Below are 217,500 nucleotides of genomic sequence, written 5' to 3'. Positions count from 1 at the left end.
GTGTGCACAGCTAATTTTTTTGCCATAGGTTTTGCTGGGGAATGTCTGCAGAAAGGTTACAAGAATTTCTCAAGAAATTTCTGCAGCAAAAACGGACCAAAAACGCAGGTAAAAAACGCAGTGTGTGAACACAGCCTTACTGTGCAGAATTATTAAAACCAAATCTATTCCCATCTCACTTGTTTATTTTCACCAGGTAAACCAATATAACTGCACAACATTTAGAAATAAACATTTCTGACATGCAAAAACAAAACCCCCAAAAATTAGTGGCCAATATAGCCCCCTTTCTTTCTGATGACACTCGGCAGCCTCCATCCATAGATTCTGTCATTGCTTGATCTGTTTACGATCCACATTGCGTGCAGCAGCCACCACAGCCTCCAGACACTGTTCCCAGAGGTGCACTGTTTTCCCTCCCTATAGATCTCACATTTTATGAGGCACCACAGGTTCTCTATGGGGTTCAGATCAGGTGAACAAGGGGGCCATGTCATTATTTTTTCATCTTTTAGACCTTTATTGGCCAGCCACGCTGTGGAGTAGTTGGATGCATGTGATAGAGCATTGTCCTGTCCTGCATGAAAATCGATACAAACTTCTTCCTGTACCACTGCTGGAAGAAGTTGTCTTCCAGAAACTGGTAGTAGGTCTGGGAGTTGAGCTTCACTCCATCCGCAACACAAAAAGGTCCCACAAGTTGATCTTTGATGATCCCAGCCCATACCAGTACCCACCTCCACCTTGCTGGCGTCTGAGTCGGAGTGGAGCTCTCTGCCCTTTACTGATCCAGCCTCTGGCCCATCCATCTGACCCATCAAGAGTCACTCTCATCTCATCAGTCCATAAAACCTTTGAAAAATCAGTCTTCAGATATTTCTTGGCCCAGTCTTGACGTTTTATCTTATGTTTCTTGGTCAGAGGTGGTGGTTTTCCGCCTTCTTTACCTTGGCCATGTCCCTGAGTATGGCACACCTTGTGCTTTTTGATGCTCCAGTAACGTTGCAGCTCTGAAATATGGCCAAACCGGTGGCAAATGGCATCTTGGCAGCTTCACGCTTGATTTTCCTCAATTCATGGGCAGTTATTTTGCGCCTTTTTTGCCCAACACGCTTCTTGCGACCCTGTTGGCTATTTGCCATGAGACGCTTGATTGTTCGGTGATCACGCTTCAAAAGTTTGGCAATTTCAAGACTGCTCCATCCCTCTGCAAGACATCTCACAATATGGACTTTTCAGAGCCCGTCAAATCTCTCTTCTGACCCATTTTGCCAAAGGAAAGGAAGTTGCCTAATAATTAAGCACACCTTATATAGGGTGTTGATGTCATTACACCGCACCCCTCCTCATTACAGAGAGGCACATCACCTGATTTACTTAATTGGTAGTTGGCTCTCAGCGTATACAGCTTGGAGTAGGACGACATGTATAAAGAGTATCATGTGATCAAAATACTCATTTGCCTAATAATTCTGCACACAGAGTATGTGCATGTAGCCCCCTCCTTCAAAGACAAGTCTGGTAATACATTTTATATGGCTGGTCTGTTCCTCTGTTACTGAGAACTCAATGTTCGAATCTGTAGCCTCTGTCACTCCAGCTCTATTCCCCACCCAGAACAAATTATGTATAAGCACATGTAGCTCAATGACAAGCCGAGCAATACTTTTACATGGTCGGTCCGTTCCTCCAGTACTGCAAAATTAGTGTTAGAATTGATATGTAAATAAGGCTGAAGAGGTATGTTAGATCTGAGGCTTCTGTCACTCCAGCTCTATTCCCATCCAGAACAAATTTATATGCACATGTAGATCTTTCAAAGACACATGTAGATCTTACTGGCTTAAGCAGGGGAACACGTCTGGCACTGCAGGATCCGAGTCCTTGGTGGTGTAGTGTGTGTTACTGATGGTAGCCTTTGTTATGCTGGTCCCAGCTCTATGCAGGGACATTCACTAGGTCCCCCCCGTGTGGTTCTGGAAATTTTGCTTACTGTTCTTGTGATCATTTTGACCCCACGGGATGAGATCTTGCATGGAGCCCCAGATCGAGGGAGATTATCAGTGGTCTTGTATGTCGTCCATTTTCTTATTATTGTTCCCACAGTTGATTTCATCACACCAAGCTGCTTGCCTATTGCAGATTCAGTCTTCCCAGCCTGGTGCAGGGCTGCAATTTTTTTTCTGGTGTCCTTTGACATCTCTTTGGTCTTCACCATAGTGGAGTTTGGAGTGTGACTGTTTGAGGTTGTGGACAGGTGTCTTTTATACTGATAACAAATTCAAACAGGAGACATTATTACAGGTAATGAGTGGAGGACAGAGGAGCCTCTTACAGAAGAAGTTACAGGTCTGTGAGAGCCAGAAATCTTGCATGTTTTTAGGTGACTAAATACTTAATTTTCCACCATAATTTGCAAATAAAATCTTGCCAAAAAGGTGATTTTCTGGATTTGTTTTCTCATTGTGTTTCTCATAGTTGTGGTCACCTATGATTTCAATTACAGGCCTCTTTCATCTTTTTGAGTGGGAGAACTTGCACAATTGGTGGCTGACTAAATACTTTTTTTGCTCACTGTACTAAGAAAAAGTCATCACACGTTGTCTACACAAACCATCAGAAGGTGTTGGCTTGACATTAGGCTACGAGCCAGATGTCCATTGACCTCACGTCACCGATCTCAAAGGCCATTGTGGTGCTTAGCAAAATGTCAATGTAGGCTGCAATAGAGTTCTGTCCTCTTCAGCAATGAGTTCCATTTTTTTCATTCATGCAATGATAGAGAGAAATTGGCGTGGAGTCCACGTGGGCAATGCCCTGAAGAGGCCTTCACGATGGAACGTGAAAGTGTCCTAAGAGCTGTTTTTCAACACAGCAATGCCAATGTTGCTGGTGCTACCTGGAGCAGCCTATGTAGCCTAAATATGCTACCATGGCTGCAGTGTCTCCAGACTTGTCTCCCATCGAGCACGTCTAGGCCATTGGTCGGTGATTACACAGGAGCTGCCAGCAGAGGATCTTGATGATTTGCTCAAGTGCATTTAGAGTAGCAGAACCTTCCCCAGTAAAGCATCTAATATATAAAGCTGAGTGTATGTATGTGTCTGTGTCTGTGTGTGTGTGTGTGTGTGTGTGTGTGTGTATGTCCGCCAAAGGAATCTGCACCGTCGCATTTACAATCACGAAATTTTGCACACACGCCTCATGTGACTCAGGGAATTTCATAGACTATGTTTTGACGGGAAAATTTAACTCCACGCTTTACAGTTACTCTCCAAAAAACCTGCTTACATTAAAGTAAATGGAGCCTGGAACTACTGGTCTTAATAGCAGCTGTGAGTGGTCGCTATAGGAACAAAGGACAGTCACAGTTGTTGGTGGGGAGACAGAAAGAGACAGACAGGGAAAGACAGACAGACGGTAAAAGAGACAGACAGAGACAGACGGGGAAAGAGACAGAAACAGGCAAACAGGGAAAGAGATAGGCAGACGGGGAAAGAGACAGGGAGACAGACAAAGACAGATGGGGGAAGAGACAGACCTGGATAGAGACAGACAAGGAAAGAGACAGACAGAGACAGGACGACAGGGAAAGAGACAGACAGCAAAAGACACAGACAAAGAGATGGACAAAGACAGACAGGGAAAGAGACAGGAAAAGAAATGGGGAGACAGACAGGGAAAGAGAGAGACCTGGGAAAGAGACAGACCAGGAAAGAGACAGATGGGGAAAGAAACCGAGAGATAGAGACAGACGGGGAAAGAGACAGACAGAGACAGATGGGAAAGAGACAGACGGGGAAATAGACAGGGAAAGAGAGACGGGGAAAGAGTCTGACCTGGAAAGAGACAGACTGGTAAAGAGATAGACCGAGACAGGCAGACAGGGACAGAGACAGACAGAGAGACAGACAAAGACAGATGGGGAAAGAGTCAGACCTGGGAAAGAGACAGACCTGGAAAGAGACAGATGGGGAAAGAAACAGAGAGATAGAGACAGACAGACGGGGAAAGAGACAGATGGGGAAAGAGACAGAAGGGGAAAGAGACAGACAGACAGAGACACAGAGATAGAGACAGACAGACTGATGCAGAGACAAACATAGAGATAGACACAGACAGACAGAGACATAGACACAAACAGACAAGGAAAGACACAGACAGAGAGACAGACAGAGACACACAGACAGAGACTGGGAGAGAGACAGTTACTATCCCGGGCAACGCCGGGTGCTACAGCTATTTAATATAAGTGCTGGGATATCTGCATGTATCGCTCACAGTCCAGACTGAATAAATCAAGATGTTTTGAAAAATGTATTTCCATTTTTTCACCATTTATAGATCAGTGACATGTCTGCATCCTGCGATTTCGATAAAATCACCACTTTTCCTTCTCAGTGCTGTAGGTTCAATGTTGAGGCATATATATATATATATGTATGTAGGTACGTATGTGTCATATCCATGCATCTATGGATGATAAGGGGTTACACGCAATAATAAATGCCTGGCCTGTACATGGCAGCAGCTGGCAATGGATTACTTCCAGGGGAATGTGTCCATAAGGAATGAAGCTCATAATAATTAGACAGACGGTCATTAATCAGGAAAAGGTGACGATTCTATTCTTGGGTTTAGAAGAAGAGGAGTCGTTACGCTGCAGAGATTTTATAATCACAGGTAGGTGCCCGATTATTAAGATTCTTGGCTAATAATTTGCCCTTACGAGGGGTCGTAGTTATGAGTAGACGGTTGTGTTGAGCAGGGGACCGGCTGTACCCATATTGTAAGGCATTGTAAGACCATGCACCAATATTATCAATGACTCAATACCAACCTTCACACGTTTTTATGCAAATTTCCACACTTTTTGGTCATGTAGAACATTCTAAATTGCCTCTAAAACAAAAATTGAAAAATTATCAAAACTAATTTCAAAGTCGCTGTGAACGGCAGTAAAAACATGTTGGCTGCCAACTGTCACCACTAGAGGGTGCTCACTGTATTAATTGTCTACAGTGGGCTTCTCAGCTCCCTCTAGTGGTGACTGCAGATAACCAGCAACATATCCTTTGAATCTATGTGTATTGAAGAAATTTGGAGCTCTGTCTCTGGAAGACAGAACTATGAAACCTATACAGTGTATAATGTTGCATTGAAATCATGTTTGTTCTCTTACCCCATGTCGGTTACAGTTTCTTTCGATGGTCCACATTGACTTTAAAGTTGCAGTAGGAGTGTTCTGGGCAGAGAAGGAGATTCAATGTCTTCAGTCTTAGTAATCAGGTTCTTCTAGGATTAGGTGGAGAACTTGTCATACATGTAGGCGTGAGGGATAGCTGCTATTGCAAGTTCTGAATATATTAGGGTGGGGCAATAAAAAGTTTCACTAAAGCATGAGTAAAGCCTGAAGGATTAGGAACCACAAATCTTGATCCTTATTATTTCCCCTGGAGATCAGCCATTGTCATAGCAGCAGGTTACTCCATTCTGTCACTTTTGTGGCTGCAGCATCTCCAGACTTGTCTCCCATGGCCGCAGCGCCTCCAGACTTGTCTCCCATGGCTGCAGCGTCTCCAGGCTCATTTCCCACGGCTGCAGCGTCTCCAGGCTCGTCTCCCACGGCTGCAGCATCTCCAGACTCGTCTACCACAGCTGCCTTCGTCTCCAGACTCATCTCCCACGGCTGCAGCATCTCCAGACTCATCTACCATGGCTGCAGCATCTCCAGACTCGTCTACCACAGCTGCCTTCGTCTCCAGACTCGTCTCCCACGGCTGCAGCGTCTCCAGACTCATCTACCATGGCTGCAGCATCTCCAGACTCGTCTACCACAGCTGCCTTCGTCTCCAGACTCATCTCCGACGGCTGCAGCATCTCCAGACTCATCTACCATGGCTGCAGCATCTCCAGACTCGTCTACCATGGCTGCAGCATCTCCAGACTTGTCTGCCACAGCTGCAGCATCTCCAGACTTGTCTCCCATTGGGCAAATCTGCGACATCATTGATCAGTGATTACACAGAAGCTGCCAGAAGCGGATCTTGATGATTTGCCCGAGTGCATTCAGAGGCAGAACATTCCTCAAAGGACCATTAATAACCTCAATAAAAGCAGTCGTGGCTGGAACTTTCAAGATTTCTACTGAATAAATCGAGATGTTTTGAAAACTTCTTTCCATTATCTGTGATTTTTATAATGCCAGTATTTCTTGCTTCTTAGAGTTGCATTGTTAGACCCACAACACACATCTGTTTTTTTTGTACGTGTGCGGTACGTATTTGCACGTACCGGAGACACGGAGACCCATGTTTTTCAATGGTAGATGGCACACACACGTAAAATCACACGGAACGTGTGTCCGTGTGGTAAGTACGTGTGTGCTCTTTTCTACACGGACGACATGTCCGTTTTTGGCCGGCAGCACGCAGGCACGGATCCGCTTTAGTCTATGGGTCCGTGCCTGCACGGACCGCACACGGAGTATGTCCGTGTTCAGCACGTATCGTCCGTGTCCGTTTTTAATCACAAAATCTGAAACACTTGTTACCAATCTATCAGATCAGTTGATGGCAAACAACAACACCAGGATCTCACGATGAATGATTAACAACGTTAATTGGGTAAGAATGCGGGCCTTTATAAACGGACAGCACACGGACAGCACACGTACGTATTTTATGTCAATACGGACATTCTACACGCACACACGTCTCGCATACGCCATCACACGGATGCCATACGTACCGGAGAAACGCCCCTAAAAAATGGAACACGGACCCGAAAAAACGGACCGTGAGACACGTACGTTTTTTTTGCGGAAGTGTGTTTTAGGTGTTAAGGAGTGTATAAGTACAGGCAGCATGTATATAGCAGAGTAGTTGTGTGCCACCCTGTAGTGCCATCATGGCACATATTTGCAAGTGAATGTAACTATACATCTCTCACTAACCAGAAAAACATATCGTCCCAAGTCTTAGGGGTGCTTTACACGCTACAACATCGCTACCGATATATTGTCGGGGTCACGTCGTTAGTGACGCACATCCGGCGCCGGTAGCGACATCGCAGCGTGTAACACTAATGAGCGACGATTAACGATCGCAAAATCGTTCCAAAACGGGGATCGTTGACACGTCGTTCATTTCCTTATTATTGCTGCTGCCACCGGTACGATGTTGTTTGTTATTCCTGTGGCACCACACATCGCTGTGTGTGACACCGCGGGAGCGACGAACATCTCCTTACCTGCGTCCACCGGCAATGCGGAAGGAAGTGGGCGGGATGTTATGTCCCGCTCATCTCCGCCCCTCCGCTTCTATTGGTCGGCCGCTTAGTGACGCCGCAGTGACGTCGCTATGATGCCGAACGCACCTCCCCCTTGAGGGAGGGATTGTTCGGCGGTCACAGCGGCGTCGCTGACAAGGTATGTGCGTGTGATGCTGCCGTAGCGATAATGTCCGCTACGGCAGCGAGCACCAAATGTCGCACGAGCGACGGGGGCGGGTGCTATCGCGCTCGACATCGCTAGCGATGTCACAGCGTGTAAAGCACCCCTTAGCCTCCTGAGTCTCCCAATTGAAAGCAAGATTGTGCTTAACTAGCCAAGGCAAACCCAACACCAATTTTGCAGGTAAAGAAGGAAACACCGCAAATAAAATGAATTCAGGGTGTAATATCCTTACCTTCATACATACATCATTGACCTCTGAGGTCACATCACTTTGGGAAAGAGGAGAGTTATCAAGCGCTGAAACTCGAATGGGATGGGAAGAGACAGTATAATAACCACAGTAAATAGCAAAGTCATGATCAATAAGATACAGAGCAGAATCTGAACCCACAAATGCAGGAGTAAACATAAACCCTGTTAAAGTCTCCAAAGACACCTGTAAAAAAAAAAAAAATGACCACAATCATTAGTAATGGCTGAACGTGCATGCTGTTGTTGGTCCTTAATTTCAGCGACCTCCAGTGACAAGGCCTGTAGTTGTACAGCCAAGGAGCAAACTGGATCCATAAGTAAGCCCCTAGAACGCACCAAACGGGCTGGCTATAATGCTACGACTGAACCCTACCACTCACAAGGATGAACAAGTTAGGGGAGAAGTAAAACCAGAAATCCACAGGTCCCAGAACAGGTATAGTACTTTCCCTCGACCTGACCCTGGTTTGTCCCTTCCCGACAGTGGAGTTTGGCTCCCTAAGATCACGTAATAGCGCCCCTACTCGTCAGCTGACCCAGAGTCTCCTTAACTGTACTGTAAGCTATAAACCAAGTGTTATACAAAAACAACAACCTCTTCACAACCGAGGACATACCAGTATGACCTAAATCATAAAGGGGTAATCACCACCAGCTGCTGTGGTAAGCCAGCGGTGATCCCTGCACATGTCTGCTGAAATGAAAAGCAATCATGTGTGGCTATCAGGCACATGTGGATCCGTGATCCACCTGCGCCTGTTAAGCCCTTAGATTACGCTGTCAATGTGACAGCGTGATTTTAATGGCCGCAGCAGGGAAATCGCCTTTCCCCACCACCATCGGAGGCCCTCTGACGCGATCACGAGGAGTCAATGGTTGCCATGGTAGCGACTGGTCATGTGATGACTCCTGTCGCTACATGACGTAGTTCCAGTTACAGACGACAGAGCAACGGTTCTATAGGCCCCGTTACACGCAACGACGGATCTAACGATATATCGCCGGGGTCACGGATTCCGTGACGCACATCCGGCATCGTTAGCGACGTCGTTGCGTGTGACAGCAAGGAACGACCGTTAACGATGGAAAATACTCACCTTATCGTCCATCGTTGACACGTCGTTCCTTTTCCAAAAATCGTTGATTGTTGAGCACGCAGGTTGTTCATCGTTCCCGAGGCAGCACACATCGGTACGTGTGACACCTCGGGAACGACGAACTTTAGCTTACCTGCGGCCGCCGGCAATGCGGAAGGAAGGAGGTGGGTGGGATGTTACGTCCTGCTCATCTCCGCCCCTCCGCTTCTATTGGGCGGCCGCTTAGTGACGCCTTACAAACCGCCCCCTTAGAAAGGAGGCGGTTCGCCGGCAACAGCGACGTCGCTAGGCAGGTAAGTACGTGTGACAGGTCTGAGCGATGTTGTGCGCCACGGGCAGGGATTTGCCTGTGACGCACAAACGACGGGGGCGGGTGCTTTCACCAGCGATATCGCTGCATGTAACACCCCCTTAACAGGAATGCTGCATTTCTGCTGATCAGAGCTGTGCAGCTTTGATCAATAGAAATGAATTAGTGATCAGACTGCTGATCCTTATAGTCCCGTAGGGGGACTAGTAAAATAAAAAATTAAAAAACAAAAAAACCCAGAAAAGTTCAAATCCCCCCTGATTTGCCCCATTGAAAATTAAAAAAAATAAATATACATAAAACATATATTTGGTATTGCAGAGTTCAGAATCGCCCGATCAACATATAAAATCACGGTAAACGGCGTAGCGGCAAAAAAGTTACAAAAAACCAAAAATTACATTTTTTGGTCATTGCACAAAATGCAATAACAGGCGATTAAAACGCAGCATCTGCGCAAAAATGGTACCATGAAATACGTCAGCTCGAGATGCAAAAAAGAAGCTATCACTGAGCCATTGATCCCGAAAAATGAGAACGCTACAGGTCGCGGAATTGGGCCCAAAAAATGCGCCACTTTTTTTGGACAAGCTTTTGAATTTTTTTAACCCCTTAGATAAAAGTAAACCTATTCATGTTTGGTGTCTACGAACTCATACCCACTTGAGGCATCACACAGACATCAGTATTACTATATAGTGAAAACTGTGAATAAAATACCCCCAAAACAATTGTGCAATTGCACTTTTGTTTTATCAATTTTTCCAAACTTGGACTTTTTATGCCGTTTTCCAGTAAATTATATGGTCAAGCTTATGGTTTAATTTACAAGTACAACTGGTCCCGCAAAAAACAAGCCCTCATATGGCAAGATTGAAGGAACAAAAAAGTTACAGGTCTTGGAAGAAGGGGAGCAAAAAAACAAGCGTGGGTTAATATAAGTGAAGTGCACACAAGCAGAGGGTGAGACACCGGGCTAGGAACATGCAAATAGTCATACAGGAATAATGGAATAAAAGAAACTGAAAGAATAACAGAAGAATAACAGAATAGGTGAGAACCCTCCCAAACCTAAATGAAACAAAATAGGAGATAACTGGGAATAGATTCACACAAAAAAAAAGCAAACCCAAAAGTACATAGATTAGCAATATGCCAATAAGAAAACCTTAGGCGATGAGATGGGAGTTCAGACAACCATCCAACCAGAAATATAGCCAGCACCGAGGCATGTGAGTAGGGAGTATAAATTGCCCCTCCCAAAATGTGATTAGGCAAACCAAATGAGAAAATGCACATACCTGAATAAAAGTAAAATAGGAACGCAGGGAATAAGAAAGACAAGACTAGAGATCCTTCAGCAGTTAGACCAAGACAAAAAAGGCTGTGGTCCAATTGACTAACAACCAGAGATCACCGGTTCGAACCATGGAGTGGTTACCAAGTAAAATACCTTAAGGCTGGGTCCTAGACCTTAAAGGGAACCTGTCACCAGTTTTGGGGCCTATAAGCTGCGGCCACCACCAGTGGGCTCTTATATACAGCATTTTAACATGCTGTATATAAGAGCCCAGGCCGCTGTGTAGAACATAAAAAACACTTTATAATACTCACCTAGAAGGTCGCTCCGGTGCACAAGTCGGATGGGTGGCCCCGTTCTCTGGGACCGGCACCTCCTCTTTCGGCCATCTTGGTCTTCCGTCTTCTGAAAACTTTGATCTGTCCTGAGCAGGGCCTCAATACCGGTCTGTGTGTATACTTTATTGATTTTTATAACGTAAAAGTCAAATACAATTTTTACAAGTTATGTTGACAACATGCAAAATAAGTAACAAATTATAGTAGAGTCTATATAAGTTTAACATTTTAACCAGGGAGGGGGAAGAATGAGGGGAGGAAAGAAAGAAAAAAAACAAAAGGATGAGGAATTGTGTAGGAAAAGGAGTTCTGAAATTTACTTAACTTTTACATAATTTTTTGACCCTCACGAAGAAGCCCTAGGCGAAACGGCCGTCAGGGTATTTTCTCCTTCCATTCACTCTAAGCACGCTGACAGCCAGGTACTTGCTCTTTTTTGGCAGCTTGTGTATCCATTCCTGCTTGTATCCAATTCTCAGGCTGGTATATCTTTGCACTTTATGGCTTGCACTATTATAATAGACAGTATTATTTATTTTCAGCTGTGGCAGTCTCACTACCCTTTATAGACTTTTAATTTACTTTGGGCATTACATCACTTCTAATGGGTAAGTGAGCATTAATTTTTGGTTCTAAATTTTTACTGTCTACTATATTTATACCACCGTTGGTACTATTTTTATAACTTTTACTTGCCTATAATTATTTTTACATTATTTTTATATTCATGGGAAAGTGCAATATTTTTGTAATCTTCGTTTCAGGCTTTTATCCTCAACAAGCTATACCATTGCCCTATTTCATCTATTTGTGTATTGTGCAATAATTTTTCATATGGCCTTTTTGCTTTTAGCATCTTCCTCTGGCCTTCATGATCTACTCAATTACTTTTGTACACATCTTAAATACATTACAATACATTATTTGTACAGATTATGTGATATACACGTGTAATAAGTGGAGTGGTTAATGGAAGGATTGTTCATTGGCAAAAATCCCCCCCCTCTATCTTTTGTCTTTAAATGTCAAATAATATTTTCATCTTTTAAGACTTTATCAATAAAAACCTATTTTTTTATCTTGGCTATCTACTCTAGCTGCTTTTATTGGTACTTACTTAACTTTTAGTTGTATTTCTGTACATAAAACTTGTCTAACTCTAAAACTGCAAAATATAATCTCAATATAAATAAACGGAAGAATTCATCCATATTACCCTTAAAACTAGATAAATAACTCATCAAGGAATAAACATTTTAAGATTTGGAGTGAATTTTTTCAATCATAAATTCCATCTTGTTGAATATTTTGTTTAAGATTTCTCCTTTAATGCAAATTTATATTCGTATATATTGTGTGAAGAGACTCTTTCTATTATTTCAAGCACAGATGGAACTTTGTCGTCTTTCCAGTTGGCTGCTAGAAATTTTTTTATCACTTGGATGATGTGACATGTGATGTGTCTACAATTCAGATTAAGTTCATCTAGGCCGATGGATAATAAAAATTCCGGCCTGTGTGTATGACGTAGGTCGCGTCATGCATGCCGGCTTCAGAAGAAAGACCAAGATGGCGGAAAGAGGAGGCGCCGGCACCGGAGACACCCATCCGACTGTTGTGCACCAGAGTGACCTACTAGGTGAGTATTATAAAGTGTTTTTTATGTTCTATACAGTGGCCTGGCCCAGAGCCCGGTGGTGGTGGCCGCAGCTTATAGGCCCCAAAAACTGGTGACAGGTTCCCTTTAAGGTCTAGGACCCAGCCTTAAGGTATATTACTTGGTAACCACTCCATGGTTCATTGTTCTTTGGTTGTTGGTCAGTTTCCTTCTGGGTTGGACCACAGCCTTTTTTGTGTTGGTCTAACTGCAGAAGGATCTCTCGTCTTCCTTTCTTACTCTCTGCCTTCCTTTTTCACTTCTATTCTGGTGTGTGCACTTTCTCATTTGGTTTGCCTAATCACATTTTGGGAGGTGCACTTTATACTCCCTACTCACATGCCTCGGTGATGGCTATATTTCTGGTTGGATGGTTGTCTGAACTCCCATCTCATCGCGACCTTCTAGGTGAGTATTATAAAGTGTTTTTTATGTTCTATACAGTGGCCTGGCCCAGAGCCTGGTGGTGGTGGCCGCAGCTTATAGGCCCCAAAACTGGTGACAGGTTCCCTTTAAGGCTGGGTCATTCAGTGCAAGAGCTGCTTTGGGTAATAGAAGAAGGGTCCTAAAATTTGGACCTCTGTGGTGAGATACATGGAGACAGGTATTTAATAAATGTATGTGTCAGCAAATCCCGACTGCTCCACTTTATGGTGTTTTGTAGCTACATTCGGTCAAGTGAGAAAATCTGTGTAAAGAACAAGTAAAAGTTTGGAACAAACAGAAAGTAAATAATTAAAACAATTCTTTTTTTAATTTGTTTTATTCAAACGAGTTAATTACAAAATAGTTTCATTAACTGGGAAATTCTGAACAATTAAAAGGTGATATTATTTGTTTAATATAAACCTGATAGATCAAATATTTGCACAAATACAAACATATATAATATTTAATCACCGGGAAGAGGTCTATAACGATACGTAACTTATCCAGTTCCGTTTGTAAGGTGGGACCTTTGTGTGTTTTTCTTGGTAAGTTCACTATTTTGCAATGGTTACTTTCGCTCGCTTTGGGTACTGATCCGTGCTCCTGGTCCGATAAAAAAAAACAACAAAAAACCCCCCCCACAAGATTTTGGTTGGCAATCTATAAACTAGCGCAAAATATTGGGCCTCGTCTCTGTCTCTAGTCTTTGATGAGGGCGGAAAAGGGTCATGGGACAACACTGTCAATTCCAGCTGCCATTTTGGCCTACTTATGGAGCTACCCTTTAATTTTTTCTTTATACCGTAACATCCACCTGATTGGCTGCAGTTTATATTGCATTTATGGAGATCGGTACGGTCTACTATAAACCTAGTCTCTTCTTAGATCAGAAATCTTGGTAAGGGTCAATTCACACGAGCGCATAGTGGCCGAATTTTCCCATCTGCATTAAGGCCGACCAACAAAGAAGGCCTCATTATATGCTGAAGAGACAATCAGTCCTGGTCAAAATAACCCACAGCCGATCTAAGAATTGCATCCTAAAAAGGTAGATTATAAAATACAGGCACATGAATGCACCCTAAGGCCAAGTTCACACGTTGAGGATTTGCCGCGGTTTTGCAGTGCGGGGTCCGAACTGTTTTCACCCTATTCAATGCTTAATAAAAAAAAGAGTAGGGTGAAATCCGCAACAGAAATTTTCCGCTATGTGTGGTTGTTACTTTGACTTTTAATTTTTTGGTTTCGGTCCTTACAACCAGCTTATTCAATCGAGGGTGCCAGATTTCTACACAAGAGGACTAAATGTTAGCCAACTGCGTGTTTACATATAATGGAGACCCCCCTCCCCGCAATTAATCTGAAGGACAAAGAAAAAAAAAAATCGGAAGCTCTGCGCAAGTGGAACTGATGCCTTAGTCTGAGTTGGAGCCATACTACAAACCCCATTTTACCTCCCATTTCATAGAAAGCCATACGGACGTTATTTCTGTCTATAAAAGGTATATATTCCTTTATTAGCTGGATATAATTTATGTTTTTATTTTTTTTTTAAATGTTTCATGGATTCTACGACGACTCGCTTTCTTCTACCTGAGCCGATGTCACACTTAAGATTGCCTCGTGTGTGTCTCGCGCAAGTCTCGCGGTGCATCACCCGGTACGGACTCACTCTCCTCACAGGAGTGTCTCAGCTGCATAGAGATGCATGCAACCGACCCTCTCCTGTGAGGAAAGCGTGAGTCAGTTCCGGGTAATGCACCATGAGACTCACGCGAGGCACTCGCAAGTGGGACACCGGCCTGAATGTCATTTGCTGATCTATCTTACCCATGGTGGGTCTAACCTTACATAAATCTTGGTAACGGAAAAGGAGCAAGAGCAATCAGCTTTAATGACTTAATAGATAAAAGGGTTATTGCCATCCACCAAACAAGCCATTAATGGCTCATAGAGGTGGCCCTGTCGTGCACCAGTGGAAATGGAGAGAGCCGTGCGAGATATACCGACAGCGAAGGCAAGTCACCGCAGGGGGAATCGCCTCTATCGGACTTTTATGATGTATCCTGGGCACCCTTTTTATCTAATCTTATGAGACCCCTTTTATCAACCGATGCGTTGAAGGGAATAGTTGAGTTGCGATTGCCGTTGATATCAATGACTGTTCCATAATAGTCTCTACTTGAAAGGTACTTGAAAGTTCTGAAGAGTGTAATCCCTAATAACTGAAAGAACCAGGAGCTAGTCTATTCTGAAGAAGCTGATGGCTTCGCCTCCATCCAACTCATCAACCTGCACTGCAATGCGTTTGGCCTCTCGAACCAGCACCATTTTTTTTAAGTCCCTATCCACAGGGGAGAGGAGAAACTTTTTATTTTCTTTTTTGGTAAGTGCGCTACTATTAAATCTCCTCCTAAAAGTTACCAGCCGCTGCTTTGAAGGAATATTGCCTACGGCAATAACGAGCGTCCTGTGTTTCAAGTCTTTTACAAATTAGAACATTTTTTAAACGTTTTGTTAAATAATGAACTTGCGGAACAAAACTATATCATTTCCGACCTGCTAAAACAAAAGAAAGAAAAATCACCTTCCCGTAGTAATTCGTAGGTATGTAACTAGAACCCAGTACAAAAATCGGAAGGGAAACCTTCAAATTGTGCTTTTCTACATTTTGCTTCAATGACAATTTCTACGAAGAAAAATTCAATTCCAGTTCTGAAATTTCTTTCACAGAACAAAAAGTGGTATCTCACACACACACACACACACAGGGCAAGTCAATGGGCCTGATCAAAGTCTCCCCCCAGGGAAGGGGAATATAAAGATTGTAAATTGTGCTATGGGAAAAAAAAAAAAAAAACAAAACTACAAAAAGTCGACTCTGATGTCGGAGAAATACGAAACCGCAGCTATGGTGTCGATAGACCTGGAATTTCAGCTACAGAAATAAAAAAAAAAAATAAAAAATATAAACTATTTTCGGATGCAAATGTACTCTTGCAGAGAGAGGTCTTCTCAAACAAAGAAGTTACAGTAAAAGGAAGACCTTTGTTTTTGTCACAAAAGTCGACTACAAAAAAAAGCGCCACCATTGTATTGGTCAGTTACAACGATCTCGGTTCGGTCATGCTAGTCTACTATCACCGCCAACTTACGCGGCATCCAGCCACCCCCAACGTTTATTGTCCTGTCTGAACTTGAGGTTCCTTTATTGATTATTGCTAGAAAGGTAACAGATCGGGTCATTGTCCATAACCAGTTCATCAAAAGCAGTTCCGTTAAAGAGGTATTCACAAAAGTTGAAACCAAGTCTCCTAAAGAGAAAAAATAAAGGTAAAACTCGAAAACCTTTATGATCAAGTAGGAGGATCACACGCCAATCGAAAAGGGCATCCAAGTCGAAAGGGGAAGATGAAAGGTTTATTGATGGACTTCAGGCCATGTTATGGGGGAGGGTCACAGCTTAAAGTTCAAGAACACGACTAGAGATGGATACCTAGTGTCTTATTTCGGCTTGGAATGGTAAGCCCACCCCACCCCTCAAAAAGAAAAATGTGTGTATGACTTTATTATAGCACCATAGATTCAGTTGTGCGTCTGCTCGTGACTCCATAAACTGAAGGCAGTTTTAAAAGTCCTGTGACACAGTTTACACATGAACTGTCGCTTAAATGTAAGCGCCGACAGGGGTGGAGCGTGATAGAAAAGAGTGTCCGACTCCTGGGGAGTAAACATTTTTTCTACGGGGCTCGACTTCTCGACTTTGAATCTATCCGATTCTACGAGGTGCATTTTGAGAGGAGGCGGAGGTGGGAGCGTTGCAGTAGGAGGAGGAGGAGGTGGTGGTGGTGGTGGTGGAGGCGGTGGTGGTGGGGGAGATGGTGAACTGACGGGAGCACCCCTTTCTGGTTCTCTGAAAGCGGATTCTTCTCCTTGGGCCATATGAGATTGAAAGTGACTCCAAAGTCGAAAATTTGTTCTGAAGGCTTTATTGCATACGTGACAGATGAAAGGTTTGACAGAGCACAGCAGTTCCTGGTGACGCTCGAGTTGCTTGTGAACTGTAAATATTTTCCCACATTTTTCACACGACCACACGCCGTGCTCGGGGGTGGGCACATCTTCTTTCTGACTGTACAGAGCTTCGGAGCTGTCTTCCATTTCGTCTGCAGGTTCCTCCTTGATCTTAACATTGAATTGCTTGGAAACACTAAGATCTTCGGGAATACAGTTAGAGTCCTCTGAATCGTAGTTGATGTGTTCGGAAGAATCACTGTAGATACTGTCCTCCTTCGATGTGAGAAAGTCGTTCCCCTGGCTTGGTTCGGGTAAGTGCTGCAGTCTCGGTGTACTGTTAACGTCGCCGTTGTGGTCGAGTGTCGGTAATGAAAAGTTTTCCGTTGGAGCCATTGTGTTTTGGTTGTGAACTTCCACTTGATGACGCCAGATACTGAAAGAAGACTTAAATGTTCTCATACACTCCAAACATGTCAACTTCTTATACTCGCACTTTGTGTCGTGTTCATTTTTAAGTTCTGGAGTAGCGAATCGAAGGCTGCAGTATGGACAAAGAGTTGCATTTCTACACATCCTCTCATGATTTCCCTGCTCGATAAATGAAATAAATTTTATGTTGCAGTGCCTACATCGAAATATCTCTTTACCTTCTTCAGGACTCTTTGGAGGCGATGGCGCTTTCGGCCTAAGATGTCTGCCGCTGTAAGAAGATTTCTCCCCCGGATGCATTTTGCAGTGCTGCTTAAACTGAGACAAGAACCGATACGACTTACCGCAGTAGTTGCAGGTGTAAGCCGATTTGGTTCTGGATCTGAGGCTTCGCTTCAGGGCTTGTGCTTGGCTACTTGCAGATCCGGGAAATCCCGCTTTACTTCTTCTCAGTTTATAGATAAGTGCTTTTTTAATTTCCCTTTCCCTTACGATGTCTATTAGCTTCCTTTGGAATTTTTCATCTAGTACGGTCTGCGAGCTGGACGCGGGTGACGGGTTCTTCACTATCCCGTGCTGAGTCTGACAGTGGGTCCACACTTTAAAGTTGGTGTGGAACCTTTTGAAGCAAATGTCGCAAGAGTAAGGTTTTTCGGGATTGTGGTACATGTTCATGTGACGGTTCAGACCAGCAGTTGATCGGAAAATTTTAAGGCAGTGTTTGCATTTGAACTTTTTGTCGTGGTGCGTTTCCGGCAATGCAATGCTCATTTCGTGGCTATCATCAGAATCTGAAAAACGATCGGCAGATGTGGGGCCCTGTAACATGTTACCATCAAGCTCTGGGGAATTAGTTTCTTTAATTTTTATTCTTCTGGGCACAAATCTCCTATCGCCTTGGAACTTTCTTTTATTAAGTCTACTTATTGGGGACGGCTCCACTGATTTGACAGCTCTATTTTGTGCTTGATCTCCCACTGTAACTTGAAGTATCTCTGACTGCTCCGATACGGGGCTACCGGGCTCAGCCTTTATACGAACATCCTTTTCCAGATCTGTAGCTGCGGGATAAGCTGTATGGGGTCTTATGAGATCTAAAGATTTCTCCTTGCCTCTGTCAATGATCCCTTTTAATATGTGCCTACGGGACATCCCGCTTGGCACTTCGCCTTTTGAGGTCGGCTTAAGACTGGTCGTCTCTTGAGACGAGTGAAAATCTGCAGGCTGTGAGTAAGCAGGAACTGGGCTATCCATAGAAAGAGATCTTCTCAAGAGACTTTTAACAAGCGGGCCGCTGCGATCAATCTGTGGTCTTGATGGGTTAGCAGGAGACGCTGAAGCACCTTGATAATAAATCATGTCATCTTCTTCCTCTTTAATTGGTGGACTCTCAGTTTCCATTTTTGGTATAGAAAAAGAAGACTCTGTTGAGATGAGAGATGGCGTCGCCGTTTTCCTCCTGAACAACTCTGTCAAGCTGCCCCTTGATATGCCGGAAGGGGAAGGGTGGTCTTCGTTACTGTCGTCCTTACGTTCAAAAGTTTTTTGGTGCGGAAAGCTTTTTCTCCTCGCTGAACCAGTTTGCTCCCCTGAGTTGGAGGACCCTTGCCACCTCCGTTCAGAAGCCAAAAAGCCAGAAAGCGAATCGGAGCTGCGCATATGATGCCGAGCAGAACTCGATCTTCCCGAAGAAGACGACGACGACGGCCTTGACGCCTGGTTTTTATCATGGTGTAAGCTGCCAGTGTCTTTGTTTTGTGTTTCTTTATTCTGACAGACTATGACACTTCTTTGTTGGGCTCCGCTGTCATCTTCTTCATGATACCCTAACTTTATGCTCGAAGAAAATGATGCTTGAGGAGTTTTGGAAAGGATGTTTGTCAGAAAGCTGATACCCAAACTGTAGCCAAGTTCTTGAATAGCTGCCAGACTCCCCTTCTCTGCAAACAACGAAGAAGAGTAAATGTAGTTCAAGACGTTGTCAAACGCGTCGGCCTCGCAGAAGTCCAGCTGAAAGACGTTTTGAGTCTCGTTGTTTTTATCCATGAAGAGGCTGTGGAAATAGTCGCTGCTGGCGGCCAGGACATTTTTATGGGCTCGAAATTTCTGGTCTCCGACAATCAGAAGAACGTCGCAGAGTTGACCTTTCAAACGTTCTTCGTTTAAAGCGCTCAGTAAAGAGATGGAGTGAGCTGGATTTATGTAATGTAGGAGTCTGTCCATTGTCGAGTTTGACCTGTAGAGGAAAAAAAAAAAAAAAAAAAAAAGATCAGATTGGTATATGGATATCGACCAACAATACTAAGGTTACAGTAGACTGTACAGGGATCATCCGGCACAACTCGTCAATACAAACGCCAGCCTTAATGTGTGACACTGTTAAAGGGCTGCTCCAGGCTCAGGCATTTATAAGAAATTTTATTCTCATACATATTGTAATATACCCCAATCTATAGCACCCAACCAATGTAAAGACTGTATTAAGTGGATCTACATGGGGAAGACCAGGAGGGCCAAAAAAGGTGTAAAAAGCCAATAGTAACCATAAAATTAGGGACTGAATCGAATAAACTAATAAGCTCACCTATGTAGAACCAAAAGTTGGACAGTGCTTGCAGGAATGGTCCTACATAGGTGAGCTTATTAGTTTATTCGATTCTGTCCTTAATTTTATGGTTACTATTGGCTTTTCACACCTTTTTTGGCCCTCCTGGTGTTCCCCATGTAGATCCACTTAATACAGTGTTTAGATTGGTTGGGTGCTATAGATTGGGGTATATTACAATATGTATAGACTTTTATTGTAAACGGCTGTTTACTTTTTTGCTGGACTGTGCGCCCCCTGTGTGTTTGTGCAACATGCTGTCACCTACGCTATTTTTAATAAAGGTTCTTCACTTCCTTGTTATATGGGTGTCAGATGGTATTTTTTCTCTGTTTATATTCGGATTCAGTGTTTAGTCCCAGGCCTGTGCTGCTTGCATGTCACCTTGGTAGTATACATGGCTTTATTAATATATAACTACAATCATGCGATGGGTTTGGTTGTTGATTTTTATTGTCTAGGTCCATAAATCTACATGATCATTTCTCAATTAAAGGGTTTGTCCAGTGAAAAGAAGTAATGACTTAAGGGCCCCCCCAGCTGTCCAGGGCCCCGGCATCCAAGACTTCTCCCGAGCATCCCCTGTCCTCTGGAACTTGCTGCCTCAACACGTCAGGCTATCTGCTACACTCGCAAGCTTCAAACGGAACTTCAAAACTCATCTGTTCAGGAATGCCTATGATCGACAATGACCTCACTGCCTCACCACCACCACAGCTACTGCCTCACCACCGTGCAGAGCTTCCGCCTCACCACCGTGCAGAGCCGCCGCCACCGCCTCACCACCGTGCGGAGCCGCCGCCACCGCCTCACCACCGCCTCACCACCGTGCGGAGCCGCCGCCTCACCACCGTGCGGAGCCGCCGCCACCGCCTCACCACCGTGCGGAGCCGCCGCCACTGCCTCACCACCGTGCGGAGCTGCCGCCACTGCCTCACCACCGTGCAGAGCCGCCGCCACCGCCTCACCACCGTGCGGAGCCACCGCTCAATCAACACCCCACCTATTGTTTCCTCCCTAAAATCCTACATGTACATGTGTACAATGTAAGCTCGCAAGGGTCGGGTCCTCTTCCCTCTGTACCGGTCTGTCTACTGTAACTTGTATATGTATTTTGTATGTAACCCCCTTCTCATGTACAGCACCATGGAATCAATGGTGCGCTATAAATAAATATTAATAATAATAAAAAAGTGTGACGGGTGCTGACGACGGCCCTGACTTAACTGATCGGGGGATTGGGGGGGTGTCTCTGCTTATAGGGGCTGACGGAAAAAGCCATGCCAGGTGCTGGGCAGCCTCAATGACTAGAGCAGTGGTCGACCGTGTACAGGGTAAAGCGCCCCCTCCTGTACCAATCAATCAGTGCGGATCCCACCGATCAGTAAGTTATCCCCCATCCTAAAGATAATCTATCACTGGAGACCCCTTTTAACGTTGCCACACCTCATATATGGATCTATAGTAGCAATAGGGATCCATAGCATAGTGTGAGGAAAAAAAAATATAAAATAAATGTATATATATATATATATCTCTGTAAAAAGGTTTTTTCACCAGATTACTATAATGACTTTTCCTAATATATATATATATATATATATATATATATATATATATATATATATATATATATATATATATATATTATATATATATACATACACACACATATACATACATACACATTATACAGAAAGTGGCTGCTGTCCCTTTAAATACACGTGCACTCTATCGCCAACGTTCATAGAACTGTCCAGAAGCCCCGCCTCCTGCCTCGCCGCAAAACAGAAAAAAAAAGACCCCGTCATAACACCCATCTGTAGAACAGCTGCCGCCATTTTTTTGAAGACAAAAACGTAATAAGAACGTAAAGCAACAGACGCCGCCAATAATATGGTGACGTAGTTGGAGACCAATGTACGGAATCCAGAACACCGGCCAATTGGAAGACACGTTTACTGTCACATGGTCAAGAAATGCTTCCAGTAAGCGCACTCAACGTCCTAATGCTAAAGCGCAGGCGCAAACGGCCGACATTTTTCTTCCCCCCTGCGAGCAGAAGCTGCGCAGGCGCAGTAGCTAGTCTAGCAACAGAAGGGTGTGTGGTGGGGGAAAAGGAGGCAGGCGAGCTGACTGCTGCTAGAGGAGGGCGGGAGGAGCACGAGCAGCTCGGAGAGAGGGGAGAAGAGGAAAGATGGAGAAACCACCTCAGAGTTACGTCAGGGAGACGCCGGCAGCCTGACAACGGGCTTACATGTAGTTACCGTTACTCCGCGACTCCGGAAAAAGCTGTCCGCGGCGGCTCCCGACCTTCTGATTCGCAAAATGTCATCGGCGCTCTGCTGCCGCCGTGATTCCATCCATCTTGAATTTGACGTCATCCCACACCAGAGATGAGGTCATCGCACGGAGCGCTCGTCACGTGTGCAGCGCTCTGATTGGCTGAGGCAGCCGTGGGCGGGAGAGAAGAGGGCGTGGTTAGCGGGGAAGTGGACGGGGCGCTGAGGAGAGTGATGATTGTTATTGTCATCGGCGGCCGCCATGTCTGCTGCGGCCCCGGAGACTGCTGGGACTTGTAGTTCTGCCATTCTTCTCTGTCTGCTGCGGCCCCGGAGACTGCTGGGACTTGTAGTTCTATAATTCTCTGTGTCTGCTGCGGCCCCGGAGACTGCTGGGACTTGTAGTTCTATAATTCTCTGTGTCTGCTGCGGCCCCGGAGACTGCTGGGACTTGTAGTTCTATAATTCTCCTCTGTGTCTGCTGCGGCCCCGGAGACTGCTGGGGCTTGTAGTTCTGTCATTCTCTGCGGCCCCGGAGACTGCTGGGACTTGTAGTTCTATAATTCTCTGTGTCTGCTGCGGCCCCGGAGACTGCTGGGACTTGTAGTTCTGTCATTCTCTGTGTCTGCTGCGGCCCCGGAGCCTGCTGGGACTTGTAGTTCTGTCATTCTCTGTGTCTGCTGCGGCCCCGGAGACTGCTGGGACTTGTAGTTCTGTCATTCTCTGTGTCTGCTGCGGCCCCGGAGCCTGCTGGGACTTGTAGTTCTGTCATTCTCTGTGTCTGCTGCGGCCCCGGAGCCTGCTGGGGCTTGTAGTTCTATAATTCTCCTCTGTGTCTGCTGCGGCCCCGGAGCCTGCTGGGGCTTGTAGTTCTGTCATTCTCTGTGGCCCCGGAGCCTGCTGGGGCTTGTAGTTCTGTCATTCTCTGTGGCCCCGGAGACTGCTGGGACTTGTAGTTCTGTCATTCTCTGTGGCCCCGGAGACTGCTGGGACTTGTAGTTCTGTCATTCTCTGTGGCCCCGGAGCCTGCTGGGGCTTGTAGTTCTGTCATTCTCTGTGGCCCCGGAGACTGCTGGGACTTGTAGTTCTGTCATTCTCTGTGGCCCCGGAGCCTGCTGGGACTTGTAGTTCTGTCATTCTCTGTGGCCCCGGAGCCTGCTGGGGCTTGTAGTTCTGTCATTCTCTGTCTGCTGTGGCCCCGGAGCCTGCTGGGGCTTGTAGTTCTGTCATTCTCTGTGGCCCCGGAGCCTGCTGGGGCTTGTAGTTCTGTCATTCTCTGTGGCCCCGGAGACTGCTGGGACTTGTAGTTCTGTCATTCTCTGTGGCCCCGGAGACTGCTGGGACTTGTAGTTCTGTCATTCTCTGTCTGCTGTGGCCCCGGAGCCTGCTGGGACTTGTAGTTCTGTCATTCTCTGTCTGCTGTGGCCCCGGAGCCTGCTGGGGCTTGTAGTTCTGTCATTCTCTGTGGCCCCGGAGCCTGCTGGGACTTGTAGTTCTGTCATTCTCTGTGGCCCCGGAGCCTGCTGGGACTTGTAGTTCTGTCATTCTCTGTGGCCCCGGAGCCTGCTGGGACTTGTAGTTCTGTCATTCTCTGTGGCCCCGGAGACTGCTGGGACTTGTAGTTCTGTCATTCTCTGTGGCCCCGGAGACTGCTGGGACTTGTAGTTCTGTCATTCTCTGTGTCTGCTGTGGCCCCGGAGCCTGCTGGGACTTGTAGTTCTACTGGGCTCCCCCATGACTGCTGGCACTTGTAGTTATACTGGGCTTCCCCATGACTGCTGGCACTTGTAGTTCTACTGGGCTTCCCCATGACTGCTGGCACTTGTAGTTCTCCCGGGCTCCCCCATGACTGCTGGCACTTGTAGTTCTCCCGGGCTCCCCCATGACTGCTGGCACTTGTAGTTCTCCCGGGCTCCCCCATGACTGCTGGCACTTGTAGTAACAACTAAATAGGAAAGGGTTCTTTACAGTTAGAGCGGTCAGACTGTGGAATGCCGACCACAAGAGGTAGTAATGGCAGATACTATAACAGCTTTTATATCAGGGCTGGATGATTTCCTCACTACACAAAACATTGTTGGTTATAAATGACTTAGTGACTAAATGTAGAACTGGTGGAGGAAGGTTGAACTAGATGGACCTAGGTCTTTTTTTCAACCTAAGTAACTATGTAACTATGTAACTATGTAGTTCTACCATTCTCCTCCATGTATGCTGTGGCTCCGGAGAGTGCTGGGACTTATGGTTCTCTCCCACACTGCCATCACTTATAATGTAACCTTCTTCGTCTCCATTATCAAGACCGGTCCGGTGGAGAGAAGCGCAGTCCGTCCCTCCATTACATCAGATAACATGGAAGTGACAATTCATGGTGAAACAGTAACTTGTAGACTTTTTTTCTTTTTTATGAGTTTTCTATGTCAGTATAAATGCTTTTTGTTCACTGACAGAAACCAGAGATCCTGACAATGAGGGAAATGACGAGGTCGCTGTGTTTCAACGCAATAACCTTTTTTTTTCTTTATCTTTTTATAAGACCGTCACTTATCCTGGGTGTCACCTGACTATGTCATCACTTTTCTCTAGTATCACCTGACTATGACATCACTTATCCTGGGTGTCACCTGACTATGTCATCACTTTTCTCTAGTATCACCTGACTATGACATCACTTATCCTGCGTGTCACATGACTATGACATCACTTATCTCTAGTATCACATGACTATGACATCACTTATCTCTAGTATTACATGACTATGACATCACTTATCCTAGGTGTCACATGACTATGACATCATATCCCAGGTGTCACATGACTATGACATCACAGTTAATAGTGATATTCTGATATATTCTCTTTTTCCATCGTAGGCTAACATGACAATAAACTCTCATCGGTGCAGAACAAACTTTTCATTTTGGACCCCTTTTATAGGGCGTGAAAACTTTTGCAATCTTTTATAACAGTTCCAGAATTTATTTAAAACAAAATGCCACATTTGCCCCCTCCTTTTCAATGTCAGAATTCACACTGGGGGAAGGGCAGCATTCCTCCTGGGGCTCATGCTGCCCCCTACTCCATGGGACCTTGGCGTCACTGGGGTATTTGTGTGACTCTGTTCTTTCAGTCAGGAAAAAAAATCTAACTGCCTCCCCCCCTTTTTTTTATTTTTTTTATTTTTTTTTTTATTTTTATAAATTAAGGGTCTGATAGCGAACGGCCCACCTACCGGCTGATTTCATGAAGGACTTTTCCCACTAAAAACAGCTTTATTGTTTCCAGTGTTCGCAGCCTGCCATAAGCTCAGCACACGTCTCTCCTGAAATACTCTGCGCTGCAGGGGGACCCTGCTCCTTCCGCCATATAACTGTTTACGATCTTCCACTTGTCCCCATTACCGTCCTCACATCATGACCCACAGCCCTGTCTCCACGTAATTAACCCAGTGCTGCCACAGACCATTTTAATTTTTGTTCTTTATTTTTTAATCTGTCTCTTTCCAGAGCCATTTTTTTTTTTTTTACATCTTTCCGTTGTTCCATTAGGGCGAGTTGTTGTTTGTAAAGATGGTGGAAAAAAATGTAATAGAGGGCTATATATATGTATATGTGTGTGTGTATGTATGTGTATATGTATATATATATATGTATGTATGTATGTATGTATGTATATACAGTTAGGTCCAGAAATATTTGGACAGTGACACAATTTTGGCGAGTTGGGCTCTGCATGCCACCACATTGGATTTGAAATGAAACCTCTACAACAGAATTCAAGTGCAGATTGTAACGTTTAATTTGAAGGTTTGAACAAAAATATCTGATAGAAATTGTAGGAATTGTCACATTTCTTTACAAACACTCCACATTTTAGGAGGTCAAAAGTAATTGGACAAATAAACCAAACCCAAACAAAATATTTTTATTTCCAATATTTTGTTGCGAATCCTTTGGAGGCAATCACTGCCTTAAGTCTGGAACCCATGGACATCACCAAACGCTGGGTTTCCTCCTTCTTAATGCTTTGCCAGGCCTTTACAGCCGCAGCCTTCAGGTCTTGCTTGTTTGTGGGTCTTTCCGTCTTAAGTCTGGATTTGAGCAAGTGAAATGCATGCTCAATTGGGTTAAGATCTGGTGATTGACTTGGCCATTGCAGAATGTTCCACTTTTTTGCACTCATGAACTCCTGGGTAGCTTTGGCTGTATGCTTGGGGTCATTGTCCATCTGTACTATGAAGCGCCGTCCGATCAACTTTGCGGCATTTGGCTGAATCTGGGCTGAAAGTATATCCCGGTACACTTCAGAATTCATCCGGCTACTCTTGTCTGCTGTTATGTCATCAATAAACACAAGTGACCCAGTGCCATTGAAAGCCATGCATGCCCATGCCATCACGTTGCCTCCACCATGTTTTACAGAGGATGTGGTGTGCCTTGGATCATGTGCCGTTCCCTTTCTTCTCCACACTTTTTTCTTCCCATCATTCTGGTACAGGTTGATATTTGTCTCATCTGTCCATAGAATACTTTTCCAGAACTGAGCTGGCTTCATGAGGTGTTTTTCAGCAAATGTAACTCTGGCCTGTCTATTTTTGGAATTGATGAATGGTTTGCATCTAGATGTGAACCCTTTGTATTTACTTTCATGGCGTCTTCTCTTTACTGTTGACTTAGAGACAGATACACCTACTTCACTGAGAGTGTTCTGGACTTCAGTTGATGTTGTGATCGGGTTCTTCTTCACCAAAGAAAGTATGCGGCGATCATCCACCACTGTTGTCATCCGTGGACGTCCAGGCCTTTTTGAGTTCCCAAGCTCACCAGTCAATTCCTTTTTTCTCAGAATGTACCCGACTGTTGATTTTGCTACTCCAAGCATGTCTGCTATCTCTCTGATGGATTTTGTTTTTTTTTTCAGCCTCAGGATGTTCTGCTTCACCTCAATTGAGAGTTCCTTAGACTGCATGTTGTCTGGTCACAGCAACAGCTTCCAAATGCAAAACCACACACCTGTAATCAACCCCAGACCTTTTAACTACTTCATTGATTACAGGTTAACGAGGGAGACGCCTTCAGAGTTAATTGCAGCCCTTAGAGTCCCTTGTCCAATTACTTTTGGTCCCTTGAAAAAGAGGAGGCTATGCATTACAGAGCTATGATTCCTAAACCCTTTCTCCGATTTGGATGTGAAAACTCTCATATTGCAGCTGGGAGTGTGCACTTTCAGCCCATATTATATATATAATTGTATTTCTGAACATGTTTTTGTAAACAGCTAAAATAACAAAACTTGTGTCACTGTCCAAATATTTCTGGACCTAACTGTGTGTGTGTGTGATATATATTTAAGGGGTTGGACAAAATAATAAAAAAAACACCTGGAAACATCAACAAAAGTTAATGTAACATGGTGTAGGTCCACCCTTTGCGGCGATTACAGCCTCAATTCTCCGACGTATGGATTCATACAAGGTGTGAATTGTTTCCAAAGGAATTTTAGCCCATTCTGCAGTTAAAACACCCTTCAGTTCTTTAAGCGACGATGGTGGCGGAAAACGACGTCTATCTTGAATCTCTAAAATCGGCCATAAATGCTGAATAATGTTGAGGTCTGGGGATTGTGGGGGCAGATGAGATGCTCAGCTTCATTGGAATGTTCCTCATGCCATAACACTAGAAGTCCCAGAAATTTCGAGCTCCATAGGGTTTTAATGGTAGAAATGTTAAATGAACCCTCTCTGGGACTTCTAGTGTTAACGATTCTAGCTGTATGAATTGGTGCATTATCATCCTGAAAGATGGCGTTCCCCTCTGGGAACAGTGCTTGAACCATAGGATGCACTTGGTCTCCCAAAATGCCTAAATAATCTAGGCTGTTAATTTTTCCATGAAGGGATATCATTGTCCCGGCGGATCTCCAGGAAATAGCAGCCCAGATCATCACAGAACCTCTGCCATGTTTTACGGCTGGGAGAAGGCAGTCTGGATGGAAGGCTTCTTTCGGCTGTCTCCAAACGTACACTCGGCCGGAGGTCGGAAATAGGGTAAACGATGATTGATTCGTCTGAGAATAAATATCCCATGTTTCCACTGCTCGAGGGACCAATTCTGGAGGTTTCTACACCACTCTAAACGCTTGGACACATTTGTCATTGAGAGCAGCGGTTTTCTAATTGCAGCTCTTCCGTGGAATCCAGATTTGTGCAGCTCCCGACGAACAGTTTTCATGGAAACTGGGTTCTGTAGGTGTTCATTGAGCTCAGCAGTGATTTTCGGAGCCGTGGTCTTGCGATGCTCTCTCACAGTTCGCTTTAGAGTCCGATGGTCTCTCTGTCAACTTCGACTTTCGGCCGGACCTGTGCTTTGCTGCGGACGTTTTTCCTTTACTTTCAAATGCAGTCATTACTTTGGAAACAGTACTTCTTGACACGCCAAGCATTCGGGCACTTTCTGTTACACTAGCGCCTGCCATAGAGCACCAACAATTTGGCTTCTTTGAAAATCCGAGAGGTCTGCCATTGGTATCAGGTTCTCATCAATGTCCTTACAATTCTGCAAAACAAACAGTTAATTTACATACACATATCACATAACACAAATAATCAACTACACAACATTAACATATGTCATGGTTTGCATGTTTATAACTTGCTCAAAGATTATGATGCCAAAACATTAGGTGTTTCCACTATGTTGTCCAACCCCTGTATATATGTGTGTGTGGAGATTTTTTATATATATATATATATATATATATATATATATATATATATATATATATATATATATATATATATATATATTATATATACTAGGTTCTTCAAAGTAGCCACGTTTTGCTTTTGATTACTGCTTTGCACACTCTTGGCATTCTCTTGATGAGCTGAAATCTCGCATTGCACTCGGACCAATGTTAATCAATGAGGCAGCTCCCATCTGCTATTTTTTCCTCAGTCCAAATCGGACTGAGAAAAAAAATCTCAGCATACTGCGTTTTGTAGAGTTTCACGTGCAAGTCACTCCAATGAAAGTCTATGGGTGCGTGAAAAAAATGGATATCACACAGACGGCACACACGCCATCCTAGTGACATGCGTTTTTCTAAATACATTTATCACATGTTGCCGAAAACACTGGAAATGAGTGAGGTCTGTCGATGTCGGTCAATCTTTATCTCTGTCAGTCTGTCTCTCTCTGTCGGTCTATCCCTCTTCCCCCCCCCCCCACATACTCATCGATCACCAGCGCTGCACTGCACAGCTGTCACAAAGCTCCGGCGGCTTTTCCTCTTTTGAAAAAGTCGGCCGCTCATTATTCTATCTAGTATTCACTGCTTTCCCCGCCCACCGGCGCCTATGATTGGTTGCAGTCAGACACGCCCCCACGTTGAGTGACAGCTGTGTCACTGTAACCAATCACAGCTGCCGGTGGGCGGGTCTATATCGTGCAGTAAATTAAATAATTTAAAAAAAACGGCGTGCGGTATCCCCCAATTTTGATACAGCCAGGGTAAAGCCACACGGCTGCAGGCTGGTATTCTCAGGATGGGGAGCCCCACATTATGGGGAGCCCCCCACCCAAACAATATCAGCCGGCAGCCGCCCGGAATTGCCGCATCCATTAGATGCGACAGTCCCAGGACTGTACCCGGCTCATCCCGATTTGCCCTGGTGCGGTGGAAAACGAGGTAATAAGGAGTTAATGGCAGCAGCCCATAACTGCCACTAAGTCCTAGGTTAATCATGGCAGGCGTCTCCCCGAGATACCTTCCATGATTAACCTGTAAGATTAAGAAAATGAAGACATACACCAAAAAAATATTTATTTGAAATAAATGACAAAAAAAACACCCTCTTTCACCACTTGATTAAACCCCCAAATACTCCTCCAGGTCCGACATAATCCACAGAGGTCCCACAACGCTTTCAGCTCTGCTACATCAGAAGCTGACAGAGAGCTGTCACAGACCACAACCGCTCTCTGTGAGCTCCCCGCAGCGACTAAAGTGAGTCGCGCTATCAGCGATGACGTCACTCAGGTTACTGCGGCCACAGATCTCAGCGGGAGGACTTCTCCTGTGGCCGCGGGTAACCGCAGTGACGGCACCGCTGATAGCGCAGATCACTTAAGTCACTCAGGAGATTTGTGGTCACTGGTGACACCCTCACCGGTGACCGAAAATCAGGCCATGACACACAGACAGAGCCGCGGGATGACAATGAAGTCGGGTGAAGTTCATCCGACTTCATTTTGATCGCGCAGCCCTGTCTGTGGCTGCTGTCAGCGGCCATGTAGCAGAGCTGAATGGCAGAGGACATAGCTGCTGAGGATAAAAACGGATCACATACGGATTGCACATGGACTACAATCATGAGAAAAATCACAGAATTGCATTGTAGTTGCATTGTTCATAGAGCAACATTCGGACAGAGCTCATGCTACTTTCTAGCATGAGACTCGGTCTGATTTTACACTCGCAAGTGTGATTCCAGCCTAAAGGAGTGTTTCTGCAGGTGGGGAGCACAGACCACATCTCAGTACGATGCTTTCTGGCTGATGTTTTGGTCACTTTTGGATGTTGGTTGTGCTCTCACACTCGTGGTAGCATGAGACGGACTCTACAACCCACACAGGTGGCACAGGTAGTGCACCTCATCCAGCATGGCACATCAATGCGAGCTGTGGCAAGAAGGTTTGCTGTGTCTGTCAGCGTAGTGTCCAGAGGATGGAGGCGCTACCAGGAGACAGGCCAATACACCAGGAGACGTGGAGGGGGCCGTAGGAGGGCAACAACCCAGCAGCAGAACCGCTACCTCCACCTTTGTGCAAGGAGGAACAGGAGAAGTGGCTGAGCCCTGCAAAATGACCTCCAGCAGCCACAAATGGGCATGTGTCCGCACAAACAGAAACTGACTCTCCATGATGAGGGCCTGACATCCACAGGCGAGTGTTGTGCTCACTGCCCAACACTGTGCAGGACACTTGGCATTTGCCACAGAGCACCAGGATTGGCAAATTCGTCACTGGCGCCCTGTGCTCTTCACAGATGAGAGCAGACTCACACTGAGCAGATGTGACACGTGACAGAGTCTGGAGACGCCGTGGAGAGCGATCCGCTGCCTTCAACATCCTTCAGCATGACCGGTTTGGCAGTGGGTCAGTAGTGGTGTGGGGTGGCATTTCTTTGGATGGCTGCACAGCCCTCCATGTGCTTGCCAGAGGTAGCCTGACTGCCATTAGGTACCGAGATGAGATCCTCAGACCCCTTGTGAGACCATATGCTGGTGCGTTTGGCCCTGGGTTCCTCCTAATGCAGGACAATGCCAGACCTCATGTGGCTGTAGTGTGTCAGCAGTTCTTGCAAGATGAAGGCATTGAAGCTATGGACTGGCCTGCTTGTTCCCCAGACATGAATCCAATTGAGCACATCTGGGACATCATGTCTCGCTCCTTCCACCAACGTCACGTTGCACCACAGACTGTCCAGGAGTTGGTTGATGTGTAGTCCAGGTCTGGGAGGAGATCCCTCAGGAGACCATCCGCAACCTCATCAAGACCATGCCCAGGCATTGTAGGGAGGTCAGACAGGCACATGGAGGCTACACACAATACTGAGCCTCATCAGGAGCATGCCCATTGTAGGGAGGTCATACAGGCACGTGGAGGCCACACACAATACTGAGCCTCATTTTGATTTGTTTCCACTTTCATTTTGTGTGTGTCTTCAAATCCAGGCCTCCTTTGGTTAAAACATTTGTTTTCCATCGATGACTTTTGTATGGTTTTGTTGTCAGCACACTCAACCTTGTACAGAACAAAATATTCAATGCCAATATGTAATTCATTCAGATCTAGGATGTGTTGAGTGTTCCCTTTAATTTTTTGAGCAGTATGTGTGTGTAATATATATATATATATATATATATATATATATATATATATATATATATATATATATATATAAAAAAATATATACAGTGCTGGCTAAAAGTATTGGCACCCCTGCAATTCTGTCAGATAATACTCAGTTTCTTCCTGAAAATGATTGCAATCACAAATTCTTTGGTGGTATCTTCATTTAATTTGTCTTCAATGAAAAAAAAAAAAAATGTCATAAAGCCAAACTGGATATAATTCCACACCAAACATAAAAAGGGGGTGGACAAAAGTATTGGCACTGTTTGTAAAATCATGTGATGCTTCTCTAATTTGTGTAATTAGCAGCCCCTGTAACTTACCTGTGGCACCTAACAGGTGTTGGCAATAACTAAATCACACTTGCAGCCAGTTGACATGGATTAAAGTTGACTCAACCTCTGTCCTGTGTCCTTGTGTGCACCACATTGAGCACGGAGAAAAGAAAGAAGACCAAAGAACTGTCTGAGGACTTGAGAATCCAAATTGTGAGGAAGCATGAGCAATCTGAAGGCTACAAGTCCATCTCCAAAGACCTGAAAGTTCCTGTGTCTACGGTGCGCAGTGTCATCAAGAAGTGTAAAGCCCATGGCACTGTGGCTAACCTCCCTAGATGTGGAAGGAAAAGAAAAATTCACGAGAGATTTCAACGCAAGATTGTGCGGATAGTGGATAAAGAACCTCGACTAACAAGTTCAAGCTGCCCTGCAGTCCGAGGGTACGACAGTGTCAACCCGTACTATCCATCAGCGTCTGAATCAAAAGGGTCTGTATGGTAGGATACCCAGGAAGACCCCACGTCTTATCTCGAGACATAAAAAAGCCAGGCTGGAGTTTGCCAAAACTTACCTGAGAAAGCCTAAAACGTTTTGGAAGAATGTTCTCTGGTCAAATGAGACAAAAGTAGAGCTTTTTGGGAAAAGCCATCAACATAGAGTTTACAGGAAAAAAAAAAAGAGGCATTCAAAGAAAAGAACACGGTCCCTACAGTCAAACATGGTGGAGGTTCCCTAATGTTTTGGGGTTGCTTTGCTGCCTCTGGCACTGGACTGCTTGACCGTGTGCATGGCATTATGAGGTCTGAAGACTACCAACAAATTTTGCAGCATAATGTAGGGCCCTGTGTGAGAAAGCTGGGGCTCCCTCAGAGGTCATGGGTCTTCCAGCAGGACAATGACCCAAAACACACTTCAAAAAGCACTAGAAAATGGTTTGAGAGAAAGCACTGGAGACTACTAAAGTGGTCAGCAATGAGTCCAGACCTGAACCCCATAGAACACCTGTGGAGAGATCTCACAATGGCAGTTTGGAGAAGGCGCCCTTCAAGTCTCAGGGACCTGGAGCAGTTTCCCAAAGAAGAAGGGTCTAAAATTCCAGCAGAGCATTGTAAGAAACTCATTGATGGTTACCGGAAGCGGTTGTTTGCAGTTTTTTGTTTTGGTTAAACCAAGTATTAAGCTAAGGGTGCCAATACTTTTGTCTGGCCCATTTTTGGAGTTTTGTGTGAAATGATCAATGATTTCATTTTTGTTTCATTCTCTTTTGTGTTTTTTCATTGCAAGCAAAATAAATGCAGATAATAATACCAAAGAATGTGTGATTGCAATCATTTTCAAGAAGAAACTGAGATTATCTGACAGAATTGCAGGGGTGCCAATACTTTTGGCCGGCACTGTATATATATTTTTATATATATGTATATGTGTGTGTGTGTATATATATATATATAATTACAGGGTGGGCCATAAGTATGGATGCACCCTGATAAAATGGACGAGGTTGCTGATATCACCTTACGGTGTGTGGCATATTAGTACACGGGAGGGGCCATACATTTGAGGTTGGTTGACTTCCATGGTGGCCATTTGCAAAGCCACCATTTTGAATTCAACTTTAATTTTTCAATGGGAAGGGGGTCTTGTGACACATCAAACACAGATAATCGCACAAGAAACACAATGGTGTGCTCATTTCTAACTTAGCCTTATTCATTATCGAGTTATTGACACGTTTGTTACATGGAACAACGACAGTAACCCACTAAAGGATGTGCTCAAAGTGCTGCCCATTGTGTTGAATTGTCAACGCGATTCTCTTCTCCCACTCTTGACACACCAAGAGCAATAGCGCAGATCAAATTCCACCACACCTTCCTGTATCTGTGGTTTCAGATGCCCCACATCCTGGATCTTCGGTACTGCTCTCAGTGTGTCGAAACTAAATTATATATATATATATATATATATAAACAACTATATAACTGTATATACAGTGTGTCCACCCATATCCTGTCCACTGCCATTAACTTGAGAACGGCGGCAGCTATAGGCGTAGAAGTGGTGTCTAGGTATAGTAAAGTAGCCATGCACTACACAATGAAACCACCTATATAGCGCCACCTGGTGGAAAACAACGGAGTTTGTTCTGTTTAAAGCACAGAGAGCATCATGAAGACCAAGGAACACAACAGGCAGGTCCATGATACTGTTGTGGAGAAATTTAAAGCCACATTTTATTACAAAAAGATTTCCACAACTTTAAACATCCCAAGAAGCCCTGTGCAAGCGATCATATTGAAATGGAAGGAGGATCATACCACTGCAAATCTACCAAGACCCGGCCGTCCATCCAAACTTTCATCTCAAACAAGGAGACGACTGATCAGAGATGCAGCCAAGAGGCCCATGATCCCTCTGGATGATCTGCAGAGATCTACAGCTGAGGTGGGAGAGTCTGTCCATAGGACAACAATCAGTCGTACACTCCACAAATCTGACCTTTATGGAAGAGTGACAAGAAGAAAGCCATTTCTCAAAGATATCCATAAAAAATGTCTTTTAAAGTTTGCCACAATAACCCAGAGTTTCCCCCTGGTCTCTCCTCAAGACGTTTCTTGGGGTAGAGTCGGGAGGAGGAACCTCGTTTTCATCATATCCTTGGGGGTCAGGTGTTGCCCCCTCGAGAGATCCTTGCAGCTAGAAGGGGGAGGTGTCTTGGATGGAATATTCACAGATGAGGTCCTTTCTCTCTGAGGGAGGGGGGAGAGAGAGTGTTTGGGGCGTGCCCAACTAAGTTTGAAAAGTTGTTCCTTATGGGGTGGGCACCTGCTCACTGTATCTCTCTTCTATATAAGTATATGAACCAGAGAAATGAAGCAGACAGTCCCAAATTCGTTGCGGGCTGGAGGGAGGAGCTTGGGTGGAGGAGGAGGAATGGAAGCGGGCGTTTTTTTGGACGCACAAATTATCGATGGCCTGCTCAGCCCAAGAAAAAAATTATAAAGTTCTTACTCGCTGGTACCGCTGCCCAGCGACCTTACATAAGATCTTCCCCGCGGTTTCGGACAGATGTTGGAGGTGCGGAGTGGATAGAGGTTCCATGCTACTCATCTGGTGGAGTTGCCCCAAGATTCAACCCTTTTGGAAGTCTGTATTTTCAATTTACTGCAAGATGAGTGGGAATCAGGTGGATGGATCTCCAAAGATAGATCTTCTCTCTATTCTCCCGGGCTCCATTAAGTCCCAGAGATGTGACTTACTGAGATTTTGCTTAACCGCAGCACGGATGGTTATCCCAAGACTGTGGGGGAGATGGCCAATCTCCAGAGGATGGAGGACCTCACTGCAGAAAAAAAATGGGACAAGCGACAAATATGCTAGAATACGGAGACCTTGGATCATGTTCTTAGACTCCCCTGAGTTCAGAGAGATATTTGAACGAATATGAGCGGGAGAGGTGATCCCCCCCCCCTTTTTCTTCCCTTCCCCCTAGCACCTTCTTAGTTCCTACTCTATTCCTTACTTTTCTTTCCTTCATTCTTACCTAATCTTCTACACTAACATATCTTCTTCCTTGTTCTTGTTCTTAACGGTTTCTACGTATTTGTCCTATCTCTTCTGCTTTGTATTTATGTTTCAGGTTAAGGAGTTCATGTAAGGTACTAAAAATTTCAGAAAGTGTGATGTTGTTTCAGCAATATTGCGCAGAACACCCTATGTGCAATTATTATTGGAAAAATTCAATGTATTTGATTGTGTGTCAATATGTTATACTAATAAACACAGTTTAAACATAAAGTTTGCCACAAGCCACCTGGGAGACACCAAACATGTGGAGGAAGGTGCTCTGGTCGGATGAAAACGAAATTCAACTTTTTCGGCACAATGCCAAACGATATGTTTGGCGTTAAAGCAACACAGCTGATCATCCTGAACACACCATTCCCACTGTCAAACATGGTGGTGGCAGCATCATGGTTTGGGCCTGCTTTTCTTCAGCAGGGACAGGGAAGATGGATAAAATTGATGGGAAGATGGATGGTGCCAAATACAGGACCATTCTTGAAGAAAACCTGTTGGAGTCTGCAAAAGACCTGAGACTGGGACGGAGATTTGTCTTTCAACAAGACAATGATCCCAAACATAAAGCAAAATCTACAATGGAATGGATCACAAATAAACGTATCCAGGTGTTAGAATGGCCAAGTCACAGTCCAGACCTGAACCCAATCGAGAATCTGTGGAAAGAGCTGAAAACTGCTGTTCACAAACGCCTCCATCCAACCTCACTCAGCTCCAGCTGTTTACAAAGGAAGAATGGGTGAGAATTTCAGTCTCTCCATGTGCAAAACTGATAGACACATACCCCAAGCGACTTGTGCTGTAATCGCAGCAAAAAGGGGCGCTACACAGTATTAACTTAAAGGGGATGAATAATATTGCACGACCCAAATTTCAGTTATTTATTTTTTATAACAGTTTAAAATAAGCAATAAATTTCGTTCTTCTTCACAATTGTGTCCACTTGTTGTTGACTCTTCACCAAAAAAATATAAATTTCTATCTTTATTGAAAAGGTTGAAAAATTCAAAGGAACCGAATACTTTTGCAAGGCACTGTATATGTGTATATATATATATATATATATATATATATATATATATATATATATATATATATGTGTTTTATATACAGTCATATGATAAAGTTTGGGCACCCCTATTAATGTTAACCTTTTTTCTTTATAACAATTTGGGTTTTTGCTATTTCAGTTTCATATATCTAATAACTGATGGACTGAGTAATATTTCTGGATTGAAATGAGGTTTATTGTACTAATAGAAAATGTGCAATCCGCATTTAAACAAAATTTGACCAGTGCAAAAGTATGGGCACCCTTATCAATTTCTTGATTTGAACACTCCTAACTACTTTTTACTGACTTACTAAAGCACTGAATTGGTTTTGTAACCTCATTGAGCTTTGCACTTCATAGGCAGGTGTATCCAATCATGAGAAAAGGTATTTAAGGTGGCCACTTGCAAGTTGTTCTCCTATGTGAATCTCCTATGAAGAGTGGCATCATGGGCTCCTCAAAGCAACTCTCAAATGATCTGAAAACAAAGATTATTCAGCATAGTTGTTCAGAGGAAGGATATAAAAAGTTGTCTCAGAGATTTAAACTGTCAGTTTCCACTGTGAGGAACATAGTAAGGAAATGGAAGAACACAGGTACAGTTCTTGTTAAGCCCAGAAGTGGCAGGCCAAGAAAAATATCAGAAAGGCAGAGAAGAAGAATGGTGAGAACAGTCAAGGACAATCCACAGACCACCTCCAAAGACCTGCAGCATCATCTTGCTGCAGATGGTGTCAATGTGCATCGGTCAACAATACAGCGCACATTGCACAAGGAGAAGCTGTATGGGAGAGTGATGCGAAAGAAGCCGTTTCTGCAAGCACGCCACAAACAGAGTCGCCTGAGGTATGCAAAAGCACATTTGGACAAGCCAGTTACATTTTGGAAGAAGGTCCTGTGGACTGATGAAACAAAGATTGAGTTGTTTGGTCATACAAAAAGGCGTTATGCATGGCGGCACAAAAACACGGCATTCCAAGAAAAGCACTTGCTACCCACAGTAAAATTTGGTGGAGGTTCCATCATGCTTTGGGGCTGTGTGGCCAATGCCGGCACCGGGAATCTTGTTAAAGTTGAGGGTCGCATGGATTCAACTCAGTATCAGCAGATTCTTGACAATAATGTGCAAGAATCAGTGACGAAGTTGAAGTTACGCAGGGGATGAATATTTCAGAAAGACAATGATCCAAAACACCGCTCCAAATCTACTCAGGCATTCATGCAGAGGAACAATTACAATGTTCTGGAATGGCCATCCCAGTCCCCAGACCTGAATATCATTTAAAATCTGTGGGATGATGTGAAGCGTGCTGTCCATGCTTGGCGACCATCAAACTTAACTGAACTGGAATTGTTTTGTAAACAGGAATGGTCAAATATACCTTCATCCAGGATCCAGGAACTCATTAAAAGCTACAGGAAGCGACTAGAGGCTGTGATTTTTGCAAAAGGAGGATCTACAAAATATTAATGTCACTTTTATGTTGAGGTGCCCATACTTTTGCACCGGTCAAATTTTGTTTAAATGCGGATTGCACATTTTCTGTTAGTACAATAAACCTCATTTCTATCCAGAAATATTACTCAGTCCATCAGTTATTAGATATATGAAACTGAAATAGCAAAAACCCAAATTGTTATAAAGAAAAAAGGTTAACATTAATAGGGGTGCCCAAACTTTTTCATATGACTGTATATAATATATATATATATATATATATATATATATATATATATATATCACTGGACCCGTGGAAGCTAAGTTCTAGCGAAACGGCACGCCGTCGTCCGGCGTTGTATGGCTTGTCTCACCCTCCCCACCGCTTGTACCCTCATGTTTCCCTCAATAAAGACGGAGTGATATGGTGATCATCTGGAGTGCGACTTTCTTTCTCCTTTGGATTTATCTTGGTCTTCACCGCAAGTCTGCACCATGATCCCCTCCATGGCTCAGCAGGGCTCAAGTAGCTGAACGTGTAGTAACACGCGGAGTAGGTGGTGCACCGGGACTCTTACCTCTTTCATATATATATATATATATATATATATATATATATATATATATATATTGGTCCAAAAGTAGGTGGACAGTATGTGTAATAGGGTTATCAAACATGGTGTAAAGTGAAATAAAGTGAAACTGACTCAGTTGCCCTTAGCAACCAATCAGCTTCCACTTTTCATTCTTCACAGACTCTTTGGAAAATGAAAGGTGAAATCTGATTGGTTGCTAAGTGCAGCTGAGTCAGTTCCACTTTACACCATGTTTGATAACACATATTGTCCACCTACTTTTGGACCACCCAGTATATATCACACTATAAAGAGAAAAAGACATGGATCGCACATCCCAAAAAATACATTGATCTAAAGCCGCTAGGCAAAAAATTAAATAGAACATGAGGTTCTTTGTTACCATTCTGATCAGATTGTATTTAAATACTGCCACGTCACGGCGAACCTCTTGAGTGGGTCCCTATTCTAAACCTTATAGTGCGGCACTGTGCACTAAGCACCACTACAGCGACAAAGCGCCAGCAGGGCAGGTGACCTGGTGCCTCAGAGTGCCCATACTGCAAGGCGAAGCCCCCAAGGCTCCGGGCCCCGCCGCCCCACTGTCACGAAAACCCCACAACAGCGACCACCACACAGCACCAGCACGCAGTGAGAGGAGCGGATCACTCAATATGTGAACTGGGAGCAAAATAGGCTGACCCATCTTGCAGTCTCCTGCTGATTAAAATCACCTGTGCCAAATGGGGGGAGTGCAGATCCAAGCAAAAAGCAGAGGGGGATAGAAAGTTGTATTAATACAATATGATCCGAATGGTAACAAAGAACCTCATGTTCTATTATTTATATACCGTATATATACAGTATATATATATTTATATATAGTATGATATATTTGTATGTACTGTACATAGTAATTTTTTTAGTATATTTATAGATATTGCTTAGTTTTATAGTCCTCTTTGGGACCCCAAACCTACGATTGCTACTAGTTTATACTATAATACTGCAGTATTGGAATATACAGTGAAATTCGTGGTCTGTGGTTGAGTTTCATAGGAGGAGTAAGATGGTAGCCAACAGGGGTCTTCAGCAGGCTGCTGACAGAGATTGACAGTGGCATCTAAATAGTTAATGGCAGCAATTTGTGTTCAGTAGTAGATGCTGGTTATGTAATATTGCCGGCATCTACCTCGTGTGGAGAGATCAGCTCCTGAGCCCCCTCCACACACTGTGATCCACATTCAATCAGTAAAGCCAGAGACTAGTATGATCTCCCTTTCACAGCATGTCACACAGGCTAAGGACGAGAATCTGCAGCATCATCTCCCTCCTCCATCACATAGCATGAGTGTCACACAGGCTAAGGACAAAATGCAGCATCATCGCCCTCCTCCCACACCAGGAATGTCATACAGTCTCAGGAAGAGAATCTGCAGCATCATCTCCCTCCTCCCACACCAGGAATGTCATACAGTCTCAGGAAGAGAATCTGCAGCATCATCTCCCTCCTCCCACACCAGGAATGTCATACAGTCTCAGGAAGAGAATCTGCAGCATCATCTCCCTCCTCCCACACCAGGAATGTCATACAGTCTCAGGAAGAGAATCTGCAGCATCATCTCTCTCCTCCCACACCAGGAATGTCATACAGTCTCAGGAAGAGAATCTGCAGCATCATCTCCCTCCTCCCACACCAGGAATGTCATACAGTCTCAGGAAGAGAATCTGCAGCATCATCTCCCTCTCACAGTGAGTGTCACAAGGTGAAGCAGTCTGCAGCAGCATCTCCCTCCTCCCTCTTAGGCCCCTTTCAGATGTCCATGTTTAAACAGATGCAAGCCATACGTACCGATTTAGTAATCCGTGTGATGTCTGTGTTTGCATATGTGTAGAGAAAAAAGGTATTCAGCTCACCCATGTAAAGTCCTCCAGTCTGCGGTTGATGCACGTAGTCCTGCGGACAGGCAGGTCCGGCTTCAGAGTAAACGGTAAGAGAAAATGAGTTGGACTCAGCACCAATATGAATGAATAAAAATCTTCATGCTTTATTTGAAAAGTTTAAAAAATAAAGAAAAGGTCACAAATCATCCGCACGGCAAGTCGCATGGCGATTTTGGATGATTTGTGACCTTTTCTTTATTTTTTAAACTTTTCAAATAAAGCATGAAGATTTTTATTCATTCATATTGGTGCTGAGTCCAACTCATTTTCTCTTACTGTTTGCATATGTGTGACATCCGCGTGACTGGTACCGGTAAAAAATGTGTGATACTGAAATTAATGGTTTTTTAATGTGTAAAAGATGGGCAAAGCCTGAAAAATTAGATAAGATAGAACAGATAAAATAGACACAAAAAAACAGAATAGCACTGCAGAGATAGTTAGCTTGGCCAGCTGTTTTACAGCATTTTTATTTTTTATTTAAAAAAAAAAAAATAAAAAAATAAATAATGATGTAGGGTTCCCCCCAATTTTCACACCCAGCACAAGGACAGCAGCAGCTGCAGGCTGCAACACTCAGCTCTCTGCTGTACCTTGGCTGTTTATGACAAGTAGAGGGGATCCCACGCTTATTTTTTAAATTTTAAGATTAAAAAAAAAAAAATAACATTTTACTAAAACCAGCCAAGGTGCAGCAGACAACTGGGGGCTGATATTATCAGGGTTGGGGGCCATGGTTATTTTGCCCTTTCCAGCCTAACAATTGCAGCTCGCAGCCGCCCCAGAAATGGAGCATACATTAGATTCACCAATTCTGGTGCTGGACCCAGCGCTTCCCGTTGCCCTGGTGCGGTGGCAAACGCGGTAATATTTGTGAGGTTGATACCTGCTCCAGCTGGCATCAAGCCCTGGTATTAGTAATGGGTGAAATCTAGCAGACATCGCCATTACTAATCCAGAAGTTGATAGGAGAATAATAAAGTTTATTTGAACAAAAACTGCCCAACTCCAGCCCTCATTCACCAATTTATTTTATTTTTATAAAAAAAAAAAATGTCCGCCGTAATCCATGGTGAGGTCCCACTACATTCCTCAAAAGCAAACCTGAAAAGACATAAAAAGAGAAAATCATTCTATAAATAAAGTCTCTTTTCCAATTTAGTTCCCTATCAAAGCCCTAATCCTGGTCCGCCGTAATCCAATTAGGGGGGGCCCATTGTAAAAACATTAAAATTAATACATCTAGTTATCAAATATTTCATAGTAAGACATATACGTTCATAGTTCTGTTTATGTTGGAGGGCATAGGTTATTAATAAAGTTTATAAGGGATAAATATTAAAATGCCCATATTGAATATACTTGAGTGCTGAGCCATGGAAGGATATATTTAAATCCTTCCCGAAGCTTTCCGAAGTTTCCAGAAGGTTACGTAATATGGAACTATATTCAACTGTGTTCCACTAAACACCCTATATGGACTGAGCAGCTGGTATATAATACACGATGGAGGGGGCTACTGGTGGCTCCTCCACATTGCCTGCTGTGAGAAGACTCGAGGCTGCAAAGATGAAGACACGCTAAGAGATGACATCCCCTGCCTTGCCATTCAGGAACCAAAGAAAGATGGGTAAAGACTTCCCATTGATCATTATGGACTAAATGAACTCTTTGCGTAAGCCATCAAAGTATATTATTTTTCCTTTCTGTAACTGAACTCTGGCAACCATTTTCAAATAGATAAAATACATTTATTTTCTTTACATTTTTGGAAGTTCTTTCTTTCATGCGGCTTTACGTATTTGAAGAAAAATATATTTAAGGGTATATTTTTTAACATTTTGGTGAGCCACCCATTCGTCATTTTTTTTTTGCATTTTTTGTTGTTCCTTCACTTTGCATAAGGGGGGTATCTCAAGTATCTCCTGCAAAGGATCAGGAATCGACAATTTATAAAAATCACGCAGAACCTAGGAAATACGTATAAGTGAAGTTGCATGAAAGTTTTTTGAATGAACTTTAAAGTTTTTACAAAGCCACAGAAGTTAACTTTTGACGTATTTTTGAGTAAGAAATATAAAGTCAGTCCATAAGAAGTATTGGACCTTCTGAGTTAAGGTGAATCAAGTCTTAGAGGATCATCCATCAGATCATCTGATCATTTCAGGTAAGAAAATGGATTTTATCTCTTCATATGTTAAGCAAAGTAAACTTCAGTTCACTTATTCAGATATTTCTAATGTAGAGGAGCTTTGGTTACGCTTTTATGGGGAGTGTGAACTTGAGAATTCACGTATAGAATGTGCAAGGTCTTTTAATAGAGAGAAACAGAAAATCAGAAATGTCTGTCATTTAGTCTATGATTTTCACAAGTTAATCGTAGAAAAGTGTAAAAATGGTGGAAATAGACAACCTGAATGGTCAGGAAAGTCAGTGACAGAGAAATCCAAAGACTGCTTAGAACCTGGAATGTCAGTCAGTGATATTGTGAATTCTGACTGTAATGTTGGCTGTAATTTTGCAAATCAGAATCTTGATAATGGCGGCAGACATGTGCTACGTGATCAAGGTCATTTTCAGGACACTGGGAAAGAAGCAGGAAATGACGTAGAGAAGCCAGAAGGGGGAGGAGCCAGAGTGGGACACGTGCAGAAAGGACATGTGGAGAGAGAAAATGGCGACGATCAGTTTCTAAAAATAGAACAGGCTAAGTTAGGGATTACACTTAGAAAAAATTTATTGGACATATGCAAATTAATTCCCGCATATAATCCTAAAATACATGTTTGCAGAAATTCAGAGATATTTGAAAGTTCCATCGAGAAGTTAAATTTAACCAATAGTGAGACGAATCAGTTATTCCGTATATGGATACCTCAGCATTTCTATAGACAATTGGCTTTAAAAAAGTCTTCTGACAATGAGACATTTGATTGTTTAAATGATAACGATATCATAAGGCTGAAAAATCTCATCTTCTGTGCAAGGAATGAATCTGATCCAAACTATGAGATGTTGAAAGAATTACAAATTGAACAGAATGAGAGTACGTTCTCATTTATGTCCGTTTTTGAACGTTTGTATAGGGCGGTTATTCCAAATGTCGGATTGGATGGAATGATACGTTCATTCATCAAGAAATTTAATTTCCTTGACAATGCCGCCTGTGCAGTGGCATTAAATAAAAAGTCCCTATTCGAATGTACGACATTTATCGATTTTGTTAGAAATCGCCAAAGTCAATCAAAACAGAAATTAATTAATTCTGAAAAACCAATACAAAAAAGGGAGAGTTTTTGTGAAAAACCAACAGTGTCTCCCAGATCCAGATATTTCTGTGACAGGGTATATGAAGTTCGGAGGAAGATGCATACGTGTTATAAACCATACAATCCACCCCAATTTTTGTCATCTAAAAGTCTTTTTCCACAGGAAAAACCCTTGTCACCAGTGACGGGATCGGTCACTGGGATTGAAAATCCCAGACAAATGATGAGTAATAGCTTTGAAAGACAGAAACAGGTGTCTTGTGGAGATCCTCTCCCTGGGTTAGGATTTCATAGCCAGTGGCAGCTGGGTGGTCTTTCAGAGAGAGACATTCTTTCTCATATAAGAGAAAACCTTGAATTACATAAGTTCCGAGATTCCTATAAGTTCAAAGGGAATCTAATAAATCGAATCTTTGAAGAAAAAATTAGGTATGGTCTTCAGTTAAATCAAGTGGATTTCTGGGTAAATTAATTTTATTGTTTGAGAAATATGTTTATTCATATACAGTGAATCAATACACACATATATATATATATATATATATATATATATATATATATATATATATATATATATATATATATTAAAAGGTAGTGATAGTAAATCAAGGTCATATTTTCATTTAGTAAAATGATAGTTTAACGTTATAAATTAATAATTTGACCTCTGTATATGAATAATAATATTTAAAATAAAATAATAAGAGAAAGTAACGGATTTTAAGTATTTCATTTTTATCATAAATATGATAATAATTTTATTCTTTTATTTCCCTCAGAATTTATCAGTAAAGCAAATTGATGGAGTATTAACTTTTTATTTTTTTTTTACATATGTTCTTGTCCTCAATCAGGTAACATATATTTTCTTGTGTAAGGTTAATTCGCGAAAGCATGATTGATAATAATTATTATTTTCTCAGGTACCAATGGTCAGAGAAGTATACTTGAACGTTTCTTTTATGAATATATATATCTTCTATAGAGTTATTAGAAATGTAATCTGAGCTTTGGAGTAGTAAAACTGCTTGCTGTTTTGGAATGGTGTTCTTTGCACGTATCAGAGCATGTGACTTGGTAATAAAGTTAATAATAAATGTTTGTTTCATGGTCATATGTACAGTAGGTAATACATTGGAATTTGTTTTTTTTGAGAAGTACTTCAATTTAGTAACATAATCTTGAAATGCGCATAGAATAATTGGGAAAACAGGGATTTGTGTCCGTCAATGTTTTTATGTGAAAGTATATGTTAAAGAACCATGACAGTCTTGTGTGTATAGATGTGTCTATGAATGATTGATTGTTTGAGCAGCTGCTAAAGTCAGAGTACTTGGATCCAGAGAGAGAGAGAAGAAAAAAAAAGGGGAATTTTTGTTTTAACTTCGAGGTTATTCTTAGACATATTTCTTTAGTATAGAGATATTAGGATTTTTTTTTTTTATTAAGGGTTTATTCTGAAGAGTTACATTCTAGAATAAGGTTATAACGTTTTGATTTTTTTTTTTATATCTTTTGTGTTAGTCACTTCTTTTATTGGTACATAGATTGAAAATCATTTTTCTTTTCAAATATGGAAGTGATATTTATAATATGGTCTTGAAGATATACCACACAAATTTTAATTTAATTTAATCTAAACATGGTAATTTTTATAATATCATATTTCATGATATTGTAAGGGGGAGGTTTGGTCTCAATCACACATTTATATTTGATAAATATATGTGTTTACAGGATACTTTAATAATTAATATTTCAAGTACAAAGGAAGAATTGGAAAAAAAAATATATATTTTCATTTTTTCTTTTATTCCTATTTTTATATTAATTATTATTTAATATTCACATTTTTAATTAAAATCTTAATTTTACAATTTTTATTTTTTCTTCAGATTTTAAATATCTCAATTGAGAAAACACTTCAATATTTAGTTCAGTAATATCTAATATAAGAATATTACTTTATTAAATATGAATCATATTAAAAGGGAAAAGTTCCATTTTTTGGAAGAAAAGATACTTCCTTCATCAATATATACAATCGTTTATTTCCTAGTAATACATTATCGTTATATTAATATGTTAACACAATAAGGATGAAATATTACTTATAGTTACACATTTCCTTATAGTAGGTTATTTAATAAATAATAGACAAATCAAATAAATTAAATTAGAGTAATAAAGATGGAAGATCGAGGTACATCTAGGTTTACCTTCCTATATTTATAAATAATATATATTATATTTTTAATCAATAAGAATTTATAATGGGTATTATTGTGTTTTGATGGTATCATCCAGTCTTTTCTAAAAGGTTATTTGCTTTGATTTATAATTTACAAATGATCTAACTAAAAGCTACATTGTTGCCTTTCATATTTATAATATGATACATGTTATAGGTACATACTATATTATTTCATACTTTATATTATATTTTGGTTACATTCAACACATTGCCACCTATGGGTTTGGAAGGGTAATACACCAATGATAAAAAAGGTCATTACAAGAGAATACCATCGTCTATACCATTATACAGTATTTTATCATTCTGAGTATCAATTATATTAATACTTCTACGATAATAATAATGACATGGTATTATAGTATTAGAAGTTATGATACGCTGTGACATTTATTAGTGATAGTTATTGCCATATTTGGTATTTAGATTAGGGAGTGAAATTTTCAATCAAGATTACAAAAGATAAAACGACTTTATATTTTTTCTAAAGTTAAAAGGGATTCTGAAAAAAGGTCCAAAAGGTAACGTCTCAAATAAGACTGTGTAACATACAAAATACACTCACTGTGCTTGCATCTCAGAAACATAGTGCTCTTTTGGTTCAAGGATGGACAATGACACATGGTCTGTGCATTAAGACCTCCCTAAAGTTACTAAGAAGAGCAATGACGTGTTAAAGTTAACCCCTGTCGTGCTGACCAAGAACGTCTTAACATCTGTCCAAAAGGATTTGACAACAGGCAGCATGGAGGATAAAAGGTGACTAATGTAAATTGCACTGCACAGACATCAAAGACTTTTGCTATTCTTCTACATTCATGAACTGTGGTTTATCAACATTGGCTATGGACTTTGTAATAAAGAATAAAGTTTATGGACTTTGATCTAACGATGATAAACGCAATACGGGACTGTATTAAATTGGTAACCATTCATTTTTATCAAAGGATTTATTTCTAAGAGACTGTGTTTATGCCGGATTACATCGGAGATAAGAAGACATCAACTCAGAGGACATCATATGGTGACCGGATTTGGTTTTTGCATTTCTTTTTAGGTCTAGCGAAGTATAGTTTTATACACTTTTATATGATTAATCAGTCACAGCCTGTCATAACATGAATCCACATTATTATATTATTGAACTTACATGAATAATGCAAATTAATTATTCTTCATCATTATTATTGATATTAATCCGTTATTGCCAAATAAGGAAAGAAGATTTGTTATTTTAATGATGTATTAATTAATTTCGGGGTTACTCCACCCGCTTCAAGGGGGGTTTGTAAAAACATTAAAATTAATACATCTAGTTATCAAATATTTCATAGTAAGACATATACGTTCATAGTTCTGTTTATGTTGGAGGGCATAGGTTATTAATAAAGTTTATAAGGGATAAATATTAAAATGCCCATATTGAATATACTTGAGTGCTGAGCCATGGAAGGATATATTTAAATCCTTCCCGAAGCTTTCCGAAGTTTCCAGAAGGTTACGTAATATGGAACTATATTCAACTGTGTTCCACTAAACACCCTATATGGACTGAGCAGCTGGTATATAATACACGATGGAGGGGGCTACTGGTGGCTCCTCCACATTGCCTGCTGTGAGAAGACTCGAGGCTGCAAAGATGAAGACACGCTAAGAGATGACATCCCCTGCCTTGCCATTCAGGAACCAAAGAAAGATGGGTAAAGACTTCCCATTGATCATTATGGACTAAATGAACTCTTTGCGTAAGCCATCAAAGTATATTATTTTTCCTTTCTGTAACTGAACTCTGGCAACCATTTTCAAATAGATAAAATACATTTATTTTCTTTACATTTTTGGAAGTTCTTTCTTTCATGTGGCTTTACGTATTTGAAGAAAAATATATTTAAGGGTATATTTTTTAACACCCATGTCGATCCCATACTGCTGTCGCAGTCAATGAAGAACCGAACAATCCCCATTGATTGTAAGAGCAGAGCACTGCTGTAAATGCTTCCCTGCGGTGGCCTGGAAATCGTAAGGTCAGCCCAGGTCACCACAGGGGCACCCTCAGCAGTGTGTGTGTGTGGCTGCGGCAGTGACGTCACGAGTTAATTGGAGTTCACAATGAACTCAGATGACATCCTGACGACACCCCCATGACATCCGCACTACTGTGGGTGTCACGGCAGTAATGTCATAGGTTCATCAGAGTTCCAAAGGAACTCTGATGAACCCGTGAAGTCACTGTTGCTACACCCGCAGTAGCGTGGGTGTCACAGGGGTGTCAGTCAGGATGTCATCTGAGTTCCTTGGATACTCCAATGACCTCCTGACTTCATTACACACACTGCTGAGTACTCACCTGTCCCCAGCGATTCTGTCCCTGGCGCTGATGTCTCCAGCGCTGCTGCTGCTTCCAGGTCCTCTGTGCAGCGCATATTCAATGAGTATAAGGAGCGGGGGTCGGAAACAAGTGACAGCAGCGCAAAAGACTGCAATGCTGGAGACGGGTGAGTATAGAAATTAATTTTTTTTCAGAGACCCTTGTTTTCTCTGGTACGTGCCACACTGATGTCACATGGATCACATCAGTGTGTGGTGCGTGCGACACCCGTGCTGCCGGAGAAAAAACGTACATATCTGCATGTGTGCGTGCGGGAGCCACACAGTCTGTGTGAAAACACGCACGCGTGAGGAACACCATAGAATAATATGGGTACATGTGGCATCCATGTTAAAAATGGATGTCACACGCACCAGAAACACAAACGTCTGAAACCGGCCTTACAGTGAGTGCCACAATGTGAAACAGTCTGCAGCAGAATCTCCCTCTTCCCTCTTACAGTGAGTGTCACAAGGTGAAACAGTCTGCAGCAGCATCTCCCTCTTCCCTCTTACAGTGAGTGTCACAAGGTGAAACAGTCTGCAGCAGCATCTCCCTCTTCCCTCTTACAGTGAGTGTCACAATGTGAAACAGTCTGCAGCAGCATCTCCCTCTTCCCTTTCACAGTGAGTGTCACAATGTGAAACAGTCTGCAGCAGCATCTCCCTCCTCCTCTCACAGTGAGTGTCACAAGGTGAAACAGTCTGCAGCAGCACCTCACTCCTCCCTCTCACAGTGAGTGTCACAATGTGAAACAGTCTGCAGCAGCATCTCCCTCTTCCCTTTCACAGTGAGTGTCACAATGTGAAACAGTCTGCAGCAGCATCTCCCTCCTCCCTCTCACAGTGAGTGTCACAAGGTGAAACAGTCTGCAGCAGCATCTCCCTCCTCCCTCTCACAGTGAGTGTCACAATGTGAAACAGTCTGCAGCAGCATCTCCCTCCTCCCTCTCACAGTGAGTGTCACAAGGTGAAACAGTCTGCAGCAGCACCTCACTCCTCCCTCTCACAGTGAGTGTCACAAGGTGAAACAGTCTGCAGCAGCATCTCCCTCCTCCCTCTCACAGTGAGTGTCACAAGGTGAAACAGTCTGCAGCAGCATCTCACTCCTCCTTCTCACAGTGAGTGTCACAAGGTGAAACAGTCTGCAGAAGCATCTCCCTCCTCCCTCTCACAGAGAGTGTCACAAGGTGAAACAGTCTGCAGCAGCATCTCCCTCCTCCCTCTCACAGTGAGTGTCACAAGGTGAAAGTCTGCAGCAGCATCTCCCTCCTCCCTCTCACAGTGAGTGTCACAAGGTGAAAGTCTGCAGCATCATCTCCCTCCTCCTCTCACAGTGAGTGTCACAAGGTGAAACACCCTGCAGCAGCATCTCCCTCCTCCCTCTCACAGTGAGTGTCACAAGGTGAAACAGTCTGCAGCAGCATCTCCCTCCTCCCTCTCACAGTGAGTGTCACAAGGTGAAACAGTCTGCAGCAGCATCTCCCTCCTCCCTCTCACAGTGAATGTCACAAGGTGAAACACTCTGCAGCAGCATCTCCCTCCTCCCTTTCACAGTGAGTGTCACAAGGTGAAACACCCTGCAGCAGCATCTCCCTCCTCCCTCTCACAGTGAGTGTCACAAGGTGAAACAGTCTGCAGCAGCATCTCCCTCCTCCCTCTCACAGAGAGTGTCACAAGGTGAAACAGTCTGCAGCAGCATCTCCCTCCTCCCTCTCACAGTGAGTGTCACAAGGTGAAAGTCTGCAGCAGCATCTCCCTCCTCCCTCTCACAGTGAGTGTCACAAGGTGAAAGTCTGCAGCATCATCTCCCTCCTCCTCTCACAGTGAGTGTCACAAGGTGAAACACCCTGCAGCAGCATCTCCCTCCTCCCTCTCACAGTGAGTGTCACAAGGTGAAACACCCTGCAGCAGCATCTCCCTCCTCCCTCTCACAGTGAGTGTCACAAGGTGAAACAGTCTGCAGTAGCATCTCCCTCCTCCCTCTCACAGTGAGTGTCACAAGGTGAAACAGTCTGCAGCAGCATCTCCCTCCTCCCTCTCACAGTCAGTGTCACAAGGTGAAACACTCTGCAGCAGCATCTCCCTCCTCCTCTCACAGTGAGTGTCACAAGGTGAAACACCCTGCAGCAGCATCTCCCTCCTCCCTCTCACAGTGAGTGTCACAAGGTGAAACAGTCTGCAGTAGCATCTCCCTCCTCCCTCTCACAGTGAGTGTCACAAGGTGAAACAGTCTGCAGCAGCATCTCCCTCCTCCCTCTCACAGTCAGTGTCACAAGGTGAAACAGTCTGCAGCAGCATCTCCCTCCTCCCTCTCACAGTGAGTGTCACAAGGTGAAAGTCTGCAGCAGCATCTCCCTCCTCCTTGGTTCTCTCAGTTTCTGTTACAAAGCTTTATAGTTTTATTTTCTGTCACTCTTTTATGCCCCAAATTTGTAGCATCCGGTTTGTTGTCCCATCCTTTAACCCTTTGCTGCCTCTCTGTCCTGCAGGCCTGTAATGTCGTTCTTTCCCTGCTCGCACCGTCGCAGCGCTGTGTTCTATATTTGCTGCACAGCTGCCGTCCCGCAGACCTTTATGGCTGGTGATTATACCTGAGCCATTGCCAGGATCCCCCAGGTAACCGCTCCTGTCATTACGCACCAGCCGTGTATGCAGGAGGAAAAACAAGATAATAGGGAGCCCAGGGACCTGCCTTTTATAAGGTGCGTGTAACGGCTTGTCACAGCTCCTCCACAGCGAGAGCGGCATTCTCCTGAAATACTCTGTGCTGCTGGAGACCCTGCTTTGTCTATTCTGTCTCTGATTCCCAAATGTCAACCATTCCCCTCCTCACAAGATGATCCGATCAGCCACATCACCCAATGAGACAACACATCACAACAGCATTGATCTCTCCTGAAACACTCTGTGCTGCTGAGAACCAGTACCCTGCTCTTTCCACATTGTAACGCTCAATTTGTAATCTACGTTAATACTATCTCACGTTTCTGAAATACTCTGTGCTGCTGTTCCTTTCTTCTTTTTTTTAACTCTGCTGTTTCCCATAATGCTCCTCTCCTGAAATACTTTGTGCTGCTCTGGATCCCGTTCCATCCATGATGTAGCTTGACGTCTGCACAACAACTGAATTCTTATATTGAGCCCTGTAACATGGATGGAGATCAATAGACTCTCCAGGTGGAGCCTCTGACAGACTATAATGGGGGGAACGACGGATCCAAAGGGAAGACCAAAAAAAAAGGGAATTTAATTAGGAAGTCTATGGGAGCCATGAAAACCCAGTCACCTACAGCACCGCGCTCATCAGAAGAGTCAGTCTCTGAGTGCTTCTGCCTTCTCTGCTGTCAGATTTGCATTGAGTCTCTTAAGTCATCCTGGTTTCTATAGAAATACCAAAGTTTCTATTTTTTCCATTCTCCCATATTAGCTTTAAACGTTTGGGTTATAATTTATGTTATAGTTCAACTAGGCTTTACCAAATGACTCTGGGTGTGGATACTTCTTCACCTGTATAAGGGCCACAGGGGAGAAAAGATCACGCCCGCTATATCACAGTGGAGTCAGCTCTGATGCTTCCCCACACTGACTGCCGTGAGATGAGATCTGGAAGTGTTTGTAATGATACATAACTTAGCACTGCTGTATCTGTAAAGAGTAGCTGCAGAGATCAGTGAGGACAGGAGGGCATGTACCTTTATCCCCTGTGTGACGCAGCCCGTTTATGATTGGTTAACTTCATGCAGAGGAATAAGTACATGCCCTGGAGACAAATGGTACCGCCCAGTTGAACTATAACATAAATTATGACTAGTGATGAGCGGGCACTACCATGCTCGGGTGCTCTGTACTCGTAACTAGTAATGAGCGGGCACTACCATGCTCGGGTGCTGAATACTCGTAACTAGTGATGAGCGGGCACTACCATGTTCAGGTGCTCAGTACTTATAACTAGTGATGAGTGGGCACTACCATGCTCGGGTGCTCTGTACTCGTAACTAGTGATGAGCGGGCACTACCATGTTCAGGTGCTCAGTACTGGTAACTAGTGATGAGCGGGCACTACCATGTTCAGGTGCTCAGTACTCGTAACTAGTGATGAGCGGGCACTACCATGCTCGGGTGCTCAGTACTGGTAACTAGTGATGAGCGAGCACTACCATGCTCGGGTGCTCAGTACTCGTGACTAGTGATGAGCGGGCACTACCATGCTCGGGTGCTCAGTACTGGTAACTAGTGATGAGCGGGCACTACCATGCTCGGGTGCTCAGTACTGGTAACTAGTGATGAGCGGGCACTACCATGCTCGGGTGCTCGGTACTCATAACAAGCAGTGGGGTGCTCAGATGGGCTATAATCGAGTGCCCGAGTATAATACACTGCTCAAAAAATTAAAGGGAACACTGAAATAACACATCCTGGATCTGAATGAATGACATGTTCTCATTGAATACTTTGTTCTGTGCAAAGGTGAATGTGCAGACAACAAAATCACACAAAAATGATTTAACCAATGGAGGCCTGGAATTGAAGACACAAAAAATGAAAGTGGAAACAAGTCAAAATGCAGCTCAGTATTGTGTGTGGCCTCCATGTGCCTGTCTGACCTCCATACAACGCCTGGGCATGCTCCTGATGAGGTTCAGTATTGTGTGTGGCCTCCACGTGCCTGTATGACCTCCCTACAACGCCTGGGCATGCTCCTGATGAGGTTCAGTATTGTGTGTGGCCTCCACGTGCCTGTATGACCTCCCTACAACGCCTGGGCATGCTCCTGATGAGGCTCAGTATTGTGTGTGGCCTCCACGTGCCTGTATGACCTCCCTACAACGCCTGGGCATGCTCCTGATGAGGCTCAGTATTGTGTGTGGCCTCCATGTGCCTGTCTGACCTCCATACAACGCCTGGGCATGCTCCTGATGAGGCTCAGTATTGTGTGTGGCCTCCATGTGCCTGTATGACCTCCCTACAACGCCTGGGCATGCTCCTGATGAGGCTCAGTATTGTGTGTGGCCTCCATGTGCCTGTATGACCTCCATACAACGCCTGGGCATGCTCCTGATGAGGCTCAGTATTGTGTGTGGCCTCCATGTGCCTGTATGACCTCCCTACAACGCCTGGGCATGCTCCTGATGAGGCTCAGTATTGTGTGTGGCCTCCACGTGCCTGTATGACCTCCATACAACGCCTGGGCATGCTCCTGATGAGGCTCAGTATTGTGTGTGGCCTCCATGTGCCTGTATGACCTCCATACAACGCCTGGGCATGCTCCTGATGAGGCTCAGTATTGTGAGTGGCCTCCATGTGCCTGTATGACCTCCATACAACGCCTGGGCATGCTCCTGATGAGGCTCAGTATTGTGTGTGGCCTCCATGTGCCTGTATGACCTCCCTACAACGCCTGGGCATGCTCCTGATGAGGCTCAGTATTGTGTGTGGCCTCCACGTGCCTGTATGACCTCCATACAACGCCTGGGCATGCTCCTGATGAGGCTCAGTATTGTGTGTGGCCTCCATGTGCCTGTATGACCTCCATACAACGCCTGGGCATGCGCCTGATAAGGCTCAGTATTGTGTGTGGCCTCCACGTGCCTGTCTGACCTCCCTACAACGCCTGGGCATGCGCCTGATGAGGTTGCGGATGGTCTCCTGAGGGATCTCCTCCCAGACCTGGACTAAGCATCCGCCAACTCCTGGACAGTCTGTGGTGCAACGTGACGTTGGTGGATGGAGCAAGACATGATGTTTCAGATGTGCTCAATCGGATTCAGGTCTGGGGAACAAGCGGGCCAGTCCATAGCTTCAATGCCTTCATCTTGCAGGAACTGCTGACACACTACAGCCGCATGAGGTCTGGCATTGTGCTGCATTAGGAGGAACCCAGCGCCAAACGCACCGGCATATGGTCGCACAAGGGGTCTGAAGATCTCATCTTGGTACCTAATGGCAGTCAGGCTACGTCTGGTAAACACATGGAGGGATGTGCGGCTCTCCAGAGAAATGCCACTCCACACCATTACTGACCCCCTGCCAAACCGGTCATGCTGGAGGATGTTGCAGGCAGCAGATCGCTCTCCACAGCATCTCCAGACTCTGTCACATCTGTCACGTGCTCAGTGTGAACCTGCTTTCATCTGTGAAGAGCACCGGGCACCAGTGGCGAATTTGCCAATCCTGGTGTTCTGTGGCAAATGCCAAGCGTCCTGCACGGTGTTGGGCAGTGAGCACAACCTCCATCTGTGGACGTCGGGCCCTCATGCCAGCCTCATGGAGTCTGTTTCTGAAAGTTTGAGCAGACACATGCACATTTGTGGCTGCTGGAGGTCATTTTGCAGGGCTCTGGCAGTGCTCCTCCTGCTCCTCCTTGCACAAGGGTGGAGGTAGCGGTTCTGCTGCTGGGTTGTTGCCCTCCACGTCTCCTGGTGTACTGGCCTGTCTCCTGGTAGCGTCTCCATCCTCTGGACACTACACTGACAGACACAGCAAACCTTCTTGCCACAGCTCGCATTGATGAGCTGCACTACCTGTGCCACTTGTGTGAGTTGTAGAGTCCGTCTCATGCTACTGTGACGCCCCTGATCTTATCAGGGTGTCACAGGGAACTGCACCCCTGTCTCTCATGGTGCAGAACTCACCCTCCATGGTTCTGGGTTCCTACACACTGGTATTGCTTCCATCTGCACTCAAATTCTAACCACACCTCACACCACACCCTGTCAGGCACACCAGTGGGTGGTCTAGCTGGAAAAGGGCCACCCGCCTAGGAGTCAGGCAGACTGGTGGGACGTAGGAAGTTAGTGGAGAAGTAGCCCTCAGAGAAGGAGGATCTGAGGGAATTGGAACTCCCTGTGTGACCTTGGTTGGGTCGCAGATGGTGGTCTGGGACCAGAGGAGTCGTAGACCCGGTCGCAGGGTATTGGAAAAGGGTGTACTGACTTAGTTTTGGACAACAGTCGGCACCGGGAACTCCAGTAACTGGACTAGATATTGAGCATGGCGGGGTACAGGACCCTAGATCAGGGTGTAGCTTCACGCAACCTGATAATTCTCCTGTGGAGGATAGTCTCTTTATGAATTTTCCCCAAGAGCTCAGAGATCGAAGGCACCAACACAACAAGGGCGATAGGGCCTTCCAGCTTATGCGGCCCACTGAAATCCCAAGTGTCAGCCATCGAGAGCACAGCTCCAATATATCACTATAGGGAGTGGGACCCTCACAGCTTCAGGCCGAAGGGTCACTTAGGAAAAATCTACATAATTGTGCATGGAGGCAGGCTCCGGACCACTAAGCAATACCAGCGGGGACAGACACCCGGACGAGCTCCCCCGAGTGGCAGCGGCACCCAGAGACTTGGTTTACTTCTGTGTCAGAGTCTACTTAATGATTGCACCAAGGTCTACACAACCTGAGTGAGTACACTGCTGCCCCTGCGTCCTGCCTGCCCGCATAACCTGCACAATGCTATCCGCCACTTCTCTCCACAGTCCCGGGGTCTCCCCTACCCATGAAGGGATCACCATCTGGCTGCCCCACTGCATCTCCCCTGGGTATTCCCATCGGCAGCGGCGGTACTCCCCTTACCGTGAACCATGGGTGGCGTCACAAACTCTCCCTTGTTAATAACCCCCCCCTTTACATTTGAAGTGGTCGCTAGCCCCCGGGTTCGAAGACCCTCGAGCCACAGCAACCCCGGATCCGAGCAGTTCAACTGCTACAGGGGCGGCACACCAGCACGAGTGCGAGAGCACAACCAACATTCAAAAGTGGCCAAAACATCAGCCAGAAAGCATCGCACTGAGATGTGCTCTGTGCTCCCCACCTGCAGAAACACTCCTTTATTGAGGGGGTCTTGATAATTGCTAATAATCTCCATCTGATGTCTATTCCATTTACACAACAGCAGGTGACATTGATTGTCAGTCAGTGCCTCCGAAGTGGACAGTTTCATTTCACAGAAGTTTGATTAACTTGGAGTTACATTCGGTTGTTGAAGTGCTCCTGTCGCGGGCGGGGAGGGCGCTGCGCTCACCACGCTCGGATCTTGCGATGCTGCGGCTTGCTGCTGGCTGCTCAGTGGCTCGAGCAGTGGGCCAGATCCGGGGACTCGAGCGGCGCTCTTTGCCCGTGAGTGAAAGGGATGGTTTTTGGGTTTGGGGAGTTGGTCCATGACGCCACCCACGGTTTGTGGTGAGGTTGGGGCACCACCGCTGCTCTGGACGGGGATCCCGGGAGCGATGACAGGGTGCAGCCGAGATATTTCTTTCCCCTCTGTGGGTAGGGGGATTTGGTGGTCCCGGGGCCCGGTGAGGTGACGGGGGAGGCAGGGTAGGTGAGGTGCAGGGTCGCGGGGGCAGCGCGGTGCCGGATGGCACGGTTGTACTCACTCAGCCAAGAATGGATACAGAGTCTCCGGTAAAACAAATGGCTGGATGGACGGGTCCCGCAGCCGGCTGCTGTGGTTACTCCCGGACGGTTGGTGGTGGCTGCCTTTCCCTGCACCTGTTGTGTATCTTCGGTCCCGATGGCTTCCCACTAGTAACCCGCTCCCCAGCTTGGATATGTGCCGGAGGAGCCCCTTTTGCCCGCAGGCTCTGGCCCTGGGAGCTCTAGCTCAGGCGGTAGCTGTATCTCCCTGTTCGGTTTGGATGATTGCCTTCAATCGGGTCTTTGCTGCTAGGAAACCCCGGAGGTTCCCGTCGCTAACGGATTTGACCGGTTTAACGGCAACTCCTAGCCTGGTCGGGGTCCGCAGGCACTGCCGGTTTGTGCTGGCTTCTCTTCGCTCCCCGGTTCGGTACCGGCGGGCCACCACCCGACCCCGGTCCTACGGTTCCGCGTCGATAGGCTTCTCCTGCAAACGGCCACCACCGTCTGCCAACCTTGTTGTATGTGCCCGGGCCACGTACCCGGACACGGTCAGACTGTTCCTCCACTACCACTTCCCTAACTGAACTGAACCGAACTCCCTTCCTTTCCTGTCTCCAGGACTGTGAACTCCTCAGTGGGTGGGGCAAACCGCCTGGCTCCACCCCACCTGTTGTGGACATCAGCCCCTGGAGGGAGGCAACAAGGATTTGTGTGTGACTGATGTGCCTAACCCAGGGTGTGGGGTGTGTTGTTGCAGTACCTGTGACGACCTGGCTTGTCCAGGGCGCCACATTCCCCCTTGGTTAAATGCAGACCGTCCGCGGGCTGCCCGTCCACCACCGGTTTTATTTTCAACTGTAAAAAAATGGGTAGAAAACACATATAACATGAAACATAAGCATTCTTTTATGAAACTTCCCTTAACGGGAGGCACGGTACTTTAACGTTACTAACGGCAGTCAATTTTTATTAAACAGTTGGCTTCCACTCTCCCCCACCCAAACAACCTTGCCCTGATGCTGCCCCTAAGAAGTGGGCAGCACCCCTTGACCCCAGTCCATATCCAGGCTACCCGAGCGGGTACGGGTACGGTATTTCGCACCCTACGGTCTCTTCAGGGGACCCACGTCCATGGGGAACCCCTGACCCCCCGGAGGATCGCCACAGGTTACGGTAGTGGCGGGCCTGGGCCATCCCTTTCTCTAGGCCCATCCTCCAAATCAGCCTCTCCGGAGGCGGTCACGGAATTAAGCTAAAAATTATTTACATTCCACAAGTTTGTGGTTGCCCTGCAAGTTCTCGGGCGTGTCCGTAAGTAGTTCCTTACGCACGGTGCAAAGGGTCTCTACGGGGACAACTTGCCGGCAACGGCCGGTTCAATCACGGTTGATAATCAGGTAACATTTCGGTTGATTAGCTTTCATTCATTTGTAACGGTAACTCACGGTACTGATGGTCCCAACGGGGACAACGGTGCAATGGAGGGACCATTGACTCATTTCAAATCCACCACACAGGCCGGAGGAGGGGGCTGGGCTGGTGCTTGGGCCTCCTGGCCTCCTCTCAGTTTGGCGTCCAGGGCAAACCAGCCCCCTCTCTCCGCAGTGCCGCGTGTAGGTAACTAAGTCACCTGGGAGCAGGTTGCGGCCCAGGTGGTCCTCTGGCAGATGGGCATTAACGTCCCGACGGGCTACAAAGACTTCGGCCTCCAGGCCCGGCTCGAAGATAAACCCGTACCCCCGACGGACATCAAACGTCCTTACTTGCCCCTCGTGTATCGGGCCCCGTACCCGGAAGGTGGCTCTACGGAGGCTCTCCTTCTCTTGGATGGTGCGGGCTATCAGTTCAGCCTTCCGATTTTCCCTTTCCGCAATTTCTCGGCCCAGCGGGGTCGGTTCCTTGTCCCAGTAAGGGGCTACTGCTTGCCCCTGCGCGCGGGTCGGGCCCTGCGAGACTTCTACCACATTGCCCACCACTGGCGCCCTCTCTGGAAGATCCCGCGGTGTCATGGCCTGGGGTGCCGCCTCGCAGCAGCGACCCGGCGCAGCCTCAGCCGAGGCGTGGGGGATGGGTACAGGGTTCCTCTCCCGCTTGACCTCCGCCTCCTCCTGCACGGGACGGACTGCCGGAGCCGGTACGGGACTAGGCACGGTCACTGCAAGTGCCACCGGTACATCTCTGCTGACGGGCACGGTCTTCGGCAACTTCCAGGGAAGTGGTTCTGGGCGGCTACGGGCCTCAACTGCAGGTCGGTCCGCTTTGGCGGACAGGCAGGGTTCCGCTACCGGTTGTGCGGGTAGCGGGCCTAGTGGCGGGGTGGTAGCGACTAACACGGGTAGTGGGGGAGGCAGCAGGGTGAGCGGGTGCAAGCCGGGCCCCTCAGCCGCAGCGGCTGATCCCTTAGGAATACAGGGGCGTGGGTCTCTTACCCGCTCCTCCAAATCTTCCTCCACCTCGCGTCTCCGTATTGCCGCCACCACGTCCGCCATGTCGGCCTCCCACTCCTCCAGGAGGAGCTGCACTCGGACCTGCAGGCGGCTGCTCAGCTGGACGGTCCGGACTTGCACCCACGCTGCGTTACCAGGCGCGGGGACTACGGTGTTGCCGGATGGACTATGCATCTTGGCAGCGGCCTCTTCCAGGAACCAAAGATGGCCGCAGAGTCCTGGCGTCCCCGCATTTATAGCCGTGGTTTACATGCGGCCGGACGCCATCCTCCCCCCTTGGTCTTTTTCTTCGGCTTTCGCGCCTGCACTGCTCGAGAAGACGCTCGAGCGGGAAGATCTTCGCGCCCAAGATGGAGGATTCTGAAATTTTTCGGCCGGACACCGCCGGCGGGACACAAGGCGCACTTCTACCAGCCGGTAGAATGGTAAGATCCTGTTCATGACGCCAAGTTGTCACGGGCGCGGAGGGCGCTGCGCTCACCACGCTCGGATCTTGCGCTGCTGCGGCTTGCTGCTGGCTGCTCGGTGGCTCGAGCAGTGGGCTGGATCCGGGGACTCGAGCGGCGCTCCTCGCCCGTGAGTGAAAGGGGTAGTTTTTGGGTTTGGAGAGTTGGTCCGTGACGCCACCCACGGTTTGTGGTGAGGTTGGGGCACCACCGCTGCTCTGGACGGGGATCCCGGGAGCGATTACAGGGAGCAGCCGAGATGTTTCTTTCCCCTCTGTAGGTAGGGGGATTTGGTGGTCCCGGGGCCCGGTGAGGTGACGGGGAAGGCAGGGTAGGTGAGGTGCAGGGTCGCGGGGGCAGCGCGGTGCCAGGTGGCACGATGGTACTCACTCAGCCAAGAATGGATACAGAGTCTCCGGTAAAACAAACGGCTGGATGGACGGGTCCCGCAGCCGGCTGCTGTGGTCACTCCCGGTAGGTTGGTGGTGGCTGCCTTTCCCTGCACCTGTTGTGTATCTTCGGTCCCGATGGCTTCCCACCGGTAACCCGCTCCCCAGCTTGGATATGTGCCGGAGGAGCCCCTTTTGCCCGCAGGCTCTGGCCCTGGGAGCTCTAGCTCAGGCGGTAGCTGTATCTCCCTGTTCGGTTTGGACGGTTGCCTTCAATCGGGTCTTTGCTGCTAGGAAACCCTGGAGGTTCCCGTCACTAACGGATTTGACCGGTTTAACAGCATCTCCTAGCCTGGTCGGGGTCCGCAGGCCCTGCCGGTTTGTGCTGGCTTCTCTTCGCTCCCCAGTTCGGTACCGGCGGGCCACCACCCGACCCCGGTCCTACGGTTCCGCGTCGATAGGCCTCTCCTGCAGACGGCCACCACCGTCTGCCAACCTTGCTGTATGTGCCCGGGCCACGTACCCGGACACGGTCAGACTGTTCCTCCACTACCACTTCCCTAACTGAACTGAACCGAACTCCCTTCCTTTCCCGCCTCCAGGACTGTGAACTCCTCAGTGGGTGGGGCCAACCGCCTGGCTCCACCCCACCTGGTGTGGACATCAGCCCCTGGAGGGAGGCAACAAGGATTTGTGTGTGACTGATGTGCCTAGCCGGGGTGTGGGATGTGTTGTTGCAGTACCAGTGACGACCTGGCTTGTCCAGGGCGCCACACTCCCTTTAATTTTTTTGAGCAGTGTAGAAGCCAATGAGGGATTCGAAAGTTTTTCCTAGAGATTTCCCAGAAAGATTCTCAAGTCTCCCATTCGCACATGGCTACTCAAGTCGCATCCATCCGAACATTAACTGCTTTTATCTAGTACCGAGCACCCGTGCATGGTAGTGCCCGCTCATCACTAGTTACGAGTACTGAGCACCCGAGCATGGTAGTGCTCGCTCATCACTAGTTACCAGTACTGAGCACCCGAGCATGGTAGTGCTCGCTCATCACTAGTTACCAGTACAGAGCACCCGAGCATGGTAGTGCCCGCTCATCACTAGTTACCAGTACAGAGCACCCGAGCATGGTAGTGCCCGCTCATCACTAGTTACCAGTACTGAGCACCCGAGCATGGTAGTGCTCGCTCATCACTAGTTACCAGTACAGAGCACCCGAGCATGGTAGCGCCCGCTCATCACTAGTTACCAGTACAGAGCACCCGTGCATGGTAGTGCTCACTCATCACTAGTTACCAGTACAGAGCACCTGAGCATGGTAGTGCCCGCTCATCACTAGTTACGAGTACAGAGCAACCAAGCATGGTAGTGCCCACTCATCACTAGTTACGAGTACAGAGCACCCGAGCATGGTAGTGCCCGCTCATCACTAGTTATGAGTACAGAGCACCCGAGCATGGTAGTGCCCGCTCATCACTAGTTACGAGTACAGAGCAACCAAGCATGGTAGTGCCCACTCATCACTAGTTACGAGTACAGAGCACCCGAGCATGGTAGTGCCCGCTCATCACTAGTTATGAGTACTGAGCACCCGAGCATGGTAATGCCCACTCATCACTAGTTACGAGTACTGAGCACCCGAGCATGGTAGTGCCCGCTCATCAATAGTTACGAGTACAGAGCACCTGAGCATGGTTGTGCCCGCTCATCACTAGTTACCAGTACTGAGCACTCGAGCATGGTAGTGCCTGCTCATCACTAGTTACGTGTACTGAGCACCCGAGCATGGTAGTGCCCGCTCATCACTAGTTATGAGTACTGAGCACCTGAGCATGGTAGTGCCCTGAGCATGGTAGTGCCCGCTCATCACTAGTTACCAGTACTGAGCACTCGAGCATGGTAGTGCCCGCTCATCACTAGTTACGTGTACTGAGCACCCGAGCATGGTAGTGCCCGCTCATCACTAGTTATGAGTACTGAGCACCTGAGCATGGTAGTGCCCTGAGCATGGAAGTGCCCGCTCATCACTAGTTACCAGTACTGAGCACCCGAGCATGGTAGTGCCCGCTCATCACTAGTTACAAGTACTGAGCACCCGAGCATGGTAGTGCCCGCTCATCACTAGTTACGAGTACCGAGCACCCGAGCATGGTAGTGCCCGCTCATCACTAGTTACCAGTACAGAGCACCCGAGCATGGTAGTGCCCGCTCATCACTAGTTACGAGTACAGAGCACCCGAGCATGGTAGTGCCCGCTCATCACTAGTTACGAGTACCGAGCACCCGAGCATGGTAGTGCCCGCTCATCACTAGTTATGAGTACAGAGCACCCGAGCATGGTAGTGCCCGCTCATCACTATTTACGAGTACAGAGCACCCGAGCATGGTAGTGCCCGCTCATCACTATTTACGAGTACAGAGCACCCAAGCATGGTAGTGCCCGCTCATCACTATTTACGAGTACAGAGCACCCAAGCATGGTAGTGCCCGCTCATCACTAGTTATAACCTAAACTTTACAATTTAATATCTCCGCAATGGATAGGAGAAATTAAGAACTACATTTTACTCTGCTTTGCAGCCAATATTCTAGCATGCAGAAAATAGAAAAAGTAGTTCAGCTCACCCTTCCTAAAGGCTCTACTAGCTGAAACATGTCGGATTTTTTAATGTGTCCCCCCTCACTGTTTTCATGATCGATGGACAGGATTGGTTACATGCTCCTCCTTCAGTGGCCAGATAACTGTGCAGACTGTGAGGATTGATGACTTGATTGATGTAGTGACTTTTCAGAAACCTCGATATTAGTTTGGTCGGGTGGGCTCTAGGCCTATACCCCCTAGAAATTGACTTGCCCCCTTTTTGGGTCCAACCTTATCCATGCCATATTCTTGCACCTTGATAGTGCATCTGCAAATAAGGTTGCCGAAGCTTCTCACCTAGGTGACTGAGGGGTCCTATAGACCCTGCTACCATTTATGATGACACCTTGTAAGTGGTAGTTGGGGCTCGGGGTTATCCTTCTTGCTTGATATGACTTTTTATCACTTCCATGCTTGTAATTACGGCACCGTGTGGAGCCAGAGCCTCAGGTGTCTGCAGGGGGTTGGGCCGAGTACATGAAATTAATGAGCCCTCACGGTATGCCCAGTGGATCTCCTCTGCTGACTCCAGTCTTCCAGATCGACAAGTGAAGAAACACAAAGCCCCGTCCATTCCTCTAAGCTGCGTTATAATCTGGAGGACAGGATTTTGTTTCTAAATATCATTATTTCAAACCGCGTGGAAGATCAAGGGGTAGGATGGACAAGAAGGCTATCCTCTACCTGACCCTCGCGGGCATGGCCACAGGGCTGGGCAGTGCGCAGATGCTTGGTGAGTCCTCGTCCACTTGTTACATTGTATCTCTGAGTAACAGTCATTGGGGAGTATCACGGATCTCAGCTTCCAAGGCTGGGGGGTATCAGAAGGGTTTTTCTTATAACTTTTTGGAAATTGCGGTGAAAAATGTATAGATCAAGGTCAATAATTTTGTATTTTTTTTAAATATTCTTCTCTTTTGATGAGCCTAAAGCGGTGTAGGGCCTATAGATGTGAAGGCCAGCTCCAGGTTTATGTGGTCTGTTTGTTTTCAATCTTCTTTCTTGGGCTATAACTTTTTTTCTTCCTTCATTTTTTTTGGGGTTGATACAATTACCATCTTGGGGTTCAGAAGATTTTCTGACTTTTTTTTTTTATTCTATATTGTTTATTTTAATTTTTTTTGTTTTTATATTTTATTTTAATTCCTGAACTTTTATGTTTTTTTTTAAATATTTTTCAAATATTTTTTTTAATATATCTGTATACTAGCTGTAGTACCCGACATTACCTGGGATAGTAACTTAGGCTACTTTCACACATCCGGATTTTTGCTCTGCGGCACAATACAGCGTTCTGCAGAAAAACCGCAACCGGCTTTTGTAACGCCGGTTGCGGGTTTTTTTGCATAGACTTACATTAGTGCCGTATTGTGCCGCAGGGGCTTGCGTTCGGTCCGGTTTTTGCCGCATGCGGCAGATTTAGCCGATGCCGCGGCCGGATCGAACGTACCCTGCAATGTTTTTTGCTCCGGCAAAAAACACCGCATCGCGCCGCATCCGGCCGCTGCGGCGCATTTTTCAATGCATACCTATGGAGGCCGGATGCAGCGCGATGCGGAAAAACCCGCATCCGGTCACCGCATGCGGTTTTTTCCACTGCGCATGCTCAGCAGCATGCCGCAACCGGAAAAAACCGGACGGGCCGCATGTAAAAACTTATGCAAAGGATGCGGTGTTTTCGCCGCATCCGTTGCATAGTTTTCACAGCCGGATTGAGCCGCAGGGCTCAAACCGGTTGTGTGAAAGTACCCTAAGCGTCTCTCTATCGCTCCCACTCTCCCTCTCTCTCTGTCTGTCTCTTTCTCTGTGTGTCTATCTGTTTCTGTGTGTCTGTCTCTATGTGTCTGTCTCTATGTGTCTGTCTCTCTGTGAGTCTGTCTCTTTATCTGTCTCTGTCTCTCTTTGTGTGTCTGTGTCTCTCGGTGTGTCTCTCTTTCTCTGTCTCTCTGTCTTTCTTTCTCTGTCAGTCTCTCTCTCTTTGTCTCTCTGTCTGTGTCTGTCTCTGTCTGTCTCCGTCTCTCTGTCTCCCTCTCTGTCTCTGTGTCTCTGTCTCTCTCACTCTCTTTGTCTCTGTCTATCTCTGTGTCTATGTCTCTCTCTGTCTCTCACTCTCTCTGTCTCTCTGTCTATCTTTCTGTTTCTCTCTCTGTCTCTGTCTCTCTCACTCTTTGTCTCTTAGTCTCTCGCTCTGTCTCTCTCTGTCTCTCTGTCTGTCTCTGTTTCTCTCGCTCTCTTTGTCTCTCTGTCTCTCTTTGTCTCTCTCTCTCTTTCTCTGTCTCTCTCTCTCTGTTTCTGTCTGTCTCTGTGTCTCTGTCTCTCTCACTCTCTTTGTCTCTGTCTCTCTCTGTCTCTCTCTCTCTCTCTCTCTGTCTATCTTTCTATTTCTCTCTCTGTGTCTCTGTCTCTTTAACTTTGTCTCTTGGTCTCTCGCTCTGTCTCTCTCTGTTTATTAATCTGTCTGTCTCTCTGTCTGTCTCTGTCTCTCTCGCCCTCCTTGTCTCTCTGTCTGTCTCTGTCTCTCTTTGTCTCTCCTCTGTCTCTCTGTCTATCTTTCTCTGTCTCTCTCTCTCTGTGTCTCTGTCTGTCTCTGTCTCTGTGTCTCTCTCTCTGTCTCTCTCCCTGTCTGTCTCTCTTGCTCTCTTTGTCTCTCTGTCTCTGTCTGTCTCTCTGTCTATCTTTCTCTGTGTCTCTGTTTCTCTCTGTCTGTCTCTGTGTCTCTGCCTCTCTCGCTCTCTTTGTCTCTCTGCCTGTCTCTAAGATTCTTTATGCCTGGGATCCTAAATATAACTCAAAATCAGGGGAGACTATATGTCCCTTTTACAGGGTGGGCGATAAATATGAATAAAATCAAATAATGTTTTATATGCTAAAACTGAACTCTTTCGTTGTAAAGGATTAATAAAACATGGAACTTTCCTCCAGAAACAGCGCCACCCCTGTAGAACAGGTTGTGTTTAGCATTGCAGCCCAGAAGACTTCAACGTATTGTCTTGATGTTTTTGCATCATACGATGGGGATTTATCTAACTAGCTGATTGTCAAGTTCAGATTCTCTCCCTAAAGTACCAAAGATGCCAAGTGTTATTATTTTGCATGGAGAAATAAGGCTGCCGCTCTATTCATCTCTTCCCTATTGCATACTATTACAGCAGTCGTAATGTGCAGGCTTAGGAGATGAGCTCACAATTGAGGGAGTCAATATAAGCTAAAACAGCTATAACACTGCTTGAGACCCCAAGGTGTCATGGTGGGTGCTAGAGGACACCCGGTGAGTCGCCCAACGTGAAGGAAAAAGGTTAGGGGAGAGGTACAGTGGAAGGCATTGGTGATAGGGAGAGGGGAGTGGGGTCACCTCCTAACACTCACCTGAGTCTGATCCCTGAACTCACTAACGTTCCCCCATGCGCTGTCATGATCCTACGCCCTTGCTTGCCCTGAACTCACCCTGCCTAGTGTGAAGGCCAACGCCACTACAATAATACAACATGAGGGACATAAGACAAACAGGTTGGGGAAAGATACAACAACAAAGCACTTCATGGTTTCTCCAGCAGGAAACTTCTCAGCTGCAACATGAATAAACATCTAAGCTTCTCCATAGACTGGCTCCTTCAAAGTGGACAGTATAGAAAGAACTATAGACGACATCGGGAGGAGTGAGGTGTGGATATTTATAGCAGAAGGGAGTGGCTGCAGCTGAGATTACAACTACCTGTTAGATTACGGCAGGATAGAAAGGAACTTTAAGCCCTTCGGCATTGGATATTATTATTATTATTTATTATTATAGTGCCATCAATTCCATGGCGCTTTACATGTGAAAGGGGTGTACATAATAGGGACAAGTACAATAATCGTAGACAATACAAGGCACAGACCGGTACAAGAGGACGGAGGCCCCTGCCCGTGAGGGCTCACAGTCTACAAGGGATGGGTGAGGGTACAGTGGGTAAGGGTAGAGATGGGCGTGCGGTGCTATATCAGACTGAGGGTTACGGCAGGTCGTAGGCTTGCCGGAAGAGGTGGATAGAATTAAATATACTCCAACACTGGGGAAACAACTATACATTGCCACCTCCTGAGCACAGATTCCCCCGAGATCACGTCACACCGTGTCACACTTGTGACACAAGGTCAGGACTATTTCCAATCCAGACCGGTAAACCCCCTAGATGCTATGGTCTATAGTGACTGCAGCATCTAAGTGGTTGACAGAGAGAACTATCCTCTTCTTTACAGGCCTCTGGGTCGCAGATGGTTGCTTTGGCAACCAGATGTCTAACAACAGCAAGGTCTATAAGGATATGTAGCAGTGTAAAACTTCTATATTGCATTCATCGGACCCTTCATTGTTCAAGTGCCATGGTGGGAATGAATTAAAAAAAGTAAACACAAAACTATTTTTTTTTTTCAAAAATATTTAAAAAAATCATCCTTTCACCATTACAAAAAAGAATAAAAAAATATCAAACTATAAATATTTGGGTGTCTACGTCTGTAAATAGGCGAACTATAAAACTATGTGCGGGGATGGGTGTGTGTCTGGATATAACAGTGTGCGGAACGTGTAGTACACAGAATAATCCAATTGCACTGGTTTCTTTGTGACACCCTGACAAAATCAGGGTGTCACAGATGACTGCATCCATCTTCCAGATGCAGGACTCTCTCCTCCTTGTCCCTCCAACGCAACCACACACAGGTATACACCAGTCACAAAAGCCTAGTCACCCCCCCAGGACAATAGGGACACACCAGTGGGCGGGGCCAGGCAGATGGTGGCGCCTACCCAGGGGTTCTGAGGTGTCAAGGAGAGGGAACGAGAGAGTCTAGTTTGGACAGAGGAGTGAAGTGGCAGTCGGGGGTTGTAGCTCCCGGACTACTGGACTTCCTGAGCTGTCTAGGTGGCAGACGGCAGAGCAGGGCCACAGGCGACGGAGATCCGGTCTCGGGAGACCTTAAGTGGACCGGGGCAGGGTTGTAGCCCGCCGGTAGCGACAGCGGGAATCCGGTCCGGAGGCCGTGCACAGTCGGGGTACCTGGACCCTAGGGCGAGGAAAGCTGCAAGCACCTTTCCAATTAACCAGCAGGGCACAAGAGTCCAAGTCTTGTCCCACTAGAAGACCAGATAGAGCGAGACGGAAGCCCAACGCGGGGTATAGGGCGTCTGCAAGTGCCTGCTAAAATCCCAAGGGTCAGATCTCGCGGGCGACAGCTCCCACAGAAAAGTCACTGGGAGTGAACTTTCCCCATTTCATGCGGACTAGTCAACACACGAGACACCAAACTAGAGCCCCTGTCCTGTCTACCGGTGTGCGGGACCCGAGCACACCCCTCCGGAGGCTACCGGAATCTGGCACTTGGTTTACTATCTGGACTCTGTGTGACTTTATTCAAACAGTAAGTACATCGGTATCATCCGGTCCATCCCCACAGACTGCGCCCGATCACTCTATCTCACCTACACTTGGGCCCCGGGAAAACACCTCTCCTACCCGTGGAAGGGATACCATCTTGCTGCCCCGCTCCATGAGCCCCGGGCGCCCTTTACCAAGGCAGTGGCGGTGTCACCAACTATCACCACAACCCACGGGTGGCGTCACTGACAAACTCTCCCCTGTAAGTAACCCCCCTATTCAGTTGTGGGCGGCAGACTGCTGCACGAGCCCCGGATCCGGCTTCCACTCGAGCCACAGCAACCGCCCAGATCCGAGCGTCTCGAGCAGCCCCTGCCGTGGTCTGTCCCCCTCCCACAACATCTTTAAGCAACTCTTTCCTTAATTGAAGATAGCAGTTTAATGGAAAACAGTTTTTCGGCTGCAGACCGGAGCCGTAAGTATGAAGGGGAAAGCGCTAAGCATGGTTTAATAGCCATTTTGACAGTAAATGTAAAAATTCAAATCTTTGCAGAAGTAGCATCTTCACACAGTGGCGCAGGAGATCGTTTTACATGTCACATCGATTTGTTTTTTTTTTGTTTCAGATACGCAATAGTGAAACGGAAACACATTCTGTATTAAAAATATATTGGAATTTAAAATAATATAATATAAAATTAAAATATTGAGACAATATGAATTATTCTGGAAATAATTCTACAAGTGACAATGAAGTTAAATATAAATTAAGCATCAAATGATTTTATATACCACATTTTTCTGAATTAAAAGGAACCTGTCGGGTGCAATATACACCCAGCACCACGAGCAGCTCTGGGTACATATTCCTAATCCCTGCATACACTCGCATAAATAATGAGATCTTTAGAAAAAGTACAGTGCCTTGCGAAAGTATTCGGCCCCCTTGAATTTTTCAACCTTTTCCCACATTTCAGAAAACAAACAAATATAAAAACTTTAATGGTGAAGAATCAACAAGCGGGACACAATTGTAATGAAATTTATTGCTTATTTTAAACTTTTTAAAAAAATAAATAACTGAAAATTGGGGCGTGCAATATTATTCATCCCCTTTACTTTCAGTGCAGCAAACTCACTCCAGACGTTCATTGAGGATCTCTGAATGATCCAATGTTGTCCTAAATGACTGATGATGATAAATATAAGCCCCTGTGTGTAATCAAGTCTCCGTATAAATGCCCTTGCTCTGTGATAGTCTCAGTGTTCTGTATAAAGCACAGAGAGCATCTTGAAGACCAAGGAACACAACAGGCAGGTCCGTGATAATGTGGCGCCCTGGACAAGCCAGGGGCCACAAAGAACAACACCCACACACCCCACACTCCCAGCAGGCACACCGAAGTCAGACACAAAACCCTTGTTGCCTTCCTCCAGGGGCTGATGATCACACCAGGGGGGTGGGCCAGGCGGTTGGCCCCGCCCACCGACGAGTTCACGGTCCTGGAGGCGAGAAAAGCAGACAATTCAGTGCAGATTAGTTTTGGAGGTTGAAGTGGAAGTAGGGAAGTAGCAAAAGAGCAGCCTGAAGTTGGCCCGGGTGTGTGGCCCGGACGGATCAGCAAGGTTGGCAGACGGTGGTGACCGTCTGCAGGAGTGGCCTATCAGAGCTTACCATAAAGACCGTGGACGGGCGGTGGCCCGGCGGTACCGGACCGGTACGCGAAGAGAAGCCAGCACCATTTGGCAGGGGCTTACGGACCCCGGCAAGGCTAGGAGTCGCCGTGAATTTGCCGAATCCGTTAGTGAAGGGAACCTCCTGGGTTTCCCAACGACTAAGTCCCGACAGAAGGCAACAGTCCAACCAAGAGAGGGAGACACCGCCACCACCAAGGCAACCGTTTCTCAGGGCCAGAGCCTACGCGGGCAAAAGGGGCTCCTCCGGCCCACATCCAAGCCGGGGAGCGGGTTACCGGTGGGAACCCATTGGAACCATCTACCGTACATAGGTGCAGGGAAAGGCAGTCACCATCAACCTGCCAGGAGAAACAACACCGCAGCCGTCTGTGGGACCCGTCCATCCAGCCGTGTGTTTTACCGAGAACTGTGTCCTCATCATTGGCTGAGTGAGTACCACCGTGCCGTGCGGCACAGCGCTGCCCCCGCGACCCTGCACCTCACCAGGCCCCGCAACCCGCCTGCCATCCATCCCTACCCCATCACCGGGCCCCGGGACAACCAACCCCCTACCCACGGAGGGGAGAACTAACAACAAAGCTGCTCCCTGTCACCACTCCCGGGATCCCCGTCCAGAGCAGCAGTGGTGTCACCAACATCACCACAACCGTGGGTGGCGTCACGGACAAGAACTAAAATCCCCCACAATCAAATTCCCTTTTCACTCATGGGCGAGGAATGCCGCTCGAGTCCCCGGGATCCGGCCCACCGCTCGAGCCACCACCGAGCAGCAGTGGCCGCAGCAGCAGCGGCCGGACCTGAGCAGTGGGAGAGCTCAGCGTCCCCTCCTCCGCCCGCGACAATACTGTTGTGGAGAAGTTTAAAGCCGGATTTCGTTACAAAAAGATTTCCAAAACTTTAAGCATCCCAAGAAGCACTGTGCAAGCGATCATATTGAAATGGAAGGAGTATCATACCACTGCAAATCTACCAAGACCCGGCCGTCCATCCAAACTATCATCTCACACAAGGAGAAGACTGATCAGAGATGCAGCCAAGAGGCCCATGATCACTCTGGATGATCTGCAGAGATCTACAGCTGAGGTGGGAGAGTCTGTCCATAGGACAACAATCAGTCGTACACTGCACAAATCTGGCCTTTATGGAAGAGTGGCAAGGAGAAAGCCATTTCTCAAAGATATCCATAAAAAGTGTCTTTAAAGTTTGCCACAAGCCACCTGGGAGACACCAAACATGTGGAAGAAGGTGCTCTGGTCAGATGACACCAAAATCAAACTATTTGGGCACAATGCCAACGATATGTTTGGTGTAAAAGCAACACAGCTCATCACCCTGAACACACCATCCCCACTGTCAAACATGGTGGTGGCAGCATCATGGTTTGGGCCTGCTTTTCTTCAGCAAGGATAGGGAAGATGGTTAAAATTGATGGGAAGATGGATGGAGCCAAATACAGGACCATTCTTGAAGAAAACCTCTCGGAGTCTGATAAAGACCCGAGACTGGAACGGAGATTTGTCTTCCAACAAGACAATGATCCCAAACATAAAGCAAAATCTACAATGCAATGGTTCACAAATAATCATATCCAGGTGTTAGAATGGCCAAGTCACAGTCCAGACCTGAACCCAATTGAGAATCTGTGGAAAGAGCTGAAAACTGCTGTTCACAAACGCCTCCATCCAACCTCACTCAGCTCCAGCTGTTTACAAAGGAAGAATGGGCGAGAATTTCAGTCTCTCCATGTGCAAAACTGATAAACACATACCCCAAGAGACTGCAGCTGTAATCGCAGCAAAAGGGGGCGCTATAAAGTATTAACTTATAGGGGATGAATAATATTGCACGTCCCAATTTTCAGTTATTTATTTTTTAAAAAAGTTTAAAATAAGCAATAAATTTTGTTCAACTTCACAATTGTGTCACTTGTTGTTGATTCTTCACCAGAACATTAACATTTTTATCTTTGTTTGAAGCCTGAAATGTGGGAAAAGGTTGAAAAATGCAAAGGGGCCGAATACTTTCACAAGGCACTGTATTTCTAAATTTACTTTATGATATGCTAATGAGCGAGGGGACTAGTCCCCTGGGTGTTAGTTCCCCTGGCTAGTTGCCCCTCTTTAGCATGTTAGTACTTTAGTATGCTAACATGCTAATAAATGCGCAGCGTCAGAGGCATAGCCGCTCTCACCTCTGCTGCCACCGCTGGTTTTTGGCTCGGTGCACACAATCAGAACGTTCTCGGACTTCCGGTCATGCGTGCTACACCAGTTTGAAGCCGGGACGTTTACACCCGACTTCATAGTACGCTTGTCTGGAAGTCCAAGACTTCGGATCATGTGCACTGAAATTTAGCGTCGGGCACCCACAGGGGCGTGCTAATATTCTAAGGGGGCGACTGGCAAGGGGAACTAATGCCATTGTGACTAGTCCCTGAGCTAATTAGCATATAATAAAGGATTATTAGAAATACTTTTTCTAAAGATATCTTTATCTATGCTAGTGTATACAGGGACGGTTGGGCAGGGATTAGCAATATACACCCAGAACTGCTCGTGGTTCTGGGTGCATAGGGAACATCACAGGTTCCCTTTAACCCCTGAGCCTGTTTTCATTTTCTTGACCAGGCCATTTTTTTTACAATTCTGACCAGTGTCACTTTATGAGGTTATAACTGTGGAACACGTCAATGGATCCTGAGATTGTTTTTTCATTACATATTGTACTTTGTTTAGAACGACATTGTGAAAATATCAAAAATTTGATGAAAATTTTCGCAATTTTAAAATTTTTATGAATTTAAACCAGAGAGTTATCTCACACAAAATACCTAATAAATAACATTTCCCACACGTCTACTTAACACCAGCGCAATTTTTGAAACAGTTTTTTTTTGTGTTAAGAAGTTAGAAGGGTTCAAAATGCATCGTCAATTTCTCATTTTACCAACAAAATTTACAAAACCATTTTTTTTTTTTAGCGACCGAATCACATTTGAGGTGACTTTGAGAGCCCTAGGTGATAGAAAACACCCAAAAGTGACCCCATTGTAAAAACTGCACCCCTCACACTGCTCAAAACCACATCCAAGAAATGAATTAACCCTTTAGGTGCTTTACAGACACTAAATTCCAAACGCCAAAATTACAATTTTTGGTCGCAACAAATTTTGCTCAAAATGCAATAACAGGCGATCAAAACGTAGCATCTGTGCAAAAATGGTACCGTTAAAAACGGCAGCCTGAGACGCAAAAAATAAGCCGTCACTGAGCCATAGATCCCGAAAAATGAGAACGCTACGGGTCACGGAATATTGCGTAAATTGTGCGCCACTTTTTTCGGACAAACTTCTGATTATTTTTAACCCCTTATATAAAAGTAAATTTGTACATGTTTAGTGTCTACAAACTCGCACTGACCTGAGGCATCACACCCACACATAAGTTTTACCATATAGTAAACACAGTGAATAAAATGTCTCAAAAACAATAGTGCTATCGCACTTTTTTTTGCAATTTTTCCGCATTTGGAATTTTTTTGCTATTTTCCAGTACACTATATGGTAAAACTTATGGTTTCATTTAAAAGTACAGCTCGTTCCGCAAAAAATGAGCCCTCACATGACCATATTGACTGAAAAATAAAAAAGGTACGTCTCTCGGAAGAATGGTGAAAAAAAAAACAGAAAGCGAAAAATCGTCCGGTCGTGAAGGGGTTCAAATTTATTTTTGTTACAAAAATGTTACGTTAGCCCCAAATGTATTTTTATGAGAAAATGCACCATACAATTTGTTGTGCAATTTGTCTTGAGTACACCGAAAGCCCATGTGTGGTGGAAGACTACTGTTTGGGTGCATGGCACGGCTCAGCAGGAAAGGAGCACAATTTGACATTTAGATTGCAAATTCTCTGGAATAGATAGCGGATGCCTTATCACGTTTGGAGAGCCCTGTTGTACTTAAATAGTGGAGCTCCCCTTACATTTCACCCCATTTTGAAAACTAGACCCCTCAAGGAATTTATCTAGATGTGTGGTGAGCACCTTGAACCCCCAGATGTTTCGCACAATTTGATAATATTGAGCAGAGAAAATGAAAAATTCATTTTTCATATCAACATGTTGCTTTTGTCCCAAATTTTTAATTTTCACAAGGGTAACGGGAGATAACACACCTTACAATATGATGTGCAATTTCTCCTGATTACGCCAGTACCCCATATGTGGTGTACAGCTACTGTTTGGCGCACAACAGGGCTCGGAAGGGAAGGAACGCCATTTGACTTTTGGAACATAAAATCGTCTGGAATCGTTAAAGGACGCCATGTCACGTTTGGAGAACCCCTGAGGTGCCTAAACAATGTAGCTCCCCCACAAGTGACCCCATTTTGGAAACTAGACCCCTCACGGAATTTATGTAGATGTGTGATGAGCACCTTGAACCCCCGGGGGCTTGATACAATTTTATAACGTTGAGCTGTGAAAATGAAAAAACTAATTTTTCCCACAAACATGTTGCTTTTGCCCCAAATGTTACATTTTAACAAGCGTAACAGGTGATAATGAACCATACAATTTGTTGTGCAATTTACCCTGAGAATGGCAATACCCCATATGTGGTTGAAAACTACTTTTGAGGCACAGTACAAAGTGAAGAATGGAAGGAGCGCCATATTGCAGTGCAGATTTACTTGGCTTGGTTTTCGGGTGCCATTTGCAGAGTCTATGAGGGGATAAAATAGCAGAAACCCCCCACAAGTGACCCCATTTTACAAACGGCACCACTCAGTGAATTCATCCAGGGGTGCAGTGAGCATATTGACACTACAGGTGTGTGTAAAATGTTATACTATTGGACGGTGAAGATAACATATTTACATTTTTTCCGCTAATGTTTTAACCCCAGATTTCCAATTTTCACAAGGGGAATAGGTAAAAAAAGGCCCCATAAGTGTTACACAATATTCCCTGTATGTGGAAATACCCCACATGTGACTGACAGGGCTCAGCAGGGAAGCAGCGCCAATCGATTTTTGGAGCACAGAGTTTCATAGAATAGTTTGTGGACTCGATTTGCAGAGCCCCTAAGTGACAGAACAACAGAAACCCTCTTAAGTGACCACGTTTTAGAATTTATATCACTCTAGTAATTCATCTATGGGTGTAGTGACGATTTTGTCTCTGGAAAACACCCATGGAGTCAAACGCAGTTAATGCTGCAGAATTAAAAATTGGAAATAAATCCTTATAGTGCCCAGTACATTATAGTGTCCGTACATTGTGCCCATGCTTTTGGAGACATGCACCCCATAAATTAAGCGTGATCTCTTCAGTACAACAATGCCAAACATGTGGATGTTAACTGTGGTTTAGGCAGATTGTGGGGCTCAGAAGAAAAGGGGACATTTGCATTTGGGAGTGCAAATTTTGCTGGTTTTCTTTTTTGAAGTGGGGCCATAGCTTTTTTCCAGAGTCTTTTTGCTATCAGTAACGTGAAAGCCCCCTATATTTCCGTTATCAGATGATGGACCTGTTGTGGGTTGAGTTGAATTTTATTTGGTACAGAACATGTTGGATAAGTTCACATTTATCATCGGGGTTTTTCTCCACATCTCCGAAATACGTGATTCTGGTGAAATCCCCGACAGATCCGTTCACTAATGAGGCAGCAGAGTTACTCCAGACTCTGTTTGGCCTCTGTTCATCGTTGTCCATCTTTTCAAAGAGGCACACAAGTGTTGATGACTGTGTCGCGGGTGGCGGGGCGCTGCTCGACTAAACGCTGACGCTCGGGTCCGGCGCTGCTGCTGCTACTGCTGCTCGGTGGCTCGAGCGGGTGGCCGGATCCGGGGACTCGAGCGGCGCTCCTCGCCCGTGAGTGAAAAGGGGAGGATTGTTTGGGGATTGAGTCCGTGACGCCACCCACGGTTTGTGGTGAAGGTGGGCACCACCGCTGCTTGTGACGGGGATCCCAGGAGCGTTGTTAGGGAGCAGCTGGGATGTTTTCCCCCTCCGTGGGTAGGGGCTGATGCTCCTGGGGCCCGGTGAGGTGACGGGGAGGCAGGGCTGGCGAGGTGCAGGGTCGCTGGGACAGCACTGGTGTACTCACTCAGCAATGGAAAGTCACAAGAGTCTCGGGTAAACCAAACGGCTGGATGAACTGTTCCCGCGGCCGGCTGCAGTCTCACTTCCCGGACAGGTGATGGTGGCTGTCTTTCCCTGCACCTTAGTAATTTGCTTTTGACTCCGATGGCTTCCCAGCGGTGGTCCGCTCCCCGGCGTATAAGTGCCGTAGGAGCCCGATTTGCCCGCAGGCGCTGGCCCTTGGGTCTCTAGCCTTTGGCGGTGGCTCTATACCCAAACAGTGCGGACGGTTGCCTTCAAATGGGACTTCGTAGTTGGGAAACCCCTGGGGTTCCCGTCACAGTCGGATTTGACAATTAACAGCGGCTCCAAGCCTGGTCCGGGTCCGATGGCCCTGCCTATGTGTGCTTAGTTTCACTCCGTTCCCAGTTCCGGTATCGGCGGGCCGACGCCAGAGCCCGGTCCTTTCGGTTCTGCGGAGCTCCACTAACTCCTGCAGACGGCCACCACCGTCTCCCAACCTTGCTGTATGTGTCCGGGCTCCGACCCAGACACCTGTCTTGCTCCTCTCACTTCCACTCTCGAAACTCTTCTCTCTCTTCTCTGTTTTTCTCGCCTCCAGGACTGTGAACTCCTCGGTGGGTGGGGCCAACCGCCTGGCTCCACCCCACCTGGTGTGGACATCAGCCCCTGGAGGGAGGCAACAAGGGTTTTGTGTTTGACGTGTGTTTCTGTCCGGGGGGGGTGGGGGTGCGAATGTTATTCATGTGGCTATCTGGCTTGTCCAGGGCGCCACAACTGCACTTTTGTAGACGTCTAAAAAGACAATTAAAAAGATGGACACTACCAGACCACAGGCCAGACATGAGACTCTGCCTCATTAGGCCCTGTGCCCACGGGATAAAATTCATGCGGATTTTGCTGTGGAAAACCTGCGGATTTGGATTTTCCAGACAATTCCGCAGGTTTACACAAGTACAGGCACCCCCCATGTTATCCTTTGGGATTTGGGGAGTGCTGTTTCAATGCTGCGGATTTTGCAACTGCGGGAAATACTGCGGATTTCCCGCAGCCGCAATGAACTGCATGTCAATTATTCCTGCAGATTGTTCAGCGCGATCTCTATACCTACCTGCCTTGATTGAAACCACCGGAGAGCGGGACGGAGCCAGGAGCGGGCTGCAAGAGGTGGGCAGGGTCTGCACAAGTTGAGGTAATGGGACCGCCAGAGCTCCGGTCATGTGACAGCCGGAGCATGTCCAGGCCCCACCCATCTTCTCCAGGAGCCTGCCGGAAACCAAGTTGCTGTGCGATACAGGTAAGTATAAACTCACTGATCACTGAAGCACTTGTTCTGCATTGAGGATGCAGTGCCCAAGCCTTGGTACTGTATCCTCAATGCAGAATACCCGCAGCATATCCGCAGGACATTCCGCTGGACCTCCGCACCAAAAATGCAGCATAACTCAGACAAAATTGTGCTGCAGTTTTCTGGGAGCTCCTGCGGAATGTCCTGCGGATATATCCGCAGGGCACTTTCCCCTCGGCACATAGCCTTACAGTGAATGTTCCATTGGGAATTTTGTATGAATTACATTTTTCAGAGATCTACATGGAAACCTCGATGAAAGGGCTCAGCGTAGAGCACAGGATAAATGTGAGCCACTCCATATTGCAATCTTTGGGAGTCAGAATAAATAAATCAATAGCAGCTGAAGAATTGATTTTATTTATTTTTTACACCAAGTGATATAAGTGATTAGGCGGCTTTATTCCTCGGGTCGGTACTGTGTAACCCAAGGGGTTCAGGTCCGGTCTGGTACCTGTTACTCGTCACCGGGCCGGTGTGGAGGTCTGGGATGTCGCGGTGGCCCGTCCGGTTTCGTGCCCCGAGGTGTCCACAATAAGAGGGGGAATAGGAAGTGATGATAGGGGTTGTTGTCGTGACGCCACCTGTGGTACGCGGCCAGGGATTAGCTGCCACTGCTGTCACTGTCCTCCGGGGTCGATGGTAGTAGCAGCAAGGATGGTATTGCTCCCCACAGATGGAGTGGGCCCTGGGGAGGATGATGAGGAGAGTAGTAGTGATGCCAGGGGCTGTTGGCGCCGAGGCATGGGGTGGCAGTGCCGGTAATAAGAGTCCGAGTCGGCTGCTGCGGTTCCAGGTTGTTTTACTCACTGTTATGCCGCGCGCCCGGATATTACCGGTCACCCACTGTGATGTGCCTCGTTGACCTCGGATAAGTTGGAGGAAGCCACCGGTGTATGGACAATGTCCTTCTTAAGAGTTGCCCCTCCAGTAGTGAGGAACCTGCGCTGACCGTTCTGCTCCAAGCCACAGGCCCCGTGGAAGAAGAAAAAGGAAGAAGGCGGTGGTGTCGTGTCGCCAGAACTGAAGTTCCGGGTAGACTGACTGAGGATTGTGTGAGTTGAACGTACTTCTACCCCAAGTGGAACCCGCCCCCCAGGTGGTTGTCCTAGTGATCGGGAAAGTCCCAAGCTTCGTGTTGGCCACCCCCTGCTTCCCTAGTCCAACTACCCAGTGAGAAGGCTCCTAAACTGTATGTAAAGTGTGAATGTGGAAACACTGGTGATTAACCCCCCCCTTACCCGAGGCGAATACCGCACCTTAAATAAGGTGCAATACTCTGTGGTGACTGGAGCACATTATGATTACAGTGACACCAGGTTTATATAGTTTTTTTAGGTTTAGCGACTATCGCACTAAAAAATTATATTAAACAAAATAAAGATTTGTTGCGTCACTGAATTTTGAAGGCTAAAGCTTTGTTATTTTTTTGCCAAAAGAATCATGTCAGGGCTTGGTTTTTTTGCGGGATGAGATGGAGGTTTTCATTGGCACCATTTTGGGCCACATAATATTTTTTGATCACTTTCTATTCCACGTTTTGTCAGAATCAAAACAGCAATTCAGGAAGTGTTTTTTTTGTTTTTTTAACACCGTTCACCGAGTCGTAAAAACGTGATAAAACAGTTTTATTATTTGGCCCAGTACGATTACAGTTGATCCACATATATATTGTATTTTTATGTTTTTCCACTTTTATACCATAAAAATAATTTCATAGAAAAAAAGAATTGTTTTTGCATTGTTGTATTCTGAGAGCTTTAACTTTTTTATTTTTCCGTTGATGGAGCTATATGGCGGCTTGTTTCTTGCTGGACAAGATGACGTTTTAAGCGGTACCATTTTTATTTTACTTTTTGATCGCATTTTATTCCACTTTTTTGCCAATATGATGAAAAAGCATAGGTTTTTTTGCCGCTTTTTTTTAAGGTGGTCACTGAAGGGGTTAACTAGTGTTACAGTTTTACAGATTGGATCGTTCCAGTCTTTTTTTGTTTATTAATTTATTTTACATAAAATATATTTATTGGGATCATTTTTGCTTTTTATTTTGTGATTTTTTTTTTAAAATTTATCTTTACATTTTTTTATTTTATTTTTTTTTTTACTTTTTTACTTAGTCCCTATATGAGAAATTAACTTTTATTACTCTGATTGCTGGTATAATCCACCCAGTACAGTTCAGGAATATTTGGACAGTGACAAGTTTTGGCTTTGTAAGGGGTGGGCAGACCCCTTACAAGGAGGTGCAGTGTTTTCCCCTGAAGATACCCCCGCTGGGATAGACAAAGCTGTTGATGTTTTATGTTGAGGTTTTATTGTAATTGCACTGTTTTAGTGGGTTTCCCCTAGTAACCGGGTGGGACGGCTGTCCCCATAGAAACTGCACAGGAGGGAGGAGGAGCCGGCAGCTTAGGGGGAAAGGGAGTGTGTGTGTGTGTTGAAGGCAGTTGATTCCGGGACGGGGGAGAAGGAACAGCCAGGGGCAGAGTGTGGAGCTGAGTGGACAGGAAGAACGGAGGGAAGGAGAGAAGAAGTGTCCTCAATGGTGAAGCAGAGTTGGTGTGGGTCCAGTCTGTGATAGCCGGAGTGGGAGCCTAGGTGAAGTGGAGTAGCCGGGCGCATCCCCACTAGAGGAGACAACAAGGAAAGATTTCCCCGGACAGGAATTGTGACCGTGTGCTACAAAATCAGTGCATTGAGCTGTCTTTGAAACTTCGTGCAATAAAGATGTCATTTGGTTTATCTGATCCCTGCCTGAAGAGTCTTCCTGCGGCTGACAGTATGCTCTCTTCCACCACACTCTGCCCCACAGAACAATCCCCTGTCCCAAAAGTGACGGCGAAGCCGGGGGTAAGCCTGATAGAAAAAGGGGCCACGACTACAATCCCCGAGGCACCCCTGGCACCCCGTTACATGTGGCGTAGTCGGCAGGATCCGGATTATTGGCGAAGGGTCCCGATTCCATGGTGGGAAGAACAAGTGGTGCCTAAGGCGTTGGACCGGGCACAAGATGGCGGCAAGATGGCCGCCGTCTTCACGAACACAGTGAGCGCGCGAAGAATTGGCGCCAAAAGAAAAGCCTGGGGCTGGCCGGTGAAGAAAAAGAAGTGCGGAGTAAGCCACTCAAAGAGGGGAGGTGCTGGCCCCAGGATGCTGACGAAGACATGTGAAGTGGGCGGCGTTACAGGAAAAAAGAAGAGCCGCCTCGGCCGGGTCAATTTGATGTGCGAGACTGGGGGTGGAATGTATCCAAGAGCGGGAAAAGAAGGCCCGCCTCCACCTTCCCCAGCATCTCCAACTACCCAGGCGCCATTGCAAGAAACGCCAACCCAGAGACCGACTCCGAGCAAGATGGAGACCCCGAGAAAACAGCATGCTGCAGTGGGCGCGCTGGTAGCAACCAGCCTGGGGAGAGGACGCCCGAAGCAGACTGCGACCGCGGAAGGACTTACCCTTAACCTACCGGCCGTGCCAGGAGGACCGGAGCGGCCCACAAAAGTAACGTGGGTCACTTCCTGGGATGCCGCGACCGGTGAGACCTCGACTGAAGTTCGGGCCACCTACACGGCGCAGCTACGGCCGGGAGGCGAAGTCCTGGGAGCACCACTCCAGTGTCCGGAGGTGTTCACGCCAGGCGAGGTGAGACCTCCAACCCCCACAGCAGTTCCGGCCCCGGAAGAGCAACATGCCCGGGAGCTAGAAGTAGACGAGTGGGGATTCTTTTGGGAGCCGGTAAAGCCGACGCCCCTGACTCAGCGAAAGTCCCCACCGCCTGAACCCGATCCGGTGCAGGAAAGGTTACTGGCCGAGACCGTGGCCCGCGAGATGATGGCCGGTCCCCTTAGCGACGAGTTTGATCGGCAGTGCACCGTTGGCACCGTGGTCAAATTTAATCAGGCGGAGGGCTATGGATTCATTGAGGATGAAGAGACCGGTGACCATTTCTTCTACAACCGGGTTAACCTGGACATTGAGGGCTTACCACAACGCCTTCATACGCTGTACCCGGGAGAAAAGGTGAAGTTCCGGAGAGAGGTGGGATGCCGGGGCCTATTTGCCGTGGGAGTGACCCGGATGCCCACGACACAAGAGGCCGCACAGTGGCAGCAAGAGATCGAATGGGAAGAGTGCCAGTACCGGAGACGCACTCAACAGAGACCGGTGCTGGCTGAGATTTCCCGGCCGAGAAACACTCTGGCGGTGTCGCCATAAATCATGACAGGACGGAGTGCTGACCCAGAAAAGGGGACACCGGCGGTGTTAGCGATCCACCAGAGCATGGTCACACACCCGGTGATCGTCGTGGGTAGTCCCCAGCCGTCCCGTTCAGCGACCCCATCACCCCCGTCGGGGGTTGAAGAGGCAAAACCGGAGACAGAGGCGCCAGAACCACCAGTCAACTACGTACCATTCCGGAGGCTGCGCCGCTTGCCAGGTCAGTCCCTTTCCGATTATGTGAGGGCCCAGCGGGCCGAATGGCAGCGCGCTTACCACCCCGAGTGACCCGTAATGACCGGAGATAATGGACCTGTTTGTGTTGAGTACCGGCATCGTTGAAAGAGCCAGAAAAGTTCCACAGTTTGCAACCATGTTTAAGCTACCGAGCCCGGAAGGAGCCTGATGCTGGACTGAGCCCAGGGCTCCCTCTGTGTTGTTAACGGAGACTTTACTGTTTGTACTCCTACCTACAAAGACCGGGAGTGCTGTGAAAGCCTCCGGGCACACCGTCTACAAAGACCGGGAGCTCCCAGGAGGGACTCCGGGCGCAGAACTTGTGCGCTCCGTGGTTGACTTGGTTTATGAAGGTTTTAAAGTTTTATTCAAAGTTTGTCTTGCTGCTAAATTGTGTTTTCCAGGTTCGTGCCTTGCCGGGAGGCTTAGGCAAAAAGAGGGGAGGAATGTAAGGGGTGGGCAGACCCCTTACAAGGAGGTGCAGTGTTTTCCCCTGAAGATACCCCCGCTGGGGTAGACAAAGCTGTTGATGTTTTATGTTGATGTTTTATTGTAATTGCACTGTTTCAGTGGGTTTCCCCTAGTGGCCGGGTGGGACGGCTGTCCCCATAGAAACTGTACAGGAGGGAGGAGGAGCCGGCAGCTTAGGGGGAAAGGGAGTGTGTGTGTGTGTTGAAGGCAGTTGATTCCGGGACGGGGGTGAAGGAACAGCCAGGGGCAGAGTGTGGAGCTGAGTGGACAGGAAGAACGGAGGGAAGGAGAGAAGAAGTGTCCTCAAGGGTGAAGCAGAATTGGTGTGGGTCCAGTCTGTGATGGCCGGAGTGGGAGCCTAGGTGAAGTGGAGTAGCCGGGCACATCCCCACTAGAGGAGACAACAAGGAAAGATTTCCCCGGACAGGAATTGTGACCGTGTGCTACAAAATCAGTGCATTGAGCTGTCTTTGAAACTTCGTGCAATAAAGATGTCATTTGGTTTATCTGATCCCTGCCTGAAGAGTCTTCCTGCGGCTGACAGTATGCTCTCTTCCACCACACTCTGCCCCACAGAACAATCCCCTGTCCCAAAAGTGACGGCGAAGCCGGGGGTAAGCCTGATAGAAAAAGGGGCCACGACTACAATCCCCGAGGCACCCCTGGCACCCCGTTACAGCTTTTTAGCTGTTTTACCAAGATATATTCAGGATACAGTTATATAATAATCAATATGGGCTTAAAATGCAGACTCTCAGCTTTAATCCCATCACAATCTTGCGATTTTCTGGGGTTTTTTGCGCTTTTGTTTTCTCTTCCAATTCTTCCATGAGGCATAACTATTTTATTTTTCAATAGCCATATGAGGGCTTATTTTATTGTAGGATGAGCTGTATTTCTCAATGACACCATTCATGTTATCATGGGATGCACTAGAAAGCGGAAAGAAATTCCAAGTGCGTTGAAATTGCAAAAACAGTGCAATTCCACAATTGTTTTTGGGGTTTTTTATTTATCATGTTTACTATATGGTAAAAGTGACCTGACATTATGATTTCCCAGGTCAGTACGAGTACATAGATACCAAACTTGTATAGTTATTGTTTTTTTTTTACGTGGGGGCATTTTGGAGGGAAATTTGTGAGAAAAAAATGCTTGCTTTTGTCATAATTTTTCAGGACCCATAATGTTTTAATTTTTCGTGATACTGGGTTGTGTGAGGGCATTATTTTTTTTCGACCTGAGCTGATGTTTCCATTTTGGGATACATACAATAAGGTGATCAAAACATTATATGTGTCATGGCTCCACTCCAGGGTTCGAACTGATGATCTCTGGTTGTCAGTTTCCCTTTTGGTTGGACCACAGCCTTTTTTGTGTTGGTCCAACTGCTGAAGGATCTCTCGTCTTTCTTTCTTATTCTATGCCTTCTTTTTTCACTTCTATTCAGGTTTGTGCACTTTCTCGTTTGGTTTGCCCAATCACATTTTGGGAGGGGCAATTTATACTCATTACTCCCATGCCTCAGTGCTGGCTATATTTCTGGATGGATGGTTGTCTGGAGTCCCAACTCCTTGGTTAAGGTTGTCTTACTGACTCCATTTAGATTTGGGAGGGTTTCCACATATTCTGTTATACTTCTTGATTTCTAGAGTTGGTAGAGATGGTAGAGTTGGAAGGGGCCTCAAGGGGGTTGGACCCGATGGCCCTTGAGGCCCCTTACAACTCTAGCATTCTATGATTCTAAGATTAATGCGGGCTTTACACGAGACGATCTAAGGTATCGTGCGATAGATCGTCGGGGTCACAGTTTTCGTGACGCACATCCGGCTTCGTTTGCGACGTCGTCCCGTGGGACACCTATGAGCGATCGCAAATCGGTGAGAAATCGTGTATCGTGTAATCGTCGTTTATTTTTAAAAAATCGTGTGTTTTACTTTGCGCAGGTTGTTCATAGTACCCGGGGTAGCACACATCGCACTGTGTGACACCCCGGGAACGATGAACACAGCTTACCTGCATCCCGCCGGCAATGCGGAAGGAAGGAGGTGGGCGGGATGTTTACGTCCCGCTCATCTCCGCCCCTCCACTTCTATTGGGTGGCCGCTGTGTGACGTCGCTGTGACACCAAACATCCCTCCCCCTTCAGGAAGAGCGTCCACAGCGAGGTCGCTCATCAGGTAAGTACGTGTGACGGGGGTTTAACGACTTTGTGCGACACGGGCAGGGATTTGCCTGTGACGCACAAACGACGGGGGCGGGTACGATCGCTCGTGCAATAGCACGATAGATCGTACTGTGTAAAGCCCGCATTAGATCAACCTGTACCATAATGATGGGAAGAAGAAAGTATGGGGAAGGCTTAGAGCGGCTCCGGGTCCAGAGCACAGCACGTCCTCTGTAACACATGGCGGAGGCGGTGTGATGGCTGGACATGCAGGGCTAACAATGGCCCTGAGTAACTGAGGTGACCGAACACAGAAGCAACCGAAACTTTCTTCCCAGTTTCAACCAAATGCACCAATGTTGGACAATGACCTAAAAACTACTGCGAGAGCAAAAAAAAAAAAAAGAATATTCTGGAATGACCGAGTCATTATCAGATTGTAGCCCCATCAAGCTGCAGTTTACTTGATTAAAGGGAACCTGTCAGGTCCAATATGCAGCCAGAACCACGAGCAGTTCTGGGTTAATATTGCTAATAGCAACAAGAAGAGGAGATAAAAACTCCCCCAAAAATGTATTATAAAATGTACTCACAGCAAAAAAGGGCAACCAGTCCGGTTAGCCCAGGCCAACACATCTAATGCACAAACCGGATGCAGACAAACCTCTCAACATGATGGACACTTCACAGGTGCAAGGTAAATTGCACACTAGTGGTGCGCATAGGGCACTGTTCACACTTGTATGCCCATGGTGTCCAGCCAGCAACCTATTACCACGCCCTTACTATTAGATTAGGCGGGTTACCCGGACACTACTCACTGCAGCACGTAAGGGACAGAAATTCCACTATGCACGGCCGTATTAAGAGGCCCGGCTGCACCCCGTATAATCAAAGTGCAAAAAATACATATAAAATATATGTGAGGTATTAGTTTGTAAATTGGCCAATGTACGTAAGCCCACAATCCTCATCACGGATCCTCACGCTTGCGGGTCCCTACACTGATAAATATCAAAAATAGCAACAAAAAGAGGAGCTAAAAACTTCCCCAAAAATGTACATTGCGGTGTCGCTGCGCATTCATTCACGTTAGTACACCCACAGGGGCGTGCTAGCATGCTGAGGGAGTCAACTAGTCAAGGGAACAAACACCCTCGCTACTAGTCCCTAGCCTCATTAGCATATAATAAACGATCTTTAAAAATACCTTTTCTAAAGATTTCTTTATCTATGCCAGTGTATACAGGGACGGTTAGGCAGGGATTAGTAATATGCACCCAGAACTATTCGTGGTCTGGGGGGCATATTACACCTCACAGGTTACCTATAAGGCCTCATTTAGACGTCAGTGATTCTGGTACGTATGTGCTAGTTTTTATACGCACCAGAATCATGGACATATGTAGACCCATTATAATCAATGGGTCTGCGCACACATCAGTGATTATTCAATGACAGTGTCTCCGTGCGGCGTACACACGTGTATGTGATTGCCGCACGGAGACATGTCCGTTTTTTCCTGGCATCACTGATGTCCCATGGACCACACTATGGTGTGATCCATGAAACACGTACCAGAAAAACACGGACATTGAAATTAAAAAACATTTTCAACTCACCCGTCTCCAGCAACGCTCTGTGCAGCCTCTGCTCTCTGCTGCTTCCTGGTTGGCTCATTATGGTATGCATATTCATGTATGACCCAGAAGTAGCTGCAGAGGTGAGAGACCGCGGCGGCCGACTGCTGCAGAGCTGGAGACTTCAGCACCACGGACAGCAGGAGCTGGACAGGTGAGTATACGTGTATATGCAATCATGGAGTACGGATCACGGATTGCACATGGACAACCCATGTATGCCGTCAATCACGGCACTTGGAGGGACATAGGCATTTTTAACACGTCAGTGAAAAACGTTTGTGTTTTTCACTAACGTGTGAAACAGGCCTAAGGGTGGCTTTCCACGCTACGATATTGGTCCCGATATTGCTAGCATGAGACCCACCCCCATCGTTTGTGCGAGAGGGGCATATCGCTGCCTGTCGCGCACAAAATCGCACCCCCCCGTCACATACTTACCTGCCCTGCGACGTCGCTGTGACCGGCGTACCGCCTCCTTTCTAAGGGGGCGGTCCATTCAGCGTCACAGCGACGTCACTAAGCGGCCGGCCAATGAAAGCGGAGGAGCGGAGATGAGCGGAACAAACATCTCGCCCATCTCCTTACTTCCGCATTGTGGCCGGCGGCAGGTAAGGAGATGTTCCTTGTTCCTGCGGCGTCACATGTAGCGATGTGTGCTGCCGCAGGGACGAGGATCAACTTCGCCCCGGCGACAGCAGTGATAACTGGGAGAGGACCCCCATGTCAACGAGGAGCGATTTTAGACGTTTTTGCAACGATCCAAAATCGCTCCTAGGAGTCACACACAACGGCCGGATGTGCGTCACAAAATCCGTGAACCCAACGAGATCGCTGTAGCGAAATCGTAGCGTGTAAAGCCCGCTTAAGACAAAACTTAACTTCTTCGATACCTTGAACGTACCAGTACGTCCTAGATAATGTCTGCCTCTATAATGCAATAAATTAATCTTATCGGTAAAGGGCGAAACGACAAACAAATCAAGACGCCAGAACGACATTTTTTTTGTCGCCACAACATTGCAATACAAAAAAAAAAATGGTATAATTAAAAACATCAGCTCAGGACGCAAAAAATAAGCCGTCACTGAGCCCCAGATCCTGAAAAATGAGAACGGTATAGGTCTCAGAAAATGGCGCCAAAAGCTTTTTTTTTCTTTTCTTTGACAAATTGCGAAAAAAAAATTTCACTACTTAGATAGATGTTTGTTATCTACGAACTCGTACCGACCTGCCTGGTCAGTTTTACCATATAGAGAACATGGTAAATAAACCCCCCAAAAACAATCATGGAACTGCACTTTTTTTTGCAATTTCACCCCATTTGGATTTTTTTTTCCTGTTTTCCAATACACTATATGGTAAAAGGAATGGTGTCATTCAAAAGTACAACTCGTCCCGCAAAAAACAAGTCCTCATATGGCAAGATTGATGGAAAAATAAAAAAAAGGTTATGGCTCTTGGAAGAAGGGGAGGAAAAAAACGAAAAAGAAAAACAGAAAATTGCTTGGGGGGGTGAAAGGGTTAATATCTCTATCTTTGAAAAATAAAGTGTCCTTTATTATTTCATGTAGTAATATGTATTTTTTACATCTTTTATTTCTGTAGCTGATTTTGTTGTCTTTGTCATGACATTTTTTGTCCACTAGGTGTCGACACTCGACCGTTTTTTAAAAATATCTTTAATTTCATTTAGATTGAGTGGAAAAATCATTCCAGTTTATATATCTGATAAATTTCATGTTTTGTTTTTCAATTTTTTTTTATACCTGTTATATATTAATTCCCATGTTTGATCTATAGGTGTTTCATAAATTTATTTTTGATGTTTGATCTGTGTTTCTTTAGTCTGTAGTGGATTGCTTGTATGGTTATGTGGCGCCCTGGACAAGCCAGGGGCCACAGAGCACAACACCCACACACCCCACACTCCCGGTCAGGAACACCAAAGCCAGAACACAAAATCCTTGTTGCCTTCCTCTAGGGGCTGATGTCCACACCAGGGGGTGGGCCAGGCGGTTGGTCCCGCCCACCGAGGAGTTCACAGCCCTGGAGGAGGGAAAACAGTCAGTCTAGTTGGAGAGGTGAAAGTGAGAGCAAGTGAAGTAGCAGTCGAGCAGTCTGAAGTGAGTCCGGGTGATGATCACACCAGGGGGGTGGGCCAGGCGGTTGGCCCCGCCCACCGAGGAGTTCACGGTCCTGGAGGCGGGAAAAGCAGACAGTTCAGTGCAGATTAGTTTTGGAGGTTGAAGTGGAAGTAGGGAAGTAGCAAAAGAGCAGCCTGAAGTTGGCCCGAGTGTGTGGCCCGGACGGATCAGCAAGGTTGGCAGACGGTGGTGACCGTCTGCAGGAGTGGCCTATCAGAGCTTACCGTAAGGACCGTGGACGGGCGGTGGCCCGGCGGTACCGGACCGGTACACAAAGAGAAGCCAGCACCATCTGGCAGGGGCTTTTCGGACCCCGGCAAGGCTAGGAGTCGCCGTGAATTTGCCAAATCCGTTAGTGAAGGGGACCTCCTGGGTTTCCAAACAGTCAAGTCCCGACAGAAGGCAACCATCCAACCGAGTGAGAGAGACACCGCCACCGCCAAGGCAACCGTTTCTCAGGGCCAGCGCCTGCTGGCAAAAGGGGCTCCTCCGGCCCATATCCAAGCCGGGGAGCGGGTTACCGGTGGGAACCCATTGGAACCGTACAGACATCTTAGGTGCAGGGAAAGGCAGTCACCACCAACCTGCCGGGAGCAACAACACCGCAGCCGTCTGTGGGACCCGTCCATCCAGCCGTGTGTTTTACCGAGACTGTGTCTTCATCATTGGGCTGAGTGAGTATCACCGTGCCGTGCGGCACAGCGCTGCCCCTGCGACCCTGCACCTCGCCAGGCCCGTAGCCCGCCTGCCATCCATCCCTACCCCATCACCGGGCCCCGGGACAACCAACCCCCTACCCACGGAGGGGAGAACTAACAACCAAGCTGCTCCCAGTCACCGCTCCCGGGATCCCCGTCTAGAGCAGCGGTGGTGTCACCAATATCACCACAACCGTGGGTGGCGTCACGGACAATAAATCCCCACAATCAAATCCCCTTTTCACTCACGGGCGAGGAGCGCCGCTCGAGTCCCCAGGATCCGGCCCACAGCTCGAGCCACCACCGAGCAGCAGCAGTGGCCGCAGCAGCAGCAGCGGCAGCCGGACCCGAGCAGTGGGAGAGCGCAGCGTCCCCTCCTCCACCCGCGACAGTTACTCAATATATTGCATAGAGAACCAGCCTGCCACTTAACTGGAATCTGTCACCAGGTTTTTGCTATGTAATCTCTAAGAGCAGCAGTAGAGCGAGAGACTCCAATTTAAGTGATGTGACACTTATTAGGCTGTGTGCTATCAGTAGGAGATTATCACTGTAGGACTAGGTAGGTGTCATGTGCACAGTAGTCAGGTTAATATGTGATTTTATTTTACATGACAAAAACCTGACATTTTAACAGCGGTGTGAAGACTTTTTATATTTGCTGTATATTCATTGGTAGCCTATGCTATAATGCGGTACAAATAGGATTAATAGTATATGCCTGCTAGTCTAGGGAAAAACAAGGTTGTAATGTAATGTCCTCTTCAAGGGATTTTCCCACATACAAAGTTAATTTGAAAGTTCGTTTTAATCATTAGATCTTGGAATAATAATAATTTCCACAATTGGATGTGTTTTAATTTTTTTTCCCTGTGCTGAAATAATCTTATATATGTGTCCCAGCTGCGTACTGTGTAATGGCCGTGTCTGACCGTACAGGAACATGGTCTGATCATACCACATCCCCTAGGCAGAGGAGTATTTCTGATCTGACCCTGATTGGTTTAGCCTGACCTAGAATACCCTTTTGTAGTGCAAGATGATACCTCAGAGATTGGATTTAGAGATTAAATGAGTTTTGGTACCAAAAAGTTCTATTTTGGCCTCATCTGACCACATGATCTTCTCCCATACCTCCCCTGGATCATCCAGATGGTCATTGGTGAGCTTCAAACGGGCCTGGATATGTGCTGGTGTGAGCAGGGGGACCTTGTGTGCCCTGCAGTATTGTAATCCATGACGGCGTAGTGGGTTACTAATGGTAATCTTTGAGACTGTGGTCCCAGCTCTCTTCAGGTCATTGACCAGGTCCTCCTGTGTACAGTCATGGCCAAAAGTTTTGAGAATGCTACAAATATTAATTTTTACAAAGTCTACTGCTTAAGTTTTCTAATGGCAATTTGCATATACTCCAGAATGTCATAGAGTGACCAGCTTAACAGCAATTACTAAAGTCAATATTGGCTAAGAATATAAACTTCAACCCCCAAAACACATTTCAACATCATTGCATTCCTGCCTTAAAAGGAGCAGCTAACATTGTTTTAGTGATTGTTCCATTAACACAGGTGTGGGTGTTGATGAGGACAGGGCTGGCGATCAATCAGTCATGATTAAGTAAGAATGACACCAGTGGCCACTTTAAAAGGAAGCTGGTGCTTGGTATCATTGTTTCTCTTCAGTTAACCATGGGTATCTCTAAAGAAACACGTGCAGCCATCATTGCTCTGCACAAAAATGGCCTAAGGCTCTGTGCGCACTAGACCAATTTACCCGCGGATTTACCCGCGGATTTGCCGCAGAAATTTCTTGAGAAATGTCTGCAATCTTTGTGCAGACATTTCCCAACAAATCCAATGTGAAAAAAAAATAGCTGTGCGCACACTGCGGATCTTTCTCAAGAAATTTCCTTGAGAAGAATTTCTTGAGAAAATTTCTTGAGAGAATGAGCATGTCAATTCTTTTCCGCAGGTACCCTGCGGATTTCGGCAGTACAGCCTGCAAAATCCGCAGGGAACAACCTGCGGGAAAATCGCGGCAAATCCGCATGCGGATTTGGTGCGGATTTTTTCTGGAGGTCCAGAAATCTTCCACTCCCAGAAGTTTCTCAAGAAATTTTCTTGAGAAACTTCACATTTCTAGTGCACACAAAGCCTAACAGGGAAGAGTATCGCAGCTACAAAGATTGCACCTCAGTCAACAATCTATCGCATCATCAAGAACTTCAAGGAGAGAGCTTCCATTGTTGCCAAAAAGGCTCCTGAGCGCCCAAGAAGGACCAGCAAACGCCAGGACCGTATCTTAAAACTGTTTCAGCTGCGGGATGGGACAACCAGCAGTGGCGAGCTAGCTCAGCAATGGCAGCAGGCTGGTGTGAGGGCTTCTGCACGCACTGTGAGGCGGAGACTGCTGAGCAAGGCCTGGTTTCAAGGAGGGCAGCAAAGAAGCCACTTCTCTCCAGAAAAAACATCAGGGACCGACTGATATTCTGCAAAAGGTACAGGGAGTGGACTGCTGAGGACTGGGGTAAAGTCATTCTCTCAGATGAATCCCCTTTTCGATTGTTTGGGACATCTGGAAAACAGCTTCTTAGGAGAAGAAGAGGTGAGCGCTAGCACCAGTCTTGTCTCATGCCAACTGTTAAGCATCCTGAAACCATTCATGTGTGGGGTTGCTTCTCAGCCAAGGGAATCGCACCACTCACAGTCTTGCCTAAAAACACAGCCATGAATAAAGAATGGTACCAGAATGTCCTCCAAGAGCAACTTCTCCCAACTGACCAAGAGCAGTTTGGCGCCCAACAATGCTTTTTCCAGCATGATGGAGCACCTTGCCATAAAGCAAAGATGATCACTAAATGGCTCATGGAACAAAACATAGAGATTTTGGGTCCATGGCCTGGAAACTCCCCAGATCTTAATCCCATTGAGAACTTGTGGGCAATCATCAAGAGACGGGTGGACAAACAAAAACCAACAAATTCTGGCAAAATGCAAGCATTGCTTATGCAAGAATGGACAGCTATCAGTCAGGATTTGCTCCAGAAGGTGATTGAGAGCATGCCAGGGAGAATTGCAGAGGTCCTGAAGAAGAAGGGTCAACACTGCAAATATTGACTTGCTGCATTAACTCATTCTAATGTCAATAGAACCTTCTGGTCTCATAATATGATTGCAATTATATTTCTGTATGTGATGTAAACATCAGACAAACACAATTAAAAACCAGAGGGCAACAGATCATGTGAAAATATAATTTTGGTGTCATTCTCAAAACTTTTGGCCATGACTGTAGTTCTTGGCTGATTCCTAACCTTTCTTACAATCATCCTTACCCCACAAGGTGAGATCTTGCATGAACCCCAGACCAAGTAAGACTGACATTCAACTTGTGTTTCTTCCATTTTCTAATATTTGTGCCAACAGTTGTTGCCTTCTCACCAAGCTGCTTGCATATTGCCCTGCAGCCCATCCCAGCCTTGTACAGGTCTACAGACAGCTCTTTGGTCTTGACCATGGTGGAGAGGTTGGAGTGTAATTGAACAAGTTTGTGGACAGGTGTCTATTACACAGGTAACGTGTTAATACAGGTGCAATTAATACAGGTATTGAGTTCAGAGTAGGAGAAAAATTACCAGGTCTGCGAGAGCAGAATTCTTGCTGGTTTGTTGATGATCAAATACTTATTTCATGTAATGAAATGCAAATTAATTAATTATTTAAAAATGATACAATGGGATTTTATGGCTTTTTGGGGAGATTCTGTCTGTCACAGTTGAAGTTACCTACAATAAAAATGACAGACCTCTCCATTCTTTGTAGGTGGGAATACCTGCAAAATCAGCAGAGGATCAAATACTTATTTTCTCCATTGTACATATTGGATGTGTGACATAAACCAAGATGTCATCCAGATAGACAACCACATACTGACCACTGATATCTCTTAATATGTCATTAACAAAATTTTGAAATACAACAGCACATTACTTAGCCCAAAAGGCATCACAAAATCCTCATAGTGGACCCTCTGGTGTGTTACACTGCGTCTTTCACTCATCTTCTTCCATTAGGTGGACCAGGTTTTATGCACCCATGAGATCAAGCTTGGTGAAAAAACAGGTTCCCAACAGGTGGTTATGGAGATCAGGGAGTCAGGAGATAGAAACTGAACTATCATGTCCTTAATTTGGTCAGAGAGTCCAGTTCGAAGCCAATGGTGAAGGGACTGGTCATTCCTATACGAGTCCGTAGCCAATCACCAAAATGTAGTATAATATTCCTCAGCCACACTTCACGCTTGACAGAGATCAGGTAATTTACTTTCTGCCAGGGCTACTTGCTTAGGGTAGTCATATCAGAGCCATTCAAGAAATGCATCGACTGAGGAGAGCTGTGGAGCATCAAGGGGTGGAGAAAAGGCCCAAGCCTGAGTGTCACCCTGAAGCAGGGAAATGATGAATCCAACATGCTGGCTTTCAGATCCAGATAAAAGTATGCAGAGCCTGAAAAACAGGTGACAACATTCCCTAAAGGAAAAAAAATGTCTACAGTCCCCTGAATATTGGTCAAGCAAATTATCTTTGGGTTCAGGAATGACCATAGAAGATGCTGCAGGGGCTCGGCCCTGAGCGTCCTTCAAGACCCTGGACTAAACGAGCCAGGTCTAGTATCTGATCTACTACTGTTCAAAGGGGATCCATTATTTGCCTGACCAGTGAATTTGTCATGAGGACACTGTTTGTGGTCACCTGGCAGGTCCAAAAAATCTATCATCAGTAGGCTTTGCGTTACCTACTCCATTTTCCAGAATTCAGGATTTGCCGTAGCCTTCACCCTTTATCCCCTGTGCAGGGATCTGGACTTACTCAAGGATCCTTGAGCTGGGCCATGGAGTTAACTGTTGTTCAGTGGTAGTGCAAGCTGGCGAGAAGCACAAGTGCAGATGACACACCACATCCTCACGTTCAACAAGGACCTCTTTGCTGATGTCAAAGTTTCTGTCATGAATAGCCGGGGGGATCACATAAGATCCACTTGCTGTAATTAATGTGTCACGATCAGACTGTTCTCTAGCGGCCCCCTCGTCGGCAGGTCAATTTCAGTACTGCCGGACAATAAGTAAATGAGGCTGCTGAGCTACTGATAAGAAAGCCATGGAACCCATAGGGTGGAGGGGCGACATGACTAGAGGGAAGGGAAGGAGTGATGGGGTTAATGGAAACAGGAATGGTTTGTTTATAAGGCAGAATAAAAGGGATTGGTGGGTAGGAGGAGTTCCCTGGAGGAAGAGGTGGGACAGTTGAGGGGTGTAAGTAAAGGACTTTGACTTACCCCCTCTCTCTTGACTTCCGGATATGGAACGATCTGACTAGAGAGGTTCCTATAAGGTGTCAGGACGTCACCTTCTATTTCTCCATGGAGGAGTGGGAGTATTTAGAAGGACACAAAGATCTGTACAAGGACGTCATAATGGAGGTTCCCCAGCCCCTCACATCACCAGACTTCAGGATATGGAACGATCCGGACGTGCGACAGGATGGCTGCTACCCGGGACCAGCGGATTCATCATGGCAGTGCACGGGCCCCTGGCAGCGCGGTCCCACGCCTTGGCTGCTGGGGGTTAACCCGTTGGCACTTTCCCCTCGCTCCCCTGTCAGCTGCGGGCGGCGTCCCCCCTCCCTCATATCTCAGGTACTTGCCGTGTGCGGGGGGAGCGAGGAGGAGATGTGAGAGCCCCTTCGGGGACCCTCCGCGGTAGGACGTGGGCAGGGCAGTACTCAGCTGCTGCTCCGGCCGCGGGAGGAATCTCCGTCCGGGCCGCGGCAGCCGGGAGGGGGGCGTGGCTTGTCTGCGGCCTATTTCCGGTCCGAGCCGCGGCCTGGATTGCTGGATGCGGCGGCTCCCGGACGGGGAGAGCGCCCGGCGGTGACAGAGGCCAGCTTTACCCCTCGCGGACGGTGGGGGGGGCCGCGGAGCTGCAGCCAGTGGTGGGTCCGGCACCAGGGCAGGCGGGCCTGGGGCGACGGGTGCCCAGGAGGCGTCGGTGAGTGGGGGTGACGGCAGGGGCCCTGCGGTTTCTGCTTGGTCACCCAGATCAGGTTGCAGCTCCCGGCCGCGGCGGTCTCCCCCAGGAGGGGGAGGGCCCAGCGGACAGAGGCTTTCATGGGGCCCAGGAGGGCTGGATGCGGCGGCTCCTGGCCAGGAGAGCGCCCGGCGAGGACGGAGGCCAGCGTTACCCCCCTTCCCCCGTGGGTGGAGGGGGGGTGGCCGGGGGGCTGCAGCCAGCAAGGGGTCCGGCACCAGGGCAGGCGAGCCTGGTGCGACGGATGCCCGGGAGGCGTCGGTACGTGGGGGTGACGGCGGGGACCCTGCGGTCCCCGCCTGGTCACCCAGAGCAGGCGTGCAGATCCCGGCAGCGGCGGTCTCCCCCAGGGGGGCGAGGACCCGGCGAACGGATGCCTTCTGGGCCCAGGTGGGCAGGAGGCTGGCGGCTCTGGATGGGAGTCTGCTGGCAGCGGGTCGGGCCACAGGTACCCCCTGTCCTTGCAGGCAGCAGGGGGGGGTCGGGCCAGAAGATGAGGCCCACGGTGGCAGCCCGTGGGTCGGGACGGTTTCCGGGGTTGTCGCCGCGGGACAGAAGATGGAGCTTGGAGGATGGTGCCCACGCGGCGTACCAGGAGGACGGCCGTGGTGGTGGCAGCGCTTCGGCGGCGTCTGCATTACATGAGCCAGAGGCGGTCGGCTCCAGCGAGGAGGAGGAGGAAGCAGCGACGGAAGAATCAGACGTCTGGATGGCGTGACTTTTATTCCAGGATACGCCGGGTCGCGGTCGGGTGAGACGGCCGTGGATTCGGCAGGGTTGGGGCGCAGTTGGTGGGGGGGGCGGCTGCGGACACGGCAGCGCCGAGTGGGTTTGTGTTTTGACAAGGTATGGGGTTTACTGCAGTGGTGTATACGGTTGTGGAGGGTGCGCATGCACCGCCGGCGGCATGGACGGGATCGGTGGTTAGTAGGCGCAGGTGCGGCAGGCAGAGTGAGGGCGCATGAGGCGGCAGGGGAGCATTTTCGGGCAGAGGCGGCAAGGGCTGTGACAGAGTGAGTGGTGAGGAGCGAAGAGGGGGATGAGGTGGTGCATTGGGCTGACAGTGGTCAAGTGTGAGAGTTATGGGTGCTTCAAAGGCCCGCTGGGGGGGGGCTCACTTGCTGGAGGATGTGAGGGATAAGATTTGAATGGGGGAACGTGTAGCAATAGTTTCGCTGCTCCCCCTGGAACAGTTTCACCTGGATTAGGTTAAGCCAAGTGATTCCAGGAAGGATAAGTAGAGGGAGGGGAGCGCCGGTGGAGGCTCACCCCTCGTACATTTGCAACGTGGCTGCGGGCATTTGCGTTTTTGGCAAGGGTATCGGGGGAAGGAATTGGGTAATTGGTTCGGCATGGTTCGGTTATATGGATCCATTTGGGGTGGCTTGTTTAGGTCATATGGCGGTTTAGTCTGGCTTCAGTACGCCGTGTAATTTCAGCAAGGGAAGGTGTTGCGTGCCAGTATGCGGTAGGAGCATACGGGCACATCCTTATGGCTGCAGTGGATGGCGGCTCCTAGTCAGCCCCCCCCTTTTGGGGGGTAGTTGGCTGTTCGGGGCGTGGAACCCCGGCGACACGGTCGATGAGGGTTTTTTGGGGGGAATAGAATGATGGGTGGTGCAGATTTGGCGCGGACGGTTGTCTTAAGCATACGTGTTGGGTTGTGGTAAGGAACATAGTAATTCTGCGTCTTTCTATTTATATTGGTGGATCTTTGCCTCCTTATTGGAAGTTTGTGCTGGGCTAGGGGACACCTGGTGGTTGTCAGTGGAAAGAGGGGTCAGGACGTGGCTTTGGGCAGGATGGGTGGGCCATTCGGGGCCCTCCTTGTCATGATTGGGTTTCTCTGTTGGTGGGTAGTGCCGGAAATGAGCTGTATATAGATGTATATATTTCGGCTTGTTCAAAACGTATCTTATCTGGAGGAGTCATCGGTGTATGCCTGCTTGGCTCCAGAATTGTCGGCGGTTTATTATGTGTCGTTGGACAGAGGGTGGGATTTGGTAAAGGCGGTGAGCCGTGGAGCATTGATGGCAAAGGTGGATTTGGAGGCGGCATTTAGGTTGTTACTGGTCCACCCTGCTAGCTAGCAGTTCTGGTGCTGCGGTGGGGAGGGGAGTTATTATTATGCTGATCGGTGGGGGCTAATGGGTTTTGTCCCATTTTATGTTCCGTTGGGGGCGGTTATTTCTTTGTGGAGTGGTTTGTGCGTGGTGTGTCCCAGCTTACACCTCTTATTCATTATAGGTTGATTCTCTTTACATCGGGTTGGCGGGTTGATGATTCGTTGAGGTTGTTTGTTTCATTGCAGATGGTGGTGGATACTCTTTTGGGCCTGTTGGCGCAGGCGAAGACTGAGGGTCCAACGCCAGTGATACAGTTTGTGGGGGATAAAGTTTGATGTTATGGTCAGAGAGGTAGGATTCGAAGGTAATGGTGTGGTCCTATGGGCTGCGATAGAGGCAGTTAGGTCAGCTAAGACGGTGCGGTTTCAGGCGGTGCAGTCTTTGCAGGGGCGGTCGAACCACGGGTGCAGAGTTACGCCGCTGGGGGGCGTGTCTGCTGGACGGCTGGCGATGGCTGCGCCAAGGGTGCAGCCATCGGATCATTTGTGTGTGGTCACGAAGGAGATCAATGACGATCTGATGGTGTAGGAGGTTTTTTCTTACGGCGACTTAGTGGCCGCGGATTGTGGCTGGGTAAGGTGGTGCCTGATGGAACGTAGCTGCGGTACTCGGATGCAGCGGGTCCAGTTGGTTTTCTGGTTGGGCATTGTGGGGTAGCGCTTCCAATCGGTGGTAGTAGTCGGGTTGGGGAGGTTGGCAGTTTTTCCAAGAGGAAGATGTGCTGTCATTCTGACTATCAGTTGGTGGAGAATTCGATTAATAGTTGGTTTGCTAATCCTGGGGCCAAGGGTGGCGTACTTGCGACAGTTGGTTTCGCAATTGTATGCGTTTAAAAAAAAAAAAAAAAAAAAATGGTATGCGTGGCGCAACCAGTACTGGGGTTCGCCAAGGGAATAGCAGCTGCTTTGTTTCCTTCCAGTTCTGCAGGTCTCGGGAGTTGAGGCCGCGTAACAGACGAGGTGGGCACGGTGTGTCCTGAGGGCTTGTGGAGTCTGGTGTGGCTGTGTTGGGGAGCGGCTCGGTGCCCAGTGACTGAGGTTATTTGGGGCTGATATCCAGAAGTGTGGGTGGCGCGGATAACGTTGTTTGGACAATGTGTGAGGAAGGCCCGATGGAGTATTTGGTGGGGGCGTTGGCAGTGGTGATTAACGGTTTTCAGGCTGCTAGGCCGGCGTCAGCAGTGGAGCAGAGGGTGGCGGCTGTGGCTGTCTTGTTGAGGATTAGATGTGGAGAGATGTTTTTTCGCAGGATCTTAGTGCGCGGCAGGCCTTGAAGGGTTTGGTCGTAAGGGTGTGAGGCAGCGGGATACAAGGGTCCGTCTCCGTTGTTTTGTGGCAGCGTTTGGTGAGTGGTTTGTGGTGGCTATGTTCATCTGAGCACGAGCAGGTTTTGTTTCCCTTGTCCAAAACGGTTTGTGTTAGCCTTTTGGGAGGCTTTGAGATTGTGGGGTTGGTCAGCCCATCTACGGTTAGGAGCGGAGGTTGGATGTTGGAGGATGTGTCCGAGGTGGTGCAGTGGGTTGAGCGCCGGCTTTGTCGCTCACCGAATCAGATTAGGCGGGTGGTGAAGGTTGGTGTTGTTATACGCGGTCCCGGGTGCGGAATTTATGTTGTGAGGACGCCCAGGATCATTATTGTGTCGTGTTTGTTAAGGTACCATTTTGTGGCAGCGCTGCAGACTGGATTGCAGGTGGCGGGGGTGGGCGCCCGGAATACTACGGGTCGTCTTCCTTCTGGATTGGGCTTCCACGGAGGCCCCTCGGTGGGCTCAGAAAAGGGGTGGTGAGAAGTATTGGGAGGTGGGAGTCCTCTTGTTTCGGTGTTACGTTGGCCTCAGTTGTTATCGGGTTAAGGCCAATGGGGGCGTTTGAGTCTTTTGGGAGTGGAATGGGTTGGCGTAACAGGTTGGTGTTATCTGTGGGTTTATAACCTCTGGGTTTTGTGGTGAGGGTGTGCCTCATTTGGATATTTGGGCATTCGTTGGTTCTCGGGGCCTCGACGGTCTGAGGCTCGCCCAAATTTTGCCAGTGGGGTCTGGACGGGTCGATGGTACTGGTCCAGTGAGTGGGAGGCAGCGATTAGGTATCTCGAGAAGTTATTTATGAATGTTTTAAAAAAAAAAAAAAAAAAAAAAAAAATTGTTGGTTTGTTGCATTGTGGAAGACATACCCGGGCTTAATCGTGGGGTAGTTTTTGATAGTGTGACCGGTTTGGAATGGCGTGTGGCTTGTGCGGTAGGCAGTATCAATCGAGCCTTTATTGGGGGGCGGCGCCTAAAGTTGGTGGCGCTGAACTGGTGGTTTTGGTGATGCGATGGGGGTGCATCTTAACGTTCTTGGTGCTGTTTGTGGACGCTGGGATTGCGTGGAGGTGTGGTACAAGCTTTTGGTGTGTGGCGGGTCCAGGCCACGTAAGGAGTCACGTGCCCTGTCCTGTGGCGGGGGGTAGGTCTGGTCCAGAGGCGGTTGAAGGCAATGGTAACTGGACAGAGAGACACCATCTTGGTATGGTGGCTCCAGGTTCCGGGATGTTGCAGGCACGGGGTTCTGCAAAGTTGGAGGGTTAATCCGTAGGTGATTAATACCTCATCTCTGGGTCGGTGTGTTGCGGCCAGGGATACTGGGGTGAGAAGTGGTTCCTGGACTGGGCCTACTCAGGGTTGTATATTTACTGCATTGGTTACTGTGGTACCTATTGTTATTTGTTGGGGTCGCCCGTTGGACGGCGCCCCCTTGTGTTAGTATGTAAATAATAGGTAATAAAGGCTGCTGTGGCCAATTTTAAACCAAGTCACATGCAGTTCGTGTATTATTTACAGATGGTATTGGTGGGTAACACACATACAGCACGACTGGAGAATCCTTCCTCAATGGTCAAGAAAGCCATGGAACCCATAGGGTGGAGGGGCGACATGACTAGAGGGAAGGGAAGGAGTGATGGGGTTAATGGAAACAGGAATGGTTTGTTTATAAGGCAGAATAAAAGGGATTGGTGGGTAGGAGGAGTTCCCTGGAGGAAGAGGTGGGACAGTTGAGGGGTGTAAGTAAAGGACTTTGACTTACCCCCTCTCTCTTGACTTCCGGATATGGAACGATCCCCGCCCACCCTCCCTTGTGTTTAATACCGAGGGGAATTTTGTCTGGGTTGTTTCTTTGTCACAGCAGCGGGGGGTAGGTCTGGTCCAGAGGCGGTTGAAGGCAATGGTAACTGGACAGAGAGACACCATCTTGGTATGGTGGCTCCAGGTTCCGGGATGTTGCAGGCACGGGGTTCTGCAAAGTTGGAGGGTTAATCCGTAGGTGATTAATACCTCATCTCTGGGTCGGTGTGTTGCGGCCAGGGATACTGGGGTGAGAAGTGGTTCCTGGACTGGGCCTACTCAGGGTTGTATATTTACTGCATTGGTTACTGTGGTACCTATTGTTATTTGTTGGGGTCGCCCGTTGGACGGCGCCCCCTTGTGTTAGTATGTAAATAATAGGTAATAAAGGCTGCTGTGGCCAATTTTAAACCAAGTCACATGCAGTTCGTGTATTATTTACAGATGGTATTGGTGGGTAACACACATACAGCACGACTGGAGAATCCTTCCTCAATGGTCATGCCAAATATTGAAGGTCTCACAGCGTGGGTAATGTATATATCACCGATTCTCGCTAATGGAATATATATATATATATATATATATATATATATATATATATATATATATACCGTATATATATATACATACCTCAGTACTCTTACTGGTAGCACCCCAATATTTCTACGCAAAAATAATCTCGCGGCCACCACCAAACTTTTCACCCGTTTCAGATAGCATAATGCTCTTCGGATTTGGGAATCGTATATAGAGCAAGAGGAAAAAAGCTATTACATTTTATATATTCAATCCAAATGTTTATAAAAAATATACAAGATGTTACAAAAGGGAACAATACAAATACTACATAGACAGTTACATAAAAATAAAAGGGATAAACATGAAACTTACTAAACTCGTGCCATAGATATGACTTCCGGATTTATGGAGGGAGGATCTCCATCAGTACACAAATGGGCAGCACCGCAGCTTAACTGCGTCTTGTGGGCTGTGCCAAGGGCTTCAGAAAATTAGGAAATTCTAGTTTTTAGCATATCTTTGCCCCTGGGACACACAGGGGAGGGATATTGGTGTAATATTTTATATCTCCAGTTTTTCCTTCACATAAATAACAAACACAACACATCTAGCATGATTTTATTGGCCAGTACCCATTTGTTGGGATACCAGCGATCGCCCAGCAAAGCAAGATGGTGCTCTGCATTCAGCACTTAGCCAACAATATGCTTTTCATATTTCTAATATTACTGTGGCGCCTGAAATCTGGGTTCAGAGCTTTTTTTACCTAGAAGAATAAAGAGATTTTTTTGTTAGTCATTTCACCAAATGTTTTTTAACTCCTTCACGACCTTGGACGGATCTATCCGTCCAAGATCGTGTCCCGTTAAGCCCCGCCCCCTTTTCAACAGCTGACATGTGTGCCTGCTAGCCGCGGGTGGAATCGCTTCCACCCGCGGCCATTAACCCCTTAAATCTTGCTGCCAAAGTTCGGCAGCAAGATCTAAATGCATGTTTTTTACTTACCGCCCCCACCGGAAGTCACGTGTGTTATCACGTGACTATCGGTGGTTGCCATTGTAGCACAGGTGCTAGAGGTGGGGAGACAGAAGGCGCAAATAGGGTCTTACCCGGTATACAAGAAATGACGGAAAGTTATGATAACACTCACCTGATCAGGTTGTGCCAGTCACAACTCCTGAATTCGCATGTGAGTGTCAGCTTGGTTAAAAAGCAGCGGCCCCGTGAAACAGCAAAAGTCATATATAAATATAGGAAAACGGGTTTTAGCCGCGCTGAAAAACCACTGGTGCAGGATTAATAAAGAAGTTTCTTTTTTATTTCAGCATTTCAAACGCGTTTCAGAGACTGGAATCGTCTCCTTCCTCAGGGAAAAAGAAATCATCAAAGTTGATTTCTTTTTTCCCTGAGGAAGGAGACGATTCCAGTCTCTGAAACGCGTTGGAAATGCTGAAATAAAAAAGAAACTTCTTTATTAATCCTGCACCAGTGGTTTTTCAGCGCGGCTAAAACCCGTTTTCCTATATTTATATATGACTATTGTAGCACAGGGTCATACGATGACGCCTGCAGCTACGAAGTTTCACTTTCGTTTTCCCTCGGCCGAGAGCAGAGGGAAAAACAAAGTGACTGAATCTGCTGTTTACAGCTGTATTGCTGTGATCAGCAGATAGATAATAGCGATCGGATTGCTGATTGCTATAGCCCCCTAGGGGGACTAGTAAAATAAAAAAAAAAGTTTTAAAAAATAAAAAAAAACAAACAAAAAACCTAAAAGTTCAAATCACCCCCCCTTTCCCCCCATTGACAATTAAAGGGTTAAAAAATAAATGAATATACACATATTTGGTATCGCCGCGTTCAGAAATGCCCGATCTATCAAAATATAAAATAATTAATCTGATTGGTAAACGGCGTAGTGGCAAAAAAATTCCAAACGCCAAAATTACGTTTTTTGGTCGCCGCAAGTTTTACGCAAAATGCAATAACAGGCGATCAAAACGTAGCATCTGCGCAAAAATGGTACCATTATAAACGTCAGCTCGAGACGCAAAAAATAAGCCATCACTGAGCCATAGATTCGGAAAATGGCGCAAAACGTGCGCCACTTTTATTGGACAAACTTGTGAATTTTTTTTAAACCCCTTAGATACATGTAAGTGTGGCGCCCCTGAGGCTTCTGTCGCCACAGAGACATTGCACCCCAGCCAGAGGTGTGATGTCCCATCCTGGGTAAGAAAGGGGGTACATGCCAGTTCACAGGTAAATCTGCACTACACCCATTGTTAGGCACACACAGGAACCGGGGATAGTGGCAGCAACCCTCCCATGCTGCATGCTGGGAGGGGTCGTAAGTCCCATTCCTTCTCCCATAGGGTGGTAGCTTAGCAACTGGGGAGGTGGGAGGAGCCAGCCGAGAGAAGAGTAGTAAGGAAGGTCAAGTTAGTTTCAGCTTACCTCAGAGAGTGAGAGAGTGAGGAGCCAGCATGTAGCTGTGAAAGAAAAAGGAGCTCTGTGAGCTCAGAGTGTCCGCAACAGAGAAAGAAAGCAACAGAGAAGGAGAGAAACAGAGAGTGGAAGAAGAGCTCTAGTCAGGCAGGAGCTAAAGAAAGAAGAAAGTGACGCTTCCTGGTGAAGACCCTGGGACTCGGAGGGTCCAGGTGACACCAAGCAGGGAACGAAGGGATTCCAGGGCCACAGATGGCTTCAGAGCTGGTGGCCTGTTCCACAGGAACATCGGTGGAGGGATCAAGCTGCATCAGGGGACGGTCCCTAGTCACTGGAGGAGGAGAAGCCATCTCCAAAGGTTAAAAGACCGAGGTCCAGGGAAAGCTGCATGCTCCCCGGACCACAGCCCACAGCAGAACCTCTAGAAAAGGGGCAAATAACCGACAGGCGAGCTCCCAGCCCGGAGGCTGCAGTGGAGGCCGAGCCAGGTTCAGCCAACAAGGGCAAGGCTTGAGAAGTCAGCTGAGAAAGGAACACATAGAGGGGTGCACTGGCATTTATTCCTAGATCTACCCGGGATCGGCGGAGGTCCCTGACGGTGGTCCCAGCAGTCTAAAGGCTCCTGCCGGCCATAACCAAGAACTATGAGTAAAGACCTTGAAACTGCACCCCTGGTGTTGCCTCCATTATTTCATCTGCATAGACTTCCATCACTGCATAGACACTTACAAGCACCAACTGTGCCCCGGGGCACCGCTCCACCTGTGGGGAGCAGGACCATCCAAGGTGCCATTCCACCAGCCCCGGAGGCCCCATACAGCAGCGGCGGCTTAATAGCCGCAAACCACAGGTGGCGTCACGACAACCATAAACTTTATTCACCAGCCATATTTAATTGACACCCACCAGGGCCACGGAGTCGGGCCCCGCCACCACTGACGACCCCCGGACTAGTCTGGCCCGGCACCGGGTGTCCCATAGCCCTGGGGTGGGCGAGTCATAAACCTATACATGTTTAGTGTCTACAAACTCGCACTGACCTGAAGCATCACATAGATACATCAGTTTTATCATATAGTGAACACTGTGAATAAAACATCCCAAAAACTATTGTGCGATCACACTTTTTTTGCAGTTTTTCCACACTTGGAATTTTTTTGCTGTTTTCCAGTACAATATATGGAAAAACCTATGGTTTCATTTAAAAGTACAACTCGTCCCGCAAGAAAACAAGCCCTCATATGGCAAGATTGACGGAATAATAAAAAAGTTACGGCTCTCGGAAGAAGGGGAGCAAAAAACAAAAATGCAAAAACGGAAAGTGCCCGGGGGCTGAAGGGGTTAAGCAAAGTGCATACAAAAAACTTTATTAAAGTGTCAAGTGCATTAAAAACACAAGGATTTTTTACAATTATTCATTCAATGGTAAAATACATGAATACAGGAAAATGGGGCCTTTTAAGCAAGTGTCCTATATGGCGGTACGTTAAGCCAAATAGTTTGCTGCAATGATACAATCTATGTATAATGCTGTATCACTCCGTATACCGTAGTTATCATGTCCAACCAAAATTCAATACCATAATGTCAATATTCCAAGAGCAAGCACAAGCTAAGTTGCAAAATCTAAGGCAAAATCGCCATTACCCAAGTGGGGTGAAATAGGTCAGATGCGGTCAGGCACCAGCCTCTACGACCGTTTCACAGACAGAGGTCCGCTTCTTCAGGAGGCGAGGCTTCCGGAGGTCCCATGACTGCTCTTAAAGCAGCTGCAAGGCGTCACCTGATGAGATTCCAACCAATCAGCGGTAGCCCTATGGCACGTGCACACTGCGTCCGGCAGCGTCAAGGAGACTCGGCCCCCTCTCGTTGGGGGATAAGGGACCTTAAAGTTTTACATGAAAGTTTCCTATTAATAGGCTACAGTGGTGACATCACTACTACAGTGCATATGACCACGGCAGCCAATCACTTGGCGTAGCAGTGAAGTCAATGTAAACGCAACATCTTATTAGGGGAATATACTTCTTTCTCCTCTTATATGACACCACTCCTCCTCTCTCTGTCTCCTGACCTCCTGAACTCATCATTCACTCTGAAAAATAGCTAATCTCGTCTTATTCAAAGGATCCCTAGATCACTGAAGGATCAGATTACAGCTGCCTATTAAAGTTTATGGACAGGGGAGTGTTAGATCAAGCAGAGAGCCACACAGAGAGATTGTGGAGCTCTTTTTTTTTTAGCAAGTACCTTTTCTTGCCCCAAAGCTGGATTCACAGTTACACCTGCTCAGCACTGCTGTATAATGTCTGCCATGCGGCTGCTGCTTCTGAATGTGTTACAAAGAGTCAAGGAAGCAGCAATCATCTTTTTGTGTGTGCTGTGTATGGGAGACATCATAGCAGCTTGTTTCCACACAGAGCCATCATGGTGCTCTTTATTAGTAAGTACTTTATCTCTCCCCATAGCTAGGTTCACAGCTGCACTGCTCAGTACTTTATCTCCCCCATAGCTGGGTTCACAGCAATACTGCTCAGTACTTTATCTCTCCCCATAGCTAGGTTCACAGCTGCACTGCTCAGTACTTTATCTCTCCCCATAGCTGGGTTCACAGCTACACTGCTCAGTACTTTATCTCTCCCCATAGCCGGATTCACAGCTACACTGCTCAGTACTTTATCTCTCCCAATAGCTGGGTTCACAGCAATACTGCTCAGTACTTTATCTCTCCCCATAGCTGGGTTCACGGCTGCACTGCTCAGTACTTTTTCTCTCCCCATAGCTGGGTTCACAGCTACACTGCTCAGTACTTTTTCTCTCCCCATAGCTGGGTTCACAGCTACACTGCTCAGTACTTTTTCTCTCCCCATAGCTAGGTTCACAGCTGCACTGCTCAGTACTTTTTCTCTCCCCATAGCTGGGTTCACAGCTACACTGCTCAGTACTTTTTCTCTCCCCATAGCTGGGTTCACAGCTACACTGCTCAGTACTTTATCTCTCCCCATAGCTAGGTTCACAGCTACACTGCTCAGTACTTTATCTCTCCCCATAGCTAGGTTCACAGCTACACTGCTCAGTACTTTATCTCCCCCATAGCTAGGTTCACAGCTACACTGCTCAGTACTTTATCTCTCCCCATAGCTAGGTTCACAGCTACACTGCTCAGTACTTTATCTCTCCCCATAGCTAGGTTCACAGCTACACTGCTCAGTACTTTATCTCTCCCCATAGCTAGGTTCACAGCTACACTGCTCAGTACTTTATCTCTCCTCATAGCTGGGTTCACAGCTACACTGCTCAGTACTTTATCTCTCCCCATAGCTAGGTTCACAGCTACACTGCTCAGTACTTTATCTCTCCCCATAGCTAGGTTCACAGCTACACTGCTCAGTACTTTATCTCTCCCCATAGCTAGGTTCACAGCTACACTGCTCAGTACTTTATCTCTCCCCATAGCTGGGTTCACAGCTACACTGCTCAGTACTTTATCTCTCCCCATAGCTAGGTTCACAGCTACACTGCTCAGTACTTTTTCTCTCCCCATAGCTGGGTTCACAGCTACACTGCTCAGTACTTTATCTCTCCCCATAGCTGGGTTCACAGCTACACTGCTCAGTACTTTATCTCTCCCCATAGCTAGGTTCACAGCTACACTGCTCAGTACTTTTTCTCTCCCCATAGCTGGGTTCACAGCTACACTGCTCAGTACTTTTTCTCTCCCCATAGCTGGGTTCACAGCTACACTGCTCAGTACTTTATCTCTCCTCATAGCTGGGTTCACAGCTACATTGCTCAGTACTTTTTCTCTACCCAAAACCAGATTCACAGCTACACTGCTCAGTACTTTTTCTCTCCCCATAGCTGGGTTCACAGCTACACTGCTCAGTACTTTATCTCTCCCCATAGCTAGGTTCACAGCTACACTGCTCAGTACTTTTTCTCTCCCCATAACTAGGTTCACAGCTACACTGCTCAGTACTTTATCTCTCCCCATAGCTAGGTTCACAGCTACACTGCTCAGTACTTTTTCTCTCCCCATAGCTGGGTTCACAGCTACACTGCTCAGTACTTTATCTCCCCCATAGCTGGGTTCACAGCTACACTGCTCAGTACTCTCTCCCCCATAGCTAGGTTCACAGCTACACTGCTCAATACTTTATCTCCCCCATAGCTGGGTTCACAGCTACACTGCTCAGTACTTTATCTCTCCCCATAGCTAGGTTCACAGCTACACTGCTCAGTACTTTTTCTCTCCCCATAGCTGGGTTCACAGCTACACTGCTCAGTACTTTATCTCCCCCATAGCTGTGTTCTCAGCTACACTGCTCAGTACTTTATCTCCCCCATAGCTGGGTTCACAGCTACACTGCTCAGTACTTTATCTCCCCCATAGCTAGGTTCACAGCTACACTGCTCAGTACTTTATCTCCCCCATAGCTAGGTTCACAGCTACACTACTCAGTACTTTTTCTCTCCCCATAGCTGGGTTCACAGCTACACTGCTTAGTACTTTTTCTCTCCCCATAGCTGGGTTCACAGCTACATACACTGCTCAGCACTGCTGTATAAAGTCCTCCATGCGGCTGCTAATTCTGAATATGTTACAAAAAGACAAACGAGCAGCAATCATGTCTCTGTGTGTGCTGTGTATGGGAGACATCATAGCAGCTAATCTCCACACTCTTAACTTTTTTCGTATCTTACAGGGCACATGATTTCTCCCTGGAGTTATCACGTCTGCAACCACACAGTCACAGTAAACATCTCCAAGGTGGTGGCATTTCAGAAACCGCGAGAAGAGCTGACCTGGTGTATGTCCTGGATCCCATGGAAGCTGTGTACCATAACAACTTACCAAAGTGAATACCGGACGGTGTATGTACCAGAGACCTCTACGGTGAGGGTCTGCTGTGAGGGGTACGAGCCAGTGGGACATTACTGTGCACTGTGTAAGTAATACTTTTTATTCTCTTTTTTTTTCCCCTCCATCTGGGAAGTTCAATGCAATCTATTGCTCACTGTTATCAGCCAACAGCCTAGCTGTATTGACAACTGAGAGGAAGTATCTCATGTATGATCATCTTCTGGGTTCCTCATTTCGTAGGACCCATATCAAGGATTTCAATAGTAGCACTCTAATTCCTCATTTCTCCTGTCAGAGTGCTGTATGGAAATGAAAAACGTGCTGTTTATGTACAGATTACAGCTGATCACTGGGGTTTTCTTGTAATCAGCTCATCAATTAAAGTTTCTTGAACATAGGAGAGTTATTGACAAAATGCGAAGGCGTAACCGAAACGTGCGTCGGGCAGTCAGAGTGCCCGGCTGACTTCATCATTGCTGTATAGCTCCAGGTATATATCTTACTTTGTATGGCTTTCCAGCTCTGCTCCCTTATGTGTGTACACTGACCATCACTTTCGTTGCGAGCAGACTCTTTGCCTGTGTGAATAAAGGTTTCTTGCAAGGCTGGGATCACACCGTACGACCACAACTCAAGGGATAAGGATTAGAAAAGCAGTATGCTTAGGTTCGGAAAAAGTGAATTCAGCTCGGGTGCAATACGGGACACAGCCCATTGAGAACACTTTTTCTGAAAATCTGCAGAACTTTTTTTCTAATCATGGACGAACACAGAAATCCCGTTCTGATCTGAATATTTCACATTGACAGCTCTGAAGCAGTCCCGTGCCTCGCGTCCAGGGATTTGTCCGGATAGAGAAGACAAAGAGAACAGCACCAAGTGTGCATTCGACAATGATTGTCCAGGACTTCAGAAATGTTGCATATCTTCCAATGGATCTTTCTGTGCCTCGCCTGCTCCTCCAGGTCAGTGCTGCTTCTATAATGCTAAACTCTGCTGCTTCACAACTGTTTCATAGCAATATCCTCATGCCCTGACATTGCAGGTCCAGTAAATGGGACTGAGCTGCAGTACCGGGCAATTAACAATGACGGACTGGTACAAAGGGGAGAGCTCCATGCCATTTCAGGCTTACAGTCTACAGCAGGGGTGGGGAACCTTTCATCTGCCGAGGGCTATTTGGAAATTTCTACATCATTCGGAGTTTGCAAAATGATCAACTTAAATATTACCCAGCTATGTTTGGTCAAACAATTATCTAACCCCTATTGTGCTTCTCTTTAGTGGGGCTGTGATATTAGGTATCTTGATCATGTTGCTACTCACAACTGCCTTTCCAGGTTTGCATTGGTCTTGAACTCAATCAACTCTTTGTAATAAGTTTTGCAAATCATATGCATCAAATAGGAGACAGTGGGGCTGCTGTATATACATCACAGGAGACACCGAGACTGCTGTGTACACATCAAATAAAAGATGCTGGGACTGCAGTATGTACATGACAAAGGAGACTCTGGTACTGCTGTATATACATCACATAGGAGACACTGGGACTGCTGTATATACATCACATAGGAGACACAAAGACTGCGATATATACATCACATAGGAGACACAAAGACTGCTGTACATACATCATATAGGAGACACAAAGACTGCTATATATACATCACATAGGAGACACAAAGACTGCTGTATATACATCGCATAGGAGATGCTGGGACTGCAGTATATACATCACAAGAGACACCGAGACTGCTGTGTATACTTCAAATAAGAGATGCTGGGACTGTAGTATGTACATGACAAAGGAGAATCTGGTACTGCAGTATATACATCACATAGGAGACACTGGGAATGCTGTATATACATCACATAGGAGATGCTGGGACTGCGGTATATACATTACAGTAATTGCTGGGACTGCAGTATATACATCACATAGTAATTGCTGGGACTACAGTATATACATCACATAGGAGACGCTGGGACTTGCATATATACATTGCCTAGGATATGCTGGGATTGCTGTGTATATACATCACAGGAGATGCTGGGGCTGGAGCATATACTTCACAGGAGGCATAGGGGCTGCAGTTCATACATCACAGGAGACACTGGGGACATATATATCACAGGGGAGGCAGAGGCTGGGGCATATATATCAATATACATCACTGGGGTGGCTGGGGGCATATATATATATATATATATATTTTTATATATATATATATATATATATCACTGGGCACTCTGCAATCATATATACAGCTCTTGCAAAAATTAAGAGACCGCTGCAAAATTGCCAGTTTTTATGATTTTTTCCTTTATATTTTTCAGTAAAATGTAAGTTGTTCTTTTATTCTATAAACTACTGACGACGTCTCCGAATTTCCAAGCACTACATTTTGTATTTATTTTCTGAAAATGAGAAATGGTCAAAATAACAAAACAATGCACAGAATGCACAGCGCTTTCACACCTCAAATAATGCAAAGAAAACAAGTTCATAATCATTTAGAAATAACAATACTAATAATGTTTTACCTCAGGAAGATTCAGAAATCAATATTTTGTAGAATAACCATGATTGTTAATTCCAGCTTTCCTGCGTCTTGGCTTCTTTCCACCAGTCTTCACACTGCTTTTGGGTGACCTTATGCCACTCCTGGCGCAAAAATGTAAGCAGTTTGTCTTTGTTTGATGGATGATGACTATCCATCTTACTCTTGATTACATTCCAGAGGTTTTCAATGGTGTTTAGGTCTGTAGATTGGGCTGGCCAAGACAGGGTTTTGATGTGGTGGTCCATCATCCACACATTGATTGAGCTAGCTGTGTGGCATGGCGCATTGTCCTGCTGGAAAAACCAGTCCTCAGAGTTGGGGACCATTGCCTGAGCAGATGGAAGCAACTGTTTTTCCAGGATAACCTTGTATGCGGCTTGATTCATACGTCCTACAGAAAGTTTAATCTGCCCAATTCCAGCCTTGGTGAAGAATCCCCAGATCATCACCAATCCTCCACCAAATTTCACAGTGGGTGCAAGACACTGTGGCTTGTACACCTCTCCAGGTCTCCCTCTAACTATTAGACGACCACATGTTGGGCAAAGCTGAAAATTAGACTCATCAGAGAAGATTACCTTACTCCAGTCCAATTGAGCAGATTAAACTTTGTGAAGGACGTATGAATCAAGCTGTAGAAGGGGGAGTATAGAGAACTGTCTATTAGTTTTGGCGGTAAGTAGTTAGTAATTTTGGTTAGGGTAGTTTCAGTGAAATGCCGGTGATGGAGCCGAATTGAAAATTGTCAGAGATTGAGTTAGATGAAAGGTGGGAGGAAAGTTCAGCATGGATCCCATCGAGGGATGCCTTTTTCAGGATAGATGTGATTGTGACATAGTTGAAAGCAGACAAGAAGATACTAGAAGTTAGCAAAAGTTGAAGAGATCGGTTAGGGCCAAGATAAGCGTGGTGGTGAGATTGGGGAGCAGGTGGGATATGATGGGGTCAAGTACACAAGTGGTGAGGTGCGATTTGGAGAGGACATGAATAAGTTCTCCTGTGATGGTGGGGAGGAAGGTTATGGGGTAAGGACAGTGGTCTGTGGTATACATAAGGGTTGTGGAAGTTGAACAATAAAGACCTTGTTGTGATAAAACCACACCTCGTAGCCCTGCCGTCTCTAATACGTTGGAGCCACACAATACGGCCTTGTCCCTTCCGCCAACATGTGACGTTCCGCACTCCAAGGGGTATGCAAGGTGAGCTTGGTGCAGTGTTACACTGACACCACTGGTCAACACGGGCACAGGGAGGCACAGTGAGGGAGACAGAGTTGGCCACGCAACTTCTGACTACCCACTGGCTCACAACCCTGACAGGCCGACAGACCCTTTTCACTAGCTCCAGTAAAACAGGGCCCTGCCAGCCTGGTAGTCTTCCACCAGTTCCTCATTAGATATAAGCCTGGTCCATTAGCAGGACTAGATCAGGCCAGAAACCAGCCCAGGTAGCATGAAATACTAATCCCAACACACGGACATGGAATTCGTGGATCGAGATAAAAGAGTAACCCAGAATTAAATTATATATTTAATTGCCTTAAGGGCACACTAGATAAAACAATATATACATGAGAAATTTACAGAAATTATGGTCAGAAATGCAGATACAAGTAAGATATAGGTGCAAGCAGATGTACATATGAATCAATTACCTGTTTCTTATGACTAGACCTAGTGCTGGCTCTCTGAGAAGAACCCTTTGAAAATATCCATTTTGTTTTTTAATAACCCATGTACCTCTCAGATCACGCTCACCTTGTGACCTATGACAGTGCCGGACATGGGATGTGCCTTCAGGTTCCAGAGAATTATCAAATGGCAGCTTTCCTCATATCTCCACCTCTGAGTGTTTCACGCGGAAGATATTACCATCATTTTTCCTATTATGATTTTATCTATCCATAGCTAGGAAACATGATGAGTCTATTGTCTTCTAGCGGCTAGTTCTTAATTATAGGCTGATACGCATGTCCCACAATTAAGGCAAAAAGTGACCCGCTGTCCTGAGGCCGGTAATATGCCTGCCATATTTATGGGAGCTGCGTACACTCCAATTGTATAACTTATACTTGCGTGTCTGTTTGTCTGCAGGTACCCTTTGAAGCTTCTGTGGAACTAGTAACTGCCCACCCACTTCCCTAGCTGAATTAGTTTTGTCACTATGGGGTCTTGCTGGGGTCAGGGGCTTCTTCCTTACTATAATTAACTTTGAACACTTGTCATTTGCTCCAGAATGGAGGTATTGGATTTCTATGCTGAATAGGGTGACCTAGTCTTGATGCAGGTCAGGGTATGTGGAAATATGTATGATTGGCAGGTGACTGGCATGTATGGATAGACCATAATCCTCACACTTGCCGTGTTTGGTCAATATTGTTTTTGAAATGTGAGGCAAAGTCTTCAGCAGAGATGAGGGAGGTCGGAGTGCTGAACAACTGTTTGGGGTTGTGGGATAAAGAAGATATTGAAGGATAAAGAAGGTTGTGAAGTCGCCCTGTATAGCAGAGGTGAAGTTGATTTTTTATATGTGGCGATGCCGTCTTGCTTGTGTTTTTTTCCTGCGATGCTCCGCACACCGGGCCTATTCACTCTGTAGTATACAATAGGGAGAAAATTGGACTCCAATCAATCTGATATTGATGTTCTGTTCAGGATAAAGCATCAATGTTTATGGCTCTGCAAATATTAATTTCTGCAAAATCATTTATAAACTTCTAACCTTAGTAACCTTAGTTTTTATTATTCCAGCTCTAGACAGGAACACAATGAAATATTGGTACAATGGTACAATCATCATAAAAATGGGCTACAAACAACTGATCCGATGGGATGAAGGTCTCATTAATCACACCAGATTGTTACACTCAATGGTATGTACAAGAATATAACTACTATAATACTGCCTCCTATGTACAAGAATATAACTACTATAATACTGCCTCTATGTACAAGAATATAACTACTATAATACTGCCTCTATGTACAAGAATATAACTACTATAATACTGCTCCTATGTACAAGAATATAACTACTATAATACTGCTCCTATGTACAAGAATATAACTACTATAATACTGCCCCTATGTACAAGAATATAACTACTATAATACTGCCCCTATGTACAAGAATATAACTACTATAATACTGCCTCTATGTACAAGAATATAACTACTATAATACTGCTCCTATGTACAAGAATATAACTACTATAATACTTCCCCTATGTACAAGAATATAACTACTATAATACTGCTCCTATGTACAAGAATATAACTACTATAATACTGCCCCTATGTACAAGAATATAACTACTATAATACTGCCTCTATGTACAAGAATATAACTACTGCAATACTGCTCCTATGTACAAGAATATAACTACTATAATACTGCTCCTATATACAAGAATATAACTACTATAATACTGCTCCTATGTACAAGAATATAACTACTATAATACTGCTCCTATATACAAGAATATAACTACTATAATACTGCTCCTATGTACAAGAATATAACTACTATAATACTGCTCCTATGTACAAGAATATAACTACTATAATACTGCCCCCTATGTACAAGAATATAACTACTATAATACTGCCCCTATGTATAAGAATATAACTACTATAATACTGCTCCTATGTATAAGAATATAACTACTATAATACTGCCCCTATATACAAGAATATAACTACTATAATACTGCCCCTATATACAAGAATATAACTACTATAATACTGCCCCCTATGTACAAGAATATAACTACTATAATACTGCCCCTATGTACAAGACTATAACTACTATAATACTGCCCCTATGTACAAGAATATAACTACTATAATACTGCCCCCTATGTACAAGAATATAACTACTATAATACTGCCCCTATATACAAGAATATAACTACTATAATACTGCCCCTATGTACAAGACTATAACTACTATAATACTGCCCCTATGTACAAGACTATAACTACTATAATACTGCTCCCTATGTACAAGAATATAACTACTATAATACTGTTCTTATGTACAAGAATATAACTACTATAATACTGCCCCTATGTACAAGAATATAACTGCTATAATACTGCCCCTATGTACAAGAATATAACTACTATAATACTGCCCCTATGTACAAGAATATAACTACTATAATATTGCCCCTATGTACAAGAATATAACTACTATAATACTGCTCCTATGTACAAGAATATAACTACTATAATACTGCCCCTATGTACAAGAATATAACTACTATAATACTGCCCCCTATGTACAAGAATATAATTACTATAATACTGCTCCTATGCACAAGAATATAACTACTATAATACTGCTCCTATGTACAAGAATATAACTACTATAATACTGCCCCCTATGTACAAGAATATAACTACTATAATACTGCTCCTATGCACAAGAATATAACTACTATAATACTACTCCTATGTACAGGAATATAACTACTATAATACTGCCCCCTATGTACAAGAATATAACTACTATAATACTGCTCCCTATGTACAAGAATATAACTACTATAATACTGCTCCTATGCACAAGAATATAACTACTATAATACTGCTCCTATGCACAAGAATATAACTACTATAATACTGCTCCCTATGTACAAGAATATAACTACTATAATACTGCTCCCTATGTACAAGAATATAACTACTATAATACTGCTCCCTATGTACAAGAATATAATTACTATAATACTGCCCCTATGTACAAGAATATAACTACTATAATACTGCCTCTATATACAAGAATATAACTACTATAATACTGCCCCCTATGTACAAGAATATAACTACTATAATACTGCTCCTATGCACAAGAATATAACTACTATAATACTACTCCTATGTACAGGAATATAACTACTATAATACTGCCCCCTATGTACAAGAATATAACTACTATAATACTGCTCCCTATGTACAAGAATATAACTACTATAATACTGCTCCTATGCACAAGAATATAACTACTATAATACTGCTCCTATGCACAAGAATATAACTACTATAATACTGCTCCCTATGTACAAGAATATAACTACTATAATACTGCTCCCTATGTACAAGAATATAACTACTATAATACTGCTCCCTATGTACAAGAATATAATTACTATAATACTGCCCCTATGTACAAGAATATAACTACTATAATACTGCCTCTATATACAAGAATATAACTACTATAATACTGCTCCCTATGTACAAGAATATAATTACTATAATACTGCTTCTATCTACAAAATATATCTTTTGCTGGTAGTGTAAAAAGCAGCTTTTAATTTGCATAAAAACACACCAAAAATGCAGCTTGTGAGCACAGCCTTGTAGAGTTTTTAATTCCTAATAACGGTCACCACTTAGTACTAATATTAGTAATAATGATTTCAGGTAACGGGGGAATTTTGGCCACTAGAGGCAGAGTTGTTCCACATTTCCACCAAGCCAGCGGGGACCTTTTCCATCGTGGCCTCCGTCCTCATTGGGATTAAGGAGTCGCTTCCACTTATGAATATTACAGCGAAACTCGACAACGTTGTCATTCGTTTACCAGAAGTAATCAGCATCGAGATCAATGGTACTTAATTCCCTTTTAAATTCTGTTCCATAGACATGGGGTAGACGTAGATATACAGTTACATGACAAAATGCTGACTACCTGCAGCCACCACTAGAGGGAGCTTAAGGCTATGTGCCCACGGGGACAGTGTCCTGCGGATATATCCGCAAGACATTCCACAGGTGCTCCCAGGAAACAGCACCACAACATTTGTCTGTTTCCATGCTGCGGAATGTCGTGCGGATATGGTGTGGGCATTCTGCATTGAGGATACAGTACCATGGCTTCGGCACTGCATCCTCAATGCAGAACAAGTGCTGCAGTGATCGGGGGAGTTCATACTTACCTCCATCATGCAGCACCTCGCTTTCCGGCGGCCGGGTCACTGTCAGGCAGCGTCTGGTTCACTGTGCTGGAGGTGGGCGGGCCTGAACTAGCTCCGGCTGTCACATGACCGGAGCTCGTGCAGGCCCCGCTCACCTCTTCCTTCCTGTACCTGGCTGGATCCACCGCGCTGCTGCCGCTGCCGCTACACCGGATGGAGAAAGAGACTCGGGTCTCTATCAAGGCAGGTAAGTATATGGCACCCTGCGGAGAAATCCGCAACAATAATTGACATGCTGCAGATTTTTCTGCACGAAAATCCGCACGATTTCCTCTGCAGAAAAATCCGCAGCGTGGGCACAGCATTTCCCAAATGCCATAGAAATGGCTGGGGAGTAGCTGTGCTGCAGATTTCTGGAAAATCCGCGGCTTTTCCGCGATAAATCCGCGGCAAAATCCGCGCATTTTCCGCAGCGTGGGCACATAGCCTAACGGGAATCTGTCAGCAGGTTTTTGCTCCCTCATCTGAGAGCAGCATGATGTAGGCAAAGAGACTCTGAATTCAACGATGTATCACTTAGATTACTCTCTGCAGCCGTTCTGACACAGTCATATAAAACAATTTGGGCACCCCTATTAATGTTAACCTTTTTTCTTTATAACAATTTGGGTTTTTGCTATTTCAGTTTCATATATCTAATAACTGATGGACTGAGTAATATTTCTGGATTGAAATGAGGTTTATTGTACTAACAGAAAATGTGCAATCCGCATTTAAACGAAATTTGACTGGTGCAAAAGTATGGGCACCTCAACATAAAAGTGACATTAATATTTTGTAGATCCTCCTTTTGCAAAAATCACAGCCTCTAGTCGCTTCCTGTAGCTTTTAATGAGTTCCTGGATCCTGGATGAAGGTATATTTGACCATTCCTGTTTACAAAACAATTCCAGTTCAGTTAAGTTTGATGGTCGCCGAGCATAGACAGCCGCTTCACATCATCCCACAGATGTTCAATGATATTCAGGTCTGGGGATTGGGATGGCCATTCCAGAACATTGTAATTGTTCCTCTGCATGAATGCCTGAGTAGATTTGGAGCGATGTTTTGGATCATTGTCTTTCTGAAATATCCATCCCCTGCGTAACTTCAACTTCGTCACTGATTCTTGCACATTATTGACAAGAATCTGCTGATACTGAGTTGAATCCATGCGACCCTCAACTTTAACAAGATTCCCGGTGCCGGCATTGGCCACACAGCCCCAAAGCATGATGAAACCTCCACCAAATTTTACTGTGGGTAGCAAGTGCTTTTCTTGGAATGCCGTGTTTTTTTGCCTCCATGCATAACGCCTTTTTGTATGACCAAACAACTCAATCTTTGTTGCATCAGTCCACAGGAGCTTCTTCCAAAATGTAACTGGCTTGTCCAAATGTGCTTTTGCATACCTCAGGTGACTCGGTTTGTGGCGTGCTTGCAGAAATGGCTTCTTTCGCACCACTCTCCCATACAGCTTCTCCTTGTGCAAAGTGCGCTGTATTGTTGACCGATGCACAGTGACACCATCTGCAGCAAGATGATGCTGCAGGTCTTTGGAGGTGGTCTGTGGATTGTCCTTGACTGTTCTCACCATTCTTCTCTGCCTTTCTGATATTTTTCTTGGCCTGCCACTTCTGGGCTTAACAAGAACTGTACCTGTGTTCTTCCATTTCCTTACTATGTTCTTCACAGTGGAAACTGACAGTTTAAATCTCTGAGACAACTTTTTGTCTCCTTCCCCTGAACAACTATGCTGAATAATCTTTGTTTTCAGATCATTTGAGAGTTGCTTTGAGGAGCCCATGATGCCACTCTTCATAGGAGATTCACATAGGAGAACAACTTGCAAGTGGCCACCTTAAATACCTTTTCTCATGATTGGATACACCTGCCTATGAAGTTCAAAGCTCAATGAGGTTACAAAACCAATTTAGTGCTTTAGTAAGTCAGTAAAAAGTAGTTAGGAGGGTTCAAATCAAGAAATTGATAAGGGTGCCCATACTTTTGCACCAGTCAAATTTTGTTTAAATGCGGATTGCACATTTTCTGTTAGTACAATAAACCTCATTTCAATCCAGAAATATTACTCAGTCCATCAGTTATTAGATATATGAAACTAAAATAGCTGCTGTAAAAACCCAAATTGTTATAAAGATAAAAGGTTAACATTAATAGGGGTGCCCAAATTGTTTCATATGACTGTACAATCTGAATTTTTAGATTTAGCCATGTAGCAGAGCTGAGAGAGCTGCCCCCGCCCACACCAGGCTCTATAGAGATTGTACATTGACAGTGAGGTGCCAATAAGAGGAGGGGGCATACGTGTGAAGCAATGATAAGGGTTCTGATGCTTAAACAAACATAACAAATAAACAACAGATTGGACCTTGACAATACAGTCATTCCTGAATTCTCTGTGTTAACCCTTGCAGCATGCTCTCTTCAGATTACATAGCAAAAAAACAGCTGACAGACTCACTTTAATTGCTTACCCATTCTGTAGGAAGCTCCTGAGCTCCCCCTAGTGGAGGCTGCAGGCAGTAGCTGTCTATGCTGGGGATTTGGAGCTTTGTGTCAGAGCAGTGGAGCCACGACCACTATCTGGGCTGTTTCACATTTTCATTACTTTTCATCGGCTATCTACACAAAATGTTATTTTTTGGGTAATTTGTGCAGAAGGGTAAGTATTACACAGTGTTGATAATCTATATATCTTCTGTCGTTGACTCACCAGACTTGAACGAATGCCTTTATCCGGAGCTCAGCGGCTGCTTATGCAATCAGGAATGTTTTAATGTGGAGGGTTCCTTTAACTGCAGAAACAAGAATCATTCAGAATCCATGCAACAAAATTCAACACAACCAGGTAACACCGAACCATGGAGATCCCCTTTATTCTACAATGTGATATTAAAAAAACGATCGTCACACATTTTTTGGCGCTAAACTCGCCGAGTGTAATGGCAGCATCTGATGCTGTTAACACTGCAGAGTCTGACACTCCTCACTATGCCGCCGTCTTTGGTGCTTCTACGTTACACAGACAGGCTCTGGCATTGACCAGCTGTTTTCTTATTAGTGATCGGGCTTGCAGGAGTTAATTTCTGCTATTGTGCTGGTTACCTCTTAGATCACATGTTGTGCGGGACCTATCACAAGAACTCCCCGCCTTTTAAAGATGGAGGAGTCTGTATTCCCATTCCGATTGTGGCTTTGTCACGGTGTATATGACAGGACAGGGGCCCATAGGCTGGCTCTCAGACTCGAGACCCTGCACTGTCCCTTATCTCGGAGGTAGGCTTGATGGTTGCCAGGTCCGAGTCCCCAGCGTGACCCTAACTCCTGTCCAAGCCCTGATCTTACTCCCCTTTCCCCCATCCTTGGGTCGGGCTGGAAAACACAATAGTAATACCCCACAAAAACTACACGGACAAGGGAGAACGAAAACTCATACACACTGCACTCAAACACAAAGGAGAGACAATATGTGTACAGGGGAACAATGAAAAAGGGAAGAAAGTAATGCCCAACAGGGAAACGTCCACATCACTCAATATCGCAACAAAGATCACCATTAATAGTATAACCACAAAGACCAGGATGCTGAAGCTATCATCGGCGCCTACTGGAAGAAAGGTGTGACTTAAATAGGAAAGAGACATCTGCATGTGGCAATTAGCAACCTGAGCACTTAGTTCCTGCTCACCAGTCTGCAGGGATTAACCCCTGCAGGGCTCAAGACCAGTGAACCTAAATGAGCTTACACCCAGGTCTGGCCGAACAATTCAGAAGCCTCAGGTTGCTTGTCAGACTCTGTAGTGTGAACAGAGTCTGACGCTGCTGTGCCACCAGGTGCGTGTGTGTCGCCCTGGGCAAGCCAGGGGACACAGGTCACACACCACCACACCCCACATCCCAGGTAGGCACACCTAAGCTGAACCACAAATCCTTGTTGCCTTCCTCCAGAGGCTGATGATTCACACCAGGGGGTGGGCCAGGCGGTTGGCTCCGCCCACCAAGGAGATCACAGCTCTGGAGGCAGGAAGTACCAGGCAGATTAGCCCGGAGGGGGGCAAGAGTGAAGTCTAGCTGAGGGCTAGAGAAAAGTAAACAGCTAAGTGAAAGTAGAAAAGTGGTAAAGGAGGAAAGCAAGTGTGGTGACAGAGAGAGAGAGAAGCCTGAAGGTCCAGCTTTGTGTAGGGCCAGAACAGCAAGGTCAGCGACGGCGGTGACTGGCCGGAGGGGGACCGTTTGGAAGTTCCTGGAAGGACCCCGTTGGCTGTGTGCCCGGTGGTCTGGAGCAGCGTTCCGAAAGACAGTCAGCACCAGGGCAGGGGCCTCTCGGACCCCGGCAAGGCTAGGAGTCACCAAATTTGCCGAATCCGTCAGTGAAGGGGACGCAGATTCCCCCAGCAACCAAGTCCCGATTGAAGGCAACAGCTCAACCCGTACAACAGAGGCACCGCCACCGCCAGGGCACCAGTCTCTGAAGGCCAGCGCCTGCGGGCAAAGTGTAGTGCTCCTCCGGCCCAGCTTGAAGCCGGGGAGCGGGTTACCGGTGGGGACCCATCGCAACCAACCATACATACAGGTGCAAGGAAAAGGGACATCACCGTCACCTACCGGGAAAGCAAAGCAGCCGTCCGTGGGACCGTCTTACCAGCCGTTTGGTTTACCGTACAAGCTGTGTCCAAGTCTCAGGCTGAGTGAGTACCACCGTGCCGCAAGACACAGCGCTGCCCCCGCGTCCCTGCGCCCACCAGGCCCTGCACCTCACAAGCTATCACCGGGCCCCGGGATCACCAACCCCTACCCACGGAGGGGCAACCCCAACACCTGGCTGCTCCACATCACCATCCCCGGGATCCCCGTATCAAGCAGCGGTGGTGTTACAAATCACCACAACCGTGGGTGGCGTCACGGACATTATCCCAACACCCCAAACCCCCCTTTCACTCACGGGCGAGGATTGCCGCTCGAGAAAACCCCCGGGATCCGGCCCACGGCTCGAGCCACCACTGAGCAGCTGGACCCGAGCAGGAGGGGTGAGCGCGGTGTGCTGACACCCTCCTCCCCGCCCGCGACAACTTGGCGTCACGAACAGGATCTTACCGCTCTGCCGTTTGGTGGAGGTGCGCCTTGTTACCGCCGGAGGTATCCGGCAGGAAAATTTCAGAAGCCGCCATCTTTGGCGCGAAAAGTTCCCGCTCGAGCGTCTTCTCGAGCAGTAGAGGCGCGAAGGCCAAAACCCCGCCCCGAGAGAGGAGGGGCCGGAAAGAGCTAAGGGGGACGCGATGGCGGCTGGACGCATGTAAGTGTGGCGGTGCAAGCCAACACCCTGAGGCCCCGGTCTGCCGACCCTAACGAAAAATGTCCGCTCCACCTAGCTCTGCAGAGACTACCGAGCGGGATTCTGGAACGGCGGCATGGCTGAGGGCCCGGGCGGCGGGGATCTGCCGTCACTACCAGAGTCAGATCGGCGGGCTGATGGAGCAGTGGGCCGCGGAGGTGGAGGCCCTAGTTGCTGTGGCACGAGTGTATGGAGTGGAGGCCGTGATGGAGGAGCTGGAAAATGACCCACGCCCCTGTGTCCCCGAGGGACCGGTCGCTGCGGCTGAGGGACCCGGTCTGCCCCTGGCTCCTGTGTTACCTCCGTCCTGCTCGCTCGCGCGCTGCACCGCACCTGGCCCGTCGGACGTGCACCCCTCTGTGACTGCGGCAGGGGCAGAGGATAGCGACTCCGGTCCTGACACTGAGCCTGTGTCGGAAGAAGAGGAGGGGGTCGTAGCCCTGCCTGGCATGGAGGCCACCTATGTCCCCCGAACCGGGAACAACGGGTATCGGGCGGCCCTTCCACGCCGTGCGTGCTATGCACTGGAGGGGCTGGTGCCCGTGTCCTTCCACCCCGAGCTGGGTGAGGAGGACGAAAATGCCCCGTAGTGCCAGCGGATGCCCGCAGCACAGTCCCCGTTGGGACCACCTGCTTGTTTGTTGTGTGAAAAGTTTGAAAAAGTTGAAAGAATGATAAGTGAAATGATCCGAAGTTCACCTGATTCACCGTGTGATTAGCAACCGGCTGGAGCCGGCACCGTTGTCCCCGTGGGGACCGTTTAAAAAGTTGTTTGGCATGGGAACTATCCATGGACAAGCCCGTGAACTTGCAGGGCAACCACAAACGTTAAGTGGCTTGTAAATATGTTGGTTACCGTTACCGTTTTCCGCAGGCCGCCTCCGGAGAGGCAGGTTGGAGGGAGGGCCCTGAGCAGAGCAGGCCAGGGCCCAGCCGCCAAAGGAACCGGTGGCTACCCTCTGGAGGGCAAGGACAGATCCCGCTCGGGTACCGTGTGCTGGACTGTGGGTCAAGGGGTGCTGCCTGGGCTTTAGGGGCAGCATCAGGGCCAGGTTGCTTGGGTGGGAGAGAGCGGAAACCGTAACCGTAAACCGTTGCAACGTTAAAGTAAAATGTGCCTCCCGTTTTGGGAAGATTAATTAAAAAAATGTCTTATGTTATGTTTAACCTTGTTATCCCCTTTTCAGAAAAATAAAACCGGTGTAAGACGGCAGCCCGCGGACGGTCTGCGTTTTGGGGGAATGTGTCGCCCTGGGCAAGCCAGGGGACACAGGTCACACACCACCACACCCCACATCCCAGGTAGGCACACCTAAGCTGAACCACAAATCCTTGTTGCCTTCCTCCAGAGGCTGATGATTCACACCAGGGGGTGGGCCAGGCGGTTGGCTCCGCCCACCAAGGAGATCACAGCTCTGGAGGCAGGAAGTACCAGGCAGATTAGCCCGGAGGGGGGCAAGAGTGAAGTCTAGATGAGGGCTAGAGAAAAGTAAACAGCTAAGTGAAAGTAGAAAAGTGGTAAAGGAGGAAAGCAAGTGTGGTGACAGAGAGAGAGAGAAGCCTGAAGGTCCAGCTTTGTGTAGGGCCAGAACAGCAAGGTCAGCGACGGCGGTGACTGTCCGGAGGGGGACCGTTTGGAAGTTCCTGGAAGGACCCCGTTGGCTGTGTGCCCGGTGGTCTGGAGCAGCGTTCCGAAAGACAGTCAGCACCAGGGCAGGGGCCTCTCGGACCCCGGCAAGGCTAGGAGTCACCAAATTTGCCGAATCCGTCAGTGAAGGGGACGCAGATTCCCCCAGCAACCAAGTCCCGATTGAAGGCAACAGCTCAACCCGTACAACAGAGGCACCGCCACCGCCAGGGCACCAGTCTCTGAAGGCCAGCGCCTGCGGGCAAAGTGTAGTGCTCCTCCGGCCCAGCTTGAAGCCGGGGAGCGGGTTACCGGTGGGGACCCATCGCAACCAACCATACATACAGGTGCAAGGAAAAGGGACATCACCGTCACCTACCGGGAAAGCAAAGCAGCCGTCCGTGGGACCGTCTTACCAGCCGTTTGGTTTACCGTACAAGCTGTGTCCAAGTCTCAGGCTGAGTGAGTACCACCGTGCCGCAAGACACAGCGCTGCCCCCGCGTCCCTGCGCCCACCAGGCCCTGCACCTCACAAGCTATCACCGGGCCCCGGGATCACCAACCCCTACCCACGGAGGGGCAACCCCAACACCTGGCTGCTCCACATCACCATCCCCGGGATCCCCGTATCAAGCAGCGGTGGTGTTACAAATCACCACAACCGTGGGTGGCGTCACGGACATTATCCCAACACCCCAAACCCCCCTTTCACTCACGGGCGAGGATTGCCGCTCGAGAAAACCCCCGGGATCCGGCCCACGGCTCGAGCCACCACTGAGCAGCTGGACCCGAGCAGGAGGGGTGAGCGCGGTGTGCTGACACCCTCCTCCCCGCCCGCGACAACTTGGCGTCACGAACAGGATCTTACCGCTCTGCCGTTTGGTGGAGGTGCGCCTTGTTACCGCCGGAGGTATCCGGCAGGAAAATTTCAGAAGCCGCCATCTTTGGCGCGAAAAGTTCCCGCTCGAGCGTCTTCTCGAGCAGTAGAGGCGCGAAGGCCAAAACCCCGCCCCGAGAGAGGAGGGGCCGGAAAGAGCTAAGGGGGACGCGATGGCGGCTGGACGCATGTAAGTGTGGCGGTGCAAGCCAACACCCTGAGGCCCCGGTCTGCCGACCCTAACGAAAAATGTCCGCTCCACCTAGCTCTGCAGAGACTACCGAGCGGGATTCTGGAACGGCGGCATGGCTGAGGGCCCGGGCGGCGGGGATCTGCCGTCACTACCAGAGTCAGATCGGCGGGCTGATGGAGCAGTGGGCCGCGGAGGTGGAGGCCCTAGTTGCTGTGGCACGAGTGTATGGAGTGGAGGCCGTGATGGAGGAGCTGGAAAATGACCCACGCCCCTGTGTCCCCGAGGGACCGGTCGCTGCGGCTGAGGGACCCGGTCTGCCCCTGGCTCCTGTGTTACCTCCGTCCTGCTCGCTCGCGCGCTGCACCGCACCTGGCCCGTCGGACGTGCACCCCTCTGTGACTGCGGCAGGGGCAGAGGATAGCGACTCCGGTCCTGACACTGAGCCTGTGTCGGAAGAAGAGGAGGGGGTCGTAGCCCTGCCTGGCATGGAGGCCACCTATGTCCCCCGAACCGGGAACAACGGGTATCGGGCGGCCCTTCCACGCCGTGCGTGCTATGCACTGGAGGGGCTGGTGCCCGTGTCCTTCCACCCCGAGCTGGGTGAGGAGGACGAAAATGCCCCGTAGTGCCAGCGGATGCCCGCAGCACAGTCCCCGTTGGGACCACCTGCTTGTTTGTTGTGTGAAAAGTTTGAAAAAGTTGAAAGAATGATAAGTGAAATGATCCGAAGTTCACCTGATTCACCGTGTGATTAGCAACCGGCTGGAGCCGGCACCGTTGTCCCCGTGGGGACCGTTTAAAAAGTTGTTTGGCATGGGAACTATCCATGGACAAGCCCGTGAACTTGCAGGGCAACCACAAACGTTAAGTGGCTTGTAAATATGTTGGTTACCGTTACCGTTTTCCGCAGGCCGCCTCCGGAGAGGCAGGTTGGAGGGAGGGCCCTGAGCAGAGCAGGCCAGGGCCCAGCCGCCAAAGGAACCGGTGGCTACCCTCTGGAGGGCAAGGACAGATCCCGCTCGGGTACCGTGTGCTGGACTGTGGGTCAAGGGGTGCTGCCTGGGCTTTAGGGGCAGCATCAGGGCCAGGTTGCTTGGGTGGGAGAGAGCGGAAACCGTAACCGTAAACCGTTGCAACGTTAAAGTAAAATGTGCCTCCCGTTTTGGGAAGATTAATTAAAAAAATGTCTTATGTTATGTTTAACCTTGTTATCCCCTTTTCAGAAAAATAAAACCGGTGTAAGACGGCAGCCCGCGGACGGTCTGCGTTTTGGGGGAATGTGTCGCCCTGGGCAAGCCAGGGGACACAGGTCACACACCACCACACCCCACATCCCAGGTAGGCACACCTAAGCTGAACCACAAATCCTTGTTGCCTTCCTCCAGAGGCTGATGATTCACACCAGGGGGTGGGCCAGGCGGTTGGCTCCGCCCACCAAGGAGATCACAGCTCTGGAGGCAGGAAGTACCAGGCAGATTAGCCCGGAGGGGGGCAAGAGTGAAGTCTAGATGAGGGCTAGAGAAAAGTAAACAGCTAAGTGAAAGTAGAAAAGTGGTAAAGGAGGAAAGCAAGTGTGGTGACAGAGAGAGAGAGAAGCCTGAAGGTCCAGCTTTGTGTAGGGCCAGAACAGCAAGGTCAGCGACGGCGGTGACTGTCCGGAGGGGGACCGTTTGGAAGTTCCTGGAAGGACCCCGTTGGCTGTGTGCCCGGTGGTCTGGAGCAGCGTTCCGAAAGACAGTCAGCACCAGGGCAGGGGCCTCTCGGACCCCGGCAAGGCTAGGAGTCGCCAAATTTGCCGAATCCGTCAGTGAAGGGGACGCGGATTCCCCCAGCAACCAAGTCCCGATTGAAGGCAACAGCTCAACCCGTACAACAGAGGCACCGCCACCGCCAGGGCACCAGTCTCTGAGGGCCAGCGCCTGCGGGCAAAGTGTAGTGCTCCTCCGGCCCAGCTTGAAGCCGGGGAGCGGGTTACCGGTGGGGACCCATCGCAACCAACCATACATACAGGTGCAAGGAAAAGGGACATCACCGTCACCTACTGGGAAAGCAAAGCAGCCGTCCGTGGGACCGTCTTACCAGCCGTTTGGTTTACCGTACAAGCTGTGTCCAAGTCTCAGGCTGAGTGAGTACCACCGTGCCGCAAGGCACAGCGCTGCCCCCGCGTCCCTGCGCCCACCAGGCCCTGCACCTCACAAGCCATCACCGGGCCCCGGGATCACCAACCCCTACCCACGGAGGGGCAACCCCAACACCTGGCTGCTCCACATCACCATCCCCGGGATCCCCGTATCAAGCAGCGGTGGTGTTACAAATCACCACAACCGTGGGTGGCGTCACGGACATTATCCCAACACCCCAAACCCCCCTTTCACTCACGGGCGAGGAGCGCCGCTCGAGAAAACCCCCGGGATCCGGCCCACGGCTCGAGCCACCACTGAGCAGCCGGACCCGAGCAGGAGGGGTGAGCGCGGTGTGCTGACACCCTCCTCCCCGCCCGCGACACGTGCAGAGCCGAACATCGCATGACAAGCTTTAGCTACACCAGTCCATGTGCTGTTGTATCTGTGCCGCCCCTGGTAGACCTCTGATATCACGGTGGTGGGTCTGAGTGGCGATGTGGTAGTACCGGGTGCGAGTGATAGTTTTTTGTTGTAATGGGGGGTATAAAAATAATATTAAAAAAGGGAGAGAATAATAATAAAGTAAAATAAACAAATAAAGAGTTTGTGACACCAGTTAGAATGTTCGGCTGTGGTATGGTCAGGCACTGCTGAAGGTCCTCAGGAGTTAGGTGGTGATGCGCAGTGCCGGAGGGTTGTCCCCTCACCCCCCAAGGTTCCTTCCTGGGAATATTAAGGTACAGATGGCGCAGCAGAGAATAATTCAGCCAGAGACAGGACAGGAGCTTTTACCTTTTCCTGGAGTTCAGCAGAACCTTCCAGAACATTTCTCTCAGCATTCACAATGATGGTGGTTCTTCCTGCCCTAATGAGAGTTTGGCTTCTCTGCTGTGTTGTGGTAGTGTACTCTCCCTGCTACTATTTCCCTACCTGAGAATAGGCGTCTTGAAGTCCTGGGACTTTCAAGACAAGAAAACTCTGGACCTTTATTCACTTCCAGTGAGCAGGTGGCTTGAATTCTTAGAGAAAACTCACTATTTCTAGAAGTTTCCAGATTGAAATGTGTTGCTGCACTCCTAGGCAATTCACTGCTCCTTATAAAAAGGCTACTAGCAGTCTGCCAGTTTGCCACTGACCATGAAAGTCTAGGTGGCCTAGTGACTGATACCTGCCAATGTGTAGCTGCCCTTCTAGAGGTTTTATCAGTTACGTCAGGACAGGACGTCTCCATGTTACACTCCTCTCACACTCTGACACCAAATCCAACTGCCACCCTCTGAATTTACCTCACACCTAAGCTCCTCCCCTCTCTCCTTCTAGGGCACATACACAAGCTTTGTTATGAGCCCTAGTAAGGGAGTGTGGGCAAATGTGTGTATGTGGTGAACAGCAGAGAACACCAAATTCATTATAGCTGGCAATACATGTTATACATATTGAAATACACTTGTAACTATTATTTATGGCAATCCAGGTATATAGCACCACATTTCCCAGTCCTGCTGGTGATTGTACAGCTTATTGTGTGGAGTTGTTGTGGAGTTCTCTCGTTGTCTCATTGTTTCCTCCCTGCTCTTATTTTCCTCCTTACCACTTGTTGTCTTCTGCGTTAGCGTGCTGCGTGATACAGTTTTGGTTTCCCCTGTTTGTCCATATCTGTGAGTTCTACCACTCTTGTCCTTGCCCTCTCCTGGGGTGAGGGAGAGGGGATGTTAGATCAGGGCTGTACAGGAGCAGGGTAAGGAAGGCGGCCCAGAAATTGTCACCATCAGAGGTATCTCTGGGATCAGGGACAGCTAGGGCCCCTCTAGCCTGAGGGCCAGTTTAGGAGCCCCGGTCCTCGGTTATCCAATCACACCCTTTGACACCGATATCCTGTAAGCTACCTCTGTATTGGGTTAATCATCAAAGTTATTGTGCACTTTGTCTTCTTTCTAATCTACAGGCCCCATTCCTCGACCTCGCCCTTCTCACCCGCCGCCGTTCTCCAGCCATCCTACCATCTCACCTGAAGGCCCTCGCCCTTCTCACCCGCCATTCTCCAGCCATTCTACCTTCTCACCTACGGACCCTCGCCCTTCTCACCCGCCATTCTCCAGCGCCCCTACCACGCAGGATGTGACTTTTGGCAACACTTCTGCTGCCCCCTGCAGTAAGTATATGTCATCACATATACAAAAATATGTTTCCAATAGTAAGTTTTATTTTTGAAAATTTTTCACTTTTTTATCATTTTACTAACGATTTTAGTACTGTGTTTCCCTAATAATAAGACAGGGTATTATAATTTTATCCCCTTCTGCAGCTCCTGGGCTGCATTCTAGGAAGGTGCACCTTGTTGCTGGCCCCCTTTTCAGACCTCCAAAAGAACTTTGTAAAATATTACCTTTTTGTATGCAAATTAGTTTGGTTGGCCAGATGGGCGGGCTCTATTCGCCTTCTGTCGCCCCTCCTGCCGCTGTTCGCCGTCCCCCAGTCTTGATTTGCATGGATGACGGCATCACCGTGGAGGATGACGGGGCCGTCGTCATCCATGCAAATCAAAACTGGGGGACGGCGAATCCTAGAAAAATCCGGTGACAGGTTCCCTTTAAATGATTGTTTACCGCAGTTTCAGAGATTGAACTTTTCTGGATCTGGTGAAACCAAATAGGTTTATTTTATTTTTTTCTTTACTTTTGAATTGAAAATACAAGTGATAGGCAAATTAAACTTTTAGACTTTTTATTGCTTTTTATTCTTACTTAACCCTTTTACCCCTGAGCCTGTTTTCACCTTTATGCAAACCCCGGTGTAAGTGCTCAGCAAAGAGCACAGGATAAATGTGAGCTGATTCTTGCTGCATTCTTCTTCAGGTCAGTGCGATTACAGAGATACCAGATTTATACCCTTTTTTATGTTTGGCTGCTATCACACACTAAAAACACTTTCTTTTTTCCCAAAAAAAAGGTTTTGAAGAGCCATATTTTGAGAGCTATAATTTTTTCTAGATTTCTGCAACCAGAGTCATGAGAGGGCTTGTTTTTTGTGGGATGAGTTAATATTTTTCTTGGTATCATTTTCAGGCACATAACATTTTTGGATCATTTTTATTCCGATTTTTGGAAGGCAGTATGAAGCCAGTAATACTAACAGCAACTCAGGAATCTTTTTTTCTTTGTCGCTCCATTGGGAGACCCAGACAATTGGGTGTATAGCTTCTGCCTCCGGAGGCCACACAAAGTATTACACTGAAAAAGTGTAACCCCTCCCCTCTGCCTATACACCCTCCCGTGGATCACGGGCTCCTCAGTTTTATGCTTTGTGTGGAAGGAGGCACACATCCACTCATGCTTTCCCATTTTAGTCAGCAGCAGCTGCTGATTTTATCGGTTGGAAGAAAAGAGGGCCCCCATAGGGCCCCCGGCATGCTCCCTTCTCACCCCACTACGTCGGCGGTGCTGTTAAGGTTGAGGTACCCATTGCGGGTACAGAGGCTGGAGCCACATGCCGTTTTCCTTCACCATCCCTTAGAGGCTCTGGGAGAAGTGGGATCCTGACCGGTCATCCATTTACTGGGACCGGGCTCCCTCCGCAGCCCCTGTGGGAATCTGCCGGACAGGAGTCTATGTATCCTCAGGGACAGGGCACTGCATCTAAAGATACTCTGTGTCCCCATGGGGACTGTGCATGGAGCGCTTGTTTCACAAACGCTGCAGCAGCTGCTGGTTTGTGAAGACCGGGACTTCCGCGCCGACCGAGCCTGTTTGTCGGCCGCGGTATTAAATTTAGTCCCCGGCTTCATTGCGGCCTAGTACCATAACTCCTGCCCCCGGGCCTGCCAGTCAGGGGTAAGGGCGGGACGGTCGACCTGACGTCGGCAGTGAGGGCTGGAGCATACTTTAGGTTTCCTCCCCCCCCCTCACTGATCACTGTGGAACCCAGATTCCCGCACTTTACTAGTCGCCGCCCACGGCTCCCTCCTCCCCTGAGAGCTCCGGCAGCCATTTTTACACACATTCTGCCGGTGGAGGATTTTCAGGAACGAGCTCTGCAGCTCTGGGAGACCTAAGGCAGGGAATCTGGTGGACACACACTCCGCTTTGGGCGGTCGGTAAGCCACACCGGTCACCCGGTGCTGGTCCCCCTAGGGTGCCGGAGTATATATATATATATATATGTATATATTTTCTCTGTTCGGCCGGGTTGTTTACTTTTGGCTATATACCCTCAGTGATCACTCTCCTAGGAGACAACAGCATGTCGTCCACAAGGAGCAAGGGCGCTAAGGCAAAGGGTTTTTTTGCAACCTGTACCTCTTGTGGGGCTATGTTACCTGCGGGTTCCACCTACCCTCACTGTGAGCAATGCTCGACCCCTGTTTCGCTTGCTCAGCCGGAGCCTCGGTCACTAGTGGGCCCCTCGGCTCAGGCAGACCCTCCTTCTTCCACTGTGCAGGCGGCAGGGACAGAGTTTGCAGTTTTTGCTGAGAAACTCTCTGAGTCGCTTTCACAATCCATGGCTCCGTCTATGGACAAATGGTCTGCCAAGCTACTAGAAGCCTTGCAGTCCAGACCGGTCCTTACACAGGCCCCGGACACTGCGGGATCGCCCCCAGGCCCCTCTCGGTCTGCGCCGCAGCGTGCTCCCGGGGTGGCCCCTAGGTCTCACGTGGAGGACTCCTGCACGGACCACAGTCCCAGACCGGCTAAGCGGTCTCGCTGGGACTCTTCCCCGACATCCTCACGCTGCTCGGGGTCTCAGCTTGAGGACTCTCTGGAGGACGAGGCGGACGTCGCAGCTCAGGGCTCTGACCCTGACGTTGCCCTCAATCTTGATACACCTGAGGGGGACGCCTTAGTAAATGATCTTATATCGTCCATCAACCAGGTGCTAGATCTTTCTCCCCCACCTCCACCTATAGAGGAGTCGGCGTCACAGCAGGAGAAACACCAGTTTAGGTTTCCCAAACGTACACGGAGTGCGTTTTTCGATCACTCTAACTTCAGAGATGCTGTCCAGAAGCACAGAGCATTTCCGGACAAGCGCTTTACTAAGCGCCTTAATGACACACGTTACCCCTTCCCCTCTGACGTAGTTAAGGGTTGGGCTCAATGTCCCAAGGTGGATCCTCCAGTCTCTAGACTGGCGGCTAGATCCGTAGTATCAGTGGCAGATGGCTCATCGCTCAAGGATGCCACTGACAGGCAGATAGAGCTCCTGGTGAAATCCATCTATGAAGCCACAGGCGCGTCTTTTGCCCCGGCCTTTGCAGCCGTGTGGGCACTCCAAGCTATCTCAGCTTGTCTGTCTGAGATTAATGCGGTCACACGTACCTCTGCTCCGCAAGTTGCGTCTTTGACTTCTCAGGCGTCGGCTTTTTCGTCCTACGCCATGGACGCCGTCCTGGACTCTGCTAGCCGTACAGCGGTAGCATCCGCTAATTCGGTGGCAGTCCGCAGGGCCATGTGGCTACGCGAATGGAAGGCAGACTCTGCTTCCAAGAAGTTCTTAACTGGTTTGCCGTTTTCTGGCGACCGATTGTTTGGCGAACGATTGGATGAAATTATTAAAGGGAACCAATCATCAGGATTTTCGTGTATAAGCTGCAGCCAGTGCAGTGCTGGCACTATCATGCACAGTGTGTACATACCATCAGGGGGCAGCTCGGGTGTTTAGGCAGTGAAATACAACTTTATAAAGTTTGAAATTTCGTGCACTTTTTGATTGACGTGTGCACCTCTCTGTTAATGTGCGGGCGGGTTATGCACGAGTTCCCCGCCCCCCCGCGCCGCCTGTTCCTCCCTCCCTCCGGCTGTATGTAAAATGCTAATCTTCAGAAACATGGCGCCGGAGTAAGCCTCTGCGCATAGCGCTTATCTCCGGCGCCATGTTTCTGAAGCCCGCATTACACAGCTTGGTGTCTGCAGACTGCAGAACAGCTGATCGGAGGATGCGATCAGCTGTAGCTATGATGACGTGCCGCCTCAGGACACCGGGCCAGGACAGGAGCCTGCCAGCGACATCGGGGTCAGGTGAGGTAAGTTCACAATGGACTCACATGACCCCGTGACGGCAGTGCTGCGAGACCCGGTCACGGTAGTGATATCGGGCGGCACTGTCTTCACGGGGTCAGGTGAATGAAATTACTAGCACCTGTGATGTCATTGCCCCAGCACGCACACATTATACACACACACATACACACACTATATATATATACACACAGACACTGCTGTGTGTGCGCCCCTGCGTTGACCTGGGCTCACCTTCTGAGTTCCAGGTCACTGCAGGAAAGCACTCACAGCTGTGTGTGTGTATAATGTGTGTATAATGTGTGTATGCGCGTGTGTATAATGTGTGTATGCGCGTGTGTATAATGTGTGTATGCGCGTATGTATAATGTGTGTATGCGCGTGTGTATAATGTGTGTATGCGCGTGTGTATAATGTGTGTATGCGCGTGTGTATAATGTGTGTATGCGCGTGTGTATAATGTGTGTATGCGCGTGTGTATAATGTGTGTATGCGCGTGTGTATAATGTGTGTATGCGCGTGTGTATGCGCGTGTGTAATGTGTGTGCACGCGCACGCATGTATAATGTGTGTGAGCGCGCACGCATGTATAATGTGTGTGCGCACGCATGTATAATGTGTGTGCGCGCGCGTGTATGTGTGTATAGTGTGTGTGTGTGTATAGTGTGTGTGTGTGTATAGTGTGTGTGTGTGTATAGTGTGTGTGTGTGTGTATAGTGTGTGTGTGTATAGTGTGTGTGTATAGTGTGTGTGTGTGTATAGTGTGTGTGTGTCTGTGTATAGTGTGTGTGTGTGTGTATAGTGTGTGTGTGTATAGTGTGTGTGTGTATAGTGTGTGTGTGTGTATAGTGTGTGTGTGTGTGTATAGTGTGTGTGTGTGTGTATAGTGTGTGTGTGTGTATAGTGTGTGTGTGTGTATAGTGTGTGTGTGTATAGTGTGTGTGTGTATAGTGTGTGTGTGTGTGTATAGTGTGTGTGTGTGTATAGTGTGTGTGTATAGTGTGTGTGTGTGTATATAGTGTGTGTGTATATAGTGTGTGTGTATATATGTGTGTGTGTATAAATGTGTGTATAAATGTGTGTATGTGTGTGTGTATAAATGTGTGTGTATATATAATGTGTGTGCGCGCGCGTGTGTATATAATGTGTGTGCGCGCGTGTGTATATAGTGTGTGTGCGTGCGCGTCTGTATAATGTGTATAGTGTGTGTGTGTATAGTGTGTGTATATAGTGTGTGTGTATAGTGTGTGTGAGTGTATAGTGTGTGTGTGTATATATGTGTATAAATGTGTGTGTGTATAAATGTGTGTATAAATGTGTGTATAAATGTGTGTGTGTGTGTATACAGTGTGTGTATAGTGTGTGTGTATACAGTGTGTGTGTATATAGTGTGTGTATAGTGTGTGTGTGTGTATAGTGTGTGTGTGTGTGTATAAATGTGTGTGTGTATAAATGTGTGTATAAATGTGTGTATGTGTGTGTATAAATGTGTGTGTGTATATATAATGTGTGTGTGCGCGTGTGTATATAATGTGTGTGCGCGCGTGTGTATATAGTGTGTGTGCGCGCGCGTCTGTATAATGTGTATAGTGTGTGTGTGTGTATAGTGTGTGTGTGTATAGTGTGTGTGTGTGTATAGTGTGTGTGTGTGTGTATAGTGTGTGTGTGTATAGTGTGTGTGTACAGTGTGTGTGTAGTGTATAGTGTGTGTGCGCGCGTGTATAATGTGTGTGTATAATGTGTGTGTGTGCGCGCGTGTGTATAATGTGTGTGTGCGCGCGTGTGTATAATGTGTGTGTGCGCGCGCGTGTGTATAATGTGTGTGTGTGTGCGTGTGTATAATGTGTGTGTGTGCGTGTGTATAATGTGTGTGTGCGCGTGTGTATAATGTGTGTGTGCGCGTGTGTATAGTGTGTGTGCGCGTGTGTGTATGATGTGTGTGTGCGCGCGTGTGTATAATGTGTGTGTGTGTGCGCGTGTGTATAATGTGTGTGTGTGCGTGTGTGTATAATGTGTGTGCGCGTGTGTGTATAATGTGTGTGTGTGTGTGCGCGCGCCTCTCTGCTGGGGCAATGACGTCACAGGTGGAAGTGAGGGGCTGCTCTCACAATCAATGGGGGACTTTTAGTTCTGCATTGAACGTACCAGGGAGTATGAGATCAACCCCAGATTTGGATCTCGGTGGACCTGGATTATGGATGTCACAGGGAATTAAATTTGAAAATGTGGCGTCTATTGTGTTCTAATTTCTATTTTTATGTCTTTTCAGGGTCAACTTTGGAGAACGTCGGGGGACATCTAAATGGATTACGGCGGACCTTTAGCATTTTAATAATTTTGTTAATAAATTGGTCAACGAGGGATGGCGTCGGGGTTTTTTTGTTCTAATAAAAAGTATTACTTTCAAATAAAGGAATTCGTAATGGGGGTGTCTACTAGATGCCCACCCATTACTAATACCAGGACTTGATGTCAGCTGGCAATTCACAGCTGTTATCAACCCCATATATTACCTCGTTTGCCACCGCACCAGGGCAACGGGATGAGTTGGGGCGAAGCGCCAGTATTGGCACGTCTGATGGATGCGCCACTTCTGGGGCGGCTGCAGCCTGCTATTTTTAGGCTGGGAGTGTCCAATAACAGTGGACCTCCCTAGTCTGAGAATATCAGACCCCAGCTGTCCGCTTTACCTTGGCTGGTGATCCAATTTGGGGGGGACCCCACGTTTTTTGTTTTAAATTATTTATTTAATGTAAAATAACAGCGTGGGGTGCCCTCAGTTTTGGATTACCAGCCAAGGTAAAGCTGCCAGCTGTGGTCTGCAGGCTGCAGCCGTCTGCTTTACCCTAGCTGGCTACAAAAAATAGGGGGGACCCCACGTCGTTTTTTTTTAAATATTTATTTATTTTTTGGCTAATTACAAGGCTAGGCACCCTTTAGTGTCACATGAAAGTCACTAAAGGGTGCCAGCTTAGAATATGCAGGGGGTGGGACATTATATAGGTCTTTCTCATCTATCTATCTAGCCATCTTTCCCTCTATCCATTATCTGTCTATCGATTATCTATATTATTTATTGCAGTTCAGCATAAAAAAACCGCAGGAACCAACCTGTGGAAAAACCGCGCGAAAACTGCAGGAAAAGCGCATGCGTTTTTCCTGCGGTTTTGGTGCGTTGGTTGCACAAGCCACCTTCCAACATACATATCGATGAAAAATTCATTATACAACCGCAAGTAGCAGCAGCATAGGTGGCGAGGACGCGGCAGGCAGCGGGGATAGGTAAGCTCTATGAATACTCCACCTCCTCCTACTTCTCCATCATCATTCTCCTCCTCCTCCATCATTATTATCCTCCTCCTCCATCATTATTATCCTCCTCCTCCATCATTATTATCCTCCTCCTCCATCATTATTATCCTATTATACACACACACACACACTATACACACACACACACACACTATACACACACACACACACACTATACACACACACACACACACTATACACACACACACACACACATGCGCGCGCGCACACATTATACACGCGCGCGCGCGCACACATACACGCGCGTGCACACACATTATACACGCGTGCACATTATACACGCGCGCGCGAGCATACACACACGCACACACACACGCGCGCGCGCACACATTATACGCGCGCGCGCACACATTATACGCGCGCACACATTATACGCACGCGCGCACACACACATGACACACGCGCACACACTATACACACACACACTATACACACACACTATACACACACACACTATACACACACACACACACTATACACACACTATACACACACTATACACACACTACACACACTACACACACACACACTACACACACACACACTATACACACACACACACACTATACACACACACACACTACACACACACACACACTACACACACACACACACACACACTATACACACACACACACACACTACACACTATACACACACACTATACACACTATACACACACACACACACTATACACACACACATTATACACACACTATACACACACACACTATACACACACACACACACTATACACACACTATACACACACTACACACACACACTATACACACACACACACACACACACACTATACACACACACACACACACTACACACACACACACTACACACACACACACACACTATACACACACACACACACACACACTACACACTATACACACACACACTATACACACTATACACACACACACACACTATACACACACACACTATACACACACACTATACACACACACACTATACACACACACACACACACTATACACACACACACTACACACACACACACACACTACACACACACACTATACACACACACACTATACACACACACACACACACTATACACACACACACTATACACACACACACACTATACACACACACACTACACACACACTATACACACACACACACACACACTATACACACACACACACACTATACACACACTATACACACACACACACTATACACACACTATACACACACACTATACACACACACACACTATACACACACACTATACACACACACTATACACACACTATACACACACACACACACACTATACACACACACACACTATACACACACACTATACACACACACTATACACACACACTATACACACACACTATACACACACACACTATACACACACACACTATACACACACACTATACACACACACTATACACACACACACACTATACACACACACACTATACACACACGCGCGTGCGCGCACACATTATACACACGCGCGCGCACACATTATACACGCGCGCACACATTCTACATGCGCGCGCACACATTATACACGCGCGCGCACACACATTATACACGCGCGCGCACACATTATACACGCGCGCGCGCACACACATTATACACGCGCGCACACACATTATACACGCGCGCGCGCACACACATTATACACGCGCGCGCACACATTATACACGCGCGCGCACGCACATTATACACGCGCGCGCACACACACATTATACACGCGCGCACACACATTATACACGCGCGCACACACATTATACACGCGCGCACACACATTATACACGCGCTCGAGCACATTATACACGCGCGCGAGCACATTATACACGCACGCGAGCACACACATACCCACACACACGCGCGCGCACACACACACACACACACACACATTATACACACATTATACACACGCGCATATACACATTATACACACGCACATACACACATTATACACACACGCGCATACACACATTATACACACATTATACACACACACAGCTGTGAGTGCTTTCCTGCAGTGACCTGGAACTCAGAAGGTGAGCCCAGGTCAACGCAGGGGCGCACACACAGCAGTGTGTGTGTGTATATATATATAGTGTGTGTATGTGTGTGTATAATGTGTGCGTGCTGGGGCAATGACATCACAGGTGCTAGTAATTTCATTCACCTGACCCCGTGAAGACAGTGCCGCCCGATATCACTACCGTGACCGGGTCTCGCAGCACTGCCGTCACGGGGTCATGTGAGTCCATTGTGAACTTACCTCACCTGACCCCCGATGTCGCTGGCAGGCTCCTGTCCTGGCCCGGTGTCCTGAGGCGGCACGTCATCATAGCTACAGCTGATCGCGTCCTCCGATCAGCTGTTCTGCAGTCCGCAGACACCAAGCTGTGTAATGCGGGCTTCAGAAACATGGCGCCGGAGATAAGCGCTATGCGCAGAGGCTTACTCCGGCGCCATGTTTCTGAAGATTAGCATTTTACATACAGCCGGAGGGAGGGAGGAACAGGCAGCGCGGGGGGGCGGGGAACTCCTGCATAACCCGACCGAACATCAGGAGAGAGGGAGGAACAGGCTGGTGGGGGGGGCGGGGAAATCCTGCATAACCCGCCCGGACATTAGGAGAGAGGTGCACACGTCAATCAAAAAGTGCACGAAATTTCAAACTTTATAAAGTTGTATTTCACTGCCTAAACACCCGAGCTGCCCCCTGATGGTATGTACACACTGTGCATGATAGTGCCAGCACTGCACTGGCTGCAGCTTATACACGAAAATCCTGATGATTGGTTCCCTTTAAGGAATCCAAGGGAAAGGACTCGTCCTTACCCCAGTCCAAACCGAAGAGACCTCAGCAACGGAAAATACAACCGAGGTTTCGGTCCTTTCGGCCCTCAGCCAAGTCCCAATCCTCCTCGTCCAACAGGCCAGAGAAAGGCCAGAGGAACTCCTATGCGTGGTGGTCTAAGTCACGCCCCCAAAAAACCGCCGGAGGCACTGCCTCCAAGGCGGCCTCCTCATGACTTTCGGCCTCCCCGAACCGCATCCTCGGTCGGTGGCAGGCTCTCCCGCTTTTGCGAGGCCTGGTGGCCACATGTCCAAGACCGATGGGTGAGAGACATTCTGTCTCACGGTTACAGGATAGAGTTCAGCTCTCGTCCTCCGACTCGTTTCTTCAGAACATCTCCGCCCCCATCTCGGGCCGGCGCACTTTTTCAGGCTGTGGGCGTTTTGAAGACAGAAGGAGTGGTGATTCCCATTCCCCCTCAGGAACATGGTCACGGCTTCTACTCCAACTTGTTCGTGGTGCCAAAGAAGGACGGATCATTCCGTCCCGTTCTGGACCTCAAACTGCTCAACAGGCATGTGAGCACCAGAAGGTTTCGGATGGAATCTCTCCGCTCGGTCATCGCTTCGATGTCACAAGGAGACTTCCTAGCATCAATCGACATCAAGGATGCTTATCTCCATGTGCCGATCGCACCCGAACATCAACGCTTCCTGCGTTTCGCCATCGGGGACGAACACCTTCAGTTCGTGGCACTGCCTTTCGGCCTGGCGACAGCCCCACGGGTCTTCACCAAGGTCATGGCATCCGTTGTGGCGGTCCTACACTCTCATGGCCACTCGGTGATCCCTTACTTAGACGATCTCCTAGTCAGGGCACCCTCCCAGGTGGCGTGTCAACACAGCCTGACCGTCGCTCTGGCGACTCTCCAGCAGTTCGGGTGGCTCATCAACTTCCCAAAGTCCAAGTTGACACCGACCCAATCACTGACTTACCTCGGGATGGAGTTTCATACTCACTCAGCGGTAGTCAAGCTACCGCTGGACAAACAGCTTTCGCTGCAGACAGGGGTGCAATCTCTTCTTCGGGGTCAGTCACACCCCTTGAGGCGCCTCATGCACTTCCTGGGGAAGATGGTGGCAGCAATGGAGGCAGTGCCCTTCGCGCAGTTCCATCTGCGCCCACTCCAATGGGACATTCTTCGCAAATGGGACAGGAGGTCGACGTCCCTCGACAGGAACGTCTCTCTTTCCCTTGCAGCCAAGACCTCTCTTCAGTGGTGGCTTCTTCCCACTTCTCTATCGCAGGGAAAATCCTTCCTGCCCCCATCCTGGGCTGTGGTCACGACGGACGCGAGCCTGTCAGGGTGGGGAGCGGTTTTTCTCCACCACAGGGCTCAGGGAACCTGGACTCCGATAGAGTCTTCTCTTCAGATCAATGTTCTGGAGATAAGGGCAGTGTATCTAGCCCTAAAGGCGTTCCATCGGTGGCTGGAGGGCAGGCAGATCCGCATACAGTCGGACAACGCCACGGCGGTCGCGTACATCAACCACCAGGGCGGCACGCGCAGCCGTCAAGCCTTCCAGGAAGTCCGGCGGATTCTGCTGTGGGCGGAAGCCACAGCCTCCACCATCTCTGCAGTTCACATCCCGGGCGTAGAAAACTGGGAAGCAGATTTTCTCAGTCGTCAGGGCATGGATGCGGGGGAATGGTCTCTTCACCCAGACGTGTTTCGAGAGATCTGTCGCCGCTGGGGAACGCCGGACGTCGATCTCATGGCGTCACGGCACAACAACAAGGTCCCGGCCTTCATGGCACGGTCTCAAGATCACAGAGCTCTGGCGGCGGACGCGTTAGTTCAGGATTGGTCGCAGTTTCGACTCCCTTATGTGTTTCCTCCTCTGGCGATGTTGCCCAGAGTGTTACGCAAGATCAGATCCGACTGTCGTCGCGCCATTCTCGTCGCTCCAGATTGGCCGAGGCGGTCGTGGTACCCGGATCTGTGGCATCTCACGGTGGGTCAGCCGTGGGCGCTTCCAGACCGCACAGACCTGCTGTCACAAGGGCCATTTTTCCATCTGAATTCTGCGGCCCTCAACCTGACTGTGTGGCCATTGAGTCCTGGCTCCTAGCGTCGTCGGGTTTATCTCAGGATGTCATTGCCACTATGAGACAGGCCAGGAAACCAACGTCCGCCAAGATCTATTACAGGTCGTGGCGGATCATCTTGTCCTGGTGCTCTGATAAGGGTTTTACTCCCTGGCCTTTTGCCTTACCCATTTTTCTTTCATTCCTTCAATCCGGAATGGACAAGGGTTTGTCACTCGGCTCTCTCAAGGGACAAGTATCGGCGCTCTCAGTATTTTTTCAAAAGCGCCTGGCAAGGCTTCCGCAGGTCCGCACGTTCCTGCAGGGAGTTTGCCACATAGTTCCACCCTACAAGCGTCCGCTGGAACCCTGGGATCTTAACAGGGTGCTAACGGCTCTTCAGAAACCACCTTTCGAGCCGCTGCGGGATGTCTCTTTATCACGTCTTTCGCAAAAGGTGGCATTTCTAGTGGCATTTACATCACTCCGAAGAGTGTCGGAGCTTGCAGCGCTGTCATGCAAATCCCCTTTCCTGGTTTTTCACCAGGATAAGGTGGTTCTGCGTCCTGTCCCGGAGTTTCTCCCTAAGGTGGTATCTCCTTTTCATCTCAATCAGGATATCTCCTTACCGTCCTTCTGCCCTCATCCAGTTCACCAGTGTGAAAAGGATTTGCATTCATTAGATCTGGTGAGAGCACTCCGGCTCTACGTGTCTCGCACGGCGCCCCTGCGCCGTTCAGATGCGCTCTTTGTCCTGGTCGCTGGCCAGCGTAAGGGTTCGCAGGCTTCCAAGTCAACTTTGGCTCGGTGGATCAAGGAACCGATTCTTGAAGCCTACCGTTCTTCGGGGCTTCCTCTTCCTTCGAGGCTGAAAGCCCATTCTACCAGAGCCGTGGGTGCGTCCTGGGCATTGCGACACCGGGCTACGGCTCAGCAGGTGTGTCAGGCAGCTACCTGGTCGAGTCTGCACACCTTCACAAAACACTATCAAGTGCATACCTATGCTTCGGCAGATGCCAGTCTAGGTAGGCGAGTCCTTCAGGCGGCGGTTGCCCACCTGTAGGAAGGGGTCGTTTTCGGCTCTCTTTTATTGAGGTATTCTTTTACCCACCCAGGGACTGCTTTTGGACATCCCAATTGTCTGGGTCTCCCAATGGAGCGACAAAGAAGAAGGGAATTTTGTTTACTTACCGTAAATTCCTTTTCTTCTAGGTCCTATTGGGAGACCCAGCACCCGCCCCTGTTCCCTTCGGGCTGGTTGTTCTTTTGTGTACACATGTTGTTCATGTTCAATTGTTCTTTTGGTTATGGTTTCAGTTCTCCGAACATCCTTCGGATTGAATTTACCCCAGACCAATTTATAAGTTTCCTCCTTCCTGCTTTTGCACCAAAACTGAGGAGCCCGTGATGCACGGGAGGGTGTATAGGCAGAGGGGAGGGGTTACACTTTTTCAGTGTAATACTTTGTGTGGTCTCCGGAGGCAGAAGCTATACACCCAATTGTCTGGGTCTCCCAATAGGAGCTAGAAGAAAAGGAATTTACGGTAAGTAAACAAAATTCCCTTCTTTTTTTAATATTTTTTATTCTTACACCGTTTGGTAAAATAATACCTTTTATATAATTCTTTTGTTTTGTTGCTTTTACAAAAAAACAATTGTTTTTGCATTGCTCTATTCTGTAGCTTTTTTTATTTCTCCGCCAATGCAGCTTTATGGCAGCTTGTTTTTTGCAAGACAAGATGACTGTTTTAGGCTAGTTTCACACTTGCGTTGAACGGGATCCGTAGCATTGCGTTGTGTGACGCATGCAACGGATGCGTTGCATATAGTGGCACAACGCATGCTACAGATCGTACAAAATAACGCAGTCCGTTGTAGTTTTTTTTCCTTGACTTTACACATCTGAGCATGCGCAGTTGTGTAAAGACAGCTGCGTTAACGGAATCCATCAAATGACGCATTCTAACGCAATCCGCCACCATAGGCGTCCATTATAAAAACAACGGACGCCTAACGGATTCCTGCAGATTGCGTTTTTTTGATACTCCGCCAAGCGTAGAAAAACGTTACATGCTGCGTTCAATCCGCTAGATGCAGCGTCAAAATAACGCCGCTGCGTCGTCTAGCGGATGCAACGCAGACACTTGCGTTACAGTGCGTCATCCATACAACTCTATGGAGAATAGCGCGGTCCGTTAACGGACTGCGCTATTCTCCATAGTGACGGAATGCGCTGAACGCAAGTGTGAAACTAGCCTTAGTTACACCTTTTTATTTACATATGACTTTTTGATTGCATCTTTTTCACTTTTTTAGGCAATATGATGATAAAGTATTGTTTTTGCAACTTTTTTACACGGTGTTTGCTGAAGGTTTAAGTAGTATAAATGTTTTATAGATCAGTTTATTCCAAATGTGGTGATACTAAATATGTGTACTTTGTTTGTTAATTTTTACATAAATATGTTTTTATTGCTATATTTTTTTCATTTGTTTTATTTATATTGGGATTTTTGAAAAATGGCTTTATAATTTTTTTTTACAACTTTTTTCAACTTTATGGGACATTGCAATACATTACACCTATCCGTGTGATATCCAGTGTGACACTGCCAGGATGCCTCTTAGACCATGCAGCTGGCATTGTCTAACAGGCCAGCAAACCTGTAGGTGATTTTTTTTTGTTACCGCGGTTTGCCATGGCAATGATCGGGACTCCGTGGTCATATCATGGGGTACCGATTGGGTTGGAGAAGGAGCGCACTCCCTTGACCATATATATACACACCGAATTTTAAAATCTTAGATGTTCACATCACCATTATATTATGATAAAAGAAAAAAAAAATTGATATGTTTGTATCTATAAAAGTCTGATTTTTCAAAATTTGCCCCACTCCCAAACAAAATGTCAGCATCATCATCTTTTTTTGGTCACCTCATCCAAAAATATGGAATAATAAGTGATCGAAAAAGTCATAAGTAAGACATATTGCACCAATTGGACGTACAGCAAAAATTAAGCCATCCATCAATGGAGAAAAAAAAAAAAAAGGTGTGGCTTTTAGCAAAAAAATATAAATGAAAGTTCAGAATTCTTTTATAAGCAATAAAGTCTAAAAATTATATTAGTCCAAAGAATTAAGTTACTTGGTCATAATTACATATGAGCGAACTCGAATTGTAATGTTTGGGGTTTGTACCGAACACGGACTAAAAAAAGTCTTTTTTCGAGTTCGGTTACTGTTTATGTGTTTATAAAGTTTGTTAAATGCTACAGCAAATCGAATCAACAAGCTTTATTGCATGAGGAAGTTGTACACTGCTGTAAACAATAAAGAAAAAAATAATGACGTGGGCTTCCTCCTATTTTTGATAACCTGCGCAGGTAAAGCAGACAACTGCTGGCTGCAACCCTCAGTTGTCAGCTTTATCTTGGCTGGTTATCAAAAATAGACGGTAGCCCACTCTGGGTTTTTCAAATGATGTGAAAAAATTATTTAAAAACATTATGTGTGCTCCAAGCTATTTTTGATATCTTGCCAAGGTAAAGCAGACAACTAAGGGCTGCTATTATCAGGCTGGAAAGGTTAATGGTTATTTGGCCCTTCCCAGTTTAAAAATAGAAGCCCACAGCCACCCCAGAAGTGGTACATCCATTAGTGATTCAATTCTGGCGCTTTTCCTGGGTCTTCCCAATTGCTCTGTTGCTGTGGTAATCAGGGTAATGGTTTTTGGAGTTGATGTCAGCTGTGGAGTGACAGCTGACGTCAAGCCTAGTGGCTACAAATGGGGAGACGTCTATCACACATCCCCAATACTAACTCGATAAGTATAGAGTTAAAAAAAAACACTGACAGGGAAAAAAACTTTATTTGTTTAAAGACTCCTCCACACTGCCTTGTTCATCAATTTATTAATAAAAAGTTCCTTAACTTTCAGATGTAATCCAAAGAGTAATGTCCCACGATGCCCATATATTCCTACAGAGCTGCGTTCTGAGAACTTTGTCAGAATGAGGCGCCGTAGGCCACTGCTGATCAGCGGCAGCCTGGAATTTCTCACAAGCGGTGACGTCAGTAAATCGGTTACATAACCATGGCCCTTCCCAGCCTCATAATATCAGCCACCAGCTGTCTGCTTTACTTTGGCTGCTTATTAAAAATAGGGAAACACCACTCCATTTTTAAAAAATATTTATTTAAATAATTTAAAATAACAGCATGGGGTCCCCTCTATTTTTGATAACTAGCCAACGTAAATCTGAAAGCTGAGGGATGCAGCCCTTAGTTGTCTGTTTTACCTACGCTGGTTATCAAAAATGTTGGTATATGCAACAGATGAGAAGGATTTCTTTGGCTGTGTTAAGGAGGACTTTATGCTGATCTAACAGTAGATGGCGATGTTGTGTAAAGTTTCCTTACTCACTGAATTAGTAAAAAGTCTCTTGTTCTTTTTGGTTTCACTTTCTCTTCCTGATGCAATGCTGTATGACTGCATATTTTTACCTCATATCCTAAAAGTAAAGAGCTTGTTATCTCATTTAATCTGCTCTGTGAATTTTCTTCTGCAACTGGGAAGCTAGAAGCTGTGCAACAAAAGATAGGTGGAAGCCAACGTCTTTTTTTTAGTCCCTTTCTACATTTGTTTGCAGGTCTTTCTTTTGCAGCCCCTTAGCTTTTACTGCAACCATTTTAAAGCACACAAGCTTGGGACCCTATTGACTTATATGCGCTTGAGGTCAAGTTCGGGTCCCGAACTGAACTTGTTTGAAAGTACGACCAAAACAAGTGAACCCATATATCCATGACTCATAATCTAAAAACAATGGCAAAATAACTTTTTTTTTTTTTTAATTTCCCACCATAAAGATTTTTTTTCCTTTTTTGTATATGCTAATTGGATTATACTCTTCCCGTCCTTATAGATTGCTCCATGTTCTACAATCACAGCATCTATAATGTGACCAGCGATGGTTTCCATCTTCACTGGAACACTGACTGCCCCGAGGATTTCACATATAATGTCCAGGTATCAGGGAAAGAGTTTAATCAGAGTAAAACCATCACGGGAACCAACATGAAGATACAAGGACTGCAGGCCGGGGAGCTGTACACGGCACAGGTGACATTTAGGGACTGCAATGGACTTGTACAGCTATGGAATGGAAGAGTAAAAACAGGTAATTTCACAGATTTGTCAAATATAAAGGATATAAACCTTGTATTCATTCCTCCAGAGGTTCGAATTGTCAACATCAAAATGCAGGGCCCTCCAAAGCCATCTATATGCACATGTAGGTCATAAAAAGCTGAATAAAATGATACCTTGATATCTGTGATCCGATGTCCTATTCCAGAGATATCATCGTTTTTCTTAATATGTAAATGAGCTCTTTAGATCTATGGGTGGGGCATAGATCTTTCTGAGTCTCCGCCTCCAGAGCGAATTGTAAATTAAAGGGAGACATGTAATGACTGACAGTCTGCTCTCCTGAGCTACATGTCTCACACTGGTAATGCCTCCTTTCATTTATGTTAAGCTCTGGGGTAAGAGAGCACCAGTACCCATAGAAGAACGAAACTGAATACTAAAAGTATAGAGCTTTATTAGAGACTATAACTGAAGCAAAAGTCACATGAGTGCAGATTAAAGTCAATTAAAAAGCAAAGACAAAAAGTATAAGTATAAGACAGGGAGCAGAGGCTTACAATTAAAGTGTCACTACAGCGGAGAAACCCACTATCATCCCCCACCCTACTGTAGTGGTGCTTTAAACCTCAAAGTCTACACTTCAATTGCATCTCAGTTGTTTGACTTGAAAAATAGTGGCCTGCAGAGCTGAAATCACAAAGATACGGTCCTGTCAAACTATTTCTGGCCCTAACTGTATACTATAATACTGCCCCTATGTACAGGAATATAACTACAATTATACTGCCCCTATGTACAAGAATATAACTACTATAATACTGCCCCTATGTACAAGAATATAACTACTATAATACTGCCCCTATGTACAAGAATATAACTACTATAATACTGCCCCTATGTACAAGAATATAACTACTATAATACTGCTCCTATGTACAAGAATATAAGTACTATAATACTGCTCCTATGTACAAGAATATAACTACTATAATACTGCCCCTATGTACAAGAATATAACTACTATAATACTGCCCCTATGTACAAGAATATAACTACTATAATACTGCTCCTATGTACAAGAATATAACTACTATAATACTGCTCCTATGTACAAGAATATAACTACTATAATACTGCCCCTATGTACAAGAATATAACTACTATAATACTGCTCCTATGTACAAGAATATAACTACTATAATACTGCTCCTATGTACAAGAATATAACTACTATAATACTGCTCCTATGTACAAGAATATAACTACTATAATACTGCCCCTATGTACAAGAAAATAACTACTATAATACTGCCCCTATGTACAAGAATATAACTACTATAATACTGCCCCTATGTACAAGAATATAACTACTATAATACTGCCCCTGTGTACAAGAATATAACTACTATAATACTGCTCCTATGTACAAGAATATAACTACTATAATACTGCCCCCTATGTACAAGAATATAACTACTATAATACTGCCCCCTATGTACAAGAATATAACTACTATAATACTGTCCCCTATGTACAAGAATATAACTACTATAATACTGCCCCTATATACAAGAATATAACTACTATAATACTGCCCCTATATACAAGAATATAACTACTATAATACTGCCCCTATGTACAAGAATATCACTACTATAATACTGCCCCTATGTACAAGAATATAACTACTATAATACTGTCCCCTATGTACAAGAATATAACTACTATAATACTGCCCCTATGTACAAGAATATAACTACTATAATACTGTCCCCTATGTACAAGAATATAACTACTATAATACTGCCCCTATGTACAAGAATATAACTACTATAATACTGCCCCTATGTACAAGAATATAACTACTATAATACTGCCCCTATGTACAAGAATATCACTACTATAATACTGCCTCCTATGTACAAGAATATAACTACTATAATACTGCCCCTATGTACAAGAATATCACTACTATAATGCTGCCCCTATGTACAGGAATATAACTACTATAATACTGCCCCTATGTACAAGAATATCACTACTATAATACTGCCCCCTATGTACAGGAATATAACTACTATAATACTGCTCCCTATGTACAAGAATATAACTACTATAATACTGCTCCTATGTACAGGAATATAACTACTATAATACTGCCCCCTATGTACAGGAATATAACTACTATAATACTGCTCCCTATGTACAAGAATATAACTACTATAATACTGCTCCTATGTACAGGAATATAACTACTATAATACTGCCCCCTATGTACAGGAATATAACTACTATAATACTTCCCCCTATGTACAAGAATATAACTACTATAATACTGCCCCCTATGTACAAGACTATAACTACTATAATACTGCCCCCTATGTACAAGAATATAACTACTATAATACTGCCCCCTATGTACAGGAATATAACTACTATAATACTGCCCCCTATGTACAAGAATATAACTACTATAATACTTCCCCCTATGTACAAGAATATAACTACTATAATACTTCCCCCTATGTACAAGAATATAACTACTATAATACTGCCCCTATGTACAAGAATATCACTACTATAATGCTGCCCCTATGTACAGGAATATAACTACTATAATACTGCCCCTATGTACAAGAATATCACTACTATAATACTGCCCCCTATGTACAGGAATATAACTACTATAATACTGCTCCCTATGTACAAGAATATAACTACTATAATACTGCTCCTATGTCCAGGAATATAACTACTATAATACTGCCCCCTATGTACAGGAATATAACTACTATAATACTGCTCCCTATGTACAAGAATATAACTACTATAATACTGCTCCTATGTACAGGAATATAACTACTATAATACTGCCCCCTATGTACAGGAATATAACTACTATAATACTTCCCCCTATGTACAAGAATATAACTACTATAATACTGCCCCCTATGTACAAGACTATAACTACTATAATACTGCCCCCTATGTACAAGAATATAACTACTATAATACTGCCCCCTATGTACAGGAATATAACTACTATAATACTGCCCCCTATGTACAAGAATATAACTACTATAATACTTCCCCCTATGTACAAGAATATAACTACTATAATACTGCCCCCTATGTACAAGAATATAACTACTATAATACTGCCCCCTATGTACAGGAATATAACTACTATAATACTGCCTCCTATGTACAAGAATATAGACTACTATAATACTGCTCCTATGTACAAGAATATAACTACTATAATACTGCCACTACGTACAGGAATACAAGTACTATACTGCTGCTATAATCTCAGCTCCTGCTCTGGTGGACCCAGTTTAGGAACTTGTGTCACATAGTTGATGACCATTTTCATTCTTTCTTCTAGAGGCGCATATTCTAAATGCAACACTGAAGATTGAGAATTGGAACCTCACTGACTCTCTGCGGGACCCCAGCTCTCCTGAATACACGACCTTTCTTGAGAAGTTTATTTCAGAGGTGCAGGGACTTAGATCATTGCATTGCTCCTTCCTTATATTGTGTGTAATAAGCATGTGCACAATATCGGCTTAGGCACCTCCCCGTTGTGGTGGGTGCCTGTAGCCAAAAATGTAAAAGTGCTTCAATTTTTTTCCACTTAGGTAAAGAGTTCCCTATCCCATAAGGTTCCTCCGGGGCAGGTGTCTGTGGAGGTGGAGTCGCTGGGCGCAGGCAGTATCATCGTCTATTTTCGAATAATTGTCAATGACTCGGTCAATCTGACAGCAGCGTCCTTCTCAGCCTTCAGTGATGAGTTTCTCGTTAACCCAGGATCCATTGTTGTAACAGGTAATTGACAAACATATAACAAATAGTAATGAGCGAATACTAAAAAGCTCGGGTGCTCGAGGCTCGGGCCGAGCATCCCAAGATACTCGTGTACTCGGCCCGAGCAACGAGCCCAATGTTATCCTATGGGAGACCCGAGTATTTTTATGAAATGACCCCCGGCAGCATGTAGAAACCCTAAAAATGTCACAAAAGTCTCAGAAGAGTGCTCAAATGACATGGCAACAGCATGGGGAAGACCCCTTGAAGCATTTATCACTCAAAAGTCACAGCTGTGAACAATTTTGTCGGCGTTTTACGCCATTTTTACGGACTCACCAGAAAACCTTCAACAATGACACCAAAATGAATTTTCATGGCGGAAATGTTAAGGGCACATACCCAATAGTGAGATAGAGCTGGTGTATGTTACTTTTTGAGATTAATACATGAAAGATTTTACATGAAAACATTGTGTGGCACTCCGATGTCCCTGAGAAGAGACGTACATGAAGGCCTCTGAGTCTAATGTGCCCATTTTGAGGAAGTGAGTCTTTGTAGTATTTTCCTTTGCCAGGGCAGTCCAAAATTGTGAGGTTCACCAATGCCCCTGCATACAGACGTGCATGAGGGCCTGTAAACCTGAAGTGCCTATTGTAAGGAGGTGGGTCTATTGTAGTATAGCCCTTTGGCAGGGCATCCAAAAATTGGGAGGCTCCACGTTGTCCCTGGATAGAGACGTGCATGAGGGCCTGTAAACCTGAAGTGCCCATTGTAAGGAGGTGGGTGTATTGTAGTATAGCCCTTTGGCAGGGCAGCCAAAAATTGGGAGGCTCCACGTTGTCCCTGGATAGAGACGTGCATGAGGGCCTGTAAACCTGAAGTGCCCATTGTAAGGAAGTGGGTCTATTGTAGTATAGCCCTTTGGCAGGGCAGCCAAAAATTGGGAGGCTCCACGTTGTCCCTGGATAGAGACGTGCATGAGGGCCTGTAAACCTGAAGTGCCCATTGTAAGGAAGTGGGTCTATTGTAGTATAGCCCTTTGGCAGGGCAGCCAAAAATTGGGAGGCTCCACGTTGTCCCTGGATAGAGACGTGCATGAGGGCCTGTAAACCTGAAGTGCCTATTGTAAGGAAGTGGGTCTATTGTAGTATAGCCCTTTGGCAGGGCAGCCAAAAATTGGGAGGCTCCACGTTGTCCCTGGATAGAGACGTGCATGAGGGCCTGTAAACCTGAAGTGCCCATTGTAAGGAAGTGGGTCTATTGTAGTATAGCCCTTTGGCAGGGCAGCCAAAAATTGGGAGGCTCCACGTTGTCCCTGGATAGAGACCTGTTAGGTTCTTAGTGCGTCCGTGCTTGCATTTAAAAACCGCACGTGTGTGCCTGTCGGTGGCAGTGTACAGGTGCACTTGTGTGCGTTTTGCACAAACTTGGATATAATGCACAAGTCTAGGGAATACACATCAGCACAGCATTGCAAAATGCGCAAGGGCGTTGGCAACGAACAAGGAAGTGGACGTGATGGTGGTGCAGGCAGAGACCGAGGTCGTGTGCAAGCTCTAATTTCGCCACAACAAAGGGCCATATCTACTCGCTCGCACGTCCTGTCCCAAATTCTTGGGGACCGCAGCAGTACACCGCTCTTGAACCAAGACCAGTGTCAATAGGTTGTTAGTTGGATAGCGGATAATGCTTCCAGTCAGATTGGCACCACCACAAACACTCTGTCTTCCACACGGTCAAGTGTCAGTAGGCATGATACTGCACCGCACATTTCAGAACCTGATCCTCCTTCCTACCACCAGGCCGAGTACACGTCCACGGACACTCGGAAGAGCTGTTCACGTTTCCATTCACACATTCTGGCCTCTCGCCAGCTCCTGTTGAAGTGGGTCATGAGGAGATCGTATGTACAGATGCCCAAATATTTGAGCAGCCACGTTCTCACGAAGTTGGCAACGTGTCTCAACAAGGGGTGGACGATGATGAGACACAATTGTCAGGAAGTCAGGAGGAGGAGCAGGGTGCGGAAGAGGAAGACGACGTGGTGGATGATCCAGTAACTGACCCAACCTGGCAGGAGGATATGCAGAGCGAGGACAGCAGTGCACAGGGGGAGGGAGGCGTAGCATCCCAACAGGCAGTAAGAAGCAGCGTGGTGGCCCCAGTCAGAAGTCAGGCAACCATTCCCCGGAACAACAACACGACACAAGGTGCCTGTACAAATGTTAGGTCTTCCCGAGTCTGGCAGTTTTTTAAGTTGGCTCCAGATGATTCTAAAAAGGCCATTTGCAACACCTGCCGTGCCAGCATCAGCAGGGGTACCAAAACTAGCAGCCTGACCACCACCAGCATGATCAGGCACATGTCAGCCAAGCACCCGACTTTGTGGGATGTCCAACAGAGTCGAAGAGCAGTGCTTGCTGATGTCAAGCCTCCTCCGGCCCTGCACCAGCAGTTGCCCACGCAGAAATAACACCATCATCAAGCACGTCCTTGTCCCAGCGCAGCGTTCAGTTATCCATTCAGCAAACCTTTGAATGCAGGCGCAAATACACTGCCAACGCCCCACATGCCACACTTCTAAATGCTAACATTTCGCGACTGCTTGCGCTGGAAATGTTGCCTTTTAGGCTGGTGGAGACAGAAGCATTCCGCGACCTGATGGCGGTGTCGCGGGCGGAGGAGGGGACGCCGCGCTCTCCCACTGCTCGGGTCCGTCTGCCGCTGCGGCGGCTGCGGCCTGCTGCTGCTGCTGCTCGGTGGCTCGAGCGATGGGCCGGATCCCGGGGACTCGAGCGGCGCTCCTCGCCCGTGAGTGAAAGGGGATTGGTTTTTGGGATAGTTTATTGTCCGTGACGCCACCCACGGTTGTGGTGATTAAGTGGACACCACCGCTGCTCTTTCTGGGGAGCCCGGGAGTGATGGTATGGAGCAGCCAGTTGTTGGTTTGCCCCTCCGTGGGTAGGGGTTTTGGTGGTCCCGGGGCCCAGTGATGGGGTTGGTATGGTGGACAGGCGGGTATGGGGCCTGTGGAGGTGCAGGGGCGCAGGGGCAGCGCTGTGCCGCACGGCACGGAGGTACTCACTCAGCCAGTAAACACGACACAGTTCTCGGTAAACAAACGGCTGGTTGGACGGGTCCCTCGGACGGTTACGGTGCTAATGTTCCCTGCAGATAGCGGTGACGGTCTCTTCCCTGCACCCATGTAAAGTCTTTTGGTAGCGATGGGTTCCCACCGGTTACCCGCTCCCCGACCTGGACATGAGCCGGAGGAGCCCCTCTCTTGCCCGCAGTCGCTGGCCCTGGGAAACTGGTGCCTTGGCGGTGGCGGTGTCTCCCCTTAACGGTCGGACTGTTGCCTTCAATCGGGACTTGGTTGTTAGGAGACAGAGGTCCCCTTCACTGACGGATTTGGCAAATTATGGCGACTCCTAGCCTTGCCGGGGTCCGAAAGGCCCCTGCCCTGGTGCTGACTGTTCTTCGTATACTGCTCCGGTACCGCCGGGTCACCACCCGTCCGCGGTCCTTCCAGCAACCTCCAAGCAGTCCCCCTGCAGACTATCACCGCCGTCTGCTGACCTTGCTGTCTCAGTCCGGGGCACACACCCGGACCAACTTCAGGCTTTCTTAACTGTTCCTTTTCTGTCGCCACTCTTACTGTCCTCCTTTACCACTTCCTTCTACTTCACTCCCCTAGCTTGAACTTGCTTCTCACTCAAGCTCTGCCTGAGCTCACCTGCCTGGTTTTCCCGCCTCCAGGGCTGTGAACTCCTCGGTGGGCGGAGCCAACCGCCTGGCCCATTCCCTGGTGTGGACATCAGCCCCTGGAGGAAGGCAACAAGGATTTTAGGTTAGCCTAGGTGTACCTGCTGGGAATGTGGGGTGCATGTGATGTTGTGACCTGTGATCCTGGCTTGCCCAGGGCGTCACATTCCCCCTTAGCAAAACGCAGACCGTCCTCGGGCTGCCCGTCCAACACCGGTTTTATTTTCCTTTTGTTTTTCTGAAAAGATAAGAAAAATGGCAACATATATACAAGTAGAAAAACATCATCCCACATCGGGAGGTTCATGTCTTAAATGTTACGGTTTTTAACGGTTAACGGTTACGGTCTCAGCTCTCTCCCACCCAAGTAACCTGGCCGTGATGCTGCCCCTAAAACCCAGGCAGCACCCCTTGACCCCAGTCCTGAACCAGTTACCCGAGCGGGATCTGTCCTTCACCTCCAGAGGGTAGCCACCGATTCCTGTGGTGGCTGGGCCCCAGCCTGCTCTGCTGTGGGCCCTCCCTCCAACCTGCCTCTCCGGAGGCGGTAATTGCGGAAACGGTAACGGTAACACAACTTATTTACAAGCCACTAGCGTCTGTGGTTGCCCTGCAAGTTCACGGGCTTGTCCATAGAAAGTTCTCTATGCAACTAAGGGGTCCCCATGGGGACAACGGTGCCGGCAACAGCCGGTTTCCAATCACGGTAGACAATCAGGTAAATCTTCGGTTATTATTCTCATTGTTGCAAAACTTCTTCAAAACACACTTAAAACACACCTGTTTCTGGTCCCAACGGGGACAACTGCAGCGGGCCTCCGCTGACCTTGAGGCGGCTACCACCGCAGGGGGTCGGCCCACTCAGGGACCGAACGGTACATGGGGTTCTCCTTCCATCGGCAATTCAACCCCGAACCACTGACAGCCGTTAGGAACGGCGGCGGAAGCAACATACTTGGGACCTTTTCCTCCATCAGCGGCATTCTCTCCGGACCCCCGGCCGCGGCGCTGCTGTCCGTCTCCCACTCAATCAGGGCCGGTTCTGGGGTTTGGGTGGACTGATCGCGACGCGGCACGGCCGCAGCGGCCCCTTGCTCACGGGCCCCCACTACGGCAACCATTCTGCGCATCTCTGCCTTCCAGTCCATCAACTGCTGCAGGCTCTGCGCCCTCACCTTCAAGCAGAACCGACCCAACTCCCGCTCCAGCCACTCAGCGGTCCCGGCGGGGAGCTCTCCCGGGCCGCAGTCTTCAAAGGCTACTCCTCCTCTTTTTCCCCAGAGCTTGGATGCCCCGGTAGCGGGTATTCCCGCGCTCCAATTCGAGGACGCCGCCATTTCTCCATTCGCGTCCCCCTTAGCCTCTTTCCGGCCCCTCCTCTATTGGGGCGGGGTTTTGGCCTTCGCTCCTCTACTACTCGAGAAGACGCTCGAGCGGGAACTTTTCGCACCAAAGATGGTGACTTCTAAAATTTTCCGGCCGGATACCTCCGGCGGTCACAAGGCGCACCTCTACCCAACGGCAGAGCGGTAAGATCCTGTTTGTGACGCCAAGTTGTCGCGGGCGGAGGAGGGGACGCCGCGCTCTCCCACTGCTCGGGTCCGGCTGCCGCTGCGGCGGCTGCGGCCTGCTGCTGCTGCTCGGTGGCTCGAGCGATGGGCCGGATCCCGGGGACTCGAGCGGCGCTCCTCGCCCGTGAGTGAAAGGGGATTGGTTTTTGGGATAGTTTATTGTCCGTGACGCCACCCACGGTTGTGGTGATTAAGTGGACACCACCGCTGCTCTTTCTGGGGAGCCCGGGAGTGATGGTATGGAGCAGCCAGTTGTTGGTTTGCCCCTCCGTGGGTAGGGGTTTTGGTGGTCCCGGGGCCCAGTGATGGGGTTGGTATGGTGGACAGGCGGGTATGGGGCCTGTGGAGGTGCAGGGGCGCAGGGGCAGCGCTGTGCCGCACGGCACGGAGGTGTAATACTTTTGTATGTACTGAGGATTTCGATTGCGTTAGGGCAATGACAACCAGAGACGAGTTCTTGGTGCAAAGATGTTTATAATATGCAACCACGGTATGTACATAAACGGAACAAAAACACAGCAGAACATAAACACAAGAAATACCTTCCAGGGTCGGAGCGAAAGGGAATTCCCGGGACCACGCACCGGACTCCCCCAGGGAGACCACCAAGACCGAACCCCTATACAGGGACTGTCTGGCAATCACCCCAGAAGGCCTAAATGCGCAGCAGCCGGGACACAAAAGGGCAATAGGTATAGTCCAAAAATGTCCGTACGTGATGAGAGTCCAGAGTGGTTTATGGAAGAAACCGGGCAGAAGTACCGACCAAGGACGGCAGACGGAGTCCGGGCACAGCTAGATGAGACCAGGTGAAGTCCAGAGTCAGATTCGGTTGTTTCCAGAGGATTCAAATCACAATCAGGAACCAAGAGCAGCAGGGCAGGAGCACACAGGAAGCAGTATACTCAGGCACTGGACTAAGCTTAGGGGCGGCCTTTTAAACAGATGGACAGGAAGTAGGGCAACAGAACAGCAAAACTCCATGTTAACAAAGGGCAAGCTCTTTCAAAAGAAACCTGGAAATCCCGGAACTCTGACAGTACTCCCCCCCCCAGAAACTGCCTCAGGACGGATCAGGGCCTGGTTTGTCCGGGTACCGTCGATGAAACTGAGCAACCTTCCGGGGCGCTCGAATGTTACCCACAGGTTCCCAGGAATCGTCCTCGGGGGAGTACCCCTGCCAACGTACTAGATACTGAAGCCGATGGAGCCGGGAGTCAATAATGTCCTCAACCACGAACTGCTCCTGGCCGTCAACCATCACAGGCGGAGGAGGAGGCACGATACGACCATGAAACGTGTTAGGGGAGACAGGTTTGAGTAGAGAAACATGAAAGACCGGGTGTACCTTCAAATGGTGCGGCAACCTCAGCCGACAGGCCACAGGGCTCACGATCCCGGTGATCTTAAACGGACCGATGAATTTCTGCCCCAGCTTCTGCGAAGGAACACCCAATTTCAGATTTTTGGTGGATAACCACACCGAGTCCCCTACCTTATACATGGGTGCCTGTTTCCGGTGAGTGTCTGCCGACTTCTTGTAACGCTCCTGAGCCGAAGCCAAAGAGTCCTTCAAAACCTCCAGATTGTGTCGTAGCTCCGTCACTCTGTCCTCCACCGCTGGCACCGAAACCGCCACCGTTGACCTAGGCAAAACATTCGGATGGTAACCCAAGTTAGCGAAAAAGGGCGTTACCTTAGTGGAGCTGCTCTGAGTGTTGTTATATGAGAACTCCGCCAAAGGAAGCAGCTTCAACCAATCATCCTGCAGATGGCTGACATAACATCGTAGGTACTGCTCCAGGGTTTGATTAGTCCGTTCGGTTTGCCCATTTGTCTGAGGATGGTATGCAGAAGACAAACAGACATCAATACGGAGTGCCGAACAAAACCCCTTCCAGAATTTAGACGTGAACTGCACGCCCCGGTCAGAGATGATCTCATCTGGTACCCCATGCAATCGAAATACATTCTGGATAACCAAATCCACTGTCTCTGCGGCTGAGGGAAGACCGGTACATGGAATAAAGTGAGCAGCTTTGGTCAACCGATCCACCACCACTAAAATGGTATTGTTACAGCCTGAGACTGGCAATTCCACAATAAAATCCATTGAGATGGATCCCCAAGGGCGAGATGGAACGGGTAACGGTTGAAGGAGTCCCGTAGGAGCCACACGAGGGACCTTGCACCGGGCACAAACCACACATGAGTGGACATAGTCTTTCACATCCTTTAAACAGGTTGGCCACCAGAAAAAACGACTCAGAAATTCTTGCGTCTTCTGTACCCCCCTATGACCTGCCAACACGGAGTCATGGACCAATTTGAGAACCCGAAGTCTTACAGCCTCCGGGACATAAATACGTCGCTCTCTCAACCACACACCATTCCGAAGGACAAGAGTCACATCATTCGGGGGGGCAGCGAGAAATACGTCACCATCATAGGCCAGCTTGATGTCCTTCCACAAGTCCTGGATTACTCCAACGAAATTGGCATCAGATAACACGGTCTGAGACGGGGTTCCAGGCACGGAGTCCATGGCGTGGATTCGGGACAAGGCATCGGCTTTCCCATTACGTGAACCTGGACGGTATGTAACGATAAAATTGAACTGGTTAAGGAACAAGCTCCAACGGGCTTGCCGTGGAGACAGGCACCTGGCAGATTTAAGGAATTCCAGGTTACGATGGTCTGTGAGAACTACCACTTGCTGCGCTGCTCCCTGTAAGTGGTGTCTCCATTCCTTAAAAGCTGCAATAATCGCCAACAATTCCTTGTCCGCAATGTCATAGTTCCTTTCTGCAGGGGACAACCGGCGAGAAAAGAAAGCACACGGATGCAAGAGACTCTTGTCCCCAGTTCTTTGGGAAAGGATAGCCCCTAATGCATAATCGGAAGCGTCGACTTCCACAATGAAGGGGAGTGCGGGATTCGGGTGTATTAGTATTGGTGCTGAGGTAAAACAAACCTTGAGACGATTGAAAGCTTCCTGGGCCTGGGCGGACCACACAAACTTCTGTCCTTTCTTGGTTAACAGAGTGATAGGACGGACGATCTCTGAAAAGTTACGGATAAAGCGTCTGTAAAAGTTGGCAAAACCGACAAAGCGTTGTACCTCCTTGATGTTTCCTGGTTCCGGCCAGTCTAGAATTGCTTGTATCTTGCCAGACTCCATGTTCAGTCCCTGAGGAGAGATGACATATCCTAAGAATTGTATTTTTGAGCAATGGAATTCGCACTTCTCCAGTTTAATATACAGGTGGTTATCCCTCAGTCGGGTAAGTACTGTCTTGACGTGCTCCTGGTGTTCCTGTAGGGAATCAGAAAAGATCAATATATCATCCAGGTAAATCACCATGAATTGGTCCATTATATCCCTAAAAATATCGTTGACTAGGTGTTGGAAAGCCGCAGGAGCGTTACAAAGTCCAAAGGGCATCACTAGATACTCATAATGTCCATACCGACATCTGAACGCTGTTTTCCACTCGTCCCCGGGACGTATGCGGAGTAGATTATATGCCCCAAGGAGATCCAATTTAGTGAATATCTTTGCCTGTTGTACTCTCTCCAGTAGCTCAGGAATCAACGGTAACGGATACCAGTTCCGGATGGTTATCTTATTTAGTTCCCGGTAGTCGATACAAGGTCTCAGAGTCCCCTCTTTCTTTTTCACAAAAAAGATGGGTGCCCCTGCTGGTGAGGTAGAAGGGCGAATAAATCCCTTGACTAGACTTTCATCGATGTAATCTTTTAGTGCTTCTAACTCAGTTGCCGCCAACGGGTAGACATGACCAAACGGGATCTCTGCCCCTGGGAGTAAGTCTATGGGACAATCATACGGTCTATGCGGGGGAAGCCGATCTGCTTTTCTTTTGTCGCATATATCAGCGAAGTCATGATAAACCGGGGGTAGAACAGGTACCTGTACAGTGCCCTCCGCATTCGGTGTTACTGGAACTGGTACAGTTGGACTAATGGTCGGACCACTCTGCGGTGGGAAGGATATTTCTTTAGTCTCCCAATCGATGACTGGATTTGTAGATCACAGCCAAGGAATTCCTAAAATTATCGGAAAATGGGGAGAAGAAATTAACATGAAAACAAGGGTCTCCTGCTGACCTGGCTTCATCACACATTCTAGGGGTACTGTCTCCCGATCAACTGGTCCAGAAACTAATGGAGAACCGTCCACCGTCTCCATGGTAACCGGTGAGGATCTTTGTTGAGTCTGGATACCGTGTTTCCTGGCAAAAGAAGAGTCCATGAAATTTCCCCCTGCCCCAGAGTCTATCATAGCAGAAGTAGGAATTAACTGTCCCTCCCACCGTATCTGAATGGGAAGCGAGCAATGGGTGTATTTCCCTTCTGAGTCCTTAGGTGAAGTTGACATTACAGTCAAGGGAAATACAGCATCCAGGTGTCCACTTGCCTCAGAGATATCGGACTCTGCGTCCGTGTTGTCACACTCTGCCATGGCTGCCAATACCTTATTTGGGCGATTTGGACGCTTTGGGCAGTCAATCAGAAAATGGTCTGATTGACCGCAATAGAAACACAAACGCTCACGGAGCCGGTGTTCACGACGTTCGTTGGTCTCTCGTTTTGTAGAGAGTCCACTTGCATAGGAACATCCTCGGCCTCCCATGGCGTCTTGAGAGCGGGTTCTCTGGAAGGAAACGCAAAGTTGGTTACCCGGTTTACAGCTGCCCATTTTTCCTGTCTACGTTCCGTCAAGCGGGTATCGATACGCACACAGTGTTGGAGAAACAGTTCGAAATCCCCTGGAGATTCGGAACGAGCTAACTCGTCCTTGATGGTACCGGACAAACCCTTTCTGAAAACTGACAATAACGCATTGTTTCCCCAGTCGGTGTCTACCACTAACCTTTTGAACTCAGTGACGTATTCGACGACCGACCGCTTTCCCTGACGTAAGGAAAGGAGAGCCGATTCAGCGGTAGCACGGCGATTCGGATCATCAAACATTTGCGCCATTGCTGTTAAAAAGTCATCCAGGTGATTTAAACGGATATCACGATTCTCTATCATAGGATTAGCCCAAGCCAGCGCTCGGGAGGTTAACAACATGATTATACATAACACTTTTGACCGGTCGGAACGGTAATAATCAGCATGTACATCAAAAAACAGTATACACTGGTTAACAAACCCACGGAACTGACTACGATCACCACTGAAACGAAATAGGGGTAACCTAGGTATACCGGCAGCTGATACGGACGTAGCGAGGGCGGCTTCCTGAGCCTCCACTCTGGTTTGCAAATCCTGAATAGCCGGACCCAGTACCTGGTGATCATGGCCCAGCTGTACCTCCACATCTCTAAGCTTAGTTTGCACCGCCTCCATCTCCTGCTGTAATGAGTTAATCATGGAGAAGAGCTGATCTACTCGTGTCTCAGTCATTGCCCCAGCGAAATCCTTTTATTAGGCCTGAGTATAATGTAATACTTTTGTATGTACTGAGGATTTCGATTGCGTTAGGGCAATGACAACCAGAGACGAGTTCTTGGTGCAAAGATGTTTATAATATGCAACCACGGTATGTACATAAACGGAACAAAAACACAGCAGAACATAAACACAAGAAATACCTTCCAGGGTCGGAGCGAAAGGGAATTCCCGGGACCACGCACCGGACTCCCCCAGGGAGACCACCAAGACCGAACCCCTATACAGGGACTGTCAGGCAATCACCCCAGAAGGCCTAAATGCGCAGCAGCCGGGACACAAAAGGGCAATAGGTATAGTCCAAAAATGTCCGTACGTGATGAGAGTCCAGAGTGGTTTATGGAACGGAAGAAACCGGGCAGAAGTACCGACCAAGGACGGCAGACGGAGTCCGGGCACAGCTAGATGAGACCAGGTGAAGTCCAGAGTCAGATTCGGTTGTTTCCAGAGGATTCAAATCATAATCAGGAACCAAGACCAGCAGGGCAGGAGCACACAGGAAGCAGTATACTCAGGCACTGGACTAAGCTTAGGGGCGGCCTTTTAAACAGATGGACAAGAAGTAGGGCAACAGAACAGCAAAACTCCATGTTAACAAAGGGAAAGCTCTTTCAAAAGAAACCTGGAAATCCCGGAACTCTGACAGGAGGTACTCACTCGGCCAGTAAACACGACACAGTTCTCGGTAAACAAACGGTAAACTCCCCTAGCTTGAACTTGCTTCTCACTCAAGCTCTGCCTGAGCTCAACTGCCTGGTTCTTCCCGCCTCCAGGGCTGTGAACTCCTCGGTGGGCGGAGCCAACCGCCTGGCCCACCCCCTGGTGTGGACATCAGCCCCTGGAGGAAGGCAACAAGGATTTTAGGTTAGCCTAGGTGTACCTGCCGGGAATGTGGGGTGCATGTGATGTTGTGACCTGTGACCCCTGGCTTGCCCAGGGCGTCACAGCGGCAGCTGTCCCACGTTACTCGGTCCCCAGCCGCCACTATATCTCCCGGTGTGCCGTCCCCGCATTGCATAACCACGTGTCACAAAACATCACACGTGCCTTGAACAATGCTGTTTCAGCCAATGTCCACCTAACCACAGACACGTGGACAAGTGCTTGTGGGCAAGGCCGCTACATCTCGTTGACGGCACACTGGGTTAATGTTGTGGAAGCTGGGACCCAGTCTGAGCGAGGGACGGAACACGTCCTTCCCACACCAAGGTTTGCAGGCCCTACCTCAGTCAGGGTTTCACCTACACTCTACAGCTCCGGAATGTCATGCTCCTCAGCCTCCTCCTCCTCCTGCGCATCCTCATCCACTTTACCCTCCACACCAGTCCCAAGCTGGAAGCACTGCAGCACTGCCTCGGCGAAGCGGCAACAGGCTGTGCTGAAGCTAATCTGCATAGGTGACAAACCCCACAATGCAGAAGAGGTGTGGACAGCTCTGAAACAGCAGGCAGATCACTGGCTCACACCTCTGAACCTAAAGCCAGGAAAGGTCGTGTGTGACAATGGCCGGAACCTGGTGGCGGCTTTGAGGCGAGGCCAGCTGACACATGTTCCATGCGTGGCCCATGTGCTCAACCTCGTGGTTCAGCAGTTTCTAAAGTCATACCCAGAGCTGTCTGATCTGCTGGTAAAAGTTCGCCACCTGTCTGCACATTTTCGAAAGTCACCTACTGCTTCAGCCGGCCTTGCCGGCTTTCAGCGCCATTTGCATCTTCCGGCTCACAGACTGGTGTGTGATGTCCCCACGCGTTGGAATTCAACTCTGCACATGTTGGTCAGGATATGTGAGCAGAAGAGGGCAGTTGTTGAGTACCTGCATCACCTAAGCCATCGGGAAATGGGTCAAACTCCACACATAACACCTGAGGAGTGGAGATGGATGTCCAACCTATGTACCATCCGCCAAAACTTTGAGGACTTCACCAAGATGGTGAGCGGCGATGAGTTGGAGCAAGAAACAGTAGTGGGTGTGGGTGATAACACACAGCCCAGCCTCGTCTCATCACAACGTGCAGTGGAGGACTATGACGAGGAGGAGGATGAAGACATGGAGCAACTCTCCGGCCAAATTGAGGATATGACATGCAGTCATATCCTCGGTTCAGCGTGGCTGGCCAGAGGACAGGGTAAAGGAGGAGGAGGAGAAGGACAGCATGTTCAGTCATCGTGTTGGTCAGGATACTGAAGTGATGGCTGTTAAGAGTCTGGCGCACATGGCTGACTTTATGGTAAGCTGCCTGTCTCGTGACCCTCGCGTTAAGAACATCTTGGCCGACAATCATTACTGGTTGGTAACACTGTTAGACCCACGCTAAAAGGAGAACTTTATGTCTCTTATTCCCGAGGCGGAGATGTCTGGCAAAATGCAGCAGTTCCAGAAGGCCATATTCACGGAAGTAGGCAAAGCATTCCCCTCACAAAACGCTAGCGGCATAGGTCAGGAATCAGTGGACAACCAAGGCGTACAGCCGAGAGGGGCACAAGTCCAATCCGCCAGAGGTAGGGGAACAGTCTTTAAGATGTGGGACAGTTTTCTCAGCCCCTCACATACCACAGCCCCTGAGGTGCGGGGTAGTGCCACAATAAATTCTAAGTTTGCCCAGATGCTCAAGGAGTACCTTGCAGATCGAACAACTGTACTCCGACATTCCTCTGTGCCTTACAATTATTGGGTATCCAAGCTGGACACGTGGCATGAATTGGCTCTCTACGCCTTGGAAGTCCTGGCCTGCTCTGCCGCTAGCGTTTTGTCAGAGCGTGTTTTTAGAGCCGCAGGTGGAATCATTACAGATAAACGCACCCGCCTGTCAACTGAAAATGCTGACAGGCTGACTCTGATCAAGATGAACAAGGGTTGGATTGGGCCAGACTTCACCAGCAAATGACAGCGGAATTTAAAGTTTGTAATGGGAATTTGCCATGTACCTCCACTCACCCATGGGTACACACTTCTGGACTTTGGCTAATCGCTGGACTGCTCCTCCTTCTCCTCATGCGCCATCATGATGACCGTTACAATAGTTAGGCCGTTGTTTCAGGTATACCCCCAGTGGTAAATTTTTTCGCCCATTCTTTCAGAATGGGCATTACAACGACAGAAGACCCGCTCCTTTGCAATGGGAACAATGTTTTGAGGCCCTCATGCACGTCTCTATCCAGGGACAATGTGGAGCCTCCCAATTTTTGGCTGCCCTGCCAAAGGGCTATACTACAATAGACCCACTTCCTTACAATGGGCACTTCAGACCATATGCCGTATACTGAAGAGGTTACAGGAGTGGTGGGGAGGGGGTCCGTCTGTCAGTGCTCAGACCATATGCCGCAAACTGCAAAGGGTACAGGGGTGGGGGGTCCGCCTGTCAGAGCTCAGATCATACATTGCACACTGTAGAGGTTACAGGGGTGTGGGTCCACCTGTCAGTTCTCAGACCATATGCTGCACACTGCGGAGGATACAGGGGTGGGGGGTCCGCCTATTAGTGCTCAGCCCATAAACCGCACACTGCAGAGGCTACAGGGGTGAGGAGTCTGCCTGTCAGTGCTTAGACCGAATGCCGTACACTGCAGAGGTTACAGGGGATTGGGTTCTGCTGTCAGTGTTCATACCATAGGCCACAAACTGCATTACATTGCTCTGCATGGCTGTCATCCCAGAAGGAAGCCTCTTCTAATGATGATACACAAGAAAGCCACAAACAGTTTGTTGAAGACAAGCAGTCTAAGGACATGGATTACTGGAACCATCCTGTGGTCTGATGAGACCAAGAGAAATGTATTGGGATCAGATGGTGTTAGTGTGTGTAGTGGCAACCAGGTGAGGAGGACAAAGACAAATGTGTCCTGCCTACAGTCAGGCATGGTGGAGGAGGGTTATGGTTTCAGGCTCCATGAGTGCTGCCGGCTGTGGGGAGCTACATATGATTGAAGGAACATTGAATGTCAATATGTGCTGTGTTATACTGAAGCAGAGCAGGATCCCCTCCCTTCATATTCCAACATAACGACCCCAAACATCTCCAAGACGACCACTACCTCGCTAAAGAAACTGAGGGTAAAGATGCTGGACTGTCCGAGCGTCTCCAGACCTAAACCCTATGGGGCATCTGTGGGATCTCCTCAATTGGAAGGTGGAGGAGCGAAATTGCGAAATGGAAGAGGATCCAGCGGCTCCTGTGAGGCTTTAGTGACCTCCATGCCCAAGAAAGTTAAGGCCGAGCTGGAAAATAATGGTGGCCACACAAAATATTCACACTTTGGGCACAATTTTGCCATTTTCACTTAGGGATGTACTCACTTTTGTTGCCATCATTTTAGACATGCACAGGCCCCCTCTAGTGGTGACTTGTGTAATGACCTCCTGATACAGTATCATTGTATATAAAGGACCAGAACGCTGGGGAATAAAATAATTAACTTGTTCTATTCTCTTCTTTGCAGATTTAAATGAGTGCCTGACCCCTGCGGATAATGACTGCCACTTATACGCAGACTGCAAGAACCTGGAGGGATCATACACCTGCCAATGTCACCCGTCCTTTGTGGATAAAGACCCCAGCCGGCCTGGGAGGAACTGTGAGGGTGAGAGACCTCTCCTGGGCACTCGTATCAGGAAGAATCACCACTTTTCAACACAATTTTTTCTTCCTTTCTAAACACGTATAGAAATGTTGTGATATTTCTGTATAGTGGCCGGAGCTCCATTTTTCTCTCAAAGCACCAAAGCATAGTCTCTATCTCTTCCTGCAGCCACCACTAGAGGGAGCTGAGGAGTAATCAGTAACCTCCTAAGCTCCCCCTAGTGGCCAGATTGTAATTATTTTATTTTAGGGTCTACACAGGGGATTTGGAGCACTGTACAGCTCATGCTGATGCCCTGCTCTGTACAGCACAAGTGATCAGCTGAACACAGGTTCAAGTTCACTAAGAGGACTAGTAAATCCAATAAAAAAAAAAATATATATATATATATATAAAGCACAAAAATTCAGGTCACCCCCCTTTTGCCCCATTGAAAATAAAACAATAATGAGTGGTAAATTTTTTCGCCCATTCTTTCAGAATGGGCATTACAACGACAGGAGACCCGCTCCTTTGCAATGGGAACAATGTTTTGAGGCCCTCATGTACATCTCTATCCAGGGACAATGTGGAGCCTCCCAATTTTTGGCTGCCCTGCCTAAGGGCTATACTACAATAGACCCACTGCCTTACAATGGGCACTTCAGGTTTACAGGCCATCATGCACGTCTCTATCCAGGGACAATGTGGAGCCTGACGCTTCCACCGACAGACACACACGTGCTGTTTTTAAATGCAAGCACGGACGCAATAAGAACCTAACAGGTTTTTAGGAGCGACAATTACTGAGAACTCTGACACTATCTGGACTGTTTTAGACTGTGTACACCAGCCCCAGATATGATGAAGGCTGGTATACGGTCACCACTAGGAATGGCTATATACCCTGCCTGCCTGCCTGCCTGTATACAGCTACAATAGTCCTGAGAAGGACTCTTCTGGTCACTAGCCTGTATTCCGACCTGGCTATACCCTGCCTGTATACAGCAACAATAGTCCTGAGAAGGACTCTTCTCCTGTACTCCGACCTGGCTATACCCTGCCTGCCTGTATACAACTATAATAGTCCTGAGAAGGACTTCTGGTCACACTGTTTGCAGCCCTGCTACGGAAATAGCTATAAAGGGCTGCAAACCTTTCCCTGAATCAGCGACACTCTCCCTGCACTCACTGTCTGGATAGCTGTGAGCAGAGCACAGCGCGCCGGCCGATATAAAGGCTCGGTCACGCTGTGCAGGCCGGCCAATCACTGCAATTCCACAACTAACAGGGCTGTGGCATTGCAGTGGTCTGCCAGCCAATCCCTGCATGAGGGCTGGCTCTCAAAAGAGCGCCAACATGCAGGGATGAAGACCACGAGTACAGCACGAGTATCGCGAGATTACTCAGTCCCCGCCAGTAGCCCAAGTACAGTGATACTCGTGCGAGTACCGAGTAGTGACAAGCATACTCGCTCAACACTAATAACAAACAGATAACACACACACAAAAACAGTATAACACTTATTAATGTCTAAACTGCTGGCAGCAAAAGTGAGTACACCCCTAAGTGAATGTGTCTAAATTGTGCCCAATAAACCATTTCCCCTCCACAGTGTCATGGGACTTATTAGTGTTACCAGGTCTCGGGTGTGAATGGGGGCAGGTGTGTTACATTCGGTGTTATCTCTCACATACTCTCTCATACTGGTCACTGGAAGATTAGTATGGTTCCTTATGGCAAAGAAATCTCTGAAGATTTGTAAAAAGAAACAAAAGCTCTACATAAAGATAGTCGAGGCTATAAGAAGATTGCCAGCACCCTGACACTGAGCTACAGCACAGCGGCCAAGACCATACAGCGGTATAACAAGACAGGATCCACTCAGAACAGGCCTCGCCATGGTCGACCAGCATTGCTACAGAGGTTACAAGGGTGCGGGGTCTGCCTGTCAGTGCTCAGACCATACGCCATACACAGAAGAGGTTACAGGGGTGGGGGGTCTGCCTGTCAGTGCTCAGACTATACGCCATACACAGAAGAGGTTACAGGGGTGGGGGGTCTGCCTGTCAGTGCTCAGACCATACGCCATACACAGAAGAGGTTACAGGGGTGGGGGGTCCGCCTGTCAGTGCTCAGACCATACACTGCACACTGAAGAGGTTACAGGGGTGGGGGGTCCGCCTGTCAGTGCTCAGACCATACGCCACACACTGCAGAGGTTACAGGGGTGGGGGGTTCCGTCTGTCAGTGCTCAGACCATACACCGCACACTGCAGAGGTTACAGGGGTGGGGGGGGGGGCCACCTGTCAGTACTCAGACCATATGCCGTATACTGAAGAGGTTACAGGAGTGGTGGGGAGGGGGTCCGTCTGTCAGTGCTCAGACCATATGCCGCAAACTGTAAAGGCTACAGGGGTGGGGGGGTCCGCCTATCAGAGCTCAGATCATACATTGCACACTGTAGAGGTTACAGGGGTGTGGGTCCACCTGTCAGTTCTCAGACCATATGCTGCACACTTCGGAGGATACAGGGGTGGGGGGTCCGCCTATTAGTGCTCAGCCCATAAACCGCACACTGCAGAGGCTACAGGGGTGAGGAGTCTGCCTGTCAGTGCTTAGACCGAATGCCGTACACTGCAGAGGTTACAGGGGACGGGGTTCTGCTGTCAGTGTTCATACCATAGGCCACAAACTGCATTACATTGCTCTGCATGGCTGTCATCCCAGAAGGAAGCCTCTTCTAATGATGATACACAAGAAAGCCACAAACAGTTTGTTGAAGACAAGCAGTCTAAGGACATGGATTACTGGAACCCTCCTGTGGTCTGATGAGACCAAGAGAAATGTATTGGGATCAGATGGTGTTAGTGTGTGTAGTGGCAACCAGGTGAGGAGGACAAAGACAAATGTGTCCTGCCTACAGTCAGGCATGGTGGAGGAGGGTTATGGTTTCAGGCTCCATGAGTGCTGCCGGCTGTGGGGAGCTACAGATGATTGAAGGAACATTGAATGTCAATATGTGCTGTGTTATACTGAAGCAGAGCAGGATCCCCTCCCTTCATATTCCAACATAACGAACCCAAACATCTCCAAGACGACCACTACCTCGCTAAAGAAAATGAGGGTAAAGATGCTGGACTGTCCGAGCGTCTCCAGACCTAAACCCTATGGGGCATCTGTGGGATCTACTCAATTGGAAGGTGGAGGAGCGAAATTGCGAAATGGAAGAGGATCCAGCGGCTCCTGTGAGGCTTTAGTGACCTCCATGCCCAAGAAAGTTAAGGCCGAGCTGGAAAATAATGGTGGCCACACAAAATATTCACACTTTGGGCACAATTTTGCCATTTTCACTTAGGGATGTACTCACTTTTGTTGCCATCATTTTAGACATGCACAGGCCCCCTCTAGTGGTGACTTGTGTAATGACCTCCTGATACAGTATCATTGTATATAAAGGACCAGAACGCTGGGGAATAAAATAATTAACTTGTTCTATTCTCTTCTTTGCAGATTTAAATGAGTGCCTGACCCCTGCGGATAATGACTGCCACTTATACGCAGACTGCAAGAACCTGGAGGGATCATACACCTGCCAATGTCACCCGTCCTTTGTGGATAAAGACCCCAGCCGGCCTGGGAGGACCTGTGAGGGTGAGAGACCTCTCCTGGGCACTCGTATTAGGAAGAATCACCACTTTTCAACACAATTTTTTCTTCCTTTCCGTATAGAAATGTTGTGATATTTCTGTATAGTGGCCGGAGCTCCATTTTTCTCTCAATCAAAGCACCAAAGCATAGTCTCTATCTCTTCCTGCAGCCACCACTAGAGGGAGCTGAGGAGTAATCAGTAACCTCCTAAGCTCCCCCTAGTGGCCAGATTGTAATTATTTTATTTTAGGGTCTACACAGGGGATTTGAGCACTGTACAGCTCATGCTGATGCCCTGCTCTGTACAGCACAAGTGATCAGCTGAACACAGGTTCAAGTTCACGAGGACTAGTAAATCCAATAAAAAAATAAATATATATATATATATATATATATATATATATATATAAAGCACAAAAAATCAGGTCACCCCCCTTTTGCCCCATTGAAAATAAAACAATAATGAGATAGAGTTAAAATGATACTATTGACTATTGATTATATGACTACCTGCAGTCACCACTAGAGGGAGCTCACCGCATATCACTACCTTCACTACCTGTACTCACCACTAGAGGGAGCTTGCTGCATCTCACTATTTGCAGTCACCACTAGAGGGAGCTTGCCACATCTCACTACTTGCAGTCACCACTAGAGGGAGCTTACCACGTCTCACTACCTGCAGTCACTACTAGAGGGAGCTCACCACGTCTCACTACTTGCAGTCACGACTAGTCGCAGCTCACCGTGTCTCACTACCTGTACTCACCACTAGAGGGAGCTTGCTGCGTCTCACTATTTGCAGTCACCACTAGAGGGAGCTTGCCACGTCTCACTACTTGCAGTCACCACTTGTGGGAGCTCACCATGTCTCACTACCTGTAGTCACCACTTGAGGGAGCTTGCTGTGTCTCACTACTTGCAATCACCGCTAAAGTGAGCTCACCGCATCTCACTACTTCCATTCACCACTTGAGCGAGGTCACCGTGTCTCACTATTTGTAGTCACCACTAGAGGGAGCTCACACCATCTTACCACTTGCAGTTACCACTAGAGGGAGCTTGCCGCGTCTCACTACATGCAGTCACAACGTGAGGGAGCTCCCCGCGTCTTACTACTTGCAGTTACCACTAGAGGGAGCTTGCTGATTCTTACTACTTGCAGTCCGCACTAGTGGGAGCTCACCGTGTCTCACTACTTGCAGTTACCACTAGAGGGAGCTCACCGTGTCTCACTACTTGCAGTTACCACTAGAGGGAGCTCACCGTGTCTCACTACTTGCAGTTACCACTAGAGGGAGCTCACTGCATAATGTTTATACATTGAGCTCTATAACACACAGTATGCAGTGAGCTCCCACTAGTGGCGGCAGACAGGATTATATAATTTTACTTTCTTTATGCAGAGGATTTGGAGCTCTATATCTGAAAAACTGAAACATAAAGATATAAACACGGTGGTAAAAGGCAATATACTGAACTATGTAACATCTTCATAACAGTTTCTATCAATACACAATCAATCAGCGCAGTGTCTGGTATATATTTTACAGGTGTAAACCCGACGTCAACGAGCCCTGATTCCTCCACCCTTGGTAAGACATAAACCGTATGCCTTTACATCTAATATTCCATTAAAATACTCACAAATCTTGCCATCTGACTTTTGACGGCTCCAATACATCTCCCAATTCCATAATTCCCTGTATAATTGGGCAAATGTATCATTCAGGGCAGTAACAAAGCAAAGGAACCTCTCCTGGAGGCTGCAATGGTAGCCATATTGGTTGTCAGCCAACCCTTTCTGATACAGATATAAGTAAGAAGCTGATATAGTGAAAACTATGAAAACTGTCTTTTTTGGGAGAGGTTTTTGGAAGAGTTTCTCTTTTTATGAAAGTTTTTGAAAAGTTTTTTGTTCTTGAAACGTATTTTGCAGCCTTTTGATTGGAGGATCCCTGTAATAGAAAAAAAGTGGCATGCTTTTTTTTTTTTATTCCACCCGGTGTTTTTCCGTAACTCTCCAGGATAAAAAAATATTCAAAAAAATTCTTCAGTGAATTCAATTCTTCTAAGGTCATGTGCACACGGCCTTAGAAGGGGCTCCTGATGGAAAAAGCTGAAAACTGTTCAATCAATAGGCTGCAAAAAAACTTTGCAAAAACTCTTGAAAAATCCTACAAAAACTTTTCAGTAGCCAAAAAACTACAGGCAAAACTCCAGTTTCCTGAATCAGTTTCCAGTAGACAAACTTGTTGGTTTTGAGCTCGTCAAAACCCTCAATGTGCACGTACCCCAAGAAACTGAGTGTCTGTTTCTTCCTTTCCCCCACTTCTGCAGGACCCACCAGTCCACCGTTGCCCCCTGTGATCGGTAAAGACTTCACGGCCGAAAGAGGATCTCCGATCAATCCCGTAAACACTTCACATTCCACGACATCGCCACATCCAGGACACCCAACCAATGTCCCCGAATTTCAGCAAGTTTCCACTCCAGTGACTCCCATTACACCCAGTGCAAATGTCTCTGGAGGTCCCAGTTCAGCCCAGTTTGTACTGAGCACACCAGTAGTGGCAGGAAACCTCCTTCCGAGACCAGTCAACTCCACGCCACTGGTGCCGGTGCTCGCTACAAGTCACAACACTTTATCCGGCACCCTTAGTCCTTCTGTTGCAAAAGTCAGTGCTCCCCAGATCAGCGTGGTCTCCCAGTTGAAATTGACGCCGCCATCCTCCACCAGTAAAGAAATAATCCCGGCTCTCCCCGTGCCCGCGGACAGGGAGATTTCTTGCTCCTTTCCCATAATTGGAGCAAATGTTGGTGCGTATTCTGCTGTATCCGCAACTGAAAAACAGATCTTTATCTAGTTTTTCCTGCACAGCTGGGATTTTGTTGCAGTGTATCAGTGAATAGAGTTGCTGGTCAGTGCAACAAGGTGGAGCTGTGGGAGCAGGACAAAGTCGAGATACATTCCCAAAGATTTATAATATTATTTCACCATAGGATCGGCCAATTTGACGCTGTCACCCCTGAGCGCAAAGACCACCTCTCCGAAGTCCCCCAGCCCCACGCTGAAAGATGCCAGCACGGTCATCTGTAAAACGGAGAAGATCGGGATCGCTATAGAAAAGGCCTTCCTGAAGATGATGTCCATCGCCGGCCGCTCTCTGTTCCTCGGGAGCCCAGAATGTTCCATCAACTGCAGCACCGACACCCACATCTACATAGAGGCCGGATGGAAAAACTGCAACACTGACGTGCAGAGCGTGAGTGCAGGGATGAGCGTGTATAACTGAGAGCAAATGCAATACATGAGGTTATATCCTGTATTACACTCCAGAGCTGCACTCATTATTCTGCTGGGGCAGTTGCAGCACCCCACGGGGCAGGCAGTTAACCTACTCGTTGTCGGGCCTTTTCGGGTCGGGTCAGGCGTTGTCACAGGTGGCCTTGTCCGGTTCTGTTGCCCCAAGGCATGCAGTAAACGGTAGGGAAAGCGGGGTGATTGGGGAAAGTTTGTCGTGACGCCACCTGTGGTATGCGGCCAGGGATTAGCCGCCGCTACAGAATTCCTCACCGAGGCAGGTGTTATGGCAGCCGAGATGGTATTACTCCCCGCAGGCGGAGTGGGCCCCGGGTGGATGTCGGTGGAGCGGGCCCTGGGTGGATGTCGGTGGAGCGGGCCCTGGGTGGATGTCGATGGAGCGGGCCCCGGGTGGATGTCGGTGGAGCAGGCCCCGGGTGGATGTCGGTGGAGCGGGCCCTGGGTGGATGTCGGTGGGATGGCAGTCCCTTGGTAGCGCGGGACGCTAATTAGAGTCTGAGTCGGCAGCTGCGGTTCCATGTTCTTTTACTCACTGAATTGAAAGTTGCACCCAGGTGCCGTCATGGGCTCTGGTCAATCCTAGGCAAGAAAAGGGGTCACCACCGGTGTTTGAAGAAAGAGAGAGAAGGAGAATGTCCCTGGTCTATAATGTTCCTTTCCGCCACTAGGTACCCCGGCCGAGCTCCCGCTCTAGGCCCCGGGCCTAATAAAGTCAAAGAATTCCAGCAGTGTCTTGTCAGAACTATAGTCCCGACGGATCTCAACTCCCTGATGAGAGTGTATTGCGCCTATATATTTACCCAAGTGGACCCCGCCCCACAGGTGGCTGGCTTCAGTGACCAGGGAAGTCCCATGTATCGTGATGGCCACCCCCTGCCTACCCTGAGCCACCCCCTGCCTACCCTGAGCCATCCCACCCTGTGAGAAGGCTCCTGAGCTGTATGTAGTGTGTGAATGTGGAACACCAATGATTAACCCCCCCCTTACCTGAGATGGATACTACACCTTAATTGAGGTGCAATACCCTGTGGCGACCAGAGCCTCAGGGGCACCACACAGTCACTGTGTACACACATTTCATTACTGATTCTGTTCTGATCCTGAGTTACATCCTGTATTATACTCCAGAGCTGCACTCACTATTCTGCTGGTGCAGTCACTGTGTACATACATTACATTACTGATCCTGAGTTACCTCCTGTATTATACTCCAGAGCTGCACTCACTATTCTGCTGGTGCAGTCACTGTGTACATACATTACATTACTGATCCTGAGTTACCTCCTGTATTATACTCCAGAGCTGCACTCACTATTCTGCTGATGCAGTCACTGTGTACATACATTACTTATCCTGAGTTACCTCCTGTATTATACTCCAGAGCTGCACTCACTATTCTGCTGGTGCAGTCACTGTGTATATACATTACATTACTGATCCTGAGTTACCTCCTGTATTATAGTTCAGAGCTGCACTCACTATTCTGCTGGTGGAGTCACTGTGTACATACCTTCTCTCTCTATATAATAGTAAGAAATGACACAGGAACAAGTATTGAACACGCTTACTAAAATGTATTTAATACTTCGTACTAAAGCCTTTGTTGGTGATAATGCTTCAAGGCTTCTCCTGTATGGAGACACTAGTCATCTTCATTGCTCAGGTGGGATTTTGGTCCATTCTTCCACACAAACACTCCTCATATTCTGCAGGTCCCGGCTCCTTCTATGATCTCGGAGCTTTAGTTTCTTCCATACATTTTCTATTGGATTCAGCTCTGGTGATCGGCTCGGCCATTCTAGCAGATTTATTTTCTTTTTCTGAAACCAGTTGGTAGATTTCTTGGCTGTGTGTTTGGGATCAGTGTCTCGCTGAAATGTTCATCCTCGTTTCATCTTCATCCTCCTGGTAGATGGCAGCAGATTGTTATCAGGAATGTCTCAGTACTTTTGTCCATTCATAGTTCCTTCAATTATATGAAGTTTACCAGTGCCATCTGCTGAAAAACAGCCCCACACTATGACGTTCCCACCTCCACACTTCACTGTTGATGTTTTGGGGGTGATTTGTCTTTTGGCCTCCAAACATGGTGTGTATTATGGCCTCCAAAGAGTTCAATTTTGGTCTCATCTGACCAGACTATATTCTCCCTGTATATCACAGACTTGTCTAAATGTTGTTGAGCAAACTTTAAATCATGATTGAACTTGCTTTTTGTTCAGCAATGGAGTCTTGCGGGGTGAGCGTGCGTATAGGAGCGTGCGTACAGGAGCGTGCATACAGGAGCGTGCATATAGGCCATGGAGGGGAGTGCATCACTTACTGTTTTCTGTGAAACAATTGTACCTGCTGATTCCAGGTCTTTCTGTAGTTCTCCACAGGTGGTCCTTGACTCTTGGACAACTCTTCTGATAATTCTTTTCACTCCTCTGTCTGAAATCTTGTAGGAAGCACCTGTCGTGGCCGGTTTATGGTGAAATTATGTTCTTTCCACTTCCAGATTATGAAACCAACAGAGCTCACTAGAAGCTTAAGTAGTTCAGAAATGTTTCTGTAACCAACAGTATGTTTTGCAACAATATGGTTGTAATGGTCTATAGACAGCTCACTGGTTTTACCCATCATGAGATGTTTCTTGTGTGGCACCTGGGTAATGATACATCTTTTTATTGCCATCAGTTCAACCAGCTGATCTTATTTTCCGCTAAGTGGCATGTTGCTTTTTAATTGCTGATAGGTTTCAACTGGTGTCCTGACTTTCCAGGGCTTTTTGCACCTCACTTTCTTCATGTATGTATTGGATGTGTTGTTACCGACATCTGGTGAGAAATTCCTGTCAATAGCACCTTTAGAAATATATTTACTTAGAAAATTGGTGACGTGTTCAATAGTTATGTCACCCGCTGTATGAAAAATGAATTAAAGGGGTTCTCCGGTCTCTTTTTAATATTGCCAGTTTGGAGACATGGTGCTAACACAATATAAGAAGATATACTGGAATGTGCTCTCTGCTGCAGTATTAATTCCCAGTCAGCCTGGAAGTGATGACATCATGACCGACAGTGAACTGACTGCTTCTGCCACTAATTGGCCACAGGGTCAAGAGACTGGTAAAGGGGACATCATGGCTTCCACTTTACCGGAAAGGCTTTGTAGGGGGAGAAAGGATTTCGAGGGTGAGCATATCTACCTTCTCATCTTGTTTTAGCACCACTGCACTCTTCAAATTCTCCTTTTCCTATTAATGAGCTGAAAGTAAACTCAATGATGAGATGGATTCTGGCGATTCATAGTCACCACTAGGGGGAGCATACTGTATACTGATGAATACTGATGTACAATTTTGCTATCTATGACGCAAATCCATATTTCTGAAGTGCAATTTTCTTTTCAGAACCAGACTCATATAGTTGTGAACTCAACGCTCCACATTGATCTCTCATCGACCTTTCAAAATGTGACCCCAAGAGTCATCAGCACAATACGCTGCGTGTTCCACAACGAGATCCTGTGGTCAAGTGGATACAATCCTGCCGGAGGGTAACATGGTTTGGATTGTCTTGTTAGAGGGAAACCCTGGCAAAAACCTTAAACCATTGTAACACCGGCTGATGTGCTCTGTGCAATCACACAGAAAAGCCGTACCTGGCTGAAAAGCCACCAGTGCTCAGGAGAGGATGGGGCTGTGCTCTGCGCAGCAGTATGCGTGTCACAGGCAGTATGGAAACAGTCCTTTTGGAGGAAGCAAATTGAACGAGATTCAGAGACGACGACAGACTGCACAGAACTAAGCAGATTTACAGTTACAATAGAATATAGAATAGCTAGAATATATCATCATATCCTACAGAAGGATTGAGGGGGGTCTCTCACGATCAATCATAGATGTGCCAAAATCAAAGGAATCTGCCACCAGGTCAAAAGTGGTCAGTTTATATTATGATTTTATTCCCGCTGCTCCCTTAGTACATCATTTTTTTTAAAATCCGCCATACGGTTCCAGGGATGGGTCTTTTTATTTTATGCTAATTGTTATCACCTGTAACCAAGAGGGTGTTGCTCATAGGGTATTTGTGTAGAGAAACCTAAAGACACGCCCCCGAGGATCCTAAGAGTCACACCTCCTTGTAAAAACATGAGTTACGTTTGCAATCTTAAGACACATTCCCGAGGATCGTAAGAGCAACACCTCCTGGTAAAGACATATGTTATGTTTGCAACCTAAAGACACGCCCCTGAGGATCCTAAGAACCACACCTCCTTGTAAATACATGCTATGTTTGAAACCTAAAGACACGCCCCCGAGGATCGTAAGAGCCACCCCTCCTTGTAAAGACATAATATGTTATGTTTGCAACCTACAGACATACCCCCGAGGATCCTAAGAGCTACACCTCCTTGTAAAGACATATGTTGTTTGCAATCTAAAGACACGCCCCTGAGGATCATAAGAGCCACACCTCCTTGTAAAGACAAATAAGTTAGCTCTAAATAAAAATTAACTGAATTATGATTTAAAAAAAAAAAAAAGTAGAATAATTTCAAGAGCAAAAAGAGATATTTCACATATCTTTTTTTTTTTTTCGAGAATTTATACCATCATAGAAAAACTTGAAGGTGACGGAACGTTTATACCGGAATTCCAGCTTTTTATTGGCGACAAGCCCATCCCCCAAAACTTTACACTCTCGGCCACAGACGACATAACCGTTCAGATCCGGATTAAAACAGAGGAGAGCCAATATAAGGTGGTGATCAGTGAGTGCTGGGCAACTCCCACCGAAAACTCCAACGACCTCATATCGTTCCCCTTTATCAAAGACAGGTGAGTACAATGGTTCTTAATCTGACAGTTTTGTGGATTTGTCATAGATTTACCGAATAGAAAAAGTATCATTGTAACTCTAATCTTAATGAGGCTAAATGTCATTTGACAGAATACTGTGGTTTGAAGGGAAACTATATGGCTAATTTGAGAAAACGAATGTTGCAAATTTTTCAACAAAAGTTGACGTAATTTAACATCACTTTTTTATTCTTTGCAATTTTTGACAAAATCAGATATAAACTATATAAATAATATGATTCATTGTCTTCCTCAGATTTACTTTGACTTTCCTTCTTTAGCTTTTTGTTTTTTCATCTCTTTTGATCTTTATTTACATCTTTTTTGGTTGTTAATTGTCTTTTGTCTTCCTTAATGTTTTTCTCTTCTTCTACATTTATTTTTTGTTTTTCTTGATTTATTCTACTTGTTTGTTGCCACTAACCTCCTCTTCAACTAATATTTTGTCTTTTGCTGATTTCTCCTACTTCTTCTTTATTGTCCTTAACTTTTACTTAATCGTTCGACTTTTTCTGTATTTTGTTTAATTTCTTCCTTTTTTTTGTCCTTCTTTGTTCGTTATCATATTTCTATTTCTTCTTCATCTGTCTTGACTTTCTTTTTTGACAATTTCTACTTCTTCTTTGATTTCCTCTTTTTCATTTTTTTTTTAGTTTTCAGGATTTTTTTCTAAATAACTTTTTTTTTTCATTTTTCTTGACCTTTATTTCTGCATTGTCTTTCTTGACATTTTCTATTTCTTCTTTATATTTCTTGCCTTCTACTTTTTTCCATATGTCTTCTTCTTTTTCATTTGGCATGACTGTTTTTTACTTCTTTTTAACTTCTTTCACTTTATTTTTTTTAATTTTTTTTCTTTTATTTTTCACCTTCTTGACTTCTCCTTCATTTCTTTTCACTTCTTCTAATCCTATGTTTATGTTGTATGTCTTAATTGACTTCTCATCTTTTCCATCATTTCTTTTTATTAATTTATTCTTTGCCTTCCCTGAATTTCTTGTCTTTAATGATATCCACTTCTTCTATATTTTGCTTAACTTCATCCTCCACATTTTTATCACCTCTCTTGATTTCTTCCACCACTTGTTCATCTTCGTTGACATTTATCTCTACTTGTTGTTTTCTACTTCCTCTTTGTTTTTTAATGTTTACATTACAGTTTGATTTCTTCTTTTCTTTGATCTGTATACTTCCATTTCTTCATTTTGCTGGAATTTTACTTTTTTTTTTTACAATTCATACTTCTTTCCTATTTTTCAATATATTCTTTTGTCTTTTTTGAGTTCCCTATTTTTTCTTATCTTCCTAAAAACCTTTCTTTCTTGTCCTTTATTTCTCCATTGTCTTTCTTGAGTTCTTCTAAATCTTCTTTATATTCTTTGCCTTCTACTTTTTTCCCCAATGTCTTCTGTTTTTTTCATTTTCTTTGACTTTTTTTTACTTCTTTTTAACATTTTTCACTTTCTTTTTTTAACTTTTTTAATTTTATTTATCTCCACCTTATTGACTACTTCTAATTTTTTTTACTTCTTCTAATCCCATTTCTATGTATGTCTACCTTGACTTCTCATCTTTTCCATCCTTTCCTTTTTTTTAACTTATTCTTTGCATTCCTTGAATTTTTTGTCTTCCATGATTTCCACTTCTTCTATATTTTGCTTAACTTAATCCTCCAAATTTTTATCACCTTTCTTGACTTCTTTCACTACTTCTTAATCTTCGTTAACGTCTATTTCTACTTGTCTTCATTTTTTCTACTTCCTCTTTAATGTTTACATTTACTTCTTTTCTTACTTTTTTCACTCTATACTCCTTTGTCTCTTCTTCCTTATTACATTTGACTTATTTTACCTTCTTGTCTCATTTTTCTTCTTTGCCATTATCTGGTTTATTTTTTTCATCTTTCTTTTTCTTTCTTCTCATTTCTATACATCTTTATTCTGTTTTTCCATCTCTTTTTCCTCATTTCTCTTTTTTTGTTACTTATTTTTTGTCCATCTTTGTTTTCTATCATATTTAGATTTCTTTCTTGATTTTATCTTTTTTTGACAATTTCTACTTCTTTGATTTCTTCTTTTTCAATACTTTTTTTGTCTTTTTTGAGTTTCCTATTTTTTATCTACCTAAACAACTTTTTTCAATTTTATTAACCTTTATTTCTTTATTGTCTTTTTTTATTTCTTTTATTTCTTCTTTATATTCCTTGCCTTCTACTTTTTCCCGATGTCTTCTGCTTTTTCATTTTCCTTGACTTTTTTGACTTCTCTTTGACTTCTTTCACTTTGTCTCTTTTTACTTGTTTCTTCTATTTTTCTCCACCTTGACTTTTTCTAAATTTCTTTTGACTTCTAATTCCATTTCTATGTTGTATTTCCCCCTTGACTTCTCATCTTTTCCATCCTTTACTTTTGTTTTAACTTATTCTTTGCCTTCCTTGAATTTCTTGTCTTCCTTGACTTCCACTTTTTCTGTACTTTACTTAACTTCATCCTCCACATTTTTATCACCTTTCTCGACTTCTTCCACCACTTTTTCATTTTCATTGACTTTTATTTCTACTTGTTCTTTGTCTTGATTTTTTTCCTACTTCCTCTTTGTTTTTTAGTGTTTACATTTACTCCTTCTCTTACTTTTTTTCCACCCTATGCTCTTTTGTCTCTTCTTTTTTATTACATTTGACTTATTTTACCTTTTGGTCTCATTTTTCTTTTTTTCCATTATCTGTTGTACTTTTTTCATCTTTCTCTTTCTGTCTTTTCATTTTTATACTTCTTTATTCTCTTTTTCCATCTCGTCTCCTCTTTTGTCTTTTTTTTTTCAATTATTTTTCATCTTTCTTTGTTCTTATCATTTTTCTATTTCTTCTTCATCTTGTTTGACTTTTACTTTAGTTTTTTCACAATGTCCACTTCTTCTATGATTTCCTCTTTTTGAATTTATTTTTTGGTATTTTGAGTTTTTTTATTTTTTCTTATCTTCCAAAACACCCTCCCCCCCATTTTTCTTGACCTTTATTTCTTCCTTGTCTTTCTTGACTTCTATTTCTTCTTTATATTCCATGCATTCTACTTATTTCCCGATGTCTTCTGCTTTTTCATTTTCCATGACTTTTTCCCACTTTGTTTCATTTTTCTTTTTCTGTCTTCTCATTTCTATACTTCTTTATTCTCTTTTCCCTTTCTTCTTCCTCTTTTGTCTTTTTTGTCTTTTCTATTCTTTTGTTTTTCTCCACTTTAATGTACATAATCTCCCATCACTCGGAACTTGTTCTGCGACCCTCACTAATTCCTGGATTGGTGCATAAGGGAACGATACATTTCTTTCTAATGCCGTACCTTCTGTATTGCAGCTGCGCCTTGACTAACACCTTCACCACAATACACACCAATGGCATCTCCAATAATGCCACCTTCCAAACCAAGATCTTTTCTTTCGTCGACAATCCAATTGTTTATCTCCACTGCCGACTTCATGTGTGCAAGGAGGAGTCCTACAAAACCTGCAAACCAGTAAGTACATAGTATGTACCATGTCAGACATGGCCGCTTTAGGCATCACTAGTGTTAAGAGGAAAGAAAATTGAGAACATCTTCATAGAAGACAGAAATTTTTACTCTTACCCATTATTTTGCACCTTAAAGCTTTAGAACACCGACAGTAAATTTGGTGCATATCTTTAGTGTTTCCTCTTTGACTCCCCCCCCCAAAAAGTGTATTGCATGGGTTCATTCTTTATGGTGCAAAAATCTGATAAATTGGTTTACCCACCAGTTTATGTGGCCACTGTGCAACTCAACCAGGAAAATGAAACACCTCCTATTTCTCTCTTTTGGATCAGGCGCAGTGTTGGCGCTGCAGCCAATAAGTGGCCATCGATTGGCTGCAGTGGTCAAGTTATGGTATAAGTGAGTATTCATTTATTTTAAGGCCATCACAGGCCCATTTTCAAAGTACAATAAACACAGTGGACAAACCCTCTAAGAAAGGTGTAATACCGGGCTATGAGCCTGGAAGGACAGGTGTTGTCAGCTTGAGGAAGTCTGGAGATTGGGATATACACCTGAACAGGTACCAGAATGTCTCCCAAAAATGTTATGATATTTCATCTCCATCACCAAGGGAATAATAGAATTTGATAAATGGGATAAAAGAAATAGCTATAAATAAAAACATTTTGGCTACCTGCAGCCACCACTAGAGGGAGCCCATGAGCTGAGCGCATACTGCAGTAAGTTTCATGGTGCCTAAAGTAATGGTCGCTTTATTTATACTTCACACAGGTATTCCTTTTTGATGCATTGCAGAATAACAACATGCTGACTGTTTCCATGCAAAAATGTCAGAATATTTACATTTTTTTAAATTTAATGTCGTCAATATATCTTTGGCCTCACCCAATTTTTATGATTCCTTTCAATTATCCATTTTCTGATATAGTATGTTGTCATCTGAGTGGCCAGTGAAGGGCGTACTGCAGCCCCTCTGCTTGTATAAGACCGTCCCTCCATATAGCTGGGACACAATATATGGATGTGTAACTTAAACTGTTTCTTTATTTTTTTATATATTTGTAGACATGTAATGGTTTCCGTTTGGCGAATACTGGTGAGAATGTCTTTACTGGTGTCACCCGGATGGGTCCCCTGCGAAAGGCTGTCCAATGTGAGTACCGAGATATGTACTGGTCTAATGTCTCAGCCTGTGATCTCCCACTTGCCTTTATTCTGTCCCCCAAATTCAGTGCTGTGTTCTCCTGAAATACTCTGTGCTGCTGGTGGATTGTACACTGCTCAGTCTATGACCTCCATCTTGTCTTGAATCCTCATCTATCACTGCCTCAATTACATCAAGGCGGGAATAAACATTCACCACCATCCAAAAGACTAGTATGTTCCTCTCCTGAAATACTCTGTGCTGCATCTGAATAAAGTACTGTCATAACATAACTAGGGATGAGCGAACCCGAACTGTAAAGTGCTGGGTTTGTTTCGAACATCAGGTGTCCAGGTCCCGGACCCCTGTATGTCCAGTTCCTGTTCGGGTTTGTCATCTGAATAAAGCTTGTTGAAAGTTTGCAGAGCAGCCAATCAGCAAGCTTTTGTGGTGTAGGCACTTCTGGCCACATCACAGCCATGTCAATTATTGGCCAGGGAAGTCACTGTAAAAAAAACAACTGATTTTGATAGGCAGCGCGGGTAAAACAGCAGCTATAGGCTGCAGGTCCCACTTGTCTGCTTTACCGTGGCTGGATATCAAAATAGAAGGGATCTTGCATATAATTTAAAAAAAGGAGTAGTGTCCCCCCATTTCTTTGTATACAGCCATAGTAAAGCAAAGAGGTGGGGGCTAGTATTATCAGGATGGGAGGAGCCATAGATATTGGCCCTCCCAGCCTAAAAAAAAAACAGCCTGCAGTTGTCCAGAATTGGCACATTACATTAGATGTCCCAATTCTGGTGTTTTACCCTGGTCTCCCGATTGCCCTGGCACGGTGGCAATTGGGATAATATAAGGGGTTAATGACAGCTGTGATTTGTCAAAAAATTACAGCTGCCATCAAGCCCTCGATTAGAAATGGGAAGCGTCTATGAGATACCACTATTACTAATCCTGTAAGTGAAAATAAATTAATACAAACACCGAAAAATTTCTTTTATTTGAAATAACATACACACACCCTCTTTCACCCTTTTATTAACCCCGAAAAACCCTTTCAGATCAAACGAAATCCATACAAAGTCCCGTGACGATCCCAGCACTGCTACACACAGAGGCTGCAGAGAGGGAAAAGATGTCCGCTCCCTGCAGGCTCTGGGAATCACTGAAGGCTGAGGGGGACCCGGCTGTGAGCAGGTGACGTCACTCAGTTCACTGGAGGTCATACTCGAGTTCCCATGATGTGACCTCAGGTGACCAGACTGCAGGACATTGCTGTGACCCACAGTCCGACAGCGCGGTCACCTAAGAGCCCATAGTTGTCGAATGTAATTCTAAACAAAAATCAAAAAATGTTTGTATAATATTGCCATTCAGGCAGAAATAATAGTAATTTAAAGAACCCTCATGATTCTGCCATATAATCCTAAACAAAAGTACCACAAGGAACCAATATAATACTACAATATAGTTGTAAAAATAGAGGTCCCAAATAATACTGCCACATAGTTTCAAACAAAAACAACCGTACTATAAAGATGCAGAAAGGGCAAAATAGTGCACAAATAATAATGAAAGAGTTTAGTTCCCAAATAAGTCCATGTTTCATATAAAAAGTCATTTTCCTTTTATTTCTGATTGATTTTCCAGCACACGACCAGGACTCCCCGCCTAACAGTGCGCTGGGACCGGGATACATCGCCCTTATTGTCATCGCGGTGCTGTTGTTGGTCGCCATGGTGGTCTCCATCTTGATTTGCTGGCATGAAAGAAGAACCGGAAACTACAATTTTAAGATTAAAACTCAAGATGCTGCATACCAAGTGTTCTCCAACTAGAGGGGAAGTGATCAGGACGGGTGATCGGGTCATCTGTCCATACAATGTGCAATGTAGGAGATCTCTGCACCGCCTAGTGACCATCGCTGGTATTACAGCTTCAGAATTCGTCCTTACAACAATCTATTCTAATTAGACCATTTGCTAAATAATAAGCCAACATTCAGATATTGTAATAAAGGCTATCAGGAGCGAGGATATGCAATATATGCTAATAGGCATCAAATATTGTACCATAGCCTGGTGGTCATTGCTGGTATTGCAGCTGTTACCATCATTTTCTTTTAGAACCCAAAGATTAGTCTGGGACCTCTGTCACTATATACCACCCTGAATCACGTGAGTGGACTGATCGCAAACCCCTTACAAGATCAGCATAGTCCTCTCCTGAAATACTTTGTGCTGCTGTGAGTTCTCTAAACAAGCCTGGTGGTCACTGCTGGCATTGCAGTGCTAACCAATAAGTTTGCGATAGGCAGTGAAAACTTACAGTGGTTTGTATAGAGACTGTGCTAGGTTGTATTGTATATGAATAATGAAGCAGATTAAATATAAATATTACAAAAATCTATAATGTACATTATATAATATAGGGCACGACTAGTGGTCATTGCTGGAACTGCACTAATTTTCTATTTAACTTATGACTACTAGTGATAATTTCATTTTTTTTTTATTTTAATTCATGATCAATATTTCTTTCTTTCTTTCTTTCTTTCTTTCTTTCTTTCTTTCTTTCTTTCTTTCTTTCTTTCTTTCTTTCTTTCTTTCTTTCTTTTCTTCCTTGTTTCCTTCCCCCTAGTGGACATAGCTTGTATTTTTTTAATTCATGACCAATATTGGTCTTATCCTTCCTCGCCCCCCCCAATTCCTTACCCTTTGCCTTCCTTCCTTCTTTCTTTCCCTTTCCCCCTCTCTCCCACCTGTCTTCCCTCCTTCACCACTTCCTTCCCTTCTTCTCCCCTTCCTTCCCTCCTCCCCTCCTTTTCCCCTTTCTTCCCTCCATCCTCCTCTCTCTCTCTCCCTCCCTCATTCCTTCCCTCCTCCTATTCCTTCCTTCCATCCTCCCGTCTTCCTTCCTTCCCTCCTTTTCTCCTTCCTTCGCTCTATCCCTCTGTCCTACTCTCCTTCCTTCCCTCTTTCTCCCCTTCCTTCCCTCCTTCTCCTCTTCCTTCCCTGCTTTTCTTCCTTCCCTCCTTTTCCCCTTCCTTCCCTATATGCCTCTGTTCTTCTACTCTTCCTTCCCTCCTCCTCTTCCTTCTCTTCTTCCTTCCCTCCTTTTCCCCTTCCTTCCCTCTATCCCTCTGTCCTTCTCTCCTTCCTTCCCTTCTTCCTTCCCTCCTTTTCCCCTTCCTTCCCTATATCCCTCTGTCCTTCTACTCTTCCTTCCCTCCTTCTCCTCTTCCTTCTCTTCTTCCTTCCCTCCTTTTCCCCTTCCTTCCCTCTATCCCTCTGTCCTTCTCTCCTTCCTTCTTTCCCTTCTTCCTTCCATCCTTTTCCCCTTCCTTCCCTATATCCCTCTGTCCTTCTCTTCCTTCCCTCCTTCCTTCCTTCCCTTCTTCCTTCCCTCCTTTCCCCCTTCCTTTCCTATATCCCTCTGTCCTTCTACTCTTCCTTCCCTCCTTCTCCTCTTCCTTCTCTTCTTCCTTCCCTCCTTTTCCCCTTCCTTCCCTCTATCCCTCTGTCCTTCTCTCCTTCCTTCCCTCTATCCCTCTGTCCTTCTACTCTTCCTTCCCTCCTTCTCCTCTTCCTTCCCTCCTTCCTGTAGTGCCGTTGTCTCTGCAGGGATGCCGACTTGCTTACCATTTTTCTCGCTGCCCCACAGTGCCCCGCATGCTGTCCTGCCTCCCTCTCCTCCCAGAGCCTGTACATGCCACACTGGATCCCTGGGAGTGCCCTTATTAGTTGTATAACGGCTAGGGGAGGCAGTAGTAGTCGTGTTTGCAGGGGCTTCCAGGCCGCAGCGCAGCCGTTTGTTAACCCCTTGCGTCCCGGTCACCACTCCTTTTGCATGGAGGCTTTCGCCACAGTTCATTCATCCACTGAGACAATGAATCTGACACCGATGTGCTTCTTTTAACCAGTGTAACTTCACTTGCAACCAACAAATAGATATCTCCAAGTCGCATTACATGGGCACCGCTTCTGACCCCAACCGGGGTTCCCTTTAAGCTCCATTTCATAATTCAATTTACCGACTGACCACTTTCCTGGCACCTGAACTTCTTTGACTGCTGCTAGACCCCTCATACTCCTATCTGACGTCATACTGCACTGGTAGATTCAAAAAGTACTTTAGCCCACTCCATCTCACCCACAGGGATTTAGCTTGCGCTATTGAAGGAGCTTATTCTGACAACACTCCCCCACCCGTGCTTCTGGCAAGGACCTACTCTTCAGGAAAACGGACGCCACCCCGACCGTCCGGACTCAACCCCTTGTCTGGGGATGTAGTTAAAACTAATCCTCTAGTGAGCAGGACCCCGTATGTCCGGAGTCAAAGGTCGACCCTTAGGATCTTTTCTAATCAATGTTTGGGCTTCTTGTTTCTTTCTCCTCACTGGGGACTCTCCTCCTTCTGTATCCTGCCCTATTTATACTCCATCCTCCTCCTTGTATTTAACCCCTTCCTACCTAAAGAGTGTCAGGAAAGCAGTCACTAGGCCACTTTGCCATCTAGTGGCCACTCACCAAAGTACACCGTTTTCACTAATACACTTAATAAACATTTCCTGACACTTCTGCAGGGGTGGCAGAGCCTTGAGACCCACTTACATACTTACACACGCACACTGGCCCACATCTTAAAGGTCCGGCATTATGTATTTAAGGCGCCCTCCCATTAGGGGAGATGCCTGCGCAATGCCTTCAATTAGTCAGTATCCTGTCTATCTAGCTATTTGTCAGGTTCCATGCTCCTACCCTGAGCATCCACTACCGATATCTGTACCTGTGTCCACCTTCCCACTCCAGTCTGTCCCTACTGTGCCCACCATTTCTGTCGGTACGCGTTGTCCTATCTGCCTCAGCCATCCCAGCTGTACTCACCTCACACCAGGAATATACCTGCCTATACCTGTGCCCGTACCAGTGTCCGGGCACAGGGGGTCAGCTGCCACAGTCCTGGTCACTACCCTGGCAGGGATACCTGGCGTCTGCCTCGCAGTATGTAACTAAAACTAAAAATCAATTTTCTTATTGGGCATCATTAAAATGTTTTCAATGTTTGCTTTCTACCATCTCTGTGTTGCATTGTCTATTGCTGGCTCCAGGATGAGTTAACTGAGAATCAGTCAGTGAGCTCCTCCTGTGGGAGAGTTTATATCCCTTTTCCATGTGTTTTTCTCGGCTGCTCTTTGCAGATTTATGACCACAGTTCATCCAAGTTGAATTTGCAGGGGCCTCTTACAGGTTGGGGATCTCTAGGTCTGATGGTGATGACTGGAATTTTCCTTAAATTCTCACAATATATAATATGAAAAGAGAAAAATAATGTAAAATTTTATTTTTTAATATGAAATAGTGTAATTCTATCCTTATCGTCTGTTTCTGTCACATGAATTGAAGCTGCACATGGTGAACAATCCGTTATATATGTGAATAAATATACTATATAGAGAGACTCTTAGTACTTCTTTGTTTTCCAGGAGTTTAGTAAATATTCAGAAACATCCTCAATCCTCAGCGCATCCTTCTAATACAGTCATATGAAAAAGTTTGGGCACCCCTATTAATGTTAACCTTTTTTCTTTATAACAATTTGGGTTTTTGCTATTTCAGTTTCATATATCTAATAACTGATGGACTCAGTAATATTTCTGGATTGAAATGAGGTTTATTGTACTAACAGAAAATGTGCAATCCGCATTTAAACAAAATTTGACCGGTGCAAAAGTATGGGCACCCTTATCAATTTCTTGATTTGAACACTCCTAACTACTTTTTCCTGACTTACTAAAGCACTAAATTGGTTTTGTAACCTCATTGAGCTTTGAACTTCATAGGCAGGTGTATCCAATCATGAGAAAAGGTATTTAAGGTGGCCACTTGCAAGTTGTTCTCCTATTTGAATCTCCTATGAAGAGTGGCATCATGGGCTCCTCAAAACAACTCTCAAATGATCTGAAAACAAAGATTATTCAGCATAGTTGTTCAGGGGAAGGATAGAAAAAGTTGTCTCAGAGATTTAAACTGTCAGTTTCCACTGTGAGGAACATAGTAAGGAAGTGGAAGAACACAGGTACAGTTCTTGTTAAGCCCAGAAGTGGCAGGCCAAGAAACATATCAGAAAGGCAGAGAAGAAGTGAGAACAGTCAAGGACAATCCACAGACCACCTCCAAACACCTGCAGCATCATCTTGCTGCAGATGGTGTCAATGTGCAGCGGTCAACAATACAGCGCACGTTGCACAAGGAGAAGCTGTATGGGAGAGTGATGTGAAAGAAGCCGTTTCTGCAAGCACGCCACAAACAGAGTCGCCAGAGGTATGCAAAAGCACATTTGGACAAGCCAGGTACATTTTGGAAGAAGGTCCGTGGACTGATGAAACAAAGATTGAGTTGTTTGGTTATACATAAAGGCGTTATGCATGGAGGCAAAAAAACACGGCATTCCAAGAAAAGCACTTGCTACCCACAGTAAAATTTGGTGGAGGTTCCATCATGCTTTGGGGCTGTGTGGCCAGTGCCAGCACCGGGAATCTTGTTAAAGTTGAGGGTCGCATGGATTCAACTCAGTATCAGCAGATTCTTGACAATAATGTGCAAGAATCAGTGATGAAGTTGAAGTTACGCAGGGGATGGATATTTCAGCAAGACAATGATCCAAAACACCGCTCCAAATCTACTCAGGCATTCATGCAGAGGAACAATTACAATGTTCTGAAATGGCCATCCCAGTCCCCAGACCTGAATATCATTGAACATCTGTGGAATGATGTGAAGCAGCTGTCCATGCTCGGCGACCATCAAACTTAACTGAACTGGAATTGTTTTGTAAAGAGGAATGGTCAAATCTACCTTCATCCAGGATCCAGGAACTCATTAAAAGCTACAGGAAGCGACTAGAGGCTGTGATTTTTGCAAAAGCAGGATCTACTAAATATTAATGTCACTTTTATGTTGAGGTGCCCATACTATAGATATATGAAACTGAAATAGCTGTTGCAAAAACCCAAATTGTTATAAAGAAAAAAGGTTAACATTAATAGGGGTGCCCAAACGTTTTCATATGACTGTATAAAAAAGCAATAAAAAAAAGGTCTGGGAGAGAGGAGGGGGATGCAGCTGCAGACTCTGTGTGTGTGAGACTGTATGCTGTGAGAGGGGAGGAGGCGTGGCTGAGAGGAGGCATCTGATTGGCTCATAGCATCACTTGCTGTGAGAAGAGAGGCGATGCAGCACAGAGGAGACATCTGATTGGCTCAGAGCATTGCACGCTGTGTGAAAAGAGGAGGTGTGGCTCAGAGAAGGCATATGATTGGCTCAGAGCATCGTACACTGTGTGAGAGGAGGAGGTGCGGCTCAGTGAGGCATCTGATTGGCTCAGAGCATCGCACGCTGTGAGAGGGGAGGAGACGCAGCACAGATGAGGCATCCAATTTCTATGGTACTGTCACGAACCGAGCCGGGGGGCTACACAGACATCACCCGGTCATGACTCTGTCAATCTGTGACGATCCCGCACCACGCAACCACACCCTGACATCTCTAATACGTCGAAGCCACATCATATGACCTCGTCACTTCCACCAACAAGCTACGTCTCGCGCCCCCGAGGGTTACGTAAGGTCCGCTTGGCATAGTGTAACACTGACGCATTCTGTCCCGGCGGGCACAGGGAGGGGTGACAGAGTGGGCCGTGCAACCTCCGACATGTCACCCAGCTTTACCTCAACCCTGAGAGGCAGATAGAAACTTTTCACTAGTCCCAGTGAAACAGGATTCTGCCGATCCGTACAGTAGACTGCCACCATTGCCTCGTTAGATATAGGCATGGTCACACCTTTCTCTGACCTCCTCCCCCGTCATTGCTGCAAATCCTGTGTGTGTCTATGGTATCAGTGTAAGCTCACTCCCTCCTCCCTTATAGCAGGCACAGGCAGCACAGTGACATCCGCATCAGCAGGGGACATGTCAATACTGGCGGAAGGAATAGCCCTTGGTGTTTCAGTGGCCACATACTGGGACTTTATCCACCCCAATTCTGTTCCCAGCAACACATTTGCGGGAATGTTAGCAGTTATTCCCACCTCCCTCATCCCTCTTCCAGAGTCTCAGTCGAAATAAACTTTGGCAATGGGCAACACATCATCTCGGTCCACGCTTCACCGGCACTGGTACTCTTCCCATAGGGGTTCCTTACATCCTTTCCTCTGATACATAATTTAGAAGCAGTCCATATCTCTGGCACCTGGGTACTTTCTGTCACCTCCGGGTCTCTCCTTACGTCACTACACTTCACACTGGCATGGACCGGGTCATGAAGTCCGTTGAAGTCCCCACCCACAGGTGATGCTAATACGTAAGAAGGACCGCAACTGACAGGGCTCTGCCATCCATGCCCAGGCCATCCAGCCGTACCCTTCTACCTGAGGGCGCACTGACCATGAGGAATTCCTTGAGTATTAGCAACCAGATGAAACGGATGCCAGACCCCCAACCGTTGGGCTAAACTCCTCTCTTTGGGGGACGCGGTTGACCAATCCGGACCGGATCCCATGTGTCACGGCCGCAGGGGTGACCCATATGATCAGGATCTTCATAGGTTATTACTTGCTCATCTTCTCAGGGACTCTCCTCCCCCCTCCCCATTGTCTTTCTCTTATATACCCCTTACATCCTCCTCCTCTCTCCCTGCCTACCCAGGTGTCAGGACAACTGTGCTGCAATACAGTCACCTGGTGGCGAAATTACAAAAGCAAGGCACGTACAAAATATTACATAGGACAATCTGCCTCCCATGATCATTATTTTTCATTTTGAGTTTGTATATCTCCTTATTCTCATTTCCTTTTTTGTGTTTAATTTTTTCACATTTTTTCATTTTATTATTTTTTTTATTTTTTTGAGGATTGTGTATTGGCACCTGTACTGTTTGTATGGTGTATTTTCGTCCATTGCAGCATGCTTTATGCATCTGCACTTTTTGCATTTTGTTTGACCACTAGATGGTGCCAAATGCTGATAGAAAAACAACATTATTATCTCATTATCTTTTTTTTTCCCTTGTGCATCCTGTATTTCTCTGGTGTACTTTTATACCATTTTTACATTATTTTTACATTATTTGATTAAATTCTGAAAATGGCTTTATTTTAGTTTTTGAGTTTTTTTTCTTTATCTGAAACATTTTTTTTTATTTTTCCCTCTCCACACCTATGATCGGTTGCTTTCTTAGGACAAGTTGTAATTTGTTATGACACCATTCACTTTATCATGTAATGTACTAAAATATGAGAAAAAAACCCCTATAGAGTGAAAAAAACTAACTCTGCTATAGGTTTTTGGGATTTAATTTTTGTTGCATTCATTATGCGGTAAAATCTGACAACACAATTCTCCAGGTCACTGCGATTACGGGAATAATAATCTTATAGATATTTGTATTTTAGGCTTGAATTCAATTTCTCAACTTTCTACAAAATAAAGAAATAAATTAATTTATTATTTTTCAAACTCCGTAAGTATTTTTTTTTGCAAGCTGTACTTTTTATGGACACCATTTTGGCAGTATATATGACACTTCGATCACTCTATATTACATTATTTGGGGTAGAAAAAAATAAAAATAAAAATAAAACAATAAAAAATAAAAATAAATAAAAATAAAAAAAATAAAAATAAAAAAAGTGAGCCGGAGTATGAGATGGTATACATGGAGCTTGTGAGCTCATGTTCACACTGGCCATAAGACAAAGAGAAACCAAGGAAAAAATGGTGAAAACATACCCTGCTGTAACTAAATAAAAGCATAGTGCATATAAACATAGGGTACTTAGTAAACACTGTTTTTGATCAAAAAAAGCATAAAGCTATCCCACCAACGCCAAGGTGTACCCAGTTGGGATAGTACCTACACTCTCTAATATTAAAACCTTACCATGGGTCTAAAATAGGCCTCAATGTGGCTAAGGGCTGAGAGTGACCGGGTTATTTGGGGTAGGTGTATGAACAAAAAAAGTAAATTCTGAATTTTCGATTGCACTTTTCTTTACGGTGCTTACCTTATGGGATAAATAATTTTATATTTTGATAGATTGTACTTTTTACAAACTTAAAGACGCTTAGTTTTTTATTTCTTAATTTTTATAATTTTTAACTATGGAAAAGGGGATCTGACTTTTTATATATACATTATATATATATATATATATATATATATATATACACATAATTTTAACACTTTTTTTATTTTACAGGTTATTTAGGGCACTTGAACCTGGCCGCGTGATACTTTTGTATTGCAGTATATAGTAAAAATTGTTAACATCACTGTCTGTTATTCATAATTCCGAAGAATTGTCAGACAGAGGTTTAGTAGTGGAGATGTAGTAGGGTTGAGTATTATATTAGCGCCATTAATTCCATGACGCTTTACATATGAAAAGGAGTAAACATAATAGGAACAAGTACAATACTCATGAATAATACAAAACAGACTGGTATAGGAGGAGCGAGGTCCCTGCCCGCGAGTGCTCACAGTCTACAGGGGGATGGGTGAGGATACAGTAGATGGGGGCAGAGCTGTTAGTGCAGTGGTACAGTGGACTGAGTGGGATGAGTGAGGACACAGTAAGTGAGGGCAGAGCTGGTGATGCACTGGTATATTAAACTGAGTGGAATGGGTCAGGGTATAGTAGATGGGGTAGAGCTGGTCATGCAGCGCTATAGTGGACTGATGGAGATGGGTGAGGGTACATAAGATGGTGTAGAGCTGGTCATGCAGTGCTACAGTAGACTGAGGGAGATGGGTGAGGGTTCAGTAGATGGGCTAGAGGTGGTCATGCAGTGGTATAGTGAACTGAGGGAGATGGGTGAGGATACTGTAGATGGGGTAGAGCTGGTCGTGTAGCGGTATAGTGGACAGATGGTGATGGGTTACAGCTGGTCGTGCAGCGTTATAGCAGTCTAAAGGGGATGGGTGAGGGTACAGTAGATGGGGTAGAGCTGGTCATGCAGTGGTATAGTGGACTAATGGGGATGAGTGAGGATACAGTAGATGGGGTAGAGCTGTTCGTGCAGCGTTATAGTGGACTGAGGGGGATGGGTGAGGATATAGTAGATGTGGTAGAGCTAGTTGTGCAGTGTTATAGTGGACTGATGGGATGGGTGATGATACAGTAGATGGGATAGAGCTGGTTGTGCAGCCATATAGTGGACTAAGGGAGATGGGGGAGGGTATAGTAGATGAGGGCAGAGATGGTCGTACAGCATTATAGCGGGATGTGTGAGGGTACAGTAGATGGGGCAGAGCTGGTTGTATGGTAGTATAGTGGACTGAGGGTGATGGGTGAGGGTATAGTAGGTGAGGGTAGAGCTGGTTGTATGGTGGTATAGTGGACTGAGGGGGATGGGTGAGGGTATAGTAGGTGAGAGCAGAGCTGGTCCTGAGGTGGTATAGTTTACTGAGGGTTATTGCAGATTGTGGGCTTGTAGGAAGAGGTGGGTCTTCAGTTTCCTTCTGAAGGTTTCCACGGTAGGTGAGAGTCTGATATGCTGGGGTAGAGCATTCCAGAGTATGAGAGAGGCACGGGAGAAATCTTGGATGCGATGGTGGGACGAGGAGATAAGAAGGGAGGTGAGAACGAGATAATGTGAGGATCTGAGGTTGCGTGCAGGTAGGTATCGGGAGACTAGGTTACAGATGTATGGCGGAGACAGGTTGCGGATGACTTTGTAGGTCATGGTTAGTGTTTTGAAATTGATTTTTTGGGCAATGGTTAGTCATTGAAGAGATTGGCAGAGAGGAGAGGCTGGGGAGTAGTGAGGGGAGAGGTGGATTAGTTGGGCAGCATAGTTTAGGAAAGATTGGAGAGGGCGCAAGAGTGTTAGAAGGGAGGCCATACAGCAGAAGGTTGCAGTAGTCAGCGTGGGAGATGATGAGGGCATACATTAGTGTTTGTGCAGAATCTTGGGAAAGGAATTTACTGATACGAGAAATATTTTTGAGTTGGAGTCGGAAGGAGGTGGAAAGGGCTCGAAGAGTCGAGGGTTACCACAAGGCAGCGAGCTTGCGGGACTGGTGAGAGTAAGCAGCCGTCGACGTTGATGGATAGGTCTGTTGGGGGGGTTGAGCGAAATGGTTGAAAGATGATAAATTCTCCTTTCTCCATGTTAAGATTTAGAAATCGAGCAGAGAAAAAGGATGAAACAGAGGACAGACATTGTGGGAATCTGGTTAGTAAGGAGCTGATATTGGGTCTCGGGAGATAGATCTGCGTATCATCAGCATATAGATATAGTACTCCAGATGACTGAGTTGTCAAACAAGCCCTGGAGGTGCGTTTACTACATGGGAACTCAACAAGACAAATTATAGTCTAAAATTTTACTAAAATTAGAAAATATGCGGAAAAAAATGACGCAATTGAATTCCTTGCATGAGGTGGTCAACGGTGAATTTCCCAGGTACGTGCACTGAGAATAAGCAGAGCTTTGTGTTACGGGGAATGGTGGGAAGAATAGACTGTGACCGCGCCGACACAATGTGATCGTACACACAATAGACTCTCATTATTATTACAGCCCAGATTTGGTGCCACCTCTTACTATGTGCCCAGCTTCCTTTCATTGGCATTGTACCCTGTGCTGAATGGTTGGTAAACACGCTGATCCTCCCTGGTATTATAGACCCAGACCTCTTTGTTCCATTGTTATAGGATGATCCAGCACACAGAACCATCCACCATAGAGGACAATGGAGTGCGGAGGTTCAGTCTGTGTCACAGTCCTCCACTGAGTGCAAACAGGGACCACTGCTACACATCATATATAGAAAAAGAGTGGGTGGTGGTCACTGTCACCTGCCATAAAGATCTACCTGTGCCCCCTAATATAAAGGCCGCTGTTCTCCTGAATCCAACGATATTTTTCTTTTGTTCCTGCGCCTCTCCATTCCTGAGATATGGCCTTTTCTTCCCTATATAGAAATTTACTCTTTTTAGCCAAGTGGGTATTGTTCTAAAAAATACACCCATAGGGAGAGTTAAAGACCACGCCCACTTGGATAACTAAGCTAGATTTATATACAGAGAAGTGGAGGCCATATCTCAGGAACGGAGAGGCGCAGGAACAAAAGAAGAACATCACCGGATTCAGGAGAACAGTGGCATTTACACCAATTTTTAAAAAATACATATTTAGGGAAAATAACAGGTCCCCTTTAATGGGACATTGACTCTAATTCTAGCTTATGTTCAGTTATTGCAATATATTGTTCCCTGTTATCAGCCAATATGCCTATAAAATGGCTTTGAAATGGCTTTTCCCTTAGAAACAGCGCCACACCTGTTCACAGGTTGTGCCTGGTACTGCAGCTTTGTGCCTTTGAATTGAAAATAGCTGAGCTACAGTATGGATATGACCTGTGGACAGGAGTGTTGCTGTTAGATAACTAAGCAATGACAGATCGCCCTTCTGTGGTAGCAAATGGCCAAGTATCTCATGTTTAGGAATATTATCACTTCTTATGGTCCCTGGCAGCTTGGACAAAACAAAAAATGTCCCAGGACTATTGTTGTTTAAAGCCTCCACCTCTACTGTTCTAACCCATGAGCGACCCCCTTATGGTGTATTATTTGAGCTCTCTCTGAATTGCGGTATTTCAGAGCACAGTTTGGCGGTGATATTGTAGTAGTGAATAGCAACAATGAAAGAGTAGGATCCCAATTTCCCCCCCAAAAAATTCTAACAATGCAATGCCCTGGCCAGGGGTATACAGGATATGAGCAGGGGGCTCCCATTGAGCTCAGTGGGCTCTGTACCAGGATCGAAGCTGCTTTTTGCCCCTGGGTTCCTTTTCTGTTGCGTCTTTATGCTTTCAAGACCCATCTTGAACGAGGTTGACTTCTACCCTTTCGAGTGATATTTATAGACGGATATCTCCATATTTCATCTCATTGTGTAAAGTATAAACACATTGAAGGACGGGACAGTAAATTCAGCCCCCGGGGCCATGATGGCTTCTGCTGTCAGTAATGAAGCCACCAGACGCACCCTCCTTATCCTCTTCATCAAACACAAAGGCAATGACACTGGGTGGACCCTGGAATTCAGCAAATCCTCAACCTTGACTAAGCAGTTATGTCTATATAAATGTCAGATTTTCTTTTCCTTGTGTGTGAAATATTCGAGATAAGTCACAAGCCAGAAGCTCTAACCGTCATCTGCAGCTATTAAAAAAAATATGAGCGCTACGTTTCTATTGGACCCTTTGATCACGTGATTACCAAGTCTGTGCGCTGCGTAGCAAAGCTGTGGGGTCCTACTACTCCCAAATCTGCCAGGCTGTTTTTCCAATTTGGGCTCTGATGGATGAAAAATGGCACAATTAAAAAAGAAAAATAAAATAAAAAAAGTCAAAAAAATTAAAAATAAAAATTAAATAAAAAAAAAAAATAAATAAAATAAAAAAATACAATTAAAAAAAAAATATATATATATACATGTATGTTTATTTATATATACAGTATATATATATATATATATATATATATATATGCAAATAGAGGATTCACAAGTCTGGAGTTGCTCTAAGGCTGGACAACCATTTTACCTTTGCTATATATATATATATATATATATATATATATATATATATATATATATATATATATAATTTCAAAGCTAAAATGGTTGTCCATCCTTCGAGCAACTCCAGACTTGTGAATCCTCGATTTGTATACATGTGGTCACATGCCAACTAGATGTGTGCAGCACTCAATGCAATGAACTGAGTGAGACCGGACACGTCTAGTTGGAATGTGGCCGTCTGCTCCCAGTGTATGTAAGCACCAGAGAATCCTGATAGCGCGCAGTTGAGGATTCACAAGTCTGCAATCACAAAGAATGACTGTAGACTTGTACCCTAAGGTTGGATAACCCCTTTTAGAAATGTAATAAATATCTAATAAATAATAAAAAAAAAAAATAAAGTGCCCCTCCACACACAAAAAAAAAATAAATTAAATAAATTTTATTCGACATTCATTACATAAAATGTAAAACTACCTTAAGAAGCAATTTGACAGGTTACCGTACTTAGTGTAAGAATTACTTAAAAAAAATGTTGACAAAATATAAATAAATGAATAAAATCATAAAAATAAGACAGTTTTGGTAATAAAAGAAAAAAAAATAAATCAACAAAAATAATTTAAAGCTACCCTCAAACAGCGGCTGAAAAATAATACAGTTTCTGCCATACTAAGCAAGGACATCAGTGAAAAAAAAAAAAAGAGAAAAGAAAAAAAATGTTATCTTTGACGAAATGTAAAAAGCTTAAAATAAATAAATAAGAAATTAGAAAGTCATTAATTATTTTTCAGGTCGGGTTACTATAGGGTTAAATAAAAGTAAGCATAAGAAATGACAAGTTTGTTTGCAGAAACAGGACATGCCTAAAAATATATCCTTAAAAGACGAGTACAACCGGCGAACGTCGCTAGTAATGAGACATTATAGAAAAAGAAACATTAGTGTTTATATACTGTACTTGTTCATATATATATATATATATATATACCGTATATATATATATAAAACCCGCATTAAATTTAGAACGGCGGCAGCTATAGGCATAGAAGTGGTGTCTAGGTATAGTAAAGTAGCCATGCGCTACGCAATGAAACCACCTATAGCGCCACCTGGTGGAAAACAACGGAGTTAGCATTTTTATCTCGAAAACGGAACGAGATAGAGGAAAAAAGTGAATTACAAAGTTGTAGGGCATCATCAATTCAATACGATTCGACACCTTGCATACAGAAATGCTATGATTAGAATGTGGAAAACTCACAAGGCTGCGGATGTGAAGCGATACCTCATGGAGACCTTGTGACACCCTGGCCTACCCAGGTAGTCACAGAAGAGTGCATCTTCCTTGGTAATTCCACCCCCCCCCCACATGGTGCATATGAGCAGCGCCCTTCCCCCCCTAGGGTAGGAAGTGAAGAGAGCAGAAGGGGAGGAGTCAAGTTCAGTTGTAGGAGAGAGGCAGAGCAGTGAGGTGCGTGTCTCCTGGGCTGCTGGAGAGAAAAAAAAAGACCAAGCTGTGTGCCGAAGGAGTCTGCAGGGAAAGGAGCAGAGCGGACAGGGGTTGGAGCCCCTGGACTGCGGGAACAAGTCAGGCATTAGGAAGGACCCAAAGTGGACCGGGGCAGGGTAGTGGCCCGCTGGCATCGTGAGCGGGAACCCGGACTAGTGCAGGGGAGTGGACTCCCCGTTCCAACCAGAGGAGTTAAGCAGACTATGAAGGGGCCCCTGCTCCTTGCACCATTTGTAGTACCCAGACACTACTCGCCCACGGCTCCTGGACACCGGCAGTTTGGTTTACAAAAGGACTCTGTGTTTACTGACCCTCCACATCAGTACAGCCTCATCCAGCACCACGACTACCAACTATAAGTTTCCTATTTCCTGCCTCCTAAAGACTGCTCCCTGCAACCCCCCACAGAGACACTGGGCCCCAGTGCATCCATCCCTACCCATGGAGGGGTTAACATCCAGCTGCCATCCCATTGCCCCTGGGTGCCCCACAACAGCAGCGGTGGTGCCATACCTCACCACACACCGTGGGTGGCGTCACAGACAATCTCCCTTGTAAATATCCCCTTTTCACTTGTGGGCAGAGGATCGCTGCCCGGGTCCGGTTCCCACTCAAGCCACAGTAAAGCCCCGGATCTGAGCATCCCCGAGCAGCCCCTTAGCTACGGTCTGGCCTTCGCCCGCAACAACCTTCCTACAAGTCATTCATTGGGTATGGTGGCTGTGTGGAGTGGCCTCCACGCTCACCTGACCTGACCCCATTGGACTTCTTTCTGTGAGGTCACATCACACAGCAGGTGTATGCGACCCCTCCACTAACATTGCAGGACCTACGACGACATATCACAGATGCTTGTGCAAACGTGTCACCTACCATATTGCACAACGTGCAGCAAGATACAGTATGCTGTGCAGAGTCCAGCTGTGCATTGCCACTGACGGGGGCCACTTTGAACATCAAAGTTAAATGAGCGCCATATGCGTGACCAGCATTCAATGTTTTGGGGGGTCATGGGTTTCATATCATAGCACTTCTGTATGCAAGGTGTCGATTCTTATTGAATTGATGATGCCCTACAATTTTTTAATTCACTTTTTTCTCTATCTCGATCCATTTTCGAGATAAAAATGCTAACTCCGTTGTTTTCCACCAGATGGCGCTATAGGTGGTTTTATTGCGTAGCGCATGGCTACTTTACTATACCTAGACACCACTTGTATGCCTATAGCTGCCCATGTTCTCAAGTTAATGGCAGTGGACAGGATATGGGTGGACACACTGTATAAGAGTCCAGGCCGCTGTGTAGAACATAAAAATCACTTTATAATACTCACCTAGTGGGGTGGTGCAGTGCAGACTGGTCGGATGGATGTCTCCGTTCTCCGGAACCAGTGCCTCCTCTTTCGGCCATCTTTGTCCTACTTCTTCTGAAGCCTGGGTGCATGATGTGTTCTACGTCATCCGCATTAGCCGGCATTGAGGTCCTGCGCAGGCGCACTACAATACTTTGATCTTCCCTGCTCAGGGCAGATCAAAGTGCACCTGCGCAGAACCTCTGTAACTGCAAACAAAAGTTGCTACCAAATATTAAGTTCTGTTTTTCTATTGTATCAAATACGGTACTTATTTCATGCAATAAAATGCAAATTAATTATTTAAAAATATAATGGTATTTTCTGGATTTTTTTTTATTCTGTCACAGTTGAAGTTACCTCTCCATTCTTTGTAGGTGGGAAAACTTGCAAAATCAGCCGTGTATCTGTGGCACCCCAGTAGTCATGGGAACCACAGTGACATTGTTCTCCTCACCGGGGGAGGGCAATGCTATGCCTGGAAGCAGCGGGGAACACTCTGTGTTAGGTAACATCACATGCAACGCTTCCCAGTCCAGGCCAGAAGGGGGAGCTCAAGTCCTGTTTGGGACGAGCTTCCCTGAGGATTCTGGGCTGGGGAGGGGTTAGACACAGGAAGGAGAAGGAAAAACTTTAGAACAGTTGTGGCGAGGGAAGAGACTGGTCGCTGCCTGAGAGCTTACTCAGAGCTTCCCAGGACCGAGCACAGAGATCAGGACACCGGGGTCCTCAACTGTCGGGTACTAACGGCCCAGCAGTAAAACCCGGAGGACAGGAGATTTTACATCCCCTGGCCAAACAGAGACTTCCATGGTGAAGCAGTAATACAAGCGTGCCCCACATCCGGCTCGCGCTGCCCTCCATAGGGGACCAGGCAGATTGCCGAGAAAACGAGGGACGCTGTGAGACTTCAAGCCATAGTGACCCACACATCAAGCATATAGAGGAAGGCATACATCACATCCGGCAAAGGAAGATTCCCCAGTGCTTTCCGACTGGACCACTGTAATTTGCGACATTAACCAGCAGCCAGTAAAGGTAAAGGAAACAACCAGTCTGTGTCGTCCAATTACTGTCGGCGCCCTCAGTCCTGCACCCCAATGTATAATACCACTCTCATCATCCTCCTGGGCCCACTCCACCTGTGGAGAGCAGAAACACCTTAGCGGCTACTTCCATCATCCCTGAGGACAGTGACAGCAGCGGTGCCTAAATCCCTGGCCGCATACCGCAGGTGGTGTCACGACAACGTTCACCTCCAACTACTACCCCTATCCTCCACCATCTTTCCCTTTTGTTTTATGCCTCGGGGCCTGACATCATCAAGCCCTGCAATGAGTAAAGTTAACCCCTTGCGTGTTACATATCAACTACTTATTTTCCCCACTGTATAATGTAAATCTCGATCTCCTTTTGAAGCCCAGAATATAGATGAGTTTCAGAGAGGCCCCAAGATGGCAGCAATGGGGGTTTTCAGCCTGTCATAGTAACCCATTGATTCTCTATGTGTACTTCACAGGGTGTCGATGGTAACCGATAAGCGTGTGCAGAGATGGGTCTTCCATTTAAATGCTGCTGTCAGAGGCTGTCATTTACTGACATTAAAGATCTGTCACCATACTTCTTTATTTTTCATTTATTTCACACATTATATCCCCCATAAGGTCATAAAAGACATTTAGGGGTATTTCAATATCTAAAATATATTTAGTTTCATCTTATCATCTTATTTCCCCTGTAACTAGGTCTTCTATATTGGCCCCAGTTACAGGGGAAATGCAAAATCCTGGCTACACAGCAGAGCTGTCTGGAGTTAATTATACTGACCTGCAAAATAAAGGTACAAAGTAAAAAAAAAAAACTTGAAAAAGCGATGATGGAATTGCGTTTTTTTCTTTATTTTGTCACATGTAATTTTTTATACTGTTTTCTAGTAAATTATATGTAAATTGTTAGCTGTCCTTCAAAACTACACCACATCCTGCATGCAAAACAGCCCTCATACATCTATGTTGACAGAAAAATAAAAAGATGATGGCTCCAGTAAGCAAGGGAGGAAGAAGCGAAAATGAAAATCAATCGCAGCAAGAGGAATTAAGAAGCCCAATCGCAGGTCATCTTAGGGGTTATCCTATGAAGACAGTGCCTTTGTAAAGGAAGTTGTACCCAGGGTTTGGACTATACAGTATATTCCATAGAAATAAAAGAATCCTCAGCTGTAATGCAAGTCATTACTTTACGGGTAAATGTACTGAAAGTCACTAGTTAAGGTTAGTACAGATGGAACAGTAGTCAGGAAAGCCGGGATCTGGTAACAGGAGGACAGGTATGGATACAGGGAGAAAACAGAGGTGTAGTCAGGTCACGATCCAGGGCTCAGATTTCCAGGAAGGCACATAGTAGATACAGGGAGTAAACGGAGACGTGGTCAGGTAACGGTCCGAGGTAAAAGCCAGGAGGTCACGTTAGGAACAGGGAGTGGCCAGAGAGGAGTAAAAAAACAGTCCGGCATCAGAAAATAAAGATCAGAATTCTAGCAGAAAGACAGGCCAACAGCACAACAGCAGAACCAGAATGTACTACTGTCAAGGTTCAGAGAGAGCATGCTCAGTAAAGAAGCCGAGCAATTACCAGAATAATGAAAACACCTGAGCAATCAATCAACCTGCCAGCTCAGCAATCCAGGAAAACACAGCAGAGCATCTCCTAGTGTGCAAGATGCCCTGCACAGAGGAATCGCGACATCAGCCTTATATAATGCAGCTCTCACGTTAATGGCCATCCCGGTAATGCACAGATGAGCCAGATTCACCAGAGTAGGAGCCGATTTTAGAGAACAACTCTCCACTCAGACTTATAGAAGAGATTCCTAAGTGTGGGACTCCGGAATGATGGCCAAATGCCCTAGTTATGTTGTATCGGGACACATAAGAAAAAATAATACTAGATATCCAAAATTCTCTGATGATTAATTTCTCAGTATATCTATAAAGCCGAGAAAAAACATTTTGCTGAAACAAAGCCTCAAATCCACTACCAGAGGCGGAACAATCGCGGTCACAGCGATATTAAGGGTGCATGGGGCCCGACGACTTCAGCCCCTGCTTCAGCTGGATGTGGGCCCGAGGCAGCAGTTGAAAATCATACATGCTGGCGGCCAAACAGAAGCTGGCAGCTTTCATCGGCATCCCAGTGACTGAAAGTGGCATATGACAGTGACATTATGCATTGCCTTAGCACCTACGCCGATGAAAACTGCCGGCCACTGTGCACTGGCTACACAGGAGGAAACCGAGTTACGTGGGAGCCTGGGAGTGTGAGTACAATGGTTTTTTTTGCATTAGACAGAATGGAGACATTTACCAAGATATGGACATATATACCAGGAGGGGGACAGTATATACCAGGAGGGGCCATAGGATGGGGACATATATACCAGAATCGCGAACATATATACCAGCATGGCGGACATATATACCTGGATGGGGGACATATATACCAGGATGGTGGACATATATAGCAGGATGGGGGACATATATGCTAGGATGGGGGACATATTTTCCAGAACGGGGGACATTTTTACCAGGATGGGGTTATATATACCAGGATGTGGCCTAGAATGGGGAACATATATACCAAGATGATTGACATATATAACAGGATGGGGACATATATTCCAGGATGGGGGACATATATATCAGGATGGGGGACATATATTCCAGTATGGGGGACATATAAAACAGAATGGGGGGCATATATACCAGGATGGGGGACATATTTACTAGGATGAAGGACATATATACCAGGATGGGGACATATTTTCCAGGATGGGGGACATTTTTACCAGGATGGGGTTATAGATACACCAGGATGTGGCCTAGAATGGGGAACATATATACCAAGATGATTGACATATATAACAGGATGGGGACATATATTCCAGGATGGGGACATATATATCAGGATGGGGGACATATATTCCAGTATGGGGGACATATAAAACAGGATGGGGGGCATATATACCTGGCCGATGCCAGGTTCCCTGACCCTGGGGGTTAGTCCAATAAAAAAGAAGTGAAAAATAAAAAGGAAATAAAAATAAAGGAGTTCTTGACTACGCCACTTGCGGTGTGCGGCCAGGTTATTGAGGCCGCTGTAGGGTCCTCCTGCTGGGGCTGATGGAGTAGTGCAGCTTAGGTGTTTTGGGCCCTCCGCAAGCAGGGCCAGGCCCCAACAGTGGTTAATGAGGGTTGGGCAATAGTAGGGGACAGTCAGTGTATGTGCACAGAGGCAAGAAGGAAGCAGTCCACACCGGTAGTGCAGTTTCAACTTGCCTTTTACTTGTGGCTGGTACCTGGACCCGCTGGTGCCGGTTACAGGTGTTCCCACTCCCCTTGTTCTCCGTGCCAACTGTGACCTGGGTTATCTGTCCTCTGTGCACACTCATTAGTGGTGGGCTCCCGTGGCCTAAAGCTTCTGAGGAGCCCCTCCGTTTCAGTCTTGGCCCGTATGCAGGCAGGTTGAACCTTGTCTGGGTTGGACCTCTGTCTCAGCTCTCCCTTTGCTGCTGTGCTCCGGGCTCTTAGGTTGGTGAGAGACCGTGGAGATCCCTTCACCAGGCAGTTCCAGTCAGACAGAGACAGAGCAGACACGCTGTGGAGCAGCTCCCTGAGGGATCACCTGCCAGGCACCCCTTGGTGAACGCGCACCACGGGTGGCGCTGCGAAGCGTCCCCCATTCCCATCCAACACCGCCCTGGGAGGGAGGAAGGGTCTGCGGTGGAGGAGGCCGAGACCCAGTCGCCATTGTAACCGGTGACATGCTTCCCAGGGACCTATCGCCCTCCTTCCATCCCCATTTACACTGGACACCTGCTTGTTTGTTGTTTTTATCATGTAACCGACGGGGCAATGGGGCCAGGTCAGGCCAGTGACAGCAACCCCAAGAAACCACTGGCCCAGTGACGAGTACCCTAAGGTCCCGTGGGGCGCTACGAGGACATATAAACCAGGATAGGGGGCATATATACTAGGATGGGAGGCAACTTGTATGTCTTGATAGGATTTAGAATGCAAAATGTATATATCTATATATACAGTTAGGTCCATAAATCTTTGGACAGTGACACAATTTTGGCGAGTTGGGCTCTGCATGCCACCACATTGGATTTGAAATGAAACCTCTACAACAGAATTCAAGTGCAGATTGTAACGTTTAATTTGAAGGTTTGAACAAAAATATCTGATAGAAATTGTAGGAATTGTCACATTTCTTTACAAACACTCCACATTTTAGGAGGTCAAAAGTAATTGGACAAATAAACCAAACCCAAACAAAATATTTTTATTTTCAATATTTTGTTGCGAATCCTTTGGAGGCAATCACTGCCTTAAGTCTGGACCCATGGACATCACCAAACGCTGGGTTTCCTCCTTCTTAATGCTTTTCCAGGCCTTTACAGCCGCAGCCTTCAGGTCTTGCTTGTTTGTGGGTCTTTCCGTCTTAAGTCTGGATTTGAGCAAGTGAAATGCATGCTCAATTGGGTTAAGATCTGGTGATTGACTTGGCCATTGCAGAATGTTCCACTTTTTTGCACTCATGAACTCCTGGGTAGCTTTGGCTGTATGCTTGGGGTCATTGTCCATCTGTACTATGAAGCGCCGTCCGATCAACTTTGCGGCATTTGGCTGAATCTGGGCTGAAAGTATATCCCGGTACACTTCAGAATTCATCCGGCTACTCTTGTCTGCTGTTATGTCATCAATAAACACAAGTGACCCAGTGCCATTGAAAGCCATGCATGCCCATGCCATCACGTTGCCTCCACCATGTTTTACAGAGGATGTGGTGTGCCTTGGATCATGTGCCGTTCCCTTTCTTCTCCAAACTTTTTTCTTCCCATCATTCTGGTACAGGTTGATCTTTGTCTCATCTGTCCATAGAATACTTTTCCAGAACTGAGCTGGCTTCATGAGGTGTTTTTCAGCAAATTTAACTCTGCCCTGTCTATTTTTGGAATTGATGAATGGTTTGCATCTAGATGTGAACCCTTTGTATTTACTTTCATGGAGTCTTCTCTTTACTGTTGACTTAGAGATAGATACACCTACTTCACTGAGAGTGTTCTGGACTTCAGTTGATGTTGTGAACGGGTTCTTCTTCACCAAAGAAAGTATGCGGCGATCATCCACCACTGTTGTCATCCGTGGACGCCCAGGCCTTTTTGAGTTCCCAAGCTCACCAGTCAATTCCTTTTTTCTCAGAATGTACCCGACTGTTGATTTTGCTACTCCAAGCATGTCTGCTATCTCTCTGATGGATTTTTTCTTTTTTTTCAGCCTCAGGATGTTCTGCTTCACCTCAATTGAGAGTTCCTTAGACCGCATGTTGTCTGGTCACAGCAACAGCTTCCAAATGCAAAACCACACACCTGTAATCAACCCCAGACCTTATAACTACTTCATTGATTACAGGTTAACGAGGGAGACGCCTTCAGAGTTAATTGCAGCCCTTAGAGTCCCTTGTCCAATTACTTTTGGTCCCTTTAAATAGAGGAGGCTATGCATTACAGAGCTATGATTCCTAAACCCTTTCTCCGATTTGGATGTGAAAACTCTCATATTGCAGCTGGGAGTGTGCACTTTCAGCCCATATTATATATATAATTGTATTTCTGAACATGTTTTTGTAAACAGCTAAAATAACAAAACATGTGTCACTGTCCAAATATTTCTGGACCTAACTGTATATATATCTATTTATATATATATATATATATATATATATATATATATACATATATATATATATATATATACATATACACATATATATATATATATATATATATATATATATATATATATATATATATATATATTTAGAGATATATATTTAGAGATATATATATATATTTATATATATATATATATATATATATATATATATATATATACATCTGACCAACATGCGGGGGGCACAGGTCCAAATTTTGCATCTGGGCCCATCAAAAGTCTAGTTACACAACTCTCCACTGCATAGATATAAAGTTAAATTATGAGACTCTTTCTGCAGTCACCACTAGGGGGAGCTCACTGCATACATTGCCTAATAGTCTTGCATTAAGCTCATAAGCTCCCCCTAGTGGTGGAGGCAGACAGCAGAATTTTATCAGTCAGCTTTATGACTATGCAGAGAATATAGAGCAGTGCCGGATTAACAATGCTTTAATCCCTCTCTGACATGGAGCTCTGCGTCAGAAAAACAAAAAAACTCTGTTCACTATCAAAATGTATGAACAAAGCTCAGAATTTTAGACCTTATATATTATTATATCCCATATTCATTGTATCCTCAGAGCCAGTATCCGGTTCTGAGATGATCCCAGAGGTCCAGTTCTATATTAATAATAGACGATGACTCCTCGCTAGGAAATCTTGGAATTTTCACTCGGGCCACCGGGGCTTTTTTACACTTCAACTTTCTTATGTTTTAGGAAATTCACATGTATATTAACAGCAGTGAAAATACTCTGACCCTGTCTTTTGCATTGAAGCATCTAATGAGCGTGTGCAAAGGTCATTGTGAAGTGAGGGGTAGGAGGTGTGCTGTGACATCATCGATTGTGATTGGTGGATGTTTAGTTCTTGCCCTTGGTTTTCCCACGAACAAAGTTAATTTTAATCAATAGATCTTGGAATAAATATAATTACCACAATTGGATGAGTTTTAACATTTTTTTCCGGTGCTGAGATAATCTTATATATGTGTCCCTGGTGCGTACTGTGTAATAGATGTGTCTGACAGTACAAGGACATGGCCTAATTATACCACATCTTCTACGAGCAATCAAAAGAAAGTGTGCAGGCATTAAGTCATGGGATTGCTGCTGATTTTTTCTGTGAGGTAAAACATTTCTCTGCCTCTTTTTAAACATGTTTTACCTTACAGAAAGATGCATCTGTGATCCTATGCTGAACTATCTGTATACTCTTTTGCTTCCTCGCCTGCTCATGAGATATGGTGTGATCAGACCATGTCCTTTTGGTGATATTTTAACATTCTTTTTATCGCTGACTTCCCCTGTAACTTGGGCTGGGAATTGTAGAAAAAAGCAGCAAATTTCCAGTGCCAGGAGAAGCTTAATTAAAAGTCCACTTTATTATGAAAAATAAAATAAAAAACAGCAGGTACAGCATATGTCGGATGGCTTACAGAACAACGCGTTTCGACGCTCAGGTCTTAATCATGTTCTGACATTGAATGCGACCATCTTCCTTTTGTCGGATCTCTCCACCATTGATAATCCTAAACACATGTGTGGGTCGTAATAGGCAACTCCCAAAATGGTGGTGGAGAGAGATCCCACAGAACGGAAGGAAAAATTCTAGATATATATAAAATTGTTATAAGAGAAGCAGCATTCTCATATATACTTTTAAAATATGGATATCCACTATGGATTTGATATATACAGTCCTACATGAATATAATTCATACATATAGTTTTTAGTTTAGCATGGATTTGCAAAACATTTTTTTTAATTTTTTTATTATATATATATATATATATATATATATATATAAATCAAAAGACAATAAACAAACCACATTATAACTGTATGATTAAGTAGAGTGGCAAAAGGCAGAATATAGGTATATTTTTGCAACAGTCAAAAAGACAAAAAATGGATGTCAATCCTATAAGGAAAATGGGATATAGAATCCATCAGTGCAATGATACACAAAGGGGATATATAGAAACCGCGCATGGTCTGAACTAGATTATAAGGATTTTTTGTTCACTTGTTCATGAATCTATTGATCATCACTATTATAATAATTTGATCAGGGAATATATATATATATTCTCAAATCAACAAAAAACTACATTAGTGAATTTGTAGCAAATTTATAATAAGTAGATTTTCCCCTTATATAGCATTCAAAATAATTTTTTTTATATATATATAAATTTTCTAAGTTTATTTTTTAGAAAAGTCAGATTAATTTATTTTGGTACTATTTTAGTTCAATAATGCAGTATTAAATCCTGGCGATTGTTCAGACCGTTCGGGTTTCTTGTATTAAGGCTGGGGCCACACGGGGACTACTGCGATCCCCTTGCATGAGACTCGGCTCGTGCTGGCAGTACAGCAGAGCCGAGTGTCATGCTTGTGTCCTTGCAACTGAGGTCCGTTCCTGCGAGCAGACCTCAGCTGCGGGGGGCGGGCCGGCTCTCAGGAGGGGAGGGAGGGATTTCTCTCCCTCTCTACTGTGTAGCCGGCTATTGCCATTCTCGCACTGCACTAGCAGTACACCGGTGTACCGCGAGTGCACTGCGATTTTTCTCTCGCCCCATTCACTTGAATGGGTGCGAGAGAAAGAGACTCAGCTTACAATCTCAGCATGCTGCGATTGTTTTCTCAGTCCGATTAGGGCTGAGAAAATAATCGCCCATGTGTGCTGACACACAGGCTAGAATTGGTCCGAGGGGAATGCGATGTTTTATCGCACTCCACTCGCACCGATTTTCTCGCCGTGTGGCTTAGGCCTAAGGGTGAGGATCCAGAAGGATTCTCTGTTGAGGAGTTTCCTTCTATGATCTCCACCCCTAATCGGTCTGTAAACCTGTTCAATACCCATAAACTGAAAACCGCTAACATCTCCCTTGTGAATAGAGGCAAAGTGTTTGGATACTGCAGAAGTCGCAATTGTGTTCTGTTTGGAGACATCAGAAAGATGCCTTCTGATCCTAACTTTTAATGGACCCATTGTGCAGCCTATATACTGGATGTTACATATTTTGCAGGTTATTAAATATACTACGTAAGTAGTATTACAATTAATCAGGGGATTAATTTGAAATGTTTTTTGATTAGAGATGGAATAAAAGGTTTTCCCTTTTTGTACATAACTGCACGCTTTGCATCTCGTCACCCCACATTTATGGAAGCCTTTTAGGGCAATCCAGGAGGATTGTTTGTCATAACTACTATCACTCAGAAAAAGACTCGGGGAGAGTATAGTACCCAAAGTTGGAGCTCGTTTAGCAACACATTTTACGTTGTTTTTTATTACCTGTTTTAATACTGGATCCTCATTTAGGATTGGTAAATATTTTTTCACTATATTGGTGACCAAGTTATATTGATTGCTATAGTTAGTGGAAAAGACAATATTGTTATTAATAATTTTTTTCTTTTTAAATTGTGATTTATTTTTATGCAGTAAATCTGCTCTGTCTATTCCACTAACAATTGTTTTAGCTCGATTGAGAACCCAGGTGGAATACCCTCTATCAGAGAGTCTATTGCAAATTTGAGCCTCTTCCCTAGAATAATCGCTAGTTAGGGAACAATTACGTTTTGTTCTAATGAGTTCTCCTACAGGAATATTATTCTTGGTCGACGTGCTATGGCATGAGTCTGCTGTTAGTATAGAATTGCTGGCAGTAGGCTTTCTATAAGGTGTGACTATGACACTGTCAGAATCATTAACAGATAAAGTTATATCCAGGAAATTCATAGTGGTTGGATGAAAATAGGATGTGAACTTCAAATTAAAACCATTACCAATCATATAAGCAAGAAACTCCTCAATATGATCTGTTGGTCCTGACCAAATAATGAGTAAATCATCCAGATAGCTGCCGTACCACCGCAGATACCTGGAAAAAACATTTTGGTCAGTGTACAGAAAATCTTCCTCCCACCTCGCCATCACTATATTTGCTAGCGAGGGGGAGAAACGAGCCCCCATACTGACTCCTCTGCACTGTAGGTAGAATTTCTTGTCAAAAGAAAAATAATTATGTCTCAAAAGAAAATCCACTGAAGAAATTAAAAAGTCCTTCAAACTAGTGTCATAGTCACTGAATTTATCTAGATGTTGAGATAGACAACGTAATGCCACATTATGGGGAATAGATGGATTTAGTGAAATCACGTCACATGAGAGCCAAGAATAATAAGATTTCCAACTGTAACCATCCAAAGCCCTAACGACTTCCTTGGTATCCCTGATATAACCTGGTATATCAAGGATCAGGGGTTGAAAAAACTGATCTATCCACCCTCCCAAGTTTTCCCCCAATGACCCAATACCCGAAACTATCGGTCGCATTGGGGGGGGGGGGGGGGGGATATTTTTATGAATTTTTGGGAGACAGTGGTAGATTGGGACCACAGGATTTTTATTAAATAATAGATCTTTTGTTTTATCATTAATGGCCCCAGTACAGACTCCCTCTTCAAGATTTTTTAACAACAAGTTATTAAAATGTTTAGTTGGATCTCTATCTAAAATAATATATGTCTCCACATCATGCAAATCCTGTAAGACCAGTTTTTTGTATAAACCTGAGTTCATTAAAACAATGGCACCCCCCTTATCGGCCTCTCTTATAGTAATATCAGAGTTATTTTTTAACTCCTTAAGTGCCAGTCGTTCTTGATAAGACAAATTGTCTTTAGGGGGAGCCATTGTTTCACTCAATTCAGTAAACTCTGTAACTATAAGTTCCTGGAATAAATCCAGGATTTGGGGTCGGGATTGTATCGGATAGTATTCACGATTTGTCAGTGGAGGTTGTATATTTCTAACAGATTCCACTGATGAAAGCTTTGTTTCAGCTGAGAGGAGTCTCAAATCCATAAGAGCTTTTTGTTCACAAAAGGAAAACGAGAGGACATCAGTATTAATATTCCCAAACTCATCATTACAGTCCTGTGGAGAAATCTGTTTGTTATTATCAAAAAAATGGCATTTTAACGTTATGCTCCGTGCAAATTTATTCAAGTCCAATATTGTCTGGAAGAGGTCAAAATTAGTGTTGGGAGCAAATCCAAGTCCCCTGCTGAGCAAAGATATCTGTTCCTGAGAAAGCATATAGCTGGATAGGTTCCAAACAGGAATGGTTAATATCTCTGATGTTGGAGATGGGCAGGAAATATATTGTTTCTGGTGTTTCCTGCCCGCTCGTCTTGTGCGTTTTTTGACTTGTTTTTTGGGAACGATGGTGTAAAATTCTTTGTTTTATATTGTTTGGAACGAGTGATAATGCCTGTGGAATCCAGCGAGGAATTGGAGAGATCCGTTACTCCATCTGAGGTGGAGGGAAGGGACGTATCACCTGCAGAGTCTGAATGCTCAAAGTTCACTCTGTTAAAGGTAGAATATCGTCTCCTTCTAATGATGGATCTAGGTTTGTAATTCCAAGTATAAATTTCATTTTTAGCATAGTCATTGGAGTCTCTCATAAATTTTTTCTTTTTTATCTCCATGATGTTATGCTCCAATTTAGACAATTTTGATTGAATTTTGTCATAGGAGATTTGATAATTTTCCATGGAATTAAATTTTTTGAGAGAGTCCTTGATGTTACAAATGTTAGATTTAATCTGTGCAATTTCCAATTCCTCCTGTGTCACTATAAGTTGCATTAATTTGATAGAACAGTCACTTAATATAGTGTTCCATTTATTGGTGAACTCTGTGTTATATTTACTGGTGGGAAATTTCTTTATACGTAGACCTCTAGGTATCATACCTTTATCGATGTAATTCTTTAAAGAGGTAGAATCCCACCAGGTCTTGAGTTCTTTAACCATGTTCCGTTCGAGGTCCAATATAAATTCTTGAAACGAATCCTGTTCAGACGTAGAAGTATTCTCTGTTGCATTGAATATAGATGCCACTTTAGAAAGTCTGTTTGAATATTCATCCTTGTCCATAGGAAGATCCATACCAGATTCCGACAGGATATGCAATGTAGAGGTTATCAATGATATCTGTAGTTTATTCCTCAGTTGGGAGCATAGGGCAAAGCCAATGTAATTCCAAGAAAAGAGAAAAAGTCCAGCTCACCAACCGTCCTGCTGATAATATCCAATTCCTGCGCACGGAATATGGCTAGGCAGCCGTACAATTGTAGAAAAAAGCAGCAAATTTCCAGCGCCAGGAGAAGCTTAATTAAAAGTCCACTTTATTATGAAAAATAAAATAAAAAACAGCAGGTACAGCATATGTCGGATGGCTTACAGAACAGCGCGTTTCGACGCTCAGGTCTTAATCATGTTCTGACATTGAATGCGACCATCTTCCTTTTGTCGGATCTCTCCACCATTGATAATCCTAAACACATGTGTGGGTCGTAATAGGCAACTCCCAAAATGGTGGTGGAGAGAGATCCCACAGAACGGAAGGAAAAATTCTAGATATATATAAAATTGTTATAAGAGAAGCAGCATTCTCATATATACTTTTAAAATATGGATATCCACTATGGATTTGATATATACAGTCCTACATGAATATAATTCATACATATAGTTTTTAGTTTAACATGGATTTGCAAAAAATTTTTTTGATTGAATTTTGTCATAGGAGATTTGATAATTTTCCATGGAATTAAATTTACAAGTTAGCAGTTTTCAGTTTATGGGTATTGAACAGGTTTACAGACCGATTAGGGGTGGAGATCATAGAAGGAAACTCCTCAATAGAGAATCCTTCTGGATCCTCACCCTTTGGCCAGAATCACACTTGCTAGTGCCTCGCGTGTTTCTCGCGCGAGTCTCTCATGGTAGAACCTGGCATGGCCGCACACTATGCATACAGGAGCGTCTGCGCTGCATAGAGATACCTGCAACCGACCCGCTCCTGTCAGGGGAGTGTGCGGCCATGCCGGGTTCTACCATGAGAGACTCACACGAGAAACACGCGAGGCACTAGCAAGTGTGATTCTGGCCTTAATACAAGAAACCCGAACGGTCTGAATAACCGCCAGGATTTAATACTGCATTATTGAACTAAAATAGTACCAAAATAAATTAATCTGACTTTTCTAAAAAATAAACTTAGAAAATTTATATATATATATAAAAAAAATTATTTTGAATGCTATATAAGGGGAAAATCTACTTATAAATTTGCTACAAATTCACTAATGTAGTTTTTTGTTGATTTGAGAATATATATATATTCCCTGATCAAATTATTATAATAGTGATGATCAATAGATTCATGAACAAGTGAACAAAAAATCCTTATAATCTAGTTCAGACCATGCGCGGTTTCTATATATCCCCTTTGTGTATCATTGCACTGATGGATTCTATATCCCATTTTCCTTATAGGATTGACATCCATTTTTTGTCTTTTTGACTGTTGCAAAAATATACCTATATTCTGCCTTTTGACACTCTACTTAATCATACAGTTATAATGTGGTTTGTTTATTGTCTTTTGATTTATACATATATATATATATATATATATATATATATATATATATATATATATAAAATAAAAAAATAAAAAAAAATTTTTGCAAATCCATGTTAAACTAAAAACTATATGTATGAATTATATTCATGTAGGACTGTATATATCAAATCCATAGTGGATATCCATATTTTAAAAGTATATATGAGAATGCTGCTTCTCTTATAACAATTTTATATATATCTAGAATTTTTCCTTCCGTTCTGTGGGATCTCTCTCCACCACCATTTTGGGAGTTGCCTATTACGACCCACACATGTGTTTAGGATTATCAATGGTGGAGAGATCCGACAAAAGGAAGATGGTCGCATTCAATGTCAGAACATGATTAAGACCTGAGCGTCGAAACGCGCTGTTCTGTAAGCCATCCGACATATGCTGTACCTGCTGTTTTTTATTTTATTTTTCATAATAAAGTGGACTTTTAATTAAGCTTCTCCTGGCACTGGAAATTTCCTGCTTTTTTTCTACAATTGTACGGCTGCCTAGCCATATTCCGTGCGCAGGAATTGGATATTATCAGCAGGACGGTTGGTGAGCTGGACTTTTTCTCTTTTCTTGGGCTGGGAATGGGATATTATTTTCTCATTAGGGTCTGTGCACACATTGTTGTTCTGTCGTGTTTTTGTTTCATTTTTTTCTGCCCAGATTTGTCACAAAACCTGAAGGGTTTCCTGATTCCACCAAAGTGAATGAAATTCTTGAAATCTTCTGCATACTTTGCTTATTTTTGTCTTCCGGATTTGCAGAGATTTAAATCCGCAGGATGCCGATTCTTTCAATGTTTTTGAGACAGATTTATCCCATTCTAATTTATTGGGGGAAAACTGTAACAAATATGCACCCATTTTACCCAGTGTTTTTCCTACCAAGAGATGTAGAAGTGGTGCAAAATTTTCAGTTGCAAATACTTAATGTGTGCACATACCCTTATAACTCTAATTCACATTTTTCTTGTGAACTTAAGTCTTCCAGGGAAAACCTAGATGTAACAAGGACATTCCCTTCCCAAGTCTGTGAGTTCACAACTTGCAATGAGGTGTTACCACTAGTGATGAGCGGGCACTACCATGCTCGGGTTCTCAGTACTGGTAACTAGTGATGAGCGGGCACTACCATGCTAGGGTTCTCAGTACTGGTAACTAGTGATGAGCGGGCACTACCATGCTAGGGTTCTCAGTACTGGTAACTATTGATGAGAGGGCACTACCATGCTCGGGTTCTCAGTACTGGTAACTAGTGATGAGCGGGCACTACCATGCTCGGGTTCTCAGTACTGGTAACTAGTGATGAGCGGGCACTACCATGCTCTGGTGTTCAGTACTCGTAACTAGTGATGAGCGGGCACTACCATGCTCTGGTGCTCAGTACTGATAACTAGTGATGAGCGGGCACTACCATGCTCTGGTGTTCAGTACTCGTAACTAGTGATGAGCGGGCACTACCATGCTCTGGTGCTCAGTACTGGTAACTAGTGATGAGCGGGCACTACCATGCTCAGGTGCTCAGTACTGGTAACTAGTGATGAGCGGGCACTACCATGCTCTGGTGCTCAGTACTGGTAACTAGTGATGAGCGGGCACTACCATGCTCAGGTGCTCAGTACTCGTAACTAGTGATGAGCAGGCACTACCATGCTCGGGTTCTCAGTACTGATAACTAGTGATGAGCGGGCACTACCATGCTGGGGTGCTCAGTACTGGTAACTAGTGATGAGCGAGCACTACCATGCTCGAGTGCTCAGTACTCGTAACTAGTGATGAGCGGGCACTACCATGCTCGGGTGCTCAATACTCATAACTAGTGATGAGCGAGCACTACCATGCTCGGGTGCTCAGTACTGGTAACTAGTGATGAGCGGGCACTACCATGCTCGGGTGCTCAATACTCATAACTAGTGATGAGCGGGCACTACCATGCTCGGGTGCTCAGTACTGGTAACTAGTGATGAGCGGGCACTACCATGCTAGGGTTCTCAGTACTGGTAACTAGTGATGAGCGGGCACTACCATGCTAGGGTTCTCAGTACTGGTAACTAGTGATGAGCGGGCACTACCATGCTAGGGTTCTCAGTACTGGTAACTAGTGATGAGCGGGCACTACCATGCTCGGGTTCTCAGTACTGGTAACTAGTGATGAGCGGGCACTACCATGCTCGGGTTCTCAGTACTGGTAACTAGTGATGAGCGGGCACTACCATGCTCTGGTGTTCAGTACTCGTAACTAGTGATGAGCGGGCACTACCATGCTCTGGTGCTCAGTACTGGTAACTAGTGATGAGCGGGCACTACCATGCTCTGGTGTTCAGTACTCGTAACTAGTGATGAGCGGGCACTACCATGCTCTGGTGCTCAGTACTGGTAACTAGTGATGAGCGGGCACTACCATGCTCAGGTGCTCAGTACTGGTAACTAGTGATGAGCGGGCACTACCATGCTCTGGTGCTCAGTACTGGCAACTAGTGATGAGCGGGCACTACCATGCTCAGGTGCTCAGTACTCGTAACTAGTGATGAGCAGGCACTACCATGCTCAGGTGCTCAGTACTGATAACTAGTGATGAGCGGGCACTACCATGCTGGGGTGCTCAGTACTGGTAACTAGTGATGAGCGAGCACTACCATGCTCGAGTGCTCAGTACTCGTAACTAGTGATGAGCGGGCACTACCATGCTCGGGTGCTCAATACTCATAACTAGTGATGAGCGAGCACTACCATGCTCGGGTGCTCAGTACTGGTAACTAGTGATGAGCGGGCACTACCATGCTCGGGTGCTCAATACTCATAACTAGTGATGAGCGGGCACTACCATGCTCGGGTGCTCAGTACTGGTAACTAGTGATGAGCGGGCACTACCATGCTGGGGTGCTCAGTACTGGTAACTAGTGATGAGCGGGCCCTACCATGCTCGAGTGCTCAGTACTCGTAACTAGTGATGAGCGGGCACTACCATGCTCGGGTGCTCAATACTCGTACCTAGTGATGAGCGGGCACTACCATGCTCGGGTGCTCAATACTCGTACCTAGTGATGAGCGGGCACTACCATGCTCGGGTGCTCAGTACTTGTAACTAGTGATGAGCGGGCACTACCATGCTCGGGTGCTCAGTACTTGTAACTAGTGATGAGCGGGCACTACCATGCTCGGGTTCTCAGTACTCGTAACTAGTGATGAGCGGACACTACCATGCTCGGGTGCTCAGTACAAGTAACTAGTGATGAGCGGGCACTACCATGCTCGGGTGCTCGGTACTCGTAACTAGTGATGAGCGGGCACTACCATGCTCGGGTGCTCGGTACTCGTAACTAGTGATGAGTGGGCACTACCATGCTCGGGTGCTCTGTACTGGTAACTAGTGATTAGTGAGCACTACCATGCTCGGGTGCTCAGTACTCGTAACTAGTGATTAGTGAGCACTACCATGCTCAGGTGCTCAGTACTCGTAACTAGTGATGAGCGGACACTACCATACTCGGGTGCTCGGCACTCATAAATAGTGATGAGCGGGCACTACCATGCTCGGGTGCTCTGTACTCGTAACTAGTGATGAGTGAGCACTACCATGCTCGGGTGCTCAGTACTCGTAACTAGTGATGAGTGAGCACTACCATGCTCGG

The 217,500-nt window shown here is 46.1% G+C and overlaps 2 protein-coding genes across 3 annotated transcripts; one reads left to right on the top strand and one right to left on the bottom strand.

Annotated features, from left to right (window-relative positions):
* Window positions 1-13,191: 13,191 nt before the first annotated feature.
* On the bottom strand, window positions 13,192-22,343 carry ZBTB21 (zinc finger and BTB domain containing 21). Of its 2 annotated transcripts, none has more exons than XM_075334952.1 (2): window positions 22,148-22,343; window positions 13,192-19,521 (listed from the first exon to the last, which is right to left on the bottom strand). In XM_075334952.1, coding segments are annotated over exons 1-2 (3,099 nt in total). In that variant the 5' UTR covers window positions 22,150-22,343; the 3' UTR covers window positions 13,192-16,424. The 2 variants fall into 2 exon arrangements, with proteins under 2 accessions (XP_075191067.1, XP_075191068.1); XM_075334953.1 differs by having other exon boundaries at window positions 22,158-22,343.
* Window positions 22,344-63,799: 41,456 nt separating this feature from the next.
* Window positions 63,800-183,980, top strand: UMODL1 (uromodulin like 1). The gene is made up of 19 exons (XM_075333298.1): window positions 63,800-63,872; window positions 108,209-108,451; window positions 109,176-109,331; window positions 113,684-113,805; window positions 116,363-116,549; window positions 119,633-119,764; window positions 129,014-129,220; window positions 146,252-146,506; window positions 149,867-149,979; window positions 150,123-150,309; window positions 165,543-165,683; window positions 170,869-170,910; window positions 171,656-172,135; window positions 172,319-172,581; window positions 176,035-176,180; window positions 177,229-177,465; window positions 180,836-180,995; window positions 182,061-182,148; window positions 183,793-183,980. Exons 1-19 carry the CDS (start codon window positions 63,800-63,802, stop codon window positions 183,978-183,980), a joined length of 3,420 nt encoding a protein of 1,139 aa, XP_075189413.1.
* Window positions 183,981-217,500: the final 33,520 nt, after the last annotated feature.

Source organism: Anomaloglossus baeobatrachus, chromosome 2 (genome assembly GCF_048569485.1).
Source record: "Anomaloglossus baeobatrachus isolate aAnoBae1 chromosome 2, aAnoBae1.hap1, whole genome shotgun sequence".
Taxonomy (NCBI): domain Eukaryota; kingdom Metazoa; phylum Chordata; class Amphibia; order Anura; family Aromobatidae; genus Anomaloglossus; species Anomaloglossus baeobatrachus.
Note: the sequence above shows the minus strand (reverse complement) of the source record. Positions and strands in the feature narration are given on the sequence as shown.

What these genes read in the sequence shown, in the direction of transcription:
- UMODL1 (XM_075333298.1), top strand. Translation starts at nt 63,800, where the DNA reads ATGGACAAGAAGGCTATCCTCTACCTGACCCTCGCGGGCATGGCCACA. An exon ending in TGCCTCGCCTGCTCCTCCAG is followed by an intron (nt 109,332 to 113,683) that starts GTCAGTGCTGCT and finishes TTATTATTCCAG; the next exon opens with CTCTAGACAGGAACACAATG. An exon ending in AGGATCCATTGTTGTAACAG is followed by an intron (nt 150,310 to 165,542) that starts GTAATTGACAAA and finishes TCTTCTTTGCAG; the next exon opens with ATTTAAATGAGTGCCTGACC.